Consider the following 288,358-nt stretch of genomic DNA (forward strand, 5'->3'; position numbering starts at 1 on the left):
CATTTTCCATGAGCGTTTTCTGTGTGTGCATTCTCCTCTAGCTTTGGTCTATAGGAACCTCTCAAGAGTGGGAACAATAAACTCAGCACCCTGTGAAAGACTTATATATGCTGAAAATTTCACTGTTACTTAATTTACTTTTGAGGAAAGTATATTTAAGGTGGTAAATAATGAGCATGTGTCAATACTATGGGCCCAGCAAGGAAGTGTTGTCAAAACTGCAACAGGAAAACAGTGAGGCTTTTGCTTGGTTTTGAGAGACTATAATGAGTCTAATGTTACTGCTTTCTCATTTTTTCCCTATGTTATCATCATGGAAGTCTGGGCAAGACTCAGCTGAATCAGTGCTCAGAAGTCAGTCCAAAATGTGAGTGAGTCAAACAGTGTATAGTTTACAGACTGACATGTGTGTTTAGTGTCAGTAGGGTTTGTCGTGCAGTTCTTGAGGGCATAATAGATTACTTTTTTTTGCCTGCAAGTAGCCACAATCGTTATATGAATCATTCAGGGAAATTGTATTGAAAGCTATCATATCATAAAGCTGCAGAGTTTTCCAGTGAAAACAGCAGCTTAGAAGAGCTTCAGAAGTATGCTAACACTGATGGTGCCTTGCTGGGATATCTATTATTACACACACACAAAGAGATCGAGCTGACATGGGGGAGGGAGTATTGGAGGAAGGAAAGGAAGAGAAGAGGAATCATAAAGAGCGACAAATAATACTTTTAAATATTATATTCTTCGCTTCTAAATTCAATATTTAAATGCAGAGTATATTTGTATTTTTTTAATCTGCTTATCTTTCTTCTTACCTCCTCTTTTCTTAGTTCCTCAGAAAGAAAGGGTAGGACAAATCTGTCCTCAGGGTTTTGTCCTGCTATCTTTCACCTTTTCCAGTCTTCCACTTCTTCAAATGGAAATGCTGTCTATTTGTGATTTCAAGCTGTGTAACTAGTGAAATATTAGCCAAGATTTAAGTTCTTACTTTGACAAAATAATTTTGTTTTTAATAAAATCTTGTGGGAGGGGGAGGTAGGACTGGGGAGGAGGAAGCGGTTTGACCAGACACAGATACAACCAACAATACCAATAAATTAACACTGTGTTAAAAACATCGAACAGCCCAGAAGTTCTTCTTTATCTCCCCTTTGCCATGTAGGAATGCTATGGGAAGGGGGGTCCTGTGAGATATGGAGGTAGAAGCGCATCGTGGAAGGCAGCTTCCTCCTCATCCTCAGCACAGGGAAGAATGGGGCAGTGCTGTCCCTGAAAACATTTGTTGGTGGTCACACATGGGAACAGTAGACAAGAGGACAAGCTTTGGGCATGGAAGTGTGCTGCTGCAGCTGGGCAGGCTCAGCAGCTGTCTGTCCCTCTGACTACAGCAGTGGGGGATGACTCCCAGGAACCTCTGCCCTGCTCCCCTCTCATTTTGCCTGCCTTTGCTTTCACAGCTACCCGTGGGTGGATGTTTCCCGCTCTGGCAGATACATACATGCTTTTCCACATTAACATTACTGTATCAGAGCATATCATCATCTGCATCACTATTGCATCAGCATTTCCTGGTGCTTTTGTCAGTCCCAACCTCTTTACTGTGGATTCCTAATGGCAGACTACAGTTTAAGAAAGAATTGCACAAAATGTGTATATTCGTTGTTAAGGCTTGAAAAACAAAAAATGTCAAACAGTCAGAACTGCTAAGGAATGAGGGAATTAGATTAGCCTACCTGTGCCCCACTGTGCTGAATCTGGTCCAGCTTTCTAGAAATGTTGATTCAGCAAAAGCAGGTGGCAAGGAATCTAACTGGAACAGCAGGAGTGACTAGATTTCAAAGTTTCCCCTTGTCAAAAACCTTTTTTTCCAGCTTATTAGGTTTGAAATTGCTTGTACATACATTAAAGAATCTTTCTTCCCCCCTGCTCTTTTTACAGTACAGGGAACCATGACTCTTAAAGCAGATATTTTGGGGAAAGAGCTTTGTGTAAAAATGCTGGTTTTATATGAAATCAGAAGCAGCATGTTTCCATAAAATATCATGTCAAATTTAAGTTTTGTTTAATAAAGGATTTCTTAACTATTTTGACTACGACTCTTTTTTTGTTTACTTGCTTGTGAGATGCAGAAAAAAATAAAATCCATGTTTTTAGAATACATTCAATAGCAATAACTCACATTAACTATTAATGGAAGCAAATGACTGAAGTGACCCAGATTTCTTTTCTGCATTGTTATGAGAAATAGATGCACACAGAAACTTATATTTCTGGCAAGCAAAAATATTTTGTCAGTCACAGCTTCTAGACCTATAGGCTAAAGCAGAGACAGAGATATCTTTTCTAAACTGAAGTTACAACTTCAGTATTAAATCAAACCACAATAATACCAATGTGAATATGTCAGATGAGCATAAAACTGAGTGTCTAAGGACATTAGCTCCTTAGAAATATCATGGGCTCTTTCCCCTGATGTCAATTTAAATTTGGAGATATCTCCATCAAAGTCGGTGGAGTCAGAACTGTGTAAAACTGACACGCTAGCAGGATGTGATCCTGCCTGCCTATGTAACATCTGCCATCTTCATCAATTCGAAGGCTGAACTTGGGCCACACATATAACAAACAGACTTACATTGTTTTCTGGAGAAAGCATAGCTGCCAAAGAATTACACTTGAAAAAAATCTACATGCATACTGTTGATCTCAATGTCAGTCCACCCAGATCCTCTGCAATGTGCCATCACTGCAGAAGTTTCAGAGCATATCTCATACACATGGAGACTAAGCTGCCTATAAATACAAATTTGGGCTTTCTCTGAGGAGCAGGAGGTGCACTTCCCACACCCCAGAGCTCAGTGCTCAGACCATCAGCCCCGGAGACTCAGACTCACTCCCACTGTCGAGCACCCTCCTGGGGAGGGGCTCAGGCAGAACTGGCAGCAGGGCATCATCCTCACCAGGTGAGTATGTTAGCTGCAGATGACCATTTCAGGTTTCAGTATGAAGGTCCTAATCTGCCTATATATGATACAGGCAATACATGTTCATAAACCAGGGTCTGGATACCACTGGGGGGTCGGTCACCTAAAACATGCTTTGTACATGTTCAGGTCCTTCCTTACACCTACTCCTGACATATTGTCCTCAAAAATCTCACTCTTGGATAGTCAGTATCATAAAGACTATCTGTCTGCCTGAGTGCATATATCCATGTATATGTCCACTGCATTTTAATTTGTGTAACTCGCTGTCATTGGCTTTTACAAGAAAAGTAGATTTGAAATAAATAGGAAGGGTAATATTGACTTGAACAAAAAGGCAAAAAAAATCTTATTTGTGAATTCAGGTGGTTGAAGATATTAAATAAGTCACTGTGCGGCACCTCAGTAGTTTCATAATATTTTATTAGTATTAGTGGTCAAATGAGTCAGCTGTAGGCAGGACAATGGGTAATTAGTGTCTGGGTGAGTAAAAATACATACTGCATAACTTTCTGTCTCCACATGTTGTTTTTCCTTAATCTGATACCAGACTCACTTGATAAAAGTGACTCAGCTTCTGCTGAGTTGGCCCTGCCATTGACAAACTCGCCCTTAGGAAATGACATTTTCTCCTCCCAGAAGTGGACTTGCAATATATTGTCAATTTTAAAGGTTGAAATTTTCAATCTTTAAGAGTAAAAGAACATGCTTCTAAGTTCTTTCATAACTATTGTAAAAGAATATATTTTTATTTCCCTTGAGAAGAATGTAAAAATGGTCAGTAAAATCTCTCCAAAACACATGAAGAATCTGCTTCAACCACTATGGATTTTTCTTCCTTTCAGAGAAATTACTGCTTGTTCTCCACTTCCACCAAAGGATGGAACAGCTAAGAAGGGAGAATAGTTTTTAAAATAATCTGTTTTCTTTACCTTCTTTAAATCAGCACATCTCCAAACATGACAGTTCAACTACCTGCTGAGGATCTAATTCTCATTAAAAAAACTGAAACAAAAACCAAAGCCAACACCAAACCACATTTTATAAATTGTATAGATTAATTTATTTTACGGACTTAATTCACAAAATACTTATAAGGCCGTTGGCCCTGCTTTAGTTCATAGTATTTTCCTACAACATTTTCTGATTCTATGATACTGGATTGTCCCTTCCAGACTAGAGTTCTATTTTTAGCTAATGTGAAACAGGGTATCTCAGTAGATGCATGAATTTATACTGCATTTGAATCTCAGTCTGTGGTTCCTTTCAGAGTTATTGTTAAGGTGAAATAGGCTGAAGGAGGAAAAAATGATAAAGTCTAAAAAGGTTCGAAACATTTTTTCCAGTGGCCTTCTCCCTAGTGAAATCAGAGCTCTATCTATAATTTATGGGCAGAAAAAGACACCTAAAAATAGGGTTCAATGAAGCCAATGCTTTGTGTGAAGTATTAAACAGTAGGAAATGAGAAAGAAGTGTTCAACTTCTGCTCTGCCATCAAAGGTTGTTAAACGAACACAGGGTTAGAGGAAAACATCTTCTCCCATTTCGGATTTGCAGCTACAAATGACTCTTGGAATTAGTTTCATCTGTCAGCTTCATCTTTTCTTGCAAACAGCAGAAGTGATACTTTCTTGGTATGTGTGAGATCCATGTTCATATATCTTTGAAACTCACTTTGGGGCAAGAAATTGCAGCAACATTTTCCACAGTTCAGAAAAGCAATCACTCTCCTTGGAGTATTCTGGAATGGTGCTGAAATTGAGTATCCAACTGGAATTGTTCCATTCTATATGAATTAAAAAAATTCTAATTGAAAGAGGGACTGGAATTTTTTCTCACTAGTCTGCTGAATTATTTTCTCAATCCTTGTTTAGCCCCTAAATCTCCATTCATGAAATCAGAAAAATACAAGATTTACATTTAAGCCTCCCTTATCTTAAATGAATCCTTTAACCACCAGGCTCCTGAAAATAGGGACAGATGCTCATGAAAGATTTTTGTATTGTTTTAGAATCTACATTCAGATTAACATGTTAACTAGGTCAGGAACTCAGGTGCAATTCAAAGGCTTGGTTTCTGCAGGATGTCAGACTATGAACTTCTATGCAACAGGTACGGATCAATGGAATTTTACAGATCATGCAGAAGTAGCCTAATCCATTTGAAGCCAATAGTATTCCTGCCAATAACTCCAGTAAGCTTTGTACATGACTACCTACGTGTCCATTATTCTGGGATGATGTACATTGCTGATTTCTTCACTGTGATCATAAAAAAAGTCTACTTATAGCAGTAAAATGTCAGCACGTTCTGTCTATACATCTATGCTTTTGTTTGGCTGTATTTTGTTTCTATAGGGGTTGATTGCTGACTTTGGACACTTGAAGATATTTCAAATTCAGTTTTGATCTCTAGGATTCTTTCCTTGCCTTTGGTACTTAAAAGAGGAAAACAAAAGCAGTATTTTGGGCGTCATGTATTGAGTGCTCAAAAGAACAAATATTCAAGATCCTTCTCCTTCTTCCTGCTGTCTGAAAGACTCTCTGATAAAACCAGTGCACTTTTTTTTTTTTTTTTAATGTGACTTATGGTGCTCTTAAGATCTAACATGCTATCTGGGTAGACATCAACATTTTACAAGAATCTTTTTTTACACCTCCAAATTCATAGTTCTTCATCAAAGATTTTAGCCCAAAGAGCAGTTAATAAAGCTGGGTGACCTCTTGCTCTAGGATTTTTTAAGTCTCTTTCAGACTAAAATTAGATTTCCTCCTTTAGGAAGAGAAGCAGACCAATGTGTGACCCTTGAACTGTCAATCATCTGGAAGTAAAGCAGGGAACTGATTTCTCTCAGAGCAGCAGAATGAAATGCTCCAAAATAATAATAATGTGGCTTTACATATTTATAGGCTCATCATTATTAGTCTTTAGTATGATTACTCCTATCTGATATTCAGTGGTAATTTTGGCCCATGGATATATACTTTGTCTTAATTCAGTAAGGCACTCTAATTTCAAATAAATCATGCTTTAAATGAGTTAACCACTAACTAACTGGCAGGTCTCAAATAATAGTCAACTATGAGAGTCACGTCCCATTCCTAGATGGAAGGGACTGCCCAAGATTCAGAGATACCCATGGTCAAAAAAGAACAACAAAAGCCAAAAAGGTCAAAAGAAAAAAAAAAGCTCACAAAGTTTTATTAGCAAACTACACACTCGGCATGGAAATAGGTGTGTTTTGCTCCTATCTTCTAATAATAAGAGGAATAAAAGAATAAAAGAGGGAAGAAAAAGGAAGCAGAAGGGAGATCAGATAGGAGAAGAAAGGAGATCACCAATCCTGGGTCCAGTGTCAAGGTACCATCTGGGCTTTCTGGGGGTACTTTTTTATTAGATAAATTTTCCCTACCCTGGGATTAAGTTTCTTGGTCTTCGTGTAAATGGATGAGTATGTGCAGCCTGTTCTTCTGGACCTTTCTGGAAATGGTTTGAGGGGCTTTGAGGGGGTTTTGGAGGTCTTGATCCCTCTCTACGGGTCTTTCCTGCTCCTTGACCCCATTTCTATGCTTGTGCTGTTCTGTCTGGTGCAGCCCCATGGACCAGAACTGGAAAGTTGGCCCCAGACAGGTGCTGCCCTACCTCCATACAGTCCCTATTGCAACCACATCCTGTTTAGGCATAGTCACACATTAACTCCTTACTGCCCAGTCTTCCACAATAATGATAGTTGAATGATCTAGTCATGTTTTGACAGGTGTCTATGCTTATATCTATTACTGTTAATTAGTCATGTTTAACATTTCAATCAATTTCCTGGGACTAAATATAAAACCATCACCGAAAAATAGTTTAATGGAATAACATTGGAAAGAATAGTAAATAATAAGAACAAATTGGTGAAGGGAAACTTGCCTCTCACACACATACATTTTAAAATACCAAGTGAAACATCTTCTTTCTAGGAATAAAGATGGCAGATCATATATTTACAGGAAGAGACTATACTGTCAAAACCAGTTTGCAAACAACTATAATAGTGCAGAATAATGGAGTAATGTGCTAAAAAAGAAAAACAGGAGGCTTATAAAGGCTTATCCTTGGCTCATAAACAGGAATGAAGGGGGAGGAAGGATCCAATTTTTTTTTTTTTGTGTAGTAAAACTGATCCTGTACAGTTATGGTACCCATATGTTAAAATAACAATTGAAAAATTAAGAAGGATGCAAAGATAGATGCCTTACCCTGAGAGACACCCAAAAGATAGTCTATTTAATTGAACAAAAGGCACATTGAAAGGAAACTTCTTTACAGCACCTAGAAAACGCAAATAATTTCTCTCACCCCTTGCAGGTTAAAAAGACAGAAGTAAAAAAATCACCACTTGTTTTCCAGAGCTCATTTTCCTTGAGCCTTTTATACTTACATGTTTAAAAGGTAGTTGTAGCCACTCTGTATAGCCTCTAAGTCATACCATCACAGGGTATGGGCAAATGCTGAAAACTAAAGTGCCTTGTAATTTAGAAGTGGGTGAAATGAAAGAGGCCAGTGGTTAGGAGAGAGAATCAGACAAATTCAAATGAGAATTGAGACATACAGTTTTAAGAAAGAGGAAGATTAGCTGTTGGAATGATATGCCAAGGAATCCAGGGGGAACTTTGATGTCTGCAGATAAAAACCGGATATCTTTCTGAAAGAGATGATTCTATGAAATAAAATTTTGACACTTATGCTGGAATAAATTGGCAAAATTTTAAGGCCAATATTGCGCGTCAAAGGTTGAAGCAAAGATCTTTGGCTTTAGATTCTACTTCTGAGAGACTCTGACTTTAGAAGAAGAATGCAATTTCTCATTAATATGAAGGGGAAAAAAAGAGTGAATGATTAAGCACTGGTACTGGCTTCCAACAAGTCAGTGAATCGCCACCTATAGAGACTTTCAAAACTCAGCTGCAAAATGAACTGAGCAATCTGGTCTGATTTTGAAGTTAGCATCTCCTTCAGTAGAAGACTGGACTAGATGATTTCCAGAAGTCCAGTCCACTACGAACTTTTCTACAGTTCTGCAGTTTTCCTAATGTGCAAGATGCTGGTGACATTTGATGCCACTTGCATTTATAAAGAATTACAAAGTCTACAGATGGACTCTAACTTCCAATGATGTCTTTTTCTTATCTGTCTGAACAATGGATGATCAGTACAACATTTTTCTGGATGTGATCAAAGACAAAACTACATGTTATGAAGACTTCTGATAGTCATGGTAAAGAATCCTTATATATTTTGATTTATTACATTGTTAAATGTATTGTTTGTAAATAAATTTTGCTTGAGAACATTGGAGAAACCAAATTAAATAATTGCTAATCCAATCTAGATGTTGCTTCCCTCAGGTTTCATTTTACAAATGTACGTTTTGCTCATGCTTTTCCACGCACTCATTTTCGGATACTGGTTTGAGAACGTGGCACCACCAGCTGTGAAGTGTGAGGAAAGGATGTCCTCAATTAGGACAAGGTGGCTCATTAAACTTAATTTCAAACTTATGGTTTGAAAATTCTGTGTGCTATGGACACACCAGAGATCGTATGCTAGAGAGGAGCATCAGGAGCTTCCCCTTCCAGCTGGTGTTCCTGAGGGTGCCTTGCAGAAGGGCCCTGGCAGTGCTGCTCTTCATTAACAGCTTCTGACCAGAACACTCTGGCATTTCACCTCCAGCTCAACTGCTGTGCCATTTGCTGTTCTACTGCCCTCGTGTATCAACAAAGAAAATTTTAGATTAATTTTTTTCTTTATGGGGTATTATAGTGAAATCATTACATTGCTTCTGTTCTCAAATTAATGAGCAAAACAAAAGGGTGCCAAAAGGAGGTGCTGTGATTTAACACCCATGTCCTTAGATTTTAATCCAATGTAAAGTGACATAACTGTATTGATCTCAGTGCTGATTTACACTGAGAATATTACTATTTATTTTTAACTTCACTAAATTCCCTATCCATTCTAGTACTGCTGATGCAAAGAGAATTAAAATACTCTAGATCAATCTAGTCTCCCAAAGTAACAATGAAACATTTATAACTGCAACAAGAAAGGTGCACAGAAGATCTTTTATTCTATTCTGCTCTTAAGAGTTACGTGAAATTACTGAAGCATGTTCTAAATTTTATCAATTGTAACATATTTTATGCTGGCATAGTATATTCAACAAGTGCATTAGGAGAGTGCTTAGCACTTTGTAATTACACTCATATTTCATTTCAAGATAATTTCATGCTATTCTTTCAAAACACGTCAAATTTGGAGCTGTAGTCTTGAAACAATAGGATGTGATATTAAAAAATCAGATCTAAAATTCTCTTTCACTTCTCTAATGGATATAACTAAAATACAGTGTGAAAACTCTCATTCAAAAAACCTCTGTAGTCAAAGAGATATTATTGATTTAAGTCACTATGAATTTAATGAAATGCCATTCTCCTTTTTTTGCCCTCTCAATGAAAAATCAGGTTTTCTGTCTCAGTTGTCTCAGTAAAAAAAGTATATATTACACTAACACTCCTGATACAAGGATTTTAACATAATTAAACAATTACTATGGCACATGGTTTTTACACCTGTGAGGAAATTTCTGACTCAGTGCTGATGGTGTGGATAGGTGTTTACTCTTTTTTACAAAAAAAAAAAAAAAAAAAAGACCATTTCCTCTATGGATCTGTGTTTTCTATATTTAGTTGTGTTTCATGCAGAGCCTGAGAAATTACTAGACAGTGCAGATTTATCCATATCAAATTCAGTGGGAATGCCACATGTAAAGAGGTTGCAAAATCAGGACTTCAGCAAGAAAGCAGCAAGTCTTGGTCTTAATAGGACAGAAGTTTTGAATACAGAGGGCTTGGAGCCAATAAATGCAAGGACAAGTCATGGAGAGCCATGGGAATTGTACGTTGGAGGAATTACTGGACTGGATTCTAAATAGCAAAGGGAGAAGCCCTGATCTCACCAAAGCGAGGGCCTGTTCTCTATGCAAGCCTGGGGCCAATGATGCAGGAGGTGTGTAGTAGTCACCGTGTGATCCAAGGCTGCTTTCAAGCCCTGCTGCATTGCTCCAGGCTGCACGCAGGCAGCCTGTGCACAGCTGAGCTGCAATTGGGTTGCAAAGCGTAATTCCCTGGCACTGCAAAATATACACAAAGAGGCGTAAGCCTTTCACCACCTCAGCATTTCAGACCATATGTAAGGAGGCATTGCAATTAGGCTACAAGTTCTCTGCCAGTTGAGAGACGCTGTGGATTTATTAATAATCCAACTTCACTTCTGTGAGGAAGACATAAGTAATGTGATTCTGGTAGCAAAGGATGAGCCTCCCTCTAGCTTGGGAGAGAGGCGGACGTGAGCTGGGAAGCCTGCCATCAAACACTGCCTCCACATTCCGTCTGTGTCTATTTGTTGTGCCATGTGATAGATCTCAGAGTTAGCATTTTGCACATTATTGTACAACCAAGAAGCATATGAATTGTAGGAACAAAGCTAGGTATCTCAGGATAAAAGTTTATGCTGCTCCTGGTTCAGTATTAGCTGTGGGGACCTGTACCTGGGCTCTGTGGGACAGAACAGAGCTGGGCTTGCTAGAAACAGTTGCTGCCAAAATCCCACCAGATATGACCAAACATGGAGCATTGCAACGGGGCATGAAGAGAGACAAATGTAATCCAGCAGGTTTCAGAGATAGATTAACAAATTACCTTTAAAGGATACAATTTGAGAAATTAGGAATACAGACTGGCCCTGGATTTATTGTATATGCACAAAGAGTACAGCTCTCACACAGAGTTCTGCAGTTTGGAACAGTATGATCAGCACCTGATGAACTGTCTTACAAACATTGTTTTGCTTCAATTAATCTGAATACTGTAGACCTTAAAGGATTGATGCATATTCGTGCAACATATATAGCTCAGGCCATTCACCTGAGCTGAGATTACAGCCCTCAGGTTATACCAGGTTCTAATAAAGTTTCTGCCGCATGTAATATATCACCAGTCAGGGAATATAATCTGATTTTTGTTCGGATTTTTTTTCAGTTGAGATTCTCAGTAGATTTTCTCCATGACTCATTTCTACATTCTCATGCAATGCAACAAAGAGTTGCTTTAACCACTGTGGTTATCCCGGGCTGGGAAAATTCACAGGTGAGTATGTCATGTTGTTTAGCATGAAAAGTAACTAGACAGTTCCTTTATTTAGTGTAATTAATCCTGCCTGCAAGTAGTGGTATTTTCCACAGTCTGTACCATTAAGTGGGAGCTTAGTTTTGAAAACTGATACTAGTTCCCCAGTTGCATTCTTCATTAAGGTTGGGTGTGTAACATCCCACAAGGTCATTTAAGGGAAGGAAATACCTCATGTTTCCCAACGTCACCACTCCAGTCATGACCTGATTTTGCAATCTTACTTATATTAGGCAATTCCCTTGCATGTCATAGGATTACTTGCAACAGCTCAGGCTACTTGCTTTGAAGGATGATGACCTTGAATCTAAATTATCTGCTCCCTAATATCCTTCACTGTAGGAGGGGAAACAATGTTTCCCAGAGAATTAGAAGAGGAAGATGATCTTGAAACAGCACACTCAAATAACCTCCTACCACTTGTTTAATAGAGTAAGAGGTCAGCTCCCAAGAAAAAATTTACATCCACAGTGTGTCATTACCATTATATAATATCTAGCAAAAATATTTGCTGCAGTGGAAGTGTAGAACATGGGGTTAATAACCTTTGCAAATGTTCTTTGCTGAATGCCAACCCAGCCCAAAATAAAGCACTCACTGTGCATTAAACAACAGCACCTAATGGTGGCAACCAAGGGGTCAGACAACATTATTGCTTCAAGTTCTTACTCTGTGGATGCATTTTTGGCCTTGAATCCCTCTTTACCGTATAAATTGCCAGCTTAAAGAGTACTTTTAAAAACAATTCTTTGAACAGGAGTGGGAAGAGCATTTAAGCAGCTCCCAGCTCCCCAAAGACAGAGTGGTGGTGGAAGCTGTCAGGGGAATGTACTAATAACCCCCAGAAATGCACTATGATTGCCATTCTCCTTACTTCAGTTTTAAATTTCCCCCTCTCAGGTCATAACTGTATAGATCAAGTCCACCTTGGTTGCAGACATTAAGTATGCTCTCTGCAGCATTAATTTCAAGAGGGTTTTTGTTTTTCAGACTTTTTTTCTGAGGTTGAAATGAAACTTTGCTTTTTATTTTGTGAATTCTTTTAATAGAAACATTATTTCTAGGAATCCTTGGAGAGAGTTATTATATCTTACTGCTATTCCTTGGGTCAAATATTCTCTTGTTGTAGTGGTTTAAATGGAGCTCTGCCAGCTTACAGCAGTAGAGGATATATTCCCATGAGTTTTACATCATGACATTTTATTGCTGATGTTGATTCCTGGGGTTGCCACATACCTGAAGAACTCTGGGCAGAAAACCAAGAACTTCATATGATATTATTTCTGTTTACTGCCCGTGAAACTTCACTGATTTCAGATATCCCCAGGTTTATATTGTCTGTAAAGTGAACACTATCGGCAGAGTATCTCATATTACAAAGACAAAGGAGAAAGGCTTGCCTTAATATTTTCTTGCAGGGAAATAAGGGTAGGCTCTCTCTAAAACATCTGATGAATTTAGCAACAAGACCCCATGCAGCAGAACTAGATCTCTCTAATCCCCTTTCTCCTCTAATATTTTCCTCCACAGGCTGTTGTAGGTCACATATTATTCCTACATTGACTGTATTAAAATATTTGTTACTTATAGTAAAGCTTTTTACAATAAAGACCGTACAAACAGAAAATAATTTTGATCAACCTTACTGAAAATGTTTTAGATTTTGTAACAGATACAGGAATATTTTTGTCTGGGATTATGAATTAAATAAATTGTATTAAATTATTAAATTGAATCTTCTATTAAAGTACAAGAAAAATCATGTTGTTTCAGTTAATGAAGTAACAAGAGCAGTTAACCTTGTAATGAATTAATGAGTTGTATTGGAAAGGTTTGTAAAGTAGATAATGAGGAAGTTGTAGGATTAAGTGTCCTTGAAAGACACCCATGAAGCTATGTTTTGTAGGCATTTGACAAGTTAATATTTTACAGCATTGCCTGTAATGACACTGTATAATATGCATGATGTAATTCTTTAGTCACCCAATAAGGTCTGTTAAGTGTTGTGTAAGGCGGGCACTCAGTCAAGTCTTCCAAATGTGGATGTGAATGAGATACTTTGTGGATAAGGAAACCAATGTAATTGAGGATTTAGAGGAGAGGATTTGTGGCCCTGAAAAGAAAGCTCTGATAGTTCTCCTTTATTTGCTCCTATTAAGTCACAGCAACTTTTTGGTAATAAGTTGTTGAAATTTGCTTCTTATAAGACTTGTGCATATGCTCAGAACTGAAGTGAAAAATTTACAGTTTGTTGGTTTTAACAGGAAAGAAAACAGTATTTCCTACACTAATGCATCTGTTTAGGAAAATAAACCTAATTAAAGATCTATGGTTTCTAGGTTAAGGTAAGCAGCCATTATCTCATTTGAGCTAATTTTATAGCAGACCAGAGACAGTGGTCATTAAAAGCCCTAAATTATTTACTGCAACACACATTTCCCAATTCCAAGGAATTTTGATTGTCCCTTCTCACGAGGGAGATAATCTGCTTTTTAATTTGCTCTTCCACCCATTTGATAGATCCTCTCAGTGCACCGTCCACATGGAAAAGTGTCTTTAACCATCAGCCCTGTTTATTCTCCCCTTTTGAATAAACTTAATAACACTAATTTTCTGACTTCTGGCAGTCTAAGCTCAACCTGGGGAGCAGCAATCCCTCAGTGGAAAGCCCACCTTGCTATCCCTACAATGTAGGAAAATCCATAATTAAAGTTTTCTCCTTTCCCAATGCTCATCAAACCCCTACAAAGCTCCACATACCCTGCATCTTCTTTGGTGGCCTTTCAGCAGATCACGATTCCTTTTTCTCCCTTTTTGAGTCCTTGATGTTACAGCATCCTTGTGAGCAGTAGCAGCTCACAGTCATCTGAAGAACTGCCCTGCAGATGCTTTTTTCCATTCAGTTGTGTCTACTGGAACCTTCCTCCTAACCACAGTTCTCCAGAGGGATGATAATCAAACTCAGAGATCAAATGTGAGGTAAGGGAAAGGAGGCTTTAGGTTTCTGTTGTTGTTGTTTTCTTTTTGGGTTGGTTTTCTTTTTTTTTTATGTTTTGTTTTCTTGGGTGGATTTTGTGGCACTTTTTGTTGGCTGATTTGCTTTTGCTTTTGTTTTCACTTTTGCTTTTTTTCCTTATGGGTTTGTGTTTCACCTGGCTGGGCTGTAAAGCTAAAGAAAAATAATCAAGCCTAACCCTCATATGAAGTGATGCTGCGACACAGAGAACTTCATGCCTAGTCCTCTTGGGGAAATAATCAGGTTTTTTTATTCATATACAGGACAGTTTCTGGGAATTTCAGTCAAGAAGCAGGATGCTGCATTCCAATGCCCTGCATAGTTTGGAGGAAGGAGAGAGGAAGTCAGTCATTTCCCTTCTTTGGATCTAAGCAATCCACAAATTTTTCCATTAGTGAATATCTACACATTAGGGTCTTGAGCAGCATTGCAACACTCAAGAATGTTGCATCAGATGTGGGATTTCCAGCTTGGCTTGGCTTTTGCTGCCTGCTTCCTCATATACTTTTTTTTTAATTAATTGTTATTAATTGTTTTTTGTTCATTGTTATTTTCTCCTGAATTTGAAGTTTAGGAGACTGAGATGCAATCACAAAGCCAAGTTCTGTTTTACCTCTTAGTCTGCTTCTGTGCTTCGTTTAGGGTTTTGCCCTTTGCTTGCATTGTGTATATGCTGAATTTTTGCATTCAGAGAGTCTGTATTGTCTGCTCTATGGTGACTGAGGGAATGATTCATGGAATTTCAGCTGTTGCAGTGGGAACTCGAGAGTTAGGGTGTCATTCTTCTTCTTTGCCTTTGTTCACCTCTTTGAGTGTTTTGCTTTAAGGAAACACTTTTGTTTGAGGTGTTTCTACCACTCTCTTGAGATTAAGAGTATATCATCCACATATTTATCTTCCTTTCCTCAAGCTTTTACAAGGAATTTCTCAAAGTGTTCACGTAAGAATCTGAAGATATTTTTTGTAAAAGAGCTCCAAGGAGAAGACCTTGTGAATATTCTTGTTGTGGGCTGGAGCCCTTTTTTCGTGCTATTCTTTCTTTCTTTCCTTTCCTTCTTTATTTCTTTCTCTTTCTCTCATCCTCTCTTTCTCTTTTCTCTCTTTCTTTCTCTCTTTCTCCCTCCCTTTCTCCCCCTCTCTCTCCCTTTCTCCCTCCCTTTATCTCTCTCCCTTTCTCCCTCCCTTTATCTCTCTCCCTTTCTCCCTCCCTTTATCTCTCTCTTTTCTCCCTCTCTCTTTCTTTCTTTCTTTCTTTCTCCCTCTCTCCCTCTTCCTCTCCTTCATCCTGCAGTGCACATGGTGCACATATGAATTCTTTTTTTTTTTCTGAAAAGCTGCATATACCCTGTGGTTACTTCAGTGATAAGGTTCAGCTGGCCTGACATATGACTTTCCTGCTTGTTTTCTTTGCTATCATATTCCTCTCAAAAGTTACTATTTATTGTGAGTCAGATAAGGAATGTGGCAAAGGAGTTGTGTTTCAGCTATGGCAATGCAAAGGGTGGATGGCTTCCACATTTTTTGTTTCTGGGGCCAGATTCCTCTCTCTTCAGCAACAAACATTTAAAATTTCAACATGAAAGTCTCAGATACTCATTGCAAACTTTCTTCATAGTTAATGGAGAGAAATGAGTTTCAGTAGGGGTATTTACTTGCCCTGTCTTAGGGGCCCACTTTCATCCACTTGTATAAAGGAAACTGAGTGCTGTACTGGACACAAGTATGTGAGAAAGTTAGCTAAGTCACAGTAGGTCAATCCACTTTTGCTTTTTTCATTCCTCCTACTAATATTCCACCCCTGCCGAAACCATTGTTTTGTTTCTCTTGAGCTAGAAATCAAGTGAGTGGGGAAGAGAGAGAGGGCCACTTCAATGTCAGACCCACAAGTGTTTACCAATGGTAAAGGTGATGGCAGGAGTCTGCAACTTTGCTTTTCAGTCCTTGCACAGTCCACAGGTTGCTTTCTGCTTCCTTCTTTCAGTCTTTTGCCTCTCAGCACACCCTACCGTTTTATTCATAAGGGAAATGTGACTGGAAATGCCAGCTCAAAAATATCATGCACAAAAATCTGCTGCCTCTTTGTGTCTATGCTGGTTGCCTGTGACACCTCACTCGTTGCCCTTGTAGCTCACTGCTGTTTTTTCTTGCAGTCATGCTAACTGAATTTACATGCTGCAGTGTTTCCAAGACCACTGCTGTCCTTCACTTACCCCAGTGGCACTACTTAGAGCAGGAGGAAATGGAAATGTTACAGCTGTCATAGCTGCCCTTGCTGCCTGGTCTTTGGAAAGGGAACTGCATTAGGCACTAATTATTCTTATTTCCTCTCCTTATTTTGTCCTTCCTTTTCTCTCTCTCTGACCTTTTTAAATGTTAGGGAACTCTGATTTCAGTACATCCCTCACCTCCACCTCTCCCTGGTTGGAAAAAAAACAAAGAAAAATCACAGATGTTTTGTGTAACAAGAGATCAAGTCATATGTGATATATAAGTTAGATATATTAGTTATATATCATAGAATAATAGAATATCCTAAGTTGAAAGGAACCCACAAGCATCATTGAAGCCCAATTCCTGACACAAACTCTGTCCCTTCATTGCTCTGGAAGAATTCAGCAATGCCTTATCTGCACAGTGGTAATGTACACCACTACATGCCCTAAGTGCTGCACTCCTTGAAATTTAGAGCATACAATTATTATTATTTATTTCATACTTTTTCAGAACTAGAGGTTAAGACTATGTCTAACTTTGTAATCCTTTGTGGTCAGGTACAACTAGGCAAAGCTCTGTACCATAGCTCAGAAATAGTTTCTAGGTCTGCTACTGGTTTACTGATGATCCCTGAAGCTACATATATTGACAGATTAGAAAGAGCTGGTGCTAGACACGTACATGGAAGCGTCTCACCAGCACAACACATATAGCACAGGACACTTGGGCTCCTTAAACTGGTCTGAACCTCTTCCTCCTGTCTTGTTGGCAGGTAAACTGAATGGCAACTAAATATGGCTAGGCAGTGGGAAGGTTTCTTACCTATTCATGGGTATGAACTTACAAAAACAGCTCTCTGATAAGAGCCGCAGAAGCAGAACACATTAGTACCAATATGGAGTTTGAGCAGCCTATTAAAGACGATGTGTAATACACCAAAGCTGAAAAGGGCCTGTATTTGGTGACATGCAGGGAAATTCCTTTTGGTTTTAAGACTCAGCGAATGATAAAGTCTTTGCATAAATTTACAGGGAGCTTTTTATAGTCAAGGGGGGAAAGGAGCATGAAAGTGTACACTGTAAAATGTTGTCAGTGATAAGGTGCCACTGATGTTGTCTGTGGAAGGGAAAAGCTGGTAGCAATCTAAAGAGTGTATAAAACAAGGTAAGTGGGAGGGTGTCTGATCCATTGAACTCACTCTCTGCTTTAGGAATAGTCAGTGCTTTCCTTTCTCCACATCCTTTCCTTTATACATAGGACTTGCATGCTAGACAGTGAGTGGGATGTAACCCTTTATCACTCATCTCGTGACCATTGATTCCCGAGTTTCTTCTTTTAAGACTGACTTTCCTTTTCTGCTACAGCAAAGTCGAAGTCCAGGCAAGGGCAAGGTAAACAACAATGCACCATGAGAGAGGTGTGTTCAGTGACTTGAACAGCCAGTAACTGGCTCTGAATTAGTGATGCCCTTTCAGAAGAAAGAATTCAGTCTCCCTGGACAGCTCAATGAAAATGTCTGCTCACTTCTCACTGAGAACAGGGAAGAGCAATGGTTGACTGAGTGAGAAAAGGAAAAGAGGGTAATAAGGAAAATATGTCCTTATACAAATCAGTGATATCATTTTTTTAAATATTGCATACAGGTTTGTGCCCTTTTGTTCTTGAGATAAGTAGGCCAAAGAGAATGCACAGCAAAAGGCCAAAATGCCTTAGCAGGGACATGAGGAAAAGGGGAAGAAGACGGAGACTTCATCTTGTGTTCAGAAACAGCCCAGTGCAGAATTCTTCAAGTAATTGAAATGAGCAACATAAAATACCTCATAGAGATGTTTCCCCTCCATTGCTCAGGCTGGCCAAAAAATCAATTAAAGATGCACTATCCGGGCACTCCCTTAATAGATGGTGAAAATGCAGTGACTTCATCGCACACTGTCCGTGCACACATCTCCATACTCTCTCCGTGCTGTTGGGAGCCAAGGGCTTGATGACCTCTAGTATCTACTGTCACTATGAGGACAAGCAGGACAGATGCAGAGATGAATACAGAGGACTGGGGAGACCTGCACTGAGTTGTAGATGATGACACAACCCAAGGTCAATTCCTTCACCGTGACTCCTATTCTTGGCAGGATTACAGAAACAGTGGCAGCTGCTGGGGTGCAAATGTGTACCCTCTGCACTGAGATGCTGGTAGGTGGTGGTTAAATTGCTTTAGTCACAAAGCTCTTACAAATTACTGGGACTAAGGAGTCCTCAGGGTCCTAGTACCTGTGCTATGTATCCTCACTGAGATTTTCTGCAAATGTGGTTTTTTTTTCCCCAGTGCAAAACTGTTTCTCTGATGAAGAATAGTAGGGTTCAAAACAAAATATCCCCTACCCAAAGAAAACCCAGCTTTTCGTGATGATGATGATGATTAAATTAGAAATAGAAAAATGATAAAGCTCTTACTAAAGGTCCCAGTGTGCCAGTAGCTGGTGAATCAGAAAAGGGGAGGGAGCATATCTTGTAGCTGCTTTTGCTCTGCGAACTTGGGGATGTCCCTTGTGCCAGGTGGCAACACATCAGTAGAGAGTGAGTGAAGGTGGGAGCATATTTATTTCCTTAAATCCTGGCATCTGTCCCCGCATCCTTCCCTCAGCCAAGGGAGTAGTCATGGAAACAGCCAAGGACAGCCCTACTCCAACAACAAAGGTTTGGTCCCTTCTGTGGGGCAAAGAGAGACACTGAGAATGGAAAAACACTGTCTGGGGTGAGAGGGTCATCCTCAAATACATTTAGCAAGTGCCATCAAACCTTTAATTTCAGAAAAAACTGAAAGGGACTGGAGAATCCTAGGTTTAGTGCCTCCTCTAAAGGACACCTGAGGCAATTTTGCTGGTTTTGTTTCATGTGAGAAAATGTTCAAAAAGGGCTGTAGCAATCTATCATGTCAATAAATCCTAGACAAAAGGTGCCTAATAACATTGACACAATAGCCTATAATGGCTGTGTGGGAACCTTTATGTTTATTATTTTACCAATGACCCATAGTCTATGAAAATTTTTATTTCTTTCTACAGAAATCTTTACTATTCTTTTAAGTACCATGAAAAGGAGGTGAAATGAGAAGAGAGCAGCCATATTTAGCATGCTAAGAAATAAAAGACATATGAACCACTATTCAGTCCTTGTTTGCATTCTTAATAGGAACAATTAAAGAAATATGCCAAAGTGTCTGAGCATATATATCTGGCACAGATAGCACTACTTTCTGTGTTATATCTTTTAAAATGGGGTCAGTAAAAGATGGGAGTGAGGTGCACATCTTTGACCTTGACTTTGTTAATGTAAACACACAGCACAGTGTATGTATCGTATATTTTAAAAAATCCTTGCACAATTTTCCCCAGGGAGTGCAGGAGGAATAGAAAGACCTACACATGACAGATGCTAATCATGTCACACTTGTGTGCACCTTCCGGATACTATGGTGATGAGGCTGTTTAAGTCTCCAGATAGAATGAGGCATGGACATTTTTGCTGAATAGCCTGACTTTTCTCAATTTAAAGATGACCCTTCACATATTTTTCCTGTAGGTTTGCTCTGTTAATATTTATACAGGGAGGTATTAATAAACAGTAGCCTTTCATAAGTAAGTATTCAGCAAGTAAAACTACTCTCATTTATCAGTGGGAAGGGAAGGGATAATAGATTTCATCATTTTAAAGTCTATGCACACATAGTTTAATTTACCAGTTTTCCCAGGGGCCAGCAGCATGGATTTATATCTCATTGCAATGAGGTCCTTGACTGTAAAACAGCTGGCTATACAAGCAAAATAATGTATAAATGATACAAATATAAATAAATATTGCAGAACAAACATAGTGATTACAACCAAATAAGTGACATGTTAACTTTAATTCTGGCTCCAGCAGCCTGGAGTAAATAATAGTGGGGACTGCCTGGGCAGCTGAAGTTGCTGTGTTCAGTGCCATTACAGAACTGTTACATATTCATGCAGGTGGTCAAACTTTATGAAAAATCATTAGTACTTAGTCAAGAAAACCTTCCTCGCCTTTTGCTTTGGATGGCTTTTTTGAGACAGTCCAAGTGTAAGCCACCTGTACATCTGACTGGATTCTGTGTCACAGAATCCACCAGGCCCCCTCCAGGAAGGTGACTTGTCAGCCCAATGACAACTGCCTGGCACTGCAAAGCAAACCTGGGGCACGTTGCAGTGTACCAGCCCTTCCACCCTGCACGTGCTTTGCCTGCATGTCCTGAAATGAGCTGAACCAGAGTGTGAACTCAAGGTTTCATTCAGAGCAGAAAAGAGTTGTAATTGCTAAATAAGAAGGAGATATTAAGTTCAGGCAGAATGTCCTGCCACTGTAGAAATGTTTGATTACAGAGAGACCACTTCTATGTCTGAAACAACATGAGCCATGTTGGAATTTAAACCTGGTTTGTGAGAATGGTCCAGCAATAGCAATACTAGGAGGTCAGTCCATTCCCATTCCTATCAATAACCACACAGAACACTCACCATCCTGGTACTACCTACTGTGCTTCATATATTAATGTTGACTCATAAGACCAGGAGGCTGTAATTAAGGTGGCTGTCTAATCTTCCAGAAAGGAAAACTGTAAAACCAAGCAGTGAAATGAGCAGTTGAAAGTCCCAGGCCACATCTAAGAAAGGTTTGAAATTAGAAACTGGATTGGGAGCATGTGCTTTGAAGCCTTTTAACCACAACTATCTTGGCTTCCTGCTAGCCTTGATTTTCTTTCATAAAAGGAAGGAAATGCTGATCTATCTCACAGGGTAGATCACACAGAGTGTGATTTTTCAGTCCTAAGATGCTATGTGAGGACCAAAAAAAAAAAACACTACAGACTGAAACTGTAATGAATGTAAGCAAACCTAGACTTTTTTGATTAATCTGTATTAGCGTGGCTTATTTTTAGATTTCCTATCACTCATCTCTAAATAGTTTTTTAACAAGCATATAAAATTCCCTTTTAGCTAATCTATAAATGGCTGTAGGTTCCAGGGCTTTCTTTGCTGAATCAGGCCAGGGATTGCTATTTTTCTTTACTATATGGGAGTCATAAAGCATTGTTCAAAACTCTTTATTTCTTCACTAATTGATATAGAGAAGTTATAAAAGATTTTTCAGCTTTCTGCTTTACAATAGCCACACTTTTAGTGTCATGGTTTAACCCAGACACCCAGAAACCCAGCACCACACAGCTTCTCATTCACTCCCCCACCAGCACAATGGAGGAGAGAGACAGAAGGGTAAAAGTGGAAAAACTTGTGGGTTGAGATAAAGACACTTTAGCAGGTGAAGGAAAAACGGTGTTCACAAGCAAATCAAAACAAGGAAATTATTCACCATTTCCCATGGACATGCAGATGTTCACCCATCACCAGGACAGCAGGACTCCATCACTCACAATGATGACTTGGGCAGACAAACATCATCGCTCTAAATATCAACCCTTTTCCTTCTTCTTCCCCCAGCTTTATATGATGAGCATGATGCCACAAGGTGTGGGATACCCCGTGGGTCAGTTGGGGTCAGCTGTCCCAGCCCTGTCCCCCCCCAACTCCTCGTGCACCCCCAACTGGTGGGGTGGGGTGGGGTAAGGGACAGAAAAGGCTTGGACACTGTTTAAGCTCTGCTCAGCAATAACAAAAGCACCTCTGTTTCCAGTAAAAATCCAATGCATCACCCCATACTAGCTACTGTGAAGAAAATTAACTCTAAACCAGCCAAAACCAGCACAGCAGAAAAAGAGAGAAAAATAAAATCTTGAGTGCTTATTCTGAGTTTATATCTCTGCAAAATACAGAGGTAAATGACTTGTATTTGTAGGAGAGAGGATAGCGCCTCATGGCCTAAAAAATCTGATGATGTTAGTAGTAAATCTACATTTCCCTTCCTTTTTAACATAATTTTTTTTAAATTAAAATATTACATCATTTTAATTATCTAGCTCAAATTTAGGAGGAAAAGCTAGTTTCCATGAAGCAATTATTCTTTCTTATTCATGGTATTAAAGATGGCTTTCTCTAACCTAGGGCAAAATTTAGATAGAGGCTGAGATTAAAACAAGGGGCCCCATCCAGTGTTATGATTAAAAAGTTCTTGCAGTCAAGTTCTCTTTGCACCACAGCCTATCCTTGACAAACCCTTTCCAGCTCCATCCATCTGGAGCTCTCAGCTCACCTTCGTCTGAGCCTTGGACCTGACTCCAAGCTGGCAACCACACCAAGACATTCTTGCCAACATGTTCTCTCTGTACTCCACCTTTCCCTTTCTAATCCCCCACTGCTGCTGCTTTAGGTTTTCTTTTTATCAATCCTAACCTTACCTTTAACAATACACCTAACTCGAAACTTCTTGCAAAAGCATTCTTCTTGCAAAAGCATTCTCCTTGCAGCCTGTGCTTTCCTTGGGCAGTCATACTCCAGCTCTCAAATCTAGTGGTAACCTTAACTCCAGCCCTGACAATAAGCTGAGCCTTACACAAAGCTTCCTAGTCAGTGCCCACACAAAAAATTTCTCACCAAAGAGCTGTCTCTGCATCCTAACCTTTATTTTGGCAACTCCTTTACAATCGCACGACAATTAGATTATTGCCCCACTATTATTACCCCACCACTAACTGCACTAGGGTCCTCAACTTGGACACAAACATGTGTCCAGACAAACACACATGCATTCTAGTTCTTTTGGCAACCTATTTCTTTTCTTTGAATCCCCTTCTCAGCCCCATTCCAACTGCTGGTCCAAGCTTTCTCTTTGTTTGATCCTTAACTCTAGTAATAAGTATAAAAGTAAGCCGAGCCTTGGATAGGGTCTTATGGTCAATGAGCACATGGAAAAAGTGTCCCAGGCAAGGTTTTCAGTCTTCACAGTCTACTCTTGCTTTTGTCATACCCTTTGCCATCCCCCTCCAAGCGTAGCTCTAGGCTTGTTGTTTTTTTTTTCCCTCAGCCTTAAGCTTAAAAGTAAACCTAACCTTAATTTGAGCTTTAGGAAAGTCCAAAATCTACAGCTGAGACTAAAAAGGCCTCATAGAAAAACTATACTGTTTTCCTATCATTTTACTTTGGCAGCTAACTTCTCACTCACACTCTAATGGGAACTCATGGCTCTATCTTTCTTTGCTAAATGATAAATTTAAACCTCAATTTAATAGTACTCCCTATGCTCATGTTTCTTCAGGCAGTATCCATACCAAAAAGTTATTTTAACCACGTTTCTGTTGCTCCCCACCCTTTGCTTTGGTATCTCCTTTCCAGTTGTGGTCCTGTGATCTCTGTCTTCCTCACCTCTAAACCTTGCCCTAACCCTACCTCAAACAGCAGCATCTGTACAGAAAGGCGGCACAGCTTTGATGTTCTTTTTCAGCTTTCAGTCCATGCTTTTATCATTTCTGACTACTTATCTTTGACTTCTGAATATAGAGTGAGGGAAAAAAAAAGTGGGGGGGATCATGAGAGAGGGGTTGAGGGTTAATGTTCATAAGACTCTGCACGCTATGCTTTCTTTTAAGTGCAGGCTGTGCTATATATACTTCTATCCTAAAAGCACAAGAACTGCTTGGATTTTCATAAGCACATAAGACATCTGTAAACATCCAGAGATTAGGCTTGGGTAAATCTGCACCTTTGAAAACTGTCCCAGTCTTACAGCACTTTGAATCATTATCATATTAACAATTCATATAGTTCTAATAAACTCAGTAATTCATGGGTTTCTGAATGTCCTTTCTGATTTCGATTAAAGTCAATGTCAGTTTTGCCTTTAAATTCAATGAGAGTGCCCAGCTATGACATCTATTAAGTATCTCTCCCACTGTTACAGTAATGAGCAAGGATACAATAAGTGAGATCCCGGTCTTGAAGGCCTAAAATAGAGAGAGAAAACACTTTAAAAAATGTCATACACTCCCATTTCACAGATGGAGGAAAAATCAAAGAGAGATTTGTAGCATGTTTACACAGATGGGTGCATCCAGAATCAGCTGTGATGCAGAAGCCGTATTGCTGCATTAGTTCATTGTGAGCGAGCTAATTAGGATTTTGACAGTCTTTCTTGGGTGAATCTAGTTGTGGCCTCTTCAAACTTTACTGCCACCAGCTGTCTGCCTTACATTTATACATGAGATTACTACCCCTACATCTGGCTCAACAGATGTGCTCGTGCATCAGCTGCTCCATTTCACAGTTCAGCATCTTAGCTTCAACCTCACCAAAGGCAGGCATCTACTGAGGTATGGAAATGTGAGCTGGATGGCCAAGACACAAGTATGTGCCTTACTACTGAAACAGTGACTTCTACTGGAGGAGTCAGAGACAAAAAGATATCTGGAGAATCCTGAAGCAGAGGATGTCTGTCAGCACAGGGATATTTGGGCATATGGGTCCCAGATGGAAGCTGGCTCATGTCCACAGGCTCAGAGCACAGGCAGAGGAGCTCCTGTTTGCCTGCTTCAACTGCCTTGAGCACATCTAGATGTATTGTCCAAGGTGACACAGGAAGTCATGGCAGAAACCCAGATTTAATCATCCCAGTTTCCAGAAGACCTTGAACTTCTGAAAAAAAAGACCACACTGAAGAGATGAATTTCCAGGAGCAGAACAGTGTGTCTAAGATCCTCTTCCCTCCCCTGTTGGTATACATATGTTCACTGGCTCATGTATCCATAGGGCAGTGAAGCCAATCACACTGTAGTTGTACACAGCCCTGTATTTCCCTCATCCTTTACATCCTTACATGTTTTTTCCCTTAAGGTTAAATTATGAATAATGGCAAGTACAACAGTCTCAATGGAAAGTTCAAATTTCATAGGAATTCCTTTCCTCTATAAGTTATTTACACTTTTGCAGGGCCCATAGCAGTATTGAGCTCTCTAAACAAGGTTTGTTTCCATTTGTTGTCTCTGAAATAGTGGGATTTTGAGGTTTTATAATTATGCTTTACAAATATATTGCCACAGCTTTGGTCAAAGGTTCCTTTCCCTCGTTTGGACTGAGTGCTTAATTTCTCTCCTTTCCTTGCAATCCCCCAAAGACTTGCTGCACCTCACACACCCCGATTCCCTTCCTACCTGTCTGCTTTCAGATCAGCCACAGCCTCAGCTTTGGCTCATGATCCTTGTGGGTCCCTTCTAACTCAGTATGTGATTCTGTGATATTTCCTGCAAGGGAATAAAGAATAACATTCACTCCAGTGGTCCAAATAACAAGTAAACACTTCTGTGAGGAATTTTGGCTTTCAAATTTTAAATCTCCCTGTTTTAACCTGGAGTTTGCACAAAAGGCTTGTTTCTCCACCTGCTTTAGGCCTTTGCATTGCAGCACTCAGGGTTGGCTCTGAGCTGCAATAGTTTGAATCCAGGTGGGTCTTCTCAGACCACACAAGGTGTTCGGGTCTGCAGTTTTGGCCCATGTATAATTTTTTTTGATGCTGCCATCTAGAACTTTTGACATTCATGTTCATTCCTCACGTGAACCATGAGCTCCCTGTTTGATCTCAGGAAATTCACATGATACTTCTGTGACTCACCTTGTCATTCTGCTTATCTATTTATAGCATAAACCCACACCATCAGAATCATCCCTTCCTATGTGTGTGTAACATTTTGTGTTACACTGCATCTGCAATAATGCTGACCTGCCCTCTGCTAAAGTTAGTCTCATGCAGATAATAAGGGCACAAGAAGAATACATTTACTACTTTCTTTTTTAACTACTTTTGTACCTCAGCTCCTATTTCCTCAATCTCTTCCCACAACATTATCCTTCAATTTCTTCCTGCAAGACAGTAATGTACCTGAGTCTGTAATGCATTATCCTCTCATAAAGGGTTATGTAATATTTTATATGCAGGATGCTGTATGAAAATAAATTGCATTACTGTACTGCATTAGGAAACTTTATCATAGACAGAAGGCATATTGCATCCTGTTTTTCTTGGAGGCTGAAACAATGAAACGGTATTAGGGATGGATGTACACATCGGACACTTGGGGGAAGGAACCCTGGGATATTTGTCATTTAAGTTGTTAAATTCCATGATTAATTAATATTCTAATTAATTCAGTGTAGAACCAGAACTTTTTTCTGTCTGGGTTACTATTTCTTCTAAGGCCTGAGTTGTATCGCACTAAACACAAAACAGTGTAGTTCTACAAGGTAAAATATATGAGATTGGGGATCATGTCTTGATTACACACAGCTTACCTGACAGTAGTCCTTACGTGTCTTCAATTTCAGTGCTTTATTTTACCTGCAATTAACCCAAATATATTGGTTGTGTACAGGTAATGACCCCATACTTTTTAAGCAAAGAAAACAAGGTTTGAGATTTTACTCTGCTGCTTCTAAGATGGAGTAGCTTGCACCAGCCAGTTTTATGACTGACATAAACCCCAGCCAAACATCTCAGACAAACATCTGTATGTGGGTAGAGCATAAGACTTGGTGCAACAAAAAATGATGAAAGCATTTTCTGAATTTGATCGTATGAAATACTGTGCCATTAAAAAGCTCAAATCGATGACAGTCAGTGTTATTTAAGAGTTCCTGCAGCTGAGGTAAGGCCTAAATGCCATACATCTCCCTGCCCTTGCGCCCATGTGAACATAGCCTTGACAGTCTTCAAATGTTTCTCTTTCAGACATGACAAATGACCATTCATAAATGAATCTTGACCAGTTGTACTGACTTTATTGAAGACTCAGATCTCCTATAACTATATCAGCCTCTCGCTATAATTCAGGTGGTTCATAAATACTGTCCCTTCCCCCACTGTTTGCTCCTGTGAATGCCAAAGTGACTAAACAGGCCCTGGGTGAAGTGAGTGGTGGAGTTTGGACTGGGTAGAACTAGACCAGAAACTTCATTGTTGTACATGGAAAAAGCTCTGCCTGGGTCAGTGAAGCTTCTTCACCTCCTTACCCTTAGTGATCATCCCTAGTTACATCTTTTCACCAGACCACATTTGCTTGGTGAAACTACTGAATTTCTAGATTAAGCATTCTGTATTTGTTACTTGGTGATGATTTCTGATCATTGAACTGATACGTGTTTAACAGTGATGTGCTCTAGATGCAGGTGGGGTTTCCTCCTGGGTCAGAAATGCTTGCAATTCATTCACTGTTGGGCTGATGCTTGTTAGTCTGCTGAGAATATAGGCAGACTTTAGGTCAGTTTTTAACTGTTCCACGTGTAAACCTAACTGTTGTTTGTTTATGGGCTGGTTCTTTTTTGGGCAAGCGTGGGAACTGAGTTCTTTTTGCAGGTGCAAAATAAGCACAAATAACATGTAAACAGATGGTCCAACATCCTTTTCCCCATCTTTGTTAAAGTCAGGCCTTTTTAGACAGCCATTCTTCCTGAACAAGTAAGGGAAATGTTTTCTGTCTTGAAAATAAGCCACATACTCAACACATATACATAAAGCACTAATAGATTCAAATAGCAAAAGAAAAATCCAACCTCATTGAACTCTTGAAACTCCTGGGAAAATCAGATGAAACCCTTTGTCAGTGCAGATCTACTCCTAATCTGGTAGACTGTATTTGTTTCACTACAAATATTTTTTTTCATTTTTATCTGTCTATTTATCTATTTATCATCTATATTGATTATGTATGCAAACATATTTGTGTATCTTTTATTTTTCTGGTTTTCTGGGTTTATATTTTATAGATATTAATATATTTTAGAGGTAATAAAAGACCCTAAACCATTTTAATTCTGGAATCCAAGGCAACTGAACAACTGGTTCTAGTCTAAATACTTTTCTTTCTTACTCTTTTCAGTGTCTTTTTTTTTTTTCCATTCCCTCTGTTCAACTACCATTATTCAGTTATAGTTTTTACAGCCAGTTGCTTGGTGCTCTTTTCGTAAATTCAGTAAAATCAGGACAAACTTGTTTTCCTTTTCTTTTTCTTGTTTTGTTTGCACTCCACTTCCAGCTGTGAACTGGGGTCAGGGCACTGTCAGCAGCTGGAGTAGTGTCGAATTAGTGGCATGCTGTGGGCAGAGGTATGTTCACTGTGAAGCACTAGAAATCACCATTTGAGAAAAATTCCTCCCAAAAAGATGGATCCAGCTGGTTTCCCCCCAATTTAGAAATCTCATTCTGACTTTTTAACCCCAGTACTTTCCTTCTAGGTCTGAAATGGACATGACAATTTCCTGGGATTACAGATTTTTTCTACAATATTAAAGAGCTTCTTACACTAGTTCTCTGGTGACCTCAACAGTATTTTCTATCCCTAACTTTGGAGAAACTTTATAGCATGTAAGATTGGATAACTAAGTATCTCACAGATGCTGAATTATTGTAGCAAGTATTGATGGACAGAATCAAACCTTGTGCCCAGAGAAGAAAACATCCCATGTTTGAGTGACTACAGTTGGAAGATTTTCTTTGAACCTTTTTGTTCATCATCACACTTCAAGTTCCTCAATTTCCTTCCTTTAAAATGAACAGAGCTTGTTTGTTTTCATTATATACGCATATATTCATTTACTCATTCAGGTTTATGTGTAAAAATTGATGCTATAATTCTTCGCTGTTGCAGGAACAGAAACCACTAATGATGGTACTGCTCCTGCTTCTTTTCTACTGTAAACTGCAGTTTTGGGGGCTTCTTACTGGATATAGTGACTTGGTAAGAAAACAACGGATTGTTTCAAACAGCATTTCTATTCAGAAGGTTTGATTTAGGAAGCTCTTCATTGCCTACTGTTCTGCACTGTGAGAATATTGCACACTTTTCGACAAACTGAAGAAAGAGTGTTTATGAAATGGAACAAAATATCAATAGATCTATTTTGTCACACTGTTTTTTAAGGATGGGCTTTTGTTGTTGTTGTCAGAGTAAGGATATTTCTGCTTGAGACAAAAATAGTGGGGAACCAAGTGTTTGATATTTGTGTTACTTGATGAAAACATTATGTAATGAGAATTTTATTATTGCCTTTGTCCCTCATTTCATTCAGAGGAAGGAAAAATATTCTCAAGGGATTTTGAAGGTAGGGCAGTGAAGTAGTTCTGCAGTGGTATATAGGTAAGCCTGCATTGCAAACATCTTTAAGTAGGACAATGTTCTAAATATCAAAAATTACCAATGAATGAATGACTGAGACAAAGTCTTATACCCCTTCAAAGATGGAGAATGTATCTTTACAGTCATTTTACAACGAAATAACTGTGAACTCTTTTGCAAAGGCTGTTCCAGCCCCCACCTCTGCTCCTGGTCATGTACCCCCTTTGGTCCATAACTGGTGACTGTGCAGCAGGTATAGATCCAGCCAAAAAGCTGGATGTGAAAAGTTCTTTTCATATTTCTTTTCAATGAGGTTTGTTAGATTTCCTCATGTGAACAGCGGACATGAGCACATTTCCTAGGAACAAGAGTTTCAGGAGTTTCTCTGCAACTATAGAGGCAGACTTGTTCTGCTGTGAAAGGAGATTTGAAGCTACTGCAATCCTGCCTGGAAAGCTCAGGTCGTCCATAGATATGATGTATGTGTATGTATGTGTGTATATATATATAGGTGTAAGTATTAATCATATAATTATAGAATATTCTAAGTTCGAGGGACCCACAAGGATCATCAAGTCCAACTCCTGGCCCTGCACAGGTCAACTCCTAAATCACACCATATGCCCATGAGCATTCCTTCTGATGGCAGTGATGAAGATTCTGCTGCCCTGAGAGTGACTGAAAAACAGTGACAATCGAATCTGTAGCAATCAGAAATAAGTGGAAGGGAAATGCATTATTTCCTCCTAAAATGGGCAGAAGCCAGGTGCCTCTTCTTTCTTCTTATTTACCATGAAATAAAAAAAAACAAACAAAAAAACCAAAAAAAACTTGGATCTGAATGCTTTTGTTTCATTTTTAGCATTTTATTCCATTATTTATGACAACAGTCAGGTTCTGCACTTTGATACAAATGTGAAAACCTGAGATAACTAGATTTTCCTGTACAACTGCTCTGTCAGAATTGGGCTCTTGATATCTGACATAAACTGTCTGCTTCCTATCTTGTCTACTACATCAGATATCATCCAAATTTTATAGTGAATCATACCACAGTTAAACCTGTAAAATACATTTCTGTAATAATCTGAGCAGCTAAGAGAAGAGTATGTTCAGGAAAAAAAAATAATTTTCTTTATGGCCTGCTTGCACTCACTCTGAAATATACATCACTGACAGACAAAAAACATCTTTTATCAATTGAAAACAGGAAAAGAAAATCTGCAGGCTGATGGAAAAGGAATTTGTGTTCATGTGAGTCAGATTAAAGAAGTGTGGGCAGTGTGGGACAAGCCTTTAGTGGATTCCAGCTAGGACCCCTGGGATCTGTGAGCTGTGAAGCTCATACAATGAGCCTTGAAACTCCATGGGCAGTCTGCAGGCAGCTTGGTGGGAGGGTATAACCATAGTCTAGTTTTGACTTCAGAAATTAAAATTTGGCCTTTTCATGTTTGTAATTCTCATTAAAATGGTGACTCTATGACACGTGACCTAGTTTTCAAGAAAATATGATGGATTCTGTTCTCTCTGTCAAGGTCTCTGTCTCTGTGTAATCTAAGCACGGAGCCTATTTAGTAATTCTACTTCTGACATGCTTTGTGGCCTTGGGAACTTCACTTGGCTTTATCTTCCTCATAAAGAAGCTTATTCATCTGTAAAATGAGGATAATAATATTTCCCTACCTAAAGAGTGTTGGGAGGCTTATTTTGCTAATGTTTGTGGAGTGTTTTGAGATCCTTATATTGAAAGCTCTATAAAAATGCAAAGTATCACTTAATCCCCTGGGCCTGCTATTATTTAAATATGTCGGTTATTGTTTTGCACTATTTATCTTTTTCCTTTATGTTATTTTTAATATAATACTATTATTGCTGCTTTGTTACAATATGAATGTGACACAGGAATTAATCTTCCTCTACTCAATATTATTTACATGTAGCAGTACAAGGCTGGCAAATAGTATTTACCTGGCAACTGAATGGTGACATAATTCCAATCAATTGCAAAGCAATAGCATCTGATAATGCAATATTAACAAATCTTATCACTGCATATCTTGTGTCCAGATTGGCTGTACAAGTTCTGGTGGCAAGCTTACAGCTTTTAATGTAATGGAAAGTTATTAGGAAATATACAAATGTTCTGCACATATAAATGTGATTTGCTAAAAGCCTCAGCCAACGCAGAATAAAAGTTCTTCCTTTTAAACTCTAATTGGAAGTTAACCTTTAGCTCACAAATCCCAATAAAGGAAATGGCTTTTCTAATCTTATTTGCTCTTTATGGTTTTACAACATTATGTTGTTATTTCTGAATTACTTTTTATTTTTTTATACAGATGACATTAAGAATAACAATATGGCACACAAAATGAATGATAACTCAAACATTTAGGAATTGTCCTAAAAGGCAGACCAATGGTTTGCTTTGTCCACTATCTTATTACTAACAATAGCCATTAACAGATCTATTCAAATGTTTATATCACTAATATTTTATGTAATTTGAACATCAGAAAGGATCATTATGACCATAGTATAGCTGTATGAAGTCCTGTTGCAAATGTGTGATAATAACAACATCTCTGAAAATGCCTGACCTTTGCTAGATGCTGTGATAAAAAAAGGGTTTACTTCTAATATTTTAAAGTTGTAGTCTGCCATTGTAATTGAATAGCCCTGTATTAATGGCAGAGGAGAGAACCTGTCAAACAGTGTTGTCTTTTCCACTATCTTGAGTATTTCTCTACGTTTTCTCTCTCAGTCCAGAGCTGATGACTTACTGCTCTTTATTCTTTCAGCTTATTCCAGCATTTTCTGTTGGTACTACAGTCTCTGAGAGCACCTCATCATTACTATCTGAAAGAGTAGGCCTATTATGTGCAGGTATCCTTTGCAGTAAAAGGAGACCAGTGCCAAGAATTCACTTAGGTTCTTTCTTGTATGTGTATATGTATATATATATATATATGTATATATATATATAACTCCTTAATTGCTCCTCTACTCCTTCATATCTTCAAGGTTTATCCTTAAAATATATATGGATTTAGATCATCTCTTCTATGTTTGCTAAGTCCTCTTGGATTTTAAATTATTTTCATAGTTTTTACACCATAATTTTGTTGCCCTTGTTTATGTGTCTCTCCAAGGACATCACCAGGAATGTGTTTCCATTTTCTGAATTTGATTCCATTCTCTGTTATTTCTTGGGTTCAGAAATCTTCTTGTTCTCTATCCATAGCAGGTTTCTTTCTCTTCTCCTTTGTTGGTTTCAGGATTACAGGGTTTTGTTGTTCATTCCAGTTCTGCTATTCATTATATTGATGGATGTCCTCTGTTCTTCAGTATTGGAATTCCACAATAATTTAGAAGGATATAAGGACTTAAATCAGAAGAACAGTCAAACTTATATTTAAACTCCATCGACTTAATGCATGTCAGTGATTTGTTAAATTAGATCTAAGTGCAAGCAATAAGTGAGTCCTAAATGGGAACAATAACATTTCTGTGACAGCACTTTCTCAGAGATGGAGGAATTGACTTAGGTGGGGTATTGCCTAATGGCTTTTCCTCCTATTCTTTCTGGATTCCCTTACTTTATGTTTCTGTATACTCTTCTTAGGCACTTGTTGTGATTAGTACACCTCTAAAGCAACTATCCAGTGACACATCAGATAGTAGGATCTCAGATACTGATTTGATGGGAGGTTTAACATTCCAATATGCAGTAGATTATCACTAAATATCTAATACAGGGGAAAAAAAAAGTTAAAAAATAAGGTTATCTCAAATTTTATAGATACTATCCAATAATACTTTTTCCATTCAAATATTTTAATCTTTTTTCCCTTTACAGTTCATTGATATTTAGACTTTTCCACCTGATTTCTCTAATAATTCTGCAAGTAATTCTTAGCTTGATGCTCACAATAAAACTGACAGATGTGGAGTAGTAAGGCTTGTTCTTGGTATGGATATTTTCAAGATCAATTCTTAAGACTGTACATGGTTATGCAGAGCATGATCCCAATGTCTTTGTGAAGAGGGACAGGACACTTCTCATCCAATGCCTGATTTTGCCACAGGTTGGTTGATCAATTTTTTTTGTGTCTTGTTGGTTTTTTACTTCCTTGTTTTTCCCTCTTCCTCACCCACACTATCCTTCTATAAAAGCTGTTCCTATAACTCTCCATAGTAGAGCTGTTCCTAGCTTAACTTGCTGGAAGCAAGGTCTGCATTTAGCTAAGCATGTTAAGCCAACTACACATAAGATGGGCCTGTCTACCTTTATGCAAACGAAAAGAATTTGTCTGAGTTTTTTATTTATTTTTACTGAGTGAAATTATGCCAGTTTACAAAAACTGAAGATTTGACCCTTACTGTTCCATGCATTACCTGTTATGCATCCTGTATGTGAGGGCAAGGAGACAACCAGGCTGTCTGCTCATGAAGATTCTCAGTGAAGCTATTACAGAACATAGAGGGACCCATTAGTTATTAAGGTAATCATAATATAATTGTACACAGAGCAGCCAAAGTATCTGCAGTCAATTCCATGAATTACATTTAATCCTCCTGTCTTTTAACAAACCCAAGACCTGAGAACAGCTAATAACACTGAAAGCACAGACCAGGTAAAAGACATTGATTACCTGAATAAGGACAAAAAAACCCCGACCTGTTTGACTGGGGTAAAATTTGAACTATCAGTATCGTGTTGCTAGGACTGTGGTGAATGTCATCTATCCATGGTATCCTGTATAAAGTGAGCTTACAGATCATCTCCCTTCTCCAAGACATTCCTACACGTTCCTTCCAAGGACCCATAGTCACTCTCTTGACCTGGATATCTGAAAATCAAGCATTGTGATAAAAATGGATTTAAAGGACAGGTAAAATTATATGCCATTTACAGTCAAGGATAAGGATTTTTGAAACTTTAGCCAGATAAGTGGCCCCCATATTTATTTTACCACTGTCTGTCTGTTTGATTTTGGGTGAATAATATAATTTCTCTCCAGTTTCTGCATCCATTACATAGGAGATACATTATTACATCAGAGCTGGCAAATTTCCCTTACTAAATGAGCTGATAAAATCCTCATCTCACCAAGAACTGCAAGACGAGGGAAGGAAGAGTTTGGAGGGAAAATCACAAGAAGGTGATGACAAGAGTTTGCTGGAGGTTTCACTGCTCTTAGCTTGTATAGTGTGAATATGAATAGGAATCCCAGAGCAACCCTGGAATTTCAGCAGCAACACCACCTGCCAGCTTGTCCCTCCCTCAGCCGATGCAGCTCTACCGCTGATGGAATGTCAGAGTCATTGTGTCACAGTCATGACTGCTGGAAAGCCACCTGGAGATCAGGCATCACCATTGGGATACTCTTCTGATAGAAGACCATCCTTGGAATTTATTCACTAGTGCTGAGAGTTCTCTGAGGTGCTTAACTATTATTTCTGCAAGGAAATATATGGAATATCTCCATCCTTGGATGGAAGCTTGCGGTAACCTATTTTCCATATATTTTTTTTGAATGGACAAAAAAAAGGCCATTTTTTTTTTTAAACTGAAATCAATAGTACCTAAGGGTTTTTCTTGATTTGGAAGATGAAATTGATTCTGAAGATTTAAACATCAAGTATTTTTTATGGGCATTTACACTTAGGGAGGCAAAATTTGAGATGATGGCTGTGGCTTGACATCAGAATCAACGACAGTGCAGTATTCAATAAATATGGATTTTTTTTTCAGCAACTGTGTCAAATAAAACATCGTGAGAAGAAAATCAAAGATCACCATCACATGACAGTATGATGGTAGTACACCTTGAAAAAGGTCAAATGAAGGATAATTTTCACTCAGTTGTATTATAGATCTATCTCTTCTATTGAAAAATTACTATGTAGAAAGAACAATTTTATTGCCCAGCATCAAGAAACTGCTTCTGTACTAAATCTTTTCTGTACAGATGATCGTGGTTTTTACACTAGGTTTCTTCCATGGGGCTATATCTTTTTTTTTTTTCGATAATCACAAGCAAAAGGAAGCAGAATTAAGGAAGTTAATGGAGTGCTTACACTTGCATAACCCTTCTCTCTTACACGGTGTTCACAGGCCAGACCCAGAGACACCATCAAGAGTTTCCACACAGCGATACTGATTTGGAAAAGAAAGAATTCAGAATCCACTGGGAAGAGCAGATTTGGTAGAGATTTCATATCAAGTGACTGCTGACTTCAGGTAAACCCCTGATTCTGCTTTCAAAAGAGATGCCATACATAGGAGATGGTGCAACTGGAAAAGGAGCTTGCAGCAGAGTAGAATGCACATCAAACTCCTCATTCCTTCCCTTCCACCAGCACTGATCCACTGCTGTGGCAGACTGGCATGTCTTTACATTGAATTAACATTTTGCAGTGAATTCAGCTATAGCTGCTGCTCTACATAGGGAAGATTCTTGAAGCCTTATTGAAGGTCAACACTGAGAAGGCATGAAAAGGGTTTTTGACCGCCTCTCACTTGCTGGCCCACTCCTGTAGAATAATATTCTTTCTATGTAGATGCTAATAGGGAATAATGGAAGGATCTAGGAAAGATCTGGGCAGAAGTCGCTGTCCATATGAGTGCAAGCACAGAGAACAAAAGTAGTTTAAGAGCAGAGTTCTGTGCTGCATAAGGAGACACTGATGCATAAGGAGAACTTGCTGGAGGATTCACCTGACCTGAAAATTAGGTTTTCCTGCTATCACAATAGGGGAAGATGAGACATTAGGAACTTTTGTATTGAAAAATCTAAGTCTTGAAGAATGCAGGTAGTCTCAAAGCAATTTCAAAATGTCACTAATCTTCCTTTCAATGCTTTTCTGTCATCTTGTGACCAAGAACTTGCAGTTTCAGAAGAATTGTTGGGAGTTTGGGAAGTGTCCAGCTAAATCAGGGGATTTCAACTATATCTATGAGACTGTGCTCTGTGTTTCAAAGGAGGAAAGAAGAATGTTCCACAGCATAGAAGACTGACAGGCTGAATGAGGAGGCTAAGTAGAAGTGTTACATCTGTAACAGAAAGACTATAAATGGGGATGTGGTCCAGATTCTCCAGTTTTGAAAGGAATAGTTGAAAACATAATTCAAGGACAGACATTTTTTTGATATGAAGAGTATTTGTTGGTAACATACCTTATTGTTTTGCATTGACTGACCCCATATACATTATTGGTTCCAAGAAAGCAATTTTCTTATCTGACCCTTTGGGATATTTGAATAAATTACAGAGAAAAAAAAGTTGCAGCTAGCTGTAACAGCAAAGTGAGAATGTACTGAATTACTCGGATGAGATAAAACTGAGTTACTTTTGTAGAAATTTAATTCTCACAGCAGCGCTTTCACCAGCCTAATCATAGTTCAGCATACTGGGAATTCTCTCTCTTAATCACCCATTCTTTCTCTGACTTTGGATTTTGGATAACACTTTTGTTATGTGCATACAATGTATAATTGTGTATGACCATAAATCCTACACCGAAGTTATATACAAGTTATATACAAGCTCCTAAATCACTCAGTGCTTGGAAAATGTTTTCACTTCAGCCATTTATCCAGGGTTGACAATATATTCCACTTTTGCCTTTGTTGCAAAGGGTGTGACTTACACAAGCACTTGGATGGAAAGTAAAAAAGCACTTTTAGGGAAATCTTTCTGTTACAGGCCATCACTCTTACACAGAGAAAGACTACAGTCAGCATCTGCCTATTTGTTCCATCTACTGCTTCTCATAAAGTACTTTGCAGCTAAAGAACATATTATCACTCAGGGTTAATCATCACATATTGAACTATCTCAATCACAATACTGCTCGCTACAAGATGATATTATCCATCTTTTATGTGTGTTTTAGTACTTTTTAACACCTTTCAGCACGGTATCCCTAATGTCATCCCCATGCCACGGGTGCAGAAGCACCCAGGGTTGGTCTGTCTAAGCATGTAGTCCATATCTATGCCTGGGCAGGAGTGTGCAGGGTGGACTGAATGCTTTGGGTTAGTTCAGGAGCCACTTCACAGTCAACACCATCACAGATCATCTGCATCTCCATCCTCTCATTGTACAGTTGTTGCATAACAAGGACTCAAATATCCATATTTTCCCTTTCTCTGGGTTATTCCATTTCTCTATTATCTTTGTTATTTGAGCTCTGGCTGCACATTTATTTTGTAAATGGTGAACTAAAGGCCAGAGGGGTGAAACGAGTTGCCCAAGGACACATAGGAATTCTATGGCACAGTCATGGAGACACTAAAGTACATTAATTATTTAAGTAACCTGTTATTTAAACATGGATGTGTGCACAGAAGCATATGAAGTGCAGAGCATTGGAAACTTGAACCTGTTGATCTGCCATCACAGAGCAGTGCAGTGTGTTCTCACCAGCTATGTTTCCAGCTTGACTTCAGTTTGTTGGCCTTGTGGACTGCGCAGGCTGATACACCTTGGTCTTAGGAGGGCTGATGGGCTGGGGCTGCAGCCATGTGGAGGAGTCTGGCTGTAACTGCCTGATGAGCAGTCACCTCTTGCGCCTTCAAACCATGCTTGCCTACAGCTCCTGTTTCAGCGTTCCATGGACAGAGGAGTTTGGATGTCTATGTGTCTGCCTTCAGGAAGATGTTCTTTGTGTCCCAGGTTTCTTGGCTATGAAGTTTGGATTTATATGAGTTTGGGAGGCATACGTGAGGTTCTGCCTACCTTACTCACTTCAGTCTCCGTGTGGCTGCTTTTCATCAGGACTATCTCCTTTTAAGTACACTCATGCAGAAGGGCAAGCACATTGTTTCTGTATTCTGGAATCTGACTAAGGGGAACTATTTATGGTCTTATTTATAATTCCCAACCTACTGTAATTATGATTATATATTAACATTTTATTATCCAAGCAGTATTAATAGAAATAAAAGTAATAAAAGTATTAGCTGTTTTAATGCTGAAACTATGGGATTATCCTTATGTACTGTTCCTTAGATACCAGAAGTTATACACAGTCCCCTGACTGCATACTACTCCTGTGATCCAGCATTTCTTTGGCAACTGCTCACAATTTGACTCCAAATAGCCTGAGAGCAGTGTCTGGTGGAAAGAAGATCATCTATTTTGTTATAGCAGTACTTGTAAAGCCAGTTGAGTTAGCCACAGCTTCAGGGGCTCCTGAAAGCAAATGCCTTCACATCTAGCTCAGACCCCTAGGTCCCCCTCAGAGCTCACCCCACAGATTCAACAAATCCAGTGTGACAGAACCACAGCTCAAACCTTCGGGATGGCTGGTCCCTGCTGCTGGTCCTCACTGAGGGCTCTTGAACCAAACTGCAGCCTGGTAGGAGCAGAGATGGGCTCCAGCAGCAGAAAGACCATCTACCCAACCCTTGCTAGTGGAGAATTGCAAATCTCTCACCTCATCAGGGAAACCCTGGCTTCACAAGCAAATAAGGAGTCTTCAGATCAGTTCTCACAGTTGCTTTTGTTCTTATTACTTGCTACAACTGGTGCTTGCTAATCACGCAAATTAATACAAATGCTTTGAAACAAAGGTTCTTTTGCTGATCCTCTAAAGAACAAGCATTTCTGCAAAAGAAGTTGTATCCATAATTTGTGTTGTAATCCCACCATTTAGCCATGTCTGCATTTCGTTGTAAAGATAGGCAAATACAATAATCATTTTGCTTTCTTAGGTCTCCCTTACTAAATAGCCCACACTCATGCTTATCACTTCAGACACTTTTGGTACTTGCTTTGTGACTGGCTGTTGCTTGAGGTGAGAAAGTAACTGACTGCCTCTCAGGCCATCGTCATTTAATCTTTCTCAGAAAGCTTCTGCTCCCCCTTAATTCGATGGTTCTACCTAAAGGCTCTGCTAAAATTATTACTGAACAGGAATCAAAAGGAGCTGCATCTGACACAGCTACAAAATTTAAAAAAATTAAAAGAAAACTTAGATGTTCTTTTCCCAAAAGTAGCTAAGAGCAGTGCAGGAAAACTTGTGGTATAATGTGGTATGAGGGATTGTTCTTCAGAGAATTATGTGCTGGGAAAACAGGAAAGATTATTTATAGTGTAGAAGAAGAGACATGGAAAAAAAATGAAGGGAATCAGAGAATGCAATGAAATTAGCATCCAGAATTCAAGTTCCTTAGTTTTAGTGGTTTATGAATCCTGAAAGGTGGCTTAAGTTATATTCAGAGCCAGCTTTATAATCAACAGCATTATTGAAGCCATTGAACAGAGATGATTGGTAAGGTACAATAGAGATCTAGACAGGGGGTTAATTTCCTTCTGAAGTGTGACAGAATTGTACCATTATTCCCAGTTTACATCACTTTTAAAGAGAGACAGCTTATGATATCCAGGTCACTGTATTTGGTTTGAGTGCATCTCCAGCTTGTAGATGATTGTGAGGGGACCTGTTAAAAAGAGATATTTGGTTAAATATCATCCTCACTAGCCCTTGTAAAATGCAAATCCTGCACTGCTCTTGCAACCAGCAATCAGACTATCCTTTCCTACTTCTTGTCAACTAGCAATAAAACACCAGATGGTGTCCTTCCAAAAATAAATTCATTATAGTTTCATTTTGGGTTTTCTTAAAGAATTTAGAGACAGAACTTCAGCTAATGCAAATCAACACGGTGCCGTTAAAGTCAGTGCAGCTATGACATTTTATACCATCTGAGTGTTATAAACTAATATTTTTAACTTTTTGGAAGTATCTTTTCTCTCCACATTTAACAAGTTTCATTGCACAGTTTGTGCTAGCCACCTTAGTCAGGATTCATGGCTGTTGCTCCTTGTTATCCAGCAATTCACAGGCCAAGTCGTTTTGTGTATTGAATTAGGCTAACTCACTGGTAAGGCTCCTGTAACCATTATCACTTGACGTCCTTGTTTATCACCGTCTGAGACTTTAGGATACCCATTAGCTTCCTCTGGTGACACACAGGACTATTCACGAAAGAATATTTTAAGTGTCACTGGCATCTGAATAACCTTGTGGTGCTTATGGTCCTGTGTGTCTTTAGTTTTCCCCAATTTCAAACATAAATGAGGACAGAAGTATTCAATTGTACCCTTAACCTAGACAGATAAATAATTCTAATAGTAAAGCTTCTTAAAAGAAGCCTTGAGCATTCCTCAGATAAATCAATTAAGACTCCTTTCAGAATTGTTATTATGCTCTAGCAATTAGTCATTGTTTAGTCAAGCTGTGCATACTTATCTCTTTTATATATCACTCCTTACAGTCTCACAATAACTTTTGTTCCTTTTCTCCAAGCTCCCTTCATCTTATCTGTGTCCTCCTGGCAACACTGTGCCCAGAAGTGAGCGTGAATTGTGAATTTCCGTGCAGATGGAAAACTGCAAATTACAAACACCTACAGAGCCACAAACCACAAGACAGGGGGTCTCTGCCGCCCTATTCCAAAAGTGAATATTAAAATAGCTAAACACACATTACAGACTGTCAGTACCAGCTGCGCAACATGTAGGTAATGAAAGCCCAAGAGGGAAAAGGTGATCATTGAATCTGCCTTTACCATTTATCATGTGTCCTCACAAGAACACTTTTATCTAGTTTCTCATACCACAGATAAAATTGTTCCACCAACTGCTGCTCCCCCATATGCCTTGCCTTCCAGTCTTGGGGAGCATCAATGTGAAAGAGGCTTTTTAGAACTTTTTTTTAGCATTCCCAAAATTAACTAGCTTGCGTTCTGCAAACAGATGGGGGGTGACCTGGGATTTGGAATTCAACTGCTTCTTAGGCAAAAAAATTCTTTAAAAAATCTCCCGAGATGAGATGTAGGAAGGAGACAGGTGCTTGCAGGGAAACAGTAGCACTTATTTATCAAAGCTGCTAGAAGAAGATCATCGATTTTATTCCTCCCACTTGGTGATAGAGCTAAAAAAGCAGAGGGTGGTGTTGGGTGCCACAGTGACATCTGAGACGATACATTTGTGAGGTTTCACTAAGGGTTTTTAGGAATCAAATCCACCTAGACCAGCATTTTATCTTGTGCTTAATCAACTCATGTCTTCACACATCTTACCAAAGTGTGCTCTGCTCTACTGACAGAAGCCATGTGAGGCAGCTTCATTTCTGCCCCCATAAATGACCACCCATCCTTATGAGGCTTACACTCGTGAGGACTCTCCTAGATACCCATCAGCTCTGGCTTACACTTATTGGAACCTCAGGCCATGGTGGAAATGCAGGTGACACTGCAAGGGGTAGAATCTGCAGGTTTTTACTGTGTAAAAGCATCAGTACATCAGCACGATGTACTGGGGGGACTGTCAAAATATAACTTCCCACCCTGTACAATTTGTCTTACCACCATTAAACTAATGCAACCCTGGGTGCTACTTGTGGCCTCTTTTTTAAACTTTGCTTTACAGTACAACACTTTATCGTTGTCTTGGTCTTTTGTGATCTAAACACTGTATGTCTTTTTTCATCTGAGCACCCCAAACACTGAGCTAAACAACAGTAACAACAAGGCCTCTGTATTTAAAATGTCTGAGTTAAGCACAAATTTATCAAGTTTTAGGTCACCTGATGAAGAACAGTCCTTCTCCCCAAGTTAGGTTTGTCACACTGCTTTACCCAATTTTCATTTATTCTAAACCCCTGTTTTACCATTCAGTAGTGCAAAGGCAGCTCATTGCAAGATGAGGAGTTCTCAGAAGTTAATACATAAGTAACAGTTAGACACCATCCTTAGAAATGTCACATCATGATTTTTGTAACCAGTGCCAGAAAAATGCATCTTTTCCTGTAATGGTTGTTAATTCTTCTTGCATATCTACATCACAACCTCTGCTGAGTAAGACCTTTATTTTATTTCTTTTTCTTAATGGGAAATACACTGAACATTTTGTATTGTTTTGATTTTAACTATGTTTTTCTGAGAAGGCCTAATTCCAGGGAGAGTATTACAGGCTGTATAGGCTCCATTGTACTTCTCATGTACAGGGAAACATTACAAATCAAAAGCAAGTGAAAATGCTGGGTTTGTTTTAGGTTTCATTTTACAGTCATGATGGTGAATACATCTGTTCGTGTCACTGACCTAGAGTATATCATTCTGTGGTTCTCAGTGGTTATTTATAATTAAATTATAGGATGCTTCATGATTATTTGGAATGGTATTTGCAGAAGGCTCAGTAGTTCAAATATAACAAAGAATGTGAAGAGAGTGCCCTATAACTAATTTTAAAATACTCTATAGAAATCATATAACCATACTGTAGGACAGTGTTGAAAAAAGGAAGAAATATAAATTTTTAAATTATTTATATTTTGGTCTTTAATCAAGCCTATATACATACAGGCTGTAACAAAGACTAGACAGGTTACAATGAATGCCACAGCAATTCTTTGGCTTTAGATTTGATCTTGAATCAGTGCTGGTTTCATACACCAGAGTGCTTGCCTGATGGATATTATAGACAGACTTTGAAGCAAGAAAAGATATCTTTCTCCTCCAACATTTCCAGCCAGAAATGGAAATGCAAAGCATCTTGTAAGCTCTCCTATAATTCACAACAGAATGGCAGAGCCATCCAGGGTCCCCCAGGAGATCTCTACCTTGCCTGAGGGAGAACCCTCACAATCCCTACGCCCCAGGCCAAACCCAGGGCACCTCAGCTGTAGCCCCATTCCCCCCAGGGAAAGCACAGACTGGTGAATGCACATTTGAGATATCCACAAATTCCATTCGAGAGCTGATGCCAGGGAGGAGGCTGTTTAAAGCTGCCCAGCCCCCACTCACTGTCCAAGGTTTAAAATGGTGCTGTAGTTTGAGAGTTGAAGGTATTTGTAAATTCAACAACAGACCTAAATTTCAGTCTCTGCTGTTTCCCACACACACTGAGAAACGACTTCAGAGCTAGAAAAAGCAGTCAGCATTTTCTTTCACAAGCCATTGCACAAAATAAATATGTAGCAGAAAATGGGTATAGATGTCTCTCTTGCTTGCCTTAATAGGACTAAACGCCAAGAGAGAAACTTGTACATTCCAATCTGGCAAGAAAAATGCAATCCTGTTCCTAAACAATATAAATAGCCAGAACCACAACTGATGGCATTTTTTTCCCCTCTTTTGACTTCCTTGTATGTTATTCGTTTTGCCTTGTCCTTTGTTTATCTGGACAATAAATAGTCTGGAGCAGGAACAATATATTGTTGTATATTTGTAAAATGCACAGCAAAAAAGGGTCCTTATCTTAACTAAATACTCAGAAGTGGCAGATTTAAATAAATAATGTTAATAAATTTGTTTAATTTAGAGAAATTATTTTTATTTACCTCGAATGAAAATTTGACCCGTTCAAAATGAAGTTACTGGCAATGTTTGTTTTAAAAATCAGTGTTTTGCAAAAGGAAACAGGATGAGTGAGCTCACAGCAAAAGACAATAAGGAAATAAAAATGAAATAAAAGAACAGAAAAAGAGAAAGAATGTCCTGTGAGTTATCTCATACAGAAAAGAAAATACTGGAAATCTGCACGCTTGACTTGGAGAAAGACTGACATATGAGTTTGTGTCTCTAGTCCAGGTCAACTATTAGAGACGATTAAATTGAAAATTGTGTCCAAGTCATCCACCCGTGGGTTGAGGCCATGGATTACCAAAGAAAATTTTCCTAAAAAAGAGCTGTGAAGGTGTCCATCATGAGTGATAAATGGTACAGACCTGCTTGTCCAGCTTTACTTCAGGTGCTTTCAGCATCTGTGTATATGTGAATTGTTGCTAATACCAGGAGGGAATCACTGATCTCTGAGAAATTCTCCACCTTGCACATACTCCTTAGTACACGTGGTGCTGATCACACTGCACAAAATAACAATTTATGGGTTACGAAGAAGACTCACTTCTATCTGAAACAAGAGCAAGTGAGGGGTGTCCAGAGCTGCTTGAAAGCTGCAGGACAAATCGATTGTTGCACTTTACAGATAAAATTTTTAACGCCACATTTTTCCATTACAGCTTTTCACTTTTTTTTTTTTTTAAATTATCATTTGGTAAGAAATAAGTATTTGGTAAGAAATCTGCTGGATGCTCAGAAAAATATTTGTAGCAGGCGGGGTAGCAGGTTGGTTTACTCAGGAAGTAGAAGACAGGTGCTTGATGCTTCATGGAGCAGCAGTTCCTGGGGAGAGCTTTGTGAAAGCTAAATTAGATGTTTTGGTATCAGAAGGCATTTGCAATGGACTGACAACTCACAGGTAGCAAAGCAGGTATTTGGTACGATCAACCCACCCTGCCTGCCGACTATTACATCACCTGATGTGGGGTATGCTCCTGTCACCTAACCTGAAATGTGGACTTTGGGGAAACACTCTTGAAGTCCCTCATTTCACTGCTTAAAAACTGGCAGCTTTAATGGTCTATGAGATGTATTTCTCTATGAAAAAATTATTCTCTTCCTGCACATTAGTTAACACTTAAACCAACTTAACCTAAAAATGTTGGGAAAATATAATTAATGCAAGTTAGCCAGTCAAAGTCAAACCTGAATACCTTTAGAGCTTTTATTGTAACCTTCTAAAGTGTGTGGAGGCTATAAAAAATTCTTAGAACATTTCTTAACAGTCTGGAAAGTCTTGTTTTCATTTTCCTGGGAAACACTTTCAAGTTTTGCCTTTCTCTTCTGAAAAACAAACGAGAAATAAAAGAAAGTAGAGGGTTTATTCCCCCTCCTCTTCTCAAAAAGAAAGTCTCAGTTGTTTCTTGTCTAACTGGCAAATTTCAAAAGAAAAGATCATAATATTTTATTAAGGTCAACAAAATATTCACTTTCTTCAACACAGAAAAATATTTTGCTAGAGAAAATAACATCTTGCAGAGAACTTTAAATATGCTGTTGTTTCTTATTGCCTGTGCTGTTGATCATAGGACATCAAGGACTATGACTGGGAAAATGTGAGGTATGTGAGCAGATTAACCCTGCAGCAGAGTGTATTTATTCAAATAATTTCTGATTATTTCCTTTGCAATTTATCTGTGGTTTGCCCATGGTCCAGATGTGCAGCGGGGAAGTCTGGGGCTGCCCTGCCACATGACCTGATCCATCTCCTGTCACGAATCTGGACGCAGCATTGCATGGGGGAATAATATCAGTGCTGTCACTTTTGTGGTCTTTCATGCCAGAAAAAGGCATATCTGTGCCCAGCAGATGGGGCAGAGCAGCAGAGAGGCTCTGTGGGTGACAGTGGCCGGTGCAGACAGTTGGGGTTGGAGCCAGCTGCGTGACACCCATGCTTAGCACGTGAGACTTGATGAATCTTCCAAGACACCACAAAGACACCCAAGCACAGGTTAAATTGCCCTTTGAAAGCCTTAGCTTTGTAGCAAATAATTTCAGGGGCCCCAAGGTGATTCATTATGTTCTGCATTCAGAGGCAAGTGCATTTCCAGCTCTCCTGCACACAACTGTACCCATAGCCCCTTGAATCCAGGCTCTCTGAATCTGAAAATTGGAGGCTGAGAAAATGAATCTGGAGGAGGGAGTAATTAGAGTTGGGATGTCATACTAAATCACAGGCCCTGGTTAGTCAAGCAGCTTGCTTCTGACAGCACCAGTTGGATGCAATGAATAGTGGACAGTGGTAGAGTTTAATATTTTAACACCTGCTTTATTTTGCATGCAGGAGACCAGCTACACATTCACATTTAAATAAATCTGCAATTGCAGGCAGTTTTTTCAGGGGGAAATCTGCCTGCTGCCTGTTAGCTCACACATGGCCACTTTAAACCTCTGCAAAGCCAAAAGGTAAGGTATGGGTAGGACTGACGGAAGGAAAAAGGGCATAAACCTCTTGTGCTTTGCAAAACTGCTGATGTTTCTGTATTTGTGTTGGCTTTGAGGCTTTTCTTGAGATGAGTGCACTGTTATAGCAGGTCTACTTTGTACAAATAATTATAAATGTGGACATGGAGGAAAAGATATGATTTAGTTTGAGTAGAGGCAGTAATCTGGTGTTGCCTGAATCAGTGACAGGTTTAATGTTTCTTAGCTGGTGGGAATCACAATAGAAGATTTTATCTTGTGCTGTCTATGCATATGTACGTGCAGGTACATAGAATTCACTATGTAAGTATTTGATGTGTATGGGCATGCAGCAGCTTAAAAGAACAATATTGAACAAAACAAGAACGGCACAGGTTGTTCATCAACAAGAAATAGAAACAAAATGAGAATATTTTATTGCTACTCATCTGGAAAAAACAAGGTGGTCATTTACTTGTAAAAGATCTTGTGAATTTTTCCTGTGTGCCCCTTGTTGATCTCTGACCTCATTGCCTGTCCCGGTAATCTGGGTTCAGCCCCACTGATGGATAGATCCTGTGCAGGGCCAGAGCACTCCCTGTTCAGGTGTGCTCCTCCTGCTCCAGTGTCCTGTGCTGCTGGGGTTGATGTCAGCACTCACAGTGTCTCTGTGTTGCATAAGAGTAAAATCATACAAAGGTTTTATCAAGGGATATAAATAACTGCTGGGGAGAGACCCTACCACTCTGAAAGGAAAGAGCCACCCCAGCATGAGATGTGGCAGGAACACCTGAGGCTCAAGAAGTTGCTCTCCGGTAAAAATGCCAGTTATAACTGGGATGACAATTTGGTTTTTGCAAATTAAACAAAAATTTAAAAAAGTAAGAATTTTGAATTACAGCAAGCAATCAACAGGAGCCTGTTTTATGATTATTCCAATATGTCTTTTGCTAAAGCTGTGAAATGGGATGATGTCTGAGCCTTGATTTTATCTAGACATGCGTAACTAACCTCCTTCATCGGCAATGCAATTGAACTTTCAATTATTAATTATTTTTAGTTAGTATCAATATGACTAATAATCTAATAACTGTTGAACTTTAGCATTTTCAGTATTGGATATTGACAAACTGAATATAATATAATCAGTATTATTGGCTATAATGTAGTGATTGATCCAACTGCCTCTGCAGTATTTTTTGCTTCTAATAAAAAAAAAAAAAAAAAGGAAAGAAAAGAAAAATTCAGGTACAAGAATACACAGAGAAAATGTCAAGACTATGATTAAAGCCCATAATAGAAATACAATTGCCATTGAAACTAAGGTACCAGACCTGCAAGTGGGAGCTAGAGGATATTGCTGACTGGGCTGTGTAAATAACATCTCTTCAAAATGAGCTGAATACAGATCCCAAGGGCTTTGATCAGGAGGACATTCCTAGATCCCATATGGGCAGAGAGATACTGCACAATGTACTGACACAGCGGTACCTTTCCTACCCTGAAATTACCCCCACCCTAAACCTTGCTGCCCATATTCATCTCCCTCTACTCCTTCTCTGGTGGTCTGTAAGTGGGAACAATGGCTTGGTATCAAGTTTCTCCCCCTTCTCCCTCCCCACTTGTTTCAAGAGCTTTTCCCTTCCTGATATTGGGTAAAGTGAGGCTCTTGAGTTTCACCAGTTTAGAAGACATCAGAGACTGCAAGGAGTATGATGAGGTTAAAAAATTAGGTTATATATAGTGAGGTTATTCAGTAGGCCTAAATATAGACCTTTTTTAATATTTTTGGTTTCTTTCCATTATCCCTGGCATGTAGAAGTGGAAGAATATCAGTGATGCACTATGATACTAAAATAATAATGAAATTGTCAAATTAATCTTCTTTTGTCTTCATCACCCAGTGCAGAATGTCCCCACAATGTACTTAGCAGTTAATTTAGGTCCCAGGTGTACTTGGCTGCTGATGCAGATAGATTGTGTTTATGTGAGTGTGGTGACTAAGACTCCTAACCATAAGCCAGGATTATGACGTATGGAAGATTTTTTTCAGTTTTTCCTAATTTTCAAACCTTTTTTTTTTTTTTTGTGAAAGAACAAATATGTCTCCAATAAATATAAATCATATTTTCAGGCACCCTGCAAATACCCTGAAGACCTCTTTAGCCTGGAGTCCAGACAATCTACACAAGAATCTGCCTACAAGTCTCTAGAAAAATCATAAACAAAAACAAATAGAGAAAGGAAAAAAAAACAGAAAAAGCCTCTGGTGTTTCCTGGGAAACAGAATTTCTGTTTCATGAGAAATTTTGACAAAACATGCATCCTGAAATTGTACTGGAAAGTGTTAACAGTACATACCCAGGGATATTAAAAAAGATATTGATAATCAAGAATGAAATAATCCTATAGTGTTACATGATTATTAATCATGGTATTTATCTTAATGGTATTGTAATATATGCACTATAACATACGTATGACAAAATTAATCAATTAACAACAGTATTACAGAATTTATGCTTTTAAACAATATTGTTTGCACTAGTGTTGCTAAAATAGTATTTCAGTCCTCATATTTTCTGTGAATAATCTGCCAAAATCCACAGTGTTCCACAATACCTTGTTTCAAGCCTACTCAGGATTTTTGATAGAAACCTGAAATTTAACAGGATATCATGTTGTTCCATTTACTCTCCTCTTTTTTACTGGTAAAGGACAGATGTGTACACTGCTGAAGCAACTGAACTTCTCTTTGAAGTTTTGATTGTGTAGCCTTGATTCTTGCACAGCTTCCAGACCCACAGGGACTCTGTAAGGGGAGGATGAGTGCAGGAGCCATTTTGCAGTATTAATCACTCAAAATCAGCAAACACTGCAGTACCATTCCTCAGTGTCACTGAAGCACTTCCCTGGCACTGGACTGGGTTTTACAATGACACTTCTAGCTTGTACTTAGAAGGTAGAGAATTATCTGTTACCTACATGTCTAGGAATCAAGTGAGAGCTGTTTCTGATGCCAGCTGAAGACATGTGCATTCATTAAGCAATAGTAGATTTGTAATCAGTTCTTTTTAACCAATTCTTTTGTCCAACACCCATAGAATTAATTTTCCATTGCTAGCTCTGTGTAGTTTGAAATTTACTTTCTCACCCCGATGTTTTCTAGCCTGGCACAAACATTTCAGCAAAAGAAGTTATTTTTAATCCTTCTACTTAAAGAAACCTTTAAGTGAGGCTGGCCTCTGAGCCAAGCAGAGGTGACTGGTTAACCCTCTGCCTTACATGTGGAACCAGCACAGCACTCTCATCCTCTGGGCACTAAGCTCCAACGTCCTTCCTTGTCTTTTCTCACCTCATAGGCAGTTGTGTTAATATGCAGACCATTACTACTTTACTGATGAGACAGACTGCCGAGGATCAATATGTCTCTGCATTTGTCAGCCCCGTATACCCCAGAGTTTACTTCTCAGCTCCGCTGCCAGTGCTCGTGTCCCGCTGTGTAATCGCGGGGAATTGTCGATTCCTTGTGCAGCGTGTCCGCACACTGGGCTTGGCGGGGCGCTCTGTGGAATAAGTAGGAAAGATCCAAATGTCGTATTTGTTTGGCTCCCACTGCTTGAGTAATAGTAGGTACAGCCAGAACGGCAGAGGACAGCTTGCTTACGGGGTCACTGCAGCTCAACAGCAAACCATTGATGTTGTCAGGCAGACTTGGGAAAGATGCCCAAATGCTATCAGCTAGAGGACATTGCATTTTAATGAAAGACAGAGCAAAAATCAAGATTAAAAAAAAAAAAAGAAGAAAGGTAAACTCCCTAGTCAAACATAATAAACAAAAGAAGAGATCTAATGGCACTTTTTTTCCCCCTTGCTGCTCACTTTTTCATGCCTTTGTCTTGATGCAGTAGCTTCAGGGAAAACAACACTGGGATTCCTGGGAACAAGTAACACCACCTACCACAAAAACTCCTTAATTATAGAACAAATCTTCAAGAGACTTGTTCACAATATTCATATAATGAGTTTTAATAGGCACGCAGATACCTTGAGTGATTTCGATGTGAGACCTGTACAGAGGTTTTCTGTGTGTTTTGGCTGAATTATTTTTATGGAATAAGACACAGATTTACCTTCACATTACCTTATGTTTTCTTTTTATTCTGTATGTCTGAAGATAACATCATATAGAGATTTTGGGAGAATATGGCATGTGTTTCGTACAGCCCCAGGGGTACTAATAGACTCCAGTGTGTCACACAGAATCAGGGCTACAGATCAGGTGTCTCAGGTGTTTTGTTAACCAGTAAGGTTGCAAGATCACATACATTATGCAATCTCATTATTTTAAACGTGTGAACACAAGTCTGGGTCATGCCACACAGAAGTGGCAGTTGTTGGTGGCAGCAATACACATTCCAGATCTCCACATATGTAGGAAACCCTCAGCATTAAGGGAATCACACACTTTGCAGTTTTCTCTACTGATTCAGAACTACTGTCCTTTCCCACGTTTCCAGTAAGAAATGTTCTGGTGAAATGCAGGAGGCAGAGTAAAGCTGTTGAGAAAAATAAGTGTTGGAGAAGCCAAAAAAGTTTCTGAGTCTTCATATGTAGTTTTCCAATCTGATTCACTTTCTAAAGTAGCCACCTAAAATGTAGAGCCCTGAGGACATTTAATCAGGAAGTCAAAGGGAACCTCTGACATTTGTTTTGCAAAAGGTGACAAATTTTAAGTGCATCTTGAGCAGACATCCTCACAATGCTGCTCAACTTGTACTCCAGTCAGCTTGCATGGAGCCTGCTGAACAAATCAAACCTGTGCCATATTTTACCATAAATGGAGAGGGTGTTCTAACATCAGGAGTATCCCAGTTACTAGGTGATGCATCCAGCACCATAGCCCATCTCTACCTGTGACCCTTTGGAAAGTTTAAGAGCTAATGTATGTAAAGAAGACCTTCTCATGCTTTCTTCCTAGATTTTGGTGCATTCATGTCCTATAGAGATAACACAGACAGGCTGAAAGGTAGAAATTGCAGGCAGGTCTAGAGGAGTGACTCAAACTGGTGGGCTGGTTCTGCTCAAGGTAATGTGACAGCCCCCAGTGCAGAGTAGAAGCACTTCAGGCACACGCAGAGCACTTGTACTCTCACAGCATTGCCCAGAAGCTGATAAACCACAGCCACAACACCATCCAGCTCCACTTCATGGAGGAAGCTTCCCTGGGGCACTTCATCTGAGTAGCTTGTCGTGAATCTACTGTCCTGTCTTCTGAGCATCTGACCAGATGAACTGATGAATCAGGTCAGGTTTTGATGGTCACCTACCTTAGTTTCAATGACAGTTTATTTAATATAAGCTTCTCAAAAACATTTCACTTATATCAACAGGAAAATCTCAGATGTTATTTCATAGAAGTAATGAACATGAGAAAATCTTGTCCCTTTTAAATTTCCAGAGGACAAAAGCTCCTAACACCTATTAAAGGTCATTTACTGTCTTAGTATTTGTTTTCTTCTCTGATATAACAATTTAGTGCATATATCTATAAACAGATCTTTTTTTTCTCCTACCCTGCCTGGCCTCAAAATGAGATTATGCCTTTTGGTATCAGACAGCAATACAGAGCTACGCAGATTTTCACTGCCAGTTGTCTCCACAAAACTCCATAAATGAAGTTTTTCCATTGTTTGTAGAAATTCTCAATATAATGGCTTCAGTTTCCTTGTTAATTATACTTTTATTAATGATCTTTCAGACAGTTTTTCAAAGAGACTATAAATCTCTCAGTGAAAGTAATGGGCAGCTACTCACAGGAATAATCCCATTACAATCAGCTGTACTACTGTTTGTCATTTGGAGCGAGGTGCTAGAGCTCTGACCCTTACTGATTTACCACTCTTCATAATTAGTTGCAGTGATTAAAATGCATTTTAGATTACACTGCAGTTTCCCTCACTTAAAAGTTTTTTTTATTACTGAGGACAAACTCAAGTTCTGAAGGTGAAAAATTGTCCTGCAGTATAAAACAACAGCAGCAAAGACTAATGCCAGATAAGGTTTATAAAAGAAATCAGAAGTAGAGACTTGGGCAAGAAGTATTACTGGGGGCAGAGGGGCTGTTTTAGCTGGCAGAGACAGCTCATGCAGGAACTGAGTTTACTAGGTTAATGAAACTGAAAACAAAACACTCCACTAAACACTGACAGCAGCACATGGAAATAATGAATCAATCTGTTGCATCTGTATCTAATTAAGAATCACTATAATATAGTCTTTTTCTCTATAGAGAAATAGATCAGGATTAGTGTATACCCCACAGGAAAGAGGCTAATAAATAGATTCAAGTGCCAGGATGTTATGCATCTTTATTTAGGACTGTGGTTCTTGAGGACTTTTCTTCCATAACCCCAAAACTAGGTAGTCTCTTTCTCCTGTGAGAGTCTGACACAGCCAGCATCCCTTTGTAGGGGTTTTCAAGATGCTACAGGAAAAAAAAAGCAGAATGCTTGCATGCTGCAAATAGGTTCTGGAAAGGGAGACATTCTGTTATCTCTCTGCTACAATTGGAAATATAGTTTCCTTAACTTTCCCTTCCCCCTTCCCACCCATCCTTCTGCCTTTCCTCCTTCTTCCTCATCAAAAAAACATAAGTTGCTAAGAGCATCATTTACTTTAAGTCTCTTTGGAAACCTGTTATTTCACCCAAGGGTCTGAATAACCCCTCGGGAGTCAGTATTACTGACTGGCACCCTACAGTCAGATGATATATATCTTGAGAGGAAGGGATTCCTCTTTTTTTTTTGTATCTCCTAACTGTATGCACTTTTTAAATCTTGTGTATTTGTTTTGTATTGTTTCGAGTTCAGAGGAGGATGGAGCAAAGACTTCCTAGTTGAGGAAAACACTGTGCCATCCCTTTTTTTCTCCTGCCTGTTAGGGTACTTTTTCAGTTGTGATGGTTTAGACCCCAGGGAAAGCAATGTAGGATCTTCTCTGCAGTAAAGAGAGGAAGGCTGTAGAGTGGAGTCTCAAAGCTGTTCCTCAGATCTTACTGAAGCTTGAGGTAAAATGTTTCAGTGCCTCTGTGAAGCCAGTTCTCTCCCATGTGCTGGAGGCAGCACTGGATGGAGACTGGTGCTGGAAGGGGGTGCTGGGAGCTGCGCCAGGAAAACACTAAACTGAGCATCATTTGTTGTAGGCGTTCATGGGATGCCTCTGCTGTGTCACCACTGTGTGTAGTAAAGAGCATTGTTCCCCTAATATTCATCTCTCTTGGAACTGCAAGTGAATGTGCAACCCAATTAGAGCAGCAGCTTAAAACAATAAACCCTCCAGAATCTCTGGTGGGGGAAGCATGCTTTTATCTATTTGGTAAATAATTTATTAATCACACTGATGTATCCTCCTTGACAGCAACAGAACCAGATAAGTGATGGTTCAAAATCAATTTGTCATGGTCCAATGTGCACTCAGTGACCTACTTGGTCTGTTATATAGGTCAAACTTGTACATGATGCTCTGATAGCAGAGGCACTTTTTAAAAAAACAACAACAGCAACAACATAACTCGTGACACAATTCAGACTGTGGGACCCTGTGCTGGCTGACACTCAGCCACACGGCTTGAAAATTCAGTTTACAGACAGGGTGAAGGATAGGGACTGGTTACATGATGTTTTGGGGTCTTGGTGAAACTGCCTCAAAAATGCTCTGTGCTGGTGGGGTAGCAGCAGCATCCACGAGGTAGATCTATACTTCCTGACCTACTTTCTATGTCCTTGTTGTTGTCACACTGCCCTCCGCTATTGATAACAACCCTAGCACGTCCCTAGTACTTCTCTGCCTTGCTTCAGTCTCTACTTTTCCTGTTCTCCCCTATTCATATCTTTTTCTTCAGATGAGGTGAAAATCCACTCCCTCCTCCTCTTTGTACCCCTGCTGTGGGGTCCATATGAGTCTCACAGTTTGAAGTCTTCTGTTTCAGAGTAGGCCAGTCAGGTTAAGGAACCAGATGACTCTAAACAGCAGGAAGACAGAAATTAAAACCTGTGACAGAACTTTTGAGTAGTCAATTTGCTAATACTCCCTTTGTGGCTTGACAGAAATCTTGGTTGCAATTTGTTGATTGGATTTGTTGTACCATCTTTCTAATTCATTAATGAATGATTCTGGGGTTTCCACCAGTAAGTCCTGGAGAACTAAGAGATGTGTGAGATGACATGTTAGATGGGCAGTACTGATATTTCCAAGAATTTCAAGAAGTCTTAGAATGTTCTGCATGTTGTGTCTCAGTCATTTGAAATCAGAAAGACATTTTCCAAAATCCTCCTGTAACCACTGTTTTAGGAAGGTGACATAGGCCTTTTGCTTCTGAGTATTTTCACCAAACCAGTTCTCTGCAGCTGGAGGGAGCTGGGCTTGTGAGCTTTTCTCCTCTCTTCCCATTGCACGTGCTAGGTGGTGAATAATTTTTTTAGGTGGATTTTGATAATTTTACATAACTTATTTTTTTTTATAGATTGTTAAGAAGTCCTTTGTGGCTGATGGACTGTAGTGGTGTAGAGTGGAGATTTTTCTAATGCTGGAGACTGAACACATATTCAATGAAGGGCACTGGATGTGCTGAATAACCTGTGTAGGCCATTGCAGTTCTACATTTTCCTGTATTCCCTCTGATTGTCTTGAAAGTATGAGAGGGAAAGAGATTTGACAGGTGTATATCTTTTTAAGGAGTTTTCTCCTCACTCCTGCTTGGCACTGTACCACTGAAAGATTGCAGCCCTTGGGTTTTAGAGCTCCTGTATGTCCTGTGTGGTTAGACCAATATAGTGGGATGGGTGCCAGCTGCACACACAGGGGATGGATGCAAGTGCAAGGATCCACCACTAAAGGAAGAACATAGCAGAAATAAGGTCTAAAACTCCAGATTTGTTTTTTTCACTTGGAACCTGGATTTTTTTTTTTTTCAGCTGTGAATGGGAGGAAGTAATGCTTTTTACAATAATGGTGGTGAACATAGTCTAGTCTTTCAGTTTTTCTTTGTATTAGTGCTATCACCCCATTCCTGGCACTGGTTTTTCTTTTGCCCAGAAATCAGTTTCCTCCATGACTGGCAACCTGAAAAGCAGCCAGGCTGCCAGAGGGGGTACCACCACTACAGACAAGAACTAAGGGGACTGGAAATAAACCCACCAATGTACATTGTTGTATAACCAGTGTATATCTTTAAGGATGTTTATAGCCCTGACAAACACAGGACAGACCCCTTCACACTTTTCTTGCCATCTCATCAGATGCACAGTAAATTGCAGAAACTGAGAAGGACCTCTGGGGTCATGGCATGAACTGCTTGTTTGGCCTTGGGAAATCAATAAAAATCCACCAACAGTCTCTGCTAACACTGTCTCTTCCTGTGGATTTCCTGAAGGGCACCTGCAACCCAGGATTTTGTACAAATCATACCATACACCCTGGAGACAGGATACAAATTTTTCCTAAAACCAGCATTCAAGTAAACAGGCAAATGCCATCAGGCTTTTTTCAACACTTTAGAATTGTTTGTATTTTGTCAGTCTTTAATAATTTAATTGAAAAGTGATACAAGATGCAGGCCCAGCACGACAAAAAAACATATATTTATTGGGATATTTTCATGAGATGACTCTTAACGTTTTTCGTGAGGTGTCAGCAGTTCTTTAAACCAAGGCAGGGGTTGCAACAAATGGTTTCTTCTGCTGAGAATTCAAAAGATATTCTTTAGACTCTGTAAACTGCCAGTGAGCTTCAATAGAACAAGTGTTCTCAAGGTGTATTTATGTTGCCTGTATAGCACTCCAAAGGATTTCTGCCAGCCCACCCCATTACAATGAGTAATGTTTCCTTTAAAAACGAATGAAGAAGACTTAGATCTTAGTTAACTAAATAATCTTCTCCTTTTTTTAGTTATTTGCAATAGCAGACTGACACCAAGCTCTCACTTTCCCACCCTGAACCTCAGGACATTACTGTTTACCTTGATAAAAGCTGAAGGGTCAAAACTTTTGTGTTATCTACCTGCCAGGAAATGAAAGGACAGAGAATGTACAATTAAACACTGATTAAGACTTCCATAAGATGCATTAAAAAAACCCCCAAACAACTAAAACCAAAACAAACCAAAAAATAAAACTGTTTACTGTGTGGTGGGATGTACTGGCAGCCAGCTCTTGGCACAACACACTGACAATAGTGGAGTAGTACCAGGTGAGCTCTTATCTCCTCTTTTTTGTTTATTTCCCATGGAGGGTGGCAGTTCTCCATGTGGAACTCTGTTTATGGCAGATTTATCTGTGGTGTGTAAGCAGCACACTGGCATCATGAATGTCCATCTATCAAAACACCTAGAGCATCCCCTATGACAGAAGAAGGATGTTTTTGTTGAATGGAGAGCAAAGAAGGAGAATGTAAACACTTTGAAAAGAGCAAGTGGAAAGTATTATAGTCTCAAAATCAATTTACGTCAGGCAGGGGATTGTGACAGGAGGACCAAAGTGCAGAGCAAGGCCAACTTCTAAGAGTCCACCTAAGTACCAGTCTCCTTGGTGCCTGAACTCCACAGACAAGAATGAATGTCTCTGTGTCAGTCCTAAGGAATTAGCGATTCTCTTCTTTATCCAGTGCTTGGCTAGAGGTTTTTTGCTATTTTTTTTTTTTGGACTGCAAGACCTGTATGTAGAAACCCAAAAAGAAATTCATGTTCTTTGTTAACTTTCTGTTTGCTATAATGTCTTATCTTTCCTGATTTTACTATGGATTGGAAAGTCTTAAGGCATGGAATACTGATTTTATTGCATTTTCACTTATTGTTTGTTACTATAAGCCTAAGACTTCAGGCTGTAAGTCAGGAATCCCTCTTGGTCTCATTGTAGAAAAAAAACAAGAGGGGAGGGAAATTCTTGCCCGAATAAATAAAGAAATGCACAAACCAGGTTAGCTACTCTTAGTGTAACTAGAGGTGCCTTTTTCTCTTTTTTTCCCTAAACAAGAATTTTATAGCTGTCAGTGTATACCTTCTACTATCCATTGCTGGCTCATACTAGACTTTTTCCTAGGGTCTGGCATCTACATCCTAAATGACCCAGGCCTGCAGATGTGCAAAAATACAGGGCAAGGTGCAACCTCCTTAATACTTAGAAGATCAGTAAATAGAAAACTGCAAGAGATCAGAGAGAATCTGCAGGAAAATTAATACTCTCCAAAGCACTCACTGAAGGCTTCCCTTTGCAAGCAGCAGCTGAAAAGCACCTTTATATTGATATACAATAGTCAAGACCACCATCCACCTCTTTTGACTTCAGGTTATTTCAGAAAATGAAATGAATGTATCACAAGCTGGACATTCATTTAGTGACTCTTGCTGAAAGTGTGACTTTATTTTCTGTTTCTCCACTTACCCCTCTTTAAAGTGGGACAAATGCTATTCACCTATCATGTAAATGTTCTGAGGCCTAATTAGTTAATGTGTGTAAATTGCTTTTGAGATGAACACTGTTAAGTATTATTATTACTATATTAAAATATGGCCAGCAGCCAACCTCTCCTTGTAGCTGCAGGGTAATGACAAAGCTGATCAACTGTAGGATTTTATTGCTAGTGATCTGAAACAACAAATAGCTTTTGTGCCATTTATTCAGGAACAAGTACAAACAAATAATATACATTTAGTCTGAATATTAGTGAACACAGAGACACCTGATGTTTAGTTTCATGAAAGTTTTGCCACCCCAAAATATTACTTCAGTTTGAACAGTCTATGTGAATTTTTTTCTAAGAAAATACAGCCAGGTGTTTGGGTATTCCTTATTCCTCAGCTGAATTGTTAGTGTTTTCATCCGTCACTGTGTGGGAATATGTGTGCAATTTACCATATAGAGCAGAATATTTATTCTGCGTTCTGTTTTATAAGGTCAAATTTCATTCTCTAAAAAGTTAGAGAAGACTGAAGATAAAGGTAGATCTCTCAGGGAATCAGTCAAGGAGGAGAGAACAGGAGAGAAGGTTGTAAGAAAATGACACTGTTGTAACCCTTCCTTCCATATTCTAAATCCCAATCCCCAGGAAACATACAAAAGTGTTTGCTGAAATCAGCAGACATGATATTGTCAAGGATAATGACACTGATCTGAACTAAGGATCTATTTAAAGGAACACTTTCTTCAGGAGCAGTCCTTTTATTTCGATCTGCCAAAAGACTACAATCCAAATCCAGATGTGTTCAACACTCCAGTATAAGCCATCAGGAAATAATATGATGTGATTTCTTCCCATTTATCCAGTCTATCTTATAAGTTGTAGCTCCAGAATCTGTTCTATTATTTGTTCCACCACACAGGAACATGATCACTCACTGAAATTTGTAGTTTCTGATGGATTTTGTGTATCTGTGACACTTATGCCTTGACTTTGGAATTTACTCTTCGTGGACAAGATATTGTTTCATTTTCTTTACACACAAAAAGCCAGGCAGAAATATGACATTAAATAAGACACACAACATTTTTTTTTTAAGGTAACCAATTACACTGGGCAAAAAACCCCTTGAGAAATCCAGAATGGGATTGGTTATGACCTGGAACATATCAAGCAACATTTCTGGCCTTGTACCGTATACACTTGGTCCCAGACAACTGATTTCTGGATAGCTATGCCATAACCTGCACATGGGAGTAAGAAAAGACCTTTAGAACTCTGTAAATGATCAATAAGAATAAAAGCCTTTTTTTTTTTTTTTCACATGAAGTTATTCACTTCAAGATTCTAGTCTGGATACAGACTACTTCATCTATCTTCAATAATAGAACGCAAAGTTCAAGTCATTATAAAACTTAATAGCAGGACTTTAACCCAAGTACTTGGTCTTTCATTTTCATTTTCTTTCTTTCCTGTCTCCCTTCCTTTCCCATTCTTTCTGGGATTTTTTTAGCTGCAAAATGTATCAAAATTACAAGGATAACTTAGAGCTTCTGATGCTCTCTGTCTAAAATTAAACTATCCTTGGTAAATCTTTCAGACATTATGTTTTTTGCTTGTCTGAAAGGAAACTGTCAAATTAATCTTGGTTTCTTTAGCCCCTGGGTCACTTCAAGTGGCAATTTGAAGTGAAAATAATAAATTGATCATCTAATAGAAATTGTTCTGATATTATGAAAAACGATGGCATCAAGAGCATATTTCTACCAAAATATAATACTGAAATGGTTTTAACCTTCAACATCCCATGCAGTCATAAAACTCTTTAGGTTGACTGGACAGCCACTCCTGTAAACACTTCAGTTTTCATCAAGCCTTGCATGAGCAGACTTCATTCCCTGGACAGAAGCTGTAACCACATCAGAACCACAGCAGGCTGTTGTCCACCGCTGGACTCTGATCTTACTGTGTAAGTGGTAGAGTGATGTGAGCATCCTACCTGTTTTTCCACATGAGCCAAAGAGGAAATATATGTATATGTATATGTATGTGTATGTGTATATGCATATGTGTTCATACAGACACGCATAAAGAATATTCAGTCACATTCATGGTCTCTTAACTTTAGTGAGAGCCAGAAACTAACCTGGATACTTAATGACACTTTTGCTGCACGTTGTTTTGATCGGTTATTTTTTAAATCAGTAGTATCATATTTGTGTGCAAAATATCGCTTTACTTGTGTAATGACTGTCATGAAAGCATTACTCCAGTGTTATTTCACTTAATCTTCAGCACAATTCAAATCTTTGAACTAAATAAATACCATCCTTTGGTGACAGATGCACTATTCTGGAGTTTAAATAAATCGTCAGATGTTATCATTTTGGCTCAGTGGTTAGGCCTGTGAGAATGGATTACAATACAGCTGGCAAATTCAACATTTCTGATACATTTTTGTAAAAGGTAGATTGCTGCCCATCAAAGTCTGGTTCCTGACTTGGGTAAAGCCTCAAAAAACTTTTAATACCCAAATCCTCATGCAATTTCAGTATAACAGAGCAGTCTACATTCTGTCCTAAGTCAAGGGAAACAGAACTGCTTCTGTAGATCTGAAGGAGGAAATCTAATTTTCTTACTTTAAATTCCTTCTCTCTCCATTGACCAAAATAGCAACGATTTTTCTCTACTCTAAAGAGAAACTATAAGATATGATAGTAATCTCTATTAACACTTTTCTTTCTGGTACTTGTTTATCTACAACAGCTGAGTGGTTTGGCACACTCATCCATGACCTGGGAAGACGCAGAGAGTAGGGACTGGGGGAGTTAAATCTACGTAACCTTCAAAAGGGCCCCATGCTGAGCTCTGGGGTATCCTTAGAAAGAATGTCTCCATCTCTCTGATCAAAGCTGGGCCACTCCTCTGGTGCGTGTTCAAGAACAATGTGCTCAAAATGACGACAGGCAAGGGAAAACCTCATCCTCGCCACCCTTTAGGTGGCAAAGGCTTGTACAGCTTTAGTCTCTGTCTCTAGAGCTGCTTTTGTTTCTTCTTGGAGAAAATATAATGTGAAGTTCATAAATATTCTAACAAAGACCATAGTTCCAGATAAGTGTCCCAACATTTAAGTTAAAATCATCTTTCCTTTTCCCCTTTTTCTGCTGGATCAAGAACTCTTGCACACCTGTTCACACTTCAGGTATAAAGACAAAGAACAGTCTTAATCTGGATATCTCACGGCTTGTAGTTAGGGCATTTTCCAAAGAATGTGAGGTCAATTCCATTAAAACTAAATAATGAGACATATAATTTCCTGTGTGACTGTTCTGACCACGGGATTATTAAACAAGAGCTGAGTATCACCATTATTACTATGATGATATTAAATGAAGTTAACCATAGTTGTAATGACATCTAACTTTTTGCATTCCTTGGAATTATTTTTGATGAATCAAGGGTTTCTCAACTTATTCCTGATCATAGGTGGGCTCTAGCTGAGGGATAAATATGGATATCCCTAGAATATGTATAGTTGAATAAAATTAATTGCTCAGAGAATGCTTCTACCACCTAATGAAATTAGATCTCTTACAGGGACAGGCACTTCCAGCCTGAAAAATAAGTAAACTAAATCACTCTCTGGAATATCCATAGGTTTTAGATGTCAGAAAAGTAACAACAGTATGTAGGTTTACAGCAGTCCCAATATTTCAGTGAATTCCATGGACCAGAATGACTAGAGAGATAATTTCTAAAAAATCTACTTAAAGTAAATTTATTAATTTTTTGTCACACTAGAGTAGTGCAAAGTACCATTAGGGGTTGGTGAATGTGGTCTTGTCTTTTTAAGCAACCAAGTACTCACAATGTGTTTACAGCTTCACCACCTGATTAAAAAAAATTCAAAATTAAACTACCTAGAAATGCAAAAGAAAAAAGATGGACTTGGTTAATGTAGTGAAAAATTTATACTCTTAAAATAGGCAAAAATTACGCAAGTAAGAATGAAAAACATGTCAATATATGGTATCAAAAATTAGTAAAGCTACAAATATTACACTTTACATTTGGCTAAACTCAGCTTTAACAAGAAGAAGTAGAACTAAAGAGAAATGTAGACAATTATTCATAAAATGTGGGATACCACTGTCTCAGTAGGTTCCTTTTATCCTAATTATTCACTTTCTAAAGAGGCAACATAATTCCTGAGTTGTGTCACTGAGATTGTCCTTACAAACAGTGGAGCATTCTTAACAGATCAGGAAGATCTTTTTCTAAACCATAATGATGAAATCATTTGCTTGAATAGATTTAGCCACATGGTGCCAGTTTCCATTATAATCCAAATAAACTCACCATTCAAACTAAGAAAATACCTGTGCTGATTCCAGGACAAATCAGAATGAAACCAGCCTCTGGGAATTTCCATAAGGGAAATAACATTGATATATCTTTCATTTTGCTTCTTTGAAATGTACAATTTTTTAAAAATATTTTATTGTTGGTTTAAAGATCAGAAAGTTTTCTCGTTTAAAGTTTAAAAAATTTATTGTTATCTCCAAATTTTCCTTTTTACATTATGAAACAGAAATATACTATCTGAAATTTGAAAGCTGTTATGGTGCATCACTGTCCTTGTTTTCACAGAAGACTTATCAAAGAAATCATGGGTTATCAGCCTGCAGTAGCATTATTCATGGATGTGGAAGGAATTTGACCATCCTGTATCTGCATGTGTTTGCTCAGATTTCAAGCTGACCAGGATAAACAACAGTTGGGACCACTATATGTTACCATTTTTTCAGGGTTATACAGAGTATGTAGTTTTCTTTTTGTTCTGAAATGAATTAAACAGTTTAATGGAGATAACACTTTTAAATAAAATGGAGTATTTTGGATATACAATTAATACCAATCAAAGAAAAACTGAGTTAAAAGGCAATGGTTATTTTTAAAACAGAAACAGTTAATGATAAAAGGAGAAAAGAATTAATAAGGAAAATATGAAACACTGAAATTTCTTGCAAATCGTCTTTTTCAAGGCTTAAACACTTTGAGTAAATTAGGCAAATAACTCAACTGCTCTGAAAACTTCCAGGGGCATACCTTGTGGAATACACCACAGGCACATCTCTGCATGCCAGTTTGGGGAATATCTTTCCCCTTTTCAGTTCCTCCAGGTCCCAGCTACAGAGAGGAGAGGGGAGAGTATGAGTCTTTGTCAGTGTACAACACGTGATGTTTTGCTGCACCACAGTGAAAAGGAGAAATCAGTGTCTTCATACAGTGTCTCTTGGGAAGCTGTAATTTTAGGGTTGTCCTGCTTTCCCCACAGCCTTTGCAAGAAAAAAAAGAAAAAATTGGTTATTACTATATGCACTTTGTCAATATTTTATGCTGTAAAATCATAGAACAGAACAGGGAAGGATCTCTGGAAGTCATCTGGTCCTACGCCCTGCTCAAAGTAAACAGCAGAAAGTACCTGGAGTTTCACTTTACAGTTTGAGTTTCAGGAAATCAGTTTTATTGTGTCTCTAAAATGTCAAAAATTTCCAAATATGCTTTAAAATGCAGAATATTAATCTGTCATAAGTAATACAAATAACCCAAAAGTTCTACTAAGAGTGTGCATTAGCATACACCTCTACAAAACTTCCTTGAAACTTCCCTCTCCTTGTGAAAATAAACATAAACTTTCTTTTTCTCAGATCAGACGCCTGACTCCAATTAAACATTCATCCGAATAATACTGTTACAGATTACAAATTGATCACATTTAGAAAACATTAGACAATTAATAACTTTTATTTCTAAATGATATTAACAAATAATAATTTTTATTTCTAAACTAGTATTGTGTCATTTTAAAGCTCACTCCTACTGTCTCAATCTTATTTCAATCTTAATCTCTTAAACAATCTCTCTGTATTTGACAGTCTTCTATCTAACACAATACCAAAACTTGCCATTTTGTAAGCAAGTTCATATCACTGACGCATTGGGGTTTGTTTGATACACAGATATTTCTGTTAATGAATGAACACAGTTGGTTACAGCCTGGTGCTAATAACACCAGGGTCATGGGTTTGATCCCCTTATGGGCCATTCACTTAGGAGTTGGACTCGTTGATCCTTGTGGGTCCCTTCCAACTCAGAATATACTGTAGTTTTGTGATTCTGTGAGATTCTTTCTGTCATGGTTTAACCCCAGCCAGTAACCAAGCCCCACGCAGCTGCTCACTCACTCCCCCATCAACAGGAAGAGAATCATGAGGGTAAAAGCTGGAAAATTCATGGGTTGAGATAAAGACAGTTTAATAGTGAAAGCAAAAGCCACACACAGAAGCAAAGCAAAACAAGGAATTAATTAACTGTTTCCCATGGGTAGGCTGGTGTTCAGCCATCTCCAGGAGAGTAGGACCCCATCACGTGCAACAGTGACTTGGAAAGAGAAACACCATTACTCCAAATGTCCCCTCCTTCCTCCTTCTTCCCCCCACTTTATATGCTGAGCGTGATATCGTATGGTCTGGAATATCCCTTTGGTCAGTTTGGGTCACCTTTCCTGGCTGTGTCTCCTCCCAGCCTCCCATGCACCCAAAACTTCCTTGCCAAAAAAAATACCTTGGCTCTGTGTAAGCCCTGCTCAGCAATAGCAAAAACATCTCTGTATTATCAACCCTGTGTTCAACACAAATCCAAAACATAGTTCCATACTAGCCACTGTGAAGAAAATTAACACTATTCCAGCCAAAACCAGCACACTTTCCTAATCATTGTTTCAGGAGGGCAGTTAGATGGAGTTTTCACAGAAATCAGACCACTATTATTTCTACTTTTTAGATTATTTTTTTTTTAGGGTCTCTGCTGTTTCTGTTTCAGTTTTGTGATATACACTTTCATTAGTGTTGCTTCTGCTGAACTAAGTTAGGGGAAATATTTGCTCAGATGTTCTCTGCAGCTGCAGCTTGGCTGGCTGAGAAGGGGACTGTCCCCTTAGATGCCTCTTGTTGTTCCTGCTGTTAACTCCTCAAACCTGCCTTTGTCCCTGCTTTTCCTCCTAATCCCTTTCAGCAAAGACAAGCCATATTTACTTAAACAGCTTAAATAGCTCTTTACAAACCTGGTTCATTTCAAAAGATCTGGGCTAGTTAAACAGGTAAGGGAACTACTCGCACAACCAGCTCCTGTGCCTGTTCTGCTGGAGAGAGTTTCTGCTATGGAGTGGGGCTGAGCAGTCTCAATCCTCCACAAGAGTATTGTGAAGTCTTCAGCTGAGACAGTAAAAAAATATTTGGGCAAGGAGAATAGACTGGCAGTTGCAAATCTTTGAGAGTACCTCCTTTTCAGGTTTGATGGGAGAATGCACCATCAGCCATGGACAGCTGTAGATGTGCTTCTACTCTTTTCCCTATCCATCCCTAGAACAGGAGAAACTTCATATCAGAGGTTTGCTTTCAAAATGATACATTCTGTATTAATTTTGTTACTATTTATTACTTCAGGTTCCTCTTGGGTTTTGTATCTTTATCCATCTGCAGTATTTAAAGGTAGAGGTGTTCTATGATGTGTTACAATATTTATCTTCCTTTGTGCAGACAGCAGTAATTCATGACTGGCACAGCCAGAAGTGACTTATTGGGGCTTTCTTCGCTAGAGAAGAAGAAGGTCATAAAGTAAGTCAGTAGGTCTTATGCTTTATGATTATAGCTATATTGTATAATACACTACCCCTCCCCCACTGCCGCCCTTGCAGTTTACCAACTATATCTTTAGTTTATGTGGATCTTTTGAACAAATATCTGGTGCCATAAACCCAGTGCAGTCAGATTACAATCTTGTTTCCTTTTAAAAGTCACATTATAATATTCTTTAAAATGTGCAACTAAACTGGGAGATTTTCAGAGTCTCTGGTACTTTCCTAATTCTGGAAAGCACAAATGCGACACCATCCACATTGCTTATTTTTCTGCTTTCCCTGAGCACCGAGGCAAAATGAAAAATCTGCTGGCCAGGGCAATAAACTGTGGGGCATCTGCAGACATGCACACTGGACACGCAGAATGCAGTCGAGACACAGCTGAGTCGCTGCCTGTCTGTGTATCATATAGGAGTGTATATATTGTCTATGAAACTCAAGCTCAGTGACTCTGGCCTGTCCCAGCTGCATTAGACACAGTAACTCTCATACACACATTGTCAGGAATAATTAACCGGGGATGCTGGGGAACCTCCTTCACTGCCAAGATTTGAGAACGAGTGACACCGAGATGCTCCCAGAGCTGTTCCCAGCTTGAAGTGTGAGAAGGGCTCCCCAGCCCTGTTGCTGTGATGGACCCCATGGCCACGCTGCCAGGCTCAGTGTGTATGTCCCAGGCCATCACCAGGGTATGGTGCCTCATACATAGCCACAACATTTGATCCCAAAGCATTTCTGGGAAAAAGGCTGCAGAGATATACTTCAAGACATCGTGCAGTGCAGCCAAGGTTCACATCATTTGTACATTATCAAAGAAGGGAATGTTATTCAGGAATGCTGAAAGAGTAGGCTGCTTTGAGCTGCTAATTCAGTGATGGAGGATCTTTTGTCTGCTGGAGAATTCCTTAGGACGTTTATATGAAAATACTATATTGTATTTGATTCCTGACTTAAAAAACCTGTGTCATTACCTTCATTACATAAAGGGATGACTTAAACAAAGGATTTATAACAACCTGCACTTCAAGCACCTTTTCTAGTAGATTATTCTCTACAAAGTCATCTCTTGGGTCTTGCAATGTTAGCAAGCAAGTCAAATAATATCACAGTTACTCATCATGATTCAGTAAATGATATTAAAGGACAAAGAAGAACTATTCACACATGGGTGTGACCATGAGAAAGGAGGCAAATAATTGGTATTTTTTTATTTGTACTGTCAAAGCATCTTGAGATTGCACAAATAATGACCAAATAGTCCTTGTCAAAAGAGTTTACATTGTAAGAAAAGGTCCTTCTTAATCTGAGAAGCGAAAGCTAGCATTGTTATAATTTCCAGTCCTCTGGGATCAGCAGGACAGATTGGGAAGGAAGTTGAATACATCCCTACAATGTCCTTTCCAAATCACTGCAAAGATTCATCATGAGAGTAAGGGAGATCCAATTAGGCACATTGCACTCTTTCATTTTGGTTTACATGTAGCTGTGGAGTCTGTCAGCACTCAGCAGTATAAGTCAGTCATGCACAGATAGAATCAAAGGAAAACACTTTTTAAAATGCACGTTCTCAGAGAGTCATACATTTTTTTTTCTGTCTTCACTAGCTGTCTCTTTGATAGTTTGTGCCTCTGAAACTTTTGGATGATGACTTTAAGAGGTGCTCAGAAAACTTCCTACCTTGAACCAGGTGTGTGCCTATTTCTCTTTCACTCATTTTAGAAGTCTGGTATCCTCTTGAAATCAGATGAATTTATAGTCAATATCCACTAAAATATCCATTAATACTGTCCTTTGTCTTACAGTAATTACCACACAGATGACTTCAGTGCATATTTGGGACTCTTATTGATCACACTACTGTGCTACAGTGGATTTCACTGCCTTTGTTGCAAGATACATCATCTTTAAAAGTTGATCCCACTGGAATCAATGGAAAAACTTTCATGGAATTCACAGGCTTTGGACCAGACCCTAAATCAGTTTCTGGTTTAGATTTTAAGACAAAATGACTTACCTGATTTTCTTCTACAAAAGATTTTACTTGTTGCATTGTGTAGCAGTCATTTAGACATATTACATACAAAGACACTGTCTTTGAAAGGTTTGCAATCTTCAACCCTATCTCTCCCTTCTGGGTATTTTATCTTTGGGTTTCCAAACAGCAAAATCAAAGCTTTGTGATCTATAACTACATGGAGATGATCTTCACAAATGTAAACATGAAAGTGACTGCTACATCCACAGACTACTGCAAGTGCCTTATCTGCTTGCAAGTATTTCTGTTCCATCTCAATTAATCCGTGACCAGCATATGCAATATTTTTACTGTGCACTGCCTGTCTTTACTCCTAGCTTTGCTCCTACTCTTGGAGGGTTGGAATCACTACAATTACTCTTTTCACTCTTCAGTTTCATGTTCAACACGTTGGCACAAAAAAAAACCCAAACCACCTTTTTCTGTTGGTTACTTACTCCACCAGTTTTTGAAGTTCCAGTGTCAGATCATAAATTTAGTGCATAACAGCCGAGCTGTGGCACAGGAAAGCAGTTATGCTGAATGACCACCTGATCTTTGGAACCATACTCTGATTCTGATGGGAAAAGCTCTGCTAAAGAGCCAGAAGCACCTCTGCCAGACAAGGAGCAGAGAGTTCGTATACAAGCTGATAGTAGAACCATGGTCTCTTAGGGTAACACACAATCTGCTTTCAGTCCCTCAGTCAGTTGACGGTTTTTCTGAGAATTTATCATTTACATTTGGCAAAATGTCAATCACAGAGACAAACTGAAAAGTTTGGCTAGTAGACTGGGACTACTCAAAATACTATGAGGATGATGGTAGAGAGGAATACAGATTGCACAACTTTTCAATGAGCAAGCCTCAGGAAAGTCTTCTATGTAATGTCATTTTAATGCTTTTCAGAAGGCAGGAAACACACTCATTTAAAGGCAGCCAGAATAAAGCTCATGAATTTATTTCTCTTTGCTAAGATGGGCCCTTGGCCTTAAATTTCTCTTTGGGTAGGAGTAAAACATAGCTGAACAAAATGTTGCTTTCAGAAATAAAGTAATCTTTTGAAATTTGCCATTTTCCCCTTAGCTTCCTATTACCGGCTATTCCTAAGAGGTGTTAACCCAGATTCAGTCAGTTGCTTTTTGTGTCAGCCCCACAATGGTGGTAGTGCACTTGGTGGGATCAAGAATGAGTGGCCAAGGATGAAAGCTTCCTCATAAACCCATTGTAGTCCAACAGATCACTTCATCTCTCTCTAGGAGGTCTTTCAGGAGTTCTCATCCAGCTGCTCACAACACTTTTTCTGTCGGTCCTCCTGTACAAGGCCAGAAGAAATTACTCTGTTGTGCTGAGGACTCCTTCAACTCCAAGGTATTTCCACACCTCCAGTCCTCACTTTCAAGACCCACATGTAATCTTTACCCATGTGTAGGTCTGCAGGTCCTTTGTCAGGACATCTGATTTTGTTGGGGCATATTCAACTCCTTTCAATTCTTCTTTAGCTTTTCCATATATTATGATTCTACCCCAAATCCACAATACTTTAGCTGAGAGGAACATCTTGGGGTCCATATGAGATTCACAAACATATGATCTAGAGGATCGAGAGGGTCTAGATGACAGAATTAATGTCTTTTCTCAGGGGACTGCTTTGGTTGGGCTAGATATGTTCAAGTCTTCCACATCCAAAGAAACACCTCAGATGCCAAATATTTAGGGGAATATCCCCCTGAAATTCTCAGTACACCTAGACTGACACAAACTCAAAACCTAGACTTCCTCCAGGGAACTAGCAGCTCAACATCTCATTTCCCAAGAACAGTTTCTAAATTTTAGGCACAGCCCATACTATGGCAACTGTGACAAGTTATTTGCAAAAACATAACATTCAACCCTGTATTAGTTGGTTACCTGAGACCTATCATTGCCGACCCAGGTGTATTTTTTATGTACAGTGATGAACATTACTCAGAATACATGTTTATCATCTCCCACCATCACCAAAAAAAAAACCAAAACAACACACCAAAAACTTAGGTATCCTGTGAGTTATAGGGAGCTTGGTTAAGCTCTACAAGGAGAAAACAAGTCACAAAATAAATCAACATGAAGCTGTTGAAACTCTTACCTTCTGCCAACACAAAAACTTCAGAAATTATGAATTGAAGGACCAGGGCCTCAAGGTAACAGAAAGTACACAAGGCTCCTCAGATTTGCAAATTATTTTGCTGCCTTTGCTGGAGTTCTCAGAACACAATTATTCAAAATCTGAATGTGAAAAGTAAGGGCATGTAAACTCAATATGAATATTCAAAGAACTCAACTGATGTTTGGTACAAATATAGAAAGGAAAGAAGCAGCATGAGAAGCTGTTAAATCAAGCTACGTGTCTGCCTGTCAGACAAATGTATGTAACCCCAAACAAAAAGCCATCGGGTCAGATCCTCAGCTGATGGAAACTGGCTTAACTTTCTTAATTCAGCAGAAATAAGCTGAATACCTATCCCATCGGTTCTCTTTTGGAAATTTATGTTCATATTTATTTTAGTAGCCTGTACTGTGTAACAAAAAAACCCCCAAACTCACAAACCTCTCGCCAGCCATTTAGAAAATTAATTCCTCTCAGGGATGCTCAAGATCATTAAGAGTTTTTTAAGAGCTGTACACTGTATGATTAATAATAAAATAAAAAAAGAGGGAGGGTATGGGGATAAATTCAGCCCTGCTTTGAAATCCAGTGTAAGAACTATGTATGTCACAGAATCTCACAGAACCACAGAATATGCTGAGTTGGAAAAGACCCACAAGGATTGTCGAGTCCAACCCTCAGCCCTGCACAGGACCATCCCCAAGGTCACACCATGCGCCTGAGAGTATCACACCCAACCACCTTCTGGGTGAAGAACCTTCTTCTAATATCCAACCTAAACTTCCCCTGACAGAACTTCAGGCCATTCCCTTGGGTCCTGTCACTGCTCACCACAGGGAAGAGATCAGTGCCTGCCCTTCGCTTTCCCATTTGAGGAAGCTGAACCTGTAGGACTGCAGGTCCTCAGTCTCCTCTTCTCCAGGCTGAGTAGAGCAAGTGACCTCAGCTGCTCCTCATACGGCTTCCTCTCAAGGCACTTCACCATCCTCGATGCCCTCCATTGGATGCTCTCTAAGAGCTTAATATCTTTCTGATATTGTGGTGACCAAAACTGCCTGCAATATTCAAGATGAGGCCACACCAGTGCAGAGTGGAGTGGGACAACATCCAAAATCAAGGGGATCTTTCAGACACTATTAGGCATTCCTCTGCTGCATGCATTAAGCAAATATTTTATCACAGGTAAATGCCACAAAGTCTACAGTACCTTTCTCTTAAAGAGTTTTTTTTTTTCAAACCATTCTTTAAAATTCAGATTATCTCTGTTTTAAGAATAGGTTTTTCTCTTTATTTGAAGGCTTTAATGAGTAACTGGTTCTCAAACGATGTAACATCTTTGGTCATCTCTGAGGCATTTTTGCCAAGAAGTCTTTGGTTTTCCAGACGTGTTTTCCTCTGTACATCATTTAATGGAAGTTGGACATACAGAGTAACTAAATAGGTTTCTGTAAAAAGACCTTTAATATCCTTTACAGAGGTACGTTTTCTTCTTCTTTTTAGGAACATGCTAGCAGGAAATAAATTGACTTTGCAGTAGTAAAACTGGAAACTGTGAAAAAGGAAAAATAATTCTATTATATACCATAAAACATACAAGCCAATAAAACTGCACATTTCCCAAGAACCTGGGAATTGAGGCAATATAGAAGTGAATAGGAATTTTTCAAATAATTGTTAATCAAAGCTAGTTCATGGAAAAGACATCTAGGTAGACTAATATCAGTATGAATGATTAGTTTCATTTTTCCTATTGAGACTATTGAATCAATATTAAGGTCAAACAGTTTTGCTTCAGAAGGATTTAAATTTACCTCCATTTAAATAGAAATAGGAAATAAGAAATTGTTTTTAAAGCATAAAATGATAAAATGATGGAAATATATCCCATGTTTCTGGATGTATAAAATAGCTATCAATTAGAGCAAATACAGCACATAAGTACATGGTGTGCTTACTAGAGTTAATTAAAAAAATTGCGTATTAAACACTTTCCTATCAGAAGACAGTTCTGTTAAGATAGAAAGAACCTGTAGTGCAAGCAGTTTGCAAAGACATCATTTGAAAATGTTTTGGTTGGGACTTACTCAAGCGTAGCATTTCAGTAGGGTTTAGAAACTGCAAACCAAGTAAGTTTTGTGGGGCTGCTGTTACTTCTATGTCCAATACCATGGTTGCCTGTTATCAAGGAACTTGGTGTCTCCTGTCTGCACTGGTGCCTTCCTCAGTCTTCACATGCACTTGGGGAGTTCACAGGGATCTGCTGTATATGACACTGTTCCCAGTTTGGGAGATGGCAACCCAGGTCAGGACCCAAACCACAGAATGCTGCTGCAAACATCCCAGCACTGCAGAGTCCTTGGGCCTTTGAAAGAAATGCTCCCTTTCATATGTTTGTTCCTTTTTCTCATATTGCATTTCTTTTAGACAAAAATGCCGGGGTCGGGTGGAAGCTTTGATTTGGGCTGTTCCTGGGGATGAACTGAGGATAAACCAGAGAGAAAAGCAATGGAACTCAAGAGAGCTGCAAGGAAGGGGGAGAGTCACAGCCAGAAACTGCAAGCCAAGGCAGCAGAGACTGAGGGACTCTGCCAGCTAGGAGGGAGACAGCAATAAACTTCAGCAGTGATGGAAGAAGCCCTGCTGAGAGGCGACTGCTCAGAGTTACCTGCAATTCATAAATCCTACAAGTGAACTGAAATCCAAACTGCAAGTGAAGATGCAGAGGGCAAGGGAGATTTAAATATTAAGTTCTCCTTCCTGGTCTAGTGACTTTGATCTTTCTCTGGAAAATCAGTATTCTCATTTATATTCTAACGCAATATAGATTTGTAGGGGTTTTGTTTGTTTTTATCGAGGTTTTAAGTGGGGCTTTTTTTCCACTAAAACAACTCTGGGTTTTTTGGGCAACTCAGTATATGGAAAAAGAAATTATAGAGGTCTGCTTCTAATATGAGGCCAGTTCAGGGTATCACCACTGGATTTCTACCAGGTTCAAAGCTAACTTTGACTAGAAATTAAACAAAATCTTTTTAATCAAAAGATTTTGATTTTCATTTCCCTGTGAAGTTTAGGACTTCATTTTTTTTTCATTTGAATGTGTATCAAAATATTAGAATTTTGTGCAAGATAGAAATTCTATATTTTTTCTTGTTTTCTTAAGAAAAACAGATTTAAATTGTGCTTCCTGTCTGTTTATTGTCCTTAATTTCTTATTACGGTGGCAAATTTCCAGTAATATGACAGCATATGATTACCAAGTTTCCTGTTGGAGGGAAATATTAGAGTACAAACTCTTGTTTTACTGGATACAATAGTGCTCAGGCAAAAGAGAAATTTGCATCTAGCTGGGAAAAAAATTTTCAACAGAGTTTTCAATCAATAACAAGAGAGAAAAACATAGTAAGCCTTGTATTTAGGAAGTTTGGGAACTCAGATTTCATTCATTCCAATGCTCATTTATTAAAAATTGCTTTGTTTTGTCAAGAACTGGAAAGAAGGTCCAAATTATCGTTAAAGGTGAATACTTTCACAACATGTACACACAGGAACTTGGCAGAGTATTATATATTTCAGTGTGTCTAACTGAATAAAGCCTTGTCTAAACTAGTGTACCTCCTTCCAGGATGATTTGCAAGTATAGGCAAGTCTAACTGTGAAGAAAAAGACAAAAGATGGACATGAGTAAACAGGATATGACAATGCCTGCACAACAGACAACTACAGATAATATTACCAGTCCAAGGCCAAAACAACTCCATGGCTGAGGTTATGTCAGATGACCTAAGTTTACACTTTGCTGAGAAATGTTGTACCAGTTCTTGCTAGTGAAGTCTCATCTCTGGTGTGGGCTCACTTTAAAACACCATTTGTCCTTCTCCTGCCCACGGCAGTGGCCCCGTTGCAGCCTCGGAGTTGGCGGGGATGTTTGCTGACTGTGGAATCTCACAATTCTCACCGCTTGCTGCAAAAGCCATTCATTGTCCTCACAGAAATCTGCCTGTTTGCTTCTCTAAATGGCAATGTACCATCACTAGCCTGGGCTTGTGGTAGGATATTACTATTGGATTCCCATACAGCTTCCAGTGAGCTTTGTAACCTAAACCATCATGAAATTCAGACTGACATAGGGGTTTGAAAGGTTAATTTATCCATTTTGACAGCATATGTAAATATGTTTATAGTGACTCTCGACTTACGAGTACATTTCTCAAAGCAGTTTCAGAATAATTTATATAAGATCTTCTTGTTGAGTGCTTCTTTAAAGAAAAGGAAATATAGGTAAAGCATGTGTATAAAAAAATCCCTTCATGTTTGGTTTTGATTTATTTCATAGTGGGAAATTCTCTGGAGCTTGCTTTTCCTCTGCAGCTTTTAAGCAGTGAAATAGAGGATGTTTGTGCTAATTAAACCACTGATCACTCTACCCATTTTCCAGTAAAGCCTAGACCACAGTCAGGCTGTTATTTCTTTGAAGCAATGCCATGTTCTTGGAAATAATGTTCTCAGTTGCTAACAGGGAAGTATGCATACTCCACAAGCAGTTTATTGTTAACATGAGTGCATAAATAAGACTTTATTAGCCACTTAATACTAATAACATTTGTTGTTCAGTTTGTTGAACACTCAGTAGCTCTACAAAAAAGGCCAAAGCTAAGGTGTTTATTGGATACTTCAATTACATTTGTGGGAGAAAAGTCTTTTATATCCTGTCTGATTTTATAAGTTAAATACCCTTGTGAATAAGGAACAAAAAAATAATGACCTGAAAACAATTTAAATTAAAGTGCACTATTTTTCATGTTTAAGAATATTTATTTCCAAAGCATGAATATACCCATGTAGAGTGGAATGGTTTCCAGACAGAGCTTATTTTTAATATCCCCAGAAGCAAGATGTAAGGCATACAGCATGTGAGGTGTTATTTTTTTCCTGTTATGGCTTAGCTGGACTGGATTATAAAAAGAAAAAGACTTGTTTGTCTCCTCCATAGCTTTTGAGTGCTACAGTTAGGGTACAGGAACAGCAGTTGCATTGTCCTCATGTTTTGACTTTGGAAATAAAGTAAGTCTAGAAGAAAGGAATGAGAAATAACTTACATTTCTCTGACTTTTGAGGCTTAAGTTTACAGTCCCTAATTTTTCATTCCATTCCAGTAAAAAAAAATATTTTAATGCCAGCCTAAAGCAGTGGATCAAAATTAAACTGAAAAAGTAGGAGTTACTAATGAGATAATAACCTTTAGGCTTCATTTACTTTGTTGATGTTTTCTGTTTATCCAAGGAATGCAAATTTCTTTTAAAAATGTGAGAAAAATTTTTCACTTATTGATCTAAAATTTAAGAGAAAAATATTAGTATTGGACAATCTACAGTAAAGAACCTCAAGAGTTGACCATACTGTATAATAAATCTCCAGATCATCTGCTCTTAGGCATGAAATTTCCCATTTTTGGTCTTTGGCCAAAGGCGGTTTTCTGTTTTCAAAAAAGACACAATTTTTTTAGCCATTTGTAGCTGTAACATAAAAATGATCTTGAGCTTTTTTTCAAGTATTACAACCTTATTAAAAAGTAGTCACATATTCTTGGGCATGACTAAGTTGAGATAAAGTTTTTGTGAGCTCTCATCATCGATAGACATTAGCAGCTGAGACTGCAAAATTTCCAGCACTATCTCTCACTGTTACCCCATGCAACAACTGTAGCTATAGAATAATGATCATTACCAGGATGGACAAGCGCATCCAAAAATGCACAAGCAGGATTTGCAGAGTATCAGGTACCAGACTGCACCAGGAGTGGCTCTGTTAGCAGTTAACTCCTTTGGGAGTCAACACGTCATGGTTGTGTGCTGGGATATTCATTATTTTGAAGATAGTCTCATATCAACAGTGACACATCTTCCAGAGTTTGCTACCTCTGTTAAGAAAAAAACCCGAACGATAAGCAACCTGAAAAAAACCCCTCAAGATCTGGAGAATGTGACAAAATCACATGGTGATCCATGAGGATTGTTCCAGTTCCACACCGCAGGGACATCACTAAGCTTTGTCTGGCAACAACAACCCTCCTCTTTTTTGCCCCCACCTATTGCTTACCGACTCCTTGATTCAGAAACTTGCTGAGATACCATTGCAGCCCTTGGATGAGATACTAGAGGAGAATGAAAGCTTGCGTAGGTGAAGAAAATCGGGGCTGGGATAATCTGACCTGGAGAGCAATGGTGCTGGGAGGAAGGAGGTGGACCAGCAAGATGCTGCCACTGTCTGATAACATCATCCTGCCCCTGGGGAAGGGGCCAAGCTCTCATGTCCACAGTCAGCCCCACAACACTGGGACCTGGGTTGCTCCTATGTATCACTGCCTGGATCTGCCAAAAATACTAACAAATTGTTGTCCTAAATTATGTGAGGGATATGGGTCTTCCAATTGGAATATAGGAAATCCCCTATTATGTGGGATGTCTGGTTGTACTAATAATAGCATGGAAAGCCTGTGCTTGTAAAAGTCAAATTCTCAGTAAGAGAACTATTTAAAGAGGTGAAGTAATTACAGCTGGCACAGCAGCTATGAGACACATGCAGACTAGATTTTATGATGACTTCCAAATGCATTTTTGCTGCAGCACGTGTTATTTCCCACAGCTTCAGTGAAGGATGCTCCAAGAGAGCTATCCAGAGCCACACACAGCATCATTGTCAGCTTCATCTCTTTTCGTTGAAATTATCCCAAGTTTCTTTTTGGCCTTCCTTTCCTTAAGAGAAAATAAATATGCTAATCTGCTTGGATATGAGTCTATGTATAAATGGTTTTTAAAAATTCAGGTAGACCATTCCCTCACAAGTAGATTTCTCCCTGTGGAGAGGATGAGAACATGAAAAATACAAGTTCTGTTGATTATTGCTCTTCTGGAAAGCACCCAGAATTTCCTTCAATTAGTATAAGAGGAGCAATATAAAACAGAAAGGAGGCCTCTGCCACCAAGGGGACACAATCTTCCATCTTTATGTTTAAATGCAAAGTTCAATCCCATTTGTAAAATTTATTTAAGATCAGGACGCCCTGAAAGAGATGCAGATCCCACAGGGTAGCAAGTGGCATGCATATCTAGGCCAGGTGGGAAAGAGGGACAAACACAGCAGTTCACTGCTGATGAGTCAGGGCAACCCCCTCCTCAGGTCACCCACTGCCCCCATCTCTGCTGCAGGATCTCTCCCTGCTCTGCACCCCAACACTGGTGTCTGTCTGACTCAGTAGGGAATGGGTTCCTGCACTGGCAGACAGCTGGAGACACAAAAATAATGGAAATAGCTGAATTATCTTGGCAGGAGATCAGGGAAGCTCTAGAGCTGGTACAGTGCTGGAAAGAAAGCTGGGAGGAGGACAGCAGAGACGGAAGGGGAGCAGGAGTATTGCTGCTTTTGAAAGCCTGGAGGTGACATCAACCATTTCACATCATCCCTCCTGGGCACACAGACATTGCCCAGCTCAGTGTAGCTGAAGAACCCCACAGCCAGATCCTGCTGCTGTCTTGTCTCCTCAGGAATGAGCCAGGGACATGGCTGGTTCCCACACGGGGCACAGCAGATCCCACAGCATGGGTGGGAAGGGGGAGTCAAACTGTGCCTGGGAACATGCAGCTGAGACCTTTCTTTGCTCATGGGCCCCATGACATGGTGGAGTCCTGAGAGAGACCCTACGAGACAGTCACAGCTACGGAAAGCTGAGGGAATGCTATGACTCAGTACTGCACAGGGAAAACAAAGGCTGAGGGAGGTGTCTTTAACGTTACTATGATTTTCTGCAATAGCAATGCACATCTTGTTTGAATGCATGGGATTTCTCTTTAAAACAGCAAATACATTTTTCTCCAGCCCATAACCAGAATAATGGGAAAACATAAACATCTCTCCAGGCATATGTTGTGGGCAATAATTCCCTGTTTGCAGGTACCAAAATGGCATAGAAAATAAATTAACAAAATAATTGCTGCCTGGGGTTAAACCACGACAGTATTGTCAAATATCACATGAGAGTATGTTTTAGTTTTTATTCATACATATTATATAAATAGCAATATTTAATCTTTGTTAAGGGAATGTTTTCCTCTGGGAAATTATCTCCTTTCAGTTGTTATTGGCAGTGGCTTGTTTCAATTTTTTGCAAGACAGAGACATATATGTGCTGCAACTCGTGATTGACATACACTGAACACACTGAGAGCTTCAGCTACTTGTACTCTACTTACACAGCCAGTGCAGGCAAATCATTGTTTCCTTTACTTTTCAGACAACCTTTCAGTATTTCAAGCCTGATCATGTAAGGAACAGTGAAAGCTTCATTTCCGTTAATGTCAGTCACTTTGCAGGAAGAGGTGGGAGATGTCTCTTGCTTCAAGGACGACACATCACAGAATCACAGAAGCACAGAATGGGTCAGGTTGAAGGGGACCACAGTGGGTCACCTGGTCCAACCTCCCTGCTCAAGCAGGGTCATCCTTGACCACAAGGCATCATATTGCATCCAGATGATTTTTGAGTATCTCCAATGAGGGAGATTCCACAATATCTCTGAGCAATCTGTTCCAGTGCTTGGTTATTGCACAATAAAGAAATTTTTCCTCATGTTCAGCTGGAACTTCCCGTGTATCAGTTTCTGACTGTTGCCTTTTGTTCAACTGCTTGGCACCACCGAGAAGAGCCTGGATCCACCTCCTCGGTATCCACCCTTTAGATATTGATACACATTAATGTGTATCAATGACCCCTCTAAGTCATCTCTTCTCGAGGCTGAACAGGCCCAGATCCCTCAGCCTTCCCTTGTAAAAGAGATTCTCCAGACCCTTGACCAAGTTTGTAGCTCTCTGTTGGACCAACTCAACTGGTATGTAATCAGGCTGTTCAGCACCTTTCAGGACCAAGCCCTAAGTTTATCAAGTATGAAAATATTAATAAAAAAATAGAGAGTGAAAAAATAGCCCTGAAAAAATCTTTCACTTCCTTGCAGGCAGGACTGCAAGGGTTTACATGATTTGTAGAATTCAAGACCCTATGGTGGTGTGGTGGCAGGATCAGGTGGTATCATCTTGGAAAGGAGACGTCAGGTTGAACCATGTGGCAGCTATGGGGTCACTCTATTGTGCTTTGGCACAGCTGTTAGGGACACACAGTGCAAGCAAACATAGTCTTACAGGCTATGATAAAGGCAAAAAGACAAGGGAAACCTAAGAGGGTATATACCCTCTTATATATATATATGTATATACCGTTATATACCTAAGAGGTATATAAGTTATTAATCATTACGGCTGCATCACCTGCCATTAAAGGAGGTTATTCCAATTTTCAGTCAACTGTTTGGTATCCCGTGTCCTGCTGAGGTGGAAAGAACATACGTGAGTGTGATAGAGAGCAGGAAAGTGTGAATGGGGAGCTCTACATGCTCAGACTTGAGAGACATCATCTGATCTTCCTATAAGGTCAGTACCTGTTTCAAGCATTCAACTTAATCAGACAAAGAAGTTTACTTACAAATGGCAGCACGAATCCTCTTTCATAACAGGTCTGGCCTTCTAAAATGGAGTCCCAGGTGCACCTTTTAAAAATTTAATATGCTCATTATTATGTTCCTTAGCTCAATAGATGCAGTCGTTTCCCATTTTCTGTATTACAGAAAGAGTGACTGGGAATATTCAAATTGTGGTGATGACGTTGTTAAGAAGTACCATCACCTCTTCCAGATCTGTAATCTGTAAGAAAGAACAACTTCCTGTAGTGATACTAGGAATTTACTTCCTTTTTTTCCAGTCCATTGTTCTTTAGTGTTTTCTATAAGACAATCTTGGGTGTGCCTTTCCTCATACCATGCAAAATATCAAGATGTGACCTACACAAAAAGTTATCAAATTTCTTTAAACCTTAAGTGAAAATGTAACTAATGAACACTTCAAACCTCTGAAAGGCTATACATGTCTTAGAGCAAATAAAATGGGTCCTTGTCTTACTTTTTTTTGTTTACAAAACCTTACTCATTGAAGAAATTCTTGGGTGACATTCTGGTTAGCAACCAGTCAGGAAGTTGGACTTAATTTCAGCTGTCTCCCAAACTTAAAATTAAACAGAGCTGTGAGTAAGAGCCATATCCAAACTCTTGGAATCCGGGGGATTCTGAATAGTGAATTGAAGTCCAAATCTTGTATGGTTCGGAAATATAAATTCAACTGCAAGGTTTGAAAAGGTCTGTTTTCTCATATAGTTAAGAATAGGCCTAGAAGGGACAATAATTTCACTTTCTTTAAATGGAATTATTTTAATTTCTCTCACGGGAAAAAAAAGTTCTTTCCATGTTGCAATGGAGGTTTGAAACAGATGACATGACACACAGATCTAATTTAGATGGGGGAAGCCCAAGGGGTAGAAGAACTGAACAGTGCAAAATGAATCCCAAATAAATAATAGATTACAAAATACAATGGAACTGCAAGCTCAGTTTAACTGATCTCAGCACAAAACTGCTGTTTGCAACACAAGGATACTTTCACCACTTTTCTCTTTCTTAATATGTCTTTCTCTATTTCATTGTTGAGAACAGTCTGTAATTATTTTGTACGTTAAATAACTATAAAATTCTACTCCTATTGAGCCATGTTTCTTGCTCCTGTGGACAATACCTACCGTACTAATGATTAAATAAACTCTGTTGGTCATTGAGGTTTTGGATCCTTTTAATAGTTGTTGTCTAATTCTTATTCACATACTGCAATGAATTAATAACATCCTAGCCAAAAAAACCCTCAACTCAGCCAATTTGTCAGACCCAGTTTACTCTTTTACAAAAGTTCAGAATATTCCTTCAGGTCTTTCTGCATTTTTATCAAGGTACCACATTCATTTTAAACGATCAAGTTAGCCTTAATTTTATTTTTGTGACTTCTTTTTTTTTTTAGCTGACATTTTCATTTCTCAGGTAAGACAGCAAACAAAAAGAAAATTAAAAAGGAAACACTTTTGATTATGGTTAATTAACAAATTGTCATAAAATACAACTGAATTCTTCCCCAACTTTGAAAAAGTCATCAATTCTTTAAGGCCTCTTATCAACAGAAGTACACCACCTCCATACAATGGAGCTTTGTTTTTGATATCTTTTACTTTCATTCTTTTCACAAGTTCCTTCTACCATCTTGCTAACAGATTCTTTAAGGGTATCTCTTTTGAAGGAAGGAAACAATCCCATCAAGGTCCAAGGTTTTGAATGGTAATGGTAAAATATAAGTTATTTGTTACATACATGTATATAAAGACTTTAATAAGTTAAATTACCTTGACATGTTTTGCTTAGCAGAAAGCACAAACTGTTTTATAAAGCTTCTAATATGAAAAGACAAAATAAAATTTTTGGCATGATGAATATTATAGATGCAAAGACCAATCAGCACAATATTAGGCACATTTTAATATCAAACTGACTCCAACTTATTACTTTAGATTTTTCTTAAGATGTGAAGGACTCTAGCATTTTATTTAAACAAAGTAACATAAAAAGAACACAATTCACACCAGAAAGAAAAGAAAAGATATCTGGTTACTTAATTGTGTAAACAAATATTTAGATAAACAAAGACAGTTTTGTGAATAAAAGATTATACCAGGGTTTGGTTTCCATTTCTGCTTGCACTACTGGTTTACTCAATTACCTGATCCAGTCACCTTGTCTTTCTTCAGTGTCTCAGTGTTAATTAGAGGATAAGACATTTCCATTACCTAAAAGACGTCTGTATGCATTTTGAACACAAGTACCCATAAGCTTAGGAATTGTTAAATTATGAAGCAGGGAGTGGAAGTTCTTTGTTTACCCTTCCTCACTATCCCTGCTGAACGCTTAAGGAGATATCCCCAAAGGCTGAGATTTTCCATGGATGTGTTTTTTCACAGCCTGCCTGATGGGGTTCTCAAAAGCCTGGCACAGAGGGGAAGGTTATAATCTCATTGTATTGTTTTTTATTTAATTCATTGGACAGAATACACATGGAGATGGTACTATCTTTAACCTTCCACATTGACATCAATCCTATGCATATGTAAAAGTAAGATACTCTAAAGTCAAGAAATGACAAGCTGAAGTTGTCCAGGCAAAGTATAGTCCTCAGTGCCAGCACACTGGGATACAATTCTTAATATTACGACCATGTATTATTTTTAGCTCCCATTGGTAGTAGTCTTTTGTGGAATATTAAAACAAAAGAGTTTGTGGTCAGGTTTTCTCTTCTTACTCTTCTTTTTCTACCTTCTTTCCACACCCCCCCGCCTGGCGTGTAGTTGATTACTTCCAGTGTGACTACATTAAAATTAAACAGTGATAGTCAATTATCCAATCAAGCAAGAACTTCAAACAATTCACAAATTCTTCTAGGGTATATAATTATTTAGCAAGTGAAAATACTGAAATATTTTGAGTTACTAACTCATATGACCTTGCATTTTTCTACAATTTTCTTTTCTGATGTATATTAGAAGCATTCTGTAGTGGACAGAGAGCATCAAAAGCTCCACCAGTTATAGAAACACATTTTGCCAGAGTTGGGGCCTCAGAAAAAATACCCAAACCAAATGACTTTCTGAATTAATTTGGCTGGTAACAAACCAGAAGATTCCATCTCTCCATTTTCTAATTAATTAAAGAGCACTAGTATGAGAACATCTAAAATGAAAAATTCTTGTAGTGTGAAAGGTTTCATCAATTAACACATAGAACCCACAGCTGGGGCCATTAATTACTCTGTTAGTCTCTTCCCTTCCAAAGGGCTGACTCTTCAGCTGACGTAGATCAGTTGTGATTTAGTACATCTTTGCCAGGTTGAGGAGGTGGGCTGAAGTGTCTTTGTTAGTGTACTGTCTCCAGTTACATTAGGTGTTGTTTAGTACTCAGTGGATATGTGTTGCATGTCCTGGTAAGGTATTTCTAATTTTATCTTCTTGGTTTTTTTCTTTTTTCCCTACTATTATCAAGAGCTTTTCAGCTTCCTCCAGATGAGCAAAATGGGGCATCTGTTATTTCAGTTAATGTGGCAGGTCCTATATTCTTTGTTCTGCAGTTTTACCAAATGATTGTGGTCACTATCTCTCTCTGAAGTGTTGTCTCTCTGCCCACATCTGCATGTATTTATAACTGTGATTTTTCTACTCCTTTGGTGTTCTGCTTCCTGTTTTTAATTACTGTCTTCCAAGTTGGCTTTTTATCTACCTAGCCACAGAATCATATTATGTAAGTCTAATAAGGGGATTTTAGATTTTACTGTCCTTTTGACAAAAGTGTCAGGTTAGGCATAACAGGACGGGTAATATCTGGAAGATCAGGAGGTATATGGGTGACTAGGATTGATCTCAGCTGTGGACAGCCCTGCTGGAACCTGTCTTTTACAATATTAGGTTCAGTACTAATAAATCTTGGTTTAGAATAGACTAAATCTTGGTTTAGAATAGACTAACTTCCTCAGCATCTTCTTTTCTTCCTGGATCATTTTCACAACACATACATAGTTACCTACTGCTGCTGTGGCTCCATTCTCGCCATCACCAATGAACCAGCAAATATGAAGCCATTTGGAGAGGTCTAAATGAGCTCCAGCCATTACAGAGACTACAGCTCAGCTACATCCTGAAGTGCCCTCTAGGGGAGAATCCAGAGTTCTGTACACCGATTAAGAAACCTGTAGGTGTTGATGTTTGTAGTGCTGAGGAAAAACAGTGGTGCACATCCAGGGAGTGCGAGCTTCCAGAAGTATCCTGAGGACATCAGTTGTAGATGTGGGGTGAATCAGACTCCATTCTGCCTGATCTCTCTGGTACCTCAAATGACCCAGCCCAACCCAGAGGAAAATATTTAAGTAGCTAAACAAGAAAAGAGTAAGTTAATAGCAGATATTCACTATTAGTAAATTGGATTATAATAACGCCTGTTAAATTCAACATTTGAATTTAACCATGGTTATGGTTTTTACTTCAAACGTGTATATGAACATGTCTGTGTTATTTACAAAAGCCCCTTATTCTGGGTCTTACAGTGGGACTTTCAAATTTCTGAGATTTTCTACTCCACTAAGAGAGATTTTTAGATTTCTAGTAAACTATTAATTATGTCAGCAAAGCACAGTATTATGCTTTCTATGTCAAATACATGGAACAGAGTGAAATTCCTAGAATTGTAACTTCCAGGAGGTAGTTCTTATGATATAATAATATATTTCCTTACATATTTAACTCATCCAACATACCCATACGTGCTTATTTGTGGAGCCTATCCCAGGAGCACAGGGCAGCTATGCTGTCACTATCTGGCTGTTTCCTTGTGTAGCAAATGGAAAATATGGAGATTTGCAATTAACCCTCTCTCTGTTAATGTTAAGGAGAAACTACAGAGACAAGATTGCATATGTAGGCAGCTCATTAAGTTTCTGGAGCTGGGAGTAATGATGCTGGGTCTGAAACAGCTTACTTCCAGGAATACCAGAGAAAATCAAAGAGGTGCGCTGACTTACCTTTCTGCTCTCATGCTTGAGTTCTGAATATGCTGTTTACAGGCATAATGCTAAGTTTCATGAGTTTAATTATAACATCACAGTTAAATGTATGTCTAAAGAGGTTTTTGAAAGCCTTTATACATTAAACATTTCCTCTATTTGTTTGGGACACCTAATACAATTTCTCTTGCCATGTACTGAAGTTCCACATTAGTTACTCTGAGTTTCCCTTGATTTATAAGACTTCATGCAAAACTTTAAACCTTTTCCAAGGTAAGCCTGGTGAGTGGAATTTCTGAGAAACCCTGAATAATCTAAAACCCAAGTCCTGTTCACTTTCAATAAAACTGGAGTGCTTGAGGGTTAGGCTTTTAAAAGACTCAGTTACTTAAAGGTGAAAATAGTTGTCTAATGGGATTTACTAAAGTGCTGTGGTTAGACTGAGACTGTTCTTTGCTTATCTACTCTATTTATATTGTTTACTTTATTACTTCCTGCTTAAAGCATGTAATAAATTTTATTCCATATAGTTTTGTTGGGTTATTTTTTGATAGATCTTTCTTCCTGTGGTAAAGTGGGACTCACCAGAGCTTCCCAAGTAACCACTTTCTGTGGAGTTCAATACTATCTGTACAATAGTTAACTTCTGCGATTCTTCTGCTTTTCCACAGTTCCCTACACACAGCAGTGAGACCCAGACTCACAAAGGAAATTAGTCACTGCCATGCTGACTGCCCAGGCAAACACTGGGGGAAGGGTGCTTCCAGGATGATGAGGTCCCTCAGTGACTAAGCAGGTTATCTGTGAATCACTGTGACCGGGCAAAACTCCACCTAAGGTGAGACATCATTGCCTGCTTTGTACTGCAGCTGTTAAACACTGGGAATAAAGTTCCAGTCTCAGTTTTAACTGCGTGAATCCAAAGTACTTCTATTGACTTCAGTCTGGGTTTGTGCTGTGGTGGGCTCATCCAACTCCCATTTGGAAAACTTCCACTGATTTTAATGAGAGTTGGACCAGACCTGAAGTTATTTCTATCACAACAATCTGTTTACCTTATGTCACACTTCCCTCTAAATTGCATAAACTTCGCTACTGAACATTCATTGATTGAAATCAAATTAAGCATCAAGCTGAACATTTATGCAGACTTATTCCCTACGCTAGCATGTAGTTAACATTCTTTATGCCAAAATATTAATTTTCAATTATTTCCAGGTTCAGCTTCTAGCAATTTATAATAAGAATCTAAACCTTGAAATGAAGCTGAGCCCATCAAAGTCCCCATTAAAAATATTCAGGACATCTATGTTAGCATCTTAGCTGAAAAATCACAATTCATAATCATTTCCTATGATAAAATACTAACTTGAAGTGATAATAAACATTTATCTATTACTAAATGGGACATATAAGCATTGGTCTGGATAGTGCCACTGGATAGGTCAGTTAGTCCACTTTCCTGGAATGGGGAGAAACAACTTTATACCAATTTTAGAAGGTTCCTCTTCTGCACAACACAGCACTAACATCATAGACTTCAAATGTTCACCATCAGGCTATAGGAAACATTATCCCTGAAGTAAAAGACTAAATTCCCAACTATCATTTTCTAAAGGAGATGAGGCAGGATTAAGAGCTTTACCAGTATCTCTTTTATTAAAGAAATCTTCCAGGTGATGCTAAGAAGGAAGTCCTATCCATGTTACAAAGGAGACCAAAAGAGAAAAACAGCTGTCTCAACCTATCTGACCTTAGAGAGACATTCGTTCCTTCTACCAGTAGTGGTGATTGCTTTAATCTCAAAAATCTGAGGGGATCTACTGTCAATAAGAGCACCAGGACATCAGCCTACAGCCTATTTCCAGCTGTGGCTAGTCTTCAATATTTCAGAAGAAGACAAAAAGATAAGTAGAAAACCCAGAAGCTAAATTATTCTATCTGTGAGACTGAAATTAAGATAGTTAAAACCTAAGAAGACAAAGTTACGGTTAGTATGAGAGAAAACCAGTGGGAACCCATATCAGGGCATTCCAGGGTGGAGAAGTCACAATGCCATCCTTTTTCCTAATTATGGAACAACCTGTATCTTCAGTGATTTGAAACATTCTCTCCATTTTCAAACCTCAGCCATTTGCAAAACGAGACAGAAAAAACACTGCCCATCTGAATGTGTTCTCCTGTTCCTTTGTGGACCTAAGGCTGCTCATTCAAATAGACGGGCTGAGGGATATCTTCAGGCTTAATCCCAAGTGTCAGTTGTTGAGGAATACACTCAGTGCAGGTAGTTTGGGGTGCAGCTGCAGGCTGAGGTCTGGGCTGCAGGACCCCCAGGCAAGAGGCTGTGAACTACAGACCCTTTACATAACAAAAGGCACAGGGACCTGTGCCCAGCCAGGTGACTGAACACCCAGAGACACAGCAGGAGCAGAGGAACCCAGACTTTCAAGCGTTTGGACTGTAAGGGTACAGAACCCCAGGGTTTCCTTTGCTCAGGGTCCCTCCTCAGAGGCACCAGCCCAAGCTCTTATTCTGCAGATGCATCATGATTGAATTATTTTAAGGATCCAGACGTCTGAGACTCTGCCATGGGAAACCTGGGGTGGAGCCAGTAAGGAAACCTTGTCTGAGTGAGGGTGGTATGTGTAGGGACTCAAGTGGAACACCCCTCACCTCGCTGGAGCCAACAGGCTTTGGTCCCAGCTCAGGTGGTGCAAGTGTGACTGCCAGAGTGGCTCTTGGGTGGTCATGCAGGAAAGTTTCCTTAACATCAGTGTAAACCTACCCTAGAACACTTTCTCTTCACTGTCACAGTATCTCAGCAACTTAAAATGTCTAAAATATTTGTCTCTTTAACGCTCCTGAGAGTGCTATACACCTCAAAAAGGAACTGATAAGCAGAAAGGATGAAGGGAGAATTGCTCTCTAGAGGTTTGGGGTGTGTCTTTGATTGGTTTTTGAAAGGAAATTGGTCCTTTTGATGATTCAGAGCACTTGACTGAAGTAACAGTTGTATAATGTAGAATTCATAATTGCTGTTTGGAGGTGCCTGCTTCTTTTATGTATTCATAGAGAGATGAGGCTCTCACAACACTTCTCTGGCCCTTGGGGGCAGGTCAGTTCTTTCTGTAATTCCCTCTTAACAGTTACATAACAGGCTAATCAAAACATCAGTCCCATTTTTAAAAAAAAAATGTAAAAAAAGTATGTATGCTAAATTTCACAGAATTTGTTTCATGATCCCATGTTCTGCCATTGCAAAATGGCAGATGCAAGAGTCAGGGAGCATGAATGCATCAAACCAGGATTGTTATGCAGGGTGAAATCTCACCTTCTTTTTGACAGGGGGAAGGTTTGTGAGACCACATGGCAGAACTGAGACATCAGCCTGGATCTGAGAGGCAAACTGTATTCTTTCTGGTGGCTCATCCACTGGGATAGAAAGGCTGCAGTCAGAACTATCACTTACTTCTGGAGAGAGTTACTATCCCTCAGCAGGCTCCAACGTCCCTCAAAATTAAAGTTACAAAAAGCCTGTTATATTAACTACATTATTAACTGTGATTATGTTTCTGCCCTCATTTCATTCCAGTAGTTCCTAGGAGAGTATTGCTTGGAGAAAGCGTTATGATACCCAAGTAAGGGAGGTGCAAGTCCAACATCAGTAGGAGGACACAGCAGACATCACTCTGGAATAGATCAAGGACTGGGAAGCTTTTTTTACACTCTGGGATAAAATCCAACTTTAAAAATTAAAAGCTTGTTGTTTAGTTTTGTTTCGTTTTTTCTCCTTTAGACTAACAGTGAAATCAGCAGGGTTGCTCTAGATTTATACCAGTGTGGAAAACTGAGCTTGATTTCTTTTAGTAGACATACTACAAACTACTTAAGCATCATAGAATCCCTGCTATTAAAAAATGCTGTTGGCTAGATTGTATAATTCAAGAATTTATAGCAAAACTAAAATATTCATTTTGCATTTGTTCTAAAGATTTTTGATATACTACTGAAAAAGTGTTGGCTTAAGTAAAATCCAGTGTTAAAATCTGAGATAGAATATCCGCTCCAAACAATAAGGAACTATTATTATTCAAGGCCATCCTTACCTGGTCTTGATAGCACCTTGTGGCAAAATTAATTTACTTTTAAAATTCCAGTTGCCATAACAACTTGGTGCAGTAGTTCATATGACTTAATGAGATTCCAAAAGAACTATTCCATGAAGAAAAAACCCAGATGAATGGAGATCAACTAAGAGAGGGGTTTTTTTTGCTGATTACTGTGTTTAAACATTAATAGCTAGTTGATGAAAATGCTTCCTGCAAAAGCAAAAATACTCTCATATTCAGAGCTACTGTACTCATTCTACTATATAATCCTTGGAGCCTTTATACTTTGCAGCAACAGTGACTCAGTTTGAGATAGCTGCATACTGTGCATCAGCTCAATAAGCAGTTGTCTTCAGCTTTGTACCCATTACCCTTCCCCTAAAAGAATCAATGTCCACAGTGGTCTGTTCCTTAGCACCACAAATACTGTTGTGAGACCACATGGTAGAACTGAGACAAGAGGGAACCAAACAGCCATATAATGCAAGAAAACGAACTGTTGTAATGGTCATAACCACCATCCACTTATCTCTTATTTATTAATTATATATTTGTAGGGAGACAGAAAAATACATAGAGCAGGCCAGGGCAGCAACTCAGAATTGGCATCATGGTCCTTCTGCTTGTCTGAGTGTGAGGAGCTGATGGACCCTCCTCTGCCCACAAGGGACTTCTTCTGTGGCCTCCAGTCTGTACTGGACCTCACCAGTCTGATCCCAAGACCAGAATACCCTTGGGGCAAAAACCTGCTCTTTCATTATCTGGAACAGAACAAAAATTATTTAAGCACCTCAAAAATTAATAATGATAGTAAAAATAGCCACAGTACTAGTTTGCCATGTACATATATATAAATACTAATCACAATAAAGAACCCATCATGCATCAATGATAATCACAGAAGTATCAGGACAGATGATCTATGTCACCCAGATTCTTGTATGTCCTGTAATGATTTTAGGAAAATATCTCACTACAATCTTTTTTCTTAACAGTGAAGCATGAGCCTTCTTGTTAGGTTGCCTACCAGTGGGGCCAGTTGCAGGTCCGTGGCTGTGTCTTAGAAACCTGTTCTTTCTAGGTTAGACTCAGAGATTGCTCAAGTTATGCCTCAGTTTTACATCCCAGAAGTCATTAACAGTTAGAAGTATTCTGACCTCTTGCCATCATATCAAAAGCTGGATCAGAGGTGAATGGGAAGTTATAATATTTTGACATCAGTTTGATTTGCCAGGAGAAAGACAATGTTTCAAATCTCGTTCTTGCTCGTTACTGCTTCATGTTAACTAAAGCTGACAGAAAAAGTTGCAGGAAATAATTAATAGTGGCAAATTAAGTTTCTTTTTTAGGTTTTTGAATTATCTTTGAACATTCTACAATTAGTTTTAATGTATTTATTCTTTGAAAACAATTTGTCAATAATTAATTGGCTTCTGAAGGTTCAAACAACAGTTATGGTTATTTTTTATTAGGAATCTGAAGTGTGTGGTTGGCACTGGTTGAATTTATAAGTTATGTGATACTGTTTTAATATGAATAAATGAAAATAGTTTTGGATGCAAATATATTTATATTTATTAGAGACAAATTTGCTGATTGTTCATATTCTCTATAATTAATTTAAAAGCTACGATTCTTGCAAATCTGACTGCTATGAAATATGAATGGGAATATACTGGTACCTCATGCAAAGCAATTTTAGAGTAAATTAATTCAATATTCAGCTGAATTGTCTTAGGTAAAGAATTTCAAAAATGTCCTAAGTACATTTACCATCAAAACTGGAATAATTTCAGAACAGTTTCCTAAATAATAATATAAAGAAAAGCATTATAGTGATAATAAACAGATGAAATAGAGGTAGAAATTCATGTCACACTCATTGGTTGTCCTGTTTATGGCTGTACAAATACTTTATAGTTATTATATCTCTTTTTCTTACCACACTATTCTACTAACAAAAGGTAATTTAATCAGTCAAATAATATTATCCAACTGTCATTCATCCACTCTTGATTTATGTTGCTTTTTAATTTCAAATAGCTTTCTCTGTAATCTGCTTTTCTGGGAATTTATCAGGTTTTTATCTCTGGCCTATAACCTATCCAAATTATTACTCTAATTTTGTTCTTATTGGCACAAGCTCCATTCTGACTTTCCATTTTCTCTTTTCTGTTCTCCTATTCTAACTTTTATTAATCTTCTGCTGGTCTCATGTGCTTTTCTGCTGTAACAGCTGGGAATTTAAGGAATTCTTGATGCTTTGAAATTTGTCGCTGATAATGTGCCAACCAGGACAAAGACTTTTCAGCTGTCTTTATTGTATGTTTTTTGGGTTTTGGCTTGTTGTTTTTTTTTTCCCCCCCAGTAAAGATGTTTTCATCTTACATCTTTATGTACTGGTTAATACAATGTGTGTGCTATTACTACCTCATGTTTCATGAATATGTAACAGAAATCATCACAATAAGCATTAGTAAACAAAATGAGGATTAAGTACTCAGTTACTGTCTGTTTGCTTTAGGCTGTATTATGATATTTTTACTCTTGTTGAGTAAGTAGTCAGTGAAAATTAGTGTGACCTTTTAATAACATTGGAAGCAGCATGCAGGTGTGAAGAATTGTTTTCAAGGCATAGGCCCCACTGAAAGATTTAAATAATCACTGACAGCAAGCTGAGGAATTTGGAGGCCAGTAAGGGGAGATAGGTGTTGCAAATAGCCTTGTCTAACCAAGGGTGGAGGGCGTGATGTCTGTTGTCCTTTGAATTTGTTCTTGCTCAGTTTTGATGTGAATGGTGGGATTTATTTTTTTTTACCTACTGGAAGCTTTTGGCTGGTTTTGTGAAAGTTTAGCTAATTTGAAGGCTTTTTAGTTAAAGTAGTAGTGGCAGTTTGGAGTTGGAGAGAAGGCCAAAGTCCCATTATAAGGAGTAACAAATATTTGTATTTGTGAGCATTTTTGTTGTTGTTTCATGTTTTTTCCTCTTTTGACAACATTTGGCAAGGTATTTTTCTTGGCTGGTGCTCCTGCTGGGTAGCGTTGCTGAGTTTCATTATGCAGCTGCTGTACTTTATAGAGGGGTGGCTGCACAGTGTAGTAGGTGCAAGAATTCCTGTGGGTAGTTTTAGATCCTGTGGACTTTTATTGCTTTAATGTAAGCTGTCGGACTATACCATATTATGATGTTGAAAGACTTGTTTTATGGGAGTACAAAAGAATGTTTGACTTTCGTCAGATTTCAGGAGGACTTTCTGTTTGTTCTCAGCATTTTGGAGCACTCAAAAGTATGTAAAATAAATATTACAGCTAAAAGAAAATGTATTATAACCATGTATGGAGTGCATTATTTAAAACAAACATACATAGTTAGGCTTTTTTTTTTTCATCAATTGTACTTAATGTATAGAAAAATCAATACTGTTTTCAGAGCCCAATTATTTATTGTCTCTCAGCTCAGTGGTTGAAATGGTCTGTGGTAAGTTATTTGTCAGTCCCTGTTCATCCCATTTATCAGTATGGTGCTCCAAATTTGGCTGCCTGATGAGGCTCAAGGCAAAGCAACTGTCATCTTTTGCTTGTTCTGGAGTTGGGAGAGTTCAAGCCACCCTAAGTACCTGCTGTGGTCCTGAAATATTATTGCAGCAAGCTCAAGCATGCTGTTCTGCCAAAGATCTTCTGCTTTGCAGGTTTTCTGTTCTTCAGACACATCTAATTGGGCTGTATTAGCTCACTTTTACAGAGAAAACTTGCTCTGTGTCAGTGGTTTGCAAAACCTTTTATAGTCAAGCTGTGCTTGTAGTGTATTGAACACTGCCAAGGTTTTGGGGATTCAAAAAAATGGTTACATGGATATGGATCCATAAAGTTACAGTGTTTAGCTTCTGTTAGAGAGCAAACACATTTATTTGAAAAGTTGTTTATTTTTAAAAATAGATATATGCATAACTTCCTATATCCCTCAGTTAAACTACTTTATCTGACTGCCTCTCCCAGCTCTCAGGAGGGGAAGAACTCAGAGGAAAGTGATGCATCTCCTGTGGGATGCTCTGGCCCTTGCTGAAACGGGCACACCTCTGCCTCTCTGGGCTTCAGGAGGGTCAGACAAAGCTGTATGTTCCTTATGTGCCTGCGAGAGACAAGGCAGAGCAGAGTCATGCTGGGAAAAGGGGCAGGAGGGTTGACACTGTGGTGTGCCTGGTGGTGGAAATACTGCAGTACCCGGAGGTTAATGAGAGATGATGAGGAAGAGATGAAGAAAACATTTGGATTTCTTGGGGGGAGGGAGCTGCAGGGGCTGGGCACCGAGGTCGCAGATCCTGCATGGTTCTGTCATTTCTGCAAGCATTGTTTAACAGCAGGAAGGAAGCTTCTGTTTTTTGGAGAACTGGTTGTAGCTGTCAGTTGTGCTGGCAGATCGCTGACTGTGAGCTATAGTACAGGTACTCTTTGGTCTGCATGTCTTCAGGTGTAGTCTTGGTATTGCAGGTGTTACTCATGGGAGTTACAGAGACCGATGGTTTTTAATAGAAGTGCTCTGTTCCTACATTAATCATTAATCATAAACACAAATGAAACAGCGATGAGGAATGTCACTAAGCTGACCCAAAAGAGAACATTTAACTTCCCTTAATTTTCTTCTCCTTGGTGGGAGAGGATAGAAATGATACAATCATATACTGCTATATAGAACTGGCAGTACGCCTGTTTCCAGTCTTGTGGCCCAAAACATAATGTAAGAAATAGGACTAGAAACAATGAAAAAAAACTTTAACAATAGCTGCCTGTTCTTAGGTAGTAGACAGATGTGGGCCAACAGCCTTTCTTTCTATTCCTAGAGATTGTAATGGGATTGGGGGAAGGGGTGGTGTTGCTGGGATTTGTTAAAACTTTTCAACACAGATTAGCAGAAAAAGTTGGCAAGTGTGAAGCTCATCCTCTTGATTTCCCAATCTGACAATCTCTGATGTCATGCCAGAGGAAACAGATTTCTGTAACGCCAATTACGTATAATGTTCAAACTGAGGCTTTTGAATATTTATGATCATTGGCTCACTAAAAAAGGTTTTCATGCATTTAAAGATAGACCTTTGGATATGAAAATCTGAGATCTCCTTAAAAAAAAAAAGATTGTACAAGTAACTTAAGGTCTGAATTATAGTATATTTTGCATGACAACTTTCTCTTGACTGAATGTCAGAACTGATCATAGAATCACATACATAGCCCTCTGGAAAATGCTGAGAAGCAAAACAGAGCAGTGGAATCCTTCAGGCCAGTTGTCGGTGACTGCCTAGTTTGAGATTCTTTTGAATCGGGCTACATGTGTAGTTTCTTTCCACACAGGTTCTATTGTTTGAGAAGTTCAGGTTTTGGTAAGAGAATTAATTCTTGGTGTTATGTATAGAGAGGTTTTTCAAATACTTCTCCTGCTGATCCTTCTTTCCATGCCATTGACCTTTTTGCTAGTGGCACTTTGGGTTTATATCTCTGCTCTGTGACTCAAGTGCCACAACAGAATTTTTTTTTTTTTTAAGGCCTGTGGCAACATTGTGGTTTCATTTAGCAATCCCTTACTTTGGGAAACAGAAGGTTAAAAATTACTTAACACCTCCAGCATTGCTGCTGAGCACTTCAGCTCTATGGGGGGATTCATACAGATATCTCTTTCAAGAGAAGGATCTTTGGATGCATATGTTCATAAGACAGTGTTGGTGCAAACAAAGGCAAAGGGCCTTCCCAAAGCCTTGGCTTCCATATTGAGAAGAGCACTGACAGAAATAGCAGTGAATTCCCAATGGGGCATATATTTGTGCTCTCAGGAATAACTGCATACCTTGAAAGTAATGTTACTGGTGCCAAATACAGCGTCAACACAGCTAATACACAAAACCTCACTAACATGTCTTCCTAAATCTGGATGATCATCTGAGAATGAGGTTTTTCTCTGCAGTTGAGAACTGTATGAGCTAACAATCTTCAGTGTTGTGGAAGGACTCTGCTCACAGTCGTACTGGACTTGCTCTTAGGTAACATGGTTATACCATACAGCTATATTGGAGACAGACCTCTCAGCTCACTGCTCATTCTTTTATTTTTTTTCCTGTGACTTTGTTTCTACCCACTGCCTGCAAATTTTCAGCAACATAGGAACATCACATATTGCTCAATAGACATGTAAGGAAGGGTATAGGAAGTAAAGGAAGAAAAAAAAATCAATAGAAGAGATAATGTACTCCAGTTTTATTAAGGTTGAGTTGTCTTGAGGTAAATAGCTCAAATCAGATTATCAAGATCTTTTGGAGTGCATAGACACGGCATTATAGAAAAGGAACCTTAAGCTAGTCCAACCCCTTTTGCCTTATTCATTTAAAGACAAATAGGCTCTTTCAGAGACTTCCTGAAAACCTAATCTTTTTCCCCACTCCTGTAGCAGCTACAGAAGCATCATGCTGGCTAAGAGAAATGCTTCACATCTTCCTGGTTTGCCAGTTGCCTCTATGAGCAGTTCCTCCCTGTCACCTGGAGACTTGCCTCAGGCAAGGGAATAACCATCTTTTTAAGAACAGCCCGAAGAGCTGTGCATGCAGTGATGAAAAGATACCTCCTTCCTCTACCTGTGTGTGTTACCAGCCAGCTGAATTGCAACCACTGCTGCCTCCTCACTTTGGCGTTTATTATCTGCCTGTTAAATCTTTTGCTATTTTTCCTTTGAATTAATTTTACACATCAAGTGTTTTATTGAAACCCAGTGAGATTAGATCTATTCTGCTTCCCCCCACTCCTTCCCCCTCCACGAAATCTGTTTTATCTCAGGTTTGTGGCTACGTAATACTGGCATCCTGCTTTGCTTTCCTTTTGCAGTTGCAAACTTGCTGCTTACTTTAGCTCTGATGTATCTGGCTAAAGAACCAGCTGATTCAGTTTGCTAAACTCACAGCTTAATTTTATCCGTTCTGCTCTAGAAAAGGAGCAAAATGTCAGTTAAGTGAGTTGATATGCTTTACTAATTGATCAGAGGAGTGTCAGGTGCCAGTGCTGGGCAGAGTGAGGCGCTGCTCAAAGAAAAACATCTTTATATTGACATTTATTAGCAGTCAGGTTAGTTCCTGGTAAACAAAAGAACTGTTTTGGTTTACTCTACTTCAAGTTTGTCTCAATCTCTAACCTGCTTTTCAAAATGTTTTTCTACTCTACTGTCTTTTTCCTTGTATCAGACTTGTCTAATTTCTGCGTGTTTTTTTTCAGATAGCTGTATCCTATTTACTGTTCTTTTGGTACATGTTTACTCTTTGATGCACTAGATGTGTTTTAACTAATATAGCACCTTACCCTTAGCGTACAATATTTCTCTTTTAGAATCCAAGATAGAATTTATCCTTCTTTCAACTGGAGTACATTATCCTCTGAATTTTGCTTTCACCTTAAATGTCATACTTCTGACTTTAGTTGGGTAACTTCCTGTTACCTAGAACAATTCTACACAGTATTGTTCTAGTCACAAGCATGAACATCATGAGAATTGTCAGGAAACACCAAAAAATTAAACTGTATTGAAGCATAATGTAGCAGGAGGTATTGCTTTTAGAATGGTACCTTTTTAATCTGAGCAAGAACAAAGTTCTCCAGAAAAAAGTGACTGAGGGATGTGGTGATAATAACCAAGGGGGTAAATGCAGCTTCATTCAAATGCTTGTCCTTTGAACAGATTTGACAGATTTAGCACGTTGGCATAACCATGGAACAGGTTCACAACATCCACCTCCCTGAAGAAATTCTCTGATAACAGGGAAAACCATTAAGGTAGTTGCTTTGCCCCTTCATCTGGGGAGTACTATGAACTTCCATCCAATTTCCAAAAGGTCCTGCAGAAGTACTGGAAATGCTCCATCAACTAGGATGATATTGAAGTAGATGCCAGAAATATTTAGACAATATTTTATTATCAAAAATTTGAATTCTTTGCATGTGCCCCATGGCTAAGGGAAAATAGAAATTTAGATTAACAAAAATACCCTGAAGCTGTAAGTCAACGTTTAAACTTTATCTCAAAATGCAGAATACATGAAATCAGGCAGAGTTTGGTGTATTTGGAGATAATGTTGTCCTCCTCTACAAGGATCTCTTTGTGTGTACCTCACTTAAAGTTTGCTATTTTTTTGAGAAAAGCAAGAATGAAAGTTCTTGGCAAGAAATCAAATAGACACAAGAGTCTAGCAAGTTGGGGTTTTTTTGTACTTTCATACCTTTTAGCTGGGATTTGCCTTCATTTCCCAAGTGAAAACTAGGACCTTCTTTTAGCACGAAGAAAGTTAAGAAAGTCCAAAGCACTCGCTTTTGCAGTGAAGTGGAGTTTTAGAAAATCCTTTTATTTTTCTAGACAAAGCCTGAGAGAATCTTATCTTAAAATCTCAGTGAATTTATGCTGACTTTACATTTTGGGGAGCAAGAAGAGTTTTTTCTTTCCTTGTGTACCAAAAAAAAAAAAAAGAAAGATTTAAATTAAGCTCTTTTCCTTTTTCTGTGTGAAATGATCATGTTTAAGATTCTCTGATGAGAATGACAAAAGATAAGGTCATACCTCTATTCTTTTTTTCCCCAGACTGAGCCCGTCCTATACATACAATTTTAGAAGAGTTCTGGCCATGTGAATCTTTGGAAAGTGCTTTATGTCAGCTCTCCAGACACTAAGCATTAATGAATTTTAAACCGTTTAAACATGTATTTAATTTATTTGTATTTTAATTATAGACTTCCTGTGGAAAGAAATATTGAATACTTTGGTGTATTGTTTGTTTTTTACTCATGTTTTTTACTCTATGATTCAGACATAGAGTAAAATCATAGAATTAAAGTACTTGAAATTTCTTTAAAAGAAAGACTTTTTTTGGAACTGCACAGAAACTTGTGAGAAATATCCTTTTTAATCTATTCTTTGATCAATATCAAACTAGGGGTTTTTTTTAAACTCCCAGAAAATAAATTACTTTTTCAAAGAGATGTTTAAAATGGAAGAGTGTTTGTATAGGTTTGTTTTTTGAATAAAACTTTAAAATAAAATGTAAAAAAAGTACAATTATTTTTCTCTGAAACAAAGTTACTTCTAAATTGGCTTTCCTAATATGATGCTTTACAGCAGCAGGTACTAAACTGCTTCCAGTCAGACCTTGCCTTGGTTAGTCTAGTAATGCCCAATACTAGACTAAAGGAATGTATGGGGCTCACGAGCCTTTTATAAACAAAGTTGGGGACCTACAGTAAACTCTTCTGTTCCTAGGAAGAGTGACATTTTCCCTCTGTTTTCTCCACAATAAGTTTTAGGTTATACTTCAAGGAATTACAATACTTTTGCTTTGTGTGGCATGAGAAGTTTTCCTCAGTCACGGGAAGCATAAAAATTGTTCCCTCTTTGCCCATAGCTCTCTGTCAGCTGCTCTTTCTTGGTTCATTCCTACATATTGGCCTCAATGAAGACATTTAGACCAGAAACCTTAAACTCTGCACAACACTTAAACCAAAGTTTGAGTTAGTCCTAGTTTATTTTTACAAATGCATAGACAGACTTTATTCCATTCAAATACTAGTACATTCTAATTCTCATTTTTAACAAAGCTTCTATACTTCTATTTAAGCACTAATAAACTACAGCCTCTGATGTAATGATATTTTTTGTTTTATATGTTGAGGAGTCGAGACACAGAAGTTATGTGCTGTACTAAGGAAATTTGGATTACAATTAATCATGAATTGTTTATTTAAGTATATATATGCTATTCAAAACACAGGTTAAGGAAACATGAATTTTTTGCTGTTCTTCCTTGGTATCTCATTTACTGAAAGATTTCAAGGCAAGCATCCTTTTCTCCATCATCTAATTTTTCCATGCTTTACGTATGTCACTACTATACTGATGCAGCTATAGATACTTCTGCTGACTATATGAAGGGAGGAAAAAACAACAAATGGCAGCCGCCAATTGAAAGCAACAGCAGTTTTTGGAGACCCTATCAGTCACTGGTAGTTGCTCTGTGAAATATCTTCAAAACTTTAATTTCCATGATTGCTTCAGTTCTTGAAACATTCTTCCTGAATGAAATGCTTAATTTAATTACCACATTTCTAATTTCTTAATTCAAGAACAGACTTCTCTCTACCTTTGTGTTGCCAAGCAAACCTCCAGGTTGTCCACAGGAGGAAGGAATGACCTGTGCCTATTGCCCCACATTACTGCCACAGTGTGAGAAGACAACTAATGTTTTGTTTCTTCACTGTAGACAAAATGATGTCAAATGGGAATAATTGCATGCCTTAGGTTATTCTGCTTCTCAACCACCCCTGAAGGAAAAAAAAAGGAATGAACGACAGGGCATGGAGGGTCTTCAAATGATGCCATACTGAATATTTTTGACACCGAAACCCTTTTTTAGGCTCATCCATGGGTCATCTTGATCCTTAAGAACCAATATGAGTTGTTGGAACTGGGAGTCCTTTGCTGTGATTGCAGGAGAACTTGAATATGCAGCAGAGGCTCATTGTGTCTGTGAGTCCAGCAATACCACCTCGGCTCTTACCTTGCTACTGTTGTTGGTGAAGTGTTTGGACAAACTCATATCAGGATTACAGGCAGAATGGTAGGACGGTAAAAGAAAAGTAAACTAATGCACACCGAGAGGAAGGAACATTAGTTCTTATTTACAGAAAGTGAGACATGGAAAAGATGGCTTTGCTCACCATGGTCCAGAAGAAGTCAAGATGAGAGCTTTCTTAGTCTGGGGGTCAAGAAAAATGAGAGAGGAGTGTGAGCAAGTCTAGGTGAAAACAGGATCGAGGGAAATCTTAGTCTCCTGATGGGCCTCAGGAGACCATCTATGTGGTGTGCCATAGAAAATGGAGGGCCAGTCAAGGGTTGCAGGAGAGATGATGGGTAGAGAGCATCAAAACAACTGTAAACAAGAGGTGAAGATATAGAGGGTAATATTTATCTGAGGTAGTCACCTTTCAAGTCTAGTCAATATAAACAGTGTCATCAGTACTGTTCAGATGATAGCTCAAATGGGTTGAATGCTCCTACCCCTTTTCTCTCCTTCATATGAAAAGGTTTTCAGTTGATATGCACCACTCAGTGGTGGAAAAATATGATATTTAACTTTGTGAAACATCTTTTTTCCTTTTTAATTAGGATTTCTTTCTGCTCCCAAAAGTTCAAGATCTCCAAAAGTCAAACTTTGAGATATCAAAGCACTTCTCACCCCATATTAACATGACACCAAAACAAAAACACTCCTTGGACTCTGCAGCTACTCCATGCCTTCCTGGGAACCTACTGTGTGCTTTGTTGATATGGTGCATGTTTAAATCCTGTCCTGCCTTTCCCAGACTGAAATGTTTTCTTCATCCCATGGATTAGGTGACCTGTTGGTATTCACTGCTGAAAGCACTCGTGTAGTGCTGTAGAGTTGGAAGCCAAGCTCTAATTTTACTGGCGATCCTCACAGTCACAGTCCCGGTTGCCCTGTGAATCCAAGTGCTGGGTCTGCTGCTCCTCTGCCTTGGGATAAAGTGCTTCCAAACAGATCCTTCAATGAGTTTTTGCTTAGGTTTATATTGCAGTGCAATTTTTTCTTTTCATAGTGTTTATATGTGTACATATGTTTTTCTCAGTATTTTATGGAAAGAAAATAGATCAGCTGAAAGCATTCATAGCGTCTGCTGTTCAGACAAATATGTATGTATATATACACACAAAAATAATAGTCAGTACTGTATTACTCTGGTACAGTACAGCTTCACTTCTTTTTTTAAATGTCATCCACAAACAGAAATGCACCAGATTCTTTTGTTGAAATGATTTTAAGTTGACGGCATTCAAGTTACGCTATAGAAAAAGGAAGAAATATGTGAGACCTACTGAACATTTTGTACCTAGTTTTTCTTTCCTAAACCTTCCTTATTGCACAAGTAACCACAGACTATTTGCTCCCACAGCTGTTTCTCATGCATGAGGTAATTGTTTTATTAAGCATTATTTGTTTGCATAGATCAGATTCCGTTATTACTGTGAATGCTCATTAAATCATGCCCTGTGCCACTCTGAGGCAGGGAATTTCTAGAGTTCATAGCATTGGTTTAACTCCACAGCAGTGACCCAAATGGAAAAGGCTCCCATTGGTTCCCTTGGCATGTTTATAAACAGTTTATAGTACTGTGTGTAGGCAAAGATAGTTACATTAATGCCAAGGGCAAGCAGAACTAGCTAGTACGGTTTAAAAAAAAAAACCACATAAATTGTAAGACATGACAGAGAAGTATCTCAGACATTGTGATAAATTAATGATTTAAAAATCTAGCAAAATATTAATTTTAGGTAGAGTACAATGTTCCTGCAAAACTTCCTTTTTGTTTCTTAAATCTTGACCAAATATAATTTGGCCACAATTACTCTGTGCAGTTTTAAGATGGCTGATGGTGTCTAGAATCATGCTAATTAAAATATACCACTTTCAAATGACATTCAATTGCTCATTGTAGAGAAATCCCAATACCATGCTACCACACTGTCAGGATTTGACAAGCACAGTATTTATAGGCTGTGAAGAAGCAAATGGGTGCAGGACATAGCAAATAATGCTATCTGTGTCCCTGTATTAATGCTTCTGGACTACAAAATAGTCACATGTGCTCACTTGAAATGCATTAGCATGGTTAGCCTACTTGTTAGTCAGCATTAAGAAAGCTGTCATGTGAATCCAATTTTGTTGAGATTATATGAAAATACTGATTTGCCTGCCAAGAGAAAACTTTAAAAATCTGTCAGAGGAAATGGATGAGGAAACACTATAATGTATACAAAGTACATGTAAAAAGGCAGATCTTGACCTTTCACTCATCTGGGTTTTTTTCAAAGTTTAAGCAAAGGGTACCCAATGGCATTCACAAGCAGTTAACAGAAATACTTTTCCACACAGCTCATGATTTCCTTGTGAAAGTCATTACTGCAGCCAATGGTGGACTGCAAGGAGGATTGTAGAAAGTACTGCATGTTTTTATGAACAGCAAAAAAAATCTATGTGATTAAATGAATCTCAGGAAATATTTTCATATCATTCAGACAACAAATCAAATTATACTGATCGTTTCTCTTGTGGATGGGTTATTCCATATCTGCTACTGATGGATGGCTTGTATCTTATTATTCTCTTCAGCTTTCTGGTCCCTTCCCAACTACAACATACCTACTTTTCGTCTGACAGCAGTACTGAAACGCTGTTAAAACTTGCCAGGTTTGCTTTTCTACCCTCTCCTACAAATTCCTTTTTCCATTAACAAGTGAAAATGCTTTTGGGAGCTGTTGTATCTGTTGTTCCCAAACCATGAGAGAAGTCTCTCAGATGAGGTATGAGTTTATCAATGGTGAAGGGCAACGTGTTTCCCTGGCTCTGTGATGTAGTCACTTGGCCCCACTGGCTCCAGGGTGGTGTGAAGTTGCACTGAGGGTGGTCAGCTGCAAAAGTGGCAAGAACTGTCCTCCAGAGCCTTTGTCACCTGCCACTCACAGAAGTAGATAAAGGACAAGCTAGGATAGGAGTCTCAGAAATATTGACAGTGCTTTGTGTGTTTATTAGCAAGATGGCTCTACCCATATACCACAGCAAGAGAAACAAAAATATTATTTTAATGATGCGTAAAACAAGTTTTTTAGGCAGTTTTCCATCTTTTGAGATTTATATTCTAATTTCTGCTCTACTTTTCTTTAAAATACAGATTTTCCAAGCTCTCCGTAGTGGTTTCTCATTCACAAACAGAAAAAAAATCTGCATGCTCATGCCTGACCTTGACAGGCTTGCGGTGTGGGCTTGTGCAAACCTTCTGAAGTTCAACAAGAAAAAGTGCAAGGTCCTGCACCTGGGTCGAGACAATCCCAAGCACAAATACAGGCTGGGTAGAGAATAGATTGAGAACTAGGCCTAGAGAGAAAAACTTGAGGATGTTTATGGACTAAAGGATCAATATGGCTTGGCAGTGTGTGCTTGCAGCCCAGAAGGCCAATGATGTACTGGGCATCAAAAGCAGCATGACTAACAGGTCAAGGGAGACAAGTCTGCCCCTCTGCTCTTGTGAGACCCTACCTGGAGTACTGTGTCTAGGTCTGGGGCCCCCAACAAAAGAAAGACAGGGACTTCCTGGAATAAGGCCAGAGGAGGGCCATGAAGATGATCAGAGGGCTGGAACACCTCTCCTGTGAAAACAGGCTGAGAGAGTTGGGGCTGTTCATCTGGAGAAAAGAAGGCTCCATGGAGACCTTATAGCACCTTCCAGTACCTAAAACAGGCTTACAAGACGGCTAGAGAAGGATGTTTCACAAGGACATGTAGTGATAGGACAAGGGGTAATGGCCTTAAACTGCAGGAGGGTGGGTCTAGGTTAGATATTAGGAAGAAATTCTTTACTGTGAGGGTGGTGAAGCATTGGGGTAGGTTGCCCAGAGAGGTTGCAGACTACCCGTCCCTGGAGGTGTTCAGGCCAGGATGGATGGATCTCTGAATAACCTGGTCTAGTGGAAAGTTCTCTGCACATGGCAGGAGGTTTGAAACTAGATGATCTTTAAGGTCTCTGCCAACTCAAGCCATTCTATGAATCTAAGATCTGTCAGTTGATATAAGATATATTGTGTATCCAAACTAATGTGCTGACAAAATTCAATCTATTATGGTACCTTTTTATTTCAGCAGTCCTGTTAAGGACCTTTCATGATGTGGTGCAGTACAAACTGAGTGTCAAACCGTCACAAGTACATAGAAACACAAGGGCAGATAAAAATGCTTCACAATGTTGGAAAACTTAAAAAAAACCCACGTCAGGCATTAAACTGATGCTGTGTTGAGTAAAGAAAAGTAAGGAAAAGTCTTGAAAAAAGACACCTTCTCCCCCACAGGCTTTTTGCCTTTCTGTGCTCATGTTTTGTGTCACTACAGGTTCTGTCAGTTGGATCTCTAGTCCTGGAAGGGCAAGGTGAGACTGCCATGCTGAACCAACTACTCTTCAGGTGGTTGTCCACTTAATGAAATCCACAAGTCCAGTCAGATCTCTGTACTCTTCACTGATGCATATAGGTAAACAGTTGTTCTAACCACTTTTAAATGGTGTAGAAAGCTATCTAGAAAACACATGCACAGCCCACTGAGAAGCAAAATAGAGCTATGGAGCCCTTCAGGCTAATTTCTGCTGGGGCTCAGCCTCAGTACGAGAAAATTCTGCTTAAAATATAAATAAGTACTCTTGAGGAAAAATAACTTACTTAAACCAAGAGCCATAGCACTCCTGAAATGAGAGCATGCTGATAAAGTGATGTTGCATTTCCTAGTGGGTTCACATGAATAACCAGTCAATCAATCATGACTGGTTGTTTTTAAATTTCTAATGTGTCTGACTTGAGTTCTTTACCCACAGAATACAATTTTCTATTTCTCTGTCTGATCCAATAACAGCTTATGTGATAGACACATATTTTGCATGGATAAAATGAAGGGGGGAGAGTTGCAGGGAGATATTTGTAAACAATTTTTATTAAAAGGTGAACCAGGACTATTCTGGCTAATTTCATTGTGACAACTTTGTCAAAGAATTAAGTCTAATAGTTAAAAGACACACTAGGAACCTTACACTCTCGAGTTTGCACTTACCCACTTCATAGTCTTGGATGAACCATTCATTTCTTTTTGGCTTTGCAATCATTCAGCAAGGTAACTCTGGAAATAGAGGAATGTAAACCTTTTCTTTTGTTCCATTTGGATTTTTAAGGGTTTTGGCTGATTTAGTTTTTCCTTTGATGGGTTGTGTGCTGGGATTGGTAGAAAAAAAAATCATTATGTTTGGAGAACATTATGACTGAAGTATTTTTCAGTGTACTGAAAAGCTAAGTTCTTTGGTTCTTTTTGATTTCTCTCCCCTCTCCAACCCCATAGTTTTTGTGAAAATATTACGTACTTTTGTCCTGTTCAAAGATTTTCCCTGCTTATGGGATGGTCTTCATTAGCTCCTTCACAACTTGGTTTCTATTATGAAGTTTGGTTTTATTCAGACTCTTGGTTTCCATGATAGCTCATCACTCCCCAGCTGTCTCTACTCCTTTGATTTGGATACTATGACTGGGCATATGACAGCTATAGCTTGTTGGTAACTACACTGTCTAGAATGTGTCTCTCCTAATGGTCTGCCTGAGTTTTGGTCTCCTTCCAGACCGGAGAAGGTCTTTTGTCTTCTTTCAATGCATTTCTTGTTTTGCATGCAAAAGTCCGGCAGTTGCATTTCCTTGTATTTTATTAATTCTTTTCCTGACAACACTTTGCAATATACTCTACTCCTACTTCTTATTTATGGAATACTTTCAGTCACTCCCATTAACTTCCTTTCTTCTCCATTAAACTAATGCAGAAAACCCAGTGTGTTTTCTCTCATGCCAACAGAACGGCCAGTCTCACATTTTCAAGCATCCAAAGGCTGTCTGACGCATCAGATCTTACCCTGGAAGCTTGAGAACAGGCGATGATAACTACCTTAATCTTCCTTTTTGTTTTCTTCTCATGGAGCTCCGTCATGCAAACCTCTCTGGACAGTCCATAATCCAGGAATATCATGTGGAAGGATATTACATACACAAAGTTGTAAATCACACTGGCAGCTTCTGCTTGCTTTTTTGCTCTTTGCTGGAGACTCTCTCAAATAAGACCATTGAAGTCAAATGAGTAACTTGCTAACTTGGAATATGAGAGGAATCTGCCTTCAGAAAATTCAGACACCTTTGTGACAAAGGTATGATATGACTTGACCCAACCAAAATAAACATGTCACACTCAGCTTTTTTTTTTGTCCACATTTTTTTTTTCAGGTGTGGACTATATGCCATTATTTGGCTGCAATGTCAGTCTCAGAAGCCTCAGCTTTTTATCAGTTATGAAAATATGTGATATCCTTTTCTCTAGAACTGGACAGTCACATGGTATGAAATATTCTACTGTCCTTTCATTCTGGGCTGGTTAAAATCTGTCCCTTTCTTACAGCATTCTGCTTTGTCTGTACTCCTACTCAGAGGTATTTTACTAGCTTATCTCCTTTTATTATTGTTTAAGGGGAGAAAGTGTTTCCAGTTGCCAGTTGATAAAATAAGAAGTGAATGGCAGCAACCTACAATTTTATGAAAGAATCTGGTTTTTAAATTTAAATGTAGCTGGCGTCACTTATCTTCGTATAGCTTCTGCCTATGTGGAAAAAAATCTCTCTTTTTATAACCGCTTGTCAGCTGAATAATAGAATGGGGGGAGCCAACTTGAAAGACATGGCTGATTGGTGCAATTGAAAGGGGCTTTACAATTAGAGTTCTGGCAGAACACAAAAAAGAAATTGTCTGGCCATGAAGAACGGAGCCTACTTTAGAATTCCCTTTTCTCAGCCAGATAGCATGCATCACTGTTCATGCATTCTCTTGACATTGAATAGAGGACTTCAGAGCTACCACCCCAAATTATCCCTTACTGTTTAGTTCTATTTGTGATATTTGTTTGGGGGAGGAAAAAAAAATCTCTATTACTGACTGTAATGGCATGTGGCTAAATTCCATTCCATTTATGCACTTAATCTCTTAAGCCCATTTCCCCTCTCCCCCCTCCCGATATTGCAACACACATTTTACTTTGATTAACTCTTTTTAGATTATAGGAAAAAAAAACAAACACAAGATTCATCTTGTTCTCATCTTCTCTCCCTTCCCTTCATTTTACTTCCTTTTTTACCTTTCATTCCTCTTCTCTCCCCCCCAAATAGTTGTGTATGTGAATCAAAAGAGGAAGGAAGCCCTTGCAGGTGTGTTTTGGATTACAGCAGTAGAACAATAGGGCAGCCTTCAATTAACTCCATACCTATTCACAGGGAATATTTGTTCCCTTGTCTCCAGCGTTATTTAATATCTGAAACCGTCGCTTACTACACAATGTACCTGGTGATGAGAACAGGCTTTCAATTCCATTTGAACTCTTCTGTGTCATACAATTAATGCACCAGATTTTTTTTTTTTTAATTTAGTCTTAAATCATGATGCATATGAGTGCCTGTGGGCACAAAGGAATAACAGAAAACATGCAACGGTGATGTGTCTTTCACCGCCCTGAAGACAGTGGTGGGGGAGGGAGGGAAGATGTTGGTAATGGCATGCATTTGACTCCTTCCTACGTGCAAAATCAACATGCTAAATATTTATTCTGTATTTCCATAAATCTTAGAGATTTAAAAGCACCCCTGTCAAGGTAGTTTTCATCATTTTTACGCTATATATTTTAAATTGCTGCTATATATAACAGTCACTGAAAGCTTAACAGTGACATTTTTTTTCTAACTGAAATACTTGCTGTCTGTAGTTACAGAGCTGCTCATTAGGGCTATTTTTATCCTTTCTTTTAGGGAAGTACAGGAGAGTGTGAAGCTCCCAAATCCAGGCAGTAGCTGAAGAAGGGGAAGGGAAGAGTCAGCCTCCATTCTATTCTTCTTTGTTTATCACAACCAAACCTGTTTTATCCAGAAAATTCATATTCCAATACAGGGGGTTCTTTGGTGTTTGGTGGGTTTTATGGGTTTTTGGTGGTTTTTTAAAAGGAAAAAAATTGCAGGCTATCTTGGCGAAAATCAGTGGCTTTGTTAAAGGAAATGTCACAGATCTTATAAGCAACATCTTGATTTGTGGCAAGGGGAAACAAATATTTAAAGACCAGAGTGAGGGGCAGGCGATGAAAAAGAAAAATTTTCACATGAGAGAGAATATTTTTTTAAACAGCTCTCCTCATGAATTCTCATGACTTGCAGCAGCCTTTTAAGGGAGTGTGAGGTGGCTGGCATTGCTGGCTATGTTCCCTGAACTTAACATTTCCTATACAGCAAAGATTCAAGAGAGGTTTACCAGTACTAGAATATTAAGATTATGCTATGGATCTTTTGTGAAAAGCCTTAAAGTTTTAGCATAATTTGAGGACAAGTCTGCATTTTGAATTGTAGCAACAATAAGACAGATTCATCTTTTACAGTTTGAGCTGGGGACAACATGATTTATCTGACAAGAGTCTCACAAAGAAAGGAATCTTATTATGGAGATGATGTAGCCTTGCTCCAGTGTCATGTTGAAGGCTTTCACAATAAACATGGCCATATATAAGTTAATAAATGAGAAAAAAAGCAGTCTGAACTGAGAAGACAAAGGTGAGACAAGTGTTTGGTATACAACTTCTTTTCACTTGTGCTGTTGCCTCATATCCTGGTGGGGCTCACTTGAGGTAACCTGCTGGGTCATCTGTTCTTGCATAGACCTTGGTTTTATTTTTCTTTCACAATAGATGAAGTCAGGCTGAGACCAGATTCTAGGTCAGCTAAAAAGATGTAACTTTAATTACATGGTGGCAGAATTCTTTAATGCATCAGCTTTATGTTGTTCAACCCAAAATAGCTCTGCACCAGACTTTCAAAAGTTTGATCCCAGGAGGTTTACTCTACAGTCTCAATATCCACTCCTTACTCTCCCCTCCTTAGTCTTTGGAATCTAGGTCAGCCCAAAGTGACAGAAATGCAGGCAACTGGAATTGCTACTCATTTTGCAAACTTGAGCCGGAGTGTGTAATGAAGGATGATTGTGCTACCTGGCGCGAGCAAGGGAATTTATCTCAGTGATATGTTATTCTCCTTGGTGCACAGCTCAGACTCCTTTGACTCACTTCAAATTCTGAGTGCTTCCTATTGCTCTGTGCACTATCACTGGGCTGCCTTCACCTTTTCAAGCATGTTTTCTTAATGCAATAGTCTTGTAAAAAAATTATCCCCCATGAAAGTGGAGAAGCAAGTAGGTACAATAACAACTGAAAATCCAAAGACTAAGTCTTCCTTCAAACTCACTATGAAAGGGCCCCTTGCTCTGATCTGGAAGTCCACGTCTCTTATCTGCAAATGGTATTTCTCTGAAGGATGAGGGTGCTGCTTAACTGTATAAAGGTTTTCACTTAACAGTACCACTTTTATGCTGGAGCTCATAGCAAACTTTAATCCTTCTGCAGAGCTTTAAATCCCCTCCCTCCTATGTAAATTTCTTCACAATTTAAGCTTTCCTTCCACAGGCAGAATTCATTTTTTTCTGTTTGTGAATCAGAAATAGTATTTCAGGGACCTTGAGAGGTCAGCTAGTCCAGTTTCTCCATCAGCTCAAGATCAGCTCCTGACTGTTTTCAGGCTTCTAAAAAACATCAAATATATAATGAAGATACTGTGGTTTTCTTAAGAAATGTATTTATAAAACTACCCTTAAAACTACAAAGTAATTTTTAATGTCCCTTCCAAATCACTGCTGTTGTACTTTGGGCAGGAGCATTAGGCTAAGATGCTTTTGGTTGTTAGGTGCTGGTGATGAATGAGAATATCAAATAAGTCACAGCGAAGATGATCTTTCTCCCACCTACTTACGTTTTGTGTCAAATTTCTGTTGAGGAGCTCTTTACGTTTTCAACCTTGGAAGATGAATGAAATAATCATTTGGTATATTTATGAGCAGTGGCTTTAGGATTAGGGCAACACCGTTTTTTGTGTGTAGACAAATAAAGCCACTTTTTTACCATAATGCAACTGATAATTAATTATCGTCATAATCAAAGGAAGTGAGATTCTTATTTTCTCTGAAACAATTTATCCTTCTGAATTCCAGGCACATAGCAGTTTCTAATAAATAATTTAGCCTATTTGTGTATCCTCCAAGTTTTGATCTCCTCTTCACAGATTCTTCCTCAACATCTCAGGGAAGTTGTGGTTTTTTCCTATATTACACAGAGAATGGGTCAGGCAATCAATCGTATGAATATTAAGAGAAGTGGAAGGAAAGAATGAAAGCTCTCTCTCATTATTTTAATTTCTCACTGAAAAGACCTCTCAACTCTGTTTATATATAATACAAGTGTTAAATATGGGTTTATTAATACTGATTATAGTCCGGACTCTTTAAAGAATCTCGACCCAAAGTAGAACTTTGTCCGTCATTAATTTGAATTACTTCCACTTGTGTCAGCACTATTTAAAAGGAATCAATGAAAGTTTCTGAAGAAAAAGCCTTGTCATCTACTCCCAAATGGACTAAATTAATTAAACTGTTCGAGCCAAATCTATGACATGTTTTATATATTGTTACTTTTTATGGATTTGCTGCCTACATTGATTGAATTGAGAAGATGAGCTTTTCTAATAGGACAAAAAGGAGATTTACTGGGTTGGGTTTTTTTTTGTTTGATTTTTAATGTATCTGTAAAAATTAATGTGAAGGAGATAAACAGTAGGTCTGTTCTAGCTAAGCATGTCAAAACCTTCACACCTCCAAAAGAAAGATGGGAGAAGATTTATTTTTTTATTTACACAACCCATTCCCAAGAGCACAGCCTGTGGAAGACAACTCCCTCAAGAAGTGTGTTAGTGTGCTGAGAAACCAAATCCCTTTTTGACTGGCAATGTGCTCACACAGCTTTTCCTCCTGCAAGGGACTCTAACAAAAGTGTATGGAGAGGAGGAACTGTTATTAACTGTGTGTCACAGTTGATAGAGAGGAAAAATATCCATTAGCTTAAGCTAACCTGCATTGAAAAGCTTTAGGAAGAGATACAAAAAGGCTAATGTTAGTCCAGTGAGGTTAATCTCCCTAGGCTCCTTTCCATAACAAGTAGGAAGAAAAGTAGACTGGGCTGTTGCCTGAATGAGTTCAAGTTGATCTTGTTCCCTGGGCCTCCTCCTGCAGACCAATTTCCCACCTCTGCACTGTGGGTGAACCTCTGGGAGGGTAATGTCATAGGTTTTAACTATTCTTTGAGAATACACCATGGATTCCCCTTGCAGGGCTAAACTATCCTGCAGCTGGTAAAGGCTTGACCATGAGTAAAGTTTTTATCCAACATCTTATGTGTGAAGAGAAACCACCATCTTTGGTGACTGATGACTGGATCTCCATGAACCTGGATGTAGTCTCCAACATTCCAGCTGCACAGAGGGAAAAGATGAAACAAAGACCTCCCAAAAAGGCTTTGCCCATGGTTCCTCAGATGGAGTCCTCATTCCCACTTGGGTAAGCAGGTTTGTGGTTGCCCTCTCCTTGCCCTTGTAGTACCTGAGCATTCTCAGGTGCAGGGCCAAGCTGGTGGCCCTTGCACATTCCAGTCAGCAATTTCTTTTCACTCTTATGTAGGTCGTGGAGTTCAAGTGGAAAGAGGAAGCAGAGGCTGGCTGGCAGAACAGCAACGAGCATTTCCATTATTTTTGCAAAATCATTATCTGTTTCTAGGTTATAGGCATAGGCAACCATTTGGCAGGCACCCAAAAGCGTATGCCTAAATCCTCATGTCTGTAGAGAACATAGTAGAGTAGGATCTTGACCTATGACTCAGATACTTAGGCAATGCAAACAAAGAAAAAACTTGAATAGTGACTAATAATTGACTATATAAGAGATTTTGGATCTTATTCCAATTTACAGTAAAGATTGGGCTTAATAAATATTCCCTGGGTCACAGAGAGATGCTGTAGCTTAACCAAAAGGAGATTTATAGACTCCTGCAAAATTTTCCCAACGTACTTTCTGAAAATGCTTTTTTCTCTGACATTTTTTTCAAGAAAAAAAAAGTATTTGCAGCCCTGGAATGCCTTGCCAGAGATAATGGGAAAGAAGAAAAATGAAAAAGAATGTAAATGTCCACTTTAATTATTTCCGTATCTTTCGACTAGATAGGTTTGCACAGTTAATTGCAAAAATGATTAAGACAAATGCTATTAGTCACCATTTAAATCCTTTTTAGAATAGTAGAAATGTTGATAATGGAAAGAAGCTTATCCCAGGCCAATGCATTTTACCAATAATAGATTTACTGACTAGAAGGTAAATGAGGGAGCAAAAAAACCTGAAGAGCTGTTAGAGAGTGACAGTCAGAGTAGTTCTCCCAACACTCAGAAGAAAAGGGGCAGAGAAACATGGTTTGAAGTTTACTGTGTTTTAACCTCTTTTTGGAGAGAATAAGTTGTATCTGAAAGACATGTTTAGTTATTTTCTAATATAGTGTTAATTTTCAGATGAAACTGTATTAACAAAGTGACAGCATCAGTGCAGGCATGTAGGTAAAGAGTAAAGGGGAGTATATTAGTTCTCAGTTTGGAGACGACAAAAGAATTGTTTTCCCAGATGCAGATTCTCCTGTTACCTATGACATGAAATAATCAGTGCTCCTGTTGCTCTTCAGTAAGTTTCCTTTCTTGGCTCAATGTACAGCGACCCTCATGGCAGGTGGTTTTATGAACACAAAGTATCAAGTTGTTTGGGGATAATTTATCGCTGCTGGTATTGAAGCTGTGGTTGATAGCTTACCAGGTAGGGAAAAGCGCTGGTTTTCTGAAAAGCTCTGGGTAGATGGTTCTCAGGAGTGTGGTCCAGGGTCTTTTAGCTGCAAAATCCTATCTAGGAGGGGGAGACTCTCCAAAAGGTCCCCTCAGCATCTAGCCTGAGTGACCAAAGATCAGAATACAAGCAATAGTGTCTCCCCAAAGCTGCTATTTCAGTGTTTCTTTTTCTGCTATGAGTGGGTTAGTATCCACCCAGAGAATGTCTTTAAGATTTTTTTTTTCCAGTCTTGTCAGCTGTAATTTGGTCATGTTGATTTTCTCCCTAAGGCCAATTGTAAATTGAATTATTGCAAGGAAAAAGACATTTGTAATGTTGTAAATACAGTATGAACCTGCTTAGGTTTTCGATTTTTTTTCTGGTTGCTTTCACAGGTTGAAAATTCAGTTGTTGTATTCACTGCTGCAAAAATCGAGTTAAATGGGCCTATAAGATGCAGAGGCTTTATGGTGGCTTTCTAACAACAGATCCATGTCATTCAAAACACTAAAGGAATTAGTGGATCAGAGATATAAAGCTGCAAAAATTTATTGAGTGCTTTTACAGCTGATATGGAATATTAAGTAGATTTTACTTTCTCTTCTTTTAGGTATCATGTACAGTGACTAAGGTTTTTTTTAATTAATGTTTATGGCTTTTGGCATTCTCTAAGTAGATCAATAACATCACACAGCTTTCAACATTATTTCTGGGAAGGTGGCTGACACTTCCAGGACATTCCGAGGGAGGAGTTTGTGTGTGACCAGGTTGTTTGTCCATTCAGTGTGAAGTCAGAGGGATGAAAAACAAGAAAAACTTGACATTTTTGGAGACTATTGTGCTGTTTGTCTCATAGAGAAAATGAAGTTGACATTTTAAAGCATGCAATGAATGGTATGTAAGTAATGCTGTGCCACTGATTTAGTGTGCAATCAGCCAAAGTGATCTGTTTGAATTCACAAACAGCGACTTCTGGAGATGTTGGCAAGGCACAATGAAATGTTCTCAGAAGTTAATAGGCTCTCACATATGGATTAAAAATATTAGGGTTTTTTTGTAGGGTTGTTAACTATCTTTCTCCTTTGGTCCTAGACTGCCAATTTAGGAAGAGCATGAACAAGTGTCAGAAAAGATTTTTTTATATATTCCTTCCTGAGCACCTTATGCCCTTCCTTGGGAAGGAAGGTGGTTGGGAACTAACATCACTGAAACACTGGAACAACCAGCAGTGTGACAGCCAGAGAGGTGGGCTTGCTCATGATTGAATACATCTCCTTTATTTTGTAAGAATACAGACTTAAATGACTTACAAGACCCAGTACCTAAGAAATATTGACAACACCCAGTAGTGACTAATCTAGATTTATGCCCTCCCACACAAATGGAAGCTTCTTATAGGAAATTTTGGCTTTGCTGTGTCAGAGAAGAAGGGATAAGGAAATAAAGAATCTTTTTTATTGTTTTCCCTCTCATGTAAATTTTCTTCATGAGACTCGTACCACTACAGTTGCTTTTGCTAGGAAGTTGTGATATTTTTATTTCTGCTCCTTTTTCATTTTTTCCAGCTTTTTCCTGGGATGGTGATCATCCTGAATGGATGAAAGAGAAAGAAGTAGAAACTGTACCTTGCATGTTACTCAGAGTACCCTGTCACAGTACTTTCACTTAAACTCTGAAAAACAGTGCATTTCCCCTGGTAAATCCACTGGTGGTAGCATTTATAGGCTTGTGATTGTGTGTGTGTGTGTCTTTGTGAGCCCTCACTTCCAGAAGTGAATTTCCTTGTACATATAGAGGCACTGCTGTGAGAAGCAGTCCAGCCACAACCCCTCACCCCTTCCTACTGCATCCTGAATTCTTGACTTCAAGTAACCCTGCATTTCACTACAGATCATGCAACTGTAGCATCATAACTCTTCATTATCACTCTGAGAGTCACTGACACATCCGAGACTGAATATCTGTGTTAAAATGCTTCCAGCTTGGATTTTCTTTTTTTTGTATTAAAATGTGGGGTGTTAGGAAAAATTATCATCAGCTTCTTCCCTCCAACCAGAGCCTTGTTTGTGAGTAAGAAGCATGAATGGGTTTGGATTCCAAACACGCGCCCGCCCACACGCGTGGGGAATCTTAATTAAGGAGTATGCTGCCAGCCCCTATACATTTATTTTCCCTAAATATATTCCAGAAAAATCTAGTAGGTTTATAAAGATTACCATGCCATTAAATCATAATAGTAGAACAGAGTTTTTACTGAACCAGAAAATAAGCAAATGAATAGAGGCAGAGAGATGACAGCCTGCTGTGAAACCAATGGATACAAATTGGTTTCCTCTAGTCACAGTTGCCTTTAACTGCTTTAAATTCTCAGCAGCTTTTCATTAACAATCTCCATATGACCTTTTAAAGAAGAAAGTGCATGACCCCTTGATTTTTGGAAATGCAGGTACAATGTGCATAATATCAGCTTGAGATTGGTACACTGGTAGACTGTTATTTAATGTCTTTTGGGGACCAGTTTCTCTACAGGGCTAGGTGGGTTTCCAACAACATGTGAATAAGCCACACAGGGTAGTTATTTTTGTTATTTTTATGCAACTTGTGATTAGAGTTGGCTATGGCATTTTAAATAGTTTTAAAACTTTGCTTTGGATTTGCCCCCATTTTTGGTTTTGTCAGATAAGAACATCCCCAAGAAATACCTGCTTCAATAAAATGAAATAATTTCTGAAAGTGTTGTGGTCTCAATTTTTTTTTGTTTGTTTTAGGTTGTCAAAATATGCGGAATATTCAGATTGGAGTTTTTCTATATTTTGTCCTATGAGTTGACATGCTTTTAAAGTTTTCTTGGTTCATTGTTTTATTTTCAAAATAAGCTTTTTTGGTTTTGTCCTTTTTCACAGAACAAAAATCGCTTCCTGATAAACCCCAAGAGCTTTCTTTTTCGTTATGAATCAAATACAATATTTCATAATATTTCCCATAAAAACCAGGACTGATGCTCAATGCTGCCTAAGATTTCGATCTGGTCCAATTATTTTTCACCACTATTCAAGGAAGTGCTAATAGGAAGAATTTTCAGTGCAGAGAGCATTGCCATAAAAAACAAGTAATCCTGATTGCTGGAAATAGTTGTTACTCTGAGATTTTCCCAAAACTCTGAGGTTAATTTTTGGTTAAAGAACCTCAGACTTAGTAGCTTACCTAAATAAGCTAATCCTGGTGTTACAGAAATTGGACAGTAATACTCAGAAGTGAATCTTTCATCCTTAGCAGGATTTATGGTATGGAAATTGCTGAACACTTCATAGTGTGCTAGTTTGTGACCTGGGGTTCAGAAGTACAGAGGAATTACAAAGATATATGATAATACAGGACAATAGTTTAATTTTTGAGGTTGTCTGAGAAGCTATAAAGTTAATATCTCATTTCTTCTTTCACCACCTACTAACCCACAAGAGCAAAGTGGGTCGTGTAGTCCTGGAAATAAGGAATTGCCTAATAGTTATGGACTTCATTCCCCAAATTATCTCTACGGGGAGAATAAGGCTTGAAGAGATAACGACATATGTGATACATCAGACACAGATCTAGTTCTTAGTTTGGGCAATTAGGCAAGACCTGAATCAAGCACAGAACTCCCATCACTTTCAGCTACAGGGGCGACCTACTTTCTGTGTATTGATTCAACTCCTGGAATTCAATATTCTGTATGAACAGAATTCATGCAGAATTTGAAATGTTTTGGCCCAGGACTCCAGCTGATATATATCTGGGTAGATATACTAGAGGAAGCAGCAACTTGAATCGGACTATGTATCTTCACCTCAGCACCTGGTATTCTGAAAGTGTGTTTAAGTTAATAAGTAAGCCTTTGTGTCAAGTTTCACTCACTCACATTGATTTCAAGGTGTTTTGGATATCAGCCATATCAGTCAGCCCTATAAAGAAAGAAAACTCAATTCAGGGGACATTTTAGAGCATGGGGATCGAGCCTAACTACCTTGAGAACTTGTCCAAAGAACAATAAATTGATCCTTGTTTGGGTGTGTGTTTGCCTGGGCTTACCACTACTGTAATTTGAACTAACTTCATCAGCAATTTTCTGCAGCTGGTCTAGCTTGACAGAGACCCAGGACTGTCACTGAGATTTTACAGTAGAGCTGCTCTAGAGATCTTAATGCTTCCCTGTATTAAGATCCTTGTTATCTCTGCTAGCTTTTATTTACCCCACATGTAATAATGTCCTCCACTAGGCTAACAGTGCAAAGGACATTCAGAGCCCACAATGCTCCTTTGTAGTCTTGCCTGGTAGGGACGTCAGGGCAAATCTTCAAAAGTAGTGTTCAAAATAGAGGCTGCTAAAGAAGCCTGAGAAATGCAAATCCTATTTAAATAAGGAAATGATGTTCTTCAGTGATCTCAATAAGACCAGCTTGAGCAATCCAGGGATGCAAACGAAATCAAAAGATGTACAGTGTGGCTTGACTGGCAATAATACTGTATGTGTCGTGGAGAAACTGTAAATGACAGTGAACCAGAATGCCTCAAAGTTTTGACATGAAAGGGACCAGCAGGGTGTGATTTGGTTGAGGGTACCATTGGTTCTGGGCCACTGAGATTATTTAGGAAATGAACCATCCTGCCAGAAAGGTTTGTGAGTGGAAGCAAAGCAAAGTCAGAAAGGAAAAAAAAGTCCCTGACATTTAAGCTTATACAGCTACTGCATAAACTGAACTCATTATGCCATCATAGGGGTTTTTTGTTGGTGTGTTTTTTGTTTTGGGTTGTTTTTTTTTTTTCGAAATGTCTGTCTCTCTCATTCAGTATAGTCCTTTGAGGATTGCTGCTTTATTTATCCAGGCTACTGGGCCAGATGCATGAATTCCAACTCCCTCATCAAGAGTGTATAAAACACTGAATGAGAATGGGAGGAACCAATCAAATAATGTGGGCAGAGCTGGAATTCATCCTAATTTGCTACATACCCTAGCCTAATTGATGAAGAAAGAATGGCAGAGGATCAATTGGTACAAGAGGATACCAGTGAAATGGATTAATATCTATGAGGCATTTTCTGCATTAATAATCCAAACACCAACAATTACAATTCCTGCTGTTTATTATCTTTCACAGCTTATCTATTAGAGTTGTACCCTTTTCTGAATCAAAGGCCTCATTGTGCTAGTCAGCACACCAGTATGGATCAAAGAAGCAGTTCCTACCCAGGCAGTGTGATTTCCTGTAACATGCACTATACACAGCAACTGAGCAAAACAGACACCAGTGGTTTTGATATACAAGGGCTAAAGGCTTCTTTCACTTGCAATAAAAATGTTGTTCCATGCCATTACATGGGTAAAATCACCTGCATATAGTAATTGAAAAAGACAGCATATTAAGTCATATTTCACCACCCAGTTAGTAACGATTTGTGATGATGTATTGCACTCCCTAAAGTCATGTACTGTCTATTTTGGGAAGGGGGGGTAGAAATTCTATCAGAAAAACAATCTTTGTTGTTATATTTTCATAATATTTTGGTGTGTCTGATCAAAATAAAGATTGCACACAGTTTCAGTATCATTCTTGTACAAACACTTTAGCAGTAAAATTGTTTGTTTCTTCTGCCTAATTGAGAAAAAAGCAGAAGAAACTTAAAAGATAATGAGATGCAGTAGAATTTCAAAGTCTCCATCTGTACAGTTAAACAATAAGTGAAATTTATCACTAATTGTTATTTTAAATTCTAATAGAGTTCCAAACTTAAAAAAAACATTTTAGTAACAAAATCCTGGAAGCTTGTCAGTTTTCAACAATTGAGAACCTGATCCATGTTCATTGGCTTGATGGTATACACTAAACTGGAAGAAAATCAGAAGTATTCTGCACACTAATTTCAAAATATTTGATGATAAATGTGCAGCTTTTTAAAATGGCTTAATGCAGTTATGCCCATTATAGAGGCATTCTGATTATTATAAGTATATTTAAAAAGATGTGTATCAATTTATTCTAGCAGTAAATCCTAGATTTACTTAGATCTTCATAAGATCAATTGTGCAGCTTTCTAAGAGGAATGAGTATTAAAGAGTTGATATCTCATACAGTGCCTGCAAAGATTAGAATAGCTTACCAGTGTACATCAAAGATTTATCCACCTTAAGCTCCTACAAGAGAAGTTATTTTTTTCACACTTGCACATGCTGTGCATGCATAAGTGAGTAATGCTGAGCTGAGATGAAGGGGAGGTGAGGTACATCTGATGCCGGCAAAGACAATATACGGATGAGTAAATGCTATTTTGCAGTTTCTAGCTGCCATTTTCACGGTTAACAAATGTAGGTGGGAACATTTCTGTCTTAATGCCGGAATATTTATTTGGCTTTTTTATGTCTCTGCCCTCCTTACTGACCTTAAATGTAAAAATGATTGCATGATTAGGTGTCATCCTCCTTCAGATGAAAAAAAAATAAATTCCATAAATTAGTTTTATTTGTCACTTATTGCGTTGTGAAGGATTTAAATTAAATTAACTGTTAGCAAAGAATATTTAAAGTGTTATTGAACACAGGCTATTTAGTATAAAACCAGTGATGGATGGATCACTGCTAAGCCTAAGTAAGTGGAGGACTTTCTCACTTTGGGAAAGGAATGCTGTTTGTAAAAAGAGAAATACACTGCTGACAGCAGAGTTAATAGAATCATAGAATATCCTGAGCTGAAAAGGACCCACAGGGACCCATAAGGACCATTGAATACAATTCCTGGCCCTGCACAGGACAACACCAAGAATCCCACCATGTACCTCAGAGAATTGTCCAAACACTTCTCGAACTCCGTCAAGATTGGTTCCATGATCATTCAGTTGATCCTTTCTGTGTTTTAGCAATTCTTTCTTCATCCTGGAGGTTTTCCCAACCCTCTTATAAATGGAAAGATTCCAGATGAATCCACTGATGTGGGGCTACATCCCAGAGAGGACTCACTACTTGGGTACTTCCAGAGTTGAGCTTAACACCTGTCGTCTCTTACGGAGGGCTTTTTTTTGCTCAGCCCTGAGACAAAGGCTTTCAAGAGTAGGTATTTTTCAGAATCAAGTTCAATATGATGTACTGGCAGGGCCATTCTCATTGTGCTGAGAGACAATAGAAATTACAGTTCTAGGTGTCTCTATCACAAAAATCAAGCATTTCCCCTCAGTTTCTTTGGATCAGTTCTTTGCTCATCTCCTTTGAAAAATGTGTCGAGATCTATGGTATATATTGTGCATACAAAATATTTACTGAATTTTGCTTGAACTGTTTCATGGTCTGTGCATTTAAACTCTGGGTTACATTTTGATCAGACAGCATTTCGGTACTATAAAAACTCAGAAATATATTAAAGCCCCCTGCTGCATTTCACGGAAAAAAACGACTGTTGATAGCTGTGTAAAAGCAGGTAACAACTACTTCTACAGTCTGTTTCCAGATTAACAGCATTGTTGGTAGGCATTAGGTTAATGGCAGTCATGGTCTAGTGTCAGCCCATGATTTGCCACAGAACCTGACAAAGAAGATTCTTAGATAAAGGCAGCATCAGAAAGCAGGGTGAGAGTGGAGGATGGACTGCGTTGTTTGTCTGCATGTTAGAAATTAGGTATTAATTCCTTGAAAAAGCCAACCTTAAAGAAGCAGTCAAGCACAGCAGAAGACACAAGCAGTCTTTCTAATATTGCAACAGCTTAATCAGAAAAAAAAGTTGTTCTTAATATACTGTTTTTCAAAAACTGGGGACAAATTTGAACCAATACTGTTGTGACTCAACCAAAAAGTTTTTCCATTCCAGCTTTAAGATAATTTATTACAGCTAAGCTAACAAAGGTCTGTGTAAGCAGAAGTTTGATCCTTGTGAAACGTCCTTGAGCCTCAAAACTCACCGATATTCTATACTGAGAAAAGGATTCAAACAATTATTTTATTCTGTTCAATGCTAACAACCACTTTGTGTCGGCATTAGAATTGATTGTTGGCAATAATGTGTTGTGATATACTTTTATACATCATACTGATTTCTTAGGATAGCAGAGGATGAACCAGTTTCAGAAGAGTTATTGGCTTTCCATCTGCTAGGGAAGATTATGTATTGAGCTTCCTAACTAGAGGTTAGGTACTGAGCTTAGACAAACACCTGACTTTTATATTGCTGAACACATGTCATGGCTCTCGATGTATTTCTCAAGGCTGTGGAAGGCAGTCTTTGGATATATTATCCTCTTGTACAAAAAAAATCAGAATAAGGTCTGCACACATCATAAAATTTAGTTTCGTGTTCTAATACACAGAGGTACATAAACACCTTGGAATTTTTCAGATTGCCTAGTGGCAAATTTCATCTATAGAATAAAAATCTGATTTCTTTTCAGCCATTGAACTTTTTTACCCTTTCCCTCAATGCAAACAATAAAAGATAGAAAGCACTGATAGCTATGGATTGCTAACAACAGCCACCGATTTTGGTATCACTATATAGCAAATTGCCATTCCTTGGATAAGACATGGCAGCTGACAGCATGCATGGTTTTAGATGATCCTGACTGTGCTGAAGCAAAACACATCAGACTGAACTTCCTAGACCATATTAACCCATTAAGCTACAGTAATGTGCTCTATCATTTCTATACTAAGGAAATATGTTGAGTTGGTGTCTTTGACTAAAATATTTAAAATGTGATTCAGTAATTTGCAGAATACTGTAAAATTTACTACTAATATAACATTTTGCTTATGAAGCTTGATTTTGCTGTTTTCTTTTGAAACATCAAGATTGACACAATATTTTACGGAAAAAAAGTATCTTCATTAAATAATTGGTATTCATTAAATGGTATCTTCATTGGAATTGTAGAGAGAAGAAAAAGAAAATAATATTCCTTCAAAAACTGTCTTCACTGAAGTTGTAGAGGAGAGACAGTTTATGAGTACATGCCATTTCTAATGTAGAAGACTTACTTCATGCACATGGACTCTACTTCGAATACAAGCATACAGCTTCTAATAGAGGCACAGCGACCTTGTGGTTTTGCTGGTAGAATTTTCATTAGAAATTTATGAGTGTCTCCAATATATATATCTTAATATATTGCTAAGTATTTCTGGCAAATAATTTCTTACATATATGTAGGTCATGAGAAGTTTTTTTGCAACATTTGCTAGTGGAAATGAAAAAGAAGAGTTATGCTGCATTGTTTTTCTTGTTGGCTCATGTACTACAAGGCATCACCGGTCTTTGGATCAGAAAGTGTAACCACTGGAAGTATACTGTATATGGTTACACTTAGTTGAAAGCTAGGAGTTATTGTCTGATATTTGCTTAAAAGTTATAAATTTACCTATCCTTTCCTGAAAAACTGCAAGTTAAAGTATTTGTACAGAAGAAATGTAATGAAGAAACTAAAATATAGAAGAAATACACTGATCATTTTAATGCCTCTTGGCAATGTAATAACATGATGAGTAAGACATAACCCACCTACCCCCTAGTCCCCCCCCAAAAAGGATTTTTTTTATTTAAATATCAAAAGAAAAACACCAGCTATACTGTGAGTTTTTCAAAGATGCTACACCAACCAAACCTGAAAAGTTATTGCTTGTGTCCTAGACAATATCACAGAAGAAGAAAAGAACTATTACTGCACTCAAACACCTTCCATTGTCTTTGTTATGCAGTCTGTGTCCAAGACCATCCAGCCTCAAGATCACAGCAATTAATGACACTTGCCTATTCCTGTGATTTCCTGCTGATAATTGTGGCACTCTCAAAAATAAATAATACCATTCAGCAGGTTTTAATTGAACTGGCTGCAGTACAGAGTTGAAAGAAATTCTCAAGGGAAGTGGTACATATGGCTCTAAGTGAAAGCAAGCAGAAGAGGCCAGAAGCTCTTGCACCAAGTCTCTGCACAGGCAAAATAAAAACCTTCTGTATGAAAATGCAACTGACTTTTCACAGAGAAACCCACCATCCCACTACCTTTTTAGCAGCCTGTGCCTTCTTTTGACTTAGCAAGCCTTGTGTCCCATTCATTCCCTATCCCTCAGGCCTCTCACTTGGCTTTCACCTTTCAGATTCACAGCAGCGTTTGAGATGTGGCCTCCACATATCAGATTGTGTTCATTATGGGAAGTAACCTTCCAGCATTCTCCTGAGTTCGACTGTAGAAATGCAGGAATTCATTACCAAACAAAAGCAAAGACCCAAGTGTGAAAAGAAAATAACGTTCTTTCTTCCTGCTGTCTCTTTTCCTTTTCCTCTCTTCTCTCAATTTTTTAACCATCAATAGGATTGTATAAATAATTGCGATAAAATAGCTTCAAAGAAGAACAATACAGACTCTTCTAATATGTTTCATTTAGTCTGACTTAACCTTTTTGAAAGGGGTTTTTGCTACACAGGACATAAAAACAGATGCTATTCTAATCAGGACCAAAAAACCCACAACCCACCACATTAAAATTCACTTTACAACTATCACCAAGTCAGATGGTTTAATCTTGCTATCTTGGCACCTTTCTGCTCATTTATATTCCTCACTCCCCTACTCAAACTCCAGTGTAATTGCTAGTATCTATTTTCTTATCAGAGTAGAAGGTTCATTTGTAAAATCCTCACACTAGAGAAGAGTGAGCAGAATATCAGTGTGAGCCTGCATGTTTTCATTGGAATCAGAGGTGTACAGCAAAGTTTTGACTGTGTGGATTTTATAAAGTATATTTGAAACAATTCAGGAAAATACTAATTATCGTGATGACCCATAAATTATATCAAGCTTTGGATTTCCAGTAGCTAAAAAAAGGCTACTGCATGTAATGCAGAGAGCATCTGATGTACTGAGTGGTCTTCCTTACCCTGTGCAGTGATCTAAAGTGGAGAGAGATTCAGCTGGAAAGGTTGTTGTCATAACCATAGATCTGAATTTGCTCTGCTCAGGGAGGATGTACAAGATGCATAATTACTCATTGCTTATTCACCCCTCACTCCAAAGCATTTGAAGTCTCTGCCCTCAGCTGTCCATGCCCTGCTAACCACGCCTTTCCTACACTACATTTGAGGGAACATAATTTTTGAATATGTATCACATAAATCCAAGCAAAAGCAGACAGCTGAGCTTAGACCTTCATGTATTTTACCCACAGATAAGAGAAGAACAAGTGTAACTGAGAGATAGTCTACATACAGTCTTGCACAGCTCTATTTAAAATAATACAGATGCCTTCATGCCATTCCTTCTTTCTGTCAAAAGTGCCTTTTTCTTCTTCAGTTTAAATGTAGCTGTAATCAAATGATACTTGGACAGAGGAGAATATGAGTTTACTGCATAATCTCTAGCACTGGTTTGTCTAAATATATTGAAATCTCAAATTAAACCTGTATAACTGCACACATAGACGAGCCCCAAAGTTGATGTAAAAGCCAAGAAAGATGAAATGTTGAAATGTTCCAGTATCCAGATTAAAATTAGTTATATAGTTTACACCTGTCAATTTAGGGAAACAAATTAAACTGCTATAATTTGAGCTTTAGTCAGAATGAGAGTTTCCACACATGGTTTTACAGTGAATTAATTAAAGGTCTGTCTGCATGGGAAATTTGACCAGAATAGCTTTCTCGTAAGAATGTGTCTCTTTGTAGATATTTCTATTACAGAAATGCCTATTTGGTTTTGTTGTGGGGTGTTTTGTTATTTCTTGTTTAGTTTTATACCCTCTTAAATAAGGAGATCTGTGCTTCAAGTTGTTTAGAAATACCTTACTTTAGAAAAAAAAAGATTTCTAAACAGACAAAACCTTTAATGCACCTAAAACCACACTGTCACTTAACTCCAGGCGTAAGGCAAACCTGAGTGTTTTTAGCTTCTATATCTATTTTGCATATCCACAGTATGACCATGGAAAAATATTTCAATTGTAATTCAAAAATCCTTTGACAGAGAGGAAAGCATAATTTGTCATGCTGTGCTGGCTGATTTACTGTACATGTAAGCCCTACTTATCACTTTGAATAACACTGATGGATTTAATTCCAGACCACATGAATGAGCCAGTATTTTTCCCTTTCCAGTTCAGTTGTGCAATACTGTCATGTGACAAGTGTACAAACTACAGGACATCACAGTGTCTAGGAAAATCTAGCCAAGAACTTACAACCACTCCTTTGGGAAGAAAATTCTTGTAGTAAATTCCATGTATACTTTTGGAAGCTTTTTAGATTCAAGTAGTCACAAGGAATTTGTAGTAGAATGTGAGGATTTTGAACAGCTGAGGCTGGTGGCAAACCAACTGTGATGGAATGTCAAATTAATGATGATACTTAGAAATTATAGTCTAATATCAAGAACCTCCCTCTCAAATGATAAATTCCTGCTGTCAGGGAATAATTTTTACCAGAACTTAAGAGTGAGTCAGAGTAAAGTTTCACCAAGCTCAGTATTCTGTTTCTGACAGCAGGTAGTAGGGGATGCTTACAGAAGAGCATAGGAATGAGACAAACCTGTTTTTCCCACAATATGCCTTGGGAATATGTTAGTATTCTTTTAATATCCACCAGTTGGCTGCTTAGGGGCTTCCTGAACCAGAAATGATTCAGGAATCATTCACAGGATTTTTATTACACAAATGTATCTATCTGAACCCATGTCAACCTTTGGCATTCATAACCTGCAGGAAGGAGTGCCACATCTTCAGTAAAATTTGCATTATGAGCCCCTTTGTTTTGAACCTGCCACCCGTCAGTTCACCCCTGATACACCTCAGTTCTTCTATTAGAAAAGACAGATTCCAGACCTCTGTCCAAATCCCTCATGGATACAGTACACAGGCATTCAAAGTCAGCATATTGGTTTGGATCTGTCTAATTTAGGGTAAAATTCAAAATTATATCCTAGCTATCAATTTCTCTTCCTAACTTTTTAAGAGATATCTAAAAAAAACCCAAATCCACTTAGCTGTATAAATACCAGACTCATTTAAATTTTCTGGCACAAACATTCCCTACTGAGTTAAAGGTTTACTTCTGTGCCTGAAGTGCAGGCACTTTGGCTTGTCTGACTCGTAAGTGCTTGTTTAGCAGAGCCTATATCATCTTTTCTTAGGTCAGAGAAGTAGCAAGACCTCTCTCTTCTCCTACCCTCAGTAACACAGTATATAAAGACAAATTGCTGCATTTCAGAAAAGAAAAAAAAAAGTCCCTTTACAGAGAGGGTAGAAAGCTATAGCATGGAAGTATTCAGGAATGCAGGTCTCCTCATGGTCCAGTTACTCTCTGGGCACCACAATGCCTAATGGAAAGTAGTAAATCCTCTTATAGCTGCTCTCTGGGCTATGTTGTCCCGTTCTTTTAGCACCTAAGTGAGACACAGACTGTGAACTCTTCCATGGGAAATTTTGTCTCAGGTGGCAGTGACAAAATCAGCCAGGAACCTTATTTGAGCTCTTTAAGCAAGACGAGCAAATTCAGAAGGCCCTATGTATGTACATGTGATCTCAGACTGCTCGCTGCTCTGAACGTGCCATTTCAGCCATGGGGGCTGCCTTTTTTGTTGCTTTTAGGTTAGTTTCCAGCTAGATCAGTGAGCTCATCTGCCTCATCCTGCAGCCAAACAATTGGTATTGATGGGTCAAAAGGCAGGAAAAAAAATTAGAGAGGAAAAAATGGAGCAGGGGAAGGCCCCTGATGGATCCCATCCTGCCTGGGGCACAGACGTCCTATAGTAGTTTTATTGTGGTTTGAAAGTACATCCTAAAACTGTTTAGACATCACATTAACACTTGTGTGAATCTCTCTGCCGTTAGGCATGCATTTTACCAAACATCTTGCCTTCAGTTAAAGACTTTAAAAGCTAGAGAAGCCACTATACTCCAAGAAATAGCAGTGCAGTTCTTATCTGCAGTGTGTTAAATTTTTTTTTAGCCCAGATTTTCTGACTTCACCCTGGTATCCTTTCCTTTGTAGTTGTATCAATAATCAACTTAGCAGCTCTTGGATAAATGATTAGCAAACTGCTTAAACACTTCAGTCTTTCATTATACAATCAGCTTTTCAGAACTTGTAGCATCTTTGTGGGTCCTGTCTGAATCACCTAGCTTGACACCATTTTTTCTGCAGTGTGGACACAAGGCCCAGTCACTGTAGTGCAATATCTCTGTGGAGGAATATCAACGTCATGTGCCTGTTTGATATTCTGTCTCTATGCAAGCACCAAAGCTGTTTTGCCGTGTTAGCTACAGTCTCACACAGAGAACTCATGTTAAGCTGCTTTGCTACCACAACTCCTTTCAGTATTTCAGCATTTCAAGGCCTGCCTCCCACCCCCAGTTGCTTTCATGACCTCCCTACATCCTTCCTAAAGGTGTGTCTTTTCAGGTATTTCAAATGAAAAAAAAACTGCTGAAGTAATTACCAAATTTGTTCATGGAAATCAATCATCCTCAGTGTTTACTATACCACCCATACATGTCAACTGCAAATTTTACTAGCAGTGACTATTCTCAAGACTACAGATAAGGATGTTGTATAGCATTTGGTCAAGAACAGATTGCACTGGGACTAGCTCCATAGTATGATGATTCACTATTATTTTCTTTTGAGATCTGTCAATTAAGTAAGAATTAATTAGAGAAAGTTTTTAATTAGAGCTGGATGGCAAATGATTTTTCCATATTGCAAAATCTTCAGGATTTAATGTTTTTTTCCCTCCTTTCCTGAAATAGACTAGGAGGCTGACATCTCAAATTCAGGAGGGGGAAGAAAAAAAAAAAGAATGAAAGAAGGAGAAAATTGCATGAATGAAAGTCTTCAAGTTTCAAAGCTTGGATAATTCTTATACTTACATAGATTTTATTGTAAAATATTTCCCCTGCATTTCTGAAGAACGACTGAAATTCCTGAAAAAAACAAACAAACAAACAAAAAAAAAACCACCAAAAATCTTTGACTGAAAAATGGTGAAACACATGAAAAAAACAGAGATAACATCAAAACTTAAAAACAAGTAATCAAAAGCTTCTCTCATCCTCACAAAGGCTGTAGTTTTGGCAAGCTGTCACTTGCCAAACTGAGTTAGTTTTAATCCACTTAACACTGATTTTTGTATAGTGATAATTTTGTTATCAGAATGTCATACAGGACTACATCTGATGAGGGACATCAGGGAGACAGACACTCAATGAACTGATCAGATCCCTAATATGTCGTTTATAACCCTAATGTGTCATTTATAAAAAGTTCAGGACAGGTATCCACTAGAATTCAGATGATTTTTCCAAATCTTCCAAGATGCCCTGCAATGTTCTCCTTGCCCAACTAGTGCCAATCAGAAGATCACACTTTTTCCATCTCTTCTGTTGAGTTTCAGCTGTTTGCTTTTCAAGATAATTTTGTTTCACATTTCCCAAATCACTGTGTGATGTTTGGGATTCTTACTGGTAAGAATTTAGCTGTTTCCCATACATGATAGAGCTCTACTTGTGTCTTAAAAATGTGATTTACAGAACTAAGGACCTAACTTTTGCTATTTCTTCCTTGAACAGCACTTCTAAATCTTTTTTTTTTTAATTGCAGCCCAACTATTGTACCAACACTTACCTTTGACAACCATACTTTTAATGCCATAAAAAAAACCCAATATGTAGTTTGTCTGGCAAGGACCATTTTCTACATGCACCCTTGCCCCAGTTTTATTTACATTGTTTGTGGTACTACTCTGTAAATCTTTATGCATCCCATATCAATTTTCTTGTGATTTTGCCCAAGATTAGTGTTGGGATTATAAACCTAGTGTTACTTAGTCACCTTTTTTAAAACTAGTTTAACATTTCAGTGCAGACAAGGCCTAGAACAAATTGTATCAGTGTAAGCTGGTTGTAGCTAGATTTAAAAATTAATTCCAAAAACATTCACAGCTTTGCATAAATCAAAACATTTCTTTCTTTCCTTGAATTTCACTCAGAAATGAAAAACACTCTTCATGCATGAGAAAACTAATTCTTGCATGCAAATGTTCCCAAGGAGGAAGTTGACTATTTCAAACAGATCCACAAAGCAGGAGAGAATGGTTCTGGCCCACATGAGGAAAACAGAGTACACTGCCATGTGCTGGGTACACCCTGGACACATTTCAAATGCAACTTAACCCATAGGTTTGAGCTATTGTGGGCAGCATAACAGAAACCTTCAAAGCCTTGTTTTGAAACTGTTAAAATTCAATGACAACATCTGCTGCCTTAGGGTCAATGGCATTACACCAGGAATTAATTAGTTTAGTAAAACTGAAAGAAATTTTGCACCCTCTGAATACTATCTGGTTACTGTGCTGACCCAGGTCACCAGTGTAAGTATCTTGTAGCCATGAATGTATTTACCCTCACAATATGTCTGTGATGTAGAGAGATATCAATACCCGCATTCTAAAGATGATAAAATAAAGCGTGGGGAGACCTATTTCATACCCCTTAACAGACTTCCTGAGTAGTAATCTATATTATGTCTACTGTAAATACTATATATTTTACACCTTTGTGACTTGATGCAAGTTTATGGCTCTTACTTGGCTCCAGATATTCTATCAGGACAGGGTCAGGAAGAAAAATTCATCATCAGGAAATTGGGATACCCCTGATTACAACGAGGCAAGTGCTACAGCAATATATTGAGCTATATTAGAGTCCAGAAGACAGTCAAAGTTTCTGTATACTGCAAATTTCTAGGAATTATTTATTCACCATCTCAAAGGGTGAACAAGAGAAGTTCTGTTTCTTCCAGCAAAAATCCGGGCCAAAAATTAAATTTTCAGGTTTTGAAATGGATGGATAATTTCCTGCATTCTTCATCTTTCCCAGCTAAACTGGCACTTCTAGTTGCTCTACCATAGTTAAAGACCTAAATCTCGGAAAATCCCCTCAGAAACTTAATATGTTCAAGCTGGGTAGGAAACCTTAAACATGGATAAAGTCTAATTGCAGAACATGGAGATTTTCATAAACTGATATACAGCATTAACAGCTGTTTTGTGTCTTTTTGTAGATGAGAAGCTTATTCATACACAACAACAAACATCCGTGCAGAGCTTATCCATGAATATAGAGAAATGAGAAACGTTCCAATAAATCTAACAAAAAAAGGATAAGGAGACAAAGAAATGAGGTATCTCTGATCCAACAAGTAGTGCCAGGTGCAGTGGCTTCCAGAAAAACACCTTGTCACCTTCCTCCATGTCTGATGCACATGACTTTTTAGTGTGTGTTGATTGACAGAAGGGCCATGGCTATGTACCAGTGCTTCATGAAGGCAGCGTCTCAGCCATAAGTGGGGCAGAATACAAATGAGGTGCTGTCTGGTGCACTTTATCTAGCCCTAGATACCTGCTGCTGTGGAATGCTGCTGTCACTTCACTGAATATCTGACTGCCTACAGATTAATAGAAAATGTGGCAGAGAGCACGGAGTTCCCATCAAGAGAAATATTGAAGAAAGGGAATCTGACCTGAAAAATCTACCTGAAAGACTACTCAGAAAAACCTTACAGACAGTTAGCAGATGGTGTTGTCTTCCTGGATATGTTTTTATTGTTTCCATTGCTGTTTGTGTTAGCTACACTTGCAAACCATTTATTCCCACTTTACATGATCTTCTATTGAAATCATAACACTGAAATTTGTGACACCCCAATTATTTCCATGGCAACTGGCTACTGTCAAACAGAGGCACTGTGAGGATGGCAGTGCAGGAGCGATATGATCAGCAATTTTAGTCTGTCCAGTGAATTCCAAGCTGCTGGAGAGGGCACATGGTGGCAGGAAGGCCAAGACAAAAAAACGTGAACTAATCAGACCTGCTTGTAATGAATGTAGGAAAAACGATCTTCAATCATCTGCAGCTAGTGACCACTTCATTTGTTATATCCTTCAAATAGTAATATATATTAAAAAATGCACCTTGAAACAACAGTAGCAAGCCTTAACGAGGTAAGTTTTGGGTTCCAGCCCATCAAAATGCAAGTATAGGGAAATCAACCTTCTGTCCTTGTGTCATGTACCAATCAACATAAATTCAATTGAAGACAGATTTAAGCAAAGACAATTGACTTTCTGTCCATTCCAGAAAGAATTCTGATCATTCAGCAAGAAAGTACCATGCCAGGATTTAATAAAATACATTTAAATGTCATTCATTTAATAGTTGAAGTCCATGGGGTTTTTTTTGTTCATTTGTTTGTTTCCTTTTTTTTTTAATATACTTTTCTTACCTTTTAGCGGCGCTCTCCTTTACAACTGTTCAAAAAATAAATGTGAAATAGAGCACAAATGTGAGAGAATGTCAGTGAAAATCTAAGAACTGTGATACACGGTTTCAGGGAGATTTTGTAGCCACTTAAATAATAAAAGTACATAATGAAACAAGTGTGATTTACTTGTTATATATATAATCAATTATCAAAGACTTTCAAATAAAATAGCAACAAGAATGTTATTTCTTCTTGATATGTCATGCAAGTGTCAGCTCCACCATCAGGTCCCCACTGCACCCATTCTTAGAATGGTGATGTTCTAAACTACTCAAAGAAAAATATGTGAGCTGTAATTTATCTGTTAGTGCCCTTTAAATGTCCTGTAAACCATGCAGTGGTCCTTGCTGCTGTTGTTGAGCTTGAGGGTTTTCGTGGGTGTTTGTTGGGTTTGGTTTTTTTCTGTAAACTGCCAGAAAACTCCCTACTAATTATACCTTGAGTACTATACTTGCTGTGTGAACAGTAAATACTTTTATCTGGATCCTAACTGTGCTTCTGCATGTCCTTTGTGCTGTGTGACAAGCAAAGCAAAAAAGACACAGACACTACCTTGGTAATCAAGATCCCCAGCAGGTGTAAGTGGATGTCATAGCTGAAGTTATGCTGGTTTACACCAGCGGACGATAGAGCCTTTTGACCTTTACATTTTTATTAGCAGATCTCTGTCATCCCAGTGTAATCTAGAGGCTCTTTTTCTATCCCTTTGTCTTCCAGGAAACATCAGAAATAAGCATCATGCTCTCTGGAGACAGAGAAAAGACTTTTCATCATCCAAAGCCCTGTCAGGTAGCTGATTATCTGAGAGTGTATGCTTACGCTGACTTGCCTCCATCACTCACAGCAAACATGAGGACAAATGCTGATCACAATTCGCTGCGCTTTCCTGCTTCCCACTGCGGGTAACTCTGAATTTAGCTGATATTTCCAGATTAGCTGTACTCCGGTGCACATTGCTAAGCCTTGCTAGTACAAGATGATACTTGGAATGTTTGGAATCCTATTGATTAATTCCACCTCGAGCCTTATGACATTTCAGATTTTTAATTTCCCTGTCTTTGTTATCAGATAAAAGAATACCTAATTCTCTTTCTAGGCAGGACTCAGTAACCTGGATTGCCTTTTCACCATGATTTTAGGTTTAACTTAATTTGCCTTTTTGACTTCCCACTAATGAACTTACAAAATATGCTTGCTAGATTTAAAAAATAAACAGCATTTCAACTCTAATTCTTGTTTCCTACAAGCAACATTTCCTCACTAAAATGATGTATAAAGTACCATTTGTCATTTTAAAAGCAGGGCTTTTCATAAGGCTCCTGTCATATATAGGACATTTAATATTGGATTCATTGTTAAACCAGACGGCATGCAGAGCTGGCAGCATTTTGCAGCAAGGCACACAGCCTGTTTTATCAATGAGTTCACAAACAATCAATAAAATCTTGGGCAGAAAAGCACTCCTTCTTACCCAAATGGCAACAGAGATCCATCACAGGAGTTTTATCTGTGGATATGACTATGCTTCTTTCATCTCAATCAGCTACTAAAACAAAAACCCTTTCAAAAAGTCACATTGTCAGGTGATGGCAGTGGAAGTTGAAAGGGTTGTTTGGAAGGTTTTATTTTAGCTGCACTACATTGAGACATAGGAGCTGTGCTTTAAACAACTCATTCTGAGAAATGTTTTGGTGTGTCCAATCAGTGGCAGCACAAGATTCCAAAGAAAATATGACTAAGAAAAGATTCTTAGTAAATGCAACAAGAACTGATTTCAGCAAGGTTTTCCTCTCAGGTGCTTTCTTTGTACAGTTTTTTATGGGTCTTCATTTTCAAAAGGACAATAGTTTATTTCTGTATCAATTGTTCCGGTTATATTTGAAGCAGTTTCAGATCCAATGGCACTCCTTTGGAAAGCCTCAGAATTGTACACAACTCTCCCCCCTTAAATCTTCAGCTTCATCTGTATTTCATACCTGCTCCTACTCATAGGATCAAACCAAGCAAAATGCCTTAGAAAAGAGAAAGCAGTTTTGTCTTTAAAATCCTGAAACCACCCAGCTCTGTGAGGCATTTTGATAGGGTGACACTAGAGGTAAATCAGAGGTGTGGGTTCAAGCTTACCACAACTATCAGATTCACTGGGAAGTCACTGGGAAACCTGCATCCATCTTCACAAGCTGAGAACTGATGTCCTGAGCAGGAGAGCCCACATACAATCAAGGAGTAATCACAGGACCCTGTCCTCATTATTGTGGTCCCAAAAATGAAGCTGCAGGTGAAGAGAAACAAGGTGCAGCCAAAAGGAGCAGTAAAAATACCGACTGTGATCCCTCCTTGGCATGATGGAACTGTCTTAAAGTCAGACTCACCAGCCACTGGCCATTTACCATATGAATGTAAAAGATATGCAGTGGGGTTTTGCAAGGAGACACCCAGCCTTGCTTTATGTCTTTGTTTTAGAATAGACCAAAGGAGGGCTGATGGAGATTTGGCTCAAAACGTGCACAGAAGCAGAACACACAGGAAAGCTGAAAATGGTGTAATTCAAATATCCTTATTGGAAGGTACATAGATATCTTTTTGATAATTGTATAGGAAATGCATTGAATTGAAGAATTTAATTGTTTGAAGGTAAAAATGTTCAGAAAATTGCCATGGGAATTCCCCAAGATTTTTGGAACAAATAGATGATTCAAAAATTTTGGAAGAAAAATGAAAAATTCTTTTAGCCAGAAGTTTCAATCATTTAAAATTCAAAAATGTGGTTTTTGTTGATGTTTTTAACAAAGAGGTTTCCTTCACTCTAATTTTGAATGGATATTTTTCCTGTGTTTTCTTGTTCAACCAGAAAGAATGGAATGAATTTTTAAGATTAAACAAAATATAAATTTTTATTTCTTCTAAAAGTCCATTCAAATTACTTTTTCACATTTTGACTAGAGACTAATAGGTTTGACTGAAATTACAGTTCTCTCTAAAAATTATTACAGACTACTTTTGGCAGGATTTTTTTTCTTTTTTTTTAATTTTCCTCGAAAAAGATTCTGACTGCCACTTACAGCACTGGAATTCCTCGTGCTTTTTTACAAACCCTCACCATTGACATGCTATTATTACTTATGCAAATCACTTAGCTTGCTTCTATTTCAATATCTTCTTAGTAAAATAGCAATAATTTCCTAGGTCAGAGAAGATTTCTGAAGAATACTTATTAGATACTCAGAACACAGCGAACATGGTTTCTCCAAGACTAGCATAAAATCTATACAATTATATTTGTTTCTTGGCATTGTTCTTGATACACACCTTACTAACACAGATAAGAATTGGACCTTTACAGTGGTAAACACTGCAGTATTTATTATTTGATTCATTCCCAAACCTCCTAGTTACAGCTAGTGTTTGTGCTCCCAATATGAGCCCTGAGCAGTGCATGTTCATCCATATGCATTTGGGTTTTTAAGTCTGTACAAACTCGGTGTTTTTTAATGTTTGTGAACCATATAAAACAGTCTTGATTGAATTTTGGTTTGATTCTAACGCAGGTTTAGGAAGGCCCCAAAGGAGATTTTGTATAAAACTGACAAATCTTTAACTATGCTAAAGATGTATTTTTCCTTACATTTTTGTACCTGTTGGTACAGTATAATTGCAATCTTTCCTCCCTGGAGGATAAATCAGAAGATCATGACAGTACAATTGGAAGCAGCCAGGCATCTTCCACAGATTGATATGTTTTGCTTCACTCACTCTTGTCCCACTGCTGCTTTCCTACTTTTATCTCCAGATTTTCTTATTCTGATTGCTTCAGACCGTACCTTGTTAGTGAGTGATGTCAATGGCATGCCTCGTGCATAGAAACTTCGTAGCAGCCAGTGAAATACAGCTTGACAACATTCCTCAAGTTTTTCTCCATGCCCTATCTGGTGAAAGACAAAATTGTTATATTAGCCACACCTTGAGGCTTGAAGTGCCAGCAGTAAAATGCATGTTTTTCTGAAGACTTTAAAAACATTATGAACCTTTAGAATAGTTTAAAGCCTTTATGAAGAATGCTGTTAAAATGTATTTGCAGAACTGCATCTTCTTATTCAGCAAATTGATTTCCATGGTACGTTAAGTAACAAAACACTGTGTGTCAGGTAATCACAAGTCACCAAGTTACTGTACAATATAAAATTGTTGGTAGACAGATACCTTTGGAAGGTGACCCTATATTTTGTGTCAGTCTAGATTAATTATAAAATAATATTTGTTAGCTTAAGCAATCATTAAATGATTGGGTAGGACATGTACAGCTTATCTGATTGAAATAAATACACTAAGCAGAAATCCTTGCTTGTTATTAACGTGGGTGAAATTTATTCAGTAGTGATCAAGTAGACTGAATTTTTAATTGGTAAACCAGTAATTGGCACTAGAAGATGAGTATATTCCCCATAATTTCTACATTTAAAAAATTTCCTTATTACCTTTTTTTAATTTCTAACAGTTTGCAAAACACTCTGAACTAGTAATGGTCAGGCAAATCTATGTGACTAAATAGAAGGTGGTAGTAAGAGGATGGTAAGTATGGTCAAAGGTAGGGAGCATTTCAGTAGAGCACTCTGCTTTATAATGGAAAATAGCTGATGGATACATTCAAGAAGATCTTCAGAACTACAAGTATGAAAAACATTAATAGGAAGCTTTTTTTTTTTTTTATTTCTCCTCCAAGACAAGCATTAGGGTTCTTCAAATGAAGCTAGTGTATAGTTTCAGATTTAAAAATAAACTGAGTTTCCAAACCACATGAATCTGAGATAAGAAACCCACTGTTTCTGGGAATTTTGCAGTTTAGAGTTAAAGGAAAAAGAAAGGGTAAATCAGTGACTGTTAAGACCTGAAGCTGCAAGAATTCAACATACCTGGGAAGTGTGTCATAACCCGCTTTCAGGTTCTTATACCTTCCCCTGTGTACTCAAAAATGGTAACTGTCATGGGACAAATCCTGAACTAGATGAGGTTCTGGTCATACTCAGCAGACCAGTCCTATATATGCTTACATACCAACATACTCCATTACTAAATTCTTCATCACAATGCATTAGACAGACAGAAATTGTAATGACATTAAGTTTGGTATGCGTTAGAGACTTTATGAATGTTGGCCCTTTGTATTTATCCTGTCTGTAATTATCAGACCAAAATTACCTTTTTCAGAAGCTGAGCAGAAGTGTTCAAAATATTTGTTTCCTGATTATGAAGATCAGTAAAGTTCCAATTCAAATTGAATGTGGGTTAAGCAGTCCCAGTACCTACAAAAGATATACACTTCTTAGTAGGTCTGCAGTGAAGGATAGTTAAGCACCATTGAGTACCAACACAGTTAGGGAAAATGGAAAATAGCAGGTGTATATATTATCTTTTTCCTGAGCATAATCACACAGCTGATTCACAGCAGATTGTAGCAGAAGTGGCTCTTTCAGAGGCACTGAGGATGGAAACAGCAGGAAAGTGTTTTTTTAAGGGAAAGTCAAGAAAGATAACCTTTGCTGAAAAATCACTGCAAGCAAAGGGAGGGGGAGAGGAACAAGATGTGACAAGTTCAGATCATGTGCAACTTCATAAGAAGTTAAATTGCTTTCCTATGGCATTTCATGGACATGAGTGTATCTCTGTGAGCAGGCTGTAGGAGATGCTAGAGAAACAGCACTATCTGGAACTATCCAACATCTATTCAAGTCAAAATCAAGATCATCTGATTTCAGTGGGATGAGAAACCTATGCTAGAACCATCTATATAGTCTGCCTAACTGACTTTTGTTTTTAAGTCAAGTACACCTTGTTTAGCCACATGAATAATTATGCACATATATAAACAATTCTGTCTTTAAAAAGAGGGGAATGAAAGGCTAAGTATAATTAAATATGTAATATTCATTCGTTCTTATAAAACATCTGAGAAAGATAAAATACAAGATATTAATAATCACTTGGTTACTAACACCTTAATATAAAATTTATTCATTTCCAGGCACCTGTTGCAGACAAGAATAATATGGTTGTTTCCTTTTTTCTGTGTCATCCAATCTGTTAAGATTAAAGCACTGTGAATAGCTTGAAAAATTTGATTCCCCAACCTGTGCTAGCTTACTTTGTTAAATTTACTCACTAATATAATGAAATTGAATAAAAGATCACCCACCCATATTAGTGGTAAACAGCATATCAGAGCCAGACTAGAGCAGCGTCAATGTTGATTTGTGCTTAAGATAATGAAATTTGAAAGTCTAGAAATGATAGGGTTGTTTATAGCAAGTTCATCTCTGTAAAATAATTGCATCCGAGTTCCCATAAACATAAAAGAGAGACATTTTGCTGCAGCTGGTTGAAAGGATGGTTTGATTAAGGAATATAGATAACATTTACAGCTTCAGAAGAACTTCAAAAGACTATCAGAGAAATCAGGGAATTTTAAAGACAGAATACAATTTCCGAACTTAAAAGCATTATTTTTTCTCAGACATCTAATTTAGATTATATACCAGAAGCCTATAATAAACCTCCCACAAAGAAATAATAGCACACTGCACACACTATGGTTGTTCAACACTCCATTTAAATACAATTACTGGCCCTTTGCCAGAAGCCAAGAAGCATTTCTTTCCATAGCAACAGTAAGAGAAAGGTCAGGATAATATTTTTGCAGCAAAGTCTTCCCTTAAGAAGTATTCGGGATTACATTGTGGATTACATGCTTTTGAAATATAGTACTTCCAAGCTAAAATTCACCTGGATCATCTCTCCCGTTCCCTTGAGATTAATTCTATGGGTTTGGAAAGCCTACACCTGGCTCCTTATATGCCATTCCTCCCCAGTATTTAGTCAGAATACAGTTACTTCAATTGCTACTTTAGCAAGAGTGTAAATGAGAAGCAGCAAATGTTCTTGTTAATTCATTGAGAGCATAGCTCAGGATGTATTTAATTAAAAGCAATGGACTGAGCTAATCTACCTAGTTCATTTCATTGGATTTGGTCTAGTAAGCAGCCTTTTAGATACCAGAATATTTAAAGGATGATGTATTGTTGTTTTTTAACTTTTTTTTTTTTTAAATCTTTTAAGGATTTGTTTAGTACCGTTTGCCTGTGAGTAAACAAGCTAATAGATTCTTTTCTAGCATTGTTTTACATTCTGCTAGGAACTAGTTAGCTATTGTGTATGACTGGTAAACTAATAGCATCTGGGTTTGAGCATTAAGCTTGCAAAAACATATGCAGATGAGTCACTTTGATCATGTGAATGATTTCATTCAACTTCTGTTAAACACTTTGAATCACAGTCTCCTTCAGAATCATAATCCAGAGAGAACAATGTTACTAATTCAATAAAATGGCTAAAATGGATCAAGTAGCAGGGATAATAGAAAGCTTTTAAAAAGTCAACATTTCTTTTAGCAGCTCAATAGTTTTTGAGAATGACCTGAATATTTAGGTTTTTTAAAAAGTCCCTTAGGAAAGGGAAAAAATTTAAAAAACTGACAAATCTTCAGTGGATTCCATGTATACACATGGAGAGCTGTTATTTTGTGAAGTCACCATGCTGTTCAGTTTGCTTGTGGGTATGGAATCATAGACATAAATGTCTACAAACCTAATTTGTTGGGAAAATGCTTGAACAAAAGAGCCTGGAACCTGTTACCACAAAGGTTAACCTGAATGTGTACACTCATTAGGAACATCCATTGGATTGGATTTGACTGGATTAGGTTGGGTGACAGGATTGTCATCTAGTCAAGGGATTATAACCATCCCTTATGATCCCCAGAGGCTGGAGAAACCCAAGATTTTGCTTCACAGCCTGGAGACACCCTAGTACTGGACAATGGAGCTCAGGATGACATCCTCAGACAGCAGGTGTCTTTTCTTCCTACTTTTTGTTCCCTGAGCCAAGATCATCTGCAAACAAAGGGTATCTGGAGGAAAAGAAACAGATGTTTCAAACAAATGTATAGTAAATGCAAAATATAACACTTTTTATGAGAGTAGCAACCCTTAATAATACACTCTCTTTGTTGTCAAGATAAAGAAGAGTATTTTGTGCCCCAAAGTGCTGCTGATTTTTTAAATTAATTTTTATTTTTATTTTTCATTTATAGAAGTTTTGGGAAAGTATCTTCCATGTTAAAGATAGATTAAGAAAGTCTTAGTTTAGGAAGACTAATTAAGAATTTGGAAATCTTTTTCAAATGTCTTTTTAAATTAGTACTTCATCAAAACGAATTTTCTTAAATAATCATTCGATTTCAATAACATTTTCCAGTCCAGAAAAGAGTTTTGCTATAAAAGTTTATGATTACACAACAACATTACAGGTCTAAATTCTTACTTATTTATATATATATATATATATATATATATATATGTATGTATTTATGTTTAGCAATAATGTTGCCAGATTAACAACTCATCATAAGTATGAGTAATATCATCGTAATATGAGTAACTCATATGGCCTCAAAGGAGGAACAGAAGATTGTCAGGTGATGGAAGCAGCATTTTAAAGCTCCTACTCATGAACATCTGTAGTATGGTAATCACCAAATTTACTAACAGACTCCACTCATATTTTACGGCATTTGAGCTTTAAACATACAAATCCTAAATGCAGTCAAGAGAAAAGCAGTCGTTTTGCTTTCAAAATCTTCTCAATAATTTGTTCCTACACATTTGGAAGACGATGTCTTTGTACTTATCTCTCTCAGTTCTTCCCTGCTATTGACAACTTTTATCTCCACAGTTCTTTTCAGGCAGCATGGATGTCCCAGCTTACTAATTCCTCACTCCTACCAGCTATCTAAGAGGTGGAAGAATATAGCAGAAGCTCAACTGATGTCTCAAGTGGACATATTGTGTGTCTTTGAGTGGATCAGGATTGGGAAGCGACTTTATTTTTAAACTATATACATGTCTCTTGCCCCAAAGCAGGTACTTTTAATAAGTATATAACTAATAAAAAAACATGTTTGTCACTTGAAAATACAGGTTATAAGATAAAATTAATTAATCTCATAGGTATGTGGTAGCACTAGGAAGAAATATATGCATGTTGAATAAAGAAAGTTATCCATATTTTATAAAAAAGTCTAAAAACTTATAAAGGTATGTGAGTCTCTGTGTGTGTGTCCATGGCTCCAAAAATTTTGTGATAAACTTTAACAGTAAGTTCTAAAATTAGCTTTGTTTTGCTATTATTTTTCTTCCTTTGACAGTTTTCTGACTACATTTTCTTTCTACTGTCTCTTTCTCTGTTTCCTACAACATGTATCTCATATGATGCTCTCTTTTCTTACAGATTCCTCTTATTTCAAAAGTTTCCTGGGATAGGGTGAATGTCATTACAGCGTGTAAAAATGACAGTTTGATAGAGTAAGAAGTTATTTAATTCTAAACAGAGATTCTAAATCTATTTCATAAATATGAGGAATAATAATCTGAGAGGTTAGATTCAATTTTAAATTAATTCCAAAATCTTCGGCTTGAACTTTAAATCAGTTCAGTCTAACAGCTTGTGAAAAGCTGGATGTGCTTTTAACTTCAGTGGCAATGAATGGCACTCAATATCTCCCAATGTCCCAGTCTAACGTGAGTCCATAATATTGAAATAATCTGAGAAACCTCCTTTTGCCTCCGGTGGCATTGGAATGAGGCTGAGTGTAAGATTCAAGATGAATAATACTTGACAGTCCTGATTGCCCTCTTTTCTCTGTAAAAAAAAAAAAAAAAGGAATACTTTGAGTAGATTAATTCAGAACTCAGCAAATATGAGCAAAAAATAGATCAAATCTGGCCTTTATAAAAGATCTAATGTTTATGCAATGTCTTAAGCAAATCAGCAAGCTTTAACAGCAGCAGGCTCAAATCAGTGAGTGTTTTGCTGGAAGTTGCTGGTCTAAGACTACACTGCTGGATCCACAGCAAATACTGCAGCCTCAGGCTTTCTTGCTTCCACACCTGCAGAGGAAGCACAGTCCAAAGGAAGCTGTTTCCACTAAACCCGAAAGACTTGGGTAGCACTAACTCATCTAAAAGAAAGTTATGTCAGCAGAGGAACATCCCCCTACACATGGCACAGCAGAGTGCTTTTGCAGCAACCTGTTTTGAAAACCATGCTAATTTACCTTGTGCTGTGTCTCTCCTACCAAATCTGTGCCACTAAGAAAAGCCTTTATGCCACATTTATTGATATAATTTTTCTTACAAAACTTTCTCAAAACATATATTTTTATGGACTTATCTTTTGCGTGAACTTGTCACACCTTTGCCACCTGAACTTGTAGTATGTCTAACCTTGAGCACAGTTCAGTTTTTTAAGTTGTTCTAATTTTTTGATTCTGAATTAGGTATGAAGTAGCTAGTCTGAGTATGGCAAGTCCTTGTGCTATCCCACCAAGAAAAACAATGAGAAAAAGAAAGAAATTTCTTCTGAGAAAAAGAAAGATTAATCTGTTAGAATTAATAATTATAGATATTGCTATTCTTAATTAATAAAGCTCAACATTTATTTTAAACACACACAAAAAGCAATAACAGTCTTGTTTAGTGAATGTAAAGCAAAAGACTTAGGGTCTTATTCTGAAATTAGTTACATATCATAGCGTCTTTCTCTGATTTTGATACAGGTTTAATGAGAATGATTTTAAGATGAGCCTCTTGGTAAGGTAAAAAAAATTACTGTTTTGTCATCGAGAAAAAACAAGTGTTCCTCTTGTATTAGCTACAGAGAGTATTCAACTAAGAGTATGTTTGGTGAGGTCTATTATAAGCAGTGAGGATGGACCAGAAAAAAGTCTGATTCTGTGTAAGACCAAGTCTACAGGTACCCTCTAGCAAATCTTATCTCTGTTTTCTGTCTTGTCCAACATTGGGGACTCTGTAAAAGGCCCAGGGAGAAGAACAATCTCTTGACCTCATTAGTCACCTCTTTTTCAATATACTGATGCTCAACCATGCAACTGAAATCAGAGAGTTTTGACAATAATCCCTGGGTAAACAATCTGGTGCTGCCTTCTTACTCTTCCATGCACCCCTTCCCCTGTCAGCTGCTGGTGCATAGGGACAGACTTAGAGATGGATATAAAGCCTAAGTCTTCATCTGCAACTAGTGCAGGGAAATAGGAGAGGTTCTACAGAATGGAGAAACTGATCCTGAGAATTAGATGGCCAAGATGTGAGCATCTGGATTTTACTGTGAGTCTGGTCCTCTGAATTGAACACCCACTGATGTCTGCAGTACACTATGTGCCCTCTGGAACACAGGAGCTGAAAGCTACCTTGTTCATATACTCATTGCAGATAAAAGTGTGCCAAGAAGGGATGATCACTTCAAAAGTATGCTTTTAACATGGACCATGTCAATGCAGACACCCTCAAAAGGACAATCCAGAGATATGCAGGAAGAATTTACTCTGCATAGTACAAAGAAAGTGGAGGGGATAGCTTGTGGTCCGCAAATTAAGGCATCCTCAAAGCTTTTATCGTCTTGTGTATAGCATGATCGATGGAAACTGGATTCAGTTTCCAGATCTGCTGATTTACTTCCCCCATTGTCACCAACACTCAGTAAAAAGTGATGGGGAATGCTAACATAATTAAATTCCTGGAAGCACTTTCCTTGCTGAGTTGAGACCATAATTTGTCTGCTCCTTTTATTCAACTTGATATTAAAGTTGTGCTGATGTGTTGTTCTCAGTAAGAATTACTAAATGGGAGGCATGGGGGGAAAGGAAATTAGCCTTTTATTCCTTAGTTTGCAATATTTATTTTTTTTCTCTGTCTTGTAACACCTGTGGTGACACAGGCACATGTTATTCTGTATAGGTCATAGCTAAACTGCACACGAGTATCGATGGGACTTCTCATTCCTATCAGTCCAAGTGGAATCAATACAAGTTGAGGGAAAACAGAGATCAACTAAATTAATCTAAAGTCTAACTTATTAACTACAACAGATTTAACATTGTTAAGAGTACATCTTTGTTTCCTTAGGAATGGTCCATGGGTTCTTTAGTCAAGAAAATGTGTTTTTTTCAGTTTTCAAATATTTGAGGAATGCAAACAACCAAGAATTTATGGTGTTTCTTTGTAATACCTTACTTATTTGAGGTGAATAATACATTTATCTAATATTTTCCCACTGGAATTAATGATTTTGCTATCATTAATTAAAACATTGTAAACTGAGTTTCTGATTTCAAGCTTTTATCGAAGATAAAGAAAATTGTTGGTAACAAACTTATTTCTTCATATGAACAGTAAAGGAGAGAGTGGTAGATATACAGGAATGCAGCAAAGTCAAAGCACTGTAAGTTATGGTTTACAAAAGCATATTTACAGTTATTACAAAAGTTACATTAATGATTTATTTTTAACAACTTGTCCTTTTTTTCCTAAACCAGTTGAACTGCTAATCTACTTCAGGCAATAGCTCATTGAATTTTTTTTCAGGTTCTTTACTCTTGCCATCCACATTTCTACAGTGGTTATTTGCTTTTTATAGCTATAACAATGAAATTCACTTGCCAGCAGTATTATCAAAGATTCCAACAAATCCTCCATCTTTATTTGATTTCAGTAAGTCAGGACAATTCCTCAAGTCCATCATAAAATAGAGTTTGGAAATTTATCAATGAAACAACTTGAGTACTAATTTTCTATAATCTGATTTTGAAGTCTTCTGACAGAGTTTCTTTCTTTAGTGTCTTGTACAACAGATCAGATAAATGTAACAAGCACTGGCTAAATCTTTCATTAAAGTTAAACTTACCTTACAATTTTAAATATTAGGGACCAACAAATTTGACGTTGATAGCAATTTTGATAGATGAAAAACTGGCAGTCATGTCATCAGACTTCAACAGGGGTGGTGTAAAAACTGTCAGGACATTGAGGACTGGAAGTCTCTGAATTCTGCCAGAGTTTCCTACATTGGCATTTAAACATTAAACACTGATCCAGTGGGGAATGCCAGTGACAACCTTTCTGTCATGATACTAAAGCCTGAGCTAATACAACTATGTGTGTCAATTCACCCGTCATCATCTGTTACTAGGTTAGATATTTTGTACTCTCTAAGGAGAGCTGTGAGCGCACCCAAAATCCAGAGCACCATAAAATATGCAAAACTACTATCTTGTATAACATGTAATTAATGTTTATTAGTGGCTTCAACTGGGTTCGCAAAGACTCATAACTAGGAACAAGAGCACTTGCAGTACTAATCCCTAAAAGAACTCTGAATGGCATTTGCATAGTTTACTCCTCCCATGGCTGAGTAGTTATGAAACCTAGAGAAAATTTCATGGGCATTTGTACCTAAATTATAACTCCAAGGAAAACTAAATGGGAGTTTTTGCAATAGGAGTTGCTCTGGAGACCACAGGATCCACCTGGCAGATGTAGCTCAGTCTGGGTCCCTGGCCTTTGTAGTCATGACTGGCCACAGCCATGCTGGTGAGGGACTCTGAACCAGCTAAGCAAGAGATCTGCTGCTAAGGCAGGAGCTATAATTTTGCAATATATTTATCTTACTTACAACCTTTTGCTCTGAGTCTTGTGACTAAGGGCTCAACCTTGTATGTTAGTCAATTCAACATAGTCTTGGTGTTAAGCCTAGAGCTGGGAGTCACAGAGAGTCAGAGCTTCATCTTCCCAGAAACAGAGAAAGCAAAACAGCTTCTGTATTCATATCTCCTCCAGGGACATTCACTTAGAGATATAGTTAGGAAATGCAGGAATGGAGACCTCTCCCTGCCAAGCTGCAAAGAATCATGGTGACTGCAGGAGTGTGTGCACCTTATGAGTCCTTGGAAAGCCTGAAACAGCACAACCATATAAGGGTTGGAGGACAGCTTTGTCTGGTATGCTGCTGAAGGCTCTCAGGTCTAGACACAATGCAAATAATGAGTAACCATTCTATATCCAGTACAAACTTGCTAAAATCCAAGTGGAATAAACTACGAAATACAAATGTGCAAGAATGAAGTTTTCCCAGTCTGCAGAATCCTCCTCATTTCTCTCTGTTCACTCTGTCACATGGTAACAATTTACTAACTACAGCTTCCCTAAGTGTCCCAGATAAAATACTCTGTAATCATAGTTCTCTCACAAGGCCAGACCGTATCATTCTTCTTTCCAAATGTTTCTGCCCAAGTTGTCTCATCTCCATCAATTTTCCCTTTCACCATCAAGCACTAGTGGGACTCTATCCTTGAAGTCCTCTTCAAGTTCCATAAAAATGATTAAGTAAAATCCCGGTTGATTTTAGGAGGAACTTACCACTCCCTTTGATTTCTATCTCATTCATGCTTGCATGCTGCCTCCCAGCCACTTTCCTTAATCCAGAAATCCCTAAATAAAGTCAGTTATATTTCTTAAACAAACGAAAACATCAGGCCTTTTATACCGTGGAGGAACAAGCATATGGGCAAAGAATCAAGTGGACTTTATGGACTTTACATCTGGTGAAAGTTCATTCTCCATTACAATTTCCTCTCACCCCACCTGTGCCAGTCCTGGCCAAATACCCCTATCTCTTTCCCTTTCCTTTTCCTTCAGATTCCTTCAGATTCCCAAGACTTCCCTGCACCTTCTACATTTTACAAATCTAAACCTTTATTTGCATCTTCCTAAATACAGGGGGCTGTCATTAAGAAAGGAAAAGAAATTCAAAAACTTTATAAGAAATAAGAAGAAATAAGAAGAAATATTAGTGAAAACAAGATTCTAACACAAGTTCTGTGTTAGCTGCTTTCCAGACATGTCATAAGTTCAGTACCTGGACAAGCAGACCAGCCCAATGTGTCCTCCTGCTGATGTGGTACTGTTTGAGGCAGGAGGAAGGATCGAAGTATCCCACTGCTGCTCACTGCCTGAAACACTTGCAATCAATTACTATTGCTGTTCTGCCACGAAAAGTCCAAATGCTTTGCTTAGCTGGGATGATAATGGCGTGGTTTGTGTGTAGCTGTCCATCAGACCACAGTATAAATCTCTAAGCATCAGTTCTAATGCACTGAAATTAATTTTCCCCTTTTTAAATTCTAACCATAGTAGGTAAGAGTATGGTTTCCCTTAACCACATAGGGTTGTTTTATACATTTCAGTGTTTATTTTGGTATATTTTAGGAAAAAAAAATAAAAGATAGATGAAACATTATTTCATTGCATGAACAAAAACTAGCACAACTAAAAGACAGAGAATAGAAACCTTTAGAGGAAATAAAGTAAAAATAACTTTAAATAGTTTGCCTTGAGCTATACTCAGAAGGGAGACTTGCAGGCAAAAGGCAATGCCTAAATACTCATGTACTAAAAGTAGTGGTGTGAGTGACTCAGGATTTGTCATGCCTTCTGAGTTAGTACTGGACCAGAGCCCCAGAACACTTCTCATGAGGTATTTATTACACTGATGGAGAGACAAACCTTGAATGACACACAGGGTGTGAGCTTCTAGTGCCTTACACTGATTTCAGTAAAGTTCTCACAGTTCAGCCCTCCTGGGCAAATTGGGGTGTGTGGGATGTGGGGAGGGTGGGGGTGGCAGTGGTTTGTGCTGAGGCAGCTGGCTTTGTTGAATGATAATAAACTAATCATATTCTAAAGTAGCAAAGTGGTCTCTTGGTGTTCAGCTGTGTCAGCCTGTTATATTTCATTCCAAACAGGCTATCCTGGGGTAAAAAAAGAAACATTTAGCAGAGCTCTGTGTATTCCACTGAGGCTTTAACCATTGCTGGTTACTAAGTAGTCTTGAAAAGGACTTTGAGTTACATCTGAACCTGCACCACGATGGACAAATGTGAAAAACTGTGTCAAAGAAAAAGAAAAAAAAGCCAGGTAAGAGCAGGGATTCCTTCTAAAGGTGAACTAGATACACTACACAGGCTTCCGTAAAGAGAGGTATTGATATTTTTTTATAAATTAAGTATTATTATTATTATATTCTTATATTAGAAACATACAATATGTATTTTTGAATGATGATGATAACAGTGATGATGATTATTCCAAATGAGCTTTTTTATAGGTTCTCTGAAGCTTGTAAAGGGCTAAAAAGTTATAACAGGTTTTTTCTGGAAGTTAGTATAGATTACAAAGAAAATATCTTGGTTATCCCCATTTTTTTTCTGGAAAGATATTATGTGGTGCCTTTCTTAATTAAAGCATAGCCTGAGCAGAGTTTCTCAGCCTGTTATAATTAAAGAATTATCTAACCTCTGGAAAAAAAACCCATGTAATAACCTAAGTTTTGCAATAATGTGGGGATTTGTGTTATTAACAAAATAAAAACTAAGGTAAACTACAGTGTTCACTTATTGATTCTATTTTTCATCATATTGTTTTGTTTCCTGTCTTGCATGAGTGGGCAAGCATCTATTTAAAAATACATCCATTTTCTTCTGTTTGCTCTCTGTTTTCTGGTGTTTTACTGACTACCAGTGCTATTTTGACCAGTGACTCACAGTGCCATACAGACTTTACTTATCCACAACCTCTGACCATTTTGATTGTTGTTTATTATTTGTTTCAAAGTGATGTTCAGATTCCATAACTCAAGACCCTATTCTAATGCATAGAAAGAAAGGGATTTCCAGATAGATCAGCTGCAGAGAGCAACAAATTCCCATCAATTTTCCAAAATAATAATATTGTAGAAGAGTAATAGGAAGAAAAGTAATAGAAACAGAGTGAAATCACTTGCTGAAAGTCCCTTAAAAATTATCTCTCTGGCGGAACAAGGAATATTCAAAGCTGTCTGGGTTGGGTGGACCCACAGCCAGGCTATCTTCAAAACTGGGAGTTGATATTTCCATCAGTGCTGTATTACAGCTAATACACCTTGCTGAGAAGCTCATTATCTTCAGACCAGTGCAATTGTATTGCTTTTAAGTCTCAAGCTAATATGTGTTTCCAGCATTGCACTATTCATTGTGGACATGCAACCTTGGTTTGGCACTAACCCAAGGATTTCTTCATGACACAACATTTTCTTCAATATATACAAGCCCACAGGAAGCCTGTAAAAGTGCTATAAAGTTCAGTGTACGGGGGTTGAGCCTTAGCCACAAAATCATCCATCTTCTGATGACGTACTTGGTTCATTTTATCAGGTACTCGGTGTGGGACAAACTTGTATATCAGATAAGATGGTAATTCCTTACCGTGGTTTCTCTACGTAATAATACCCTAGAGAAAAAAAAATAAGGAAAGAAAAACACCTTGTGACCTTGCTCAATTCCTTGAATATAAGTTTGTAAATGGGGAAAAAGTTTTCTCTCTGTCAAAATAAAAATACCTCTAAAATATACATATTTTATAAATACAGCCAAGGAGATTGTAGAAATGAAGCAGAGGAAAGCATGTTCCCAAGAATTTTGATATAATAGTGGTCTTCTGTCCATAAATGTCTAGACAACTTCAGGAATAAATTTAAAAGCCAACATAGTGCTATAAATGTAGGATGTAAATGTAAGGAAGTAGTAATGAAATCTCTGGCAAGACTTCACTTATACTGTGCTCAGTAATACTTACCACATCATAAAAATCTGGTTTCTTAAAAATGTGGTGAGAAGGAAAGAGAGTTGATCCTAGTAATAAAAGTTATGAGCTGTGAAGACAAGAACAGAAAAGCCCTCGTTCTGAAACAGTCACAGAAAAGGCAAAGAACTGAGACACAAATATTAAATGATGAAAGTGAGTTCACACAAAGAAATATTTTAGATATATGCAGAAGAATTACAAGCATTGTCCCATTTTTGCTAATTCTTCCTTACTGTATTTGCTATAATAAATAGCACAACTCTCTGCTTAAAACTGGGAGAATTTTACTGATTAATACACTACAGATAACTGAGAGTTTGTGTGCCAGTTCTGCTTCTCACTTTTTAAGAAAAACCAAGTAGAACTTCTGATTATACAGAAATACCAAGTGGCTGAATACTGGACTAGAAGTGAGCAAATCACTATGAAAAACAAAGTCACATTTCTCCCTATGAGTACAGAAGAGCACAGATGGTATCAGTAAAGACACCTCCTGAGAAGAACATAAACTAAACTGAAGTCCAGTTTTCTTTTTTCTTCTATAAAAGTTATTTGGGAGACAGTTGTGACAGTTTTTCTATCAAATGCAAGTAGAAGGCCAAATCTTGATTTCCTTGACTTTGGCATGATTGACGTGTTTGGGTACTTTTTCATTCCTTCACTTCGATTATATGGCAAGACAGTAGAGAACTCTTGAAAAAGGTTTCTTTAACACAAGTTGAAAATTAGGAGGTTATTTTTAGTTTGAAAAAAAATAGTAATTTTGGCTTATTTTTCATAAAGGTCATATTCACTCATCTGATGATAGTAAAAAAACCAACAAACAACATCAGAAATCTCAGATATTAAGGTATGTTTGGCAAGTATCATCACTATAGAAAGGAATAAACTGCTATATCTTCCCTTTCTCTATCTTTTTCTCTCTTCATCCTCAGTGGACTTTGTGTCTCATTGTCTCAGAATTTTGCAGGTATTTACGTTTTCCACACCCTACAGCACCTTACCCCTTTCCCATGGTAGCCAAGCTAATGTTTGGTTGGAAACAAGCTCCTGTTAACAATTATGGATACCTAAGCAGCATGTCTAGAGTCACAGGGAAAAGCTAAGCAGGGAATTGACCCTCAGCCTTTTAACACTCCAACCTTATGTCCTTGTTAGGCATTTGCTGAAGATGGAGAATGTGCATTGCAATTTTTTTCCACTAGACCTATGTCCTTAGACTTGCGATATTCTGAGCTTCATTCTAAAAGTTAGACATTTTCAATGACCATGTGTGAAAATGCAGCACTCTCATGGCACTGCATCCTGCATTTCACAGTCACCAGAAATCCAGGGTCTTTCTGTTGAGTGGGGCGTGTGCCTGAGCAAATCTTTTTAATCAAATTCTAAAGGGCAGGTGGTGATTTCTCACACAGAAATAAACAGATGTCAAGTCTATACCAGCCATTTCAATCCCTCATATAGAGGACACAAATATGCATCTTACACAGGTGAAGGGAGAACATCACAAGAAAAATATCACAATGAAAAAAAAGGCATGATAAGCTGATTATTGAAAATACCATGGAACCAAAACGAAAACACAGAAAAATATTATGATAGAATGCACTGACAGTAGTTGTGAAACACGAGAATCACATACTGTATAATAATAATAATAAGGGTGATTTTTTTTGTTTATTGGTTTTGAAAATAAAATTATTGAAACCATTGTAACAGAAACATGTGAGGTTCTTCTTGCATTGTAATTAATTCTAAAAAAAAGTCCCATGATGGATTTTATTACAAAATTATTTATTACAAAATTTATTACAAAATAAGCCAAACCCAGAACTCCAAATAATGATATAATTATCAGCAGAAAGTGAATTGCTCAGCAGATAAAAACTGTCATATAGAAGCAAGGCCCCATCCCCCTGTTGTTGTAAATTGGTTTAGCTTCATGTTTCGTGAGACTGTGTCTCATAGTCCCTTGCTTGTTTCTTACCCCTTAATCCTGTGGTATTCACAAAAATCCATCGTATTGGTGTCTTTTTTTACCTTAAAAGACCTAACTGCCTCAAGAAATGCAAACCTTTTTAGCTATGTTCCCAGAGATTATTCCAGTAGAAAAAATACTTTTCTTCTTTTTCTTTTCAGCTCAAATCCTTCCTTAATTTTAGTTAACAGGGACAGATTCTGCTTCTGCATGTTTCAATCTCTACATCAGTTCTTTCAGCTCATTAATTCTTGTAAGAAGCACTCCAGTGTTATTTTAGAATTTTTGTCATAGAGTTCACTACAACATAATTTCTGTGAGTAGATATGTATATGAATCTGAGCAAGCCTTTAACTGGAAGCATACCAAAAGAAATGTGGGATCTGTTTCCTGATTTATCCACTGGGTTATTTTTGAATGCCATGAATCCTGAACATCTAATCTGGCTGATCTCCTGTGTGAGGAGCACAGTAACATATTGACCAGGGACTGTACAAGATGTTGTACGGTCAAAAGCCCCATGAGTCAATGAATGGATTTTTCATTGGTATCATCAGGCTTTGGATTCTGTCTGAAAATTGAGGGGGGGAGAAGGAGTGGGTAGAGATGAATTTTCCTACTTGCAGAATTCCACCATTGGAAAGAAAGTGCAATTTTTCAAGAACGGAAGGTGTGGGTGCTGCTTTAGAAGTACAGCTGTGAGGAGGAAATATACTGTAAAATACTTATATTGAGATATCTTCTGCAAACGATACACGTGGGTTCAGTGTCTGAGAGAGACTGTAGATCTAATTATGTGGAAAATGCATGTGAATTTACTTACAGACCAGTTCCAAATCATCGGCCAATTTCATGTAAATTAAGACTATGACAATATCATCTTTATATATGAGTAATATTTTTTAATAAGGGAAGTTGTATTTTACTGTTCCAGATAGATTAGTAACTTCAGTTTATATTGTATAGGAAGATATAGTACAAGCTTTCCAGTTGTCTTCTGTCAATGAACAGTCTTCTGTCATATCCATATTCCCACTCAATGGCTGAGATATGAATACATGTCAACACTGAAAACCCACAGTAGGTACTTTAAATACTTGTGATCACAAACATTTACTGTTTTGTACTAAGATGATCCCTCTGAATTGAGAAAGGTCTGAAATGCCACCATTACTCTCCATCCTAGGGACTGGGAATGATATTGCACTTACAAGTGTTTGTGAACTGCAATATTTTTAACGACAATACATTAAAGTCCACTTTCATGACTGTCTGCACTTCCCAGACTATCACAGAGAAAATATGAAAGTTATTTCATGGATTAGAGGACAAACGTATCCCCACATTAACACAGAATTTCGCAGAGACAAAGGAAAGATCTGCCTTAGTGTCATCATTGTCCATAATTTTGCTGTAAAAAGAAATAACAAATTTATATAATAAAATATGAATATCACACTGTGGTGTTTGATATAAAGGACAGGTTTTCCAGTTAAATCGTTGATATACTGTTTTCTTTTTAATGTCTCAAACTTACTCCAGTTTCTAATGCAGTAGGAAGAAATCATAGCTATTTTAGCTAGGTTTCCATTTCAAGCCTGTCTGAACTCCCTCCACTTAAATTCGATGCCAGCTTTTTCCCACAAATATATGCTATTAAAGAAGAGAGCTAAAATTCACAGAGCTGTCAAGTAAGATATCCATTAAGACAGTAAGATGCCAGTGTTCAAACTTCAACATTACATCATTAAATCTCAAAGGAATTCACTTTGTTAATGAGAAACAAAAAAGGAAGGACAGTATGATGCAGGGGATGGGGGACAGGATAAGAATATGGAACAATATGACAGCAAAATAGAAAGCACAGATTGAGGTACCACAAGGAATCTCAATTCCTCAACTAAGACTTGTCAATGAGATTTTTAGCATATGATATGCAGTTTTAATTAAATTATGGCCCAGAGTCAGAGAACAAAGCTAAAGGCCCAATTTTTTATTTCATTTTTAGAACAGAGATTCTATCTTCTACAGCATTTCATGCACTTCTAATTAAATATGGATTTATGGTTTTAAAGTACCTGGAAACACAGCATGACTTTTAGGATTCATAGTACACTGAACTCAGAGCTGTAGCATCAAAGAGTGAGATTCTGACCCCTCATGAAGTCAGGGGCAACCTTTTCAATAGGTTTAGAGGGATGTGAGTAAGGCATTAGGAAAATAGTTTAGCTTGTGCATTGTATGAAAAAAAATATAAAGAAATGTGTCTTTTTATGTGCAAACACATTCAATAAAATTTTATTTTTATTTGCATATAGCAACGGAGTGTAATTTTATACAAAGCTAAAGATTTCTGAGTACTGCCAAAAGTACTATTTTGATCTGATGGTTATTTTTGGCTACGCCTGCCAAATCCTAAATTTTTTGGCAACTCTAATTGCACTTCTTTAACACTCCATCACCTTATTTCAAATAAATACATTATCTCTTCTCTTTAAAGAGTATAATATTCTTTTCCCAATGACGAAATTGCAGCAAGGAGTTTTGCTTGTGATGATGACTTATAATTAAATATATTTCAAGTAAGTTTAGAGTCTCTTAAGATAGAAGTGTAGGCTGGGAAGGCTGGGTGCTAATGTTATCTCCAATCTTGAAATAATGAATGAACGTTGGCACCTGTTTTTCCATGTCTGTATAAAGAAACACTGTGGAAATATCAATAAAGTGTGTTCGATTGAGGGTCTTTTGATACTACTGTGGGTAGATAAGTTATTGAAGGTCAGCTTCTCTTAAAGCACCTTTTAAATTCTCATAGGATGAAGGGTTATTGTGCTACAGTTAACAAAGCAATGCTTATAATAACTGAATATATATATATATATACATATACGTATAAACCATCCAATTCAGAACTGACACCCTAACACAAAACCTTCCATGACAGACTTACTCAGTAAAGCTGAGGAGAATGTTGCTGGCTTAGAAATAATGATGTTCGTGCTTGCTTGGGACCAATGTCTCTTGCATGTGTACTACATACTCCAGAATCATCAGAAATATTGGAGTCTCCTGTGGGGGCAATGCGTTGATTTATTCGTCAGCAGGATGTGTGGCTGTTAAGGCGGGTTAGAAATAGCTTTTTGTTTCTTCCAGGACTAGCATAAACAGTTTCTAAGTGTAGATACATAGTATATGATTCCTAAATTCCATTTTATTCCACAGAAATGGCTGTGATTTGAGACTGTCAGAAGATTAAAATAAAAACATTAATAATGATTGAAAAGTTAAAAGTGTCAAGACTCACTCTAATACAAATACAACATTTATTTTCATGGAATACACTGATGTCTTTCTCCTCCTGGAATCTTTTTGTGGACAGAAAAAAAACAACTTTAAGTAGTGTTCCTCAAAGAAGACTCCCGGTACAAATTCAACAACTGCCAAACTACACCGTCACAAGTAAGAGGAGAATCAGTCTTGATGCCCCACTGCAGCTTGTTTTCATTGATTCTTGTATTTTAATCACATTTCAGCTGCTGTTTCTGTGAGATGATTTCAAAACCCATTGAAATAAATTATACTACACTAAGAGAGTGATCTTTTTCATTTGCAACTGCACTCAAAACCCAATTTTTATGTCTTAGAAAGATAGAAGTATTTTCTGGTGTCATCTAGTCTAAATGGCTTTTTTTGAATGCTCCTTTGAAAATTAAGTCTGGAAATCTGTTTTGAAAATCAGAATCCATCAAAATCTCTTTCCTGTGAAATAGTTGTTTCTCCTTGAGGCTTTCTATCCTTAGTGAAACATTTATTTAACAAGTAACTTACAACTACTACTATTTTGCCAAAGCACTGTGATTTTTGAAACTTCAGATTCAGTTTACAATATTACTAATTAGGTAAAGATTTTCTAATGTAAGCAGAACACACTCTATTAGTGGCTAACCAAATAGGGTAGGACCTTATCCTACACATTGTCACAAATCCACAGCGGCTTCTGGCTTGAACAACGGATACAAAACCCTCTGTAATTTGTACAGATACACTCTCCAGAGCACAGACTCAGATTTTAAAATCCAAATAATTAGAAATAATTTGGCTAAATACAAAGCAGTAAAAAGTGCACACATCTCCCACCTTTGATCATTATATATTTATGAAAATACATTTATAGCTACCTTCCTGACTCATAAATTTCCAGTCAACGTCTGAGTTATACTGTCTTCCTTCAGTAGTTATGCATCAGAAGTGAACATTTAAAGTCACGTTCAAGCATTTGTCAGAACAGAAGCCTTAGGCCTCAAAGATAGGTATGTTCTGGGACTGTTATTGAGTTTTAAAGGAAAAAATCACCGAAGAAAATGAAAAGTTTTCTCCTGTAATTTGTCCCCAACATTTCTTCTGGCTGTTACATAATTTATGATCTTCTGTTCTTTAGAAAACCTCTTCAGTCACCAAAGTGTATAAGATGACAACCAGGAGTGGTCAAGATTAAACTCCTTAGACTCCTTGCCAGTGATCTACATTTACTAAGTCTTCACATATAGCACATATTGCAATGTTAGTTTTAACCACTTTCACACTTATCCAAAAATACGGAACGAGTTGGGAGTGTGAGCATGGCTGGTTACTCAGTGTACTCATCGGGTCAGCCTTGTAAGGGCATTAGCCTGAAATATCCCCATGGCTTGCAATTATCTTTTCTTACACTAAGTCACATGGAAAATATCTTGCAAATATTCCTTTTGTCTTCTCATTCATTCATTCATTTCGTAGGTCCATCTCTCCAAAGGTGCAGGTGACCATCAAAGGGAACTGATGCATTTCATGATGAAAATGTTTCAGTTAAACAGAGGTCCAAACTTTTGAGTACTTCATGCAAAATGCTAAAATCCTCTGCATTTTCTACAACTGACACCACACGAGCATATGTAATTCCATTATGAGGGTTGACAATGGAAAATTAATTTAAACCAGTGTACTCTCAGCCACTCAATTTTGGAGTAGTCTAATTTTTCTAGGAACTATCCCTAAGGCAAGGCTTACATTGCCTAGAAAGAAAAGAGGTTTAAAATATTTAAAAAACTTTCAATACCCATTATCTGCTACTTCTCCTCCCAAAGAAATTTCATGCCCCCAAAGGCTTTTCCAAATCATAGAACCTGATGTTAACAGTTTCATATATTTAGTCAGGAAATAGAAATTGTTTAATTTGATTTATATGATCAGTTATAACTCCATAACACAGTTCTAGTACTCCCTGTTCAATCACCAGTAACAAATTCATGAGGAAATAAGAGGATAACACTCAGAACAAAAATCTGTCCTGTAAATTACAAAGGTAATTTGAGATCTCTGTAAGCTGATTGCATATGTTCTATGAGCAAAAAGAAACTTTTTCAAGTCTTGTTTGTCATTAATGGCACACAAAATCTTATTTTGAATATTCTTTAAAATTTTCCCCTCCACTTTCATATCTAATAATAGTATGTATCACCATGGAATTGTTTTCATAGGCTTTAAGAAAAGATAATTTATTTTCCATTCTACTTTAATAAAACTTTTAAAATAAGCATATTTATTTCTGCAAGCTCAGCACTTCAAAATTACACTACATAAAGGACAAGAGAAATGTTTTTAGTGTAGTCAGAGCTTCTATATATTTTTCTCTATTTAATTTTTTTTTTAGTGTATTTGAAATGCCTGTGGAGTCTTGTAGCATTTAAGAATATCTTTTGTTTTGCTTAACAGAAAAGCACATAAGCCCTTATTCTTGATTTATCACTATGATAACAATAGATGTTGATTTTCTTTTCTCAGTCTGCTCTGTTTTTTTCTTGTTAGACACATAAGAAAGACAGCATTAACAAAAGCAGAAGGAAAAAAAATAATGAGAAATGCATTTGTAAGATGCTTTTGAAGTTGTGAAAAGTATTAACAATACTCAGCCATTTACTACTGCTTCTTAGTATTGCTCTGAAGTACAAACCAAATCTAAGAAAGAAGGAAAACGTATTCTGGTATAGTGTATGTCAGTTTAGATGCAAGATGTGCAATTATGGGTTTTATCTGCATGCACATGCACACACGTAAGCACATTTTTGCTTTGCTCACTTAGTTGACATATTAGTCCACTCATCTTTTCACTAGAGGGGAGCATTTGTCTGTCATTTCCCAAAGTATTTAATGCAAGAGGAATTCCTAACACACCCGATTTTGTCTCTGCTTTGTCTGAGGGTAAAGGGGAGGGCTGGCTTGTAGATAAGATCTTATGAATCAGTCTGAGAACTACACAGCAAAGTCAGGTATGCTGTATTTCCTAACCTTATACCTACTGGGATGAATGTCTTTCCAAACACTATAGCAATGATTCACTTGTGCACAGGTAGAACTTCAACCATTTGGCCATAGATACACCCGGGTACTGAAGAAACTGTAGAGTGAGGCAACAGGTTTACACAAATAACATCAGGAGGTTTCTTATCTGTGCTCTTGGTGATTCAGTAGAGAATAAATGTCATGCTGCCTGTGAGCCACTCAGGGCACACAACTGTGAGGTGGTTTGTGCTACATGGAGGATTGACTTCGTAAACTCTGGGCAAACCACGTGTATTGACACTTTTTGCCGTGCTAGAGCTGCAGTCCCAGTTTAAGAAGGTCTTCCCTTGCCAGTTGCTGTCCCAAACATCATTGCATAATGCAGTGTGGGAAAGATGACTTTTCCACAGGCTCAGTCCCGAAAGACATCAAGCTCTTGCAGTTCCACTCAAAAATCAAGGGCAACTGCAGCAGTTGAGCAGTTCTTAAGACATTCTATGAAAAGTTTTCACCTAAAGTCTATCACACACTCTTATCAGCTTTGACTATAAGTGTTTATGAATACAAGAGACTTCCAAACTGTACATTTTATTTGCTGAAATCCCTTTTCTAGGAGTGGGTCTAACTTTTAGGTGACTATGTTTAGAATGGTATAGAATTAGAAATTCCCTTTACTGTGATTAGCTCTAAGATGAAGTGGCTGTGGCCTTCCAAATATCAGGAAAAATCCTGTTGCAGAATTTCTTTTTCATTAGAATATATGGAAAGATACTACTTGTCTAAGATAACAAAAATCTAGTTCAACAAGAACAAGATTCATGGGCTGAGGAAGTACTGTATCCCTGAAAATAGCATTTCCTCATTTTAACACACATGGAACAATTTGATGTTTGACAACTTTTCATGTTTTACCATTCTATTCTAAGGTAGGATGAAAAGGTTTTTCAAAATTACTGGAAATTCTGATGATATGAAACCCTTAATTTTATTAACTGCACAAAAAATCTTAGGGTTTAGGTTTTTTTCAAAATCACCAGTTTTGGAGCAACCCCTGCTCTCCAATCTTTCTTTAACAGGAATTAAATAGAAAGATCATGATAGAAGAATTGTTGTATTTTGGTTTCATAAGCACCATTAACTCCACCTTAATTTTAGTAATGTGATGTTTGTGCTGGAAAAGTAAAATGTTTGAACCCTAACAGATTGCAGAAGTATTTTTTATCTTGCATTCCTGATTTATCTGTGGTTTCCATCTACATTTCTTGTTCCTGACATTCATGTTATAATTGAAACTCATCTACTTGACCATAGCTATTCCAAGGATATTTCCTGTAGTTGCATTCAGTAAAACACGAACTCCTGAGCCTACTTTAGTAATTAATTTGTATAATTAGCTTGTTTGATGGGGAAAAAAAATTACTTCAAATTTTTCTCTGTTGGTCCCTGGTCAAAGCAATGATTTTCTTTGAGAGTAAATCGCACTAGTGATATATCCTCTGGAGAACTGAAAAAAGCACAATATATAGTTTCTTCCACCTAAACACATCTCAACAACACTAATGAGTTTGAATGCTTTCGAAGGACTCAAACTTTTTGTCGTATTGAGTGGTATGACTAGATTATGACTTAAAATAACAGCAATAAAGAAGAGTTTTCTTGTTGGCTGTGTGGCTTTCTTCACTGGTTTGTGTGAAACCAGATTCCCAAAGTGGTTATCTTAGATAATGTTGTTTCACTTCACCATATGACTAAATAAAGCATTGCCTCAGACCCTAAAGACATTGCTCATGTCAAAGGACATGTTGCAGGAAGAATTTCTCTCATGGGAGAGTAGCAGCCCACAATACTAAGCTGCTTCTTGAGCTGGACCACCAGTTTTGGATGTAGCTTCTGATAAGGGTTGTACCTCAAATAGAAGACTCTCCTTCATAACTTCAGCTCCTGATGTGTGTGTTACAGAACACACTAGTGGGCTGCACAGTGTGTTCTGAGGCTACACAGGGAGGAAGGGCCTTGTTGCAGAAACAGTTGTGTGAGCCCCATGCTTGGCATTCTACCGTGAGCAGAGCTTTTGCTCAAGGGTTGAGGATGTTCCCTTTAGGTTTTGACAACTGAAAAATACTGATAGGCCCAATCAGTAAATACCTTTGGAACTCCTGAAGGAAGATAGAAAAGCCACGATTTGGAAACAAACTTCTTGTAATCTTCTGTGCATCTTTGGAGGGTTCCAAGTTTCATGCCTTGACCTCCATCTGAATTCTTCTGAGGAGCAGATATCTTTTTAGAATTGGCTACCTATGTTTGGGATGTGGCATGCCTTAAAATCCAGATCTGAAATCTTGGGTCATGGAGGCTGAAAATATTTAGACATTCAATAATTATGTTTACTAAGAAGTGTTTTGAAAGGGATACAAAAGTTTTTTTCCTCCTACACCACCCTCTTCTTCTTAAATAAATAGAAAAAAATAACCCTAAGAATAAGCTACTTTCTGGGTGTAGTTTTCTTTGTACTAACTTTTTGTTGAAGCGATTGGAGCTTGTCAAGCAAATAGTCTTCTGGGTTGACCTGTGCAGCAGCTCCTGTGTTTTCTTTCCAGCTTTGGGTGTCTACTGGACTTACAGGAAGCAGAGTTGTCTACTCTGCAAAAATAAAAGATTAACAGACACTTATTGGAATGTGATCTCTTCAAAACTAAACTAATAGAGGTTGAAGTTAATTATGCATTTAACTCCTGGTTAATGTCTAACTAGCCAGGGCACTGGGTGTACTCTTGTCATTTCAACAAAATATACGAGATGACTCATCTAAGCGATGGATTAGCCCTATCTTGGGTCTACACAAAGGTTTACTATTTTCTGCTAAGAAAGTATGAGTTGTCAGGAAAGGTAATGGTTCATACACCCCATTCTATTAACAAGCCTTGAGATAACTTTGGTGTTTGCAAATTCTTGGAGAATCAGATATGATGGTCTTGAAATAAAACTCATGACAAAAATAATTTTATTTAGGAGCAGCTATCCTAATACTTTTCCTTGAGACATTTCTTTAACTCCTTCATAATTTCCATTTGGACTTTACTTGATTAAAGTTAACTTGTTCTGCCTCTCTGGCAAAGCCATCCCTCCCATGGCTCAGCTGTTCCTCACCCTTCAGAATGGATAAACTATTTTTCTCCCCATGTGAGTTAGATATGTCTGAGGACCATGAACGTGAAAGGACACTATCTCAAGAGATCATCCTTGTTTTTAAATTTGCACATTAACTGAGTTACTTGAAGTCCTACATTACAGAGTTGTTCTTGTTGCTTAAGCATGTGAGATCTAGCTGTGGGTTTTTTTTTTGTCCTTAAAATGTGCTTTGACATTGGTGTTTACAAAACACAGTTTTAAATTATCTGGATAACATTCCTTTCAAAATCCAAGCATTACCATGCTTAAAGAATTTTACTAATCTCCCATTTTTCTAAATCATTGAAATCACTCAGGGATATACCTTCTCCTCAGTCCTTGCTTTTTGACCCATGATTTACGATGATGTTTCCTTTCCATTTAAGGCATCGTTTTTCAGAAGATCACGAGGAACACTAGACATTGGACATACATAAGCAACTGTGTTGCCAGTGCTATAACACTTACAGAGCTCAGCTGAGTCACTTCAATTGTCTTGGTTAAACCAGTGAGACAACACTGCAAACGTCGAACTTCTTTTTTTTTTTTTTTTAATATATATAACGTAAATGACACCTAGGCAATGATCGCTAGAGGGTTATCTGAGATTAAGACTTTTGTAATAACTCTTGAAAACTCACCTTCTTTTTCTAATGTGAGTATAAGAGCTTGGATTAGAACACTAAGTTGAAGTAAAAACACTTCTATTTTTATTACAAACGGAGAGAAAAAGCCACTATCATTTGCAGAAAGTTGATAATGTTTTGTCTTGTACACAAACAATCTGGAAATTAAAATTTTGATATAAGTCTTTTTTTCTGTTCTATATCTGGCCATTTTTTTCTTTCTGTACATGTTTGTTTCAGCAAGACATGAGTCAATATTTAATATAAAACTCTGACAGTGTGATATTGGTATCAGTATTATAAATGTTTGTCTAATATATTAGGCAAACTATTGCAGGATTTAGTTTCATGTCATATAAGGAGAGGAGAACAGTGCTTGTTGAGACTTTTATCTCATCCTTATCGACATTAGTTCTTTCTGCCTCTCAGATAATGTGCTGCGAAGAAAACTAATGGTCACAGGGTGGTTAATACTGCAAAAAAAGGGAGGCTTTCTTGGAAAATGTAAAAAATCTTGAAGAGGTTTGGAAAAAAGGTAGTGTCTGTTTCTGAATTGTGTTGAAATATCTCCTATGTCTTTTCTCCTCCCATTATTATTAGGATGTTTTAACCCTGCCAGGTGGTGGGAAATATTTTGAAGGGGAGTTTCTTTGTATACTTAGCAATGTGGGAAAGCTATGAGAGGGGTGTTCCCTGAAAGTAGTGACTCATCTCTTGTGTTGACTCTGTAAGAATACAGGTTTTGTTTACTGTAGAATTACATTTTATACACACATTTTTATTTATACATAAAACTTTCACTATACGTGCCTAAACTTAAAAATTCACTAAACTACTCCAAGTGATACACCTACTAGTTTCAGGAATGGTCCCCAGTTCTTTTGCACTTTCCCAAACAGAATCTTTGTTTATGCAGGCTCTGCATGTGTTGGCACTTATCCCAAGTCCTAGTAAAATGTACAGTCCTTCTCTGATAAGAAAATTCTGAACATTCCTCCTCTTTGCTGGTGGTTAAGGGAGACAGCTCTTATTCTGCCAAGACAGTTAATGGTTAGAGAATTTTTCTTGAGTCCCAGAGATGTAAACACTGGTATCTCTGGTAAACCAGATGATGCTGAATCTCCAGTTTGTTTTTGATTTGGAGGACTGAATCTAAAGACCATATTGCTCTGTAATCCAAGGTTAAGTGTTTTCGGGTAAGCACTTGCACTGTTATTGAAAATGCTCGATTTTATTTAAAATGTAAGACCACTTGCAGGTGAAGTCTCTTTCCAATTTCTAAGCTATTAAGGTTCTCCCCCAGTCCAATAATTATTTCATTACTTCATATAAAAGGAAGAAGAGTTTGACAAAAGACTCTTTTTCCTCTCTCCACTGACTATAAGGAGTTTAATCCCTTACCTTTGTCTTCTTAATTCTTCCTGAATTAGTCACCCAACACAGATGATGTGAATGCTATGTCTGTTACTGAGGGCTGTGAATTCCAGCTGGTGTCCCAACACCTGAGAGCTGATGTTGTAATGTTGGGTTTAAATGCCTGTATGACATCTAAGCTGTAAACATAAGGGTGTTTCCACAAGAAACTCTTCATTTAGATAAAGTTACAGTGATTAAGAATAATGCAAACCAAGATGTCTTAACAAAGATCAATCTACAAGTTTTAGATTTTTTTGTAGGGTTTGTAGTGTGTGGGGTACATATTAAAAATTATCTCATGTATCTTTAGCTGTCTTTACATGTCTTTAAGTATAGATAGCTTAAGTGTGTGTCCAGTCAGAGACTTGTTTCTTTAGTATTTGGATAAAGACCCAGTGATTTTACTTCCCAACTTAAGACAGGTACCTAAAACAATTAGAATAGATCACATTGTAAATTTTGTCCATTGAGGACTGAGAGAGTTCAGACAAATAACAAAGTAAAATTTAGATATCTAGTATAAACTGAGGTTAAGTGAGATGTCTCTTACTGCCATATTACAGTTCTGAGGTCACAGCTCCACTATTTAAATTTTGGAATAGGAGCAATATGCATTCCATAAGAAACAACTGATTTTATAGAGGCCAACCCAAAGTGAAAGACCTTGCTGTCCTATAACCTTTGAAAATATCAAAGGCAAGAGAAACATTTGAATAGATAGGAGTAAAATTGACTATTGCTGTCACAGCCATGGTCTGTGAGGAGAGCAGTTTGGAAATCTAAAAATGTGTGCAATGGAAGAGTGTTCTTTTTTAATTTGTAGCTGCAAGTTTCATTAAATTCAGATAAATGATTTAATATTTACAGTGAAGTCACACATGAAGTACGAGAATGGTGAAAATATTTTAAATTCTCTCCTGATCTGAGGAGATCCTGATCTGAGGCCCTAAGAAGAAGAACTGAACAGTGACATTCAATTCCATAATTTAATTTACTAGAAATTTCTTGGAAGAAACACACTGGAATAATGAGACTAATTTTTAATGTGCTGACATAACAAGCAGTAAATTGACTTGATAGAGGAATCTCTTCCCTCCCTCTTTTTAAGCTAGAAGTGAGTTGTTGGCTTCCCATTTATTAAGTTCAAATAATAGCACTATAACTGTTCACCCTATCTTAGTAGACTGATACTTTTCAGGTCAAACAAGTACTATCATACCGTGATTAGTTCAACCTTCTCTTAAAACTCCATTTCAAGGAAATCATCCTTAAAAGTACTTAATCTGAATTGAAAACCTAGTTTAGTTTCTGCCACTTGTAGTCTGATAGTTCCATCAGAGCTGTAACTCCATTCTTTTTATGACCTTTAGGTTGACTGTTGTTAACTGACTACCAAAGACCACAATCCAAAATTTTTCAAGCTTCTAGAAAGAAACTACAATACAATATTGAGTTCCTCCTTTTGCATAGGAAACCCCATTGATAGCTTCGTTCACATATTAAAGTCAGAGTCACAGCATGTCAAATCCATTATCAGCCTCGCATCAATTCCCATCTGAAATCCTCAATTACATAGCTCAGAGCACAATCCAACAAGAGAAGCTCTGTAATAAAATGCAGTGAATGTTTACTGGAATATACATGCATGTGTGTTATTTATATACTTATATACGTATGTTAATTTTAATATTTCCATTATAAAAAACAACAACTTGCCCTATGCCTATTTATAATGCTCACAAAATGTTCAGAGATTCAGCTAATAACACATTAGCACTTAGCCAGCTGGAGAATTGGTGACGGCTGCCAATTACTTAGAATTCTTCTAATAAACAATAGTTTCTCCCCCCCTTGAAATATATGGAAATGGGCTATTGTTAAAGTGCTGCTGTACTGAAATGGCACCTGTGCTTGCTGTAACGTGGAACATTGCATTCTAAGCGAGAAACAAAGCTCCACGGGACTCCGTGTCCCAACCTATTCTCCGCAGAATTTATGAATCTATTCAAGACAAAAGAAGGGGGGAAAAATGTGACAGGGCAGCCATCTTCATTGCTTTCATTTGGATCATGTTTACCTGTTACTTACCCAGCCCATAGTACCAAAAGATGGACCAGCGCTTGTGAAACAATGAGATGGTCAAGAGAATGCTATTCTTTTTAACTATTATTCATGGTATCTATATAAACATTAATAGAAGAACTTCCCTCAATGGCTCAACAATCTCTGTACTAATAACTTAACACAAGTTATTCTTGAGTTCACTCAAGTTATTCTTGAGTTCACTCAAGTTATTCTTTTAAGTCACCAGCTTTTTTCTAGTTTCTCTTATACTCTCTTCAGCAGTTGGAACAATCCATACAATTTGATTTTTCAACTGGCAAACAGAATTTTCGTCCTTATTTCCTACATAAATCTCTCCCATCCCTGTGAATTTATGAAACAATCAGTTTCATAGTCAGTAAAAAGGCTAGTTATGGCCAGAATATTACTGCCGTGGTGTGATGAAGAGTAAAGCAGAACTTTAAAAATATTTATTCAGGTGAACAAAGGATTATTTTTCTTTAATTCTACTGAGGTAGAAATTTCAAAATTTCTATTCAGTTTCGGCAAGTGTTTTTTGGGGGGAAAAACAGGCAATTCCTCAACCTTTCCATTGCTCCATTCAGATTTATGATCACATTTAAATGCAAAACATATCCCTAGGGACAAACACAATAGACAGAAACTACAGAAATCAGTGTATTGGTTTGATTTCTTCTCTAGCTGTCAACAGATAAACGCATATCACAACAAAACTCCATTTTATAAAATACATACAAACTTCTCCAGGCATAAATCTCTTCAGACACACTGATATTTAATTGTAGAACCAGCACTGTGGTCCAAGAGGCTGAAAGATCTGATAAAGGATTCATGCAAATTACTTCTCCAATGTCCAAGGGTTTTAGGTTTCGGATTTTGGTGTGCATGCATGATGCTTGTACTCCTAATGTCCTCCTAGTGTGAGCTCAGATGGTGATTCAATTTCCACATGTGGCACTGGAACTGGTTCCCCAGGGAGGTGGTCACAGCACCAAACCTGCAAGAGCTCAAGAAGCATTTGGACAACACTCTCAGGCACATGATATGACTCTCGGGAACAGTCCTGTGCAGGGCCAGGAATTGGACTTCAATGATCCTAATGGGTCCCTTCCAACCCAGGATATTCTATGATGTGTTTGGAATTGCTCCAGAAGAAGGTTTTGGCTTAAGCCCATATCTAGAAGACCACCCTACTTAAAACTAATATATCTTCTCACAACACATATCTGAAGACATTTTTGGGGTCCTAGAAAACCCTTCTCAGCATTTTACCCATGTTCAGAAGTACCCATTATGTTCACTGCAACTGGCACAATAAATCAGCCTGCCAGCATTCCTTTCTCCAACTTCTGGGATTTAAAAAAGAAAACAAAAAACAAATCTAAATTGTCTTGAGATATTGTAACACACCATTTCTTTCCTGGAAAAACACATAATTCTAATCAAGGCCAATTAACGAGATTAGAGTTAAATGATTTACATGCTGTAATAAAAAAAGTCTGCTACAGTCAGCGTTCAGATCTGCTTATCTGCAAGTCTTTCCCATAATGTCTTTTGCCAAAAAGCACTGGAATGACCTCCAAGACAGACTGCTTAACTTGACTGTACTCTTGCTTCTATTTTAATTAGACTTTAAGTGTAAATATTTACTAATTGCCCTCTGGGTAAATAATTAAGAAGTCTTGGTCTGTTTTGCTGAAGTTCATCTGGCAACACGTTCAGATCACAATCTAGACAGGTCTGTCTTAATTAAATGTCCTCTTCCTGTGTCATTTCTAGAAGCAGAAGTTTCTGAGATGTGAAGATTAGATGTGTATGGAAAGAAAAGACCCAGCAGGGTCTCAGTCATGCATACCTCTCCATATTGCCAGGTATTCCTGTTTTATCTGATTTTAGGTATTCCTGTTTTATCCCACCCACATCACACATCACACCCTGGTGCCCACCACTGGGATTTTCAAGTTAAGTTCCTCTGTGGCCTCAGTTACTAATGTCAGGGACTCTTGCAGGCTGATGGCCAGGGAGCTGGGGGTTCTCCACCCCAGACAGGAGCAGGGTGGTCAAGGGGCACTGGGCACCTCCCTGGGGACTGGGATGGGCCAAGGCCAGAAGGCCACTGGATCCATGGGTGAGCTGTAGGGGGGCTGGAGAACATCGAGAGGTACTGACAGCCCGGGAGAACGGACTTGGGTCCTGAGCCATGGTGGGTTGTGGTTGTTCCCAAGGGACTGGGCAGGGATAGGAAGTCTCATCAGTGTCCTCAGCCCCAACAATCAGCAGCAAAGCTGCACTGGAATGCACCAGAGCCCCGTTTAACCTGCTGGTTTTCATATTCTTTCAGCTTGTCCAGATCTGTGCAGATTTTTCCTGTGATGGCCATGGTCAGATTCCTATGTGAAAATCAGTTCTCTCACCAAATGTAGAGTCTTTTCAGGCTGACTGGAGAAGCACAGCTCCTCAAAGAACGGATGACAGTGTATTTTTTATCACCTATTTCTGAAACAGTGTAATAGAAAAATCTTCCATATACATCTCATGTCTCAGTGCCATATATTACAGGAATGGCAGCAGCTGAAATATGAACACAAAAAAAAAATAAACTGAGGACTACATAAATGCTTAAAACTGATAGTAGGTGGGCACTATGCTTTCTTCAAAGTTATTCAATAAGAAGGCATAATTGAACTGTAGGGAGTTTAATAAAATGACTTGTTCAACAAGAGTTTTGCTTGAAAAAGGAATTGTGAGGTTGATTAAAGGAAAAGATAGAAGTAAATTCTTTTAATGTCAGATTAAATCAATAAGACAGTCACATTTAGAATATTACATTCATTTTATTTGTAGTCCGTCATAAAACTTCAAGTGACAGTTTATTAGATACATAAGGAAGAAGGAAAGGAAGGATTGTTTAGTTTAAGGAAGAAATCAACAAAAGGAAGAGAACATAGAGATATGCAAAGAATAATTGGAGAATGTTACTGAGGAAGCATTGTAACCTTCTGTCAAGCCTTATTTTATGGATTTAAAAGCAATTAGTTATTAACACAGATAACTGAAACAAACATAAAACACAAAAGATTGTATTAAAACCCCATCTACCTATGTTTCATGCACACCACAGATAATAATGTGGAATTTGCAGAAAATAAGTTCTCCTGATGTGTAAACTGTCTTTTAAATTTGTAGCATGGAGCTGTTTAAAATCAGTTGTTATTATTCTAATGGATGGGTGTTCTAAGATTCTTTTCTACTTTCCTGTTTCTCCTTGGATCACACATATTTTTTCTTAGGTCAAGTATTAAATTAAAAAAGAAAGGGAAAAGGTAACAAAGAGAGTTATACCAGTTATATATAGGTCTTTAGTTTTATCCTACACATATATAATATGGATTCATAATAACTCTATGCTATACTTCAGGGATTTCTTTCAGTCTTTTAGTGTGAGAACAGAAGACAATATCTGCTGCATCCCAGTATGAAAGACATGCTATTAAATTATCAGTACCTGCAATGGAATCCAGTGACACTGAAAAGAAAGACAAGGAAAAAGATGACAAGCCTTGTCAGGGCTTCTCTAGTGACAAGGGCTTTCTTTCCCTTATGAGATGAAGACATAAAAAAGATGCTGGTGAAGACATTTTCAGCATGACTTTATTAACACATTTAAAAGATTGATCAGAGAACAGAATAGTATGCTAAAGTGTGTTAGAGTCAAGAAAAATTTTTATCATCTTTTTACATCCCACTATCTGTTAAATGCAGATAAAATCCATATCAATGTACTTACATAATTGTACCAGTATAACCTATCTTCTCTATTGCAGTTTCTGGTCATTTTGGTGATAGTGTTGGGATTTTGGGGGCAAGGGGTTTAGAGTTTCCTTTCCTAGAAGCATAAAATCACCTACAGCCAGAATCAATGTTTGATTGGTAAAATTGCATGGAAATGCAGAGAAAGGGTTAATTTCTTCCTTGACACATATACAATTTAAGGAGACATCTCCGTGGAAGGAAAAGAAAGGAGGCACTAAAGAGGGTCACAAAACAGGTCAGTGGCAAATCTGTGAAGAGAAGCCAAGCATCACATCATCAACCCTAGGGCCTCTAGGCAAAAACAGCTTACTTGGAAAATTTCATTGATACCTACATAGTTTTTGTCAAACTGCACTCAACTGAAGAATATTTTGCTCTAATTCTCTTAGGCCAATCAGGCATGCCAAGATAGTTCATGGCTTGAAACTGTAACACAGTGCTGCAGCTGCCTCCAAAAACACCAGAAAAATGTGTATGTGTTGAGAAGAATGAAGGCATTTAGAGTTCTCCTATGGGAATATGAAAGATGTTGCATGGCTGCAGCTTCTCCCCTTGACTGCTGATCCAGCCTGTAATTTGTTCTTTGAGTAACCCTGCCTTCAGCCACCCTATTGCTCATTATTCATCTCCTTTCTGGGATTTTAAAGTTTTGGTTTGGATAGGAGATTATGTAATCAATAGCCAAAGACATACAAATGTAGTGACCCAAGCAGAATTTGGGTTACTTTTCATCAAACAAATCATTGCATGTCTTGTGTCAGGAAAATAGGGCTCTTTTCTTTATTGGGCTTCCTCCAATATTTCTAAATTTCCCAAGACAAAAACTTACAACTGAGAGTGCATAGGAAATTTGTGCTGCAGTCAGTGCATGATTTGCGTGTGACCCAACAAGTGTGTAATCTGCTTATGTTCTGGTTTGAGTTAGGTACTAGCAGCTTGGTGCCAAAATAAATAACAAGTACAATGACAGAGGTCTTTATCCATCCAGAGCTAAACTCAAGCCAAGTTTTCAAATGCTTTTATGTCTTTGCTTTTATGTTTTAGGTTACTCGCTAGTCAAAAAGAGAAGTGATATTTCATGTGTTGTATGCTTCCAAATGTATCCCAAAGGGTTAACATGAAGTCACAAGGAAGCCTCTTCCTAAATGTTTTTTTCTGTTTGATTTTTTAATTCAATACATAGTTTATTACAATAGCTATTGTAATAGAAGAAATCATTCCAAGTCATAAACTCAAGATGCTACTGATATTGTTACTATAGAGCATGAATCAATAAGTACTTTCATTTATTATGCATCACGTATTGCTTATGCAATAATTTTATTCAGGATGTGGTTTACAGACCAATCTTATTACGCGTAAGTGTTAAATGTATCGTAATTTATATGTTTTTTGTTTCTCTGGTTTTGTTAAAAAACAGTTTCATTGACCAACTCTTTCAATAAACACCAATGTTATCTTCATATGGATGTTTTGCAGACGTTTATGCTTTCTCCTACCTTACTTGTTTTGAAGCTGACATAGGTAAAAGTACTGGAAATGGAATTATAAGTTGAGCAGTAATGTCAGTTAGGGTCTACATTATTTTAATTAAAATAATGTAGATTCTTTCATATTCAAGAATCTCAGCGTAATACATGCTCTTTATATACTTACACCTTGACAGTATTGTTCTCATCAAAGCCTGTGTTGATATTTTCTTTGATGTCAAAAAGTGCAGTGTTTGTTTTAAAGACTCCCAAAATATTAAGCAGGTGGGAGAGAGGGAGCTGAACAAGGAAGAACAGGCATGAGGAGACACATTTGCAGTTGGAGAATTGTACACCATGAGAATCTTTTCCTGGACTAAATGTCTTATTACAGAGGTTTAAAAAAGAATTTGAGAACAAGGTGAGCACTGGGCAATCCTCTTTAGCTTCACTCAAACAGTTCCTGGGAATGAGCAGCTCAATGCCTTCTGGACCCAAAGATTTTGTCTATGTTCTTTTTTAATATCCACTAATGCATGTGTTCACCACTAAACTGTGCAGTTCATTTTTGCACACTTTATGCTCTTATCCTCGATAATAATCTGTAGCAACAAACTGTACTGCAAACACTTGCAGTAACGCAGCATGTAAAAGTACTCTTTTTTTGTGTGTGTGTTTATTTTGAAGATCCAAATCTGAGAAAAAAACAATATGTACTTCTATGCAATGATACTGTAATTGTACCTCTGAACCTTAACTATTTCATAATTTTTCTTCTCTTTATAAGATCTGAAGCAAAGAGTAGAACACAACATGAAAATGGGTCTGGCTGAGACAGAGCTAATTTTCCCCATATCAGTCTTCACAGTGTTTCTCATTGGCAGCTAGAAAGGTGTTTATTACACCTCAGTGTATTGGCTGCTGCTGAGCAGGGCTTCCACAGCATCCAGGCTGCCCCTCCAACATTCCCCCCTCACTGGGAGCCTGGGGGTGAGCAGGATCTTAGGAGGGGACATAGCCAGGACAGCTGACCCAAACTGACCACAGGGATATTCCATACTGTACGACATCTGCCCAGCAATAAATGCTGGGTATAATGAGAAACGAGGAGGTCCAGGGGACATTTGTTATTACATTTGCCTTTTGTGAAACCGCTACCTGTACTGAAGCCCTACTTTCTGAAAGTCGCTGGGTGTCACCTGCTGATTGGAAGTAGAGAATAAATCTTTTGTTTTCCTTTGATTCCTCTCACAGCCTTTAATTTTGCTTTATTAAAGTGCCTTTATCTAGACCTGTAAACTTTCCTCCATTTCCTCCATTCTAATCCCTACATCTGTCATGCTGAGAAGGGGGGTGATAGAATGGTGTGGTGGGCACCTGGTATCCAGCCATGGTCAACCCACCACTACATCCTTACTGTAGCTTCTCTCATGAATCCTGCAAATAAAGAAAACTAGCTTAGAGTTCAAAACTGTCAGGTAAAATCAGAAAAAGACGAACCATACCATAACTTATGTGCTCAGGATTGAGTATCTTCTAACATACTACCTGAATACATGATTTATGTAAGCTTGAAGTGAGTTTCATTCAGTAAATCAGCTAATGGGAGATATTATGGCTGTGCATTGCCTTTGACAACATAATTTAGCCTCTCAGTTCACTGATGAGAAAGAACTTAAGATACATTACTGCTATAATAGTGTAGAATTAGAATAATTTTTAAGTTAATGATGGCCTCGTTATTGCTCAGAGGCACATCAAAAAAGACCATCTTTATTTTTCACAGTGCTTAACTCTATACTCCTCTTGACTCATCTTGCAAGTATAGAAGAAAATAAAAAGATTGAAATCTTCGTTTGCTGTCTGACTAAGGCTGGCAGAGTCCTTTCTTCTGTTCAGGCAATTAAATACTTTCCCAGTGGGTGGAGGTGTCAGAAAATACTGAACATCTAACTCTTCTTCTAATTCTTTGAATCTGCCCTTCTCGTATAAATCAGAAGCAACTTCACCAATGAATCTTGAGATACAATCTCATCCTTTCTATATGTATACACCTGTTTCTGATGGCTCAAGGCTCTGTTTGTTTGGGGTTTTATACCATTCTTGAGTGAAATCCTCTGTTCCATATTACTCATTGAGTTGCTCAGTTGTATTCCACCTGTTTGCAAGATGGTTGCAATTCTGTGGTGTTCTCTGTTTGTAGAAGTTAAAGCTCATTGAGCTGATAGAATTTAGCAACCTAAATATATACTATGATAAGTAGCACAATCATATCTCTCATTCCTAACAAGAGGGTAGCATAGAAAAAAATTAATTAGTTACAGATTAAATTTTCTGTAAGTTGCTGTTCTCTATTTCTTCTAATGATACCAAATGTGCCAGTTAGTCACAGATTTACCTCTCACAGAACAAATCAAAACCAAAAAAACTTGTAGCACAATTACATTTGGCCTATAGTTTTATCCTTATAGCTCTGTTTAACACAAATTTGAGGTTAGAACAAATGGCACCATCCTACAGATGTAGCTCTAACACAGTATGTGGTTTATGCTGAGCCATTAGAGCTATTAAAGCACATTAACATTAAGTAGTGTAATAACATGAGCTGTGTCTCCTGCATTACTGAAATGCTTCTCTCCCTAGTACTTTTATTGTGTAATTCTGTATGATTTATTATAGTGCAGCTGAGATAATTTCAGTATTGCACATTCAATCATTTTAGTCTTCATTGGGCTAGTTATAAGTGTCTGAAGCAAATTTGGTTTGATTAGATATCTGTCTTTGGCTGAACAGGTGAGTTCATCCGAATTATGGAAGTACCCACTATCACTTTACCCGACTACAATCTGAATAGATACTTTATTATTTCTGTACTGAGTGCTTTTAGATGAATAATTCTGAAAAAAATCATAATACTTACAACTGATCAGATTCTTTGTTTCACATTTTTTTTTGTTGTTTGTTATTTGCCTGGTTTTTTTAAGACGTGTCATGACTTATACCAAGATCATGGAGTGACAGAGTGAACTTAACCAGAAAAAAAGTTGATAGAATTTCCCTAAAGGAGCTTAGCAGAGAAGTGAGAGCATCAAAATGAGAATTTCCCTTTTCAGCTCAATCTCTCTTCAGCACTGTAGATGTTGTTTCCAGTGGTGTATCTGACTCTTTTATATTTGAGCTTTATGCTAAAGTTGACACGTTGAAGTTTAGTCTTTTATTAGGAACTTTAATACTGGTAATTTTTCCTGAAGTATCACTGAATGTCTCAGACAAACTATTGACAGATAACAGTATATTACACCTGATCAATAGAAAGTCTTTTCATCTGTAAAATTCATGGTGTTTTCTTCCCTTGTGAAATAAAACCTTATGTCCAGTTTTAGCAACAATGTCGACTGTGCGTTCTTATTTTATCATAGAATAATTGCATTACAAAATTGGGCAAGATTCAGTTGCTTTGCCTTTCAGCATAGGGCTGCACTCAAAAGCCAGAGAGCAAAATGATTCTTAGCAAACTACATTCAGTGCCAAGGATAAAATACCACATGAAAGATTTCTTTTTAAAAGTCTAGAAAAAATGTTCATTCTGATACATGTCAGGCTACCTTGGCAAGCCTTTGTGTGTATACTGTACACTACTGATTTAATTGGGACCACAAAGGGAAATGGACTTCCCTATGTCCAGACCTTGGTCTATTGTTGGTCTTTTGCAATAGTGAGAACTGTGTTTTAAAGAATGACATAACATATTACAAGAATGATCTATATTTTATCTATCTCCTCTATTTGTCAAGAAGGAATTTCCTCTCTGTAGTTCACAGGGTAAACAAAGAGCAAGTTCCTTGAAATGCTGTTGTTTATATTGAATTCGTTTATTCATTCACAAAAACTTGTATCAAAAGTCTGATGCTCTAAACATGTTAGACTTATATCATACCTTAAAGATATGAATAGTTAAGCATAACATTAAAGGGAAAGCAAAATGTAATCCAAAAAGAGCTTACCAGCAGTAGATCACGGCAGGCTTTTTCTGATTTAACAAAAAAACAAACTCAAAACCAAACAAACCATTAAAAAATCAAAACCCAATCAACCAAACCAGACAAACAAACACACAAACAAAACCAAAAAAAAACCAAAACAACAAAAACCTACTGCATCTTCACACAAGGAATGAGGCAGTTCTATCCAAACTCCTCACAAAAAACTATTAACTGATCTGAAGAATATAAAATTTAAGGAAGAATTGTAAAATAGAGGGGGAGCTAAGAAAAAAGGAGGTGGCACTGGGGACTGTTGCAAAGAGAAGCATCAAGCTGGAGAGTAGATACCAGTCGAGTTCCTTGAGGATCAGGTTTTGGTTTCATTAATTATTTCACATATATATTAAAAGTATCCTGAGGAAAGTCAATGGTATCATAAAGCTGGAAGCAGTGTCAGTATCAGGGAGAACTGAGACTACATATGCAGAACATGCCAGACAACCCTGAAGACTCGTGCAAAATGCTGGGTCATGCTCTTGGCAGGATTTTATGTTATTTCCTATATGCTGAATATAAATGAGACAAAGGAGGATGGGTTAATGACAAGATGTGGCTATGAAATATGATGTAGTTATGAAAAAGGCAAATGCAGAATTATCTCTTGGATGACACAAGGAAGCTTTTAAGGCACCTTTACGGTGGGAGAACTGTTCCCCTTTATGATTACAGATAAAGAAATGTTAATGCTAATTTTAAAGGACTTTATGTGACTTCAACCTTTTGTCTGTTCTGGTTATGTATACTTAAGAATAAAGAACTCTATCTGAAACGTGTTTTTATGGTCTGCTTGTAATGTTTGTTCAGAGGTGGAAAACATCTACAAGTAAACTAATAAGGCCTGACCTACTTGATTATGTAAAGAAAATAAAAAAGTGTGCTAACCTGCTGTTTTTTAAAGATGATATGCAAATAAAGGAAAAATTCAAGTTGCTGGTGCAACAGTAAGTGGAATTAAGTGTGGTTATGTTCTAAGACAGAAACTAGGAGATCCATACCCACCACAGCAATTGACTAAAAGATCTCTCAAGCTGCATGCAAGTAGTAAGCAGTTCAAGTGAGGCTTTCTGCTGGAGCTATAATGTATGACCTGCAACAAGGTTATTCTGGTGTTATGGCTGCTTAATGCTCCAATTCCCTCATTGCCTGTTCCTGTGAGACAGCAGGAACCAATGGGTCCACCACTGCAATGATCTCACAGTGTCACCAGCCAAGATCCAGCTCACTAATCAGAGCTGTTTTTCTCTGTAAGCAGGCTTGGAATATTTTCTCCCCAAAGGTTTGTGAGGAATGTGGAGCAGGATAACTTTGATAAAGTCACAGTGTCTTTAATCCAGGAAGTCTTATGTCCTTTGATATCTAATGTGGTGAAGAGAATTACATAAATGTTACCTGGTACCAGCTAAGTTGATTAAGTGGTTTGCTGTGGTATAACTCACTGTAAGCATGACTGAAACTGGTTAATTAATAAAGGAGGAAAAAAAGCAGATTTGTGAGTTCTGAGTTGTTTCAATCATAGAAAAAATATCATGTGACAATGATGCACATACAGGAAGGGCAGCTTCCAATCTACTATATGACCTTTAATGGAATAATGCCTAAAACAAACTATAGCAATGTCAATAAGAGCTGGAGTATTAAACCAGGCTTTAGAACTTTAAAAAAGTAATAAACCAATTCATAAGGGCTTGATAACAACATCTGAACAGGACTTTGTATTTCCTTATTTGAACTACTGAATTACTTGACCCTTTTACATATTATCTACTGTCTATATATTTCTTATCTTTGTTTCTTATTTGCTTTGTTTCTTCCTATTCCTTCTTCTATTATCATGGCTGGGCTTCGCGAACAAAGATTTAGGAAGGCTCTATCCATGTTTGTTACAGGCACGCTGGTGGTTTATGAGGCCAATACGAGATAGACATATCCAATTGCAAAAGGCACAGCAGAAAGACTCCTTAGGTGGTGTATTCAGCAGGATACGATTCTTTCTGCGTTGTCTTTTCTCCTGAGAGTGATCCTGCGTGCTTTCTCAAAGGAAACAGCAGCGTTATAGATGGTGTGTCTCCAGACCTCCCGATTGGAGGCCAGAGTAGACCAGTTATGATGATCAATATGGTCAAGGCTGAGATGTTGTTTCAGGGAGTCCTTGTATCTTTTCTTCATGGCTCCTCTCTTGTGGCAGCCAGAGGCAAGTTCACTGTAAAGCAAGATCTTAGGGAGATGGTGGTCCTTCATCCTGGAGACGTGCCCTGCCCAAAGCAGCTGAGTTCTCAGCAACATGGCCTCAATGCTAGTGACTGCTGCTTGTTCTAAAACAGGTGTATTGGTCACATAATCTGACCAGTGGATGTTTAGGATTGTACGGAGACAGCGTTGATGGAAGCGTTCTAGAAGACGCAGGTGGTGGCGGTAGATGACCCATGATTCGGAACTGTATAAGGGAGTAGTCAACACTATGGCTTTGTAAACACTGATCTTGGTGCTTTTCTTCAAGTGTTTATTACGCCATACTCTTTTATGGAGTTTTCCAAAAGCACTGTATGCCTTTGCTAACCTGTTGTCTATCTCCCCATCAATCTTACCATCCGAGGAGATGAGGCTACCTAGGTAAGTAAACTGCTGGACTGATTTGAGCTCTGATTCGCCAATGGTGATATGGGGATGATGGAAGACTTCCTGAGGTGCAGGTTGATAAAGAACTTCCGTCTTCTTTAATCTGACTTCCAAAGAGCTCAGCAGCGTCTGCAAAGCAGGATGTTAAACGCTGCAGAGCTGCTTCTGTGTGGGCAACAAGGGCGGCGTCATCAGCATAAAGCAGCTCCCAGATAAGATGGTTTAAGGTCTTGGTGTGGACCTTCAGTCACCTTAGGTTGAAAAGGCTTCCATCAGTACCTTCTTCTATTAATAAACAAGCTAAATGACAGCTCTGGTGTATAATCAAACCTGTTGTTAAAAGTATTGAAAGTCCTTGTTCATGCAAGAGACCTTTTGTGCAAGGCTGGACACCTAACTTTTAAATGGCTAAACATAACTCTTACCTTGATTGACTGTCAGGGAAATTTGCATTCTGGAAATAGCAAAGAAAACAATGAAAGGGAAAAGAAGATGAAGAGAAATACCATTTAAGCAACTGTGCTACCTTTTTAGAATAATGTACATTTTTACTTTTCATTTTGTCAATATAGTCTAACTATTAAACAATTTTTTTTATTTTCCTTGAGTGCAATGGAACACTGCATTATACTGTTATCCTCTAAGCTTCAGAAGAAGGAAAAGAACAAAGTAATGAATATCTGTCAATAGCAACACTTACTTTTAATGAGCAAACCAAAACTTACCAAACAATAAAAAGCCTTGCAAAACAGACAAATAAAAAGACAGGAATTCATAATTTTGAAGTATTCTGATTTGAGCAGTTCTGCATCACATTAAAAAGAGCACTATACTGTCCTGACCTCACTAACCTCTAAATTGCTGAATCCAGTCCATGATAATTTTTGTATGTTTTCAACAATGATAATTCACAGTCTATGGGCTTAAACTCCATCATCCATCATAAGTTTTGTTCACTCTCCAGGTTCATTGTAACAATTTTTTATGGTAATCTGGCCCAATAATCTCACCCACAGCCAACCCTCTCTACAAAGTTAATCAAAACCCACCATTTATTGCAGGATCACGCCTACCACATGCTGTAATAAGGTGGGGGGTGGGGAGACAGATAGAATTAGCTATAAAGCTTGACCTTGTGTCCCTTCTATTTTCTAGTGGTTACACTTGGGGTAGGGGAGGAAACCATGAAACACAGGTCATGATCTATGAGATGACTGTTACAGTAAACTGGCATTAAGTAACGAGGTAGGGATACCCCCTATAACTATGTAGCCCAGCAAAATATTGACCAGCCTAAATTGCTGTAAGATTTGTTGTCTTGTAACTGCAGCATAACATAAAGTCCAGTTTCAATGCCTACAAACCAATAATGAAGGGGGGGGGGGAAAGGAGGAAAAATAGTTTTCTTACAGTTATAAAAGCTGTCCTTTATATTTTGCAAACTGTCAAATCTGGCAAATTTACCTTAAAGTAAATGTCTTTAATACCTGCACAAACTGCAATAAATACAAGTGAGATGTCGTTGGAGAAGGAGGAAAAGCACATTTGCCAACTATTTCATTTTCTCTCCATCCACTCTTCATAAGTGAAAAAAGCTAATATCTTGAAAGCTTATGGGCTGAATGTCTGTATCCCATCATGAATACTGTTATTGATTCTGCTCAGTAGCAAAGTGAGTGAGGCAAAGCGAGTGAAGCAAAGCAAGGATTGGAATGTAAAACAGGTGAAATAGCTTTTGACATCTACTTCACAGTTTATTTTACACTGCTTCAAAAGTAGCTGGCTTTCCAATGCCATTAGTGCTGTTTAGATGAATGGACATTGCAACAGCAGATGGAATTCTCTGATGACAAATACAAGGTAATGAACATGGGAAGAAATAATTTCAACTGCTTACACACATTACTAGGTTGTAAATTAACTGTAAGCAATTACTCAAGAAAAAAAAAATGGGGACTGCAGTGGAAATTTCTGGCCAATGTACTGCAGGTGCTTAAAAAAAAGGAAGTAAAATGTTGATACATATCAGAAATGAAATTGCAAATAATTTAGCTACTTGTTTATGGGTTTGTATTGTTCATAGTCACCATGATATTTATGAATCTTCTATGAAATGTCAATAATATTAAGAAATATCAGTGGAATAAAATTAAGCTTCGGCTTCAGGTGTTTTTACATGTTTGTGTTAGTTCTTATTCACATGTGCATTAACCTTCTCTCGCAGATATTTTACAATGGAACAAGGGATAAAATTATCACTCTTCTATCAGTGTTTGGTTAATGTGTTGAGATCATACCATATAAATTGGGTATATGTATCAGTTTTATTTGACTGTATGTGTTAAAACAAGAAACAGTCTTCCCAGGCAGCAAACTTGTTGCAAGAGACAACCTGGTTACCTACATTTTACTTGAAATAATTAAATAATAGAATGCCGATAGATTTAGGGCAGCATGCGCTATCAAGATACCTCTGTTCCATTTTTTCATTTTCAAATAATCAGTTCGCTTTTATTTATAATTTACATCACTTTCTTTTTCTTGTTATTCCTCCACATGTAAGAATTACTCATTTTATGCTTTGGCTGTCCTTATATTTCTGAAAGTTTCCTGCCAACTGAATCTCATTAACTTCAACAACATTACTTCCAATGTATGGTGGTGTAACTTACATCAACATTAATTCTTATTAAATTTAACTGGCATCATTATTCTGAATTAAAGACAGTTAGGGAAACTCCAGTAGTACTATTTTTATAACCCAAATAATTCTGAAATAGATGAATATGAATATTCACTGGAATTGCCCTTTTTGAGTGATACGGATAAATTCTATTGATAGTGAGAGTCTACACTTTCAAAAAGTAAAGCTTATTTGGTTTTCACTTTTATTCAGGACATTTCTTTGACTTCTTTGACTAATTTTCTATAATAATGTACTAGTTTACATTACAAGTGAAACATAGTTATATGCAATATAATCAATAAAATGATTCAATATTGTTTGAAATAGTTATATGGAATATAATTAATAAAATTATTTAATATTGTTTGAAATAGTATTTTATTTGAACCCAAAACAAAGTTCCAAGAAAAATACTTCTCAGGCAATTTTGTCTTGGGGGTGAGGAAAAAGGGCACTCTGAGTTGGAAGAGCACTGAAACCTACTGGGAAAAATGACCCTTTATTCTCTCTTCATAAGTTATGTGTGCAAAACTCTGAAAGATTTAAATTACATGTTGGTTGTTTGTTGTGACTTTAAGGGCAAAAGGAACCAAATGTCTATAATTTGTCAAGAGTGAGAACCAGAAGAAAACTTAGGCAGGAGTCCATACTGCAGATATAGTATGTACTACAGAGTACAGTATTTGCACATTTGGGAAATATCCAGTGATATTTATTGCAACTCAAGTTGACAGATGTATCTCTTTTAAGGGAGACTTGAATTTTCTTGAGCTACCTTAAATTATCAGCGTAGTAAAATAGTCTCTATGGCAATATTCCTGTTACAACATCCTCTGCCTTCCCTTTCTCTTTCCCCATACTTTATATAACGTGATTTGGGTTTCTACGTGTTTATTAAAAAGAAGAAAGAGAACATTAATTAAATGAAGATAAATCAATATGGATGTAGGAATGAAAGGGACCTTCTGCGTTATTAAGTCCAGTTCCTAGTTACACAATTATGTTCATAATGGTAAATAAAATATACCCATAAATGTTCTCTGTTGCTGAGGCCATCTAACAAGGAGCCATTCATGTTTATTTCATGTTTTTTCTTACTCTCCAAAGCATACTGTGTATTATGAATGGTCCACAGTTGATGCAAACTCACTGACTCTCCTGGGGTTTATTAGGGAGAGTACCAGAGGGTCTGGGATAAAACTATGCTAGGGATCAGTTTTGCAGTGTAAATAACTGAGTTCCCATGCTCAAGAGGGTTTCTTGGTATGGTGTCCATCACTAGTATAGGTGTAACTAATACCTATATAGATTGATTTAACTGTATTAGAACCACTAATTTTTTGCCCTTCTTAGGACTTTGGTGAGGCTGTTCTAGAAGTTTATTTCTTCAGTGACTAAAAATCTTTGTCTAATCTCAATTATAAATTTATTCATATCTAGATTATACAGTTTTGTTCTTGACAACACTGTTACAAAATAGTAAACTAGACTATACTCTGTTTTATCAAACTCCTGATTTATGTAAAGTTAAAAGGAAAATCACCAAGATGACAAATTCAGGATCAACATGTTCTGCATCGAATATTTGACTATGATTTCTGCCAGCTTTTCCTGTAAATCTACTTAGTAATAGTTAACAGGATGTTTTGTGTCATAACGATCAAGCAGAGCATATTATTGAACCCTGTGGTTTTTGTTTGGGCTTGTGGACCCTAAAGACATAATGAAGAATGACGAAATTATGTTAACTGTTTAATAAGGAAATCTATTTAGCAAATCTGTTCATGTAATAATTTCACAATAAATTATCATTCTGTTTTATTTTGAATGGCTTTGGACTCAAAATTATTGATCATGAGTGTATAAAGGATTTATAAGGATTTCAAAGTCATGGAACTGAGAGACTGATTCTTAGCCTGAGTGTTCATTGCTCATTTGAATATCCCAATTGACATCAGTGGGAAGCTGATGTGATTAAATGACACTCACTATGTAGAATCTTGTCCAGTACAGCTTTGCCAGCTATTCATTACAGTCAATACATACAAATACAAAAATGCATAAGCCCTCAACCTGAAAATAAACTCTTAATACAAACTGTTCATATTTTAGTGAAATAGTTTATCCTCCCTAGTATGTTTTATGATCATTCATCTATTAGCATCTGCTGAAAATACGCTCTTTTTGTGTGTGCTGTTCCATCTTCTGTAACATGACAAAAACCTGAATACTGTCACATATTCACGCACATCTGTGGCCTTGCATTGGCATCTGGGTTAAGCTGAGAAAATTTAGTGCATGAAATGGAAATTAAAACACAGGTTATTCTGCTATGAGTAGGAATCATGGCTCAAAAGGTGCTACCACCATAACCACAGCAATCAAATCTTCACACCCAAAAACAATTCCAATTTTCATTTTATGCATGTAATGCATACAACAGTAATGACTTTTTGATATAAGCAAAAAAAGAGTATATCCTCAAATTTGGTTTTCTTGCCCAAAGGAAGATCTTTCAATTTTAATTCAATATTGTTTTTACTTCATCATATAGATGTAAAAAAGGACAGATAGTGAGAGTAAAAATTAACTGGAATTAAACTAGCTCCTGAGATCCTCATCCAACACCACTGCAGTTTCAAAAGTTCCTACCAACTGTGGGAAAAGGCTGATACAGAAAAGCTGACGGGGTATCTTACAGTGCAATATAAGGTGAAGAGAATGGATACTCAGATTCTCATTGCCCTGCATGCCAATGGCTCGTGTTCCCATTATTCCTATAGCTTCTGGTTATTATTTCTGCTTGCTTTCCCTCTGTATGTCTCTCCTGCTGCTTCAGTGCTGCATTAGAAAACTGAAGTGCATGCTGAGTTCTCTCAAGGCCTTCATCCTCTGGTTTTCACCTCAAAAAATAAAAGAACAGAAGTGCTTTTCATAGGGATGTGGAAATCATGGTATCTAGAGTTATTTATTTATTTATTTATTTATTTATTTATTTTAGGGGCTATTAAAGAATTGTGCATTTTAATTTGTGGAAGAGGAGAAAAATACATTCTTTTCGTATTTTAAGAGTTTCTGTGATTTTGTAAGAAAAATAGAACCTGAAGAAATTTCAGTTTTATTGCAATGAAGTTTTTATTATTTTAAAAAATATAATTTGATCAAGTATAGTTACTTATTAGTGAAGTTTAGCACAGTTTCTACAACTAATGCATGACATTCACAGGCAGACCGGCAGAAATTTCCTGGAGATGTTGGAAAAGCATTGTAGCAATTGAAAGCTGCTGAAATATTGCTGTATGAAAATCACCCTTCTAATTTACCACACTTTAAAGCTACAAACCGAATGTAAATGTGTCAGGTATTTTAAAACATTAGGCTTTTTGAGAGCTATTCTTTCTCAACAGTTTGGAGGATAGTAGATATTACAAGGGGTTAATTTTGTTTAGTAAGAGATGTAGGCCATAGAAATCGTGAGTCATCTTATAATGTGCCTATGAAGGAACTTCTCATTCTGGTGGAAACTATCTAAACTGTGCCTATGGAACCTGTAGTGCTGACCCTGAACCAGCCTTTAGCACCTTGACACAAAGAAGGATTCATCTGATGAAATTTACTGTTCTGAACCGATCAGCCCATGATCTTTACAGTCTGTGAAGATCTAGTCAATATATTCAGTGCAGTCCTGACTGCAATTCATCTCCTAAGTAAATATCTGTCTCAAATAGCTCAGGTGAATCACACGCCTGAGGCATCTATTTCTCTCCTTTGGCTATTAAGAGAGATTTAGGTCACTGGTTGTGATATTAACATCTACATTGTGGGTGTTGAAAGGAAGGTGAGACAAAATCCAGCCCATGTTCTCCGAATAAATTAACTTACCAGTCTCTGTTCCTTTTCTGTGGTTAAAAAAGTAGTTGAGATAAAGGTTCACACACCTGACAGAGGACTATTACTCCTTGATTGCCACAAAACTGCTATTTGTCTTCTTTCCAGAGTATAAAGACAATTTTTTTTACAGTGGACATCACTCAGACACACTGGGTAGCAATTCATGCTTGACCTTACTTCAGGTCAGTTCTGATTATGAGTGTATTTTATGGGTATGATGAACTGAATGTTCATGATTGTAGATTTGATGAACTCAAGCAATTGAGTGATATGATAAAACCAATCAAGATTCTAGTCCAGTGAGAAGCTTGTTTCTCACATGCACTTGACCTTGAAGGGAAAATATATGCTGTACAAGAACAAAAGTTAACAATAAGCTGAGTTATCAGTGAATAATCTGATTTTCAAGGCGCCTGAGCAAAAAATTCTTTGATTCTATGAGAGAAAAAATGCAGGAAACCAAATTAAGATTTCTTAAAAATCTATAAAATATATTTCCATGGTCACTGAAATGCAATAATCATATAGCTATTGGCTGACTTGATTACAAGACACAGTCAGGATTGTTTGCCTAGTTTAATTATATAGTTCCCACATGAGTTCTTTTGCATAAAAACTTAATTCTTCACTTCATCTACTCCAATACTCCTCTCTAGATATCTCTTTTGAGACATCTTTATCTTAATATTTTTCAGAGACAAACTGTTTCAGTTTCTATACCGAATAGTGAATAATTTCTTTGAAGCACTCCCCATTCTAGGAAGCTGGAATGAACAGGGGATAATGGCTCTCCTGACCAGACTGAGGACCATGGCCTATATGTGGGAGGACCAGAAAAGGAAAAAAGGAAAATCTTGGAAGAAATGGATGAAAAAAGGGTTGTCACCTATGTGGAAAATCACTGAATTAAGATGGGTTGTTTACCATGGTTCTTTCTTGCCGTGAGTTGATCTCACTGTTAAGATTTCCCTCTCACTGAGCTCTTATTCATTGGATTTCTAATCAGAGTAAATTTTAAAGCATCTTACAAATCCCTCAAGGTTCTTTTATAAGTGAAAATCTGAAAGATCATTAATGACAACAACACACAGCAGGCACCACCAGAATTAAGGAAACATTTCAAAAACCAAATTGCAACTGATGATATTTGATGACTCTAAAATGAAAATTAATTAGACAAATCAGGCAGAGGTGTTTGTGTTGTAAGGGGAGGATGTTTGTTTCTCTTTAAGCCATTTTATTTTTATGGAACCAGAGGCTGGTTTTTGGCTCCTACTTCCTTACTTTGTGCAGTGGGGTCAGTAGATGTGCTTTACAATGTGCCTTTACAAGTAGAAACAGTCACTGTGGTACGGTGGTCAGATCCAGACAATTTGGTTCAGTTTTAACACGCCCAAGTCTTATCTTGCTTCCACTGAATTTCCCTCACATTTCTTTACCATAAGGACTTGACTGTCTTTTGAACTTAAATTAAAGCTCCACAAACCGTTTTATATGAAAAAATTCATAAAACACATAATTGCTATAATGAAGGTGCATTGTTGCTCTTTGGGATTTGCATCAGCAACTTTGTCCAATTTGTTTAGACATATAGTGTTGAAATGAGAGTGTACCCCTTAAGAGAAAAAAGTTGAGAAAAGAGGATCTTTACATACAAGAGATGAAAAGAATTATAGCTAATTATCTATATACACACAGTCTGGGGATTTGTACCCTTCAAAGGCAGGACTTTCTCTTGGTTTCACCTGACAGCATTATGCTTCTACAGCGTATGTTGACTTTTTTTCAACATCTTTCATTCGATAATGTCAAAAATCATTGTTAGCATTAGAAAGTAATCTTAAAGCATCCTCAATATGCGGCTGATATTAGAGATAACTACTCAGTGGCCAGGTCATCCTCTGGCCCTCTGTTAGAGTGTCTGGGTGTTTGGTTAGTGCAAAGTACAAACCAAACATGAAGAATTAGTTTATCAAAACTCAAAAGTAGGTCTTTGAGGCTCTTACTGTTGCTGAGACTTGTCATTGAGACTAGTCATTTCTAGGAGGAAAAAAATAATTTGGGGGAATTTTTTATGTTTCAGGATTTATCTTTATTCGGCTCAAACATATTTTCATCTGTCTCTCTTCTCCTTCTCAATTCCCATGGCCCTAAACCTAAAGACAGAGGAGAGAAGAGGGAGACGGAAGTGTGAAAAAGGTGAGAGAATAGGAGAAATTCTAACAGATGAGATTAAGAGAGCAAGATGCCTTTTCCTTCCTGAATAATCAGTACCTTGGCTACTCCTAGGACATATGAATGACCCAGCTACAAAATTCTTATTGCTTTTGCCCTAGTGGCAAAACAAAAAACTGAACAAAGCAAAGTTTCATTTTTACTTATCAATTTTCTCTCTTAAAATTCATCTGATTTATTCACTGAAAATGACACTCTTCTACACATACTTTGTTTTGCCAGTAGTTCCTAAAGATGGCCGTTCCTTTTCTTCATGGAAACATCCATTAGGTAAGTTGTCTTGCCCGGATTACTTGCTCACAGTATCAAATGGAATGTTATTGTGATAGTAAAATAAAGATATTTACTGTCACCTTGTAGAAATAGGTATGTAACAGTTCGGCTGGTACTCTTGCTTGATCTCTGAGCCTATAAGAGACAGTTGTTCATAACATCTCTCCAGGAAGAGTTTGGATGTCACTCTTCTAAAACAAAATTGTGATAAAAATAGGAGAGGTAGTCAAGCAGAAGAAAATTGTGCAGAGATGCAGCTCAGCCTCAATCCTTGAGTGTTTTCAAGGTCCTGAAAAATCTGGTCTGATCTCACGGCAGACTCTGCCTTGAGTAGTGGATTACAGCTGAGGTCCCTCTGCACCAGGGTTATCCACTCATCCTGGGAGCATTCCCAGAAGCTGCTGGTTTAGGACCTGCTCTAATCTCCGTTAGCAGATGCTGGTGCAGCATGTGGCACAGCAGAGGGATGAGGGATGCAGGCTGGGACAGTGCCAAAGGAGGCTGTACACAAAACAAGCACACATATTCCACAAATGGAATATAGAAAACAAAGGAGGAGAAGAGCTGATGGAGTGGAGAAGCACGTTAGTAATTCCCTTGCCAACACAGTTCTCCAACATTTCCTCTGAAGGACAAGGGGTCAGGAGATAACACTGCATTTTGACAAAAATTGGAAGTGTCAAAGTTGGGTACTTTTCAGACTCAAGCAATAAAATGAATCCTTCCTCTCCTGTCCAGCACATCTGAGAAAGATCCAGCATCCAGAAACACCCGGTCATACAGGGACAAGCTGAGAGTAAATGATGACAGAATTTGACTCATTCTGTGAGTGAGAAAAAATTGCAGACAGTGGTGCTGCTATTGCAGACAGTGGTGGTTACTATCCCCTCTCAAACACAGATTCCTCATGTATTTTCCACATTTTATTTATACTTGTATTAATGAAAATAAATTGTTTTCTGCTGCGTAGAACATTTTCCTTTTGATCTTTGTTTGGAACTATGGGCTGTGCTGGTGAAATCCCAGCCAGCAGGAATTCTCAGGTCTTGGTGGTTGGTAGGCAGTGTCATTACCAGGTAAACCACACAGAAACCTCCTGCCAGCAGCTGCCCAGGTGTTACCCTGCCACGCTTAAGACCTCCAGCAGTCATCCACACGCAGCACACAGTGGGCTGAAACCCACTTTTGCATCACCGGAGAAAATCCAACACAGCTGCTCAGAAGTAAGACTGTGAGTAAAACATGAGCTTTAAAAGCAGTAAGAGTAGAATTCCTTTCCTGGTATTAAAAGTCTTCATGCAGCTCATTTTATGTGTACATCTCAAAAGAGTTTAAGTGGGATGAAAGCAGTGCAGTGCAGAGCTGTCTCTTCTGGTTTTATCAAATGAGTCATTAAGTAATTTTTATAGGAAATGGGAAAACTGAGGCAGATATCAGTAAACAGCATGTTAATGGCTTAACTGGGTAACTACAAACAATTAGGAAAGAGTTTATTACTGCATATAGGCTATCTGCATGTGGATATCACTTGATATAGCATGCCTTTACCATCTAATGCTTGGGGTTCTTTGTTATTATAAACAAAAAAAGAAGCTGTTTAGGCAGAGACTGTAGTGTTCTTTGTCATGAATACTATAAAAAACCACTCTTGCCCTCAGTGGCTATATCCTTGCATTTCATTTTCCTGTGTGGAGTTGTGATAAATAACCTCTTTTCATGCCTGGATAGTTATTATATCTAATGGTTACATAGTTTAACTGTAATAACCAATACTGAGAAAATAAGTCATAAATAGCCTGTGGTTTACTCAATGCATTTTTCCTATTGTAGTACTTGTGAATTATTGATGACATTTTCATGGATGTATTAACTTATTGGAAATTAGTCATGAAAGAAGCTCTTCAAATAATTCATGGCCTATAATTTGACTAGTAAGGTTGAAGTATCCTTTGCAACTACCAGTGGATTTTTTTCACATTTTTTTTCTCCTAAACAATGTTTAGTTTTTTTAGACAGGAAACATCTACTATTATAAGAAAAATGGTCTTCACCAAAATGCAAAGTCTAAATACTTCATGTAAAAATCAGTTCTTTGTCTCACAATGGAAATATTTATTTCTCAGTTTTCAATAGTAATCTTTTACTTTTCGTGCGTTTTCTGCTGAAAATTAAATTCTTTTATCCAGTTATGATCACTGTAATAAACATACAGGTTTTGCTTAGGTACATTTCACTGGCCACAGGAAAACACTCTACATCCTCAAGGAACAACTCCTTTCCAAAAGGAAAGCTCTACTTTTATTCCTTTCACATTGTCTTCTCAGGTGGAATTTTTATATTATTAATCTAACATGTTATTACATGATACTTCAGTCAAAAAATGAGTTCTTAAAGCAGGCACAAAGCTACTACAGCAAATTAACTTATTCACTGGGATAAGAGAGACAATATTGTTCAAAAATGCTTGTCTAGCATTGGAAGGGAAACTCCAGCAAGGTGAAGGCCACTTTCGTTTATGAGGTCCATATAACCAGAAGCACCATAATGGATATCCTGTCTTAGCTGGGACTTCTGAGCAAAACCACATTTGAAGTAAATGCCAAGAATAACACAAAAAAGAGAGAAATGTTTTTATTAGAAACAACCCTTTTCTTTCTGTCACTTCCTGGTATTGGTAAATACAGGAATTATCTTGTTGGGCTAATAATTGTAACCCACGGAGGAAAAATGGAAGGAAAATTCTCTTGTATTTGTATAAGGAAAGAAACTCTGTTTACAGCACAGCTGAATAATCATGGTTGCCATGCTACAACAGTTTGTTGACTAAAATAAGCATATAAAAGAGTGACTGTTATCAATGATCATTGATCCATTCTACAAGCAAAAATCAGCTGCTAAGCTTAATAATCTCCTATGGCATTGTGCAGTGAAAAAATGAAAGCAGCAGCCACACTGCTGAGTCAATATTTACGACTCAGTGGGATTTAGTTCCACCAGGAGCAGGAATGTGTGATGTGTCAGCGGTTAGGGGACTCTGTTGGGGTGCCCCAGCCACCCTGGGGCTGCAGACAAGCAGGTGCCCTATGCCCTGTAGGGAATGACAAGGTACCCATGGTCTGGTAGAGCCATGTGTCTCACAGATGTTTCTCAATGGTATTAATGGAAGGTAGCTTTGTTCTAGGAAACAGAATAGCTTGTTTTTCTACTGTCCTGCTTGCAAAGCAGAGACATTTCCCTGCTGATGTAATGAGGTACATTTGAATGAGTTACCTTGGCAAATATTTTAACTCTTTGCAAAGCTGTTATGTATTTTATATGCTATGGTGGAACATCCCCTTCAATGTTCCATTGACTTTTACCTTTTATTTGAAACTGCACCTACTAAAACGTTATATGAATTTATTCAGTCAATAGAACTACTGTGTGAAATGTTGTCACTTTCTGAGTGAGCAACACAGCTTGTATAAGCAACTCAGAATTCCTTGATTTTTCTTGTGCAGGACCTGGCAGAACTGGTGTATTTCTGCTAACAGGACTGAAGGAACAACAAGGTTTTGGGGTCATTTGGTGGTTGAAGATAGCCCAGACTCTGACAGAAATATGTCTATAAACCATGCTCAAAACCACACTATGAATCCGCAACTTCAAAGTAAGGACTACTGGGGGTTTTAAGACTTTGAAAGACCAAGGACTGGTCTTTTCTCATATGAACAGCAGTTATTGAGAAAGCAAGGACAAGATGTATGCAATGACAGTACTGAATAAAGCTTGGGGGTGGCACCAGAAAAGAATCCATGGTCCCTAAGTTTTGTGAAACTGTACCTGTTCATGCAAACCTGAATTTTACCATCTCATGGATCAGGAATTGGGATCTAATTAAGTTTGGGATTTTTCCACTGACACAGAGAATCAAGGGGCAGGGCATGACCCAAAGAACAGGCAGGGGGGTGCAGACAGCTGTGTGTGTTGTTGCAACTGACTCCAGACTCGGGGGGACAGGAATTGTGGCTTTGGGGATTTGACATCTATTGCAAGCGTATGTTTTAAGCAGAGGAGCATGAACACTGTCTGGATGTATGTTCACTGCTACAATTGCATGGTCAAACCTTGCTTGCATCTAATCTGTCTAGACTGCAGGTAAAAGCCTAAGTTCTAAAAAGTTACTTCCCCCATCTCCATTCTCTCCACTGAAAATTTCCATTGAAATTCTGAGGAATTTCCTTGATTCACTTTCAAGGTAGAAATATCAAATGCATGCATATATTTTAAACTCTTTGACATGCTGCGTGCACTGCTCTTGCCTGCAGAGAGGGGCGCAGGAGGTACACATTGCTGTTTGCAAACACCAGTGCTCTGCCTATAGGAAATAGGATAGGAATGGCTTTTGCCTGTCTGTCTTTTGCACTAATTCAGCATGATCAGACACAGAGTTAACATCAGGCCCATTCGAGCAGCCACAGTGCATCAGGACTCTGACCTGACTACTGGCTCGGTATTCCCAGAAGATTCACGTTAAAATCAAGAGCTACAGATATCTTTTTTTTAGAGTTTGAACAATTTTGATATTGCCTAAGGTGTGTTGTCCCATTAAACACAGTCTGAGGCACTAATTTTCTGCAGTTAGTAAAGATGCCAACCTCAGACATGGACAGATAGCAAAACACTAAGGTTAAATAAAGCAAAACCAGCACAATGTGGGTTTCATATTTAGGACTTTCGCATATTGACAGTGAATGTAATTCCTTTTTATCTGAGTCTATTCACACTTCTTCACTGAGCTATGACTATCTACTGGCACCTTGGAAAGCAGTAGTTTATAGTTTATTTGGGATATTGTCAAAAAATAGTGAAATATAAAATTATCTGTGTCTTGCCCAAAGGCATAACTGCTGGGAAGAAAGAATCTTATAATTTTAGTACATTTCAGTAAAACATTATTACATGGAGATCATGACTCCATTTGCAAGCAGTCATACTCTCTCCCTGACAAATAGACGTGATTTTATGAGGGGAAAAAAATATAAGGAAAATTTTAAATCCATGATCAGGTAAAAGCTTTTCAGGAAACTCCTGCTGGAATTCCTTCAGGAAAATCTACTGGGAAAAAAGAAAGTAGAATAAATTGCTCAAAGCTTTTTTTTAAAAATTTTATTTGTTAATACCAGCTTATACCTATTCAGTCTGTGGACCAGAGACAGTGCACAAAAAACTCATGACATGCACAAAGACTGAACATCAGCACCATCTGGTTTTCCCTGGGGATTCTTTCCTGTTTGACTGCACTACTTACTAATTGTAGACAGGTTTTTATTCCGTTGGAACAGCCAGTTTGTGAGCTCTGACAACTCAGTAGTGTGAACCAAAGAATACTAAGTGGAAATAACAGGAAGCTTTACTTCTAAATCTCACTTCTGATCCAAACATAAACACTTACAGACACACACCCCATGAAGAGATATTTGTGTGTGCACTGCCTTTAAAACTGCAGACAGGCTATTCATATTGACCTGATAGTCTTTAAGGCCAAGTAGCTCTCATTTCTAGTAATTATTTTAGTATTCCTGGTTGGAGAGTTTCTCTGAACTGGATCTTATGAGTCTGTATATAATAACAGGTTAACATGCAAGTTAAACTGCAATTTGTAAGGTTAATATGCAAGCAAAGATGATACACGTGTCTCTCCCCTGCTCAACTTTCTGCCTTGTTTGTGTAGAAAGATCCCTGTCTACTGCTTAAGGCAAGAACATCTCTCCACTAGACCATCCGCTAGCTGTAAAATTTTAAAGGCTACTGATATTTATGATTATATGGAAAATAATATCAGGCTGTTCTTTGAGCTGCCTATCACATTGACTTGCATCAGAAGAGGCTTTTTGGTGATCCTGGAATCTTGCCCAGTGACACTGAACCTTTGTTCTCTTTCCCAAACACCCTAAATTTGGACAAGCCTGTCTGATACTGAAACAAAACCTTCTCTGCAAGTAGCACCACACCAGCATGGTTAAAAAAAACCCACTTTTGATTTCAGAGATGATAACCAGATGCACACATACACTGTCTGAATAAGAGCCATACCTATCCTGGTTTCCATTATAAGCGCACCAGGTTGTGGTCTGGAAATGAAGATAAAAAGCTTGGAGTGTTCCTGAATAGGAATGGGTCTGGTTACACGGGAGATAACTTGATGTTTGTTCAACCTGAGTGAGAAACGGTCTCATGGCTTCCTAGTTGTTTTTGTCATACACATATATAAACACATATGTGCATGTATGTATTTTAATTCAGCCATCAAGTTGAAGAGAGGATGCCATAGCATACGGTTAATGTTCCTTGCCCAGGATGATAAATCCCTTAATAAATCCCTAAACAACCTTTTTCATATGAACAGGGGAAAAAAAGTCACTGGTGCTGTAGAAGGAAGAGATGGACACTGGCTGTCATTAGGAGCCCTTAAGGGCACACGCAGCATTGACTGGAGAGAGGTTGGTCAGAGACTTTCTCTTTGCTCTCCTTCAAGCCCAGGAGGTGGATCACTTCAAGAGCATACAAAGTCATGGCAAGAGCACAGCTCTCACACATTTTCTGGGAAAGCTGAACTCCCTGGTTGCTCTCTGGAGTGCCTGTACATTTACACATGCAGCATGGGAACAAGCAGAGGGAATTAGAGCTCTGTGTATGGCTGCAAGGCTACAGCCCCACTGGGATGAGAGTCGTGGTGGGGCAGCTCACAGGACTGAGAGCTGCCATGGATAAATACATGTTAGATACGAAGGACAGACCGGGAATGTGAGGAAGAGAAGTTGCCTGTTAGGTGAGGGAGCAGCTTACTCTGCTCTGGAGAGCTTGATCCAGTGCTGTGATCCTGTGTTCCTCAGCACAGGAGAGACCTGAACACAGTGGACTGAGTACAGTGCAGGGCAACAAAGATGTTTAGAGGACTTGACGTAACTCTTTTACAAGGAGAGACTGAGAGACCTGAGACTTCACAATGCGTTTTAGAAGAATTTATATATTTTTGGAAGTATTTCCCAATATTTTCTTTCCTAATTTAAAATTAAAAAAACTAACCAAGTCTCAGAGAAACCTACTTCTATAAAGTTTGGGATTTTCTTTTTTTCTACACTCCTTCAGACAGGATAGAGTGGGGGAGAGAGGAAATATAGCAATGAGAGTTTGGAACAAAGAAAAGAAAATTCAATGCCTTCTGATCTTTTTCCCTCTTGCTGAAAGGGGAAAGAGGATACACTAAAAACTATAAAAGAGTGGGGTTTTTTTCACCTTTTAGGTTCTATCAGACCTTTCCTTTATGTGAGAAGATAAAATGTGAGAGATAGAATTAATTTTTAACAACAGGAGGGAATATAAAACCTTAAAATTTTTAATTTAGGAATTCTATTTAAAGATTAGACATTTTTATGAAAAAAAAAATGTTTTTACTATAGTAAAGACTATTTCAAAATAAAGTCCTTTTAAATGAAGACATTCATTAGACACACAAAACTTTATCCTTTTGAAATGATACACATAACAAGTGAGTCACTGAATGACCTTAAAAAGAATCTTGAATTGTTCCAAGTCAGACTTTGAAGACTTTGAGTATTATCTTGTTTATGTAAAGCTAAAAAGGGTCATTCAGGGTTAGTCAAAATGTTTTGTTGCTTATTTTGTGAAAGAGACACATATTTTATTTCACCTAAAACCTCTAAGCAACAATGATTTAGAAATTATTTAGACTTTAAAAGGGATTTTCAATAATTAGTTTCCTGATTCTAAAGAAAAAGCTTAAGGGCAGACACACAGGAGATTGAGAAAAACCTGTGTGAAGGAAGAATTTAAAAGGAGCAGCAGATTCAGAGAGCAAACTATGAGCTAGGGAGGAGAGTTACATAATTTTGCATAGTGCAGCCCACGAGCCCTCAGGGACACTCACCAAACAGTAAGGACACAACAAATCACTCACAACTGAGCAAGACTTTAAACATCTCAAAATATTTTTCATAGTTATTGTTTCTGGTCATTTTTAGACTGTTATAATTCCTCAGAGCATACAAGAAGAGGTAAATAGCTAAAGGAATGAGTTTCTGCCATGTGTCGCCACCTTCTTTTACATTATAATGTGGTGGTACGATCCCCTAATTTGTATGAATCAGGGACAGAAGAGGCTGGATTGTGGAGGAGAGAAACTTTGGGACCCTGAGATTCCTTGGAATGCATCCTCCTGCACTGTTTGTCTCTTTAAAACATCTCTCTGCAAAAATTGGCAATGTTTTATGGCTGTGATTTGGGCACAGTTTTAACCTCATGCTTATTTTGTTCATAGAAGAATCTCTCTGTCCCATATTTGTAGTTATTTGACTGAATAGTACACATCTTCCTGTCAGAACTTTACTCCTACCTGCTAATGAGTAAATTGAACATGTTCTTCAAGTCTAAGGGAAGAATTTTATCACCAAAATTACCAAGTAGACACCATATCTTTATCTGGGGGTCCTCTGCATGCGCTAATCACAGAGATCCAGGTGTCCTTTTTATTACCAAGCTCAGCTGTACCTGCTTAAAAGGCACAAATATATACGTGCACACTGTTTATTATAAAAAACATGCATGTCCATTCTTTTTCGATGTTACAATTTTCTACTATCCTGAAATTTCTTAATATCATAATAATGTTTACTAATTAAGAAGGAAATTCTGAAATTTGGAATTTTTTTTTCAGATGACTTGTAAATATAGCTATTTGAATTCAGTGACTGTCTGGGCACACCAAGTTAAGTGAGACCTTTCTCATTTTCCTAATTTAACACGACTGATTAGTCACCATTAATTGTTCTGTGTTAGTAATTTTTGTTTCATTGATTAGGTGACTCAGTGGTATCCAGTCATATAATGATATCTTTAGAAATAGGCTAGAAGGCTGCAATACTAATTAATATGAATTATTATTGAATGTGCAGTAGTACAAGCTAGTACTTTGTTTAAATACAAATGCATGTCCACAGCTACTGGATGGGGTATAACTGATGATTATTTTTACTTTTAATGTACACAACAGCTCATTCATTTCTGTAAAAACTGTTCTCATTTTTTTTTGCTGACAGAGTGGCTTCCCCTGTATATGAAACAAAGCTGAAATTTCAGTGTTAGAGAACATTGTTATAGAACTCTGGGATCTTAAACTCAAAACAATGCTTTGGTGTTAGCACAGAACATGGTGAAGCAGCAGCTCTGCCACTAATTAAAGGTATATTGATTTGCTTGGCTGAATCTAATCATAGCCTTTATAATAAATCAGAATGTGGTTTGCAATTAGAAAATCCATACAAAATAACAAAAGAACTGTTATCTTTGTAAGTTTACTAACTCTGTTTTAATATGGAGTTGTTGTTCACAGAGACGCATTTTATGACTTTTTACTTGGGCCTCATTCAGTACTTTAGTGGGTTATATTACTCTGTCACTTAGACAGCATACACCAAATATCCCATCAACATATTTGTTCCCTTGGGATTTTTCAAAATCCTCTTTTTATTTACATGTCTTACTTCAATTTTCCTCTGCTGCAAGCATTGTTTTAAAAAGTAGCTACTAGAACAACTATCAAATTAGACATCTGTCTGAAACTCAGATTTATAGTTCACACATAAAGATATGGAATGTTTTTTGCATGTGATAGACAGTTAAATAAAGCCCCGTCTTGTGTATGTATGTGTATATATATACCTCTGTATACCTGTGCCCTTCTAAACCTCAGAAAGTAAAACCAGTATCACTGCTGGGCTTGATCATGAAGCTACATCACCATTTTTAGTGTCTGATGAGAAAAAATTAAGACACTTAACCAGAAAACTATTTGCTCCCTACCTTTTCCTTTCCTAAAAGTCTGTTTACTTGGGATAATCTTATACTTAGAATCATGATCTATGCATGTTTTTCATGCAAAACATCTGTATTCACTAAACTGTTCATAACTCAGAGGCAAGAAGATAATGATTTAATAAGAGCTGTTAACACAAATAAGGGGATTAAAAGCCAATTTCAGAGCAATTAATTAAATTGGGATTTCTGTTATAGAGTAAAAAATTAATTGTGGCATTGTAAAAAGCATACCTGAAATTATCTTAGAAAAGGGACTATAATCTAATTTGAATTTGTAATTCTTCTTAAAAATATAGAAGACAGACTACATTGTTACAGTTAAGCTTTCAGTTACACAGGTTCAATATACCTGAAGGCAGAACTTACCACTAAGGGAGGGTAATTCTCATTTTCACTTTGTTACTCCAGCACTGTAAAAATGGCCTGATCACTGTTGTAAAACAAATTTGCCAGAGCAAAGTGTAAATTAGTAACAGGATGGAAGTTTCAGTAATGTTATTGTGCTGAGATGCTGAGAAGCTCTACATCAGCAAGTAAAGACAAAGGTAAAACTGAAACAGCCTTAATACACTCAGTAACATCATCATTTCATTCCATTATGCTTTAGGTCTATAACTTAGATTTATCAAGGGTAGTCAGAGTCCCTTGAAAGAAGATAATATCACCATTAATACATATGGTAAGGCTGAAATTGTGTTCACTCTTTACCTCTAAATATTTTGCTGTGGTAGATTAAGTCCTATCTCTGGTATTATTGTAATACTGGGGTTTGTTGATTTAGTTACATACTCAAGAGTGTACTCTCCCTTTGAATGGTGCACATAACTTCCATTAATGGTACTGGCAGTTGTGTGTGCTTGTCAAGATGGGAATGCTCCTCTCTAGAAATTATATATGAAAATCCCCGAGGGAATAATTTTTTCCACAACTACACCATTACCCTATCAGAGACTAAATAGTTAGTGTGCACAGTAATTAAGTAAGCACAACAGGCAAATTCAAATTTCAGGAGTCTGGATTTTATTGTTACAGATGTTCTTCAGAGCGAAGTCTGCTCAGCAGTTCCTTGGGTCATAAATGTTTAATTTTTAATCTATATTTTATCAGTTTTGTGTAATGCAAGCTCCTTGTAAATCCAAAGTATTTTTACAAGTGTTTTTTTTTTATGCCTTGGAAATTTAAAGTAATAGTGGTTGCTTAACATTTTTCTTCTAAAAACACCCTGCCCAAAGGAAGGTTAGTGTTATTTTTAACTCAAAAAGAGGATTCCTTTCTTTTGACTAGGGCTCTGAATTTGACAGTGAACAATAAGTAGATGAGGTTTTTGATTCCATTAAAATGACTGTGTGACCTTAAAAACCAATCTCATTTGGAAATGATCCTATGCTCCTGAGTATCACTGTGAAAGCAGGTGCTTGAAAATATCCTCCTATAGGGCTATAAAAAAAGATGAGGGTACACAGCACGCTGAAGGATCAGATCTGGTGAGCAGGCACATCAGATGTACACTTCCTATTTATATTGCTGTTTACAGATGGTAGTCTGTTTGCACAGATTGAATATTCTCCTGTGAAAACCATACAAGAGTTTCCCAGTGTACTGTTGGATTCACTTTGGGTTACATCATTTATTTGCATTGAATATATCTATGTAGTAGACTCAGAAACACAAAACAATAGCTGTTTCAGGTGATATTTATCTTTTGTGACTCAAACAGCTGTCTTCTCTATTTGCATGATGATGTGACGAAGGTTGCTAGTTAACAGGAGCTGATAAAAGGTAAGCTGTTTTTTGAAAGACTGAAATACAATAACATAATGATTGTGGGGGGAAACTCCTAGTGATTTAAACATATTTACATTTTATCTTCTGCCATCTGCTCTAAACCAGAAATATGTTCATCCACACCGAGATGTGTGCACAAGTCACTCAACCCACCAGACAGGAAATTACTTTCTTCAACTTCAAAGAGTTAAATATTCCTTTGGCCACTGTCTAACCCAATACAGCTCTCTTTATGTTACCTTTAATTAATAAATAAATACATGCATAAATTGAAAAAATCCTTAGTTTTTGATCTGTGGACAGAGATGACATATTATATTTTGTACAAAGCAATTGGCCTCTAGTCAACAATGCAACACAAATAATAACCTACAATTAAGTAAGTATTCTTTGTTGATTTAGATGAAATTCTAGGGTGGGAGGGCACAAGTATTTACTTATTTCTCAAAGGTGTTATAGAAAACAATCATGATGATAGAGTCCTGAGGAAGCAGTTGAATATTTCAGAAATGCCTGAGTACCTACCTATGTCATTTTGCTTTCCACAGGATTTAGATACATGATTAGTTCTGAATCTGAAATGGATGTTTTCCTGAGCCTTTTGTGTACCCAAATACGTGTACATGTCAGTCTCTGTATCCCAGTAGCTTTCAAAGTGAATTTGACACTTTTGAAATTCATGTCCTCTAAAGTTCATCTCTACATCTAGAACTACTATCTAGAAATTAATAGTGAAACTTGTTCTTTAGGTTTGTCCTTTTGTAATAAAGTTTGAAGACAACTGGGCTGGGTCAGAGTACACCTGAGATGAGACCAGGGCAACTGGAAGTTGAGGTTCACACTCAGTCCCGAGGGCTGCCCACATCTGGATGTGGGAGAGAATGGTACAACAAGAAGTCTGGTTGAACAGGTCTTTGAATTTAACTCAAACTGAGTGTCACAGCCCTGGAATTGTTTGCAGGCAGGGAGGTGTGTTGGGGTAGTTCCTAAGGGAAGGAGAGGGAAGGAGGACCAGGCAGCCTTGTCTGGTGGCAATTGTTCTAGCTTTGAATATTGTGGCTATGAGAGGAGGTGCTGGAGAGTTTAACTTTTCCCTTCAGTCCATGCTGTGACTTCCACCTCAGGCAAAGGACAGCGCAGTCAAGCAGAGTGAAAGTGCACCCTGCTCCTGCATGAAATGGATTCCAGCTTCAGTTCCCCACCTATTGCCTTCAATCAAATATACTGTTGGGAACTGAGCTATAATAACATTTTAATATTCTCCCGTTATTAAAGTTAAACAGAGAGGAGTAATCCTCCTTGGTAATCCAAAGCATAAAAAAATGAGAACCACAGTGTCAGAAGATTGGCAGAAAAATTAAAATATTTATACATAATAAGTTTTGGAGTTCTTTGTATTCTGATTCTTCCCTGCCTTCTAATTTTTTCAAGCGTCATTAAAGCTCGAAAGTCCTGAGGAAGGGAAGGGAAAGGAAGGGGAAGAGGAAGGGGAAGGGGAAGAGGAAGAGAAGGGGAAGGGAAAAAGTTGCTAGGTCAATAAACAAAAAGCTAAAATTCCGTCTGACTTTGTGGTAAAGTGAAAAAGGCGTAACAATGTGTCACCCATAATTTCCTTGGAAAAAGATAAATTTTCCACAGGGTTGCATCAACTTGTACAGCTGGGGTCAAGGCCAGTGCTTATAAACCCAGACAATTTGCTGACAAAGGTGTCTTTGTCTTGCTGGTGTACCTGATGTCAGAATTGTTGAAAATATAGGAGAAAATATTTTGCTTTTTTTCCCAAAAAAAAATGCCCCAAATTAACTAAGATAAGTAAACCCCCAAATATTTAGCTATCAGAATTGTCAAAAAAATGAATTTTCTCTTCTTTAGAGATAATATTTTAGTATTTTTTGAGGAGAAAGGACCAACAAAAGAAAATGTCACTCAGGCAGATAACAAGGCACTGGTACACAGAATACAGCAAGCATAAAGCACAAAATGAAACCTCCCAGAACACCTTTATACGTCTCTAGACCTTAGATTTTTGTTGCCTCTAAATAGAAAATTAAAGCATTTTTGTTTGTGGTTATGGAACATTTCCAGTGAAATTTCAGACATTTTTCCCTAGAAGAGTGAAAACTCCTTCCCCACACACAGAACGTGCACACACACACAGATAGAGTATTAATACTATTTCAGTTTGTGTTCTTGTTCCTTTGCCACTCAGGGAGGATCTACTGCCTTCCATTCCACTTCTATGCCCAAATTTTTATGTAAATATTTTTCTAAGTTTTCCTTTACACTCAATTCCACTTATTTTCTGCATCACACTTAAGCTCTGCAACAAATTTAAGCTCCTCAGGCTATCAATATCCCCCATAGTTTAATTCTTGCCTACCCCTTAACTCTGTTTCAGCAGCCAAACTTTCATTCAGCTGTGGCCACAGTTACCAAATGGGCCGTTCTGTGCTTTCAGCCCAGCTTTGCAGTTTCTTGGTTGATGGCAGAATCTCTCCTAAAATACATTTGGAACATATTTAAATCACTAAACCCTCTAGTATCAAATTTCTTAATTAACCGAAAAGGTCTTTTCCCCCTATTTTTTTCTTAAACAAAGGCTCAAAGACAGATAATAGATCTCCTAGTAACACCTGAATATCTTTTATGCAATTGAATGTACACAGCTGGACTCAATGCAATTCTTTGACTGATGGTAGTGAAAATATTGACTCTGGTAGTGAAAGATGAAAATACAATATACAATAACACAATACATCCTATGCTTTTAGAAGTGATTTTCAAGGCTAGATATTTAGTAACTGCTCTAAGAGATGTTTGTAGATCAATTTTTTTGTTCTGTGTCCTTTGGGAAATGACCTTGCTTCTAAGAATGACTAAGGCAGCATACGTGTTCCTTTAGACATGCTGAAATAAAAGGAATATCCTCAAACATAATGGTTTCTCTTCATGGATATTTTTATGGAGTGTTACAGCTCACACCTGTAAATCACACATTTATTACCCATGTGGAACACATCCTGCACCCACTGAAAATAAGCACAAATTTTCACTTCAGCAAAAGTTTCTTCTGATGAGCTTAGGGCCAGGTTGTAAATGGTAACTGAGTATATGAAAATGAACACTGTGTGAGTTAGATACCTTGACCCTGCAAATCCCCCTTGCCTGGAAAACTTCTCAATGACTTCTATAGGCGTTGGTACTGGCTCAATTCCACACCTGCAAAAATGCCAGAGGAAAAAATACTATTATGTGAATAGAGCCTGCTTTTCTTTTAAGAAAAGGTTGATTCATTTTGACAATTCTCACAACCAGACAGTATTTGCTATGCAACTAAGCAATTCTTATCCTGGAGAATCTTCACTAAAATAACATCTCGTTGTTTTGTATCGGGCTCTGATATTGTATCATAATACATATTATATTACATATTACATATTATTCTTTTAAGTTGGGGTTCCAGATTCATACTTTTTAGACATAGTTTCCTTACCAGCATTATGCATTTTTTCCTTCAAAATATTTTTCAACTATTTTTGTACATATCTTTGCCAGACTACTGCATCACCAAAAATTTGAAGAACCTATCTAAATTGTAATGAGAGAGAAGTAGGCAATAGGTTGAAGAACATCTAGGTAACCCTTGCCTGGTGTAAAAGACCTAGGGCTGAATCATCTATGACTTACAGCTAAGCATTTTGAAGGTCTAAAATATATTTTGAAGATCTTGGACCTAATTTCTTCAATAGAGAGCTACAATTATTCAAACGTTAGTATTTAAAGAATTTCCATAGGTGTTTACAAAATTAGGGAAAAAATAATCATATGTATTCTTTCTTATAGCAACTATTTTTTGTGATTTCCTATAAGGAAATCAGAAAGAAGTAAGTGGTGTGTCAGTTAAGGGTCATACCTTGAAACAAGGAGAACGGTCTGCCTCTGAGGAGGAGCAGAGTCCTCTTTCCTCATTTACTGTCTTGTTTTGGGTCCTGGTTCAGTGGACAAAGAGAATAAACTCTGTTGGGTGATGGTATCTTCATCTCTACTGGCTGAAAGACTCACCACACCTCACTAGTCATAAGCTGGTGAGATCCAAAGTCTTGGCTCAAACTGCACTCTTTGGAAAGAGACACAGACACCTCCACAGGGCAAGTCCTGTCTCAAGGTGGGATGAATTGCTGAACTAGAATGAATTATCTGAAATTTTGACAGGCTGTATTCAGACCTAGCTTAGTATTCAGTGTGCTAAGATGTGTTCATTGGGAGATTGTTGCAGCTGTCTACCATTAGTAGCTTATTACTTCAGTCACCTCTGTGTTGTTCTACTGCTTTGTTTCCTGATGGAATAAGGTTTAGAAACAGGCTGACTGTGGATTAAACCTTTGCATCTTCTGTCCTCTTCAGAATTTGTTCAAAAGAGAAGCAAACAGTTTAGGAAAAGTAAAAGATTAGGAAATAGAGCATGAGGGCACAATGTGCTTGACACCGTAAAATCAAGACCCTCCACTCAGGATGTGACTCACTGGAGGTAACCTTAGGCATCAATATTTCACCAGTCTTTTTGGGATCTCTCTTACCATTGTTTGTGAGTGAAAATCCTTTTAGGGCATGAGTCATCTGTCAATACAGACATCTCTACAACTCTGTTCTCTGCAACTACTTGAAAGGAGGTATTGCAAGGTTGGGGTCAGCCTCTTCTCCTGGGTAACTAGGAATAGGACAAGGAGAACTGGCCTCAAATTGCACCAGGGGACATTCATGTTGGATATTAGGAAAAATTTCTTCACGAGGGAGTGGTTAAACATTGGAACAGGCTCCCCAGGACAGTGGTGGAGTCTCCACCCCTGGTAGTGTTCAAAAATTGAGTAGACCTAGTACTTTGCTAAATGGTTTAGTGGGAATGGTGGTATTCTGTCGAACGTTGCACTTCACAACCTTGGAAGTATTTTCCAACCTTAATGATTCTATGATTATATGATTTGACTATCTTTTATCATGACATAAATATACCTGTTTTCTTCTCAGTCAGAAAGAAGGAAGCTAATGTGACTAGCTCAAATATGGATGTTTCGACTGTGGAAGTCTACCTCTGTTCAGATGAATCCCCCCCACAACACAAGAAGCATCTGCACCTCATAGAATCAGAATCTGAAACTTTTCTAGTGTGAAAAGGATATTTTCATTTGTATAATACACTTGAATATGTGTGTAACAGCTTTATTTTATAAAAATTAAATAAATGTATCATTTAAGAAAACTCCATTTATTTGGCAAAAGCAAGAAAATTATTTATTTTTTCATATGAATTTTTTATTCTTTAGTCTGAGTTTATTTTCATAAAAGAATTATAAGACATTAATTCTTTTCACTGTGCTTGATCTATTTTTTTTTTCAGGGGTGTATTCTGGCAATTTTCAGATGTCAGTAGGGGGTTTAGGTACTTCCAGAATTAAGTACCAAATGTCTCATTCTAATTGAGGTCTGTACCTTTACTCCTTCAGCTGATTTTAGAAGATTTGCCTTTAGACTTGCAATGGACAGCATGTCAGAGATGCTGAGCACTGCAGTGATTAAAAAGAGTGGGAGCAGTTCTCAGGGCATCAAATAATACAGCCAGAACATTATGTGCCTAATAACAATACACTAAAGCTATTTTCACAAAGTAGATATCTTCACATCTCTTTCATTTTCTCTTCACTTTTACTTCCTTAAATATACTAAATATTATGTCTTTCTGACTACTATGAGTCTATGTCTTCTGTTCACTGCACAAAACTACCTAACCAATGTAGAAATTAATTTCAAGTACTCTTTTATCTTCACCTCAACTTTTTATGTAATATTCTTATAAACAAAGTGTTTGCACTTAAACCATGGCAATAATAAACAAATACAAGTAGAAAAAAATGTGCCCTCAAAATACAGTTTTATTATAACAAAAACATTTCCTTAACATGAGCACATATTCTACTCTTTTTAATTATTTTTTTTACATTGAATTATAGTTAAAAACTATGTACTAATAAGCAGAGATGTGATCATGCTTTTACTTCATGTATCCACTAAGTCATAGCTAATATTATTGAAATTCAACAAGACAGATTTGTCACAGAAGTAAAATAAGGACAGAAAAATGAGAGAGAGGAGGTGAAAATCCAGTAATTCAAATTACTTCTTGGAACCGATTTTGCAGTGAAAATATGTAATGGGTAGTAAACTATAACTACTACACACACATAGTCATAAACTTACATTATGCAATCTATTTCTTCAGAAAAAGACTATGTGTGTGAATATGCAGTTACTATATAATTTTATATAAGCTGTAACAGTCTCATCATATTTACAGCAATTTTTATAATCTATGGTTGTTAACTCCAGCAGGCCTCTTGGTAAAAAAATAACTATAAGCCTAGAGCAAATGTTGACCTATGTTCAATTCATTTTACCCATTTCAGTTATCTAAATAGGTTATATGAGTTCATACTGTAGTTAGTGGAGAGAGGTAGAGAGAGGTGTTTCAAGAAGATTATTAATATCACTGAAAGAGACATAGGAACAGCTTTCCTGTGTGAGTCTGCTGCCTGTGGATTAGCTTGCAGGTAGATGAATTTAGCTGAGAGCATTAACACTAACAGAGACACTCTAACAATGGGACAATTGATAAATGAAAAATAAATATTTCCTTTATAAAAGGTTGTCTGTTCCTTTTAGGTAATCTTTTGCTTCACAGTCTTTTTGATGTTGCAGCTCCTGATACTTTGGGCACTATCACCATAGTAACTAACTGGAAAACTATTATACCAAGAGTTCAAAAGTCAAGATGGAAATTTTCCACTATCATGGTTTACAAACATTTCAGTCCTTTTACAGCACAGCTGAGAGGTTTTCATCAATTTCCACCTGTTGCCTATAAACAGGAGAGCTAAAACATACTTTTCAAGTACAAATTAACTCAGATCACTTCCTTCCAGAATGTGGTACTTTAATATAGAAATCTTCAAATACATTATAGTTGATTGTTATACATTAGTTATGCTCACATTTCTCTTTTTGCAAGGGGATGTAGAGATAGGACAAAGGGTAATGACTTTAAAGTAAAAGAGGAGAGATTTAGATATGATGAAAAAATTCTTTGCTGAGAGTGTGATGAAGCACTAGAACAGGTTTCCCAGATGGATACCCCAACCCTTGAAGTGTTCAAGGACAGGTCAGATGGAGCTCTGAGCAACCTGGTCCAGTGAAACATATCCCTGCCCACAGCAGGAGGTGGAAACTAGATGGTCTCTAATGTCCCATCCAACCCAAATCTTGTGTTGTTCTGATGTCTGGACACAAACATGGCATCATTGTTCCCATCTGAACATACTTATTTATTTACAGAAAATTACACTTATGTATTTACAGCATATGTTCTTGGAAAAGAACTGAATATATGTTTTGGTCACCCTGATCTTTCAAGATCCTGTTCAAATGCACGAACACAGGATACAGAGTAAGGTCTTGGCTCTGGGAGTGATCACATTAATCCTAGACCGCACTCCTGATAAACATCCATGGCACGACTGCGACCAGAGTGACTTTATTTAAAGATTCCTGTGCCCCTTTCCACAGTAACCAGCTGGGTCTGCCAGCATCCACAGCAGTGAAGAGACCCTGAGGGCTCCACAGTGTTTTCTTTTTACTTATTCAATTACACAGGCATGTATAAATACAGAATGAGTTTTGCAGCAGAATGCAGCTTTCACAATGTTCAAAGGACATGTTGTTGGATGTTTAAAACTAGAAAATTTTCTGTTATCTGAAGGATACCCCTTGGATACCCAAGGTATCCAACACTAGAGATGATCTACCAACACAAAGGAAAGATAAGGAATTTTATTTGGTTTGAGATCCTCCTAACCCATTTGTAAAAATAAATAAATAAAACTGATTAATCAATACAATTTAGCCTTCTTTAACTATATTAAGGTTAAATATGATGGACACTTCTTTTTGTACATACATTATTATTCTATTATCGCGTTAACTGGTCATCATCTATTCTCTTATTTACTGGAGACTAATTGATCATTCATTGTCTTCTCATCAAAGCTTTAGTTTGCTGCTATCTTTTTGCTTCCATGTGGAAACATAAATATCATAGTTCACATAATTCTTTTGTAAATTATTCTTACCCTGCTCTAACAAAGAACTCAATAAACAAATTAAAATTAATAAATTATCCTAGGATTTTCAAAGAACCTAAAGGAAGTCAGCTTTACATTCCTGGGAAAACCAAGATGAGTTGGCTGACTAACTCTCCTACTCTCTGCTGAAAGCTTGAATTCTGATTTTCTAAATAGGAAGTCTTCATAGGATGATGTTCTTCAAGACTGCGATTTTAATCACAGTTTAGCTTGTGACTATCAGAATCAGTATATCAAGATGTGAAATAGGAAAATTAAGCCCAAAGATAAATCAAAAGTTTACCACAGCAATCCATACTTGACTGTGCCAAACATAGGGAGGAACCCATGACAGGAAGGCACCTTGAATCCTTTTCACTGGCATACACACATTAACCATAGAAGTGTTTAAAAGGAGCGTGAGAGTTGTATAAAGGTCAGCAGTCTAAAAAAGCAAAAATATTAATTTGGCTTGGATCAAGAAGAGACAGAGCACTCTATCACAGCTTCAGTTCAAGCAGTTCTAATCTAGTTTTCTGGCCATGCATGAAGCCAGGTTTTCAGGTTTAACATACCTCACTATATCTGCTTGCCTAAATTTAAACCAGCAATAAGACTTGACAGTGTGGAGTGCTGGGTTCTTTGTTCCGGACATATGTTTTCAGTTATGATTGAACTTTTCTTCTCCTCGTGCTAAGGTCCTAAAACTTCTTGCTGTGGCAGTAAATTTTTAAATCAGTGTTTATTAAAGGAGTGTGTGGACATTCCATATGATGTGAGCACTTCTCTTATTAAAGTTGTCATTTGTTGACAAATGGGCCACAATTATAGTATATATAAGAACATTACGAGTTCTAAGTGCTGACAAGCCTAATTGCATGATTTTCTATATGTATTACTAAGCAAATCAGAGGGAACAGCAATGGTGGGTTTGGATCAGCAAATAAGAAAACTGAAGAGACCTCATGTAACTGATAATGGTAGACTATGCACTATGAATAACTATTATGTAATGAAATATATTTACTTGATTTTTGTGGTACAAAGCAGGCCTCATAATGAGATGCAGATGCTTCAGAGCCCTTACAAAACACAGAATAATAATCCACATTTGGGGAAGAGCCTTGCAGGATTCTGGGTTGGCATCAAACAAACCCGATACAGGCATCTTTTATCTGTCTGAAGAAAGAGAGCTATAATAGTTCTTTATATAATGCTCCATTTATTGACTTGAGGTTTTTGCACCTCGGCAAGATGTTAAGAATTATCTCTCATGAAGAAAAGACAAATCAAAAGAAGAAAGGTTTCATATCTGGGTATAAAAACACCACATGCAGTACATTTTATGACCTATGAAGATACTGCCCTTAGACAAATCTGAGAGGTCTTTATTTCCCAAGAATATCTCAGAAACATCACCAAACTCAGAAGTTGCCCTCTAAACATTGGGCAAACTGTGTCTCACCATAGTTGACAAACTAAGATTCAGGTTCTGTTCTTGGTTACACCACTGGTCGGTTACACCACAGAGCTGATCCAACAGTCTCAAGCTCAGACCGATGCCGGTGAAGGAAGGAAACAGCTCTGGAGCCTGGTACTGGGTAAAACATGGTGTCACTGCTGCCCAGACCTTCTACAGAAGGCAATACATCCTCTTGCCATGCACACACAGTTTGTTGTAGTCATGATGGAAGACTGGTCCAAATAAATTTTGAGTTTAGTTTACAAAAGTTAATTCCTAATTGAAGAGATGTTTGTGCGTGTGTTTGTGTGTGTGTGTGAGTGTGAGCGTGTGTGTATTTTTAATCAGTGCAAAGTACTTGGATGTCTTCTTGTTGGAAATCCAATACAGTATCTAAAAAATTGATCTAATAATTCCTGTGCCACCCAATTGGTGTTTGAAATCAATGTTGCAAAGATTTTCTAGACAACTACAAGAGCTATGAGCTAAATTAAGTTCTGAAAATGCTTCACCTGAGTCAGCTTCCACAGAAGTCAGTGAGAACTTCCATAGTAACTTTCTCAGAAATGACACTGAGCTCTATGTTCCCGAAGTTGATGGGGACATCTGTATGAGGTTTTGTTTGGTTTTTGAAAGGATCTGTAGGACCGAGTGTTCTGTATAGGGAAAGCCTGACTAAGCAGGTAGGTTTTGCATTTAGTCTTTAGTGTGCCAAGTGGTCTTTCTTGTTTCTTCACAGCAGGAAACTGATATAAGTGTTGTTTACTCCAGCTAAGTGAAAATGCTGTTTTATATTCATATAATACTCAAAATTACTATTTTATCTGAAAAATAAGTTTCTTAAGGAGTTTCAAGATCAAATTTCAGACTTCCTGTTACTTGTTTGCATGTTTTGAAAGTAAGTTTAAAATTTATTGTAATTACTCAAAATTTGACTAGTCATTGCTTATAAAAATTGTAAAGCGTGAATTTTTCATTCAGTATGAACTACAGATTTTATAAGTACTGGATATCCATAAAGCCACCATCATGTCAACAGTATATGTCTGTATGAAGAGTAATACAAACTAATACAAAAAACCCTTACTAGAAGCAGCTCAGATATTTTTGCTCTATTTGCACAATGCAAAAATAGCCTAAATACATTTTTAATGCAATCAGCTGAATTCCGTAAATCCAAATTGTGTGCTAACTGCTCATGCTGATTAGTGTGAAATATTAATTTGCACTAATCAGCTCCAGGCAAGAGAAGCATAATAAACTTGACACATACATTTCACGCTTTACAGTGTTGGAACTTGCCTGTAAACACTATCAGTGCTGTTAATTGTGTCACAGAGGCTGTATATTCAAGGTGTACTTGGAAAAATTTCTTTAGCCGATGCTTCAGCTGGATCAGTGTTGTGAAAATCCTGGTCTTTGAGAACTGGTGGTCTGCACCAGCTAAATGTTGTCAGAAGCATTTGTCTCTGCAGCGAGACGGAGCATCTGATTCCTGCCCTGGTTGGTTCATGACTAAGTAATTTACATTCGCATTCCCTCTGCTCTCAGTGTACCAAGGTGCAATTAGACTCCACAAACCAGTGGCTCCATCCTTCCTTTTTATCTGAAATGTGTGTATATAGTAATAAAATAGAACTATAACACTAGACCTAGAACAGCTATTAGGCAAACACACAGGGGAATATCAACATGTCAGGTTTCATATATTATGTCCAAGGGTCACTTTTTGCAGCCCATCTTAATCTTCTGCAGAATGGTGCTTGTAATTCCCACATTCATGGGTTAGCATTAGCCACAATCAGCATGTGATTTAGCAAGGACACTCTCCCCAGATGCTATTTTATGCCATAAACCCATCACGTGATGTGATAAACAGGGTTTCTTCTCTCTAATACATGACTAAATATGTAGTACCTTAGAAGCTGGGTCACAGTGCAAGTGAGAGTCTGACAGAAGGCTGGAGGGGAAAAAAATCTGTTTATGTGTACTTAAGACAATCATGTGCATGAGTGAGAAGAGATAATCTGTGCAGAAAAATCTGTTGCATGCTGCTGCCTGGATTGTCCATGCTCCATCTTTCCTATTCTCTGTGTACTGCAAGGGTCGGGGCTGAGTTTGCAGGCCTGCCAAGCATAAGGGATAGACATGAATGAAAACACATACTGTGGAAGTCACCATTTGGTTGAAGAGCAAAACTGTCATGGCTGAGCTTCGCGAACGAAGATTTGGGAAGGCTTTATCCACATTTGTTACAGAAACTGTAAAGGCCCATAATTCTACTGACTTTTTACTGACCTCTGTCCTCCTGTATTTTTCTCTTCATTTTCAAGATGAATGACTCCAGGACACAACCACATGGATGTTGTACTCAGATGGTTTTTCAGATTGCCTATCAGAGAGGCACCTATCTGAAACATGGGCCACCCGGTTGTTAATGGACAAGAGAGCATTCTTCATGTTGTGTCAAGTGGCAGCATGGAGAAGTTTGAAATACTTAAGTGTGATGTGTTTACATGTGATCAAAATGACCTAATAAAAAAACATAACTACCTTTTGTTCTGGTCTCTAGGACAGGCAAAGCTAAGCATATTACTGAGCACAAAGCACATTGCTCAGCACAAAGCTCACGACAAGCTCATTGACCCCAATGAAACCAGTAACCACTATGTACACATAACCACATATACATTTGGCATGATATGCTATCAACAATACCTCTTTGATTGCAGTAATTTCTGTTTCTTAAAGGCAAATGTAATTTGCCTCTTAGTAAAGGGCATTTAAAACTTGAAACAGGTTGAAAATGTTAGTTCTAGTAGTAAATGATCATATACATCAATGGACATATGAAAAGTATTCATTACTCATGGGTCATTATAAGCTTTTGAACAATATATCTACAGTTGGAACAAAGTTCGCTGACCCTCTTTCCCTCGCCACCTGAAGATTTTATTTCTGTATACATCAAACAAAATTAAAAGAATCATTGGTAACATGCGTACACATGTTCAGTTTGGAACATTTTTTTTTAAAATCTTTCAATGGTCTGTGAATAGGCTACAAAACTGTCTTAAAAATCCTTGGGGCAAACATTTCCCTGTGTATTTCACTCCACTGTATTGCACTAATACAGCTAATCAAAAAGTGAAGCACTTTCCAGCCCATTTTACTAGGTATGCTTAGCCTGAGTGAACACAAGCCTATTCTTTCATTTTTTCCAATTCTGCAAAGTTTCATAAATTAAGTGTGGCAAAGTCAGCTGGATGGATCATTTTTAAGAACACTAGATCTTGCTACTTTTATCTTTTCTCACACAAGTAAATCCCACTTAAGTCCCTGACAGCTGTGTGAGGGGGGAAAAAAGAGGAAGGAAAAAAGGATGACTCAGATCCTGGCCCTTAAAAGCATTTTTACTTCTGCATAAGGAGAATTCCATTTTTGGAGAAATGTAATATTTTAGTCCTGACCACTCATAATTCATTATGTCTTCTTAATATCTCACATAGCTCTGTCAGAATTCAGCTTGTATGATTTACCCAGAGAAACTTCAATTCTCTTTGTGGTTTCAGCTTATCACATCCATATATAGCAATATTCTCCCTTTTTAATTCTGAATTTTTCATTAACTGAGCACTTCCTCTCTTCACAACTATTCTAGCACATTTTATCTTTTTCCCTCTCTTTTATTCTTAATAGTGGTAGCAAGTCCTCGTCAGAACAGAATTTCAATCCTTCAAGACTGTTCTCTAATGTTCTATGTATTCTGATTTACTAAGTTAACATTAAGTGAGATAGAAAACATTCAGCAACTTTGAAATTTAAGTTCTTTCACTTGTTCACTGTGGGAATAAAGAAATTAATTTTTCAGTTTGAGGTTTTAAATGAGTGTATATGACAGTATATATTATTTGTCTTTATTCATGCATTTACATACTTTATAGTTAAGGGAAAATAAAAACAATATATCATACAAATTTCACTTAAATACACAATTGAACCTTTCTCTTTAAATTTATTACTATTCATAGGACTGTCTTCATTGTTTTAGCTTCTGTACAAACACTTAGGAAGAGACAGCAATTACTCCAAAGCACTTGTAATCACACTTACGTTTAGTTAATTAATTAAATTAAATCAAGAAGAAATCATTGTAAAATAATTTAGCAGAATCCACCAAGGCTTTTCATCATTTTAACTTCATGTGTTTAAAAGTAATGTGGTGGCACCGATGCAGATTGGGTTTAAAAATAGAATATCATCATACAAGATAAGGCTCCTGGAAAACTCCACATTTGTACATTACATACAGTAAAGGAAGAGCAAGTAATGGGTCACCGTGCAGGAATGGGTGTCTAAGGCTTCAATCATTTAAACATCTTGCCTAAAGAAGGCAAGTGAAGTTCAAAGGAGAGAACAATGGAAAGAATCCCAAAACAGGAAATATCTGTTACAGACATTAGAAATGCAGTAGATTATCCAGGTGCAGTCACATACTGACCAGGAAGGAATATCAGGCTTTGTTGCAGAGAATAACAAATTCCCAAAGCATTCAGCTTGATATGCAGCTGCAGAGCACAAGACAAACAAAAATTATTCCAACAATAAAAAAATACAATAGAAATCAAAGGATATAGTTCTGCTTCTAAAAATAACACTGCTCATTAGACTTCACCTAACAGGCAATATGCAGTCTACTTACTATGATTTAGAGACGATGTGCATATAAACTATACCAGCGCCTGAAGGCATGCAGTGTTTGGCAGGAGGAATACAAATTTTGGTGTTTATTAGCACCAGAATTAGAGAAAAAAAGGCTGAGAATATAATGAGCCAATATAATTATTTCTTAAATGTCTTCTTTTTGTGGAAAAACATTTGTAGAGTACACAACAGAGACTAGGAGCAAAATAGTTTCATGTAGCAAAGACAAGGGAGGTAGCTTCATTTTTCAGAAAGCTTCTGAGACTAATGGATCAGTTGGCTTTAAGGTACACACAAAGGCTTTTCCACGAAAGCAGAATTTAGATCTTGCTCAAGGTTTTGCCTAGTTCATAGCAGTCCTCTTTCAACAAAGGAAATCAATTAATTAATTGGGTTTTCACATATGGGAAAAGACCCATTTTGGGGAGTGGGTATCTACAATAAGGAGACAATGAGGTGATGAGAAGGGGATAAAAGGAGGCTCTCCATGACCCCTCTGCTCTGAGGGGTCCAGCAGCTGCAGGGAAGGGGGCAGCTGCGAGGGACAGGAAGCAGCAGGGCTGTGAGCCCTGCACAACCCTGCCTCTAAGTGGGGAAGGTCTAAACTCACAACCCTGTCTAGTTTCTTCCCCTTGAATATCCAAACACTAATGATGACTTGATGCCATAATAGTGCCCATAGTGAGCTGAAAAAACCCCAATAAAATAAACAGTAGCTGGGAAATTTGCAGGATATGCACAGACCTTTGCCAGGGATGCAGAACTAGAAAGCAGGTCTTTCTTCTGGTGCAGTGAGAGAAGACTAAGACTAGGCAAATGATTTCCTCTCAAAGCTGATGGAATGAAACAAACTCTCATAAAGTAATCACAAGGCTGCTTCTGGTATATAGGGAAAATAAAATATGTGAAACCTTACCAGATTCAAAACATCACATGAAGAAAGAAGAAATACTACAGATCTTGGAAGGAAAAGGATAAAGGGAGGAGGGTCATGACTTTCCATGACTTTCCAGATGTACAGGAAAATTTAGCTATAAACCAGCTTCTCAACAAGGCAAATGAAAGCCCCTTCTGTTCGATTGGCCTGATCCTCTCATGAGATGAGTCAATTAGACACAATGTAAGAGAAATGCCAGATTATTGTTGTCATATGAAAAGCTAACTTTCCCCTCTGTGACTGGTCTCTACGAGCCAAAATTCATCAAAGGACTGAGTGAATTTGAAGTTTGACACAGCTGGAATGAAAATGTCATCCAAGGCTTCAAAAGAGTAGTCTGAATATAGGTTCTTAAATATGTGTAACCTGTTTTTCAAAAATGTGGAGTTCTGTCAGTTCCCATATGAAAATCAGGCCATGTCTACTTCATAGTTTCAATAGGTATTCAGTAAACCACCTATAAGCAGCTACTTTTGAAAACTTCATGCCTGCTATAAGATGAATCATTTTTCCCTTTACAGCAGAACGCTTCGAGTTCAATTTTTGAACAGAATAAGTGGGTATTGCAGGTAGGTACACAGGAAAAGGACCAGGAGACAGCAAGAGATAGAAGGCACAGTGGCCTTTTTCACTCTCCTAGAGAACAAATTTTGGGTTATCTGGCAGGAAATTGCTGCCTCCCACCATGCTGTCTGATCAGCTCTAGGTAACCTAAACAGGGAGCTGAGAGATCATGCTCCCTTAGACCATGTCCTCTCCCTTCTGATCTGGAGAAGCAGTGGTGGAAGACATGTCCAAGCCTCAGGTCTACCAGAACACTAGCTTGGGCAGATGGGGGAGTTCCTGTTCATTCGTGTGGTTCTGCAGTGCTTTGCAGATATTACATTGAAAAGGATGAAAAGGAGAAAAAATGGACACCAAACGCTTAGAAAGCCCAGGTGATATACCAACATTTCTAACTCCAGAGTAAATTTGGATTAATCCCCTGAAAACAGCAGAAATAGTTCTAATACAAGAATTGGTGCTTGCAAACTTGTGAGCTACTGAAAAGCCTCAGCTTTGTCTTGGCCCACACTGGTGTGGAGTGTGCGGAGTCTGGTCTTGTATTATTTGGAAAACAGGAAATGAAAAGGAAATTTCAGAAAAAGGATTTCCTCAAGGAAGTGAGATTCTGAAGGGTGTGGGAGGCAGATTCTCCAAGGGCTGTTTGAGCTAGTGCCAAATTTAAGAAAATGGAGATACTACTTCAAGCTAAGAATGAAAATTAAAATATAATTGATATACACTCCATTAATTAAATGATAAAATTTGAAATAAATCAAGCCTATTATAAACACATTAGCATTAAGTAATTACTGCTTATAACCCCAATACCACTTCAAATAAGGAAAGGTACCTCATGTTTCAGCTTTAGATTATCTACATACGCAGAATTAATTTCTAAATGATACACCAGATTGTCTTTAGTGCATCATTAAAATCCACTGGCTTTGTTGTGCATAAACACTACATCTTTAGCTTTGACTAGAGGTTGTTATTTTTACACTGTGTGTTAGACATAATTTATTTCTCTAAAACATAATTTGTTGTTGACTTTGTTTATAAAATACAGTACCAGTGAATGACACATCTTATTAAACTAGCCAAATGTGATATTTCAGCATAGAGTTCTGCAGTGAAGTTTCCATGGACGGAATATGGTGGGAGATCCCATTTCTGCCCACCTTCCCTCTTCACTCAAGACATAGCAAGGAAGAAGTTTATGTTACGGAGATAAAACGGAGATAACACTGTTTTAAATGCTTTATCAGCTCTGTGGTGGTATTTATGGGGTTTTGCTTTGGAATTCACTAGAAACTAATCAAGGCATGCAGCCAGGGCTGAATGTTTCTATTTGCTTAGTAAATAAAGTTATTAGTAACCCAGAAGTATATGTGTGTTTATATTGTTTCTGCTAGGTAGAGAAAAACAGACACAATAGCATTTAATAGTGTCCATAATTTTAGACCTTTAATTCCAGGGAAATCAATGGATACTCCCTGGTTCTTAAAATAAAATAAAAAAAAAATAAAAAAAAAATACTGGAATTATTTCAAACCCCTAAACAACCCCAATCTTACTATATAAAGGAACATCATAATTTCTCTATTCAGGAAAAATTATTATAGGAGAAAATTATTCAGGCAGAACATGTTTTTAAGGACTTATATGCAGGTCTACTTTTTATAATTGTTGACTGAGTTCTGGGAACATGCATCAATAGCTAAAAATAGTATGTAAATATGTAGGAATAAAAAAGTAAAATATGTAGGAATAAATTTGACTTCCACTGGCAGATGCGTTTCCATAAACACAGCTCCATTGAGGGAATACACCTAAAATCAGGGAACTTATTTATGACTCCTTCAGCTTCATTTGCATACTCCTGTATCAGCTCTGTTTTCTCCTGTTAGTCAAAACTACATGGCATTTTAGTCTGATTTAGAGGCCTGTAGTGAAAAAAAGACAAATTCGAATTTAAGCACCTGGGAATTATGTACCTTGCTATCTTGAAATGCATGGAATTCAGCAATTAAAAATGTACAGAATTACAGCTTCATCACTGGGAAAATTACTTTACCTAACTCCTGAAAATCCGCTACTTTAAGTTCACGAAAACAAACATGCTCAATGATGAGTGGATTTTGAATACCTCCAAGAATGAAGACTCCACAACCTTTCTGGGAAACTGGCTCTAGAAGTCTTTGACCCACCCCTCTTGTATTTTAATTGATGCCCATTGCCTATTCTGACACTGAACACCACTGGGAAAATTCTGACTCCATGTTCTTTACACCCACCTGGTAGGTATTAATACACATGATTAAGGTCCCCCTGGCCTTCTCTTCTCCAGGCTGAGCAATGCCAGCTCTCTCAGCCTCTCTTTAAGATTCTCCAGGCCCTTAAACATCTTTGTGGCCCTGTGCTGGACTCACTTCTGTGCATCCATGTCTTTTCTTGTACTGAGGAACCCAGCACTGGACAAAGCACTCCCGACTTATTAATACCAGTGCTGAGCACAAGAGAAAGACCACTTTCTTCATCCTTCTGGCATTCTCTTCCTAATGCAGCCTAGTAGGCTGTTGGCTGCTCTCCTGAAATGGCACATTGATGGCTTACACTGGACTGCTGTCCATCAGGACCTGTAGTATCTTCCTTACAAAGCAGCTTTCCAGACAGTTGGCTCCCAGCCCATCCAGGTGTGTAGGGTTTTTCCTTTCCTGGCTTAGGTCTTTAATATTTCCTTTTACTGAACTTCCTGAGGTTCCTATTGTCCCAATTCTCCATCCATTCCATGTCCATCTAAATGGTAGCACAGCTATCTGGTATAGTGTCACTTCTAGTTGGATGGTCACCTGGGTAATTTTGATGAAGGTGTACTCTATCCCATCATCCATCTCTATGTGGTCTTGATGGGATTGTAGTCCCACACCTGCATGCAAACTTCTCATTCCCTCTGTTTGTTCTTGTTTTCTGCACATGGATTTCCCAGAAAAAGAAATCATTCGCCCCCCCCCCCCCCCTAATGCTCTGATCCTGGCACTTTTCTATTTGTGTATATACAGTTACAGTGGGCTACCTTTTATACTGTTCTGTTGATTTTGTAGTCTCTCTTTCCACATCAGCCACTTCATCACTTCACCATTTTATTGTGTTATCATCTCCTTCACCTCATCACTTCTAGCTCAAGGCTCTCCTCAGCAGGTTGGCCAGCCTGCTGGCAGTGATATCTTTACCTCGCTATCCTACCTCTTCCTAGCAGTTATCAGTCATCAAAAAGGACTGTGGCTTTGTAAAACAAATTCCTGTCACTAACACCAGATGTTCAACCAGTTGTGGATTCTGTGTCCACAAACGACAGATGTACATGAATAATCTCACAGCAATTATACTGTCTAATTTCAGTGCTGTCACAGGGCATAGGCTGATGGGGCTGATCCCTGCTCTGAGGAAGACCATGGTGCTGTGAGTCTCAATACGTCATTTTGGGATAGTTCACTCTGGTTGTAATAGAAAGGTAGTCTTTAAAATTAGAGATCTTCCTTGTAGGTTTTGATGTACATGCCTACCATGGAGGGAAAAGCTATTCTTGAGGATTTTCAACTGTTTAAGATGGTACATATGGAATGGTTCAGTGGTTTCATGAATAACTGGCAAACAGATAAATTTTTTAAGTGCAACAGTCTTGTCTTCTGAAGAACTTTGGCCCCAAGATAAAACTTCATGAATAGGTCAAAAGACAACTGACAGTACATGTGCTAATTTTTAAAAAAATCCTTCCCCAAGCCCAGTTTTTAAAAGTTGTTTAAACTTTGCTAATTATTGTGAATTTTTTGTTATTATTAATATTATTTCTAATCTGAATGTAATTGAAATGGCAAAGCAGCTGTAGAACTTCAAAATGCTTTCAGTCATTATCATTTTATCAAAGTCACTGCAAGAAGGTTCTTTTTCTCCTTGTAGCTAATCTTCATTGATTGGGGATGAACAAGCAGGAGTAAATTCCCAAGTGCCTCTATTTGACTAGAAATCGCAATTATTCGATGCCTAGTAATATGCATTTCAAATGTGTTTGGCATTCTTTCAATATTCATTGATTATTGTTATCAGCTCAACAAATTAAAATGGAACCACAGGTATGAGAAAATATAGGATTTGGTACTGGTTGAAATCCTGGTCATAGAGAAACCGTTGACTTTGCCATTGACTTCGCCATTGATGTCAAAGTGATGTCAAATCAATGGTCTCTCAAATCAGGTGTTGGGTCTCTAACAGTGGTCAGTGGTGGATACTTTCCTTTTCGATAGACAGGAAAAGATCTACCTTAACTTATTATTATTTCAGTATTGTGATTGCATTGCTTCTGACTTTGCAGCCTTTTCAATAACCTTATGATAAACATCCCCAATACTCTTGATATTGGCCTGGAGTATTCCTAAGTACTCTCAGATACCACTATTACTGCAGATTTTAATGTAAAATATCTATATCATGTATCCAATTAGCAGATGAAGCATTCTTCCCTAAAGCAAAAAATGTAGAAAAGAATCTGAACAAATAAAAATTCTGCTGGCTTTCTGCTTGCCAATCTTGGAAAAGTTAGCTCACCAGTCTGACATAGATGCCTGAGAAAATGTTCCCATCCCATGGAACTTTGGGCAATACAAAAAACATGCCCATTAAACAAAATGGTAAAATCAATGCCTTTCAATGTTGTGCTGCAAATCCAAAACATTTATACATTGATCACAGTACTCTGCTGTGAAGAGCATTAAGTTGGGATAAATGCAAGTTCAAGAGTCATTTTAATCACTTAAGCAAACTTCCAGCAATGGAAGCTAAAATCAATTGAGAATTTTCAAAAACTTAGGCTGGGATTCATCTTTTCTAAATGCAGAGGCCTCCACTGAGACATCTAATCAACTGAACTGCTCACTCCAGGATGCCTTTACAGCCAACAGGGACTGAGTCAGTGGAACCTAAGGCTGACTCATCACAATTCAAAATCCCTGTAAATATCCACTTTGCTCTACTGTTTTCAAAGTAGACTTGCTTAATTATGTATGTTTATATCTTAGATTTCTCAAGTTAGAGTTCCCTGGGCTATTAGTGAATAAAGTCCGAGCTTCTTATCTGAACTGGTCAGTTTAGCAAAAAACATAGATCATCAGCTGCTCTGACAAAAGCCCTCATTCTTTGGTAGTTACACTGGAACACACTGGGATGCAACCAACAGACAAATTTCATTTAGAGAAGTCTGCAGTAATGGAGTATTTTTTTTTAAATAGAAAATTGTCTGTCTACTCTCTGTAAGAAAAAATAAAACCAGATATTAGAGTTGTTAATTCTTAGTGACTCAGGCAGTAAAAATAAAATTAGGAACTCAATACCTTTGCACATCTAGCTTAAATAAAAGGTAGAAACATCTATTTCAGTCAAGCCTGAATTTCAACCCAGAAAAATGTCATATTACTCTTTGAACATAAGCCTGGAATCCACACTGGTATTTTTGGCTAGTTCCTATATTATGCTGCTGTCTGGCTGAGTTTACATGGGAACATGTTGATTTTCTCTTCTCCCTCCTCCTGCATCTCTCCTCCTCCAATACAAACAGCATGGAGTATCAGCACTTAACAGAAAAGAAAGAGGGCATAAGAGTGGGCCAGTTCCTGGCTCATACACAGGGAAAATCTTTTTGCTTTCTGACAGGACATTCTGGAAACATCTACTTTTCATTTCAGGTTTTTTTATTAAAAAAACCAAGCTCATTCTGAGCCTATTAAATCATTTCAGTTTGAGGTCACTGACATGTTACATTTTTCTAGTGCCCCATATTGTCAGCCTTGTTGATCTCAGGAGAGAGTTAAAAGTAAACATTTACTTTTACCTGGTGTCTCTTGTGGATACCAGTCAAACATTAAAAAAAAAAAAAAAAAAAAGTAGATTTGTGCAAGTGTGGGAACATTTTTTCCAGGAAATGTGAGTGTATGGTTGGATTCACGTAACTGTAGGCCATTTTATTTACCCACATCATCGTTGTTATTGTAATATATATCACTCTGTGGCAGTATTTAAAGTTTATAGTCAGGCTCATTTTGCAAGGCCCTGTGAATGAGCTGTACTTCACCTAAATTATGTCATCTGGAAATTAGAATCTAATTTACTGTTTAAGTCAATAATTTAGATTCCCTTTAATGAATGAAGTGTCACCAAATTGTCCATTACAAGAGATTGGCACCTCTGGAAGAAAAAATAAAACCAGTATCTCATGCAAAAGGGCTACCTCCTGTTTGCTGACAGTAAAAGGGCAAAGATGATGAAGCTAAATGAAATGTGATTACTTGGAAGCACAGGGAATGATCCCCTACTTCTTAATTGACTAAGGAGAGCAGGAACTACCATATCCTGTGAAGCAATTGGGGAAAAGGTGAGGTAGTAGGCATGTCTCTGTCAAACCCCAGCCTCCAGAGCTGGCTGGCTGAATGACAGATATATGCCAAGCCTCAAATAGGACATTACAAATTATGTCTATTTTTTTTGTTCAAGTGGAGAGCAAGGACAGGTGCATTTCTAAAGAAATGTCTGATGTTTTCTCCATGGACAGGACCACAATCAATTCCTTATGTGAACAGAACATGAGAATACAGGCTGGTGAATTTATCTACTACCTACCCTAAAAGAAAATATAAAATGCAAAGTTTTATTGTTTCTCTATAAACGAAAGTGAAATTCTGACTCCTTTATCCCATCAACAAACACACACAAGTGTCATGGTAAATCTTTGCTGTCAGGTGATAAAACAACTCAAAGAGGTCATTCCAGGGTAAGGTCAGCTTCTACTGCTCTTGGCTGATTTTTTGATTACTTTGGGTTTGAGTCTGCATACTTATTTGATCTTTTATGTTTTCATTTACAAGGAATCTCAAGTTATATTGCTTACAGTTCATAAAGGTAGACATGAAAAAAATCCTACAAGTGTCTATTCTTTTAACATACAGATGCTCCTTTCTGAAGATATCAGAAATGCACATATCTCTGGATAATCCTGACTCTTTACATCAAACCAAGTAAGTCTCCATTTTATTTATCTCTGAGCTGACACTCAGGTCAAGCTGAGGATTTTGCTTCCAACTTTCCAAAACAATCCCTCTCATAGCCAAATTTGGAGATGTTTCCCAAGGGTATTCCCACTGATTGTAACAGAACTATCTAGCAAGTGCTGAAAACTATGAGTAGAGGTGTAGGAGACTGACACATAGAGAGAAAGAAGGAAAAGGTCTGCCCGGAATTTCCAGACAGTGTGGTGAGCCCACAGCTGCTGAACTTGGCAGATCCTGACGGTATACCACGTGCAGCACAGTATAGACAGAAGTGCTGGAGGCAGAAGTGAATAGGTCTTACCCAGAAATAAAAACAGAAGGAAAGATTGTAATTGCCATAGATGCAATAGCATAAAAAATTAAAAATATATGCATCACTGGTCTTTATTTGAATTCAAAAGAGAAATTCCATGGAGAGTTACAGCTGTTAAGGTTTACTATGTGGGTATACTTGCCCCCAAATTTGTTACAACTTTCCAGGTTTCCAAAAACAGGTAAATTGCAACAACCTGGAGCTCCCCTCTCCTCCCTCAGTGGCTCTGCTTTGCTTCTCCAGTTTGCCTTAGAGCTTGGCAACATATAATCTTGTAATTCCACCTGTAGTTCCTGAGCTGCTGGTGCAGAGCATCCTGTATGACGTTCCCTGGCAATATCCCCAGAATTCAGCTTTATTATTCATTCCGGCTTGCCACAAGGCTTCTGTTTCTGAAGCTTCCTGCTTCAGTGTCTACCAGACAAAGAAATAAATTGGAGACAGAAGAACGGTTAGATAAGAATGGTGGTTTATCTTCTAAGCAAACTTCACCATAATTGCTATGAAAACTTCAGTACCACAAAAGTTCTGATATTGATATTGCACTGATATCATTTAAGATCTTTGTTTCATAGGAGAAGAATCTAAAGGGCAACAGGAACTCCCATGTTACACTGAAGATGTTGGTATTTAATTGAGTTTTACCATATGACTTATTATAATAGCACTTAGGGTATTTCTCCATTGCACCACATCATGCCATTAAGAGATACCCCAGTGATATATACAAAGGCCCTACTGAGAAACTAATTAGTCAAGGCAGAGCTCTGTGTTAATTCTACTCTCCTGCTTCTTGTATTGCACTAGCTCTTTCAGAAAGACAAATAAAAGGCAAGTCCAGATGAAATAACTGGCCTGGGGATACAGAGGGTGGGATTCATATCACCTGATTTTAGAAATCAACAATGTAGACATTTAAAACCAAGTTAGCTCCTGGGGCTCCATGTGTAGTCACTGGAGACAAATATGCCCTTTTAGGGTGCCAATCATCTGCCCTGTTTCAGACATCTAATTTAAGAGACGATTAATTGCCCCCTAGATTCTATTGACTAGTTCTTCACTGACCATCAACTGAGCCAGAAGCCAGAGGCAGATGTCTTCAGCACAGACATCTGCATTTAGTCGATATATTTCTACCTGAAAAGTCTGTGACAAAGTTGGGAACAGCATATTTCCTTTACTTCTAAACCTGTAAACTATTCTGTAGGTCATACCACCACTTTGGTGCCTCTCCTAGTAACAGAGACACTGACAATTATGCTGTATGATATTTAGAGATTGTTCAATTATCATATAAATTAAAGTTTATTTAATCGACTAGTCAAGTAACTGAACACTTGGCTGGTATAAAAACCTAATATATTAAAATAGGAAACATAATTTTACTATAATCAAAATACATTCTAGGATCCATTCAGTTTCATTCTCACTTGTCGACATCCCAGTGGATTAATACTTTAAAATTTTGTTTCAGATGAATAAAACAGAGATGCAGTCATGCAGTTATAGTGTCAGGGCAGGGCTTGTCAAAAAGAAGCACTGGGGCTAGAGCACACAGCATCATGCAATATTGCCCAGTCATGAACAGTGTAAAGAGAAACGTCCCTGTATGCAGTAGGATATCCATTTCCACTGCGTGTGAGTAAGTACTAAAAACTAAGAAAGCGTGGGCAGTGGTATGTGAATAAGGACAACAGGATGAATGAAGACATGTCTGTGGTGTACCAGCTTCAATTTGCTGCAGAAAATGGAAGATAACAAAGAAAAGACAAAGGAAGAATATTGCAGAAAGTATAGTATTTCATTACAAAATACATTGAGAGAGGGTTGGCTGCAGAATTTGGGCAAATAAATTGGTTGTCTACCAGCTCAGTGTCTTCATGTCAGCTGAGTGTCTGTGCTCTCAGCAGAGTCAGCTGAGAACTTGCCAATGCATAGGCAGAGTGCTGGGCCCATCAGATGGAGGCGTCTTATGCACGAGGGTGAACGAGCAGCTCCCTGGGCCCTGCTGACACTGGTGTGAGCATAGATGCCTAACTCAGATGTAGAGTCTCACAGCATAGACTTCTGCCTTTAGCTGCACAAAGCTCAGCTCGATGCACCAGCATGCAAGGCAGTTATATCATCTCCCTGTCTCTGCCATGGTGTTCATTTTGGATTGCAGTCAGCTGTTCATATTTTTATTCCCTGCTTTCTGGATGTGATTTGCTGAAATTCAGAAGGCTGAAGCACATGGATAGATGACTAGAATGTAGATTGTCTATTTAATACTATTGCCCCTGAGAAATTATAGGCTAAGTGTCTAAAGTTGGTCATCAAAAATTAGTGTAGGATTTTGACAGCTTTGTCTATAATTTGTCTTTTCTTCAGTTCCCCATCTGTAAAATGATGGTAATAATATGCTTAATTGCTAGGGCTGCTGTGAATATAAATTCATGATGTTTGTAAAGAACTGACAAGTTACAGAAAGAGCACCATAAAAAACACATGGGGAACTCAATAACAATGTATTCAGCTGAGGCTTTAGATTGAGATTAATAGGGCCCGGAGCTACACACTGAACAAAGGAGATAAAAAGAACTATTTAATAATTATCCATACAGAGAAATAAAAATAATAGATGACCATGTAATTAAAGTCTGTGTCAAAACACATATGCACAGGAGCTGTAGGAAGGTGACAAATGAAACTTCTAACATTTAGAGAGCAATGTCAGGAAAATGAAAACAAAAAAGCACAGGTGAAAATTTGTATGTCAGGGAAGAAGGCAAGGGTGGTAAGTAAACTTATCATCATACAGACTTGTGTAAACTATCTAAAGAGACATAAAGATGCTTATTGGTCCTTCCTCACCACCTCTATATTTGTGCTCAGCCCCATATTGTAATTTCCTTTTTCTTTTTCTCCTCTATTTAGTTCCTTCCTTCCCTTTCTGGCTTTGATTATAAAGACATTTTCTTCATCAACTATTCAACCTCCAGCTGCTGGACACTTCTTGTTGCCTACAAGACTGTGCCCATGGAACAGCTTCAAATACTAGCAGGTCCTTGCTGGAATCCAGATTTATGTAAGAAATCATTTTCATTTTTCCTTTTCGTGTTGCTTTCAGGATTACTTTATCCCAGGGTAGTCCCTGGTTTGGTGCAGAACTGGAGAGGAGACGTGGGTTGAGAAGGACCATCCACAGAGTGAGAAGGAGCATGTTGGAGGGAGGGGACACAGGGAGAAGGGAGACCAGGAGCCACATAAGCCAGCAGGGAGAGAAAAGCACATCTAAAAAGCCCTGTAACCAGATGACCCTCCAATCAAAATATATCTTTAAAAAAGCCTGTGAGAAAGACAGGTGGTTCATGCAGAAAGCAGTTTGCATTTTAATCTTTTTCTTTTCTTTCCCAAATGTGACATGAAAGTGCTATCCTCAGTGATAAAAGGTCCCCTGAGACTCCACCTCACTTTCCAGCCCTTGAGTACTGACTTCCCCTGGTGTGAAGGAAGGTTGAAGTACCAGCTGTTAGAAGAAATAATTATTACAGCACTTCCTGACAGCACTTCAGATTCCAAAGAGGAGGAGCAGAAGCCACCTGATTCCACACTTTCTTTTTCTGTTGTTTAATTTGCTTTTTCTTTTTTTTTTTCCTTACTCCTTTACAGCTTTTGCCTGTAGTCAGTGAATGAGCTTTTACCCTGAGGATTCAACATGTTGCTAAGGGCTATCATTACAGTAAGCACATTTCTCTAAGTCATATTCACAGTGTCATTTCAAAAGAGATATGGGCTAACCCTTTCCCATTACAGACACGGAAATTCTCTCACAATTAAATCCAGTCCACACCTTCTAACCATTTAAAATTATGTGGGTGACTAGGAAATGTTGAGAAATGTATCTGCACTCAAGATTACCAAACACAAAGGCAATAACAGGAATGTACTTTGCTATTGTTCACTGTCTACTTGTAGCTCACAGTTAATTGCATGGATAGGAACCATCATTTACTACTCTGACTATGTACGATTCATTCCCACACATCAGCCCTTTCCTTGCCCTTATGTCAATTGTCTGTCACTGGCACTGTGGCAGCTACCTCTGTGTGGGCATCTACACATGCAGTTACCCTGCTTTCCACTCTGCAGTTGCAGGTCCAGACAGACCAGTGCTGATCATCTCTGAAATAACAGCTATGCTCACCGATTTTATAATGGGTTGAAACCAGCAGAATTAACGAACCTGCTTCAGTTGCTTTCTATTATCCTTCCAAGACCTGATTAAAGCCTATTTGAATGATGCTGTAGTTTCTCCTGTAGTTGCTTCATTTCATTTTGTAAAATGTTGGCACTCAGAGTAAAAATATAATTAAACTATGGCACAGAAGCTGATAGCTTTGATCCCACCTAGCTTAGTAAAGAAGACAAAACAGGCACATTTAATCCACTGTTTGTTCAGTTACAATGTGCTAGTTTTAAACTGTGCACATTCCAATGACTGAATGAATATATGAGGAATGCCAAAACTTAACGTATGAGTTACAATTATTGCTCTGCAAAGGCTGTTATAGTGCACAACAAAAATCGCAAAACAATGAGATCATGTCACCATAAAACATAATGCATGGCTAAATCACAATGCAAAAAGATTTTTGAAATACTGTATTCTCATGTGCACAGCCTGTGGCCTGTGATTCAGTAGAGCTTATTCATATGCATTCGTAGAAAAAGAGATTTCCCCTCTCCAGATTTCCCCTGTCACACACTTCTGAATCTCTTTTCCCTCTTCACAGCATCTCCCCCTGCTTGTGCTGCCCTCTGCCTTTGCCTCTGCTTCTCTGCATATTGCCTAAAGGACTATTGGAGCACATATATTTGCCTGAGGATTTATTTGCATAGGTATGCAGCTTATCTGATCTGCAAGTTTTACCCATGGAACTATCTTATTCATTCAGTGCACAAACACAGAGATGCACACAGAGCCAGGTGTGATAATGTCAATATTCAGCATTTTTTATCCTCAAAATGCCCTACAAATGTTAACTAATTAATCCTCAGAACACCTCTTCAAGTTATTCATGCTTATCCCAATTTCCTAGGCAAAGACAGGGAAACCAAGAGACTAAGTGACTGTAAGAGCTTCCATTAGAGTCGGGGGGAAGAAACCAAAACTGTCATCAGTTTTAATGGAACTTGAATCAGGTATGAAGTGATTTGTCTAATACTACCAGAATGTTATGATTACCCACATCTGCAAATTTCTGGGACTGACTCTGATCTTTTGGTCAGTCCTGAATTGGTCAGGCAGCTGAGATAGATGATCAGGGTAGGTCACTTCCAGATGAAAATATTCTATCCTATTCTATTCTATTCTATTCTGTCTCTGGGTTGGTTTGTGCCCGGATCAGAAACAGTGCTCCCAGCAGTGTAACAGTAGCATTGGCGCCTGAGGGATTTGGCTCCTGCCAGGCATGCTTACGCTTGCACTGCACAGTTTCTGCAGCATTTCTTTGCATCTCTTTCCCTGCAGAACACAGCAGGACAAAAAAATGATGGCAGGTGAGACAAGGTGGCTCTTCACTTGTGACAGGGCACTGGGCCACATGACCTGTCTCCACGGACAGCTGTGGCGTGACATGATTTACACTGCAGGGAGAGGTCAAAGTGCTGCAGCCCCGCTGGCCTCCTTACAAACAACCCCCACCCCCTGATGCTCTCTCAGTATGACAGCTGAGCAAAATGAAGGCTATTTCTGATTTACAGCTGCAACCTGCAAGGAATTATACTTGGGTGGTTTATTAATATGAAGCACGTTAGCAAGAGTATATTGTCTGCCTGACACAGATGGAAAAACTAACTCTATCGATGACGGTAATCCATTCATTGTTTTATGAACCCAGCATCCTCTAGAGAGCACCACAAAACCCCACTCAATGTCTCTGAATACTACATTTTACATTTAGATTTTCTGGCTTAAAGAAAAGATGTGTAAAATCACAAGCAGGCATAGCATTCCCCACTGACTAGTGCATTTATGAAGTCTTTTGTGGTGTTATTACAGCAAGCATATGAAATACAATGTACATGAAACTAGGAATAGGGAAATAAATATGTCTGTATTTTTTAAAGGAACAGGAGGCTGATATTTCTCTACTGTGAGGGTGGTGAGGCACAGGATCAGGTTGCCCAGGGAAGTTGTGAATGCCCCATCCCTGGAAGTGTTCAGGGCCAAGTCGGATGGAGGTTTGAGCAACTGGTCTGGTGGAAGGTGTCCTGACCACAACAGGGAAGTTGGAATATCCAGGTTTATATCCCACACTTTGGATTGGGAATGTTGTGGGGTTTTTTATCTGTGAAAATGTGAATCCAAAAAAACACATGAAAATGTCTCCTTGAGAGGTCTGGCGTAAGAAAGGCTTTTTGAGGCTTTTGATCAGGGTTAATTTTGAAGTCCCGCAGAGGCCCCTGTATAACCAGTCACACAGCTCCAGGAAATCACTTGGGTTTGGGCCCAGCCTACGGCATTAGGAATAAATGCATATGGAAGTGTGTCCAGAGGGATTTTGAATTGTCTGGGGAGCTTATCAGAATGGTTGTAAAGGTGGACCCAAATAGCAGGCCAGCTGGATTGTGTCATTCCTGACCAGGAGTTTTTCCCACACCCTCAGGCTGTACAAATGGTAGAACCAAGTCCTCTGGGTCTATCTGATAGACAGATAGTCCTTTGGGTCTATCTGAAAACAAATGTGACAGGATGGACTGAAGTTTCCTACTTTGCACTGCTGCACTAGTCTTCCTACAGTATTTCTTATGCATAAACGTCTGCCATATGCCAGTGTATTCCTGGATGTCAAAAGAACCTCAACAAACATGCACCAATGGATTTGAATCATTTCTTTCTTCTCTTAGAGGGCTTTTTATACTTAAACCCCATAAAGCTGCACAAGGCTGAGCTTTCAAAGCATGTGTTTCACAAGATATTCACAATTGGTTGCTCCTCATGTGATTGAAATGTGCCATGGTTTTAACCAAACATTACTCACAAGAAAATGTATCTCAAAACAAACCAAGTGTCACCACGGAGCTTGTTCGTGGAGCTTTGCACCTCACACCTTACTATAGCATTGTCACACCAAGGTCTCATGGGGCACAAGTGGTGCTGGTCTGAGGCTGAGCCACTTTTCAGCCTTTCCCACCCCTGACTGAAGCTTCAGGAGTGATCTGACAAGACACATGCCCAAACCATAACAGTCCACAGGTGCACAGCATCCACATCAAATATGAGAGAGCCAGTCCAAATCCTCCAGAACCATTCCAAGGATGACTTCTGCACCAAACATCGCAGAGTGGTCACTTATTAGGAGACTTACTCATACAAATGCCCATCTTGAATCCTCTAAGTCCCCTTTTGCCCACAGGTATAATCCTATTTACTTAACTCAGATGTAATAGGACTTACTTTACTGTGTATGAAGAAAGATTTGTGAATAATAGATAAGAATTCAAAGCATTATTTTTAAAATAAAACGTTAATCAATCCCTGTTTTCATACCTTTGTTCAGTCCAACCTGATACTGAAGTCAGAGCATTATTTTGTGGAAACAAGTACTGCAAGCTCCAAGTCCTTTAGAAATCTCACTAATTGCAGAAGAAATTTTACTAGAATGGAGACAATAGGGTTTAGGGTGTTGCAGGTGATTCAATATTATGCAAAAGATGTTTATATTTCCTGAAGCAAAATACTCATCACTTATATTAGTTAATAGGAGAACAATCAGCTAATTTACCAGATTTCACTGTACTCTGAAAAAAAAAAATCTCCTTATTCAGAAATGACTAATATTGTCTTTTCCTGAGCATGAGAATGGTGTCTCCCATGAATAGTAACATTGTTCTGATAGTCCCAGGTTTTGAGATTTTTACAGTCCTTTTCTTTGCTTTTTTCAAATGTATTTATCCTTTCAGCTCTCACTCTCCTTCAAGGTAGTTTATAAACGAGGTATAAATCTCAGTCACATGAACAAGATATTGCAGCTGAACAATTCAATATGCATTATCTGAGACATGGTGACTGTCCTTGTGCTAACTTAGCCTATAGCAAATACAAGGCTATACTATTTATCTTAAATTTCCTGCATTGTAAGCGAAGCCAAGCTGAATTTGCTGTGGACTACAAGTACGAGCAAAGGCAACTGCTATGGGTCATCTGATGCAAAGGAACTCATACAGCCTAAGTGGATTGACTGGGCATCTGTGTCTTCCAGAAAGCATGGAGTGACTTGCATAAAGTTGCACAGAAAGTCTGTGACAAGACAAGGACTCCTACCTCATGCTAAAATCCGTGGATAACTTTTCTCTTCTGGTCATGTCATACCATGTAGAAAGCAGATGACGGTCCTAACAGAATATTCACTCTAAGAAACATACATTTTTTTAAAGGGTGGCAAATATATGAGTGACTTTGATAGCCTAATGCCATGCTACAAACAGTGAGAAGAACAGCCTCACCTTTGCATACAATTCCCCTGAACACTATCTTTTTTTTTCTCTTTTTCTTGTGTTTTTTTTTTTTTTTTACTTACAGTTGACTGAACTAACATCTTTTATCATGGTCTGCAAAGAAAAGCTGTAAAAAAATTAAATTGGAAAAGCTAAATTATTTATACAATTTCATGTGCTGGATGTTTTGGTACAGTTGAGCCCTGCTTCTTCCTAATAGCATAAGACTATTAGGAATTGTAATACTCCTCAGGGGATGTAAGATTTATCAACCCTTGCAGAACGGGATGGAAGCCAAGGCAGGAGATTAAGGGATACTAGTTAAATTAATCAACCTTCACTCTGTATATTGGCCAGGAGAATGCAGTAAGTTGTTATTCATACATTTTACACAGTAGGAGCACAATTTGACCACAACCATATGTTGAATTTAATATTAAATGTTGGATCTTTCCAAAAACAACTCCATAAAAATGTCAATATTTCTTTTTTTTAGATGAATGACTCTATTCATTTTTTTAAAGGCATTTACACACACACAAAATGAAAAAGTGCTTTTTTATACCAGTTTTGAAAACAGCCTTCCATTTTAATCCTAGTTCAGGACCCTATCATGCTTGTTTATGAGTCAAAGTCTAAAGTGAGGATTAATGGAGAAGATGGAAGAGTTACAAATACTCTTTTTTTTTTTCATCCTCTCTTTTTAAGTACAAAAGAGTCAAGAAGATATTTTCCCTGTCAAACTGAAAACCTTGGAATGTTATCTTTTGCTTTATGCACAATGCTGAAGTTTAAGTTTCTTGAAGTGAATGCACACTGTTACTTCTGTCTCTATACAAAACAGAAAACATCATTACATGAGCAATATTCGGAACACATTACACCTGTGGACTGGTATTTCCTCGAAGCCCAGAAATTGGCTAAAGAATTATAACATCAAAACTTTGTAGATCATCAAATTAGACCATCTTTAATCCCGAGCAGGTGGAACTGGCAAAGAGCATCATTGTATTACATTTAACACCCCTCCCACAGAAGGAGGTAAATGGATCACGTGCTCTGTGTTGCAGTCAGTACCAAGGCCAGTCCCTAAGAACATCTTTCTAACCAAGTGGCTCTGACTTGTACTATAAGGTCTGTAATGTCTGCTGGACCAAAGAGCACCTTTACACAGTGCTGCACTCCCCCCTTGGTGTCAGGTTAGTTTGTACAGCCTGACATCAGTCAATTCCTGTGCTCTCCTTATTCCTGAACACCAATGTGACAACCTGGGCTATCGCCATCAGGTCCTCAAGGCCAAGCATGTGGTTGCTTAATTAGGTGCCATGGCTGAGTTCCCAGCTCTGAGACAACAAAGGGCATGAACACCAAAAAAATGTATTGTGGCAGAAAGTTCCTTGGCAGCAAAGGCAACGTGCCTTGTATATTCTCTGCTCTGCTTGCCAAAAGGCCCAATTCAGAAATTAACTTAAGCACATGTCTACAATAAAGAATAAATATAAACATACCTTCTAAATTATACGTACTTAAGGATGTGAATCATGGTAGAAAAACAGAATTTCAAAAATTCTTCATAGTAACTCTGACACCAGGTTAACCAACAAAGTAAAAAAAAAAATAATCAAAAAACAGTTGACAGTTCATATATTTACTTCTTACTGGTAGATGAAATGAGGGAAAATTAAGTATTGCTTCAGAAATATGTATTTTTCTATGTACTCTAGCACTGGTTTACACTAAATGGCTGTAAATTTCAAGGCAACAAGTGGGATAAATATGTGAAATAATAAATACATGGAAATTAATTGTTGAGGTATAGAATGATAAGAGAAAAAGAGAAACTGAGTTTGTAGTCTCCACAAAAAATGAAGTACATGCAACCTGTCACACAAAAAAGGGACTGCTATATCCCACAAAAATCCACATCTATTAACTGAGTGTGGAAGTGGCCTCTCAATAATTATTCTGTTCATTTTTTAACTGAAAGGGATCAAAAATGGGGCTCCATAGAAAGATTTTAAAATCCTATTAACGGTAGTACTTCCTAAGACAATATAAAACCTTCCTCTGAAAAACACAGAGAAAAAAAATCTTCCAGTGAGCGGATAACAGTGTTTGCAATGGCAAAATAAGTCAATTGAAAGTGTGATGACTTCTATACAATGTCAACAAAAGCGTTTGGTTCACACACTCATATAATGCATAAGCCATTCATCTAACATTGTATCCAGTTGCTGTTATATTTTTTATGAGTAAGGGCCTGTAAAAATTCTTTTTTTTTTAGTCTATTATGCTATCAGAGTTGTTTGTTGTGAGTGAAACCCTTTTCCAATGCTCTCTCATTTATTATAAGCCAAAGACAGTAACACTAACATTAAACCAAGCATTAAATACTGCTTTCTGTTTTTCTTCGGTATGTGCTCTGTATTCATCTGCACTTTCACAGACCATCTGATCTGAAAGGGGGTTACATAATTCTCTCTTGGAGGTACATCAATTCTGCCTGAAATAAAGCATGTGATCCTACAGTCCACAGGCATTATATTATAGCAACAGCTAGGAAAACTAGTCATAAACATTCCTTTCACTATGATTCAAAAAGTCACCCGCTGGAACTTACTGATTTGAAGACCAGTGACAACTTTTCCATCAATTAACCTGGTGTTCCGCATTACACAGACCATAGAGTTCATGCAGTTACCTTGGTATTGAATCCAATGGACCCTTTTCTCTGGCCAAGGCCAAATGAAGCCTTAACATGAAGAAGGAGCCCCTACTGATCCAAGGTGTTACTGGACTAACGGCAGAACTACTACACATTTAATTCTCCTCTTTTCCCTCCTTTATCTTGCCCTTTCCACAGTAAAACCTGTGACTGATATATTACGTAAACTTTCAGGCAATAAAATTCTTCGTAGGACGATTTTTCCAGAGGAAGAGTAGGAAGCAAATTGTTGGTGCATATTCACTCAGAACTCAGACAGATTAAAAGTACAGTGTAGCAGTGGAGTAAAGATGTAGCATTCCCATTTAGGAATTGTGTGTAACACTGTGATCCAGGTGAACTCGTATAACTGAGCATCATGAAAATAAATTCCCAATACAAACACAATACACAGAGTTAAGACAGGAAATGGCTTGCAAGGAATCCACAAGCTGCAGCATGTTTGTATAAACCAGTCAGCTAATGCCTAGTTTTGCCAGCTGTATTCACTCTAAGCATAAATTTACTCCAGACTAGTCCCAGATTAAAAAAAATGAAGTTTGTATAAAAATTATTTTTTTAAAAAAATATAAAGCAGATATTTCTGATGAATAAGTTGTTTGCTGAGAATAGCTTACTCTTCTCTATGTGTATCTGTACACAAAATGGAAAAAACATTACATTCAGAAATATTTTCATAAGAAATAGATACATCAAAACCAAATAAAGATACATTCCAAGACTTGATTATCCACTGAGAAACCCTGGTCAAGAACATCAGTTTATGTGTACCAGCATTCCAGTGGCCATGCCTGGCTTCTAATCTCTTTATCCACACAAATGGGTGTGACAGATCTACCTGTCATATGGATGATACCTTGAGAATGCATTTCAGTCACTTTTTCCATCTCAACTGCATAAGCATCAAAAACTAGAATTGGTGAGATCAGACTAATTCACAAAATTCAATACTTTCCAAAAAATGTAGAGATATGTTTTTTGGCTGGACTGTAAAAGATTTCTATATCAAAGGGGTAATTTATTTGTTCAAAGGTTAAAGACACCAGAAAAACTCTCAATAATTTGAGAGCATGAGTTTGAGCTTGTAACTCAAATGTCTGAGTTGTATTTTTGTCTTGCAAAGGCCATCTTTTTTTTCCCCATCTTCCCATAATAAAGGCAGTGGTATTTATACAGGTTATATTGCTGAGAAGCTTGCTGATCTGATTCATCATGATCCCTTCTTTCTATATTAAAATTAGAGGAAATTGAAAAATTTTAAACTGATTTTCCATCCCACTCTTTAACAAAACATTAAATGTCAGAGAGAAAAACATCTATATGGAAGAAATATAGTACATGCCTATCAATGCATCTTTTTTTCCCAGATTTCTTAGGACTTCATTAATTTCCCAAGCTCATTTCTTACAGTTTATTAATCCCGTGTTGCTGAATCTTCTTTCCTTGTGATTTTTTTATTACCTCTTTTATATTCACAAGATGAATTTTCCCTGTGAACAATCACAATTCACATTATTTATATTTGTCAGACTCCCTCTTTTTCTACAGATATGCCATGCCTGGGTGCTGATTGGGCCTGGGAAGAAACAGTGCTGTTTTCTGTGTGCATATGGTATCACTGATTGCTTCTAATCACTAAACTATGGGCTGTTATCCGAAAGATCAGCAACATGAAAAGGGTTCTGCTGTGCTGGTAAGACTATCAGGAGAAGTTAGGCATCTAATCTGCAGAGATGCTTCTGTAAATCTTGTTTGTCACCTTCTGCCTTCCAAGGTACTTCAATAGCTACATAAATCTTGCCTTTGATCTAGAGCTCTTCCTTCATATTGTATTACAGCAGCACCTACTCACCCATGCTCGAGACACCACACACATTCAGTAAGAGACTTCTTCCATTCTGAATAGATTAAAAGATCTTTTCTATCTATAAGAAGAAGGAGAAAAAAAGGATAAAAAAGAACTGGGAATAGCTCAGAGAAGGAGCACATGAGTGACAGAATTATGAAATAGCATCTGAAAGAAGAATCACCAAATGCACACTCTTTCCTGGAAAAGAAATCAATTAAGATGCCCCAAAGGAAACTGATCTATAAAATCATGAATTACATGGAGAGGATAAACAGAGAACAATCAGTCAGTGTTCACTGTTGCAGTACAATGACATCAAATCAAACCAGCAGTTGGCAGACTGAAAGCAAACAAAAGGACTCGTTCTCACACAAAGGGAAGGTAAGACACAGACCTCAATGCTGCAAGACACTGGGTTGAGGCATCCAAAGGTTCACCCAGCTTCACACTGACAGAAGAGACATCTATTAGGGAGTGATTGAATACTAAGTATTTCTGGCTTGGGCAGCCCCCGAACTTGAAATCTCTGGAACTGAAGAGAGAATTCTTGGCAAGTTCTGCTATGTTTGTCCTCTCCTTAAACTCATCTGCAGGCTTTTTCTCATTGTCAGAGAAAGATATTGAATTAAATAAACCCTTAATATGACCCAGAAAAGACTTTTTGTGTTCTTATGTTACCTTAAATAAGCAAATCAAGGACATTAAGCAAATTTGAATCAATCTGCGTCATAGGCCAGCAAAAGCACTGGAATCAAGACTTTCATAATGGCTGTGCTCCATCAACAGCTGCATCTGTTCTAGTAAATAAAAGTGACCAGAAAATGTTCTTTGGCCCTGAAGCCAAGTAGTGTGACAGGGCCATTGTCCACAGAGCTGAACTTTTTTACCTGCTGAAACAGAGATACCACACCCAGATTGGTCACTGGGAAGGTTCCTTGGTCCATGCCAATTCTTGAGAATGATCATAAGGCTAGAAAAACTCTGATCTTTTTTCTCCATTACCAGGATCTAACTATGAAGGAAAAAAAAAATCTTTTCTGCACGAGGTACCTTTCTAACTCACAGGTTCTGAAAATGTAGGTGTTTCTACACCCAGAATTTTTTTTTGTTGCAGAATAAACGAAGTCTCCTATCTAGAAAATGCTTGGCATGACTCATATAATTGGCCCTGGACTGTCCTGGAACTGTCCTCATAATGATAAATAGTCAGTGTCAGTCAGTAATAATGCCCAATTTTGTCTTTTGTAATCTGGTTACTTCTACTACTCAGAAACACTCAGAAGATATATTAATATTTTCACTGTCATTTGAAATCCTTGTATATACACAAAGATGACAAAATGCTGTTCTAATGCCACTGTAGAGCTCAAGGTGCTGGAATTAATATCTTGCTACAGCAAGTTGTGTGAGAGTTCTCAGAGAGCTGAAAAACCATGAAGGATAGTAGTTCTGTAAAAGTCCTGCTGCTTTTGCAAGACTAGATTATGATGACTTCTATTATTGAGTTGAAGGAGGGGAGATAAAGAATCTTAACTTTTTGTTTTCTTTCTTAAAAAAAAAAATCATGATCTGTAGTGAATGAAGAAATATGGTTGTTATCTCTCTCAGCTGTAGACATGCACTAGTGTTATTTGATATTCCTGACACCAGGAACATACTGTTTAAAAAATGGAAAAAAACAATGGGAATTAGTCCACTTTCTCCATATTTTCTGCTTCCCAGTCAAAGAAAAGTACTTGAAAAGCGTGAACATTATGTTTAAAAATAGTTCTGCTGAAATATGCCCAGAGATCAGAAGAAACTTCCATATTTGGAAGAGCCTGCAGTATGTTCTGCCAAACTATTTGGCTTTTCTTTAGGTCAAGGCAACCGTGGGCTTTGCTGCTGTTCCCATAATGTGCTACAGACAGGGTGAAAGTGTTCTCCTGTTACTTCCAGTTTACAGTACAGTTTGTGCTGGCTGGTATGGGACAGGCTTTTGCAGCCAGTCCTAGTTTGAAAAACTCAGCAACTACAAATGCATGTTCACCCATGCTGTACTTGTATTTCCCGTGGGTAGCCATGGAGAGCAGTCAGAATTTTGTCCTTGAAGCCTACAGGATTTCTCTTCGTTTTTCTCACTGACTGCCCTCCCCACACCCATTCAAAAATACTCTTTTTCATTTTTTCAGAGTTTCTTTTTAGAAGACTTGGTAAGAACCAGTGTAAAAATTACATTGCATCTATCTAAGTTCTTTCCCTTCTCTTTAGTTTTTCTTCTTATGAAAAGACTTGATTACGCTATTTTTTTAATATCCTGTTTGCTACCAAATATTTTATTTCAGGACCATTTCTATTACCAGTAGTCATAGGGAGTAAAAACTCCATTGATCTTAAATTGGATCAGCTAACAGACTAGGATTTAGCTAAATTTTTACCTACTGACACTTCTTTGCATGTCTAAAGAATGAAGTACGGTTGCAAATATTATGATGCATCACTATGCAAATAAACTCAAGCATGGCACTATATTCCCCTTGCCCTACTCCTTGGGTAGTTAATTACATATTGGTATAGTACATTTTTTATTTTTTGCCTTGTTTAACTTTACTGTCTCTTCTCACACTGCCTTCCATGTTCTAAAGACAGTTGCCACCTAAGCTAGAGGGCTGGAGCCATTACACATCTTTCATTTCATTGTGTTAGCTAAGTATTTAAATCTTGCTCTCTTAGCATACAATTCCCAGGCCTTCAAAAAGCAAATCTGATTGCAGTGTTGCCTCTTCTCTCCTGTGCTGTTGCAGCAAAATGGTCCCCTCTTCCTAAATCAGGGACTGTTTCCTGAGCAGCCCTGGCAATAGGTATGTGTCATTTACTATCTCAGCATTTCTTATTGCTCAGGCTGCTCAGTTGCCCTCTCCAACCACCTCAAAGGCAGAATGAAGTGCCTTCATCTCTTGTCCTCAAAGGGTTGTTGGTTTGTAAATTTTATTCAGTGTACAAAATTACATATTGCAAAAAACCAGAATGGACAGAGCACTAAGCAACAGTTAACGTCCAAAACCAATTCCTCAGTGCTTCACTGTAGCTTGAGCCAGAATACTTGATAAGTAAATACTAGCAAACAACCAAAGACTCCTATTTCTGATCTAATTCTATTTTCAATTCCATTCTTTGCCACCCTCAGGTCCATTCCTGAGGTGCTGACCATGCTTTTAGGACCCTTTGGTCAAGGCAGCTGAAATACAAAAGAAGCTGAGGCTCAGCCTTATACTGAAGGACTCTGATGAGCTCACAATATCTCATAAAATGTGGGATAGAGAGTTAAAGATTTGCTTTCAAGCTGGAAAAATGCTTCCAGTAAATCCTACGACCGAGTTTATAGGGACTTTGTTTTGTGGACAAAATCAAAGTTAGGAAATAAAATTTGCTTCAAGGATTAAGCCTCTAATCCTTGACTCTCCTTTGGCCAATAAAGCGTTTGATGGATAGTGTAAGCCTCCATCAAAGTCTGTGTCGCAGCACTGACTTCCCTGGTCCCCAGAGCAAAGGAAACTAGAAAGCTCCACATGCTGCTTGGAGCCATGTCATCAGGTAAATCAGTAAGGCCAAAATACAACTTCAGGAATGCTCATATTTTGCATAAAAATATACTAGTTGATAAGTGCTACAGAAACACCAAGGGCTTAATTAATAATGTGGTACATCTCCAGTGACAACCCTTGTTTCAACAAACAGAAAGTCAGTGCAGACTATCACAAGACTTACCAGTGAGCTTTCTTTCAATAACCTAGTGAGTATGCACAGAATCTCTGAATTCATTTTTATGGGGAAGTCATATTCATTTAGAACAAACCTGAGCCCTGCACAGCAGTCAGTACAAATGCTGACTTTCTCTCTGATGGATTTTATATTCCTGTACCTAGAGAAAAGTCAACTGGGGTGAGGTTTCAGTGCTTTTTTTTCTGTGGGGAAAAAATTATAAGTACTTGGTATAATGACTTTGGGTTAGCCCTGACTTGATGACTGATGACAATTCAAATGTAAGAAAATAATGTAACGTCTTATCTGTCAAGAGAAATGAATTGCTTTTAAAATCTTAGGTAAACCATGTGTTTTACTGAATAAAATCAGGTTATGGGTGAGGTTAAACTGGGACTTGGTACTATGCAATTATTTAATTTACACCAGAAATATCTGCAACTTTTTTCTGAGTTCTTGATAATTTAATTGGGATCTTAACTGTTAAACATTCAATTTGCACTGAATTTCAGTAGACTTCAGATATTTTTATCTCTTTAGGCTCCTTTGACAATCTCTCTTCACATGGAAATATAGCTTATACACAGTCCAGGAGGTGACACAAGTACAAGGGCAGAATGGCATATGTTTCTGCTTCTGTGACAACATTTAGGTATAGGAGCAGTACTGACAACTGAGATAATGTTGGCTCCAAAGCAGTGTCCATGACAGCTTAGATGCACATAGCTCAAATCCTTTCCTCTCTGGCCTAAATCGTCTCAACTCATCTGGCATACACCTTTGGCTGAGAGCTCTCACAAGAACACTTGGCATGGCCTTGATGCATTGCAGCTTGTTACGTTGAAGTCACCTGACTGAACATTTGACTCTACCTCATCAGCCTCCCTTCAGCTCTCAAACCTGAAAGGGTAAATTGGGAAATAAGGGAATGTTTTATGATTTACTGTTACTAGACATTCATAATTGAGCCTTCTGACTCCAGAGCTGGAGCTGATGAGCAAACACTGAGTAACTGGATGCCCTCACACTCTCTAAGACCTTTAAGTAATGACTTCTTCAGATGCTCAGAAGACCAAAAAGCACTCCAGGCTGATCAGCCAGCTGGCATCTTCCTTCTGGATTAAAACCATTGGGAGTCCTTTTGTTGCAATGAAAAACTTGTTGGTCTGTTGTCTCTATCAGTCCTTCTACCTTTACTCTTGACATAAAGCATGTCAACAACTGTAGGTTGGCAGCTCTTTTTTGTTCTTTGTAGTACAGGCAACATTCTAATAAACACAACCACTGGCAGTAGCTGAGCCAAGGAGCATAGTACATGAATGTAAAACACTGCCAATTGCTATAGCTTTTGTCTAGTACTCATGGAGTGCCACTTCCCATATTTTTTTTCATCTCTGATCCCATACATACTCTCAGTCTTTCACATCACTTTAAATGACTGTGTCCTTACTGTTCCTTTGCTTTTCTTTTCCTCCTCTTCTAAGAACTGCTGCTTTTATTTTCCTTTCTGGCTTACACTAGAGCCAGCTTAGATTTGATTACTACCAGTGCATCAGAGGAAATATATAGTACATACTGTGCTTTCATTTGGGTGGACAGGGAGCTATACATAACCCTCAGTGAGCAATAATATGACTAATGAATATGCTGCACTATGAGTTTCCTGCAAAAGAGCAGCTCACACAACCCAGCCTTTATCACATTATTTTTGCTAGCCATTGCTCTTTATTTACTGTCACTGAGGCTGGGAAAGACGGCTTATTTTCTCAGCATTGTGCATATGTGTCTGAACTGGAGCTGGCAGTACAACTTGTTCTTCTACATTTTCCTGCATGTTTTATAACCTGTTTTTATTTCATAGTACTCCAGTAACTCATTCTCTCTAAAATTAAAGTGGAATGACTATTCTGTACATGGGCTACCTTGCACATTATACTCTACTTTTAAGAAAGCATAAAGGATTATATTCAAGTTTATATATCTCTCACCAGTACACTGAAGGTGCCAGAAATCCAGTATTCTTAGCTGGCCTATTTGGAGGATGGGTTTAATTCCAAGTTGCCTACTAGCTAGGGGCAGATATTTTGGATACTCTATAAAGCATATTGTTTGTTTCAGTATCCCTTCTTGCTGTTTATACACGGGGCAGATTTACTGGACATCCAAGAAAACTGTTTCTCCCTCCTTTGTCTTCACCAATATGTGTGCTTTCAGAGTGTAATGAAATACCTGCATTCCTATTCAGCCTCTCCTCCTGCACAATACAGAAATCTGTACCTTTGTTGCTTAAGTACTCATACTTTAGATGCTTGTACCTTAGGCATATAAATAGCCACTATCAAAGATTCAAAGTCTTCCTTGTTGCAAGATGGAGGCCTGTCATATTGACTTAACTTTGTTTATCCTCTTCCGACAAAGCAAGCAAGCAAGATCCCCACAGTGGCACTTCAGTATCACTTTTTGCAGAAGAGAACAAGTACTTTTTTGACTGGCATTTGTAAAAATTCTTGTGATTGGATCCTGAGTGTCTCTTAATGTGAGAGTAGGAGGAAGAGCACAAAAAGTTTTACAGGACTATTTAGTCTTTAACACCTTCCTTTCCTCTGGATTTGTGCCCTTTTCACATTTAATCTCTGCACTGGTTACAAAAGGCATTGCAGTAGCAAAAAAGAGAGATTGGATTTCAAGGCAAGTAAATTGTAACACACTCTCAACAAAGATCTACAAGGGGACTCTCTAAGACATGATCATCCACTTAAATAAGTAGATATCTTAGCAAAAACAGTTCAACTGCAGGAGAATGGCCATTAGAAAGTTGGCATTTCAAATTAATGCCCCATGCCATCCCCATTTCATAGTGTTCATCTCTCCAAATATTTAATTGTTTCTCCTCATTGCTCTTTATTAGCCTCTTCAGTAATTTCCTCAGTTCTCCTTTCTCTTTTTTTTTTTTTTTTTTTGGTGCAGAATCAGGTAATTTCCAACAACACAATTCTTAATGTTTCTGTAGAATTATCTGGTGCAAAACCATGAACTTGATGATTTCAGAGGTCTTTTCCAACCTAATTGACTCTGTGATTCAGTGAAAATGTGTGGGGCTGATTTATACTCTATCCAATATTACTTCTAGTGATTAAGCCAATCTCTTTCAGAGTTTAAATATTTAAAAGAAGAATTTGGTGTTATTCTTGGAAAGCTTATTATTTACATAAAGGAGTAGACTCTACTAGAAAAATCAATGCTCAGGCTGTGAGAGTCAGCAGCCTCTTAGATTTTGTGCTTCTCTGACTCAGATGGATAAAAAGGCTTCGTGTCACTTTTTGGCTCCTTGTTGAAATCCTTATCCAGCTTGTTTGTTCCTCTAAAAAGCAACAAGAAACTCCTGTAAAGCTCTATGTCCAGCCAAGGGCTGACCCCATACTAGGGGACATGTCAGTCTGCTGTACCCCTCGATCCCAATGGAGCACAGGCTTCTGCACGAGCAGTCCAGAGAAGTTGTAGCAAAATACTGCATTCTGTACCATCACAAGACAGAGCTGTTGTAGTTTGTGTCACCTCACCTCTCACCATATCCTCCTCTGGGACAGGGATAAGATTTTTATGTATAAATAGTATTGTGTACCTAAGAGAGGTATTTTAAAATGTGTTATTCTCTCTCAGAATGAAAAGTCCCCTTCAGGTATTTTTGTTTAGAGACTAAAACTGGAATGATAAGAACTACAAGGTACTTTCACACATTATTTTAAATGGAAAACACAAACAAAGCTCTGAAGAGATACCATCCAACACTACATGCTCTTACAATGCATTAACTTGGTGTTTCTATTTTTCTTACCCTTTTTGCCCAAATACCCTAGCTCTGTAGAGAAGTAAAATAAATATTAGCTATTGTACAGATGTGATCTCAGTATTTTGGAACTGCTTAAAACAGTGGGAGTCCCAGACTGCAATCCTTATGTAGAAATTACCCAAATAAAGCTCCCACTGAGGCCAAGTGTTTTACTGCCATTTATACAATTGTATAAAATGAGCTACACGCTTTAGAGAACAAATAAAGAAAAATCACATGGTGTCTTTATCTCCTTTCCTAGTTCATCTCACTCTCACAATTCATTGCATAAGAGAAACAGAGCACAGAAGCAGGAGAGAAAAGAAACACCATAAATGGCTATAGAAAACTCTATAAAAATAACAGCTGGATGGGGCAAAAGTTCCTTTGTTAAAGTCAGATGGCTATTTCCTTTTAAACATTTGACAAAATATTTTGCTTTTTGATTGACTAGCTGATGAATCAACTGGAGTTTTACCTAAGTGGATACTAAATGAGGATTTGTGAATAAACCTGTTACAAACTATTAGATCACTGCTCTGTATTATGGTCTTATTTTTATCAAAAGTCTTTTACTAAAATAGCACAGCTTTCATCTGAGCTCCCTTGTCAGAGTGCTGTGAAGAACATTTTGGCACTGTTTGCTTCCCCCTGCTGATTCCCTGGCCTGGTGGGCTCCGCAAGGACATGGGGGAGCAGCAGCCCTGCCACCCTCCTTCCCACTGCCTGTATGCCTCACACTCTTCTGCTCTGGAGGCTTCTCCTCAGAATGACAGCTCACTGAAAAACAATTTATCAGATTTATTTTTGTTATTATTATTATCATTATTTTTAAGCAAAGAAATCAGCTGTGATTTTTTTTGTAGGTTTGTTTGTTTTGGTTTTGTTTTTTTTTAAAACCTGACCAGTCGCATTCAAAGAGCCTCTCCACAAAGAGTTGCTACAAGCGACAACCTTAAAGGAAACTTGCTTTACAGAGATTTCTGATCTTTTTCCTTCTCTTGGTGACACAAGATAAAAGTGACACTTTAGTTGACAGGATTATGTTGCAGTGAAATGGAGCTATGCGTGGGAGTAAAGTGAGATTCATTGTATGAAACTCCCATTACTAATCACATAATTGGAGAGTAAAAACATTTTCAGATTAGCCTTGGCTCTAGTAAGAAAGGACAGGGATATCTCTTTTCAAGCATGTTAGTAGTAGAGCAGAACAGATTGAATGAAACATTATGGGGATATATAGAAGGGCAGCACAGAACCCTGAACTGGACAGGTAGAGGAAAGGAAGCAGAGGGTTGGGTACATGCTACAAGCTGGGGTAAAACTCTATTGTCATGGGTATATTTAAGTATATTTATGTATTGCTGAAGACTAGGAATACTTAGAATTTACAGAAATTATCTGAAAGAACATGCTTTTCTATGAGTAGCCCATCTCAAGTACTTTACAAAGATAATCGAAGGTAGTAAAAAAAATACAGACAAAAAGAAAGAAAATATTTCAAGAAATGAGTAGATTATGGATTATGAAATGGGCATATTGTTGTACCTGTGTTATAGCTTTTCATTGGTTTGGACTGAGATTTTAAATGATTGTGAGATACTAAATATTCTACCTAACCTGGCTGCAATATTTCTTTGCTAATGGCACATAGCAAGCAGATATATTACTATATTCTGCTTCAGCAACAGAAGCACTTTTCTCTCCATTCTGGTTCAACAACTTTATGACACTGTGGAAAGGAAGATATCAGTATTTAAATATGCCTTACCAACAAGAAGCAAAAAAAACCCTGAAAAATACAGAAATGCTTCTCTCCTCTACTTCAGGGCAGGAAGTCCCTTCTGCAGTGGTGCTCACCCGCTTATCAAAATTCTGTAAGCCTGTGATGTGGAGATAGGGAAAGCTTCTCACTACTATTCTTTGATGAACAAAAAGAATAATAGAACCAGATTGGTTTTGCATGGCCAGATTTAAATGGGGTTTGGTCTTCAATTAATTTTGTATAGATGTCCCTAAGGCAAAAATATCATCCACCATACTGAAAATGAACTAATACTACACCTGCTGTGTATCTAAAAGTAATAGAAATACATTCAGTATGATATGAGTTTCTGGTCAGCATAACTAATATCTTATTACCAGCTAATGGAGTTTGGTGTTGCTTGAAACTTAAACAAAAGGAAAGGGGGATAAAAAGTAGTAAAGTTTTCAGTTAAGATTTTTTTGTTTCCATAAAACACCACCTGGCTGAAGATCCATTTCTATCATAAGACCTCTACCCACTACTGTGGGGCTCTAAATAAAAACTCCTGGTTTGACAGTGAGATAAGAAATAGCAAAGCAAAGGTGAAAAGGGCTTTACTGGGTATTAAAGGGGCTCAAATCTAATACTGTCAGCATGACTAGAGATAAACTAATGGAAACTCTGAGATGTGGAATCACTCTGCTGGGCCCTCTAAAGCCCAGTGTTATTCCATGTGATATCCCACTTGCCACTCTGAGATGCAGAGCTAGATGGATATAATTCAAATACCTTTGTTCTTGTACTCTATGTTCATATAAGAGATAGTGTGATGGCAATGGTGCAGTAAGAGAATCAGAGAGGAGACTACAGTAAGGGGCATCAAGGGTAAGTCAGCAAATCTTTTCTGGGCACCAGATAATTGTTCCTCTCAATAGAGACGTAGCTATGAGAGGATATTGCTAAAGCCAACAGTTTTTGAAGATGTGTTATTTTGTGCCTGATAGTCCAAAAAAGAATAAGTAGTAGGGAAATAACAAAGGAACTTCCAGAGGAACTTAATTTCACATCAAATTTATATGCTTACAGTTTTCACAAATACATTAAACAATCGCAAATTATCTCCCTAGAATGTCCCACACTGTGAACTCATGGCTTTGAATGCAAATATAACAAATAGCATCTCTGTAAGCAGTACCTATTGGCACCTTCATAAATCATCTTATCAGAATCAAAATACTGTATAATCCTGAGGACTAAGCTGCAGATTCTTAAATGTATTTTAAAGATTTGTGTGTGTAGTGCTGCCTTATGTTTATCATTGGTTCTTAAAGTCTCTGAGAAAACTGTACTTATGACATTTTCTTATCTCTCTGACCACACTCCCTCTGCTGAGTAGGTCTTAGCCATCATTTGCCTCACTGAGTAGAATCAGAAATTTTCCCATTCTCAGCCTGAACATCCAACACAGCCCACACATCACAAATTAGATTTACTGCAAAACTTCTGACTTTAGTCCAAATTTTGCAGTTCTATCCCTTTTGGCAAAAGCCTCCTTAGAGCATAGCATTGTTTACCAAGAACAAAACTGTTTCTGAGGAGAGATATCTTCAGAGTAATGCAGTTGAGAGTTGATTATCTAACTTTTCTCCAATAGCTTTCCTAATTGTGACAGAGCTCCACTCTCTACTGCTTTCAGTCTCACCTTTTCCTCTTAAGGACATGCTATCCTCAAGAAGAGCTACACTAGCTCAGCCCAAGTCAGCTATCCTGTCTCTGAAAGTGGAGCATAATAGCTTCTTTGTTAGCACCAAAGAAGAGCAAGTATGAAGTAATCTTTCCTCTGTCATGCACACCCTCTGTCAAATGTTGCATCAGACAACTGTTTTCAGTAACCAGCAATGGACATATCTCAACAAATATCCCATTTTTTTTCTCTAAATAAATATTTTTTGCCTCTTCTGTGCTCTTTTCACTCTCATTCTTTTATTTCTTTTTGTGTTTGGAAAAAAACATGAGGCTCACAACCACTGAAGATAAAAACAAGATTCTTACAGATCCCCTTGACTCTCTTTCTGATCACTTTTCCTGATGTTGAATCAGTTTAGTGTTTTCAGACAGAACAACTCTTAATTCCCTCTGTAGACTACAACTGTCTAGCAACTTTTCCTTGTAGATCACAGAAACAATTATCCACAGATGAAAATACAGAAGCTTCATACCAACAGCATTATGAAGAACTCTGTGATTCTGCTGTCTCTAAGTAGACAAATACTGCTTTCATTCTCCAATGCTTTCATTCCAGCAGCAATTATAGGCAGTACTTTGCCTTGGAAGATGGCAATAAAAAAAAAAAAATGAAGAGTTCAGTTTTAGAGGATTAGATATGATGCTGACAACCACTAGTCTGGAACTGAAATAGCACTGAAAGAAAAACAGAACAGAGACAAAAAGAGAGAAGACAAAACAAAAAATTATCACCTCCAAATGAAGTGATGAAGCCAGCCCAGGAGGACACACGAAGGCAGACAGACAATAGCATTCATCACATTTTCTAAATACATATATATAAAAGAATATAAAAGAGTCATCACTATGAACAACTTTATTGTCTTGTGTGTATTATACACCCTTAATAAATCCAGGCTTGAACATCTGATTGTGGAGATTTTGAAAGGCACTGCTAGTTAAAAAATACACCTGCTCTATCTTAGAAGACTTCACTGTCCAGAGCTAGACTTAGGATAAGCTGATTGCTTATCCTAATAAACTCTGTTTGTGTCTGCAGCCAAAAATATTTGGATGAGGGAAAATGAAGTACAGTGATGTGCAGAGCTTTATGATACCTGCCAGAGCGAAAAAATACATCAAAATGGGGTAAACCTTGAGGAAATGCAACAGAGCATGGTGCATGATAGTATTCCCACAGGATCACTAATCTTAACCACAGGCTGGCCAAATCTCATGACACAAAAGGTAAAGCAAATCAGATGTTTGCTTGTGCCATCTGCTTCTCACCACCTTGACCTGAGGATACCCTTGTAGGAAGCAACTCTTTCTCTTTCAGCTTCTACAGACATGCAGGGATATTTTTGTGGGTTTGGAAGGCGGTAAGTTTGGGATGGGTGTTTTTTCTAAATAAGCTACAGAGGCTTGGGTATTTCAAATTACTCTGAAGACTTGTGTTCTGAAGCCCCCCCCCCAAAGTTCTGGAGCATGCACATGTACACTACACCTGTTAAGTCCATGATGGTTATAGGATCCAAGCACAAAGTAATTAAAAAAATCATGAGGCCATTCATAGGTATTCACTATGGTCCAGATCTCGCTTCCACTTTACATAAGACTTTTCTAATAGCATTTAAATTATGAAATCTTCAAAACTCCATGCAAGAAGTAGTTCATAAAGATATGGAAAGCTAAGTTTCAGGTCTCTTGAGCAGTAGCTATAATTAAAACTATTGAATAGTGATTATAGACTTGAATTATGAAAATACTGAAAGAGAATCAGCCAAAATAAAAGTCTTGATTAAACTGGGACTTGATGGGGAAGAGCTCAGAGACTTCAGTAATGCATAGCCTGTAATAAAAATCTGAAAGTCACAGATAGAGACTACAACAGGAGAATTAACTTCTGAATTTCAGCTATCACTTATTTTTTAGTTATCTAAATTACCTTTGATTTTATTCACAATATAAACTTAACAATCATCACGGAATTTTGCCAATATCAGGTTGCAAATATGAACCAAAGTTTGGACCAGGTGACTGTCCATTTAGTAAAAAGATCTGAACTCTGGAAATAGGATTAGAAATATCATTGCATTGGTAGGAATTACAGTAAAGACAGGTTGTGCTTTGGTGCAGAAAATGCACAGACACACAAAAATGTAATGAAATGCCAGTGGTTTCTTTCTACTAGCCAGCTACAGGCTTGCTACAGATGCAGGCCACATATGGACAAATGATTAGCTGGTTTGCTTCTTAGTTAATGGCCTGAATTAATCGGTGACATGAAGGAGAATGACTTGAATGAAGGACTTTCTGTGCCAGAAAGCTTTTATGTGGAGACATACTTAAACACAGCATTAATGCAAGATTGGGAAGATTAAAAAAAAAAAAAAAAGGCAGTCTAAATGCTTCCAAGCCAAATATGTGGTTTGTGCTGACCCAGCTTTGAACTTCTGAAGGAATGAAGTAATTCTGATGAGCCAAACTAGTTTCAGTCTTCATCCCTAAAAAATGAGTGGGATAAATTGTGATACTGATAGTTCTGTAACAATTCAACAACTTCATCAATAGCTGAGCAGAAGCAAGGCAGGATCAGCAAAGGGGGTTTAGAGGTTATTCTGTCATGGCTAATCTTGCAATTCCTTCTGAACCTGGAAGGTCATCTCTCCCTCACTCCAAATGGATCCTCCAGCATATTCAAATGCTTTGCCACCAAATTCCTTGACACCCAAAAGAGAGGGTGATATGGAAAGACTGGAAACAATGGAAAGGAATGAAGCTGGTGAAACAGGCTGTGAGAGGAAGCTCTGGCTGTGGTCTCTTCACTGCACAGCTTCTTACTTATGAGCTTACTGCAGCCCATGCGTCTGGGTCTCAGGGGATCAGATTCTGCCCTAGGTGTATCCTTGACTTGTTGGATAACCCTGGTTAAATCACATTCTCTACACCAATTTCTCAACGTTTAAAAAAAAAAAAAAAAAAAAAAAGAATAGCATTCATGCTTCTGATTTTGTTTGTAAAAGTTATTGAGGGCTTGAGCTCTCTTGTTATCAACAGTGAGAATTATTTTCCTTATAAAGAAACAACCAAGGACATGTTCAAGCTAGCTGAGAAGACAGCATCTTGTTCTGCTGAGAGCTAGAGAGGCAGTCCAGGTGCCAAGTTTTCTCCTTAAGACAAAATGTTAAAAAGCCAGGGACAGAGGCTGAATTTCTTCTCTGCATGCTACTTTTAGGCTCAGAAAACTTCAGGTCCGTATCTTCCAGCCAAGCCCAAAGCTGCTGTGATGTGATCTAAATATAATGTGAGAAAGAGAAAAAGCAAAATAGGGATTCCCACAGAAAATTTTAATTCTGTGAAACACATCAAGAAGAACATTGCAGCTACATCTCAAGTAGGGTGATGACAGGGATTTTAGTGCATCAGTTCAGTTTTTGAGCTCAAATGTGAAAACACTAACTGTGGGGTAAACTGAGCTTTGCATTCCTAATGTGCAGTTGCAGTTGCAGCCTTGAGGTTGGGAGAAGAGGAGCCCTGGTGGAGTTTCCATGCAACCTTTGCAGATTGCCAGTTCAGGACCCTAGAAAAAACTCACCCAGAGAAAAGCAAAGACTTACTGACCCAGATGCATCTGCTTTCAGAGGCAAAGCAATAGGCCTGTCTGGATACAACCAAATCAGCCTGGGAAGCAGGTTCCAAGAGCCTTACTGTCAACTCTTTCTCTTAGCAAAGTAAACTGACTGCAGCACAACAGCAAATCTTTGCAAATGTGACTGTAGAAGGCATAATATTTTTCTTTTTTTCCTGCACAACATAAAAATGCAGTCTTTCCAGGTTGGGATCAAGCAGAATTACAGCCTAACACATGTCAAGGTGACAAAGAGGACAAAGTGAACATGATATGGTGACATGATAACAATAGTCATGGAAAACAATGATAATAATATCTCATGCAGAAAGAGCAGTTGTCAGGGAGCTTTAAAATGCCATGCTTCCACTAATCCCTCACCTTTGATTTTGACCACAATGAAATAATATGCAGATTATGACAAAGATAATCTTGAACTTCACCTAACAACCAGTTATCAGCTCTATACTGAAAAGCAGATATGACATCTGCCTGTAAGTACAGGCATGTTAAGACAAGTATCTTTTCAGATAAATTAATAAGCTAACAACTAAAGACGTTAGCAAAACAAAATTATTACCTGGATAAATACCTGAAAGTAGTGTTTCCTCAGTCATCTATCTGGACCAATTTCATGCGTACAGATCTTTTCTGGGCTCCTAAAATAATTAAAAAAAAAAAAATAAATCACCAAGATGGCATTCTGGTACATCCCAACAGATTGATCTTTAAGATCCAATATTATGTCTTACAAGGCAGAATCGACAATTCCTGGATTCATGATAAAATGGACACTGTAACCACTGTAAACCATACTTACCACTCAGGCAGGGGATGAAAGAAAGGGCAGTCAGGGCATAGAATTGCAGCTGTGTTTAATTCATTTGAGTAAATTATAAGACATTATCATATGTATGTGTGTATTTCTACTGTATCCTTGCCCGTAAGCCAAGGAAATAAATACAAATTGTACACATAAAAAATAAGACACAAGTGCCAAAGAGGGAGGAAGAAATTGCATTTGTAAAATTTAGTTGGATTAGTTCATGTATTACGCTCAGAGCTCAGTTCTTCTGTCTTGCTGGTGCTGTTTGTTCATGAGAGCTGATGAGTCATTGAAAAGATGCCCAAAAGCTTTTCATAACAAACGACAAGGAAACAGGCTCAAAAGTTTAATCAAATTATATCAATATTCAGTCAAAAGATTGTATGTCAATTTGAAAGACTTCAGGAAGAATCTAATGCCACTGACAAAAGAAGAAATATTGAAGGAAAAATCTATTTAAGTACCAACATCAGGAAGTTGTCCTGTACATGTCACATGATGACACTCCAGATGGTCTACTCTATAACCTTCCCCTAATACCAAGGTCAGACTGACAGGCCTGTAGTTCCCTTGATCCTTCTTACAGCCCTGCTTGTAGATGGGCATGACATTGGCAAATCTTCAGTCAACTGGGACCTCTCTGGTTAAACAGAACTGCTGGTAAATGATGGAAAGTAGCTCAGTGAGCACTTCCACCAGCTCCCTCAGCACACTTGGATGGATCCCATCCAGCCCCATGAACTTGTGTGTATTTGAGTTGTGCAGCAGGTCACTGAAAATTTCCCCCTGGATTATGGGCTTCATTTTGCTATTCATCCCTGAGTCTTCCAGCTCAGGGGCTGGGTACTCCAAGAACAACTGTTCTTACTATTAAAGGCTGAGACAAGAGATTAAGTACCTCAGCCTTTTTCTCATCCTTTGTCACTATGTTTATCCCCACATCCAATGAAGAATGGAAATTCTCCTTAGCCCTCCTTTTGTTGCTGATGCAATCATAGAAACATTTTTTACTGTTTTTTAAAGCAGTAAGCAGATTAAGTTCTAGTTGGAACTTGGCCCTTCTAATCTTCTCCCTCCAAAACCCCATAACATCTTTGTACTCTTCCTGAGGTGCCTGCCCCTTCTCCCAGAGGTTACAAACTCTTTTTATTTTCCCTGAGTTCCAGCCAAAAGTCTCTGTTCATCGAGGCCAGTCTTCTTCCCCACTGGTTTGTCTTTCAGCATATGAGAATATCCTCCTCCTTTAGGATTATCTTTTTGAAGAATGTCCAGTCTTCCTGGACACATTTGCCCTTCAAGACTTCTTCCCAAGTCTCCTAAACAGGCCAAAATCTGCCCTCTGGAAGTCCAAGGTGACAGTTCTGCTGATCCTCATCCTCACTTAGAAAATTGAAAACTATCATTTTGTGATCACTGCACCCAAGACAACCTCCAATCATCACATCACCCACCACTCCTTCTCTGTTCACAAAAAACAGGTCCATCCAGTACCTTCCCTAGTTGTCTACCTCAGCAGCTGTATGAGCCAGAATTCCCCGTGTACTCCCCACTGGTGAGGCCGTACCTCAAATAGTTTTCAGCTTTGGGCCCCTCACTATAAGAAGGAGGTGCTGGAGGGAGTCCAGAGAAGGGCAACAAGCTGGTGTAGGGTCTGGAGCACAAGTCTGATGAGAAGCAGCTGAGGGATCTGGGGGTATTTAGTCTAGAGAAAAGGAGGCTCAAGAGAGACCTTATTGCTTTCCACAACTACCTGAAAGGAGGTGGCAGCAAAGTGAGGGTCAGATCCTTCACCCAAGTAACAAGTGATACAAGAAGCAGAAATGGCCTCAAGTTGTGCCAGAAGAGGTTTATATTTGAAATTTGGAAAAATTTCTTCCCCAAGAGAGTTGTTAAGCACTGGAACAGGCTGCCCAGGGAAGTGGTTGAGTAACCAGCCCTGGAGCTTTTTAAAAGACGTGTAGATGTGCTGCTTGGGGAAACAGTTTAGTGGTGGACTTGGTAGTGCTGGGTCAATGGCTGAATTTGATGGTCTTAAAGTTCTTTTCCAGACTAAACAATTTTAAAATCACTAGGAGCTGTTGTTAAGCTCAGTTTCATTTTAGACTTCAGATGCTTTCATTTGATACCCAGCAGGAGTAAAATTTCTATGTACTTGTGAAGATACAGGTGTTTAAACAGTTATCAGAAGCTTTTTAGTATAAATGGAAAGTGAGTTACAGATTATGATGGTTTAGGAATTTGAGTGGTGTATAATATAAAAACCCCCACACTGCATCTGAGAAAGAATGTATTGTTGAAAATAATGATTTTCAAATTCCTGCACACAGCAACTTTTAAGTTTTCTGTAACTAGATTCTTTTACTGATGTTATTAACAATCTAGTAAAGTAATACAATGACACAAAAAAGTCAAATATTTAATTTGACTTTTTCTGTTTCATCTGCCTGTGTATTTTTTCCCCATGGCATTCCAGAATTTTGTATTTGTTTGCATTCCTCTTTATTTAAACCCTTCAGAGTGTCTAATATAATTCCTATATAAACTCAGTCTGATAAAACCCGATCCACAAACGTAGTAGATAAATCATTAGCATCATCAGCTACAAAATGGAAGTCCTATAATGCCCAAAAGCTGTTTCCTGCTGATGTCCATTCACTCTCCAAAAAATGTGGAAATAAATTACCTTGATGAGTTACTTTGGAGGGTAATGCCTTTGGGTCTTTCCCTGTCAGGGGCCTAAGAATTAATTTTTATATCACAATTCCTTCCTAGTAATGGGAGTCAGGAAAAATTGCACATTAGGGCAGAAAAGGGAGCACAGGGATTATACAGTGGACTGCCACAAGGACAAGGAATTCATCTGCAAAAATTCCTATAAAGAATGCTCTGCCATGGCTTGAAACATGCTTTGAAACTTTAACATGGAACTACCTGTACTTCGGAAAGAAATACCTCAAGCAAGTAAAAATTACCAGAGCTCCATTCTTTCCACTATGCACCTTTACCCATAAAGTTCACTTCAGAAAATTCTGAGAATTGTAATAATTTATGCTATATATCATACATTTTCAACATCAGTGGCAGATGAATTCTGTACATAATCAGCAGCTGAGAAGTAAGAAATTGCTTTTTCATCTACAGATTATTTAAACACACCTCTCTGAATGTTAGAAGATTCAGTCTGATTTGTGTTTGCACCATTTGCTATTTAGAGCTTCAAACTCAATTTATCATTACACCTCAATTAAATGTCTTTTCCATCCTCAGACCTAGTTAAATATGAATATAAACCTACCAAATGCATACTCTAAACATTTCCTCAAATTACTCTAAAAAGACTAAAATATTACTACGGCTTTGAGCATTTCTTTGTTTCTTCTTCTTTGGAAACCAAGACATTCCCTGGATTTGAAATGGAAGTTATTGATCCAGCTCTGCATCCCTAGTTGGGACCATCTTCAACAGGTCAGCTTCGAAGAAGAATTTTTTTTTTATCATTTTGAACACAAATAATGTGGACCATGTCTAAAGAGACAAGTATCCATTATTAACCTTCATTACAAACTAGATATGGGATTGTATACTTTTTCAGGATTCTGTGACAAAGGATTAAACAGGCAACAAACACTGCAGCTTTTCCTGTGAATAAGATTATTCCCTTCACAAAGGTACCTTTAGTTATATTTTTGCTGCTTATCTATTTTGCCTTGGATTTGGTGCATGCCTGGATCCTGGGACTGCAGACAGAATGCTGCATGAGTGTCACAGCTGAATAGAGCCTTTTGTTTTGTTTTATCATGGGCCCTACCATTTCTCCAGAATGAGCTCTGCTTGTTCACAGTTCTGACTGAGATTTCACTCTTATGAATTGTTTCCAAACACATGCCATTAATCTGACATGACTCAGATAAACCTTCTAAGTAAACAACCTTCCCTTTTACATGCAGTATTCTCCTTCCAGCACACGGCTACCTACAAAAGAGTGGGTATACAAAAGGTACACTGATTCCTGTTGTCTCTTCTAGTGGTCAGAAGCAGATATCCAGGCAATCCTACAGTCCTAGAGGAAGTGCAGGCTGTTTACTTCCCCAGAAGGCTCTCCTGGCCACCAGCTGAGCACAGATCATGGAACTCTTTAACTTTGTGTACAGTAGTCCTGCATTAATTTATCTTCTATGAACTCATCTACTTACCCTTTTAGCCTATAGAAACTTTTAGCACCCATATAATTCTGTCGCCAGGAATTTCACAGCTTAATTTTATCTGTAGGAAGAATCATTTTCCTTGTTTTGAACCTCATGCATGCTGGTTTTGCTACATGCCACCCAGTTCTTTAAGAAGAAAGTAAACAACTGATCTCTGTCTTGTCCATGCAGTATCACATGCCTCAGTCATCTCCTTTGCAAGACTGAAGAATCACAGCCTACATAGCCACTCCTTACCAGGAAGCAATTTCACACCTTTGATCATCAGTACAGCCCTTTCTGAAGTCCTCCCACAGCCTTTTTGATATCCTGCTTGTTTTGTTCCAGACATAGACGGATTCCCATGGTGGCATGTTTTGCAATAGCTATGGTTAGACTGAGTCTGGGTTCATTGCATTGCTGGAGTGGCTTTGAGTTAACAATCAGAATATGCACCTCACAGTTGAATACAATATCCTTGTAAAGAAAATCTACCCTGACATGTGACTTTATTCAAGTCATGTACTTTAACATCATGAGAATTTTGACCCAGCCCCAATACACCTGTACACTTATCCAAACACACAAATAGAGAGAGAGGCAATGACATTTTGGTAATGCTTCATATCTGCTTGAATTTCACACAGTTCCTGTTGGCCCACTCCTCCAGCCTGTGCAGGTCCCTCTGGATGGCAACTCTCAGACATGTTGACTCTGCTGTCATCTGCAAACACAGAGTTGCCACCTTCAGGTTACAGGTAGAGATGTGAAACATTCCAAGTCTCAGGGTAAACCCCTGCAGTATCCAACTTGTTATGGGCCAACAGCCATAGCAGAGTCCATACAGTCAGCTTTTTACCTGCCTGGCATATATTATGGAATAGCTATATCTTCTATATGTAGAATGGAAGAATGAGACGTATAATGGGTGAATGAAGGCAAAGTAAAGTGGTGTACAAGAGGTGTGATAATGAGAATGGAATCCCGTTATCCTACTCCTTACAGCATCAGTCCTTAGCAATTACAGGGTATATTCAATAGATTTTCATCAGGAAATAGTGTGACAGTCTATTATAAACACAGTAGCCATAGCAAAGTCAAGATCTACTTTCAACCATTCAACAAATTAAATATATTCAAAAAAGGATTGTGGCCCCAAATGTGCTCCTGGTAACACTCTCTTGACATTATCTGAGAACAGAATTTAGCCCAATTAATGAATTTTTCTCTTCCAAATGTTCTTTGTGTCTCCAATAGCACTACTGCTGTCCAAGTTGGTCATTTTCTGTCAACTAATGACAAGCCAAGCAAAGGACTCTCAGCTACCACTCAGGCACTCAACAGGTCATTAAATGCCAGGAAATGCCTGCTCTATCAGTCGTTAATACTGAAATAGCAGTTTCTGTTAATAATAGATGAACACCCTCCTTTCAGAAGAGAATTGGTCTTTTTGACACTAATGTACTGGACTGAATGAGACCTTTCCTTAATTTCATGTAGTAACTTAAAGTCATAAAGAATAGAATCACTTATGTTGGTGAAGACCTCTGAAGATCACCTCATACAGACTCTTACTCAAAGTAGAGGTAACTTAAAAGCTAGCCTGGACTCCTCAAGGCCACGTCCAGCTGAATGCACAGCAAATGCTCCAGCCCTGGGTCCATGGTGATGGCATTCTGTTGAACTCATTTCTATAGGAATACCTCGCTCCCAAGGTGGACTTCCAAGAGTTGTGTAGAGGAAATAAAACCTTTTTGATTCAACCTGCTGGTTGCTTTTTTGACAATACAGCCCAGCACACAGCCTTCATAGCTGCAAGGACACACTACTAATTCTTGTTCAGATGTTTATGAGGACGCCCAGTTCCTTTTGGTAGAGTTGCCCCCTGGACAGTGAATTTCTAGCCTGGACTGCTGCATGGGGTTGTTCTGTTCCATTTCAGGGCTTTGCACCATTCTTTGTTGGACTTTACAAATTTTCTGTTTAATTAATTCTCCTGATGTTTTATATTCCTTTTCTGCGCCATCAACTTTTCTCCCCGCTTTGGTGACAATCGAAAACTTTGCTGGGGTTCTGCTCTGTTCCACAGCTCAAGGTCACTGATAAAAATATTTAAGTGTTATGTGCTACAGGGAAGACACCACAATTTTCTTGTCCAGACTCTGCCTCACCTCCTCTCCTAACTGCTCACACATAATCTATCCCAGAGGAAAAAATATAATAACAAAAAAAAAAAAAAATCTGCAGTAGTAACTACAAAACCACCCCATTTTGTATGTGAGCAGCACCAGGTGGACTATGCTATGGAAACAACAGATACAAGTAAGGAAGCCCAGCCAAAAATGATAACCCCAAGTCAACAATAAATTGATGGCAATATAGTTTTTCACAACTTGATTTTTAACTTCTTACTGTGTTTTTTTGTACAGTGTTCCTAACAGTAAAAGATGTAGGTGAAACCGTAAAGCCAGTAATAATAATAGCAGGAGAGGAGCTCAGCCAAAAAGCAAGTTGTCCTTAAAAGGAGGTTAAATTCATAAATACAGACCATGTGTTAAGTGGTGAAACATATTTAATACTTACTGAATAATGTCACTGATATAAAAATAGAGCATGTTGCCTCACGCTTAATGGACCATATCAGATTCAGAAAAAATTTACTAGAGACTTTTGTTAGTTCAAAATAGCCATGTGACATAGAACATTTGCGCTGCCCTGTGCTGGTAAACAATCCGCAAAACCAGGCATTTTTTAGTGAAAAACTGAAACATTTGAAGTGCAATAAATGTGTTTTTAATATCAAGACGGTGATGAACTCAGTACATTTGATCTTCTCTGAAACCCTTTGATACGTTCTACGTGGCAGAAAGAAGACACAATACTTTCCTAGAAAGAACATAGAATTATAGAACCATTTGGGTTGGAAGGGACGTTAAAGATCATCTAATTCCAACTCCCCTGCCATGGGCAGGAACACCTTCCACTAGACCCATTCAACCTGACTTTAAAGGCTTCCAGGGATGGGGCATCCACAGCTTCTCTGGGCAACCAGTGCCAGTGCCTCACCACCCTCACAGTAACAAATTTCTCCTGCGTATCTAATCTAATCCAACCCTACCCTCTTTCCGTTTGAAGACATTATCCTTTTGTCCTATCTCTACAGGCTCTTGTAGTTCCCTTAGGTATCGGAAAGTGGCACAAGGTCTCCCCACAACCTTCTCTTCTCTAGGTTGAACAAATCCCAACTCTCTCAGCCTGCCTTCATAGGAGAGGTGCTCCAGGCCTCTGATCATTTTTGTGGCCTGCTCTGGAGTCACTCCAACAGGTCCATCTCCTTCTTATGTTGGGAACACTAGAACTGTGCGCAGTACTGCAGGTAGGAGAAGAGTAGGTGGGGAGAATCATTCACCTCCTACAACCTGTTAACCATACTTTTTTTGACACAGCCCAGGACACATTTGGCTTTCTTGGCTTCAATTGCATCTTACCAGGTCATGTTGAGTTTCTTGTTCACCCCAACTCCTTCTCCCAATAACCTCAAGTCCTTCTCCCCAGGGCTAGCCTCAATCCATTCTCTGCCCAGCCTGTATTGTGCTTGGGATTGCCTTGACCCAGGTTCAGAACTTTGACCTTGGCCTTGTTGTACTTCAGGAGGTTTGTACATCCCCACCTCTCAAGCCTGTCCAGGTCCCTCTGGATGACACCCCTTCTCTCCAGTATGTCAGTCGCATCACACATCTTGGTGTCATCAGCAAAACTGCTGAGAATGTGCTTAATCCCACTGTCCATGTTGCCAACAAAGATGTTAAAAAATTCTGGTCTCAATCCTGACCTCTGAGGAACATCACTCGTCACTGCTCTTGAGCCTTTGTGACCCCAACCCTTTGAGTGCAACCATCCAGCCAATTCCCTATCCACTGAGTGGTCCATCCATCAAATCAATGTCTTTCTAGTTTAAAGTCAAGGATGTCATGTGGGACAGTGTCAAATGCTCTGCTGGGTCCAGGTAGATGACATCAGTCATTTTTCCCTTGAGCGCCAACACCATACCTCCATTGTAAAAGACTAACAAATTTGACAGGCATAATTTGTCCTTTCCCATGATCTACCCAATCCCATCCCAGGCCTGTATCACTGACCACAGGTTTGGAGCATGAAAGAAAACAGTCTGTTAATAATCCACCATTAGTTTTCAGAAGCTTCCCTGCAAGTTGTGTGACCACTGTCAGCATCTTCCCTTGTTCTGCTTAGCCAGAGTAGATTATATGATGAAGGTGGCTGTGTATTCCCATGGTCTTAGTCAAGATGTGTGTTCTTTGCCAACCAACGTCAGTGCTGCTGCTTTGCACCGTATTATATTCTCCTTAACTTATCTATTCTCTGGTTAAAAGTTGGATGATTTTCAGTGAAAAATGGGAAGAAACTACCACCCACTGACCTAATTTTAGAGGTATTCTTAGCACAGCATTAGGTAAAACTAAGTAAAACTGACACTCAGCTTTCCACACAACTTTGGAGAAATTCTTCAAGGGAAATTCCAAACACACAGTACCTAAGGTCATCTCCTCTTCCTTCTCCGAGAAAGTATTTAGGGAAAACCCTAAAACTACCAGAAACTGCTGTCTTTATAAACCCTGATGTAGGGCCATGTAGGAAAGATCGTTTAGGTGATGGGCAGCATAATAAGCCACTGATAGCCTTCAAAGGCTACTATAATTTATACAAATACTGAGGTTGCCTAAGGTGTGGCCACTTAATATTTCTACTCAGAATCTCTATAGGAAATGCTGGGTGGTCTGAGCCTGGAAACCTTGCAGATTGTGAGTGATCATTCTCTGGCTTCTAAGGAAACCCAACATAAAATCAGAGAATCATAGAATATCCTGAGTTGAAAGAGACTCACAAGAATCCTCACAGGACAACCTGACCCTGACCCTGACCCTGCATGGGACAACCCCAAGAATCACCCTGTGCCTGAGAACATTGTCCAAATACTTCTTGAACTCTGTCAGGCTTGGTGCTGTCACCACTTCCCTGGGGAGCATGTTCCAGTTCCCAACCACCCTCTGGGCAAATCAAATAAATAAATAATAAATCAAATGTGAATACTGTCAGGTGTGAGAGGTATTAGAGACTCAGGTTCTGGTTCAGACCTCTCTGATACTAATATTGTACTGTGACTGCTAACACCAGTGCCAACAGGAGGCAAAAAAAACTTGACCTTTGTTCTAGGTTTTGAAAGGGTTGGTGGAGGAACATCTACTTGAGCAATCACTACAACTTGTGGTGCAAGGAAGAAGGACTTGGTAAACTCAACAGTGTCCTGGATTTGCTGTTTTAATTCTGTTCATTCATCATCTATTCATTTCCCTTTTGAAATGGATTGTAAATCCTAGATAAGTCTTCTCAAGCCTCAATGCAGCTCTGAATTTTCAGCTGAGATACTTTTTTCAAGAAACACTAATACAAGTTGTAACTATTCATCCTGGTTCTGCGCCAGGTTACTTGGCAAATGCATGGAATTAGGAGGTTCCTTTCATCTAATTTGATGTTTTGCCAAGGCGGGTTATTTTTATTATTAACCTTCTGTTATGCCTGCTGTACAATGGTCCAGAAACCTCTTGAGTCTTTGGCAGAGCAGCAAGGGAGACTCTCTGGCAAAGGAATAATAAGGACTCAAAACCAACGGAATTCAAATTATTATGAAGAACAGTAAAACACTAAGTGACTAGATTGCTTAAAAATATCTTGAAGGCCCTGCTGCATCCAGCAGTGAGAGTTAATACTTTCTGACAAATGATTTTTTATTATTGTTATAGTGGCCACCCAGAGGTGAATTTGTGATCAGTTCATACAAAAACAGGTGTCTCTACTGAAACAACTATGTCCACAGTTATATTGCATCCTCTCTTTTTCAGTAGATGTCAACAACTGACTGAACATAAAATAATTGTGCTTTCAGTTAGGTGAGAAAGGTCCCAGTCCCCCAAATCAGGAACTTTCTGGACTTAAAAAATTTATGATATTGGTTTCAAATACTTATGATCTGTTTTCACAACAGGGGAGTTGATATTATTCTCTGTTCCAATTCCAATTTCCTTTTTTTTACTTATGTCTAGCCCCTTCTACAGTAAATCTCCCCAGCTGAAAGACACATAAACAGCTCCCACCTCCAGTCTAAAATGCTGCGATTCATTTGTGACTCACTGCTTTTTTTGGAGTTACATAAGAAGTATCCTATTTTATCAAAGAATTTGACAAGATATTTTGGATGAAATACAATTCCTTTGAGGAAATCGAGGCAATCTATCTTTTGTAGCAAAACTTTATGAGAATGTATGTTAGGAACTTCCTAGCCAAGCACAGCTTTGCAGAGGTAGACAGCTTCTCTTTCAGAATTTACTTTATAGCCTCAAATATTCTTCATTTTGGCTTCCAAAAAATCACCTTGGCCTGCCCTAGAATTACCTGTCCCATGTCCTACCTTTTAAAAAGAGGTAGTTCTCTTTGGCCTTTGAAGTCAAACCTTGAAGTCAATAGAATTATATACATGAGAAGATCAGGCTGCATACAGTGTTAGTGAGGCACAAGAATATAATCTGACTAGCACTTTCCCTCTTAACAGTCAGGATTTATGTTTTATTTAAATAGAAAAACCAGCACAGGATGATCTCTAAACTAAAGAGCTGCCTTGGCCCTGAGGAATTCAAAGTCCAAATATTCTGATTTCATATGAGTTCTCTAGGAAGTTGTATAAAGGGTATTTTAAAAGCTATTAGTCAACTAATGCTAAATTAGGTATCTCATTAATGTTTAAAGTCTCTCCCCTGTTAACTTTTTGTCAAACAAAGAAGCTTTTCTGCTGGAATAGACCTTTTCTGTCTTAGGTTACATTTAAAACAAGGATTATAAAATTTATGGGAAATGGTTTATCAACAAAAATATTGACTGAAAGAGGCTCTCAAAGTTCACAGATTAAAATAGTCAGAGAATTTATATTTTGTGAATTTCCTAATATTTCTCTCCAAAAAAACAGTCTTAATGGGGAGTGGTTACCTCACACACACATTTCTCATTTTCATATTCAGTGCAAGATTCAGTCAACCCTTGTGACACCACTTGGCAAATGCATTGACTGACACTATAGCAGATTAAGACCATTAATAAAATCCACTGCACAACCAACCTTCCAATGAGAATGTGCCCTGTGGTAGTGGGGAAACTGTCAGTAGTGACTAAAAAGGAACAGCAAATCTACAAAAGGAAACTCATAACCATCTAACCTATGTAGCCTGCAGTAATGTCCTAACTAAAATGATTTAACTAAATAATACAATATTTAACTTTCCTCAATGAGAAGAGGAAAGCAGAAAGGCAGACATGCTAAGAATTTAATTTTAGGAGGTTTGCCCAAGGGAACATGAATGTTTGTTATTGCTGTTTATTCTTTTTTCATAGAATTACCTATGGGATGGGTAATTTGCCCTTTAACACTTTTACCATATCACACATCAAGCTATTTTATTTGGAGAGGTAAAAAAAAATAAATGTAAGATAGGAATATAGACCTCTTTTCTATTTGTTTACTAACAGCATGGTCCTTTCATGCTGTGTGCACAGCCAGAACAGATATTTCACTTTCTATCAGGCAAATGGGAATGGAAAGATGGAACCAATGTGACATTAGTTTCTGTCAGGGGGCATTTAATGGACTTCAGGTTCAGAAAAGTTTTGAAGAGAGATTTGAAAGAAGAAAGGAGGTTGAAGCACAAAGGTTTATTTGCCATACAGCCCTTATTACATTAGCAGTGGAAAGCCTGGACTGCAAAAGCTTGAGTAACCAAAATAAAATCAATGGGACAATTTGTATGAATTAAGCTTACATTATGTGGCACAGCTACTGTACCCAGCTGTACATTCTTCATGTAAGTACTCTTCTTCCTTGGTTTAAATTAATGTCTGAGGAATAAGAGATAATCAATAGTAAAATGGAGATTGTCTCAGTGGTTGTTATCATGGAACACCAGAGGACATGGTAGTAGGAAAGAAGGAAAAGGAGCTGGGACAAAACATTCTTTTAGATCCTGGTTTTCAGTCATAAGACAATAGTGTTTTCCCATTGACCTTAGCAAGTATCAAATCAGGCTGAAGGATGACTAAAGGATAAGAAGGGATGGGGGAGGGGTAAGTGGGCCTCTCTCAGAATAATGTTGGTTTCTGTACCTGGGGGTTTTGACCATCATTATTGTACCTGAGTCAGGCAAAGTGAAAGGACAAAAGCAAAACAAGCATTTATTCACAATGATAGTCTGTCTCCAGTTTTCTATGACAAAGGACAGCTCTGTGACATGCAGAAACCTCCCTGCACAGAAGGTACTAACCTTTTGCAGTGACCCAAAATGGGGAAATGGCTAAGAAAGGCAACAGATCTTTTCAGAAATTATAAATGTCACTCTTTAAGGCACATAAAGAATCTCTTTATTTACCTTATTCTGCCTTTTATGATCCATTTTAGCAGCGGGTGACACTGAGTTTTTTGAAAAGCAAAGGACTCCAGGGAGAGAGATGTAACAGTAAGAAAAACTGCAGATAAGCCTGTGAGTCACATTTTCTGTTGATCTAAATCACTGTCATTCCAGTTGCCTTCATCAGAGATACCCTGATTTACACAGGGTGAGGACCTTGCCCTGTGTTTCCAGGAATTAACACACAGTGGATGATTAAAAAAAATATAGTTTTTATGTTGTAACTCTATTCTATTTTCTTAGGAGGAGGAGTAATATGGCTTTATGTACAGTCTGTATATTGATACATTAATTGTCTTTTGGTATATGATACCTCTCATTAATAGATGAACTTCCCAGCTGTAAATGTCAAGATAAATTGATTGACCAGTTGGTACTTTTGAGATACAGTATTTCTCTAAAGTATCCAAAGCTCGTAGTGGGGGAAGGGATTAATTTTGTTTTAAACAAGATTCAGCATTTCTTCCTACAAACACGACCGATAATAGAACAAATCTGATTAACACATCTAAGTTAGGAAGAAAAAAAAAGAAAAAAGGCATTTTCCTTTAATTGTAGATTTTGACTTGCAAAACATTTCCTCTCCTCCTCCCCCCAGCACACACACAGTCGATGTACCTTTGGTTCACTTTCCCATATTCGATGAAAAATGCATGATGTGGAGCGGCAGCGGGCAGCTGCCATCTGCCGGCTGCTGCCCCGCACCCGCCAAGGCAATTCCTGAACCTGGGAGAAAGGGGCTGTGCTCTGACACTGATCCAGGCGTTTCAGAGGTTACTGTTGCAAATTAGAGTACGTTTGGAAACACAGAACAATAAATCAAAATGATCGGAATCTAATCTGGACACAGTCTTACACTGCAATTCCCTGTCAGACTGACAGCAGTCTCAGTGATCCTGATCAAAGAACTTTGGTTTCTGAGTAGGAAAACAGAACCTGACACCATGTGCCCCGAGCAGGAATACTTCTAAAAACTGTTTCTTCTTTTCATTTAGAAGCTGGGAGGGGAAGCAATGAGGGAAGGAGAGAGGCTGGATTTCTGAAATTCTTTCTTTGTGAATCGGCAGATAGTGCTTCTGGAGCTGGGAATGTTTCCTCTTGGACTGACTCCATCTCCTTTTTTGGTCTGCAAACCCTTGAGGTTAATGGTTGGGGTTGAAGAAGTTGAAGCACATGGCAGTGCTTTGAATATGAAAAGAGGAATTTGCACAATATGGGTGTATTAGTCATTTGCAGTTCACTAATTATCTGTTTTATGTTAATGCTAATGCTCCATGTAAGTAAAGTAAATTAACACGATAACATAAGAGAAGCAATTAATGGAATATATAACATTTGTAGCTTTAATAAAACTGATTTCATTCCACACACAGGGAAGGCAGCTATTTAGGTCTCTGAAATAAATGAAGAGCTTGCTGAAGCTTTGCTGCTCTAAGTAACACCAAGGACAGACTCACATGACATAATATTGTTGCCATAGTAACAGGGATGTGCACCAGTGGAATCATGCCCATCTATCATTAATTTAGTGCTCTGCTAAACACAAAATAATACCTCTCCTAATTATATTGTGCCTTTGATTCTTAAGAATGTAACACCACTATTACCTAGAGTCAACAGTATGAAATTTGAGGCACGATGGCTATCAGAACATATGACTTAACCAGAACATATGGTTTGTTGTACACTTCCTTGGGTACAAAAAAGAAAAAAAAAAAGGGAAAAGAAAAAGAAGAACAAAAACCTACAAAGAATCCACATCTACAAGTCTCCCATATCCACAAGTCTCCCCTAATTCTCCTATATATGCCACAGAGGAAGCTAATTGGATGTGTGCCATTTGGCAACATCCTTCTTTACAGTCTTCCTGAGGCTCTGTGATATCAGCCACTTCCCAAAGCCTGGAGGCTCAGCTTGATTTAGAACCGCATCTGGTGCTTTTGGGAAGCACGCTTGATATCAGCAATCACACTGCACACACACAACTTCCCGAATATTGCATCCATACCCAGAATACTCATGTCAGCAGCCAAAAAAGGGGAAGAAAAAAAAACCAAACGGCATAAAAAGCTGTGACTAAATTTACTGATGAAAAAAATGCTGATGTTGGTGAAGCCACAGGATGATTTGAAATATTAGTAATATTATTAAGTCACCTTAGAGAAAATCACTCTTCAGACTAATGTAAAGAAAGGCAGGATTATGGCACTGAGTGTTTCATTCAAATGATGAATATGTTCCAGAGGATCCATAAGCTTCAGGAGGTTGGAGAATCTCCTCTCAGTCCTGTTACCTTACTTCTGTCACTCACTCTAATTCAGTCAGGTATTTCAGTGCATTTAGTGGAAACACGCCATGTGGTCTTGCTGAAATCAAGAGCACAGCTCATCTCCAGCAAGACATCAGTGTGAAAATGCCTTCCAGATTTGGAATCACAGTGTTTTATTTTCCTATACCTTGATCCTCAAGCACATCACATTGCTTCTTCCTAAGTGGGTTTGCATTATCAGCTTGCTCATTTTGAATCTCAGCTTCCTTCTGATTCGAAGAAGAAGAATGGAGAACTGTGCTGAATGACAGGCTAATTTCACATCTCCTTTCTCTGTATGGAAGGGAAATGTCTAAGAACATGCACCTCCCCAATACCCTTTCTTACCCTTCTGTTGGGCTCACCCATTTTGCAGGACAGCAGTTGGGTGTATCTCTCCTGTAGCCACCTATATTTACATTTTGTTTGATTTTCTGCTTCTGCCACCAGGAAAGGTGGAAGGATTTTCCCCCACCCCTCCCCCTTAATTTCAAAAACCTTACCCTTAAAAAAAAAAAAAAAAAAAAAAAAAAAAAAAAAAAAAGGGAAATACTGGGGGATTTTAATATTCTTTTCTAATGTAATTCAGTTCTTAACCTCAGTTAACTGCCTGGTTCTTCTTTGGTGAGGACACAATAATCAGCGTGTTCCTCGTACATATTCAAGTTCTATTTTTATCACATTTTAAACTCACGAGGGATTTTTTTTCTTTTTTTCCTGAAAAGACAATGTAATTTGTATGCAGTTTTCCTAGTGATTATACGGGGGGACATTTTTCTTCACATGATGATTTCAGTCCTAACAAGGTTCAATACTTCCCATCATTTCACAGCACGGATTCCGAGGACCATACTGTCACCTAGTGGAACGCTGCTGCAGCCAGCCCGGCACCTACGAACGGGGGTCCTCTGGAACTCAAGTCCCTGGTGCTCTGCTGTCTTCTCTATGTGTAAAAACCCCAATATAAATAAATAAATAAATAAAAAATAAATAAATAAAATCACAGACAAGCTGAAAAAAGCCAGTGGGCAAAGTCTGGGACTATCTGTTGCTGTTGTTATCTCTAAGCAACCAAAAGCATCACTTCTACAGTTCTGTTTGGAAAAATATGTTCTCTTACACAGGGATTCATGTCACTCCCAGCACTGTAAATAAAAGCCATATGCATGAATGGGTAGGAGTCTATCTCTAGATTACTAAATGAAAATCCACTGCAGGCAAATGTTAAATAAAATTTAATGTCGTGTATTTCTACTTTCAATGCCTGCTTCCATTGTATATAGTATAGAAACAGCATGTGACAGAGCTAAGTAACATGTTTTGCTTTCATCCTATTTTAAATTTGATTACTCCAGCTTTTATGTTGCTGAGGCATAGCAGGTACCTGATTTATAATATGATATTAAAAAGGAAATTACTCCTACCAGTAGTCTTAAGTAGCACTTACTTCTAGCCTCTGCTTCTTTCAGACAGGAGCCTTCTGACAGATCTGGGATTACAAGATGGATTTGCCTAAAATAACCCTGATTTAATAAATCAGCAAGTAGAATAATCAGAAGCAAGATTAGGGCTCTGCACTTTGTGCCAGAATGTCCAATACCTGGATAGATCCAGTGCTTTCAATGGATGTACTAGGTTTCTTTGTCTAAGGATCTGGTTGCACATTTTTTAAGATAGATCTCTGCAACTTTTGGCAAGGGGACAGCATAGTCATAGACTGCAGCTTTATTTTCACTGCCCAAATGTAGGAGCAAGAGTACAAGAGTCTGCCCAGCTCTTAATAGAAAACAAATTTATTTTCTTTGATGCCCAAAGGGCACAGAGGAGTTGCATTATTCAATATTCAGCAATGTTCCTGAGACGCCCTAAAATTTCCACAAAGTGCTCAGTCAGGTTGTAAGACTTTGTGCCCAACCTCTCATAAAGTATCCTCTGGGGACCACTTCTGTCTTCCTTAAAACCCTTTTACACCTTAAGGATGGCAAAGAGAAGCACTGTTATGACTGATTATCTGTCCTTTGTCCACCTATGCTGGATGTGAACCTGAACAGCAAAGCATGGGGTCACTGCATTTTCTGGAATCTGGTAGGTGCAATTCTCACACAGTAAATAAGAAGTTCAGGTACTGAGGAAGGACAAAATAATGCAAATAGAACAAATTAGAATTTTATAGACTCTTTTTATTGTTTAAGGAATGCTTTATAAAGTGGTGATTAATGATGGTGTTTATTGTAATTGTTTAGGCAAATGTGACAGAACTAAGCTCTTAGAAACAGCTCAACCATAGCATGGAGCAGCTAAACATATCATTTTTCTGGAAGAATGAAACTAGACAAAATTAAAGGATACAAAGAGGCAAGTTCCATAAATATGAAAATTTTCAAATTACGCCATCTTGCACAAGTTTCACCTTGGTGTGTGCCACAGCCAAATTTTTCCTCTCATTCTTTCAGTATGAAGCAAGACCCTTAATGAGGGGTCACTAGGTAAAGATATCATTTATTTTGGAGTCCAAAATAGCTTCGACATCTAATGTACCAGAACACTAAACTCAAAAGACATAAGGAGTTAGAAGTGGCTTTGTGCCATCTCCTTGTAACATCTTGATCATCTAGGGGCAGCAGTTGTACCAGGTGAATGGAGAGAGTGTGTGCCATCGAGCATTTTGTCACTGGACAGAAACTAAGCATTATCAGCTGCACTGCTGCTAACTAGGTAACATTTCCATTCAGGGCACCCCCAGACAAAGCCTGGAAGTACCTGGAAGAGACATTCACCAAGTGAACTTCAGAACAGACACTGGAGGACATCATCATCCACTTGCAAATACTTCTGTCAACAGAAAGAAAAGCTTTATTTTTCAAATTGCATACCCTCTACAAATTACTCCCTCGACTGTAATTAGGAACATGCCCCCAAGTATAAATAAAACACACTGTAAAAAGCAGAATTTCACTCTGACATTTGACAGGGGTACTTTGTGAGAAGCTGATTAGGTTTCTTTGTACTTTAACTAAAAAATTGGATCCACATTAGTACTGACTCATTGTAACAAATTAGCCATGAGACCTGAAGGTTTCCTATCATAACCAGCTGAATTACACCATCATATGCATGTCCATTGTTCCATATGAAAATTAATTGTGCATCTCACACAACATAGTGTAGATAATTTTATTCCACTCTGCCTTTAGCCCTCCTACACACACACAAAAAAACCAATTAATTGCCATTTAAAACTAAATATCACCATCTCAGGACTGGTTGTGCATCTCTGCTCAGTTGTGAAACACAATGGTGCTGCCTGAATGCCTTGTAATGGCTGTGGTTCTCAATATTCTTTTTAGGCCAGTTCCAGCATCCTGTAAAATCAGTGGAAGTCCTTCCTTTGATTTCAGTGGGAGTTGGAGGAGATCCGTAATTTATAAATTACAAAAGCAGTTGGAATTTGAGACAAGCCCTGGGATTCAAATCTACAGACGTCTAGAATAACTTATAACTACAGTATCTGAGGAAGGGTAACACGGGGGTTTATTGCATAGCATTTCCCCTAGGAACTTACAGTGAATTATTGAAATAAGACATATGGTTCTGAACAGCGTTACATTCAGCATTTCATATTCTGAACGTTTCTGGGTTTCAAATAAAACAGTGTGACACTAAACAGACATGATGTCTTTTTCCAAAGGGTCTTACAATGCTTTAGAAGCAGCAATTAAGCTGGCAAGGTATTTAAGTGGCGCTAGAGATGGTCAGTAAGGCACAAAGACATTTCCAAGGTCACTCAATAAATCAGTGACAGCAATAGAGCTAAACCCCAGGCATTCCTCTTTCTCCACTGCAGCCACACGCAGGGCCAGCCTGTGCCTCTGCTCTGTTGCATCACTGTCCCACACATTTATTTTTTTTAATTTCTTGGAGGTTTTTATGAGTGTTGGGTGTTTGATTATATGAATCAGACAAGCTAATCTGCTGATGTAAATTGGCTGGATTTGATTGACTCCTGTGCACTGTATCATGTGCAAGAGCAGCATTTGCATTTAGCTTTGATACAGAGTGGTGTGAAGTGTGACAGTTTGATGCAGTTGGCTGCTGTCATCCTCGGGTCCTACAGGTCTGATCTAAAAGACACTGTCACTGACTTCATCAGAACTATGACAGTTGAAACCAGATGAGGATCTGACCCAGAAATCTCCTAAAACCTTTGAAAAATACAGAAGAAGATAGAATTTGATACAATGGGAATGATGGATAAATCACAAATCATAGTTGGGCACTTTATACATCTTTATACATTCAACAAGGTGTTTAACTATTTAACTGCAGTTAAAGATTTAGTATACAAATACAAAAAAAAAAAAGATTACTGCCTTTAGTTTGATGTAAGTATATGAATAAACAGAAACTGACCTCAGAGAAGCCAGGAGTAAAGGACTATTTGATACTAAATGTTTCTTTTTGAACAATGAAAGAACACTGAAGCCATTCTTGCAATGCCCTGCTATGAGACAATTTTTATTATCCATTATAAATGTTTAGTTGAGATAAGTAAAGAACATTTGCAAGCGGGAAATTGAGACTGAAAATTGACGACCTTGCCTCTGGCTACAGAACAGGTCAGTAGCAGAGTTTAGACTTAAACATCCCTCAAATTCCCATCCCGTGTTCATTCCTCCAGAGCTCAGGCTCCTAATTTAGGGGGCATGTATTTAGCAACACACTGTCAAAACAAGTCATCATTTTTCAGGAGGAGATAATGTGACTGGAATTTACAAGCATCAGAACCTCTGCCATGTTTGATCATCACCATAAAACTCTGTCTGCCTCCTGCTGCCAAATTTCCTCAGACTTGAAACTTTTCCATTAAGCGTGATCCACAGCCCAGTAAGTCACCGTTTCCTAGGTCAGCTCATCTGAGGCCCTGAGTAAACCCTCACACATTTTCCACTTACAAAGAAGAAAGGTAATGTCCTTCTGAGTATTTTTACAATCATTACTCAGACATATATGTTTGCCTTTAATAATCAAACTAAAAAACATATAGGTTGCTACTAAAAAGAGAAATACTATGTAAAGATTAAGATAAGCTATAAAAATATCTTTTGTTTCTGACTCATGACCAGTATACAACATTTGGCCATATTCTGAAGGGTAAGAGAATGTCTGGATGATAACCAAATGTTATCTCATTCTCTGACTATTTTAAAATATTCATTAACGTGAACCCAAGCTTGTAAATTGGAATAATTATTATAGTACCTTTATCATCATTTATAGCATAGCAATTGCATACTAATGAGCAAGAAATAGCCTCATTGCTGTAAAATACCTGAGGAAAACTACAGTAAGTTGGAACTGACTCATTTCAATTAAATCATATAAGACAGACTGGAATAAACCAGAAGGCATGTGACGGCTATATAAAAAACATTTCCTTGTTGAAGATTTATACTCTATTAAAGTCATAGTTATGTTCTTAGCTCCTCATTCAGAGAAAAAAGGGTGAGTTTTTCCACTCCAAAGCCCCTTGACCTCATTACGATAGGAAATTTTTTCATGTTAGAAAAACCGTGAATATCTTCTAACTAATCTGCTGCTAAGTGCATCTGAGCTTCTAGCATCCATAGCTGTAAGATAGGAGACTGCAACTAAATCCAGGAGTACATGTAGGGTTCAAAACGAAGAGGTTATTCACAAGAACATAATTATTCTTATGCTTATTACCATTTTACTTTAAATGCATTGCCACATTTGTAGACAAGGTATGTATTCCCAGGACAGACATTTTCAGAAACCAAACACACCTTTTAATTTTTCCTTTTAATTCAGGTTGTTGATTCTAGATGCTGTGGAAAAGGAATTCTTGCAGTGATTTAAGCAAGCACCCAGCACCCATGTAAACATTTATTCTCCTGCAAAGGCCAATATTATTTTTTTCAAACATTTCCATCTCTCTTATGTTCCTTGGTGCTGGATTATTCAGTGTCATATGATTTTTCCCATTTTCTCTCAGGCTGCAGTCACTTCTTTTTTGCAGTCAGCAGTTTCACTTGATTTGTAGGACAAATGCTCTTAGCATTTGGGGTATCGTTCTTGGATTTAGATTTCACAAAATATACACTGAAGTAGGCTGATTCTGCTGTCTCTGGTACAGAATTTCCCATAGTCCTAAAGGACATAATCTATTGGAGCCCCAAAACTCCACACTTGAAATTCTATCTGGAGATTTGATCTCCAAGAACTAGTTAAACAAGGAGTTAATTTATTTGAATAATTAAGGGAATAATTAAATCCCAGAAATGGAACTGAGAGGCTCAGAAAGGATTCTGCATATCCTTAAGATTCTGCATATTAGCGGGGGAGAAATGAAAGGTTTGAAGATTAATTTTTTTTATTAGATATATGTCTTCCTGTAGGATAACCACCAGTTTAAAAGTGAAGAAGGTTTTTGCTAGGTTCTCAACTTGTATTTTTGAGTTGTGTCTCTTTGACAGATATCAACGGCTTTTCAAAATCAAGGAAAGTTGAGAAAAATCATGAACACAGAGAACCAATTCAAGGTTTTAAATAATAATTATTCTGTGTATAATGTCAGACCTGAACTTGTTTGCTTGCAGGTTAGTCAAACAAGGGAGTTATAAATGACAACTAATCCATACCTGTAATGTGAACCGTGACCAACTGTGTGTTTGAAGTACCTCACTAAGTACAACTTGATACCAGGGATTTTTCACTATGTCATGATAAATGTGATGCTTGTTTACCATCCCTGCTGCCTTTCACTCTATATTTTCACTCCACTGGAAGTAAATTTTGCATCTGGCACATGGATAATAATGAATGGTCATTAAACCTTAATCATCATCTGAATCTTAATTATCATCTGTTTGTAATAAACACTTTGGGACAAGGCAGTGCCTACAGACCAGGATGCGCTAATGTTTCAAATCTGAAGTCTTGGTTAAGATGAACAAGTGGTGCTATGGACTGCTTAGGAAATCACTGTAACAAAATGAGTTGTAAGCCAGTTGGGAAGAGAAAAGGAAGGGTAGAGGAAGGGGAAGGGTAAGGGGGAAGAAAAAAGGGAAAACAAAAATGGAAAATTTTTGAGGAAGGGAAATTTGTAGTTCTGTGTTTAGTAAAGAGGAAGGAACAAAGAGGAAGAGAACCACAATGTGAAGAAGAAACATATTTAGAAGTGATTCAAGAGGTCCTGAAGGTCTCTCCATCTGTTGTTTAAAAGTTTAAAGAAAATGCAAAGCAATAAGGCAAAAAAAATGCTTTGAACTGTTTAATTGCTCCAAGTAAAAGTTACGAATGACTAGTTTGGGAATGGTGCTTGTTCCTGGTGGAGAATTAGGAGACAATGCACACTTGCCAAAGATGTCTGTCAAAAAGGCCAATGAGTACAGGAGCAGAAGGACTGAGGAGCTAGGCCTTATGTTCTCTACTTGTCAATACCCATACTGTTTATGTCCAAGGTAGATGCTTACAGCTAGTTACATGAATCCCATCCAAAATGCTTGCTGCATCTGAGCCAAGCATGTGAGGCCCAAGCTCAGCAGTCAATCAAGTGCCCAGAGGCAAGGGGAACTCTGCCAGGCCTGGAATAGTATAGACTGTCCATTTATGTCATCTAAGTCTTAGTGCTGATGAGAGAGGGAAATAATTCACCTGTTAATTAAAATGAACAGGATCTGACTAATCCCTCTGTACTTCTTTGCAAATCCAAACCTCAATTTCCTCCCACTGTTAAATGTTTATAATTTTATAACTCTATAAACCATGCTCCTTGATTTTTTTTTTTTAATACACAGAGGCTGGATTTTTTAATTGAGTCATATCCTTGAAAATATATGATTCATGATCTGTGCATTTCATTTATATTATCATCCAGTATTGTAAATGAGTATATTCTTGGGAACTATATAAACATCCAGTTACCCTTTAATCTTACTCAGTTTTCAGCCTTAACAGCATTCTTTGCAAGAAGTTTTAATATTTACCTGCTCTGTGCAACAATGTATTTCTTTTTATCTGTTTTGAATTTACCATCTTTTAATTTCATAAAAGTCCCCATATTCCTGTGTTATGAGACAGGGAGAACAGATGCTCCTGATCTACCTCTTCTACACTTTTTATTATTTAGCATTTTTTTATTGCATTCCCTTATTTATCTTTTTTATCCCAGTATTTTCAATTTCTGTTATGAGTTTCTCCACTGCTCTATTCATTGTATGAACAAAGATGAAAAATAAAATATTTTTAAAATACTTAAATCAGATAAAATGGCCGAAGTTTACAAAAAGGTAACATTTTAAACATTTGTGTTCGTGGGGTTTCTTTAAAAATGACCTCTCTAATGAGACCAAGGATAGAAAATATTAGTAACAAAATGTTTTGTTTGAGACAAAGGCCTCAGAAAATAAAATTAATAGCTTCAAAATGAATACTTTTTTAATTATAAATATAAATACAGATAAATATACAAACCCACTTATTCACATACAGAGATATAAATATATAAATGTACACATGTCCACACAATATGTTTGACTTACCTGAGGGCATTATAAGTTTATGGCCATGGGCGAATGAAATGATTGACTTATAATTGTGGATACAAATATTTACCAGTTCATGATACACCTCAGCATGACCTGGACATTGAAATTTATTTGCCAGACTCTTTTAATAGAATAGACATGAATATGAAAGAATTCTAGCTAAAATACAATGTTCATGGTGTTATAGAGCAAGAAGCACGGTCCTTATAAACCAGCAGAAAAATTAAGGATGGTTCTTACACCAGCTGCTGAACCCCATCTTGCAAATATCACGAATAAGTAACTTTACTCAAATGCATTTATCTTGGCTATGTTAGCTTTCTCATCTTTAATCTAGGCCTCTGCTTCATTTGATTTATTGCAATCATTTCCCTCTTAAATCACATCCAGAGACACCTTTTCGAGCTGAAATAGATAAATATTCTGCTTTTCTACAAGTAACCCCACATATTTATTTATTTTCTTACTCTGCAGTTGTCCTTTTAAGTTATAAATGACAGTGAATGCACTGTATTTGAACAGTAAAACTGTAATTCAGTCTAGAATTTCAGCTTCCATATGAAACATGGATTATAATATGGTTTACAGCACAATCCTTGGCCACATGAGTGTCTTAAATCACCACCAGCTTCCATCTGTCTGTATTTGATCAACACACACAGAAAATGAGACCCAAGATATAACAAGCATTTGCTGAAACTTTTTATGAACATGTCCAGTTTATTTTACACTTCAAATAGATAGAAAGCAAAACCAGGAGTGAGAAACATAATCTCCCGTGATTGAATCTCAGTTCCCATCCCCACTCAGCAGCACACTGTGTCAGACTGTGCACCAGGTTAGTGTTTGCTGAAGCACAAATGAGCTCGGGAACCACTGGGAGTACACAGCCTGGCATTGATCCTGGGGGTTCCACACAACCCTGTGAGAGTTCAGGAGGAGGAAAGTTCCCTTAAACAAGACAAGTAAAGACCACATTTGCGTTTACTCACCACCTTGTCTAAACCAAAGGACAGATCAATGGCTTCTGCTGTCCCTGCTCACTTACCAGTAATTTGGGCATCCCCTCCTTGACCTGGGCATCAATACTCATGGAACCTGCTGAAGTCAGGGCATCATTTCCTAGAGAAGGAAAAATCTTTTCTCTTCTGCTCTGTTCACCTGCACCGCAGTCAGCACAGTTGGATTAGTCAGCAGTATCTATCCAGTATCTGTACTACAATAGCTTTGACTGGGAAAAAACAAACATAATCTTTTCATGCTCAATGGCAGTGGAGATAGGACCAACTACTTACAACTGCTAGCAAAAAACAACAAAAAACTGATACCTTCCTGCACTGCAATGGAATGTCCTTGACATTTATTGTCCAGTTTTCAGCTGGTTTAATGTAATGCATACGGAGTTTCACTCCATGATTGTAGAATATCTCAGAAGTGAGAGTACTGAAAGGAAAATAAAAAGTAAACAATATACGAATTCTGAAGATTTCCAAATAAGGCCTGGAAATTATTCTTTCCATTGCAGAACAGAAAGCAAAATTTTGGCAATTTTTAAAAGTCAAACAGGTGCATAAATTTTCTTCTCCACTTAAACAACTGAAAACAGTTTGTTTCATTTTGTTTTATAAATATTACAACTGGATATTGTTATTTTTAAAAGTTCTTCAAAATGGGATGTACCATAAAAGTGAGTTCTTCTGCAGTTTCCGTTTTAATTTGCTTTTAAAATGCTGAAAAATTCAAGTCCTGTTCTGGAGATGGACGGTCTGATTTATTCCTTACAACGGTCATGTTATCGTAATCAAGTGCAACATTTCAAATATACCTTTGTATCATGTCAACTTTGATGGGTTTGAATTCTTGAAATTACAGATCAATCATTTACCTTATTCATTGTTCCTGTAAGGCCAAATACTATTGCTTGTGCAAGGAAATAGTGCATGCATATCCTACAAAATCAGTTTCCTCTCAAAGTCAGGTTCTGTCAAGAAGCGTTTAGATGATACTCTAAGGCACATGGTGTAGCTCTCAGGGATGGTCACATCAAGTTCAGGGGGGTCCCTTCCAACTCAGCATATCCTGTGATTCTGTGATCCTGTGAATATACTTAAGTACAGGAGAGAGGAAGAGGTGTCCTTTCTTGTATATTTGGGAACTGAAAATTCAGGTCCTGTTTGGATCCACCAACAAGGGGCTTGCCAGGTGCAACCACATAGCAGAAGGCCTTATTTTTTTGCACATATGACATAACAAAGAAAGGCTAATTCTGAAGAGACAGTACTTGTGTAGCTGTTGCAGATGATTTTTTCTTTCACGTGAACAACCCGCAGTAAAATTCCCTTATAACAAGGAGTTAATTCTAATTTAACTCATCCAGATTCTCAGCAGAAGGGATATCTGAAAGTCTGCTGGAAACTCAGGGTCTGAACCAAAGCCCGCTAAAGCCAGGAGGCTGCTGCCCCAGAACAGAAAGAATCACCCATTCTACAGCATTTTCACAACAGGAGTTTGCTCAGTTGGTATCAACTGATCAAGACAGGTATCCAAATATTTATCACACGTAACTGCACCCAGCCCGACCTCCTGGTTGCACATGTCTGTGCTGCGTAAAGAAAATGCTAAAGCCTGAGAAGTTATTCAAATTCAGGTTTCTGCTAACTCTGAGCTAAAATTGCTGGCAACTGTTACAATGAAACCTGACAAGTTGTCACTCTGCCTACAACTAAGAGAGAAAAGCTGTGGCTGTACACAAGGACCTGTTCAAATGAAAGAAAACAAATATTGAAACCAAACATTTATGAGGTTGTAGTGAAGACTGACTTGATAATTAAAAGAAATTTCTCAACTGAACAAACAATATCACTTCGAGTTTTGCTGTCAGCTGCTAGAATTCCTCAGAGGGACATTTTTAACCATGAATTTTAGTGTTTTCTGTAAGTGGCACAGCTGGGTACACAGGAGGCCAGCACAAGCAGTACAAGAGCTGGCTCCTTCTAATGCCCTGCTCCCTCTTGACCAGGCAGACAGATGACCATTAGGGACAAGTGCCTCCATGCCTATCCCACTCCTGGTCTCTCTGTCTGCTGACATTGCCAGAGGGTCGTTTTCAGATGGAGACAAGAGTGCATCACAAATGCATAAACATGTCAAAACGAGACTGTTTAAAACTCTGTTTTATTACACTGGAGCTTGCAGCAGTGATCGGGAATGAGTGATGAGTCTGGGTTTTGGGTTTGAGGATGGCCAAGTTTTCATTAAGTTACATCATTTTTGGCCTTGACCATTCGCTTTTATGTTTTTTAACTTTTTTGCTGGCACAGGCCTTATTGATCCCCATCCAACTACCCATCTCAAAATAGGTTTACCTCATGCTTTTCAAGAGCGGTTTTATTAGCATTGTCTAGTGGTGCGAGGAAAGCTCAAAGCGCCCAGTTTAGCTTTCAGTCAGAAAATGCCACACCACTGATGTATTAAAAACCACTCAGTAAGTCAGTGGAACACAAAAGGGGGGAAATAAGAAATAATAGTGATAAAAATAAGAAACGAAAGAGTAGATTCTTCTATTATTAATAGAACACAGAACTCTTCACTATTAATATAAATTCAGTTCTGGACCTTCTTATTCTGCATATGTAACTGTTTTTCATTATTACTTGTTTCATCAAGTCTTTATATAAATGTTTTCTGTCATGGACCCATCTTAGTGTCCTATATGAAACACTTGATCATTCTAGGTGCTGAATGCATAATGAAGTCATCCATTACAGGCTTCTGGTCTAGTCTGTCACAGAGTTACTCAGTTTATTTAGCAGAAAAGTGGCTCATGGATACATGCACACTCTTGCAACCCTTCCAGTAGCAGATACAGTCCTGGCTGGCTGTATTTTTGATTATAAACTCCACAAGCTACATTCCTGTAGGTGCCTTTGCATGCTGCCTGAAAGCTGCACCTGCTACCTGCCAGCTCCAGCAAAGGAGGCACTCCAGGAATCACCTCCCAGTACAGAAACCTGTGTATTTCCCCAGGTTGGATGGCAGAGCTCTCCAGGGAGTTTGGAGTTAAGAGTCCTACTCTGCTAATCTCTTTGCAAGGTATTTTTCCAGAGTGCTATGCCCCTAAAGCTTTCCCCTGCTCCTTGTCTGGATCCTATTTAAGCTAATAGCTGGAAATTTTGTTTCATAATAGAGGAAAGCCTGTAACACTCCAGAGTCCTTAAAAATTACACATTCCATGTTTTAAATCCAGACAGAAAGTCCAGCTATGGAGAGAAATTGGAAAAAAATATTTCTGAAACCCTATGAAATACTCTCCCTTCATTGGCAGATGCAGCTTAATGCTTAACATCAAAACAGAACCGAATGGATTTATTTTCACTTGGGAGTGTCAATAATCTCTATTTAGAAACTTTTAATTCTGTGGAAGGATTTAACTGTAATAATGGCCAAAAATTCAGATTAAAAAAAAAAAAAAAGACTTAAATAAAGGAGCTTCCCAGAAGAAGGAAGATCCAATTATCATTTTGTTCTTATTTCAAAATTCACAATTAAATCCCAAGAGTTTCCTACATGGAGTAAAAGTCTCCACAATGTCTTAACGCAGGGTGATGTATAATTGTTTTTTAACTGGTTACAAGCATTTAAAATAGCTGACAAATTTAAAGGGCTTCATAACAGAAACCGTTTCTATCACTGTAAGCTGAGCAGATGATTGAAGAGAGCAAGTAAATGTATTTAGAATTTCAATTCATGTTCAGAAAAACACTTAAGTACGTGCTTAGCTTTCAGCAGGGCCAAGCATGAGCGTTAAGTTAAATGTGGTTAATATGCTTTCCTGAGCAGAGATAATTTTCTGCATCAGGTTGTTAATGAACAAATGGTGAGACTTTTTTTTTACCTACACGTACAAATGTATCACAGTAATTTTCGACCAGCAAGTAATAAAACTATATTGTGAGGAATACCTTGCTAAGAAAATCTACCATGAAATGTTATATAAAAATAACAGATTGTTCTGCATTTGATTTCTCCAAATGATCTCATTTAAATGTAAATTTTAACTAAGTTATGCTTCCCTTGGTGGTATTACTGTTTAAACTAATTGCTGGCTGTTAGAACTCAAAATCGTGTGTATGCAGCTGTGAATAATAAATTCCTATCATCTCACTAAAGAGCTCAGGTTTTTCTCTCTTGATATCTCTTTGTCTTCATGTTATTATCAGAGAGAGTTTTTACACCAAATGAAGTTCAAGAAAGGTAACATAAGAAATTTTATAAATAGATTTTGTAAGAGATAGATAGATGCCTTCTGAGGGAAACATCTATAAGCTTGCACAATTTTACCTAGAAGTCACTGTAAGATCATTTACATCTCTCAGCACAAAATGACCTTTTGCAAATCTTTGCTGCCTTGCATTTAGTTTCCATATACTTTATTTTTTTCTCTCATCAAAGTAGTTTGATTTCTGGCAAAATTTACAATATGAGGAGTAGAATCAACTGGACAGATTATGGATAAATGGTATTACTATGCTATATCTCGTGACTGCAATTTTTTTCTAACAGATTCCCTTCAATTTGTATTTGGGAACGCTGCACACTCATGGCCTTGATCGGACTCACAGCTCTGTTTGTGCCTTACAGGGGTCACCATGTGCAAAGACCAAGATTTGCCCCAGACAAATACACATGCAAACACACTCCCTTTTGAGGCTTTGCAGAACTGTCCCCAGTGCTTAGCTTGCACTCCCAAGCAACGCATCATTTCAGTGGCTGCTACTTGTGCCTCCTCTCCTCCCTCCTTCTTTAGCCATCTATATGGTCAGGTGAGCATGGCCTCAACCCAACACCAGACCCAGAGTCACCTGTTCACACAGTGAACACACAATGCAGGAGATCATCTGGATGCCCAGTGTGCTGCAAAAGGGGAAAGCATGAACACACGTGGTGCAAAACATTTCCTGCAGGCAGTCTGATCAGATCAGGCAGAGGTGGGGCTAAGTATGCCAAAGACATCGGAGAATAGCACACTGATTTATTCCCGAAAGATAGTAGCATCTACTATCAGCATGTAGAGCTGACTGGACAGGATGTATATTTGTAATAGCAGTTTGGATCAACTCTTGGGATCCAAAATATGGGTCTTCGGTCCATACTTATCCCTCTGTATGCCAAAAGCTCACTGCCATCTAAGCCGACCTTGGAAGCTCTGCTGAACATGTGAGTTGTTTCCCCATTGTCTGCCTTCCAGTCCTTTCCTTTTTGCTATGCAGCTGAAACGTGCCTTGATCTTCCACTTCTCCAAGCTTAGGAAATTTGCCAGCAATCTCCTTGATTCTGATATTTGGCTTATCTGCCCTCTCTTCTCTCTTCTGCTTGTAAGTAATAGAGCAGAAAAGACAAGCTGTTGGTCCATCACCAGTTTCTAAAAGGTTTTAATGTTGCACTGGAGGAAAAGGAAAATCAAAATCTATAAATGATTTGGTGTACGAATGGCAGTCAGGGAGTGGCAGGTGATACAGTTTCTTCCAAATTTATGGTTCTCCAAGGCTAACCTTGAAGAATTTTCATTCTGTATTCTGATATTGTATTTTCAAAATTCTGAAAAAAATCCTAATATGAGTGCTCTAAGCGTACAATTAAATCCTGTGAGATGCTTAGCTCATATGGTCACAAAACCACAAACAAAATCAAATGCAACCAAAAAAAAAAACCACAACCAACAACAAACCCCAAACAAATAAACAAAAAAACAACCCAGAAAAAAATATAGACAGATAAAACTTCAATGAGAGTACAAACAGAAGACAGAGTAAATTTCAGATACTTCTGAGAAATAGATCTTCCAAAAAAACCTTGTTACTTGAAAAGCAAGGTGACCTGACTGCAACCCAGTGTACAGTTTACATGCACTTAAAAGCCAACTACTTGTCTTCCTTTTTGAACCTTTTGCCAGCAAAGCTGAAATATTTTACTTCGTCCAGTTTCCATTTTTCTGCCAATGGTACAAAGTAAATTAATTCATTCATCCTGCTGTCACTTTGCTTTAAATTAAGTTTCTAAATATCCATTTAACTTAAAATATGAGCTGAGGATGATAAGTTTTGCCCAGAGGTGGGAGTTTTAACGATTTAGGAAACCTGCAACTGGGCAGAATCTTTCAACTTTGATTACTGGTTAAAACCTAATCAAAGTGTAACGTCTCAGGGGCTGATTATGAAATTCATTGACACCTTGCACCTCATTCCTTGAACAGGAAACCACTTTGTAACTGGCACTTTCTGGGTGACTAGTTGGCAATCCAAGCAGAACAAGTTAAGATTTAAGAGGTTTGGAAATTCAATCTTTTTCCAAGTGTTGAAGAGTGTGCAAGGTCCTTCTGCTGCTGTAGGTGACAGGGTGCTCTCCCAAGCTGGAATTGCAAGGAGTCCTTCCACTTCCCACATGGGTTTAAGTCCACAGGCTAAAGCCTAACTTCAACTTTTCTTGGCACTTGCTCTGGGACTGTTAGCAAAATAATGTCATTACTTTATGGCTGTAACTCATTAGCTGGTGGTGGGCACATTTTAAGGCTCCTGCACACAGTGCTAGCAAAACATTAACATGTCATAAAGAAATGGATCCTCCTTCCAATGGTATAAGCTTTACGGAAGCCAAACCTAACACATCTATACTTAACAAAATCATAGACAGTCAAATTACACCCTAATAGTTATCAAGTCACCAAATAGCACTAACAAACCTAAAGTTCTGCACCCTTTTTTATATAAGATCATGATCCCCCACATTTAGAGAAAAAAAATGATAGTTTTACAGTGCATTTGAAAAACGTTGATTTCTCATAGTTGCCACTGAAACATAAACTGTCATCATTGCAGTCAATAAAGTTATATTTTATTTAAAGAATAATTCTATGCTCAAAATAAATTGGGACACTTCAATAACCATACATTTTGCTCTGCTCTCTAGTCTCCTAAAACAAATGGAAATTACATGAAAGTATACCCCAAAGATATAATGACAGTTTGGAAATGAATCAGGGAACACAAAACTATGGTTCTGACAACAGCCATTATATTTTCCACATTGCACAATGTAGTTGCATCATAACTTATTTTATTCACTTTAAATCAGGGTTAAGGCAGCTTAGACTGAAATTCTATTAATGTTAACTTAAAAGATACCTAATGAATCTTCAGTAGCTTGGGACTAAAAGAGATTTTTTTGTTTTATTTGTTCTTGTTCTTTGGAAGAAAAATTACATAATTCTGACAAAAAATATGGGCTTTCTCTTTCTCAAAGGAGACAGATAGCATTTTTCACTTTGTAATATTGTGTTCATCGAATTAGATTTATCAGGACAGTCAGAAATTGTTATATTATAAAATCAGAAAAAGAACGTAGAAAATCTCTTGAACAGCATAAAGCAGGATCTGTAGTGTGGAAACAGTAAACCTCAGCCCTCCTTTTAGAGAGTTCCTTGAACACTCTCCATAAATTCTAGCTGCATATCTTATTATTTGCTTTCATGGATTGCCTATGCAGCTATGGAACATTAGTTAAATTGAACCAATATAGATATATCATTTAGTACTATTGAAGGCAATTTTCTTTAATTAGCATAATAAGAGGAAAATTACATATCTTAGTAAGGGCCACTTGTGTCATTTCCCTGTGTACGCAGGTCTTTCCAGCTGATTGTTTTCAATCAACCCAGAAGGCACTGTGAGTGGAGCTGCTGGAGTGGAGCAGCCTTACTTCCAACATAACTCATTTCATACATGACATTTGCAAACATGGTTTCTGAGATCCAGACCACATGAAAGGATTTCTTCTGACTGTTTTGAAAAGTTTGCGGTCTATCTGTTGGCTTACAGTCATCATGGAAAGACTTATTCTACGACTGTATGTTTTTAGTGGTTTGGATTTTTTTTTTCCCTTTTCCATCTTGTGAGAGAAGATGAAAGAAGAACCTAATTACTCTAGGATTAAACTTCTTTATAGGAAGGACACTTCGCTGTGCTTTGAACATTAATATCGCTCAAAAATATAGAGACAGTAATTCTCATTTACCATGCAGATGATGCAATGCACTGAATGAGGATGTAAAACTATAATTATATATATATATACACACACAGACACAGCTTGTCAGAAAGTAAAAGGAATGTTATAATAGCTGCTAATTAACTTTTATAGCATGAGTAAAGTTGGTTACGTACTTTGAATTATGAGAAGGTGAAAAGCCATGCTGCTTCTGAATTATGAAAAGTAGTGATATGAGTGCTTTTGCCCCCAGAAAGAGCTCTAAAAAAGACAGATAAACCTGCATCTGAAACTTGGTATGTCAGAAATGACTAGTGATCCTGTTCTTTGATACACTGTAAAAGATTTGATTGTCAAATAACACAGGGCAAATAGCAGCTATGGAGGCATAGCTCTGAACTTTTAAAAACATGTTGTCATATATGCTACATTAAAAGTAAATCTAAGGATCTGTCACTGAAAATGTCTTGTAGAAGTCTTGCTTTTCATTTATTATGGAGGTTTTCTCATTTTCAAGAGAAAACTTCATTTTTTTGGAATATAAGAAAGGGAACAATTTAAAGAAAATAAAATTAATTTTTAAAAGATTCCAGAAATTGTAAAGATGTACATTTTTCTTGATATTTTATCACTAGACAACATTAAAAAAAAAGTGAAGGGTTTTTTTCATTTCATAGTTCCTTTATTTTTGTGTAGATGAAAATGTTACTTTTCTCAAACAAAAAAAAATAGAAGAATAAAAGTGGAAAATAAAGGAACTTCTGACATATATATTTGTACATCTATATGTCCATGCAGCCCTGTTTCACAAGAGTACAACAACAGAAAACTAGCATATATACACTAGGACAAAAAGCTAAACTCTGTCTTTGGCTAAATGTTCTCATGTAGATAAGTCCTAATTACTCACCTAGAGCCATCTGTAGTGAGCAACACTCAGCTCCATCAGGAATCTTGGGAAGACACTGGAGGAATGCTGACTGAAAAGAAAATTATGAAAACCTGCCTTGCAATATGAATTCAGTCAAAACCTGCATGCACCAAAATCTGCATTCCTTTTGAGGAATCTAAATTAGACAAAACCTGAAAGTCCTATCCATGTCACAAAATATTGCCCAGTACTTCTGAGCAAAACGCTGAGCTTTACTTTAAAATGGCCTTTCTGTAAAAAGCCAGGCTGCCATAAAACAAAACAAATCAAAACCACCAGTGAAAATTACACCTGCAGAGAATTTTTGCAGTAGAAGTTTTCTTCTATTCTAGTGGAATTTTCAAATCTCCCAATCCTTTTTTGATTTTTGGATCCTTCCTGCCTTCACATGAAAGACATATCTCTTTGAGAGTGGGATCATCTAATTTTCCACATTTCAAGCAAATCAATTTTCTTCTTGGCACAAAACATACAGGATTATTACAGCTTTGCCCAGTACCAAAGCAGTCATGCCATGAAGCCCAGTGTTCCATGTGTCACTCACACTACTTATGTGCCCACAATCCTGAGGTATGTTTACACACACTTCACAAGCCTTTGAGCCAAAGTTTTCTACTATTCATTACCTGGCTTTCCATTCTCTCCTGTACATGTGCAAGCTTGTAGTATTTGAGGAAATATACTATTTGTTTTTTATAACAATCAATATCAACATCCCCTCCGGGTTGCACCCTTCTCAAGTAAGAGACTTACAAGGAACAAATAAATATCACTTTATGCTCCATTAATAAGCATTTCTTTTGCAATGACCAAAGGCAAGGTCACAGGGAGTTGGAAAGAAAACTCTATTGTAAACTTGTGCAAATGTAGTGCCCATGCCTCTCTGAGCAAATCAAACCCAAACTGCTTTTTGCCTAGAATTTTAAAATGTGAATTACTCACAAAAAGCTTCTCTGGCTTTGATTCTGCATTTGGATTACCTGCAATTGCTTGCAAGCACTTAGATGCAAATAAGCACTATTTCCTTTCAAGATCAAAGACTCATTGGATGTCAGATTCTATCTCTGACAATCACAACTCTATATGCATAAGCCTAATGCTCTATGTTCATACAGTCAGAGTCCCGCGTTCACTGTGTTAAACAGAAAGTAGGTCATTGCCACATAGTAAGTGAATGAGCATAACAGTATAAGAAATCTATAATTCTCTCTTGAGGGTTCAACAAGGGAAGTAGGGAAAGAGATTGGATTAATTCTACTGAAACAGTGTGGTTGGTCATTATTCTTTATGTGGATCAATATGAATTGAGTCTGAGCTATTCTAAAACGTACTGTTACTTTCCAGAAGGCAGGGAGCTATTTTGGTGATGTGCTCAAACCATAATAGTTACATTTGTCAGATTATCCATTACACCTCACATCTCCATAGAAATTCTCAGTGCTCTGATGTGCTGACAGAATCATCTTGGGTACTTTTACTTTCAGGTGAGATAATATAGTTGGGGCTATTTTGGGCAATATTTTTAATGATCTTTACCATCTTAATGACTCTTTAAAAAAAATACTGAGGACAATTTGGTTGTAATTATCCCTGGTCATCTTGGCTATTTTAAAAATTCATTTACTTTCTAATCTGAGATCATCAGAATATGACAGGATTAGACCTTCAAATATCAGATGCCACCTTAATATCAGTAACAAAGTAGTTACTGCTCAAGTTTTTCTGCCTCTTTGAATTATTCTTGCTTTCTTAGCACCAGAATTCTGACAGATGCCCAAGATGTATGAAATCCCAGCTGTCCCTTGGGAATATGTTTCATGGTGCTGCTGATGTTTGCTGATCTGATCCTGTAAAAAATGAACAACTTCTAGCATTGACAAAATTTGTCTTCTAAGGACTAGGATTTTTGCTGGGGTAAACTGTTACCGAAACAAGGAGAAATACTTCAATGGATCTACAAGAATTTAAATCAGCTAATATTTTCCCACCACTTTCATGATTTCAGAAGGAGCTGCAGCCTTTCAACACCACGTTGCAGGATGAAGCCCTGAGGAATAAAAGTTAAAACTCCCCTTACAACCTCTATCATAGGGACGATGTGCTCAGAATGTATATTCAAGAAAGTGTTTAGAGCTGCATAACAAATGCCGTGCAAATGCCCTTCCTCCTTTTGACATTGACACAGATTGCCTCAACCCGTCACAGAATTCTTCCTGCTCATAGCTAACTTCTTTTTCCTTTATTATCTTCACTGCATCTAATGATAGTGGGTGCAATGTGCAGTCACTTGGACCAAAGCAGTGTTCTTATATGCACTCCCAGTAAATGGGAATGAAACAAGTATGTCCAGAAGCAAAGAAGGACTGCACGAAAGATATGGAGGGCACTGAAAAGTCAGCTTTTTGAAGGGAATACATAAGGAGATTATTGTAATCATCTTTATATGAAGATAAAGCACTTGACCTTTATCTTCACTGCAGCATTTAAAGGATGGGTGAAGTGTTTTGGTTTTTAATTCAGAAGACGAAATCAAATGCGCAAAAAAGCACCTACTTTCAGTGTTAGCTGTACAAAAAAGTAAAACCCATTTTCTCATATAATGTTTAGTAGACACTCCTGCTCAGTAGATGTCACTCAAAATGAGTGAAAAGAGTTATGAACAGTGGCTAAAAATCCTTTCTTTTCTCATTTGTTCAGATTTTATTCTCTTTTCTCCTGAGATGTCATAATTTCATGGTATCTCCAGTTACTATAGAGTTTTTCAGGATGGACAAGAGCTGAAAGCACATTAAAGAAGAGCAAATGACTAAGCAAATGGAAGAAAAAAAATGTTTTTTTTTTTATTTTTCAAGATTACTTATAAATGAGATTTTTGTTCCTGAGATAATAAATACAGTGGATTAAATTAGAGTAAAGCTGACATTGTGACTTGAAAATGCAAGGGCGTTATTCATTTATTACATTCCACTGAGTCACAGAATTTAGAGAATGTTCACTATCTCACAGTGTATTGCTTAATGTCCTTGATTCTGCTAACATGCACTTTAAACACGGAAGTAATTTCATGTGATTGTAATTGAAAACTAGCATTCCTAAAGTTAAGAAGCTGCATATGTCTTTATGGGATGGAAACCCAGATGCACAAAGCAGCTGATATGAGTACAGAAATTAACCCAAATTTTTGCATATTAGCTATGGAGAAATTAATATTACGTTTACTTCTGCTGGAAATTATAGATTAATTTCACCTTGTGGATATCACTACACTACAGGAATATGTGGACATTAAAACAACATATTAAATTTGCAAACTAAACCACTTCAAAGCACAGGAATTCCAGGAATAGTGTTGTCAAGATGTAATATCAAACACTTCCTCAACGTATTTGCATTAAATCAACAGGGAATGCAAACATGAAAAACCCATATGAACCAGGTCAGTGAGGCAAGTGACTGAATGTGGATTTGGGATTAGAACTTTCAAGTGAGTTAGAGCCCTCCTCTGCAACGCTGTCTTCAAATCTAAGTGACTAAATTATTTAAATGCCTGAATCTTATTGTCCTTTCTTTCAGTGTCCTGAAAATCCTAGCCTAGCATTGAAACCCAGGTCCCCGTAAAGTCCATAACAAAACACTCATTTGATTTCAAAAATGTCAGGGTTCCACCTGGAACATCTAACTTTACCCACTTAGGAACAAACGTTTGTTTCTTCACCCAGTAATGACTTCATTTAGTACTAAACCAAGCCAGAGTAGATTACCTTGACTTCAATCCAACCTGAGGTGAACAACCTTTAAGGAAAACAATCATGTGGTAACAATAAGGCAGGAACAAAATAGCCCCAATAAAAATCACAAATTTCTGCATGGAGGACATGGGATTTATTATTCTTTCCATGAGCAGAAGACAGTATTCTTGATCTGTGCTGCCACCCTGTGTCATTCAGCACTCTGCCTCGTGATTTCAGTTGCTAACATATGGAGTATTTTTTGTGCAGCTCAAAATCCCTTACAATATTGGCCCCTTTTCCATTTCTTTTCTATTGAACTTCGCCCACAGAAAACACCCCTAACTAGCTTCCATCAGTGAGTGGGATGTATATTCCAGTTGGACATATTCGGTATCAGCCTAGTTCCAAACACGTGCATGCATGAACATTTTAAAAAATGAAAGTTGTCATCATGCCAAAGTCAAACTGATATTTATTTACCACTACGGACAGACATCATTGTATGCTAATTGTAAAATAGGTTGTGCCCTGATTTAATTGGAAAACTGCAATTGAAAATGATGGATAATGTTTTCATTACATTTTTTTCAAGGCATTGTTAAATCATAGTTCATGAGGGGGAAGTATTTTAATTGGTTTTCCCTCAGCCAGTCTGGGGACAAAAACTGTCCTTTCATTTTCATCTGAAGTCCTTTGTGCAAGAAGATTTTGATCTTTAATCATGGCCTTTAAACACAACTACAATTAATCAATACATAGTTTACATACGTATATATTTTTAGCTGTAAATTATAACTTTTAATTCTGTGCAGATGTGCAACAGCTTAAGTGGCCATGGGAAAACCTAGCTGGCTGTTTCTTCATGGACAATTAGTGTTTCCTCTGTTCAAGGGTGCAAAGGGCAGAAACATTCATTCCTTTCAACCACAGTCTTCCAGTTCTTTAAGAAAATATTGTATATAGAGAATCCTGCAATCTATTTATTAAAGTTAGCTGCCAGCAAAACCACACAGTGACATCTCCCTTGGCATACAGGAAGAGTTTTAATTAAAGAATGATGTTTTGCACAGGGCAGTATTCACTGATCAGGGAGTGCCCAAACTTTGTTTTCTTACATCTGAAGTTGAGAGGTTTCCATTCTTTTCTTGTTTGTGGTTCCCCTTGGAGCTGTAACAGCCAAGAAGTTTTACAGAGCCTCTGTAGTCTTGGCTTTGACTCTTCAGGTTGTTTCTTCATAATTCGGTTATCTTCCTCCTGGATTATCTCTTGCCCAGGCTGCCAAGTAAGGCATTTCTCATTGGTCCTGTCTCCTTTAGAGAAATAGTCATTACATACCAATCTTTGCATTTTATTTCACAAAACTAAGTTAAGAGCCATTATCTGGTATACAAAACCAAGCACACAGAAAATACAAGACTGAAGATTGTTAACTTATTTTTAATTAATGAACCCCTTCTTTGATCACGCATTATTTTTTTCCACAGTGTTATTTACTCCTGATAACAGATAACTGTAAACTTATATTCCTAATAACCCTCAGGACACTCAGTATTGTGATTTTATTTACTGTGTGCTGTTTAAAGTCATAAGTGCACATCGGATGCTTCATATTTTCATGACTTTTGCATGCTATAGTCATAGCTCCTTTTTTCACAAGTATTCATTGGGTATATCTGCACCAAGTATTTCTGCATGGGAATGTGCTTTGCCCTTTAGCCATACCAAACAACTTGAAGTTGGCGTCTGGAACACAGTGTTGTCTTGTATCACACAAACATGGCCTTATTTCCACTATGCTGTGAAAAAGTTGATATTGTTCTTCTTGGTTTAGGAAAAAGACGATCCATTTTTGCTCCTATTATGAAATACCTTCAGCTTGATTTTTCAGTGATGGCAGTGCCCTTATGGCACTTTAAAGTATACTTCTTTGTGGTTCCATTTGCAAACCCACTAGATTTTGCTTTTAGTTTTAAGTTAAAATAATCACATTGCAAAGCTCTGTCACGGCATGGCCAGTTTTCTAGAAAAGTAAACAATGAAAACCCAGCCTAGACCACGTATTATAAATTTTGCATAATTTCAGCGGAAATCCACATCTCAACCAGGATCATTTAAAAAGAAAATCATATATTGCACATGCAATAACTGCCTTCAATTTTCAGAGGAGATTGTGAATAGCACTGGAGGAGTTTTATCACTTTGCTGCAGCGTCAGATTTGAGCTTTTGAATCTAATCCCACCCACCTAATGAGCTCTAAGTGCTCGGCTTGTCTCAATGCCAACTGTGTCAACTGAAAGCTCCTTCTGGAGGCAGCCCAATCGATAATGCAATTGGAGCAGCAAAAGCAGGGAAGCTAAAACCAGCAGGGTGACTGACAAGAAAGCAGGGGTTAAGCCAAGGCTTTGCCATAAGAAAGGGTGATAACATCAGCTTTAAATAAGACTGGGGTAGAAGCAACACTGTAAAACAGGACTCAATCCTGCTTCCAGGAGGTTTTAAAATATGGGAGGGAGCCCTCACTCTCCAGAGACCTGGTGACCAACAGCCAGCCCTGGCTCTCTTGAGCTCACAGATCCTTTACTGCAGCTCATGAAAGGTGTGAAATGGCTCAGGCGACCAAAATTCCTGGGCTGCAGGGGTGCTGGGCTGGAGGGGTGGTGTGCAGTCCCAGAAGCTGTCTGTGCTGGTTTTTGCTGGAGCAGAGTCAAATTTTCTTCCTAGTAGCTAGTATGTGACTATGCTTTGAATTCGAGCTGGACACAGTGTTGATCACACACCAGTGTTTTAGCTATTGCCAAGCGCTGCTTACATGTAAGGCCTTTTCTGCTTCTCACACCGCCCCAGCAGTGAGGGCTGAGGGTGTAGAATAAGCTGGGAGGGGACACAGCTGGGCCAGCTGACACCAAGTGACCCCAGGGATGTCCCACACCATATGGTGTCATGCTCAGTGTACAAAGCCGAGGGAGGAAGGTGGTGGGAGGGACTTTCAGAGCAATGGAGTTTGTCAAGCCAAGTCACCACTACATATGATGGAATCCTGCTTTCCTGGGGGTGACCGAACGCCTGCCTGCCCGCCCATGGGAAGCAGGGAATGAATTCCTTGTGCTGCTTTGCTTGTGCACGCAGCTTTTGCCTCCTCTATTAAATTGTCTTTACTTTAGCCCAGGCGTTTCCTCACTTTTACCCTTCCAATTCTCTCCTCCATCCCACTGGGGGGGGTGTGCGAGCAGCTGTGTGGGGCTTAGTTACTGGCTGGGCTGAAACCATGAAACTGTCACAGCAAAAACTACTATTGATCTAGACACTAAAGCTGTCTGTAAATGATTCCAGAGTTTCTGGAGCTATAAACTTGCAGATTTTGACTTTCATGGAACAAATCGGAGCAGGTGTCACTTTCCAGTACCATCCCTT

Source organism: Chiroxiphia lanceolata, chromosome 1, assembly GCF_009829145.1.
Source record: "Chiroxiphia lanceolata isolate bChiLan1 chromosome 1, bChiLan1.pri, whole genome shotgun sequence".
NCBI classification, from domain to species: Eukaryota; Metazoa; Chordata; class Aves; order Passeriformes; family Pipridae; genus Chiroxiphia; species Chiroxiphia lanceolata.